This window comes from Podarcis raffonei, chromosome 10 (assembly GCF_027172205.1).
Source record: "Podarcis raffonei isolate rPodRaf1 chromosome 10, rPodRaf1.pri, whole genome shotgun sequence".
In the NCBI taxonomy this organism is placed as follows: domain Eukaryota; kingdom Metazoa; phylum Chordata; class Lepidosauria; order Squamata; family Lacertidae; genus Podarcis; species Podarcis raffonei.
In genome coordinates, this window is record NC_070611.1 from 45,370,303 (window position 1) to 45,648,352 (window position 278,050).

General features: G+C 43.6%; 11 protein-coding genes and 1 pseudogene across 17 annotated transcripts; 5 read left to right on the forward strand and 7 right to left on the reverse strand.

Moving 5' to 3' along the window:
* Positions 1–6,880: 6,880 nt before the first annotated feature.
* On the reverse strand, positions 6,881–41,187 carry SREBF2 (sterol regulatory element binding transcription factor 2). Its single transcript, XM_053407569.1, has 19 exons — positions 40,900–41,187; positions 28,515–28,904; positions 26,640–26,821; positions 25,709–25,849; positions 24,723–24,947; positions 24,176–24,290; positions 23,810–23,991; positions 23,013–23,205; positions 21,981–22,162; positions 20,946–21,219; positions 19,974–20,143; positions 19,591–19,759; positions 18,962–19,082; positions 17,914–18,023; positions 15,999–16,131; positions 14,952–15,120; positions 12,034–12,219; positions 11,154–11,265; positions 6,881–10,458 (listed from the first exon to the last, which is right to left on the reverse strand). Exons 1-19 carry the CDS (start codon positions 40,982–40,984, stop codon positions 10,238–10,240), a joined length of 3,360 nt encoding a protein of 1,119 aa, XP_053263544.1. The 5' UTR covers positions 40,985–41,187; the 3' UTR covers positions 6,881–10,237.
* On the reverse strand, positions 13,330–14,039 carry LOC128422428 (60S ribosomal protein L36-like; annotated as a pseudogene).
* A 4,179-nt stretch (positions 41,188–45,366) lies between the features above and the next one.
* CCDC134 (coiled-coil domain containing 134) lies at positions 45,367–65,880 on the reverse strand. 2 transcript variants are annotated; one of them, XM_053405559.1, is made up of 9 exons: positions 65,735–65,880; positions 57,036–57,195; positions 56,554–56,609; positions 53,806–53,918; positions 52,127–52,248; positions 50,364–50,448; positions 48,491–48,672; positions 47,212–47,283; positions 45,367–46,112 (listed from the first exon to the last, which is right to left on the reverse strand). In XM_053405559.1, the coding sequence occupies exons 3-9, from the start codon at positions 56,559–56,561 to the stop codon at positions 45,987–45,989; spliced, it is 708 nt and encodes a 235-aa protein (XP_053261534.1). In that variant the 5' UTR covers positions 56,562–56,609; positions 57,036–57,195; positions 65,735–65,880; the 3' UTR covers positions 45,367–45,986. The 2 variants fall into 2 exon arrangements, with proteins under 2 accessions (XP_053261534.1, XP_053261536.1); XM_053405561.1 differs by lacking the exon at positions 56,554–56,609 and having other exon boundaries at positions 65,735–65,878.
* A 3,260-nt stretch (positions 65,881–69,140) lies between these two features.
* On the reverse strand, positions 69,141–108,913 carry MEI1 (meiotic double-stranded break formation protein 1). Of its 3 annotated transcripts, XM_053405972.1 has the most exons (31): positions 108,755–108,913; positions 108,188–108,311; positions 106,919–106,969; positions 104,901–104,974; positions 103,650–103,755; positions 101,945–102,148; positions 101,012–101,142; positions 98,961–99,075; positions 98,357–98,473; positions 97,063–97,162; positions 96,329–96,463; positions 96,047–96,161; positions 94,741–94,832; positions 93,633–93,774; positions 92,649–92,760; positions 91,086–91,146; positions 90,677–90,774; positions 89,549–89,723; positions 89,295–89,442; positions 87,958–88,242; positions 86,546–86,711; positions 85,512–85,616; positions 84,658–84,768; positions 83,157–83,338; positions 81,810–81,891; positions 80,435–80,625; positions 74,933–75,014; positions 73,485–73,591; positions 72,355–72,486; positions 70,978–71,087; positions 69,141–69,366 (listed from the first exon to the last, which is right to left on the reverse strand). In XM_053405972.1, exons 1-31 carry the CDS (start codon positions 108,890–108,892, stop codon positions 69,321–69,323), a joined length of 3,837 nt encoding a protein of 1,278 aa, XP_053261947.1. In that variant the 5' UTR covers positions 108,893–108,913; the 3' UTR covers positions 69,141–69,320. The 3 variants fall into 3 exon arrangements, with proteins under 3 accessions (XP_053261947.1, XP_053261945.1, XP_053261946.1); XM_053405970.1 differs by lacking the exons at positions 103,650–103,755; positions 104,901–104,974; positions 106,919–106,969; positions 108,188–108,311; positions 108,755–108,913 and having other exon boundaries at positions 69,141–69,379; positions 101,945–102,562; XM_053405971.1 differs by lacking the exons at positions 85,512–85,616; positions 103,650–103,755; positions 104,901–104,974; ... (1 more) ...; positions 108,188–108,311; positions 108,755–108,913 and having other exon boundaries at positions 101,945–102,565.
* Positions 108,914–108,987: 74 nt separating this feature from the next.
* On the forward strand, positions 108,988–113,897 carry SNU13 (small nuclear ribonucleoprotein 13). The gene is made up of 4 exons (XM_053406580.1): positions 108,988–109,126; positions 110,183–110,358; positions 111,612–111,732; positions 113,181–113,897. The coding sequence occupies exons 1-4, from the start codon at positions 108,988–108,990 to the stop codon at positions 113,441–113,443; spliced, it is 699 nt and encodes a 232-aa protein (XP_053262555.1). The 3' UTR covers positions 113,444–113,897.
* A 793-nt stretch (positions 113,898–114,690) lies between these two features.
* XRCC6 (X-ray repair cross complementing 6) lies at positions 114,691–128,372 on the reverse strand. Of its 4 annotated transcripts, none has more exons than XM_053406737.1 (14): positions 128,259–128,372; positions 127,008–127,026; positions 126,533–126,626; positions 125,587–125,699; positions 123,983–124,121; positions 122,451–122,705; positions 121,539–121,722; positions 121,105–121,291; positions 119,543–119,711; positions 118,549–118,710; positions 117,165–117,294; positions 116,957–117,057; positions 115,300–115,413; positions 114,691–115,102 (listed from the first exon to the last, which is right to left on the reverse strand). In XM_053406737.1, the coding sequence occupies exons 3-14, from the start codon at positions 126,609–126,611 to the stop codon at positions 114,903–114,905; spliced, it is 1,833 nt and encodes a 610-aa protein (XP_053262712.1). In that variant the 5' UTR covers positions 126,612–126,626; positions 127,008–127,026; positions 128,259–128,372; the 3' UTR covers positions 114,691–114,902. The 4 variants fall into 4 exon arrangements, with proteins under 4 accessions (XP_053262712.1, XP_053262709.1, XP_053262710.1 ...); XM_053406734.1 differs by having other exon boundaries at positions 114,691–115,105; positions 128,259–128,369; XM_053406735.1 differs by lacking the exon at positions 128,259–128,372 and adding an exon at positions 128,164–128,247 and having other exon boundaries at positions 114,691–115,105.
* Positions 128,373–129,613: 1,241 nt separating this feature from the next.
* DESI1 (desumoylating isopeptidase 1) lies at positions 129,614–138,165 on the forward strand. The gene is made up of 6 exons (XM_053406747.1): positions 129,614–129,975; positions 133,264–133,285; positions 133,726–133,795; positions 135,089–135,198; positions 135,865–135,987; positions 137,866–138,165. The coding sequence occupies exons 1-6, from the start codon at positions 129,885–129,887 to the stop codon at positions 137,957–137,959; spliced, it is 510 nt and encodes a 169-aa protein (XP_053262722.1). The 5' UTR covers positions 129,614–129,884; the 3' UTR covers positions 137,960–138,165.
* A 10,596-nt stretch (positions 138,166–148,761) lies between these two features.
* On the forward strand, positions 148,762–164,282 carry PMM1 (phosphomannomutase 1). The gene is given in 10 exon segments (XM_053406742.1): positions 148,762–148,818; positions 148,821–148,907; positions 148,909–149,007; positions 153,946–154,063; positions 156,207–156,283; positions 157,434–157,525; positions 158,593–158,692; positions 159,005–159,080; positions 160,471–160,586; positions 163,533–164,282. Coding segments are annotated over 10 exon segments (930 nt in total). The 5' UTR covers positions 148,762–148,776; the 3' UTR covers positions 163,656–164,282.
* Positions 164,283–169,086: 4,804 nt separating this feature from the next.
* On the reverse strand, positions 169,087–186,393 carry CSDC2 (cold shock domain containing C2). The gene is made up of 4 exons (XM_053406748.1): positions 186,014–186,393; positions 175,402–175,645; positions 174,462–174,584; positions 169,087–174,231 (listed from the first exon to the last, which is right to left on the reverse strand). Exons 2-4 carry the CDS (start codon positions 175,575–175,577, stop codon positions 174,069–174,071), a joined length of 462 nt encoding a protein of 153 aa, XP_053262723.1. The 5' UTR covers positions 175,578–175,645; positions 186,014–186,393; the 3' UTR covers positions 169,087–174,068.
* Positions 186,394–201,874: 15,481 nt separating this feature from the next.
* ACO2 (aconitase 2) lies at positions 201,875–223,424 on the reverse strand. The gene is made up of 18 exons (XM_053406727.1): positions 223,298–223,424; positions 218,571–218,713; positions 217,018–217,276; positions 215,679–215,771; positions 214,471–214,629; positions 213,943–214,093; positions 212,900–213,004; positions 211,485–211,576; positions 210,759–210,864; positions 210,053–210,210; positions 209,868–209,941; positions 209,450–209,561; positions 208,881–209,003; positions 208,260–208,415; positions 206,633–206,824; positions 205,206–205,338; positions 203,702–203,823; positions 201,875–202,354 (listed from the first exon to the last, which is right to left on the reverse strand). The coding sequence occupies exons 1-18, from the start codon at positions 223,331–223,333 to the stop codon at positions 202,217–202,219; spliced, it is 2,352 nt and encodes a 783-aa protein (XP_053262702.1). The 5' UTR covers positions 223,334–223,424; the 3' UTR covers positions 201,875–202,216.
* A 548-nt stretch (positions 223,425–223,972) lies between these two features.
* On the forward strand, positions 223,973–233,227 carry PHF5A (PHD finger protein 5A). Its single transcript, XM_053406749.1, has 4 exons — positions 223,973–224,263; positions 226,492–226,515; positions 229,364–229,530; positions 232,724–233,227. The coding sequence occupies exons 1-4, from the start codon at positions 224,212–224,214 to the stop codon at positions 232,811–232,813; spliced, it is 333 nt and encodes a 110-aa protein (XP_053262724.1). The 5' UTR covers positions 223,973–224,211; the 3' UTR covers positions 232,814–233,227.
* A 9,860-nt stretch (positions 233,228–243,087) lies between these two features.
* Positions 243,088–254,722, forward strand: TOB2 (transducer of ERBB2, 2). The gene is made up of 2 exons (XM_053406740.1): positions 243,088–243,385; positions 250,295–254,722. Exon 2 carries the CDS (start codon positions 250,381–250,383, stop codon positions 251,401–251,403), a length of 1,023 nt encoding a protein of 340 aa, XP_053262715.1. The 5' UTR covers positions 243,088–243,385; positions 250,295–250,380; the 3' UTR covers positions 251,404–254,722.
* Positions 254,723–278,050: the final 23,328 nt, after the last annotated feature.

The following is a 278,050-nucleotide window of genomic DNA, read 5'->3' on the forward strand; positions in this document are numbered from 1 at the left end:
TTTCTGAGGTGGTCAGGATCAGAGATAAATTTGCATTAGACAAAAGTCTGAAAAAAGCATAGTCTTAATGATTTGTCCAAGTAGTTTGTGTACTTTTTAATGTATTTTATATGCACTGAATTTTGTCTTTCGTGTCTTTCGGCAGCAATAAAGAATTGATCGATTGATTGAACAAGCCACAATTCCCAATTCAAAGAAATTGGGAAGCCAAATCTTCCTGGCTTGTCTACCCCAACTCACACAAAGGGAAAAGCAAAGTGGGAGAGATTGGAGAGTGTGCACCAGCTTATTGCTCATTCATTAATAAACTACAATAAGTCTGACTTGTTGTTATGTGCAAATGCAGCTTATGATGCTTTTATACAACAAAGACTGGACACAACATGTTCCTCTGCTTGGTGTGACTGGAATTGGAGTCAACCTTTGGGGCATCTTCTCTCATAATGGACCGAAATCTCCTTTTTTTTTTTTTTTTGGTACAAACCTAGCCCTAGCTGTTTACCATTCCCAAGTTGGCCTCCTCCAGCTGTTTTGGATGACAACCCACAGCCAGCAAAGGGAGATGTTGTCCAGCACATCTGGAGGGTGCAAGGTTGGGGAAGGCTGGCATATACAAATGCTGACTTTTCATATGGTTCTACCACAAAAGCAACCAGGAAGGTGCTTATTTCAGAGGCAAACTGGTGGAAGCACCAGGTTGTGAATTTGAACTGGGCCACTGCTTGTTCTCTGTTCTGCACAGCCTGATGCCGTTCCTGATGCTCCCATAACAAACAGGCTCCGCTGTTGCTAGGCTTCTCGCTTCAACCCTCGCAGCAGGAGATTGCCCAACACAGAAATTTATCATCACGCATCCCCACTCTTGTTTCCAAACAAAACACAACCTTACAAGTGCATAGATAATGACACAGGAATTAACAAAGCCAGGTTCACACAGCGTGTGGCTTTGTTGAGGGAATGAATGGATCACATCCAGGAAATCAGCGAGTTCTCTTTCGGGAGTGCATGGCAGCAAGGCCCTGGGGAACCTTTCGTCAAATAATTTAACCTGCAGAAGTGGTGGCGGTGGCTGGATCACAGAGCAAGCTCTCTACCTAATCTGAAGGATTGTGGGTGGTGCAGTTATGGGGCAAGAGAGAAGGTGGGACCAGCATTCAGCTGCAGAGACAGCTAAAGTATTTAAGAGGATAGGACCTGAACCAATGGATTCAAATGGCAAGAAAGGAGTTTCTGACTAAACATTAGGAAGAACTTTCTGACAGTAAGAGCTGTTCTAAAGTGGAACTGGCTCCCTCAGAAGGTGGTGGACTCTTCTTCACTGGTTTTTAAAAAGAGGTTGGATGGTCATCTGCCAGGGATCCTTTAGCTGTGATTCCTGCAGTGCAAGGGTTGGATTAAATGACCCCTGGGACCCTTTCCAACTCTACAGTTCTATGATTTCCCTCTGGACCTTTCACAGGAGATTGTATCCAGTCAAGTAATTGCACGTGTTGCTTCTTTCCACTGCCACCAGGTGAAATAATTTTTTTTTACCCTGGTTGTCTCTCACCAAACAGCCTAAAATGCCCTCAAGGACACTTCAAAGCATTGTGGAACTAGACTGAAGCATGAAGTGGTGAAAAGAATTGAGACTACAAAGCGTTATGAATTTAGATTAACAGTTTACTAAGTTTTTGGTTTTTTTAATGTTCGTACTTAGGAAAAAGATTTAACATAGGAACAGCATACACAGCTTGCCTCCCACTTGGAGCAGAAGACCAAATAAACAAAGGATTAAATACAAATCTACTTTTCCTATCTTGATATAGGCCCTAAGATCACAAAATTGTGTGATAGTCATGCATACAGCCTCCAGGCTGACTATATGTTATTTATTCTTCCATTCTCAGATGCCACCTTGATCTAACTCTCAAAGCATGTCACTGGCAGATACAGCCTAGAGCTACATTAATTCCTGCCTATCCCAATCCATGAAACCTCAAAAAAGTACTGCACCTTCTTCCCAACAGCAAAGCACTACATTCTCAATGATTATTTTCCTTCCAATTGGATCTCTGGACAGTTTAGGCTTAACAAGTTAACCTCCTAATCCTCAAATGAAGATTTTGTATTATTGTACAATACAACAGAGCAGTTCATTTCCTTTACACACCTTAAAAGTCTAACGTCTTTATGTCTTTGCTTTCCTGGATTAGCCTCCTCCCCTCACACTTCAGTTGTGTCAGGAATTGGCCAGATTTATTTTAGATAGATAGGCACATCTGTTCTATAAAATTTTGCTTTTGTTTCATGTGGGCTTGAGAAATCTGAAGTGAATTCTAGTACCAGGAAAGCAAATGCCACAATAAACTGTTTCATCTTTAAGATGAAGAATGCTTCATTGTTTTGGACTGCAGCAAACAAAGATGGCTGCCATTCTGGAAATATGGTTGGCACCTTTATTGGGTTCCTGCTATAACAACTGTGTTCAGGCATAAATTTATTAGGCTGGGGATTATGCAGGTGAAAGAGGTGTAGGCCTGATGAGAACATGGAATGCACATACCTAAGGAACCCCAAGTGCATTTGGTCTGTACTTTTTTGTCCTTTGTTAAATAATAAAATTTCCTAGGAGATCTCATTGTCTGGACATATGTGTGTCTGAGGACCTATGTGTTCATGAAGCCTCCTCTCCTCAGAATTCAGCCTCACGGGAATTGGCATTTTCATTTTTGATAGATAGGCACATAAAACTTCACTTTTATTCAAATCTGGGCTATGGAAATTTATATAATAAAACACCAGGTGTCCCAACATGAATGGAGCTTGGCAAAATGCCGTTCTTGGCATATACAAAACAGGCTGTATTTCGTTCCTCACATTTCAAGCTCTTTTGAGGCTGCTTTCATAGAACTCTCTTTGAAGGCACATCGTAATATGATTCACATCACCCAACAAGAGGTGAAGGACACACAATGACCTACAAATAAAGATGTATGCTTTAGCAGATTCCAAAACTCTTTGTCCACATTATCCTGGCAAGACCTAGAACAGCACTGCAGGGAAGACCAGTGCAAATGGTGAGGGAATGTCATCTATTGAGGCTTCAATGGGGATATTCAGTGACCAAGTGGACAGCCATCCCTGAGATAGTTCAGTGAAAGGTGAACTGTAAGTACAAATATTTAAAAATAAAATAAATATGAGTTGGCAACAGGTCACAATCACATTAATTCTTATTTCATCTTGTTTATTGTTAGTCACCATGGATGGCAAACTCTTATGATATAAAAGGCAAGCTATAAGTTCCAAATAAATAACATTATTTGCCACTAAATCACATGTGCTTCTACCTATCCAGTTTCGCAACTGAATGCATTAGCTTTTCACCTATAGCATAGATTGCTACCCACTCCCATTCACCCATTTCCCCCTTACCAGGAGTTAAGTTTATTTGAAAATGATTCTGCAATGCAGTCTTCAGATGGAACCAGATAGTTTCAAAAGAGGGTACCACCCCGAACCAAGGCACTGGTGAAGCAAAATATGTGAAATGCTGCCAGCAGCATCAACTGGATGATACTAGGCGTGCTCACCAACTGAGAGGTCTCATTTTGGGGTTCTCCTTTGATAGCCTGGACCATTTGTCAGCTTCTTCGAAAGGCAGGTCTGTTCTGTGGTGACTTGTAATAAATGGAGCACACACAGCTAGAAGGCATCTTGATCCATTTTAATCACTCTTGCCAGCAAGCTCTTTAGAGACTGTTGGGCAAATAGTTGGGGAGATGGTAGCCAAGGGGGGGACGACGGCTTCAGCCAGTTTAATATTAACTCGAGTTGTCCCTTCCCCGCTTATACAGTCTTCCTGTTCAAGATGGAAGTAAAATGTTGCGTCAGCCTAGGGATCGCTCAAGGACATAGGATGTTCTGTGCAAGGAAAACTTGAGGTGTTGTGCCCATCAAGAAAAGTGATCCCTGCTAACCTGCCCCCTGCAAACTGTCTATTGTGTCCTCTCCCGGGATTCCCCAGCAGTGCTTCAGAAACAAAAAAGAGGGGTTGCCTCTACTAGCTGAGTATAACTGACTGAGTTCTGTTCTGATCTCAGTAGCAGAGTACAGTGGTACCTCTGGTTATGTACTTAATTCGTTCTGGAGGTCTGTTCTTAACCTGAAACTGTTCTTAACCTGAAGCACCACTTTAGCTAATGGGGCCTCCCACTGCTGCTGTGCCACTGTCACACAATTTCTGTTCTCACCCTGAAGCAAAGTTCTTAACCCGAGGTACTATTTCTGGGTTAGCAGAGTCTGTAACCTGAAGCGTATGTAACCTGAAGCGTATGTAACCCGAGGTACCACTGTACATGTTTTTCATGCAGAAGGTTCCATGTTCAATCCCTGGCTTGTCCACGTTGGGAACAATCCCATCAGAAACCCTGCCCAGAAGAGCAATCATGAGCCCAAAGAACCTGACCGTCACATCCACACCACTCAAGCGAATGGCTTCCCCCACAGAATCCTGGGAGGTGTAGTTTACTCCTCAGAGCCACACTTCTCTCAGCACCCTTAACAAGCTACAGTTCCCAGGATTCTTTCAGGGAAACGGTGTGCTTTAAATGTAGGGTGTGGCTCGCACCACGTAGGTCTCCAATGACACTCCCATGAATTTATCTAAACCCTCTTTAAAACCATCCAAGTTGGAAGACATCACTGGATCTTCTTTCCCTCATGAAGTGTACAGCTTCGGCCCCTTGTTCATAGAATCATAGAATTGTAGAGTCGGAAGTAGATACCCATAGTTTAAGTAGGCATTGTGGGAAGAAGCACCACCTTTCGTCTTTCCTGAATCTCCCAATATTCAGTGCTTTATTGGATTCTGGCATGATGTTATGAGACGGACCACCCTACACTTTCCCCACATCATACGTAATTTTATGCACCTTGCCTGGAAGGTTCACTCACACGCCTCACACAGAGGTTTCCAGTGCCTGGCAGGGGCAGCAGTGTCTGCCTTCTGCTGCTAGGGCAAATGTGGAAAACTTCTTGTGAAAAGAGAATTTCTTGGACCCAGCTTACAGCTGGAGCTAAGGAAAGTGAAAGCAATTTGGCTTGAGAAAATAGTGGTTTCTTAACAAATTTTCAATCAGAGTCCCAAAGACATATTGTAGCAAGTTCCTCGTATCTTTTAATCTAGTACTGCCAGGCACTGCCCAGATAAGTCAGATGTACTGACACATCACTCCATTGGCACAGCTCTGATCTTCATTTCCTTGCTCACCCCCCTACACACACACACACACACAGCATCAGTAGCAGCAGAGGTTGCCTTAAAGGCAGTATCAGTTCCTTGTTCCACTTTGTTCCTCAGAAGTGCTCCCTTTGTTGCCACTTTCCGAGACTCGGAAGGAGCAAAACGATTCCTGCCTTCACATAAAACACTGGCACCATGAGAAGAGAAAATAGGAAGACTGCTACTGCCCAGAGCACAATGGCCTCATTTTAAAATCTTACGTTGGAAATCCCACAGGATTAATCTTTAATAGCTGAACCGAAACAGGTCTGCCAAACAGTGTGAGTCTCTGCCAACCTGCCTTTGCTTTTAGGGAGGTGTGTGGAAAGGTAGGAAAAAAAGAGAGGTGGAGTGGCAGGACAGTTCAAAGTGTATTTCACTCCAGAACCTTTTGTGGAGAACACACATATCCTGGGTATGTCTTTGTGTTTTCATTAATCTATCCAAAGAACATATTGAGGGATGAGAAAAATGTGTGTGTGTGCATATATATATATATATATGGGGGGGAATAGAAGAAAGAGAGTACGAGGAGATGGAAGAAAATGAAAAATAGAAACTGCAGCCAGGGTTGTGATCTGTGCAGAAATGCAAGCCTGCACAAAGTAGAGTTCTATATTCCATACTGGAGGATTTTCAGACTACAAATTAGTGGCACATATTCAAATTGAGGTGTTATGAAAACCCAACCTACCTACCTCCAAGAACTCCAGTATGAGAATGCTGAAATGAGGGTCAGCAGTTGTTAGAATTACTCTTTTACTAAGTTACTTCTGCCCTCTGCTGGACAATAGAAAAATAAAAGGCCAAACAGCCTGTCCCTGCTGTTAAGTGCAGAAATTTGGGCTCGCCTGTTGATTTGTCTCTTCAGCGATGTTGGGGTGCAACAGGCTCTTATGACAGGGAGCCACCTACCTCTTGGACATGTCGTAGAAGGGCACCAAGAGGAGAAAAGGCTTCTTCTTAGCTTCCAGGCTATATTCAGCAAGCCCAGGGATAGCCCCAAATTCCACTATCCATGTCAAGAAAACTAGAGCTTGGTCTCAAACACAATAAACAGAAATATGAGCCAGCAATGAGAAAGCTAAAGTAATAGGAAAGATTTACGGAACTCAAGTCTATCTAGAGATGTGGAACCTAGGCCTTCAAACGTTGTTCGACTGTGGATTCTCCCTAAAAGAGGTATGTTATCGATTACATGCACCCTTCCTCATAGTTCTTTCAAACCTGTGGCATATGTATCATCAGTGTAGGTTTTCTGTTCAAAGTCCTTCAGATTGCTGGGAAGATTGGCAAATTAATCCTAATGCTTAACAACTTGCTCTGATCTGTTCTGCGCTCCTCGTGAATTACTCTAGCTTATATTTATGGACATTGTGTGACAGAGGAAACGCTGGTGATTTAACCTTAACAAAACCTAATCAATTCAATTAGGCCACTGAACACTGCAGCATTCTGACAATCCTATTTAGCCACTACCATTATCAGTTTTTATTATTGTACTACCACTGGTGGGCAAGCACACTTTGCAGGAGAATGTTTTAAACATTTTTCATACACCCCCACCCAACAAAATGTACTCTTCTTAATGAAGCTTCTTTCAAGTATCAGACATTGCGTACAATTTGATTTTTATTAGACAAGTCGCGCAATGAACCCCAGGAGAGGGTCACAATCAGGACATATACCAGAAACGCTCACCCACTCACATCATTGCCAGCTACGTTTTCTTATAGCAAAGAATCCTTATTCCTAATTTCATTGGGATAAATACACTTTTCACATCATATATAAAAGCACAAAAAAGTTACATTATATACACAAAAATAATATAGAGATAGCCTGGGTGACAACAAACCCATAAATAAATGAGGTGTCTTCTTTTAAAAAATGGTTGAAGTACATGGAAAGACAGGGCGATTCCCTTGTGGAGGTCCCATCTACACAAGCATAATTCCACAAGCTAGCAGTACCACCCTCAATGCCTCTTCCTGCTGTACAACATGAGGCTTTTACCCTCGACTACAATGCCCATTCTCAGCCGTAGTATTCTCTCCTGCTTGACAGTATAAATGGCTTTCACAGCCTCAAATCCATAGAACTGTGAGATGTACACAGTGTCAATAGGAGATGACATTCTGATGCACATCAACTAATCCAGACACTTCAAAATTTAACTGCGCAGAATTATTTGCTATGAGAGCTTCTAGATGGGAAAGGTTTCTTTCTAAGCGTCGGGCATGCTAAATCACTTTGCTGAACACTCACAATTCACGCAGGTCCTTATGTTAATCCCAGATGGATGGCTGCTAACTCCAAGCAGACTGGAAAAATCTGTGTGAGTGGCAGAACAACTGTGGAAGGAAACCAGCAATGGTAGCACCAAACACCCCAGGCATCCTGCTAGAATGTACCTTTTCATTGAGGTAGTTTGTTACCCTTTCTGTTTTGTCGCTACCATCACTGGGAAAATGGCTGTCGGGAAGCACCCTTAAGAGAACAGGATGGTCCTCAGCTTCTAGCCTGCCCATTTAAACAACTGCCCATGGATCTGCAGTGCTGAATCCAAGGCACTAGTATAGACTATGGTTGCTACCCATGTTTGTAGGATAAGCAACCAAGATTATCCATGTGATGTGAGATATGGAACTAAATGCCCTACACCCCACCCCTACGAACTCGTCCTGGCAAAGCAACTTCCAAGGTTCACTTTCACTGTGTATTTTGATACCTTTCGCAAGTGCAACCTTTCAAACACATCCACTTACGTATACCAACGGGAAATTTGGAATGTTCATGAAATTACACCTCTTATTAGTTCCAATATATTCAGGAAGATTGAGAATTGGTCTTCAAAATAACCAAAGTTAGCCAACGCTTTATTGTGGGACCATCTTTTGGTTTACTCTATGGAAAGTTTTAAAAATTTGATATCAATGTGATATGCATCTCTTATCTGTGCGATTCAGACCACGTTCCTTTAATTATGTAATTGCTTCAGTGTTTGGAAAGCCCCTCCCCCAGGATTTCATGTGTTTTGGGACACACAGAGCTTCATTTGAATTGAAAATTGTCAGTGAGAGGCTTAAGGTAGAAATTCTTTTCTTTTTTTAATGGAGGGTCTCAGTTCTGCAGCAGTGTCCAGCTGTTACGCATGGAAGACACACTAGCTGCAAGAACCACTGCAATATACAGTTGTGTGGGCCTCCCCAGAGAATTATGTGCCCCAAATTCATTTGTTTGGTGCTTGTGTGTTTGATTTGGACAGATTTGGAAGATGAAATAAGAGAGGCTAAGCAAGAACAGAGATGGTGCATAGGCAACGGGAGAAGGCAAAAGTGATTTGTGAGACTCTGAGCTCTATGAAATATAAAATTTCTTTTCTTAGAACCTATTCTTCCAACAAAGAGGCCTAGTTGCAACCACTCCTCTTTCTCCAAGTTCTAGAACTACATCTACACTACATATGGAAACCATTTTATAAACCTGTTTGACCATCAAAGCTTCTCCAAAGGAGACAGCTGTTGGTAGTGTGGACAAGTCCTAAGACTGTTATCCTAAACATACTCATATAGATGCAGCTACCAAAGAAATCAAACATCAGAAAAAAGGATTCCTAGGGTTGTATCCAACGTAGCGCAAAGTTAAAGTCACTTAGCGGTAAACTTGTTGCACTGGCAGAACACTTTTGTGCAAAAAAGCACAAATGCATTGCCTAAAATTGTTGCACAACAAGCTTCGGCTAGCACAACTGTTGCACTGGATTTCTTTGTGGCCCAAACCTTTAAGCTCTGCTCTCGCACTAGCGGGCAGAGAACAATGAATTCAGCCCCTAGTTTTCTTTTTTTGTTAAGGTAAAACTCAATGCTGACTTTAAGCGTGTGATTCAAAAAATGCACTTAGACTTACGGTGTCTCTTTATTTACAAAAGCAACAGTAGGAGCGCTGATCAGGAGGGGTTTTTAACCTTTCCTCTCTGTGCTATTTTTCCTGCTGAAAATCTTCCCCAAGCTGTAGTTTGTCTTGGGGTTCCCCCCCCCCAAAAAAACCAGCAGCAACAAACTTCTAAGAGTAATGCTCAGCCCCCTCCCTGTGATCTTAATCCAGATTTTGGGGAGGAGTGGGGGTCCTGCAGGTATTTTTTTTTAAAAAAATGAGCATAAACAAAGAGCAGTGGTTTGTCTATGCATGCTTTTTGAATCACAAGCTTAAATCCGCTTCTGGTTCACCACTAAGTCCATCCTTGTCCCCTCTTTTAGGGCATGGAAATACAACTCCAAAGTTAATGACAGTATGGCTCCATCAGCTGCCAGGAGGCAGATACATGAGTAAGAGGTGGAAGGGAGGACACAGAAGACAGAAGAGAAACCTAGATGTTGTCCATAGTGCTTATAAAGCCATAAAATGCTATAAAAACCCCAAATTGCATTAAAAACTGTAATGCCCTTCCTTAGGAGAACCTCCAAAGGCTCTCAGAGAATGCAGAATCTATAGAAAAGCTTCTATGCAACCCACTGAGGACCAAGGAGCCAGATCTTCTCTCTGGGTCTGCCAAAAGCATATGGCACCTGATGTGCAGATCAAGGGCCACCGCAGATGCAAGGAAAAGGGCTGAGGGCAGCTCTTCTTACTTTCTAGAAAACCCCTCCTTAAAAGATAGATTATTTTGTAAAGAGGTGGGGGACCAACCTTTCCGAACCCACCCTTCTTCCTCACTATTGCAAATTCTTCTGTCAGTGTGCGAAAATGTGAACACTCTCTAGCTCCAGTGTGGGCACCCTTTGTACTAGAAGGCATATACTAGCAACAATAGCTGGTTTACAAGAAGACCCTACCCTGGCTAGCGTATCACAACTTTCATGGTCCTAACCTGGAACAGTGTTCTAAAAGGGAGGAGGGGGAGGAAGAAGAGGAGGGTAGGAAGGGGCAAGAATCCTGTTCAATGAGCGACGAGGCTGCAATCCTCCACGGTTAGGAAGCTGCAATTGCTGTGCCGCCACTCAGCTTCACAATCATCTGCTGACAATCATTGCAGGAACGCTTGTCTCCAACTTTCTCCAGTGTGCGGGCTGCTTCCGCCAGCAGGACGGCTCGCTGGCCCGGGGACGACAGGAAGGAGAGGGGAAGGTGGCGGCAGGCTAAGAGAATTGCTGTAGCTCTCTCTCTCTGCCCAGGAAGGGCGTCCAGTTCACCTAGATATTGGAAAAAAGAGGCATCACAAGGAATGCCATGCTTGTGGGGGCAATACGTGCACCATGGGAGTCAATTTGTTTAAGACTACACTGGGGTGAGCAAAAGATTGCTTCACAATGGGTGCTACCCAACAGAGTGCAAGAAGCAGTCAACCAACTCCCACAGAAACTCTAGGCAGTAATTTATTCTAGAGGCTCGGATGCCCCAAGCTGAGACCTGGCCGGCAGCCCAGACTTAGCAGCCTTGTCCTGGTAACAGAGATGACACTTGCGCAGGTGGGCGAGGCCCACCCTCTCCCTGACAGGCCTTTCTTTTGCTCAAATTAGGAGCCTCAGATGTCAGCTAGCGAACATCTTTGTGCCACCGCTTCTTAAAACATTTTAAACACTCTGGCTTGAATCCTACAATTTATGAACAAAAAGCAGCTCACTGAAGGGGGGGAAATGTTTCCCCTCTCCCCCCGATTTTGGGCAATTCCTCATCACAGCAAAACCACGTTTGCCACCGTTTCAGGTTAATTAGGGTTCCAAAGGTCTCTAGAACTGCACACCAGGGAGCTAAACTAACTGTGGCATTTGTCGCATACGGTTTGGCATCGCTTGCGAGTATTTTATAGATAGATAGTGCAGGGCGGGATGGTGGTGACCCAGTTCAGGGCAGAGAGGGACAAGAAAGGGCACAAGAGCTTCCTGACCTTGCTTGGTACTCTGGGGTGTCCGACGCCTGAGACTGTGCTCCAGCAGCTGATGAGTGCGTGTGGGACTGGCCCCTGCCATCAAACGCACGGTGGCCTCATGCAGGAACACCTGGAAGGAGGAGAAAAGCAGAAGACAATGGGTAGCACCTACATTTTAGCAACCTTCCATCACCTTGTGGTGCTGTAGATTTGGGCATGCGCCTTAATCAGATAAGCTTGCACCTTCTGGTGCTAATCCTCTCAGCCACTTTTCCTTCCCTAACTCCTTTCTGCTGAGCAAGAGTGTACAGGGAATGTGCCCTTTAAAAGAGGGGCATGCTACCCAACTATTTCTGACCAGCAGTGGTCCACACTCTACCACAGAACCATCTGTGCTGTTTGTGCGTACAAACCAGTGGAGAGCAGTGATTAAGCCTGCCAGGCTTAATCCCCAGTTCAAATCTCACAGCCACCATAAAAGCTACCTGGCATTAGGCAACCCCGTATTCTCTCATCCTCACAGCTCACATGGGTGACATGTGGCTAATAGGAATGGCAAACATCACAGGGCTGTTTTAAGGATTATTGAGATAATTTACATAGAGTTTAGAACATTCAGGAAGTGTCACATTAGTTTAAATCCAGGGGAAACCGCAACACACACACACACACACACACACACACACACACACAATGAATGCTACTTAAGGGCAAAGCCTACAACAGTAAGGATGTATCCAGCAGGAAGCCACCACTGCAAACACACTTCTGGAAATTCAAAGCAAAACCAGTCCTGGCCTAGTTCGTGGACCATTTGCCCCTTTGGCTTATAACAGCATGCAGGAACTCAAGGGACAGGTCATCATCTCCTCACTCATTACAAGTGGCAGGATCTTACCTTTCGATAAGCAGGTCTGAAACTGTGGGCCAGTTTTCTCAGGCTGCCGAGGTCACGCTGGAATCCTGTCAGCTCAGAAGCAGAAGCATGGTAGGCCTCTCCCAAGGCCTGGCTGGAGTTCATCTGTTTCTGCCACAGAGTGGTGCGGAGGGACAGCAGTAGGTCGCAAGCTAGCAGCTGGATCATCTGCAAGGAGACCGACCCATTCAGTGACAGGAGTATCAAGACATTCCAGCATCATCAGCTGGATGCAGCAGCCTTCAGAGGGACAAAAGCTTCTCACACAGATCTAAAAATACTAGCAGAATGATACATAGTGTTTTTATCTTAAAGATGAGATGGTATCAACTGACAGCTCTCTGGCCAAATTCCCTTTCTTCTCAAAAAGTGATCCAGCATGAGCATTCTGAATTTTTTGTTGTCCAAATATTATCATCAAAGGACACGACCACAAGATAACATGGAGGAAGCAACCAGGTTATCCAAAGGTAGCCAATGTGGTACCCTTCAGATGTTGTTAGACCACAATTCCCATCATACTTGACCAAGAGCAATGCTGCTGAGGCTGATGGGAGCAGTGGTCCAATAACATGTGGAAGGTAAAGGGCTGGCTACCCCTGAAGTATCCTGTGCCCCTTTGTAGGCCAAAATCAGCACCTATAACTGTGTTCTGAAAACATGTCAACACAAAATCAGGGTGCAGTGGGCTCCCAGCACAAATCATTGTTCCCACAGCATCCATCACAGTGAATATTCAAAGAATTACCTAACAAAAATTGGTTAACCATACAAATGCTTTATTTGTTTTTTGTTTCCTGTGTGTTTTATGTGAATTCTACCTACCACCAAAAGATGAAAGTTAAGCCATATGAAGAAATACTGAGACCACCACACTGTTTTAATGTGGAACTGAAGATCCACTGACAGAAGACTGTCCAAAAGATGGGCAGTGGGGGTGTACATTCATTTTTATTTTAGCCACCATGACTGATATGATCTCTGGCCTTAGGACCTTTCGGAGAGTGGTGACAGATGAATGAGCCTAAGGCTCAAACGACTTATGGGAGACGATTAGTACCTTATTCAGCTATCTCCCATAGTCCTGCCACCATCTATGGACTCAGAGAACGTGTCCCCTGCAATATTCCCATCTCTCTAGCCTTGCAGGAGTCACAAGATAGAAAAATCATGACTTTGCCTTGACTGGACTTTACCTGCTTAACCTGACCTTGCACACTAACAATTTGCCTGCCACGACCAGATGCTACCTGCTTTTCCTGCAAATCTCAACGTGGAACAGGACGAACAGTGGGATTCTAAGAAAGTGTCCTTGAAAATGTGTCCCAAAGGTTCCAACAATTAGCCAGAAGTAAAATGAAGCAGTATGATCTTGAGAAGGTACCCTAGGGATAAAAAAACTGCAAAACAAATCAACATCTTCTACAGAATAGTATTTTGGTACGCCCTCCGGTGGCAAAAAAAGTATCTTTAATATCAGTTCGAACTGCATTTTGAAGGACTCATTTTGGTTCATTCAAAAATTCAAAAATACCTAAGGAAAATAGAAGTGTTGTTTTTACCGGGTTTTCAAAACAAGCTTTATTGCAGAGACTTTGGGAGGAGGCCAGGGAGCTCCTAGTCCTTCTGGGCTGCTGCTTTCCTCATTGTTTCCAGGGTACTGTTCAGTTCCTCCTGCTTCTTCTTGGCTTGGATGAAGTCCCCACCCTTTTCTTGTTGAACTGCACAGCTCATTTGTCTTTGGAGATCTTGAACAGCACCATCACACATATCTTTTTGGAGACGAGGCAGCATGCCTCCTGGATCGTGTCTTAGACAAACTTGGTGTGCTTGGTCAGGTGTCCATGGCATTGGCATGACTTTGCCCCATTCTTAGTCACCTTGTGGCCCTTGTTCAGGCGAAGGGCCACTGGGCAGCAGATTGCTATGGCTGCCACAGCTGCTGCTTCATCTAGGCCATGCCCAAAAAATAAATCAGCTAAGTAAAATAGAGGTCACGATGGGCACTTCATTTGCCTTTTCACTGCCACATATACCTTTTCTCGGCCTTTTCAACCCATGTGCTCCACTTTCATCTCTCATGCTTTCTTTCTGCTTGCAGTACAATGCAGTCTGGGTTGTACAGATGGCCTCTTGGCCCCTTCCAATTCAGATGTAAAGTTCCTAGGAAGTTTCTACCACATCACTTAAATCACTGAATCGGAAAGAACAGCATTCAATCCAGGCGAGCTGAGGAGATTCCCACCTGCAGAGGAGAAATGGGTGCACCTCTGTGCTGCACTGCGGAAACATTGCACGAGTACTGCCAGAACATGCAATGCAACTACAATGCACTACAGCTGCCACCCAGCTCCGATTCTTGTACAGTGCCAAAAGTTGGAAAGCCCCAGCTTCTCATAGAAACAAGGATATGAAGGTGAAGCTGACACCCTGATACAAAGACTTCACACTGTTCTTGCCCACAGGAGACTAGACATGTAGTGCCTTCTGTGGGAACAATTCACCCAGGAGGCATAATTAAAAGCAACAAGGACAGGACCAAACAAGAGCTCAGCCTGCTAATTCTGGCAGTGCACTGGAAGCCAACACACTGGAAACAAATGCACTCCTCAAGCACTACTGTGGGAAAGGGAGCACTGCAGCTCTAGTCAACACACACAAAAGGGCAAGAGGAGAGGGAATGTTCTCTGTCTCTCCAATCATGAAGAAAAAAATGTTAGCTGCTGCTTCTTCGGCTCCAGGATATTTGACCTCAGAGCCACATGGAATGATGACTAAACATTTGCCCACAAGCCTTGGCTCAGGAAAGGATGGAGAAGGCAGTTGTAAATGTACAGCCAGTTTTAAATGATTGTGATGAAGATGATGATGATGATGATGATGATGATGACAATACTTACGTTATTGAGACCCGTGCTTGAGACCCCACTGCTCATGTTGAGGCTATTCCAAAGGTGAGTGCTGGCTCTTTCACAGTGGCCAAAGGAGCTCTGCTGCCCATCTGCCTTGCTTGACAAGGAGGCATTCATGGCTTTGCACACATGAAAGACAGCTTTCACAAGGGCATTCCTAGGAAGGGGGGAAGGGATAAGAGAAAGATCCCAAGCCAGGAACAAGGTCAGTGCCTTTAAGGTATTGTGGTCGTGGACCAACCACCTCCAGAAGATCCATAAGCCTCTCACTTACTAAGTTGCCATAATAAATAATAATGTTATTAAATGTTATTAAATTTCTATACCACTCATCATAACATAATAACAAACAAAAACAACCTCCCCAACACACACAGTTTAAAAGGCCATAGATTGCTTAGATTAGCCAAGGGGCCTAGGAGAAGAGGAATGATTTTGTCTGGCACCTAAAGGTGTATAATGAAGGTGCCAGGTGAGCCTCTCTGGGGAAAGCATTCCACAAACAGGGAGCCAACACAGAAAAGGCTCATCCTCATGTTGCCCCTTCTCTGGACTTCTTGAGGCAGCACATGAAGAAAGGCCCCACCAGCAGAATGGGAATCCTCAACACCACCTCTAAGACCAGATCTGCCAGCTCAGGCAGAAAGACTGCTGGGCAGTGAGGTGGGCAGTAAACCAGCAGAATCTCTAATCTGTTCTGATTCCCGGTGCCAGGAACACACACTCCAGATCCTCCACCCAACTGGATAGAGAGCCTGAAGGGAGAGAGAGAGAATCTCTCTATAGACTAGAGCAACTCCCCCTCCCAGACCCTCAACTCTGGCCTGATGCTGCACCGAGGACCCAGATGGCCACAGCTGGATGAGACCAATTCCACCCTGCATCTAACACTTAGAAGAGTCTTTGCATCCACCACCCCAGTGCCTGATAGCCGGTATTTTCAGTTAATACAATCTCAAAATACTGCAGCTTAGTTTGGAAACTATTTAAAGTGACAAAAGGCAATTGTGAGAGTAATGCAAAAAGGCCACACACTCCATCATCTCCAAACATTTAGGAATTCGCTCCACGTTGGTAAACTGGGATCTCACGGCTGCATCATCACCCCTGAGCCAGCTGATTGTCATTGTGATTGCGGATGACCACCACCTGCACACCACATCAGGGCCTAGGTATGCAGAGACAAAATAACAATAAATATGAGACACTCTCACCAATGCAAATCCAAACAGGTTTTGTTTTAATGGCTTCAGGAGACGGGAATCTTTTCCCTACCCACTGTTTCCTTACATCAAGATCCTTCCCCCTGTAAACCTAAGAAAGTGCATTCAAACACACTGAAATCCTTGCTCCTGGGAAGGGAAGCCAGCCATGGGAGGAAGGCAATTTGGAGTAAGAAAATGGCAGGCAGGGAAAAGTCACACCCATACCCCCCCCCCCCTTCTCTGTTCTAAATTTCCATCTTGGATCTGCTTTTCATTTAGAAGAATGGAATTGGGTCCCAGTTACACATATTTATGTGTAATGAAAATGAACTTACCAGGAACTAGAATAGTGTGAGGTTGCTTGCTGGTAGGAGGAACCTTACAAGAAGGACAATGCTGAAAAGGTCAGTTTCCAGCAAGACCTGTTCAGATCTCATTTGAAATGCCCAGGGCCTGATTTGGGAAAGCGGGCAGGGACAAGGGGTTACCAGCATGATACCATCACAGTAATGCTTCTGGGTGAGCCCTTCCTTGAAGTAAACCTGCCCAGGGTCCCAAAAGACTTCCAGATTGTGATGTTGAACTCGTACAAGAGCAGGTCACCAGGATAAATTGTGGGAGAGAAAGCCAAAATGGACATTTGGGGCAGGCAAGGTGTGCTAGGCTTGGGACGAGAAAACTGATTCAACTCCCTTTGTTGCTGAAGTCAGGGCACATTAGTGAATGCCATCCTGCAGAGTAGGGTACCATCCACCTGCTGCTGCTGCCACTGACACACAGGCTGGTACAAAGCCAAGCATCTTGCCAGACACTCCCCCCTTCATCTTACTGCTTCAGCAGAAGGGAACAACAACAGCAACCAGAGACAAGCAGCTCGGTACCACCCTGCCAACATATGCATCTCATTTAAAAATGCTTCTGCCTTGGGAATGGAGTCACTAACCAGAATTTACAAGACTCATTAACCTCTTGGCTGAGTTACCAGCTCTCAGTGTGTTCCCCAAAACCATTAAGTGGTCAAAAGTATTTACTTTCAGATCTCAGCTGAGAAGGCCGTAAGTACTGCAGAAAAAAATTAGATCTACATAATTACTGAACTCTCCTCTAGAGGTCTCCACTCAGCTGCTGATCAAATCTCACCATGATCAATGTAGAATACTATCACTGACATGTGATTGGACACTTGCTTGTCTTAAAAAGCAGAAACTGCACTACATCTGAAAAAGATTTATCATGGGATATCAGGAAAATTCTACCTACTCAATGTTATATTTCTTTGAATCAGCAGTGTCTTCCTCATATGGTTGAGGGAACTGGCTATGTTTAGACTAAGATGAGATAGGATAGCCATATTAAAATATTTAAAGAGCTGTCACATGGAAGATTGAAGATATGGTCATTCCATATCAAGGGGTCCAATTTTTTACCTCATGCCATCCAATTTTCTTAATATTTTGTATACTTGTTGAATTATCAAAACTAAGTTTAAATCTAAAATTTATCTCACCCCAGGTTTTTTTAGTTATAAGAGTTTGAAATTTCAAAAAATTGACAATTTTAGCCTTTATGGATTTAAGAAAAATATCATTGACTTAAGATACACTTTTGATCAACTGGGCAACATTAATTAATGTTGCAGCTGAATCAAGTTTAGAACACTAACTCAGCAGCAAATGCTTGCAGATCTCCAGCATGAAACTGAGAAATATGGGACACTGAGCAACCTGGGCATCCTTCACACTTACCCAGTGCAGACCTCAACACAGAATTTCCAGTGAAAGGTGGTGTTCCAATTCCCAAAGAGTCCACAAAAGAATTGAGTAACTTCAGGTATTCCAAAGCATTAGAGAATTCACTACAAGCACAAGCAGAAATCAGACTTTTACCAGTAAAGACAATGCAACACGTTTCTACAGTGCATCAGTTTAATGTGTGCAACTTAGTATACTTAGTAAGGTAAGGTAAAGGACTTCTGGACAGGTATGTCCAGTCAAAGGTGACTATGGGGTTGCAGTACCCATCTAGCTTGCAGGCCAAAGGAGCCGGTGTTTGTCTACACACAGCTTTCCAGGTCATGTTGCCAGTGTGACTAAACCGCTTCTGGTGCAACAAAACACTGTGACAGAAACCAGAGCGCACAAAAACACCATTTACCTTCTACGTTTATCAACTTACACTGGCGTGCTTTCAAACTGCTAGGTTGGCAGGAGCTGGGACAGAGCAACAGAAGCTCACCCTGTCGCGGGGATTCAAACCCCCAACCTTCTGATCGGCAAAGCTCAAGAGACTCAGCTATTCTTAGTAAGAGTGCCTGGTTACCAGCTCTCTCCTTGCTCTGCAAATTGCTATTATTCAAGTTCTGTTGGGGAACTTTCTTTTATCATGGAACTTTCAACAATCCAGCAGCATACTAAGCACTTCTCTGTGCTTCTGTCTCCAAAACAGAAATAAGTTACTGATGAACCTTGTTGAGCTTGAGTGTTGCCCTTAAAACTGCATGCTCCACCTGAACTAATCCATTATCTGCAATTCAGTTACAAATTGCTAGGAGAAACTGCCCTTTGCCACATAGGCAATAGGTATGGCAGATGAATTTGATTCAAGTGTCTGCATTATGTCAGGAATTTTATTCTGTTGGCCCTGCCACATTGCTCCTAACCAAATAGATGAAATCTGTGCTGCTACCCTTCATCCCACCTGTTCAGCTACAGGAACGGACAGAGCAGGCAGTCAGAATCGGCTACTCGACCTGAGAAAAAATGCCAATAGGGTAGGGACAGAACTGCAGCTTACCAGGGCTCTTCATCATCATGTCCTGCAGCCCCCTTTGCAACCTGAGGTTTCACAAGGGATTCAACAGCTCTCTCCAGGAGGTTCTCACAGAATGCCTGGTGCACCTGTGCAATGGGATCAGCTGTATATGAAAAAACAATCAGCTTTATTTCCTTTTCTCAATAAGTTACAAAAGATTCAGGGCTGCTTCCCTAGTAATACGCAGGTATCCCTCAAAAATAATCAGGTGCAAACCCTTGCCATGTTATGCAAGATTTGAAATATTGTACTAGGACCTGGGATCAAAACCCCACTTGGGCATGAAGCTCACTGGGCGACCTTAGGCCAGTCACCAACTCTCAGCTTAACAAACCTCACAGGGTTGCTGTGAGAATACCACATTGAGCTGACTGGCATATAAATGAAATAATAAATAAAAATCTGTTTGGGCAGAGAAAGTCTTTGCAGAAAGAACTCCACCATTTGGGAAACTGTCCATTTGATTGCTCAGTCAATGTTCCACAATTTCTTACAGCACCAAAAGCTTTCAAGCAAGAACTGACTAGAGAGAGTGAGCACATACATGCATAACGCTGTCCCATAACTTGGATGGCAGACTTAGGGCAATGCATAAGCCTGCTGGGTCTCACCTGGGTTCCTCTGAGTGCAATATAGACTCTCCTTGGCAGCTGTTTTCACTGTCCAGTTCCTCTCCACAAAAAACTTTTGCCCCAATGGGTGACACAACCAACGCAAAGAGTCAGGGATGGCACTGCGCTCAGAACTACACAAGCTCTGGGCTTGACTTAAGAAATAACTCTGGTAAGAAAGAAAAAGTGTCATGGTAAGATATGGTGCTGAAGGAAAGCTATGCATGCTTCTGACTCAAGGATAGTCATTCTGTGTAAAGTTAATTATACAGATCAACTTAAAAGCCACTTCCATTCACATGCAAAACCGTAGTCAGTTGAAATATGCCACAATACATACTTGTTCTAAATTCTGATGGGAGGCTTGAAAGAGATTTACTCACCGCCAGGAAGCCCAGCTTGCCACCACAGCGGGTCTTCAAGCCAACTGCAGCAGTCAGGTGAATTTCTGCCAGTGTGCTTGGTGAAATCTTCTCTTCTGCACATTCAGCCAGATTCACAGCACACAGAGCCATGTGCAATCCTGAGTAGGCAGAGCTGGATGGTAGCTTACCTACATCAGAAACCAGAGGACAAAGAGTCATCTCCTTTAAAATAATTTACAGAGGGGCAGCCAAGATAGACTTGCACCAAAGACAGTCATGCAGAAGCTCAAGTACGGCTGTATGAAGGGGTATTTCCTTGGAATATTTTCTTCCTGAATCTTCTAACATTCAGCATCACTGGACAAATTAATTATGTCACAAGATTTTGTGGGCTGCAGTCTAGTTCACCCGATGCATCGAGTACTATCCTGAGTTGAAGGTACATATATACATCACTTTTTTAAACTCATGCCATGTGAGACTTTTCCTGTACAATTCCTCACATGGTTTGATCTGGGAAAGCCCTTTGAGCTACTGAGATTCTGTTACATTCAAACCTTAAAACGCAGTAATGTCCTGCCTTGCAAAGCCTTGGTTTATATCTATCTACAATCTTATCTTTATAAGATTGTAGACAGATATAAACCAAGACTTTATAAGATTGTAACTTTGGGAATCAACCAAACAAATCTCAAGCTATGTATATCACGCTCTTTCATACAGGCCAAATAGAAGACCATCCTTCATTTCACTACCTGAATCATCTCGGCTGGTTATACTATTGATTTTCAGGTAAGAATAAATCTAACAAGACACACACACCGCAAAGAAGTGTACGGCACTACTTGTATCATCAAGCTAGAATGAAGCACTCTCTGCAGACTTAGGTTTTTTTAATGTTCTATTGAACACAGACAAAGTACATAGATAAGTCTAGGTCATCACACTAGACACTCACAGAAGCGGCCACCTTCTCCCTTTTCCACTTACCTGTGATATGGAGCTGATGGAGCTTATGATAGGCTAGAGCTGCATCACGCGCACTAGTTTTGGCTTCATCCTCAAAACCTGCAGGGGCTTCTGTTGCTCGTCTCTGCCGAGATGTCCTCTTTAGCAACCAACGCACCAACCCCAACTTTTGGAGACTGTAACGGATAACGTTCCAGGACAGGCCGCAGGCCAAGTCTAAACGAGAGGCAGGCAGTGCTCGGCCCAGGGCAGACAGACAAGTCTGTAAGTTTGATGCAGCAGCAGTAAAATCTTCCTGCAGGCACAGAACAAAAAAAGAAAAGCTGAAGGTGCAGCAAAGATGTGTGTGAGTCCAGTGACTTCAGAGACTCTCGGAGATGGCATGTGGAAACTTGCACAATCAAGCATAATCACCTTTAGCCTAGCCTTGAAAGATGCAGCATCTTTGACCCTAAGGCTGCATTTTTGGTCTCTTCTATTTATCTCCACTTAAATCTATTTCTACATTTATTTATGCAATACTGCTTGATGAGAAAATCTCTAAGCGGTTTACAAAAAAGCAGTTTTACCAACCAACAGTAGCTTTCAAACTGCCTTTTTTCTCTATCTTATTCAAATATGCTAACAGTATATAAAGAAAGATTGAAATAGTAACTGATGTTCTGAAATACTTTTATTGGAGATATTACCTTCAGGCATATTAAGCAAATCTGTGACAATCTGGCCACTTTTACAATTAGATTCAGTTGCAAAATTCAAATTTACCCCAGGCCCATGGCAAAAACAAAGATTGCTTTACACAGCTAAAGCTGAGGGTGGCAATTCAAAAATATTTTATTGGGGCTTTCTGAAAGGAGAAAAGTGGAGAACTAAAGAGCTCCAGAGTCCTTTACCATACAAGTGTTTCAGAAGTAGGACAAATGCTTGCAATCCCAAGTGCACAAGCCTCTCTGGAGAGTTGATCTGCAATTTGAGGTGCTGCCTGTTCAGCACTGCTCCAGAAGACAAACTGGGAAAGAAACAAAATTTGTTTTCTGAAGCAGGAACTTGACCTACCTTAGCTAAATCCAGGTCTGCTTGTTTCCGATGCCGCCAGAAAGTAACCGATGACCGGGAGTGCAGTCGAGTCACTGGCTCTCCATGTACTAGGAGTTTTATGAACACACTCAGGACAATAACACCGTTCACAAGCCACAGGATCAGAGTGGGCATCATCCAGCCAAACCAGCCACCAGAGCCTACAGGGAAAGATGTCAGAAGAGATATGAAGGGGGGCCAGAGGGGAGATAGGTGAGGTAACATCTTAAAATAACAAGACTGGGATGAATTTTAATTATGTAAAAAAGCTGTGCACATAAGGAGGTGGGGGCTCAGGCAATTTGGCTCTGAGTCCCAAATAAACTGCACTGCTAAAGTTCAGATTACAGATTTGTGTGTGTGTTACATATATATAATATGTTCAAAAAATGCAACACAATCTGTATTGGCTCTACAAATGCTGAATTTTACTAAAATAGATAAAAATTATTTCACAGTGTAGCTAGACTGTGATTCTTGTAAGAATCCCATTTAATAACTCCCATGTCCTGCAGAAGTGCTATGAGGATGGGGTTTTAAAATGACCTAGTAAAACTCAGAACAGATGAAGGCTGCAACCCTATACAAGTTTTCTTAGGAGTGAGTTTCCCTGAACACAATGCAGCTTACTTCTCAGTAAACATGCAAAGGAGTGCCCTGCACAATTCTTTAGAGAATATCCTAACAAGGGTCAAATCATTACTTTAATATACAGTGCAGGGGTTTCTCAGTATCCAACCAATGGAGTGGCCAGTGTTGATATATGAATGAATGGTGTAAATGTTTTGATGTAAGCAACCTCGAGTATGGTTTAACTATGGAAAGGGGACATACAAATAAATAACATCCTTTAATTAAAGAAAAAATTAAAGCAAATAAATAGCACCCCTTTTCCCCAGTGTCACTACTACTGTCTGTGTTCAGCTACTGTATATGTGATCCTTAAAGAACTCCAAACACCAAACAAGCAGCATGGAGAAGTATACTGAAAGACTGGATTTCTGACAGTACCTGAGTTTATTGACAGAATACTCCTCCCTGAGCCATGATGTACAGAACCATCAGAGTCAGCTGTCCTTTGGCCCTCTAGGAGGGATGTTAGAGGGTTGAAGGAGAGACAGAGGAACGTAAGAGCACAAAGCAGCATCCGTGAGCGGTCAACCATTCCAAGAGCGGCAGCTGGAGAGTCAGGTTCATCTTTAACCTAGACCAGAGTGGTAGAGGATGATTTGTTAGAGAGCAAGAGAACTGTGAAACAGTGAAGATAATTAATTGTTCCCGGCCTACTGAGAATGTATAAGAATTGACTGATGTTCACAATTTATCACAGCATTTCAAACATGGCTATAAGAACAATCTCCGCTATCATGCCTCAACATGTTTCTGAGTGTGCTGAATCAGAAGTAGAGCTAGTGTTATTGTTGCAGCCAATCAATTTATATCTATATATTGTGCACAACATTTCTTCTTCCTATTCTCACTCCTGTTAAGAGGCAAGAGAAGAAGGGGAGACAGCAGCGTTACATCAACCTTTTTATTAAAAGGTCTGTGAGACGAAATATTGTATTATTAGGCTTTGGGTACAGGACTTCACACAATGACAGCCTAAACTAGCCAGGGATGATGTCATGGAACTGATTAACCTTTGTATTCCGAGTCACATCTTCCTCTAGAACCATAGTTCATTACAGCCTTTAATGCCTAACACATGATCTCCAGCTCAACCAGCACACATCACCCATGTCTACAGGTAGCATGCAACCCTTATGCACGCTTCCCTCTGTAGAATGTTTTAGGATGTTGACTACCTTTGCATCATCCAGCAGTGGGCTTCCTGGTTCTGAATCAATAGAATAAGGGGAAAAGCCTGCTTGTGACCCTGTGTCAGAGGCTGGAGGAGACATCAACAGAGCATTTTGGTTGAAGTCATCCATCTTCAGATCCACATCATTGTCCACCAAACTGCTTAGGTCAAACCCCTTCAACAGCTCTGAAAAGACCAGAGATTGCAAAGATTAACTACTCACATTCACAATTCAGTTTTCTTTCACCTTCATGCTTTCCCTTGCTTCCCTTGTTTCACATGCCCACACAAAACTGGGCAGCCAATAATATACGTCATCAAACAGTGAAGTAGGAGGTCAAAGGCACTTAAAGAGCCACCCAACACTTACTGTTTTTCTGATTAGCAAGCTTCAGGACCATGTTCTCGTGACGCAGCTTATGGTTAACCTGCTGTAGGTACTTAATGTAGTCAATGGCCTTTCTCAGTACCCCTGATTTGTGCATCTGCAAATAATGTGCATACATTAAAGAGAATGAACAATAATTTTTAGCAATAATGCCACCAAATCCTCTTTCAGCACAAGCTTCTACACTAAAGCTGCAATGATTTTCCCAATCACAGGGAAGAATACGAAATGGATTCAAATCAAATACATTTAGCATCTATCATGGGAGACCAAAACTCCATATTGACTGAGCAAAGATTGACAATCTCAGTAAGAAGCAGAGAATCTAGGTGTATTAATACCACAAGATATCTTTTTATCTCTTTTATTTATGTCTCGCCATGTTTAGTGCACATATAATTATGTATTTTTCTAACTTTCAAATAAAGAAAATAAAAAAGGAGCAGAGAATTATGACTTGCAAGCATATTGTCAACTGGGTTTGAAATCACAACAGTCTTTTTGCTTTCAGCCACAAAGCAACTCATACCTTTGCATCTGTTCCCATGACTAGGTCCTTCAGTTCTATGATCTTATCATTTATAGATGATCGGTACCGCTTCTCAATTATATTATGGGTTGTCCGCCTCTCTCCTTCCTTTGGTGGTTCTGGTTGCTTGGCACCACCAGGCACCTGCTTGATGGGCATCTTCTCCTGCCCTCCCATCACCATGGGCATTGTGGTCAAGATGGTACCATTGCCACCAACTAAAGTCTTTTAAAAAAGACAACAGTGACCCAGTTAAAGATTAATTTGTTCGGTGGGTTGGGAGCTGGGGCCTCTGTGTTACGGTGGTTCTGCTCCTACTTGCAGTTGCTACATGAGATCAGCTCTGGGGGACTCCTGCTTGGCCCCTTGGCACTTGGTCCATTCTGTCCCTCATGCTGTTCACTATCTATAGGAAGCCCCAGGGAGCTGTCATCCAGGGATTTGGGACATAGTGCTGTCAGTATGCCGACGAGAGTCAGTTCATACCTCTCCATCCAGCAGAATCAGAAGAGATTGTGCAGATGCTGGATAGATGCTTGAAGGTACTACAGGTGTTTCCCAAGCCCAGGAAATAGGGAGGCATGTTCTGGATGGGACTGAACTCTCTCCTGAAGGAACTGGTATGCCGCTTAGGGGTTCTCCTCAATTTGAAGCTGCCACTAGAGATATAGGTGATCTGAGTGTGCTCTCAGTAGTGAGGGTAGCCTGTGCCCAATTCCAGCCTGTTTTCCAGCAGCAGCCATTACTGGGCCAGGATAGCCTAAGCTCAAGTATCCATGCTCTAATAACTTCATGACCTGATTACAGCAAAGAACTCCACATGGAGTTACTCTTGAAGAAGCTGCAGCTGGTGCAGGCTGTAGATGCTCACTTGTTAAATGATCCCTTCTGCCTGCCCCACTTAACAGATTCTTAAAACACTATACTGGCTGGCAAGAGGGAGAAGGTGCATGTTTAGGAAGGGAAGGCAAGATGCCCTACAGTACCTGCAAGGCTGTTGTCTGAATAGGCGTGGTCAGTGCTGTGAGGGCTGGATTCTGAACAGCAGTCATAACAGGGCTGCCATCAGCTTTCAATGTTGTTAAGACAAGAGAATCAGTCTTGATTATCTGTGGCTGGACAAGGACCTAGAAGGAGAAGAGGCAGTTAAAAGGTTTAGCACAACAACACAAAGCTCAATACTGCAAGCACTGCAGAAGCTGGGCAACCTTTTTTATAACAGATTTCTGTGTGACTGCATGGAGTTCCAGTATGCAAGTTTCAATATATATCTAACAACTGCTTCAATGTATGTTCACCCCATGCTCCTTCCTGCAAATGCCAAAGGCCAATAAGAACTTGCCAATGAGCCAACCTGTTGGGTGTATGGAAGACCCTGAATATAGTAAGAACTGTGCTGTCAAGTATGGAGTCTGACTGCCATTGAAGACAATTTGATCCTTCTGTACGAAAAACAAGTTCTAACCCTTGTAGTTATGAAGGCAGTTCTAAAACGTGTTGTATCCAACTACTATAAGCTTTCAGCAGTGAAACAAGGAATACTCTATTGTCTCTGATTATTTTCCTTTCCATTTAACAATACTGCAGCTGGCACGTTACTAAATATTAAACCCCAATATGCTATAGATACAGCTCTACATCTAGTAGTTTGCTATTCCTCCCCCCACAAAAAACCCTCTCCAAAATCTATACTAACCTTCTTCTGATATTGGACCACTGCTGTCCATTTTTCTATGGCTAAGCTATCCTACATTTCAGTCCATCAGTGATCTAAACCTAAGGAACTTCACTGCTGAGGATAGTCTGGTCTCCAAGCAGTGAAGCCACTTCCTGACTTTGAACAGAAAGAATATACATGCCTCGGAAGTGCAGAAAACTAAACCTTCCCGCATAATATTACAACATAAAACTACTCACTGGAACCTGCTGGACTTGAGGGGCAGCTACTGCCTGGACTGTGGCCGGGGTCAGTGTCTGGATGGTGCCATTGGCTGTTTGTGTCAAAACCCTCTGAGCTTGCATCGTTTGCACTTGCTGCTGGATAGTGACTGGTTGAACTTGTGAGGAAGTCACCAGGCTCTGAACCTGGGGTTGCAGCACTAAAAGGAAAACAAGAGCAATCTGAGAAACTGCCTGAATGAGCTGATGCTGACAGAAGACTACAGCTTTCATTATGATGCTAAGCTGCAATCCATGACCTCTCAGGAATGGCCAGTGTTCAGTCAGCTATTGGGGGGGGGGGGCGTTTTCTCCTGGTTCCTCTTCCTAGCAGCATTAGACCCAGCAAAGCAATCTATGAAGAATTTAAAAACCAGCAGCAAATATTGAAGTCAGGAAAACAGATAAAGAAAGATTGTCTAGCTCTAGTCACATTTATCTGGACCAGCACCCTTTAAAAAAACCCAAAAAACCAACAATGCTGCCATGAGCAAGTCCACATGGCTCAGAGGGGCTTCCCATATTCCTAGCATGTGTTTCCTAGTTGTTGTTTTTTCTAAGGGTAGTTTCAGAGAATGTCTCTTGTACAAGCCTTCCCATGTATTGGGGAGATCAGACATACCCCTACTCAGAGCACAGGCATTGCCTCAAATAAGGCTGGATGGCACAAGAGTCAGAGCATTTTTGAGGGTGTTGGTCTTCAAGAAGTTAGTAAAGATGATTCTGTTACAGTGACTAGACAGAATTCTTACTGAAGTTTTTCTCACTGAAGATTTCTACAGCTGATAGGACTTTTAAGTTTTTCTATTCTAGTTTGTGATGTTTTAAACATACAGTATAGACCTAGATCATGACATGCCCTTCTGTGGCTACTTTTGAGAAAGGGAGAGGAAGGGAGAGTCAATATTTGCCACTTCCCCTCCCCCCCATACCCCTTAGTTCAACATCCTCTGCTGTACCAAGGGTCCCCCAACCCTCCAGAGAATATTTCCATGGGACACAAGGGTCTGCAAGGGAAAGGAGGAACTGGCAAAAATTACCACAGAGCATCCCTCAAGCTGAGTTCTACATATGTAAAGTCTGAACCCAACACATCATAAGAAAGGTTAGAAAACAGTAGATTCTATACAATCAGAAGAAGTGGAAGATTCGGATACTGGAGAGACAGACAAGAATGAGAAACTGTCATGCTCTTACAGAAGAGTACAGGAACCATTCATAAGCCTTCTTCAGTTGTTATAAATCTAGGAAAGTAAACAGTGGGGACAAGAGCCCTACTTCCACCTTGACCCCCTCATTGTTTGACAACCTCCAACTCACAAGTGACTATAAAAGGCACAGAGGCCTTTTATACTCATGGAGGCCACCCCTTATTTTAGAACCCTGAAATTTGAGTGGGGCCCTGATGGTGGAGCTAGCCCACTTGCCCCTACTGCCTCCCCCCTATGTTAGCTTTCTTTATTTCCAACACCTGAGGAGAGTTAAGAGTGATAAAGGTGCATGACGTATTGCGTAACTGTACATTACTTTGCAGTGATACCATTCAGAGTTCCTTTTGAGTGCTACCTATGCTTTACTGCACAATATTTAAGGCGACTCCCCAACTCCTGGTCTTGGTCTCCAATGCCCTTCTTCACCCCAAATGCCAAGCTTCTCTAATTTGCCTGTGAGATCCTAGAAAACATGCACCTATTTAGAAACATTTCAAACATTAATAGAAACTTCTCACAGATATGAAATCAGGAATGGTGGCTGTGAATGCTGCTCTGATATCTCTTGCTCTGCTGGAAGATTAGGGCAAGACATTTAAGACAACGTAGGACTACTTGTTACTACAAAGACTTTGCAAGTTACCTTGAAAACTTGTGGCTGCGTTTTGGTATATTACAGGCTGCTGAATGAACCGGGTCTGGGGAGCAGAGCTGAAAGCTGGAGTAATCATCACAGTCTGATGCTGGAGCTGAGGCTGAACCTGGGGACGAGGCTGAAGAGCAGGTGCCGTCCGCTGTGGAACAGGTGTTGCGGCGGTTGTCTGAGACACCTTCACTTGCACGGTCTGCAGCTGGGCAGAAGCTGCACCAGGAGAGAAGGTCTGTAGCTGCCCCTGGCTGTAGGGCCTTTGTGACGAGGGATCTGAGGTTCCACCACCATTACATACGCTGTTGCTCTGGAAGGAGCCACACAACTGTTCAGAAAACAGATCTGGAAATTCTCCAGCTTGGTTGCTGACGAACTGGAGCATCTCTATAAAAAAAATAAATTAAAAAGAAAGGAAAACAGTGAAATGATATGATGGACCATTGATACCATGGAGACTGATGAAAGCGTCACCAGGTGTAATCCCAGGAACAAAATATATACTATGCACATTTGTTTGTTTGATATGTGAACAAATTCCCTCCTGAATAAATCAGGTCCTTGGCTTGGGGATACTTTTACACTGAGTCTTATAGTCGGACACCCAAATGATGCCTGTGGCCCAAAGCATATTTTGTTAGCTTCGGTTGTCGGCCAGCATCAGCTGTTCCTGATCAAACCAAACCTTCCCATAATGCTTTGGTCACATTCCAGTTATTACTGCATTGAGTTATATGTTTGGCTGTATTTTACAATTGCTTACAAACTTCAATGGGCTCAAAACATGGCTGTCTGGTTGTTAACCTGGGCTTGAAAATTTGATCATATTCAATCCAGTGCTTAAAAGCAGATGCCAAAACTACAAGTGACATCAGCAGAAGTGGCCAGATAAGGATGCCCTACCCTGCACAAGACTGCTAAAAAACCAATTTCCTCCAAGAAAGCCCAGAGATTTAGAAGCAGAGTAACAGCTGGAACATCTGAAGGCAAAAATTAGGACATCTTTGCTCTTCCACTGTAACTCTTTGTATTTTAAATATATAGCTTTAAGCTTTAGTTAGCAGGCAGAGCATAAATATGCCAAATAACCAAGACCTCCACCAGCTACCATTCAAACACAATGCAAAGTGCTTATTTTAAACTTTATAGCCTCAAGCAGTCTGAGGTCACAGTACTTGAAGCTCCTATAACATGGGTAGGCAAACTAAGGCCCGAGGGCTGGATCCAGCCCAACTGCCTTCTAAATCTGGCCTGCGGATGGTCTGGAAATCAGCGTGTTTTTACATGAGTAAAATGTGTCCTTCTATTTAAAATGCATCTCTGGGTTATTTGTGGGGCCTGCCTGGTGTTTTTACATGAGTAGAATGTGTGCTTTTATTTAAAATGCATCTCTGGATTATTTGTGGGGCATAGGAAGTCGTTCTTTTTCCCCCCTTCAAAATATTGTCCGGCCCACCACAAGGTCTGAGGTACAGTGGACCGGCCCCCTGCTGAAAAAGTTTGCTGACCCCTGTCCTATATGAACAGAGGCCCCACTTCAGGATTCCCCCTAAATAAGTGACATGGCTGGTTACTTGAAGCAGAGCCTTGTCTGCTGTGACATACCCATACTTTGAAACTCTTCAATCACTCCAACCTACATTTACCACATGGTTTTTACATTTACATTTTTGCCTTTTACTTTCAGTCAAGCATTTGCCACCCAGTGATTAAGATTTGAAATATATTGGGTTGTGTCCAGCTACGCTTTACTCAGAGTAGACCCACTTAAACTAATGGACTGAACTCAGCCATTGATGGTAATTTCCATGAGTCTACTCTGAGCAGGACTAGTACTGTATGCAACCCATTATGTTATTTGTTCTTGATGCCTGGGTGGTATTTCTTGTTTTTGCTGCTATTTGAATTCTTCAGTTGTTTGCATTCTATGTGTGCTGCTTTTATAACATTGTTTGTTTTGTTATCTTGTATGCTGCCTTGAGAACCTGACAGGGTCAATAAATATAAATATTTTAAAGACAAATATTTGGTCAACATGCCAGAGCCCATATAACAGTGGTATTTTAGCCTCAATAAAGCATAAGCCAGAGATATATTAAGTAATGATCTTACGCATATGTATTTGGAAATAAGCCTCACGGAAATAAGGACTAAACTACATGCTCCACAGGACATCAGTATTTTCTTTTTTAATGAAATGCAGTCACGGTGGGGGGAGCACTGCTACAATTTGATCACAGCAGTTGAACCCTTTCCCCCTCCCACCCCACCTTCTGCTATAAAACACACACACATCCGGTATTCCGGTATTATTTGCTTCACGCTGGGAAGAAAAATGTGGTTAACTGTATTCTTGTCCTTCAATGGACAGAATGGCAGCTTGCGGGGCAGGAGTGGGGAGGTGTTTGTTGGGACAACAGCACTAGGGTGGGCTCAATATCTGCTCTCCCCAGGAGGGCTGATCAACTGAGATTTCAATGCAAAATAAGAATGTTGGACACCCCTGTGTAGCATGTGTAACGGAAGGGGAAAGCTAGGAGAGGGCTGTTTATGCCCTTCTTTGTGCAACTGCTGCACAACAGCCTTGTAAGGTAAGCCAGTTGAATCTTAACTATCCAGTAATCACTGCTGCCACCACTCCCTCTTGTCACAGCCCCCAGATGGGACAGAATTCTGGGGTACTCAAGGAAATATCCAGGATTCTAAGACAATGTGCCCTGTGTCTCCCACCAATATCTCTTCTGGACAATGGGACTAGTATCAAACTGATTCTCCCACCCTTAGATTTGGCATAGGCTGCTCTTTTCCCCATGAAACCAACTCTTTCACCCTAGCAGCACATGAACTACAGCCAAGCAAGATTACCCGAACCTGAAGATCGGCAAACACACACTTCAGACCCCAACAGCCAAATTAGATTTTAATTAAGAGTAGAAGGGAGAGAACTTACTTACAACCAACATAGCATAGGTGGTTAGTTGCAGCATTTTCTGATGGTGAATGATGGACCCGAAGGGAAGGGAAGGGACAAAGGGACAATTTCCCCAGACCCTTTTACGGGGGTTTTTCCACCCATGTGTGTCTGAATGACACTCGGCTCTTTTCAAAGAATGTCACTTTTGGCAGATAACTAGTGTGGCACTTGGATACAGTTGGAGATATACAGACACCCACTGGGGCAGGCAAAGATGGTTATTGCTTGGAGGAAATGGCCACTGGGATTGCTCACTCTTAGTGCCAGACAGAACCTTTCCAGGGCTTCTGTGCTTGCCTTGCTCAGGCTTAATGGATGATAGGATAGCAATGTTTTTCTGCACGGCATGCAGTTTGATCCTGAACAACAGCACCAAGTAAACAAGCACAGGATCAGGCTGCAAAGGTTCCATAGAAGGAGTCTGCTTCAGCATCTCCTGGCATCACTATCATTTATAACCAGTTCTACCATTCATATCAGCAATGTGGACTAGCTAAATAAATTAGCTAAGGAAACAAAAATCAGCAATCTGGATAGAAACTCTGTAAGCACGTTCAGTTAGCAGCTGCAAAGTTGTGGCATTAAAACATCAAGAATGGAAGCAGTAATAAAGCTGCAACTTTGCCAACGGCTACATGTACTTACTAGCATTTCCTCCTACAGATTTAACAAGTGCCCAGAACATGTGTTGTTGTTGTTTAGTTGTTTAATCGTGTCCAACTCTTCGTGACCCCATGGACCAGAGCACGCCAGGCACTCCTGTCTTCCCAGAACATGTACACATGGCCTAATGGCACACAATGTATGTGCAACCTTTCAGACATTACTAGTGCAAGTTTAGAGCAAGGCACATTCAAAGTATGCTGGTAATTTCATTCTAAGATTTAAGAGAGAAAGCCATGGTTCACTTCATTAACAGCAGAGAGTTCTGTTTATTAGGGGGAACCCGCTACTATGTTTGTTTGTTTTTAGAACCATAGAGCTGTAGAGCTGGAAGGTACCCTGAAAGCCATCTAGTCCAACCCCCTGCAATGCGGGAATTTCAACAAGCAATCCCCCAATCTGAAACCTTACTGGACCCTGCTTAGCTTTGCAAATGTGCTAGCAGTTTTATTGCTGCAGCAATAGGACAATTTAGGTGACAGTTTAGGTGACCCCAATAAAGGATACTGTCATACTGTCACTTTTAGATTGTTTCTAAAGGACCAGTATAGCTACCTGCATTCTTTCACTAAGTAGTAAACTGTGACTTTGTGCTGGAGTGTCCTTCTGCCAAGCTCCATATACCAATTGTGTTTCTCAGTCAATTGAATCAGCTGAAGTCGAAGTTGCGATTACAATACAATTCATTAGCGGATACATTTGTCTTGGCTGACAAGTGTTGCTTTCAAGGAAAGCTGTAGCCAGGATAACATTACAGTTGCTGTTATGTTATTGAAGTAGATGAGAACAGGTCCTTAGAACAGAACCGAGTCAGATAACGTGTGCAATTTATGAGCAGGCTGCTGTTCTCCCAGCACATACAGGCATGTCAGCCAAAGTGTACACACACCACATCTCGGCAACCACATACTGTTAAAGAGGGCACCATTCTTAACATGCGCAAAGATCTCTTCCCAGATTGGGAGCAGGTCAGCCTGCCAAAAATTGTGGATCAAATGTCCCTAATTGTACAGAGATCACAAAAACTGGACAAAGCTACCTGCCAATTTCCCAAGTAGGAAGCTTAGAAAGCAGATCTTGTAACTGCAGAAGTCACTAAGTAATCAAACCCAGAAGCCTGTGGAAGCAACTAAGAATAACCATTCAGAGTACAAATAAGCAGTTCTGTTCATGCCACAACCTCTTTTGTTTCCTCTTTATTCTGCAAGCTCCGCCAAGTTAGTAGCAAATGAGCCACTCCCAGGATCAGGGCTATTGTGGGGAGTCTAATTGATCAGCGCTGGGAAACAGGACTTGATACATATGGAAACCTGTTAGGCAAGGAATATTGGTCAGACTTACAAAGAAGAAAGGGAAGACTATTCACCTGACAGAGTTCAGCTGAGAGGTGAAGGGATAAAAGGAAAGGAAAGGAAAGGGAGCCAAGACCACATATACCCACCCACATGCTTTAGTGATTCTTTTGGCAAACAAAAAGGGTGCAAATTTAGGAAAGTGAAGATATGAACCCTCATTTATAATCTATGGGGCAATCAGGAATGCAATTCCAGCAGAGAGAAAGTAGCAATGGGTTGAAACTCTCCCAAAATAAAAGTTATCACTAGAAGAGATCAACAAAAAGTTTGTGTCTTCCCTGACAGCTTCCCATGCCTCTTATGGAGATCCATCTGACTATGTAACCCAGGCATAGGCAAACTCAGCCCTCCAAATGTTTTGGGACTACAACTCCCATCATCCCTAGCTAACAGGACGAGTGGTCAGGGATGATGGAAATTGTAGTCTCAAAACATCTGGAGGGCTGAGTTTGCCTATGCCTGATGCAACCAATCTCCATTAAGAAAAACCTCTACAACAACCTTCATTAGCCTCCAGATATTTTGGACAGCAATTCTCATCACCCCCAGTCAGCACAGCCACTGTCTCTGCCAGTCTATCATATATAATTGACAATGTTGTTCAAATAATGCCACAGATTTTCTGGTCCAACCAATTTTTCAAACTTCAGCAAGAGCAAATATAGTATAATGATCTCAGAGCTACTAAGCTACCTTGCTGAGAGATGTAACTAGCCCAGGCAGGGAAGCCCTACAGAGGCAGGTGCCTAAGGGAGCCCATATGACAGGTTACAATTTCTACCACACAGCCCTTGGGCCACAATACTCTCTCTATCCCCAAACCATTTTCTTTTGACAACACGAGGCAGACATGATGATATCAGCCTATGATCCCTTTATTTGTCAGAACTATTCTGCAAAGTGCAAATGGGAACTCATCAACCAACTTTAGAAATATCCAGTAACTGGCATTTATAACAAGTAGAAGGTAAAGGTAAAAAAGATAAGGTAAAGGACCCATAGATGGTTAAGTCCAGTCAAAGGCAACTATGGGGTGCGGCTCTCATATCGCTTTTCTGGCTGAGGGAGCCGGTGTTTGTCCACAGACAGCTTTCCAGGTCATGTGGCCAGCATGACTAAACCACTTCTGGCACAACGGGGCACCGTGACAGAAGCCAGAATGCACGGAAACGGCATTTACCTTCCTGCTGCAACAGTACTTATTTATCTACTTGCACTGGTGTGCTTTTGAACTGCTGGTTGGCAGGAGCTGGGACAGAGAAATGGGAGTTCACCATGTCATGCGGATTCAAACCACCGACTTTTCAATCAGCGAGCCCGAGAAGCTCAGTGGTTTAGACCACAGCGCCACCCACATCCCTTGAATAACAAGTAGAATAGAAATCTGAAAAGTGTGGAGAGGATTCACTTCACCCCGTTGAAGTTGATAGTATAAATGGCTAACATTTCAACCCTACCCCAGAACTCCTACTCTTGATATTGGACCTCTTGTATAAAAAGAAAGCTGCAGGTATATTATTTTAAAATTACCGTACATACAATAATTATAACCTGGTATCTAAATTCTTAACTTGGCTTTTTCTATTGAGGGGGAAGAGAGACATGGGACCCCTGCTTTGGAATAATATTTGATTAGGGATTCAGAAAACACTTGGATTTTCTGCTGAAAATTGTCACCCCTTTGATTGTCTTCCTCGCATGCCTGAAAGAAGCCAAGTATGTAATGTTTTTCAGTGGTATGAGCCCCTGCTCTGGTCAATAGCCTATTTCCTATTGGGGTGCCATGACTGCTCCCCCCCCCCAACAATAAAATTGGCTGGGTGAAACACACTTATTTAAACATGTGCAGTTTGGCCCTGAGGCCCTTGGAAAATTAAACAATCACAACATTTTGCTACTGTATATATTTCAGGGGTCATGCATATGCTTAGCATAGAAAGACCCACATGAAATTACTGGCATGGAAAATATCTTTGCCTGTAACCTTAGGGATCCATTGCCCTTCCTGGTGGACAGAATGGGGCTATAAAATGATCTACTGGTCTGTTGAGATAGGAGACTTCCTCATATTTCATCACATCTCCTTCCCTTTTAGAAAGAAATCAACATACTCACAACCCCCTGCTATACTTCTTCCTGTTACTACTACTGTGAAACCACTGTAACAACTGATAAACAGAGACTGGTGACACAGATAGGAAGCCAAAATATTTGCAACTGGAAAGACTTGTTTTAAACTAAGAGAGAGAGAAATCTTAACATACAACCATAGCCAAGAGATAGTCAAATGTATCCTGAATTTCAAACTATCCTATGTTTTTTAAAAGTCAGGACTTTGGGGTGGTTGCCATGTAATGCCAAACCAGGTGCTGCACATATTTGTCATAAGCTACCGCACTCACTCTCCCACTTCCTCTACACATGCTGCTTTACTGACTCCCTTTTGCTTTTGTGGAAATAATAGTTTTCCATCATATGCAAACCAGCAAGCTATGGTTTGCACAAGCCCTCCAAATTAAGATGTATATGCTTGAATTCTGGTTTGCAATCCTCATTTGAGAGGTTTGTGCAAGCCCTAGTTTGGATGAAACAGAAAACAATGTTTTCTATGAAAGAAATTCATTAAAGCACAGCACACGAGAAAAGGACAAGGACAGACTATGCAATCAATGGGCTCATAATATTACATCAAACCATGATTTGGCATCTCATGTGAACCAACCGTAAAAGAAAAATGGGGGAAAGAACAGACACGTTTAAACATTCATGTCTGGCTGTAAGCATTCATATTTTGAACACTGATAAATCGCAACCTACTCTGTCAAATTTATGATGTCAAGGTTCCCCCCCCTTCCATTTATTTACATAGAAAAAACAGGCTTAAACTTATGTATGAGAGAGGTGGGTATGTACTAGAGTTATCTCTTAAAAGTGCTTGTTTGTATTACATTCTGATACTATTTCAAGCAAAACTGTTTCACGGCCTATACAGCTGATTTCTTAATTGAGCAGATAAGAACAATAGTGAGTCCAACAGTCAAGAAGGCTGTTTCTGCACATGCTGTGTAGAGGGAAGTGAGGGGCAGATGGGGCTCATCAACCAGGGAAGGTAGCCCATCTAGGAGAAGGAAAACTCTGATCCTAAACCTCCACTGCCTTGTGGGATATTCTTTGGGAGACAAAAAGGCTAAGGAGTAAACCCTACACAAAGGGGAATCCCTAAGACAGTTGAATGGCGCCTTGTATGCCTCCTTCCAGCAACTCCTGCAGCCAAGCTGGTGCCAAATTTCTGGCTCTGCATTCTTTTGGACGTCAGCGAGGCCAGGGGGGGGGTCTTGTTGTCTGGCCAGCTCAGGACCCACACACTCCCCAAGCTTGTGCTCCAGCAGGTCACTTTGGTAGGCTAACACAGCTGTAAATGCCAACAACAGCACTTCCCTGAGAAGCTGTGGACAGTAATTATCTCTTAAACATCTCTCTTCATTTCCAAAGGCTATACCAGAGTTGAAAACATCTCAGGCACAAGAAAGGACAAGGATTGATTATCAACATCTAGGAATTTACAAGAACAGAGGTTAGCACCTAAAAATGTGAAGTGGTATGCTAGGAATTTGAATTTTTTCTAGAACAGGTTTCTTTGTACATCTCTCTTCTGAATCCTCTTGTTTTTCCATGTCTTTCCTCAAAGGTTTCCCCAGAAGCTGACTGCTACTGTGTGGATAAGACAGCCCATGACTGCCTTGCAGAAGCAGTAACCAGATTGCTTACAGTTGTTGCTGGAACACGGCTGCACAAGAAGCATTATGTGCAAAGGGAGAGAGAAACTTGCCAGTAAGATAACAGGACTAAAGGGCAGTTCATACTTTATGTAGCAAATATGGTTTCTGCCAGTACACCAGAGTTACATAAGTGTGAAAGAAAAATATCCACATGCATCTTTAAACATCCACATTCACAGACGTGGCAATCCTGGCCCAATCAGAGTTCCCACATGGACATGTATAAGAGCATGTACACAGCTGTATATGTTCAAGTGGTTGTGTTTTTACACTTGTAGATTGTGTATTTACACTTGTAAATTACACTTGTAAATATACAACAATGTTTGCCGTGTAAAGCCTTAAGCTACTCTCACACTACCTAAGCAAGGCAAAAGTAACAGTTATGGGTTGGTTGTAACAGAATACAATGGTACCAGACAATAATGATAAATCTGCTTCTTTGGTCAAATTGTCTTGTACAACCAAAACCATCTCAATTTAAATACCTGATACAAAGCTTTACAAGAAAAAAGTAATGAAACCAATTTGTCACCCTTGATGTTTAATAACCTATAATTTACAAATTCTTTCCTGATCTCAGCAGCTTGTAGAACACATTGTGCAATGTTAAGAGTAACGTCTGACGTTATCTGCTACTGAAAATATCAGGTTTCTATTTTCCACTTGCTATAAGAAATCTAGTTTTTTTTTTCTTTAACACACTTCTCTTCAGATAGTTCTTTCAAGCACTCTGATTCTGAAGAGCTACACCTCAAGTCAAGCATTTTTTTCCCTGGCAAACAAAATATTTTCCCAATCTGTATAAACACATGAAGTTAGGAGTGCCGGAAATGTGCAAAGGCGAATCAAGTGGGTACATGTAATTTAAAACACTGAGCAATGTTTCCCAATAGTGAGGTACTATACAAAGTAACCTTACAAGAAATATGTTGAAAGGCTAATTATTTTGAGTCATGCTAAAAATAGAGAGGAAAAAGGAATCGTATTGACTTTTAAAAGGTGGGACAGGAAGGACTTTGCAGTAAGTTCCCCAACTTTTAAGACAGCTATTTTTAGTATGCATTAAATCGAGAACGCTGCTGGAAAAACGTCGGGTATAAAAAGTAGAAACCTAGAAGGCAAATACATTGACAGTCAAATTCAAATGAGATGCCTGAATAAGGACCCTTAATCACAGGCCAAAGACATTTCCATCTGGTTCTCATCCCAGGAAGCTACATTGCAATCAACAGTCTTTATATTCAGGATGCTTTCACACACACAAAGTCCTTGCCAGTCAGAAGAGGTGGCAGAACCAGCATGAGAGACCACCTGAGGGCTATGCAGTCCATTTTCCAATTGCAGTGCTTCCTAAGATGAAAGTTACCTACGGTACTTTCCTATAGGACACTGCCATACTGTCTCAAACCAGTATTCCAAATAGCAGCAACTCTCCAAGGTCTCAGGCAAGGGGTTCTCCTAGCAATACTTTGGGGGAGTAAATAAATGACCTTCTGCATGCAAAGCATGTATTCTCCTCTGAACTGTGCCCCCTTCTTATGCTTCCAACTGTGCACTACAACAGCAAAGCAGGAGAAGTGGAACCTAATATTTTGATAAGCCTGGAGCCAGCATTACTTAGAATAATGGTTACTATTCCTCAGTGTCATATTGCAATGAAGCAGAGTACAGTATCCTTTGTGGGTAAATATTTAGGATTTTTTTCACACATGCCAACACAGCTACTTCTACTTTTTGAAGCTCTTAAGCAGCTGTAAATAGTACAAATAGCAGAATACTTTTGATGCAGACATTCTGCAAATCTGTAGTGTCCAGTAGCTTTTAAATAACATCCCTTTATTTACATTTTAGGGAAGTACACTAGACTGAAAAATACCTGCAGAACACTAGCTTCTCGCTATTGCAGACAGTAGGTTGTTGATTCATGGAAAACTATGGCCATTTGACTCAATAAACCTGTCTTGACACCAACTACCTACTCCACTATTACTCCCCTCTTTCTTGACAAGATACTTGAGCAGATGGTCATTCTTCTATCATTTTGCTGTGTCCTTGCCAGTTCAGTTTCTGACCTGGATATAGCACCAAGAGGGCATTAGGGTGCTGACAATCTTCTGACAACAAGAATTGTACTATCAGATCTTTCTGCAGCTTTCATAGTTGCTGAACATACAGTAAATTCCTGTGAATCTGGCTACAGAATATTTTTAAGTTCCTTCCTCTTCCATGAGTTGGATAATTAAGTTTTAATGGGTTTTTGTCAGGACCAGCCCCAGTATATTTTGGCACCTGAGCAGCACCCCTAAATGATGTAGATTTTCCCTGGCAGGAAGGGGGACATTAGGAACATGGGGAGAAGACTGGCATCGGGATCTGCTGACCCTGTGGATCCTGCCACCTAAAGCAGTCACCTCTTCTTGCCTCATGGGTGAGGTAAGTAAATGTTTCGGATCAGAATGGCAAATGTCATCATCATACACTGAGCTATAAACTCAAAACATTACAGATAGCAACTACCAAGTGAAACCAAGAGACAGAAACTGCTTTCTATTTGTCACACACCTCCTATACCAAATTAAGGCAAGCTTCACCATGATCCAGCTCACACTGCAAAGTGTTTGTCTCCAAAATGACAAACCTACAGGGAGGGAAATGATGCCTCTGTATAACTTCCTTTTCCTTAACACTCTCCAGCCCCAGGCACCTACACACATTCTTTTGCAACATATCCACTGGCTACACTGATAATTTACATAGATGTGAAAACCACCTGCCAAGTAAGGCACATGAATGAACTTAAATCAGCACCTTCCAGATTTCAGTGATATGTACTGTACTCAGATCAGGGGGATCCAGACACTGCGATGCGGGACGGGCAGCCTTCAGACTTGCTGGGTCCACTTTGTTGTTGTTGTTTTTACTACAGCCCCAAGTCCCAACCAACTAGAGCCAGATACAAAAGAATTCTGAGACAAGGGATTTGTTCCAATCGCTGAGAGAACCTACCAGTTAGACCCATATCTATCTTCTGCCCAGCCCTGACCCGGACCACACCTTAAGTAATGAATTCCGATATGCAGGTAACACTCGCTAAATTCACTCTGCGGCACAGGCTGGGTAACTGTACTCAGAAATAAGCCCCCCTCCCCACCCACCCCTAAACTCAAGGATGCTTAGGATCCCAGGTAGCTGTGCACACTGGGCTGCAATCCCGAACTTAGCAGCGCTTGCATAGCGGGCCTTGCTCGCGAGGAAGCACCGCACGGGGGGGGGAGGGTATCCCACGGGAATCCTGTCAAAAGTCCACAGCGTGCGCATCCCTCTGAGGAACCTTTCGCCCTCTCTTGAACAGGGAATTTGGGGAGGGGGGAGGAGAGCCATAGGGGGGTGAGGAGCGTGAAAACAAGCATGGCTGTCGCCACGCATCTTGTGCGACACCTGCCAGCCCATCCAGCCAGGCTTATCCCGTCCTCCAGGCACTTCGTGGTGAAGGGGTGGCGACAGCCCTCTTTCCCCGCGGCGAGGGGGCATCCACGGGCGGGGGCGGCGGCGCCTCGGCCCCAGCGCAGGCCGGGCGCGCCTTCCTTCCCCTCCCCGCGCGCACTCACCGTCGATGTCGCCCAACGTGAGCTCGTCGCCGAGCTCCGTCAGGGTCTCCATGGTCTCCATGCTGCTCAGCTCGCCGCTCTCCATCGCCGGCGAGGCGCAACCGGCTCCTCCACCGCCGCCGCCCGCGAGTCAGCAGCCCGTCCCAGGGAGCGGCCGGGGTGACACCCAGCGCGTTAACCCCTTCCCGGCCGGGCGGTGCTGCCTCAGCTCCGGCTCCCGAGGCTCCCGGCCCCGCGCGGCGGCGCCATCTTGGCCCAGCCTCCGCCTACTCCGCCCATCCACCTGCGAGGAGCCACCGCTGCGGCCTGGGCTTGTTGTCAATGAGACCAGGTCCCCGCCGGCCAATCAGCGGGCAGAGCGGCTCGTGGTGTGATGGCGCGTCAGCGATCAGCAGCTTTCGTTAGCTTGCGGCCGGGCAATCCCCTCCCGGGCGGCCCGCCTCGCTAGATTTGAATATGCATAAGGAGGCGGAGATCTAACCCGTGTTCGGGTTTGAACTTGAAAGTGACAGGGCGCCCCTCCGTCCCTCCAGCAGACGAACGGGATCGCCGCCGTGCTAGACTGTGACACCGTGCGCCGCACGAGCAAACCAAAAACGAAGTGTGTCGGTCCCGTAGTAGAGGGAAGTCCTAACATCCACAGTCAGGCAATACCTTTATAAGGAACGGTCAAAATGCCAAAATAAGGAGCAAGTTTTCGAGTTATCCAGGTCTCTTCGTCAGTCTGGGTGTTAAGCAAAGGGGAGTGGGGCGGGAAGTCTGCATTTGATCATTGCAGTTCGAAATGGATGATTTACTTACCTCCTTTGCACAAACTTTTTGAACAAATCGTGGCAGTCAAAACTCAACCCTCAGGATTGAGCATTGACGGGTTCGGTCAAGTGGCTCTAGAATCATAGAATTATGCATAAGTAATAAAATCAACTTCACTACAGGTTTCAGCTTGAGAAGAGAAGTCAAGTCTTTCTAGACCATGATGGGTCTTTATGCGGATGCAATTCCATACTGGGTGCTCTGTTTGTTAGATATGACAAATTGCTGTTTGTTAGATATGACAAATTGCTCACTACTATAGCTGATGCTATTAGACACTGCGCTCTAATTGGAGAATAGCCTTTACCAAAGATGTCATGGACTTTGAAGAAGCACAAACTCAGGACGCAAGGGAGAAATGAGCTAAGAGGAAGGCACATTTGGCAAACCCTCACCATGATCAACTCCTGCCCAGAAACCCATGTCCCCACTGTGGAAGGACGTGTGGATCCAGAATGGGCCTCCACAGTCACTTACAGACTTACTGTTAAGACTGTGTTCATGGAAGGCAATCTTACTTGGCTACGAGTGATCGCCAAATCTTTACATGTGCACTTTCCCAGCCCGTTAAAAAAAGCATCTTGAGCAAGGTATTTTGTATGGCACCTAATATTTCCATCTCATATTTTCCTCAGTATTCTAAGGATTTAAATCTTATTTAAGCATCCATTCAAAGACACTTCACATGTTATATTTTTCAATGGTATGGTCTCTTTCAGTTGTTTATATATGCACATCAGTGTTATAACGTTCTGTGCCAAGGCCAGGAATACAGTGTTCTTCCTATGCACAAACACTTTTAAAACAAACATCACAAAACACATGCATTATCCAGAAATGATCCATGACTGCGTGTTTCTCCAAGGTTACAGGAAGCAGCTGAGGAGTGTCTCTGTGAAAACAGCTCCTGACCTTTCCTGTCAGCAGTGATAGGAAGGGATTGCCTGTTTTTTTCTAGAACTCAAAGACAAGTGTTAAGTCCTACAATGCACAAAATCTTATTCTGTGGTCCTGCATCTGTTGCTTCTCTCCCACTTTCACCATTGCTTCTCAATCAATTATCCAAATAAATAGTGCCATACTTTCACTGGATTATTCAAGAGGTGGCAGTGCAGGTTTAAATAGGGATTGAAAGTAATAAATGGAGCATGTTCACATTCTCAGATGTGGTTTCAAGAAGAAAAGTTGATGCCAACACTTCGCCAAGCACCAGTGGATTAAGTTTCTTCTTGTATCTGCTTAGCACTGCTGCATCAGTTTTACAGTGTCAACAGGATACAGAAAGTTGCATTTGATGTGAGGAGCAGCGGCACAGAGCCATACTGAAGATAAAAAACCAAGGATACTGGCCATATCTAATACCCTTGAATGATTAATTCATGGATGTTCCATCCCCATATATTACACAATATTGTTTTGGACGGCATCCTTGGCCTTTCAGATTAAAGGAAGTGGGCAAGATGGAATTCAAGAATGCTCACAAGTTTTGAGTTTTCAGTTAATATATTAGTGAGCAAAAAGGTGGCTAACTGAAGAAAGTTTCCCTAAATTAGAATTTCTGTCACTATTCTATGTCCTAGGGTAAATTTCCATGCAAAATAGCTTTAGTTTCCTCCTTGTTTCATATGGTGTAAAGTTTACAGTGTAAACCGAGGGCATTTTTGGTGGGGACACGGACACACACACACACACCCCTTATATTGTTATGTTCAATCCACTGCATCTTCAGGCAGGACTGGGAGAGACTCCCTGCCTGAAATCCTACAAAGCTGCTTCCAGTCAGTGTAGTCAATACTGAGCTAGATGGTATGAAGCAGCTTTCTGCAAACTTTAGGATTGGGCAATGTTGGAGAGAAATGATCAGCTTTAGGTATTTGTTGCAGGTGTTTGATGTTGCAAACTGATTAGAAAACCATCTCTAGAAATGCTACATGTATTTGGAACTGAAAAACCTGCTGCTTCATCTCCAGCCAAGAAAACAACATTGAAACAGTCCTACTTTTACGTCACACGTTAAAGAGAGTCTGTCTTTTCTTCTTTGGCGATCACTCATAGCCGAGTAAGATTGTCTTCCATAAACATGGTTTTAACAATGAGTCCGTAAGTGACCGTGGAGGCCAATTCTGGATCCACACGTCCTTCCACAGTGGGGACATTGGTTTCCGGGCGGGAGTTGATCACGGTGTGGATTTGCCAAGTGTGGCTTCCTCTTAGCACGTTTCTCCCTTGCGTCCTGAGTTTGAGTGTCTTCATTGACAATCGTAAAAAGTATTTCCCATGCTATCAAGAACCATGCCTCACAAGTCAGTGACAAATGTTTGCAATTATTTTTTTTACAATTTTCTGTTTTATTCAAGAAAAGCAAAGTCCATTTAAATACATATCCAAAACCAAAGCAAATGTAATTTTGATAATAAAAGTCGTCTCCATCTCTAACCTTGTAAAACAGCCTAAAGGCAGCAAGTCAAACTGAAATGTCCCCTAAAAACCCTCCTTTCCCACAAAACAATCCGCCACTGGCAAGATTGGTCCAAACCAACCTTGACAAGTAGTGTGCCAAGTTATAGTGCTACTCATGATAGTGAGGGACCATCACACTTAGGGGAAATACAATACTCCAGTTAATCAGTGTTTGGAGATAATCTTGCTGGTGTAAATCTATCCCAGTCTTGAACAAGAGCTACCCATTGTGGCAAACTGCACAGTGGCTTCATGCTGAATGCCTGCAGTATACAGGCCTACAAGTCAGCAGGCCAGGGAGAAATCGGTAGCAGGAATTAAAAGGGAACACTGACCATACTGTGGGCAAGGCTGGCTGGCCTTTACTATGAGAGCAAGTACAGTACAGCTGGAATCCAAAACGAACTTAGCTCCAGGTCCAAACCTAAATGGAATGCTTGAAAAAGTCAAGAGAAAAGGCAGCTTGTTCCTGTGGAGCAATAAGGCAGTAGACTGGGTGGGAAGGACAATTCCCTCAGAATTTCACTGACCATGTAATAAAGACACAATCGATAAGCAAGCAGAGAAGAAGAACTGAGAGAACAAAATCTACACTTTCAGACTGTCTGCTTTTCCGCAGATTAAGAACAGTGGCAAGTGAGTATCTCATCTTGACATTTCAAATTAAAGGTCATCACCAAGATTGCAACGGCACCATTAACTGAGGGATGGGGGTGTACTGAAACAGTCAAGAGTCAGCAATTATGGACACAGCAGTTCCACTCTGTACCCACTGGACAATAGAAGCTGAAGAAATTTACATAATCACTTCTCTCTAGCTCTTCTAGTGCCTCACAAAGATGAGCAGGTAAGTTCCCTTCACCATAAAGAAGGGGAATGAAATCTCCCATCTCCTTGAATGTTTCAGTAATTTCCCATTGTGCAGTAGTGGCACCGCTGGTGACAAACAATAAATGTGTTAAGTCTTGAAAGTGCCACAAAAGTCTTTGTTCTTTTTGTTGCAGCAGACCAGTACAATATGGCAAAATTGTCAAGTGCAAATGCTCGTTGATGACGACCCGACCGTGCTGTTCATCTTCTCAAGCCAAAATTAACCACATTAATTCCCGTCCTCCTCCTCTTTTATGAGAAAAAATGGTTTAACAGCCTTGTGGAAAAAGAGGAAGACTTTGACACCATAGAACCAGAAAGGAGTGTGGATTATTACGGCATTTTAATAACAGCACCTCTTTGACGTATCCTAGGTACATTCAAAAGGAGTACTCTGTCAGTGTGTGAATAATCCCAAAGAATCTATGTCCTTAATCCATAACTCTTAGAACCCTTAACTTTTTGAAGGTGATTCTGCTGCCCCCTCAAGTTAATCTTGCAATTCTGTGTTCCCTTACCATTCTGACTGCACAACAATTCACAACCTCTAGTGTTATGAACTGCAGAGGCGGCATGAGCCAGAGAACTTCCCTTTCGCCGCCCCTCTCCCTAAGCGTTACAAACTGGCAAAAGCCACATGAAACAAAAATACATGAGGAACAGCCTCTGACAAACTCTGTACATTCCAATTACTCGAAAAAGCCTTCCCATAAGGGAAGATGTGCTCAAAGACCGCAATCTCTGCCTGGGGCGCTTCCCACAGCTCAATCCAGTCGTTAGCCAACGTCTTGCTGAAAGAAGAAACAAACTTCCAAAACCTTACAAAACAAAACCGCAACATCCTGGCGTTTTCCTGAGGTCACCAAGGGACTGGGATGCGCCTGTCCCAGCAGCTTCCATCTCCCGCCCAGAGCAAGTCACGGCGACAGGAGCAGGTGGCGGCATTACAACTCCGACTGTGAGCGGGAGATGCGAGGCCCCTTGCGGATCTCCTTCCGCTTCTCCTCTTTCTTCCTTCGCTTCTCTTCCTCCCGGAGAGCCTTCTGGAATGTGTCCGCACTGGGGAAAAACTGACAGGGAACAGGATGAGCTCAGCCACGTGGGAACAAAGAGACAGTTCTGCGCACAAGCCTCACAGTTAGCCAATTACACCTCCTCCTGCCACTTGCACCTGTTTTTCATATCTGTAGTTTCAATGACTTGGATTCAGGAGACATGAATTTGGCTTTAGATTATATAATCCCATCCACAAATAATGGATTGGGGATAGTCTTCTTGGATCTGTACTACTGCTGTGCGTTGGAAATGGCATCTCTATGGAAAAGGGGGTTCCCAATAATCACCGGAACAGAGAACTTATTAGGATTCCAAAGTCAACTCTTGATTATGTCATGGAGCTACCTGTAGAACCCTAGTCAAGTGCCTCAGTCACTTCTGTGAATAAAAGAAAGATAAAGAGGCTTTGTGCTGTAGTGTTGGACTAGGACCTGGGAGATCAGGGTTCACTGGGTGACCATAGACCAGTCTCTCATTCACAACTTAACTGACCTAACAGGGCTTTTGTGAGGATGACATGAGGTTGGGGGGGGAGGGCGGGGAAACCATGTACAATACTTTGAGATCCTTGGAGGAAAAGTGGAATATAAAATAAAATGAATAAATTCTGGCACTCTAAAAAACAACAACACAACTATGTCACACATATCTATGTCAACAAACACTTTTGTTAGCTAATAACATGTATGGCATTATTTGCAAATCTGCGTTAGTAGGAACAAAAAACTAGGAAAGGTGTCAATGGGTGCAGCTCTCATGTCCTGAGCTATGATAATGATTCTACTCAAAAACCTATTTCCAGGGGCAATCTGCTTTGCAAAGCAGCTAAATCAGTCCAGATATGAAAGAGACAGAGAAAGAAATAGGCATCTGCAGCTGCCTTTGATGCAACATGCATCAAGGACCAAATGCAACTGAGCATGGCCACTGTGGGCAGCTGCAGATGAGATTTCTGTGTGGCAAGCTGAGCGCATGGTCAGTGCCTGCATCCAGCTGCAGTGCTGGGTTGTCACATCAGAAGGGGAACAGATTGTTCCTAGGTGTAATGCACTGGTGTGTGGCAAAAAAATAGGTAAAAACAGGTAGGGTGCACTAATGGCTTTATTATCTTACTTCAGAATTGTCTGTTTTAAAGGGGTTCCGGTATTCTGGAGATTTCTCACTTATTCCAAGCTCTTGAGCCATCTGCAGAAGAAAAATAGTGAAGATCAGCTTCATTCACATGTCTTGTAATCTTCTCACCCTCCTGCCTGCTTCTCAGTTCCTGCAACTACATCACCCTCCACTGAAGCTTCCCAGCCTCATTTGGTAGTTCAGTGCAAATTCCGCCAAATGTGAAAAAACTATCCCTCCCAAATTAAGGGTACTGCAAGTGCAAGAAGTTTTGCTGTCCCTTATGGGCTGAACCACTGATCTTGCAATTCATTCACTTGCTGTGTAAATAATCAGGGACCCGCATAGGCTGCGCACAAAGGTAGCATGGCTTAAAGGGTTGCTGCGAGCTAAAGCAGCCTATCAGAGACCAAGATGCAGAAATGTGCAGCCATACGGCTAATATGGGATTGCACATCACAGAACTCTGACATGGAAAACTCTTCCCTGCAGAAACTAGCATGTGACCATTGTGCAAATCCGTCATGCAGGTCAACAACGCATGTATGCACCACCAAGAAAATACAACAAGTGAATAGTAAGAGAACCCATACAAGTAATGCTGGCACAACCCCCACACACATACAAAGTAGAAGAATAGAAGCATAACCACCCCACCCCACTCATCATTCCCCCTCCCCCTCTTTTCTTCCTAATTGTTTAAACCATGCATAGGCAAACTTGGCCCTCCAGATGTTTTTGGGACTACAATTCCCATCATCCCTGACCACTGGTCCTGTTAGCCAGGGATCATGGGAGTTGTAGTCCCAAAACATCTGGAGGGCCGAGTTTGCCTATGGCTGGTTTAAACCAATTCATGAATCAAGAGCTTATATACTGACCACTAATAATGAAACATGTAGATATTTTTCCACATTTATTATGCTATTTTGTGATATACAAATGACATGAGAAAACTTGGTACACTTATTTGTATAACATTATTCTTGTTTATAAAATCCAATAAAGAAAGAAAGAAACAACAACACATGTATGAATAGATTATACTATTGCTGAGAAGCAAAAGTCATTACTACTCAGTGTGCACACAGAGTGTGAAATGCACATATAAGTTGCATATTACCATCTTTATGCAAGCTACACAACAGCACCCTCCATATACAGATACTGAAACGACAGAAGCAACCCTTAGATTCTTGGTTTTCCTCAACTCATATTCCTTTACCCCGTATCGCCAACCTCTAATCAGAGGAGAAGTCAAACCAGCACACCGTCTTACCAATCCGAGGACTTGCGAGTGCGGACCTTGATCAAATACACCTGTCTGATTGCAGAAGCCAATTCCCCAGCGAATCAGGTTGTTCCAGTTGGAGTTGCGGTCAAAGTAATGGTGTACTATCTTGGGAAAACGCAGGACTACATCACCAAAAAATGCAGTGTTCTCCACCACATGGGAATATGCTAGAGGTAAAGAGCCACAAACGAGAAATCAGGAGTTTTGCCGCTGGTAGAGATCAGACAAGTTCCATGAGAATAAACATGGAATCCAAATGCAGGCTGCTTACCGCCTCAACACACTCTAACCATTCCTATTGCTTATGTGAGTGAGGAGAAGGGAGGGGAGAATAGAATAGAATAGAATCACAGAGCCTAGGGCTTGCCAAACGGAAGGTTGGCGGTTCAAATCCCCGCGACGGGGTGAGCTCCTGCTGTCTAGTCCCAGCTCCTGCCAACCTAGCAGTTTGAAAGCACGTCAAAGTGCAAGTAGATAAATAGGTACCGCTCTGGCGGGAAGGTAAACGGTGTTTCCGTGCGCTGCTCTGCTTTGCCAGAAGCGGCTTAGTCATGCTGGCCACATGACCTGGAAGCTGTCTGCGGACAAATGCCGGCTCCCTTGGCCTATAGAGCGAGATGAGCATCGCAACCCCGAGTCGTCCGCGACTGGACCTAACGGTCAGGGGTACCTTTACCTTTAATCTATATTAGTGACTGTACAGAAAAGGGTTTGTATTTTATTCCAAGTTTATGAATAAAGAAAAAGAGGGCTCAACCTTATGTACACAGAATTTGAAAATACAATATTGGTGGGACAGATTAATATGCTCACATCCAGATCTGTGAACTTCAGAAATCCAGAAAGCAAGCTAGCAGCCCACAAATCTGGCAAGGAACCCAAAGTAGTGTGTCATTCAATCTGACATAATTTTTGCTACAGCTATTCAAAGGAAATGGAGTCGCATAGTATTTTCAAAATTATAAGAAGAGAATGAATTCCAGGTGGGTTCAGGCTACCTGTGATCAGTGCAAAGGAAAACTATTGAAACTATATCCTTCCCTTCATTATAGATATTGATGGCAGTAGCATTGGGAGGGGGGGAGGCTACTGCCGCTCATTGTCTAGGTGGCTGGCATCAACAGTTTAAATGAGGATTTAATTCTGGAACTCTGCATGGCCAAAAAACACCAGCCAAAAGCACAAGGTAGGATACCTTAATATACTAAATCAGTACCTTGGACAAAAGAACTGGAATCTCTGCTTCTCTACAGTTATGAAAATACAAGTACCTACCATTTTCATGCTGCAATAGCTTGAAGTCTGGCTGCCCTCATAGGTTCAATTGTGCTTCCTTTTCCACTCTCTTAATTTTTCTTTGCTCAACAAACATTTTTTAAAAGTGACCGGAAACATAACCAACCAGTCTCAAATTGTAAATTAATGTACCTATCTGTAGACAATGCAAATCTGCATACATTTAGTCCAGTCACAAAACCAAGGGTTCCAGTTGCAGAATCCGACTGGGGGTAGGGAGAAACTGGCTATCAATCTGAATGAACCCACACGTCCCTGTTTAATGATACTGACCAGCCTTACGAGTGTTAACTTTCCATTATATGCACAGGCGAAATAATAAGATTCTGTTCTGCTTCATGTACCATATGCTATGTAGCCTCATTTGGCTCTGTTCCCATCCCAGGACCTTTGCAAATGTCAGAAATGATGACACACAAGAACAGAAGTGACAGGGGTGGCTAAGCAAGAGTCGCCAAAATGGCAACGAGAGCTGTAATGCCAGAACAGCTCATTGTTACAAAGTTAATGGCTACAGAATGATGGATGGAGAAATCGGGATTATAAAGCAAAGAGCTCCCACCATCCTTCAGCTTCTCATCCTGAGGGAACGGCCCATCTGGAGGGACATCTGCTGCTATAAGTACAGCCCGCGAGTCTTCAAGAACCTGCACATCACAACAGAAAGCGGACATGGTTGATATCAGCTCCTGCCAAAAACATCTCTTCTCCACACCTGTGCTGCCAGCAACAGCCTCTTCTCAGCCGCACACCCCCACCTCTTCTGCTTTGCTACAAATGCCCATCTGACACAGCCCTGACAGACGAGGAAACTTGGGGGAAATAACAACCTCAAAAGCCAGGAAACCAAATTGTGAAAATGAATATCCCAGCCCTTCAAAACACCTCACATTATTTGCGGAGGAACCAACAGCTGCAGTTCCTGGACCAAGTCTGGTTTCAACATGCTTGGCGGTAACAAGCACAAAACACACAGGAATATTTGTGCTGCAACACAGTTACATCACACAGCACCAGGTGGAGGGCCACAGACAAACAGCAACTGTATGAAGCCACAACCACCTTCTCCATACGATGTGATGGTACCATCGATAAGCTGCAAATCACTTCTCAATTACCTAGTCTAATATAATACCTCAGCTATTCATTTAAACCCAACCAAATACCAGCCCAGAAGAACAACTAAGATCTCATGCGGGTCCTGAATGTGCAGACCCATGCATTGGGCAAATCTCCAGTGTAAGGCAATCTATTTTTATGGAACAGGTGCTGAAAATGCTCTTCTACATACATACAGGCGGTGACCATTTTGCATGGGGTTCCGTTCCTCACTGCCACACACATCAGCAGAGGTGCGCATAAGCCCATTCTGACTCCATTCCATCCTTTTCTGGGTCCAAAAGGATCCATGCATTGGCAGTTGTGCATCAATTGGACACACCTAAAATGGTCACTACCCGCCTAGGACCCTCGTACCTATGGGACCGCCTCTCCTGGTATGCCCCATGGAGGACCTTAAGGTCCATATATAGCAACACCCTAGAGGTCCCGGGCCCTAAGGAAGTTAGATTAGCCTCAACCAGAGCCAGGACCTTTTCAACACTGGCTCCGGTCTGGTGGAACGCTCTGTCTCATGAGACCAGGGGGCCCTGCGGGATCTGATTTCTTTCTGCAGGGCCTGTAAGACAGAGTTGTTCCACCTGGCCTTTGGCTTAGAATCAATTTGATTCCCTCCCCCTCTTTCTTTTTTCCTTTCACCTCCTGTGAAGAGGCTGCATCTTAATGTTTTAATGTTGTATTTTAATCTTGTTTTTAAATTGTATTTTAATCAACTTGTTTTTATTACTGGTTGTTAGCCGCCCTGAGCCTGGTCTTGGCTGGGGAGGACGGGGTATAAATAAATTTATTATTATTATTATTATTATTATTATTATTATTATTATTACTACTACTACTCTGCAGATGGAAGTGTAAGAAAGCACTTGGTGAGGGTGCCTAAGGTAAGGCCTAGACCATCCTAGGCTATCTTCCCACAGTAGATTTAAAACCAGCAGACCCTAAGAGGTACCATCTCCCCTCCCCTCACAACCAACCGTGTCTGGAATGAGTGGCAGCCGCTACATTCACCAGCAATTCACTGGAATTGTGAGGTGGACATAGTGCCAAGCCTCTGCCCCACCACCACCTCAACCTTTTCCAGTAAAGAAGCATTGTTGACTAAGACACTACACTCTTCTTCTTAGGCCCCCCACACTGCTTTTAAGATTATCTAACATCCCAGAACTAAAAATAAATAAATCCTGCACTCTATTAGACAAGGCTCACTTTGAAAAGACCCTTGAGCATGATGTCTATGATCTTGTATTGTTGGTTCACATCGTTGAGCTCAATCAGGTTCTTCAACGCATTCATCTGGTCTTTGCGTTTCACTTCGAACAGCTTCTTATCTGTAACTTGGTCAAGGATACCTTGAACTACAGAACATCCAAACTCTTGCCCCATGTTCCCCTCCCCACAACCCACAGCACAATCCCAGCATCTTTTTTGCCCTTCACCCTGGGGCATTGTTAGGATATAAAAAGACTTGGGGACTTCGCATAAAATGTGTATATGCTAATTTCTATGTATGGATGATGGCTCTGAACAATTTTTTAAAAAGTTTTAAGTTTAAGAAAAGAAAGGGAAGGCAATAGGAGATCTGGGGCCCACTCCATCAAAGTAGCCCTTACAAGGGACCAGGCTTCTTTTAACTACTGCATCCAGTTTCTTTGAGGAAAAGCCAATGGCAAGAAATAAAGTTTATGGAGACTGCAAAGAATATCTGCTCTCGGTGGCCTGGCAGCTGTAAACTAGAATCTATGGAGGATGACAGCATAAATCCAGAGGGAAGTACAAATGACAAGGGTTCACATTACCAATTAAAAGCAAGGGAGAGTCAAGGAGAGAGAAAAATACAACCTCTCCTGAAACAGAAAGAGCAGAGAAACATTTTGCCCAGAGGAAGAACCATGTGACGTGCCATGCTGCAATCATCGTGTCAGCATAAAGAATCCATCTATTTCACAGCGGTCCTTTCCAACTTGATGAAGATCGTGTGAAGAATGGCTTTCATACGGAGAGTATGGAGGGAAAAGTTGAGTGAGCTAGGAAGGAAGTGAAGCCTATTTGACATTACTGAGCCACGATGAGATCTCTCTCTCTCTCTCTCTCTCTCTCTCTCTCTCTCTCTCTCTCTCTTTAAGAGTGTTGGTATTGGGGTACACAGCTTATTTGGGAAGGACAAGGTCTTTATTCTTCTCACTCAGTACAACACTGCATATCTGAGAAAAATACACTAGGCCCAAGGGCAAAATGGTTGGTAATTCCTTTAAGAGTATTTGGGCAAGACAGGACATTTAGAATAAAAGGCATGCCTGACTTGTGGCCTCTTTGGCTCTGTCTTTGGAGACTTCAGGAGCATAATGAAGGTGCCAGACACACCTCTTCGGGGTGGGAGTTCCACAACTTAGGGGCCACCACAGAGAATGTCTTATCCGCCACGCCACCCCCACCCCCAAGTCTCTGAAGGTGGAGGAACTACCAAGAGGGTCCCCTCTGCCGATCTTAGCAGCTGAAAGGGTCTGGAAGTTAGACAGCTGTGGATGCAAGAGAGGACTTTGCAGCGGTGGAGCTTCAACATTGGAATGCTCTTCCCAGGAGGTTCACCTGGCAGTGACTGATGTCCTTTTGGCACCAGGCAGAGACATTTTAATTCACATGGGCCTTTCAGATGAGCTTTCCCCAGCCTAGTGCTTAAGAATGCCCCTTGTGGTACGTATGCGTACCCTTTTGCAGTTTATATACTTTCACATGCACATGTACAAATCTACATGTTTTCCCAAGGCTTACAAATCCACTCCGTTTCTCCACCCTTGCTAAGCACAAAAGGGCCCCCTAACAAGCAACACTCTCTCAGTTACACCCCACTTTCACAGACAAAAATCAAGGCAACGAAAGAAGGATACAGATTTCTAATCCTGAATCAGGGGTTTTCTTCTCTGTGTCTGCCGTGACGCCTCTGGATAATATCAGCATAAAGAGAAATGTGAAGGCTCGAAAATAATCCATCCTTAAAATCCTGGAATGGAAAGAAGGAAGGAAAGGGGAGGGAGAATACTTAAATCATTCTAATGATTGAGGTTAAAGCACAGAAACCTCTCCACTCTCACTACCTAATTTATATTCATTAACATAAGCAACTCCCCATGTGTATGAGAAGACAACAAAGAGCTAAAGCAACAGACCCACTGGCAGTAAACCTCTCTCTCATAGGCAAAGTTTCAAGACTGAGCTTCAGCATACAGGTGGGCACCCAACTACATTGAGAGGGCACCACATTGGCTACCTCTGTACTCATTTCACAGGCCACATCCTGACTTTAGCTGCATGCTCCAATCCACCCACTTCTTTACCAGCCTTGCAGCCAATCTGGAAGTTACTGTTTTCCCTGGCAATGAGGATATTTACTTGCGCTTCAGCATTGCCACAAACATCGTTGTGTGCAAATCCAAACCATAGATCTCACATCCACAATCTGATCAATATACAAAAACAGGCTTGAAATTTCCAGTCCGCCAGTGGCTCAATATAGTAAAACAGAAATTGTGATTACCGGTAACTGCTGTTCTTTGGCCAAATCCCATACGAACACAAGCCAAATCTCAGAGACGCCTAGAACTTTGAGCATGAGGCTCTCCCATCCCTCCCTTTAACTGGCATTTTGTTCACCAAGCTCGCCTGCCAAAAAACCTGTTCAGCTTCTTCCTAATGCTGCAGGTGTGCATCAATGGTATCTGCAGCCTTTAAACCAGGGAGGGTGGGCTGGCTAAGTGACTGCGCAACAGCACTTTCCCAGTAAGTGTGCAATCCCACAAATGGGAGGACTACAGCGTTCCCTACTGAGCAGAGGGAATAGAAGTCCATCACCCTGCAACACTGCTCTTCCAACCCTGGTTAATTTCTGCCCTCAATGGTCATTGCATTCTGCTAGAGAAAACATCATGAGGCCACTTCCACTTTGCTGGCATGCAGACAGCTGCAACTGAGACACATGTCTGCAGTGCTGAAGATGGCTGAGCTTCTTGTGGAGGATGTGTGAATCTCCAGAAATAATAAACCTAGCAAGGGTCTGGGAAGAAGCTCAAAAAGCTCTACTCCTTCTTGAACAGTCAATGAAATTTAGCACCTCTTTTTCTAAACTCACAAGTGCAATGCAAGTAAAAATCAAATGGCCGTATAGACATCTAATGAATGCAATTCACACTTCTGCTCATCTGAAGGATTTGAAAAGAGGATTGACAAAACTGTGGTTTGCTTAATGTGAAATGAATATGGTAGTAATTCCAAAATAGGCCTTAATGCAAGGCAGTCCTTATGCACCATCAAGAATCGCAGACCACAATGAAGCACAATCATTTCCATACACTTTTCTCACTGAAATGATTGTCTTCAAAACCGCAACCTTGATGGTGAGATAATCCATTAAACGTGTTGCTACTGGTTCAGACTGTTTAGTCATCAACGGTGACAGAACATGAAGCATCCTCTTAGGCCAGGAAGTCTGAACAGGAGGAAGCCTGAGTCAATTCTGTAAGAAGTTGTTTCATGCAGTAAGAGAAACCTGATTAGCTTTCAATGGGAACAAAGTGAGCAGGAATTGCTGCCAGATGAATGTTAATGGAAGACTGGGCTATGAGAGTGCAGTGCTATTCCCTAACTGAAAAGATAATCCAGTACATAATGTACATTACAGAAATGTGCCGCATTGTGTCTAGACGGTTCCATGACATGTTGAATGTTGTGACGAACGCAAATCAAAGTGATCTGAAATGAAGTCAAAAAATGGTGCAATGACTCCATTTCTAACCACGGTTTTAAATCTTTGATGGTTCGTCTGTCTTCCTACATTCAGATTAAAATAACACACCAAAACATGGTTGAGGGGTTATCTCAGAAAGATTTAGTCAGAACAGAAACGGACAAAAAAACGTGATATATAAGATATCAATAGGATTTATTTCCTAATGTGAATTGGCCCCACTTGAAGTAGGGCTGTGTGTTTCCACATTACTGCCTAAGTACTAAACTTGCTACCAAGTGTTGTGATCTCCATGACTCTGCTGGGGGCAGGGTGTGATTGGCAGAGTGTGTCAAGAGGAGGAAGAAGATGATGACCCCAGGATGGGAGGTAGCAGCAGTTTGGGCAATGATGTAAAGGAGGAGCCTGACATACTGCCACTGGGCCCCAGTCTCAATTTGAGGAATGAGAATAGTCCAAGCAGTGATTTTGAGGAGGGTCCTCACCCAAAGCTGCTCTGGGGCCACCTGACATCACAGAGAGGGAGGGGGTGTCAAGGATGTCCTGACCCCATCCCTGGGGAAGGAGATTCCCCTAGGAGCAGAGGTGGTGGCTGGCAAATCAGGAGAGCAAGCCAGACAGGAAGGAGGTGGGCGAGGAAGGGGAATTGGAAGGGTGGATGGCAGGCACAAACAGACCCAGTTAAAACACACTTCCAGTACTCTCACCCTCCCCTTCCGGGCTTATGAATTTGGCCACCCCTGCCCAATAACATTAAGGAAAATGGTTCCTACATGTAGATGACAATTTACAAAAATACCAGCAAGGCAATATGCCTTTATTGCTTAAAAAATGGCAAGATTTCCAATTACATGGAATGCTACAGTTTTATCAGTTATATGGGGATCAGAGTTACCTATTCATGGAAATAAATCCAAATAGGCTTTGACTTGTCCACAAAACAGTTGCCTCCTGCATTGACAAAGAGGGAATTATAGACTGCAGTAAGAATCCTAATTAAGTTGTGTGTTTTGAACACAACATGCTTTGGAGTATAAAGAGCTTATACCTCAGGAGACAGGTGCGCCTACAGAGAACATGTTTTCATTATCTGTAGACATTTTTCCTATGTAAATTTATTCAAGATATTTAAGATTGGTTCCACCCATGCAATTACTATTGAGAAAATTATATTAGGTATACCCTACCATTATACAGAAAGAGTGTTTGCCCAGAGTAATATAGACTTATAGTTATCTTTTTAAAAGATTTACTATAAAAGAAACTGGGAGTATGACAACAGCAGACTTTTATTACTGGTTATAAATCTACTTTAGCTACAAGCACATCTCAGAGCACAACTTAATTTAAGGACAAAAACAAAACAAAGACCTCTACCTGGTAATTCAAATAAAGGAATGTAGAACAACTTGTTCTGGCTATTGTGATGCTCACTAAACCACATCAGGCAAAGCCGTCAGTCAATGATCATCCAGAAATTTTTTCTATGAATCTTCTTCAGCAACATCACAATTGTGTTCTTCTCAGTTGAGTTTATCTGCAACACAAATTAAAATTGTTGAGGAAGAGCCCACCTATCAATACCAATGTTTTCCCTAAAGGCAAACTTTACCACACACAAGCTCAAATATATTAAAACCTGTGGGGCCAACCTAAATTTAGTGACATGGGATCCCTTCACTTCCACATCCCAAAAACTGAAACCTTGGGTAACAGTTTCTGCTTCAGCAATAAAAATCTACATTGATGGATTTCAAGAGAAAGTCCAGTCTCATCAACCTTTTACAGTAGACATATTCTAGAATATTCTAGAAAATATACTCTGCTAGAAAATTCTCTGGGGAATATTCTCCACAAACTGTAAATTCTAATGTAAGAACTAGTTTTACAACCCACATTTTAAAAATCTTGTGAGGATAAAATAGGAATGAGGAAAGGTATGTACACCACCCTGAGCTCCTTGGAGGGAAGATGGGATATAAATGCAATAAAGACATAAACAAAAGCAACAAACAGGTATTATGCAAGCAAAGAGGCAAATGCAAATGAAAACCATTCAGACTGGAACTGTAAACATCTGGTCATTTAGATACTTAAACAGTTGGTGCTAGAATTTGGAAAAGCTCTTGATTTATAAAGTTTTATTATATGTGGCTCCCAGGAATTTGAGATATTTTCCCAAGTAAGCACCCACAGTGGTGGAAGACGCCTCCTGTCTGTTCCTGGGATTCCAAAACAAATTTGGAAACAGATGGAGCTGGCTAGTGAGAGATCGGTTGGTCCACTGGGAGCTTACAGTCCAGACTGTGAAGTGAATGTTAAGTACCAATTACACTGTGCATAAAAGGACTTTCACAATGAGAAAATAATAGGTTTTATTCCATGAGCAATATCAAAGCAAGTTGTAGTGGCTGAAAGCTACACACACGGATGGGGCGAAAAATCCATTAAGCAGCATTAAATACTGTAAAGAGCAGTCCGTGGCACAAGCTTATCTCAGGTACTTGCCATAGATAAGAGCATGCTCCTATTTTTATTTTGTTTTTACCTCCAAGAGAGCATGTTTGGTAAAGTAATGCAAAGATGCACCAGTATTCTTGACATTGTCAGGAATTTAGGATAGCCTTACAGCAACCAATGGCTACTAGGCTTGATGGCTATGTTCTGTCTCAGCTGTCAGAGGCAGTATTTCCAAGGAAGATGATGATGATGAGGATGATGTGGATGATGATCAACGAAGTTTTCAGGGCAGTACACAACAGCATAAGAAGAGCTTCCTGGATCAGGCCAATTGGCCCAGTTAATCCAGCAACCTGTTCTCACAGTGGCCAGTCAGATACCTATGGGAATCCCACAAATGGGATATGAGCACAAGAGCACTCTACCCTCTTGTGGTTTCCAGCAAGTGGAACTCAAAAGCATTACTGCCTCCAACCACAGAGGCGGAACATAGTCATCATAGCTCATAGCCATCACCAATAGCCCTCTCCTCCATAAATTTGTATTTTCCAAGTTGGTGGCCATCATCTCCTCCGGTGGGAGCACGTTCAAAAGTTCAGCTATGAAGTAGTATTAGTCATAGTAGTGCCTTCATTTATCGTTCCTGAATCTTCCAACGTTCAGCTTTATCGGATGGCCACGAGTTCGAGTGTTGGGAACAGAGGGAGAAAAGCTTTTCTCCGTGCCACGCATTTTATAAACTTTATTTCTGGTTTACTTAAACAACTTACATACCATTTAGCTACAACAGACTAAGTTGTTTACAAAGATACAATACAACTGATGAGAATCAGTGAAGAAAGCTATAAAATTAAACTACCATTAAAAGGCCTGCTGGAATAAAGTAAGTCCTGTCCAACTCTACCATTCTATGAATTGCATTTGCTATTACCTCCCGCTTCACTCAGTTTGACAAGGTCATTTTGGAGCTCTTCACAATCTCTCTTTGTTTCAGTGACCCTGAATAGTATATACAGAATACAGTAAGATGCAATACACACAAAAACCAACAATTGAAGTCATACAATTATTCAACTAACAGAAAACAACAGAAAGTGCACTCCTATTAATACTTTCCTAGGAGCAAGTGCTACTGAACACAAAGGGACTTGGTTCCAAGGAAGCAAGCTCTTAAAATGTTTTTGCTATCCAGTTTTGTTTTCCAGATGTTATGATTATTGATTGCTATTTCCTTTTCTGATCTCCGCACACCCCCAATATTTACTTTGATTCAGTACTTCTGTTTCAGAAATCCAACCTATTTCAGTCTATCACAGCACAGCTGCGGCCCATCCACAGATATTTTCCAGTCATGTTATCTGTGCAACGCTGAAGTTGATCAGATACCTTTCTAATTTGGGGTGGGACTGTGGCATTTACCAGCAGGGCTATTTTCCTTTAGGAGAGCAGAAACTGAAAATGTTGTATACAGTGACAGATGTACATGCCACCAGTAGCTTCCATGAGACAGAAGGAAAGGTGATATAATAGAAGATATCTGCCAAGACTTAAACCATGAGGAAAATGAAGTGGTGGCAATTGACAGTACTACTACGACCACCACAACCACCACTATATCATCTTTACTCTGCAGCGCAGGTTAAATGTGACACATAAATATTCCACTAGAGAGCCATGCTCAGTCCTGCCTCAGCTAACAAGACAGCAAATGACTACATACAGAGAAGTTAGACCCGCTCCACGAGAGGGGCTAATGGAAATCAGAGCAGCTTGCTGCTCTTAATTGGAGGGTTAGAGGAATTGCAGTTTGCTGCCAGGCTTTCTGGTTCACCAATTTTCCTATGGCTTCCTAACCATTATCCGTACAAAATAAAACAGGGCTGAAAGAGAAAGACACACCAGCCTTTCATCTTGAAGCTTTCAACATTTATATATAACCCTGCTCCAATAAAGCCTTTCCCTTTTTTCCAGTTCTCGTAATTCCACATACAGGGGCGGCGGCAGAAGGGGGGCTCCTCCAAGAACATTGGCTTCTCTTAGCCGGTTTTAACAAATAAAGGAGAATAAAACCTAATTCCAATATAATTTAAACTTCTTAAGAAGAACTGAAAATACTTTTAAAGGAGGCAGGTGAACTATAGCTGCATGATTAAGAGCAGAAAATTAAATTACCAGCCCAGTGTCATCATGCATTGAACCAAATGTTGCAAAGAAAATGCATATGTGTTTAAATCTTAAGCATTCCAATAATTCCTCTGACTGTAATGGATTCAAGTGTGTAATACAAGGTAAAAGGTAAAGGTACCGCTGACCGTTAGGTCCAGTTGCGGACAACTCTGGGGTTGCACGCTCATCTCGCTCAATAGGCTGAGGGAACTGGCGTTTGTCCGCAGACAGTTTGTCTGGGTCATGTGGCTAGCATGACTAAGCCGCTTCTGGCGAACCAGAGCAGTGTGTGGAAATGCTGTTTACCAGTGTACATATTCATACAAAACTGACAAAATGGGCAACGGTCAGGTACTAGACCTCTCCATTCAGCAGCTTAGCCAAAAAAACTTTTGTTCAATTGACCTCTTCAGGTTCTGCCTGTACAATGAACAAGATGCCATCAAGGATGCCAGGAACAATGAACGAGATATTCAAGTCTATTTGCTTTGCACTCGCAATTTCCATCGTGCAATGCAAACAGTGCTTCAGAATCCTGACTGTGCATCACAATCCTATGAGTATTTACTCAGAACTGAGTCCCGCCCTGTTCAGTGGGACAAGTCTGAACCCAGCAACCTAAATATTAAGGCTATGTATCGTGCTAATACTAGGCCCTGCCAATGCAAAAATGTGGTGCTGCAGATTAGCTGGCCTTTGTTTTATAAGGCTTATATTATACACCTTCATTTTGAAAGCTCAAAAGCCAGCGTGAGCAAGTTCTGGTGGCCATTATGCCTCCCACCTAAGCTCCCTGCTGCAATCCATGTCTTCGCCTACTCGCTCCTCCTGTGCACTGCAGGACAATACTAGAATTCTATTTGCTGCAGCAGGCAGGCGACCTGATGCTCAAAGTAACTTGTGGAGCAGCAGAGGCTCTCTTGGCACCGCTGAGGTTTTCCCAGGAGACAAGCTGGATCTCAGGTGGAGTTTCACTCAGCAACCCCTACCAGGTTTGGATCTGGGGAGATATAGGTTCAAATACCCACTTCGCCATGAAGCTTATTGGGCAGCCTTGGGCATAAGCACTTTCTCTCAGCCTAAAAAATGATAGCAAAGAGTTGTTCTGAAGATAAATTAAGAATTTGCGGAGCACTCTGTGCACCTGAAGGTTCCCACAGAACCTTTTACAAGTTGGGTTGGGCAGAGCTAGAAGAGAAAAGCTTCTATTTCAACAATCTGGGGGTGGAGGAGAGAAGAGTCACCGCTTCCCAGTGCTCAGAGGGTAAACATCCAATTTATTTGCGTTTACCCCCGGGGGCATTCTCAAAAGCTCAGCTATCGGACTGTCATCTGCACACTGCTATTCTATCAATTAGGAAGCGGTGAGCAACACAAAAGTAGGACATAAACCTGTCAGAATATAGGTTACGAAGGATTTGAGAAAGCACCATCAAGTGCCCTTATCTTTTGCAGCCTCCTTTCTCAACACACATGCAAAGAACACAAGAGAAGCAAAGATTAGCACCACGAGGGTATCCTTTTGGGGTGCGTTAAATACTCAGTGTTCCTTGCAGATCTGGAAAGGGTGCCCTGGGAGGGGAATATATGTGAGGAGGAGATCAAGACACAGCAATTGTATACAAGATTTAATATCCAACTAGAGAAGCAGCAGCATGTTTTATAAGAACAATCTGCTTCACACACTGAAAAATATGTCTGAGAATTCATTTACTGGAGCAAATCCAGAATCATATCTGTAACAAAATATCTTGTCATTTGCAAACAATAAACTGAAGCACTGTAAAAAAAATCACTTTGGATTCTGCTTCTTTCTGCAGTATTCAGCAGGCAGCCACTGGTAGGATCCAGGCATGCTATTCTATATTAGCAGCATACCACATATCCAGGATGAGAAGCAGAATATAATATAATATCATAAGCATATTAGCAACATGGCAGATGCACCTATACACAAAAGGCAAAGAGCAAAACAAAAACCCTCCAAAGGGCTTAGCTACATGAAGGGTAACTAATATGATGCCCTCCAAATATTGCCCTCACAGTCCCCATCATAAGTCACCTTTGGCTGTGCTGGCTCTGTCTGATGAGAGCAACAGTCTAAGAACAGACTGAGGCCACAATACTGGATACCCCTGGATATACTGCCCAAAATAGGCAGAAAGGTAGCATAGTGAATATAGCATCATCACATTGCAATCTTGTATATGTCTTCTCATAAGTAATCTCCATTGACTTTGAATGGGACTTACTCCTAGGTGAGTGTTTAGTAGACCACAGCCTTAGTCTAGGGATTGGGATAAGGCAGGCATCCCCAACCTGCGGCCCTCCAGATGTTTTGGTCTACAACTCCCATGATCCATAGCTAACAGGACCAGTGGTCAGGGATGATGGGAATTGTAGTCCAAAACATCTGGAGGGCCGAAGGTTGGGAATGCCTGGGATAAGGCATACTATGAGCCTCAGGGACACACATGGTTGCGACTTGAGCACCACATTCTTCTCTTATAATATTGTGTTCTTACAATATGTAATCAAACTAGCACCAGGTGAAGAAGCTCAGTGTCAGAAGCAACTTCCATTTGTTGTGCAGCCATGTAGACGAGACATGAAGCAGAAAATAATAAAGAGTGGAGGCAAATATAACAAGACAGTAAGAGGTGTAGTTTCCTCAACAGAGGGTGGGACAATCCGCTTCCAGGCTTAATTCAAAGTGCTGGGTTTGACCTTTGAAATACTGCATAACATAGAACCTTCGGATCTAAATGAATGCCCTTTCCCATACATACAAGCCCATGCCCAGAGATCATTACTGAAGGCCTTTCCACAATCACCAACTCAAACGGAAGTGTGCAAGATTGCTATGAGGAAAAGAGCCTTCTCAGTGGTGGTCCCCTATTATGAAACACTATGCCTAGAAGAGGCGCATCTGGCACATACGCTGATGGCTTTTCAGTGCCAAGGAAAGCCAACTTCTATTCTCCCAGGGCTTTCAACATCCTCTCATTCTTAATTAATATTATTAGTATACACCTACATTTATTGGGGCTGTCTTGCTCTTTGCTCTTATGTTTTTAGCTCTTACGAGGTGGTTTCTGTTCTCCATGTGACAAGGTGAATTTGAGTGTAATGGTTATTAGATATAAACAATCTGTGCGGTTTGGGAATGTGTTGCATTTATATTGCATTATTTGTATTTTATTATTTTGTAACTTTTTGTTGCACATTGTCCAGAGATCAGTGTTACGGGGTGATTATCAAATGCTAAATAATAGTAAATCCAATAGTTAATCTGTAAGAGGATCCACATGGAATCACTGGCGTTGGCTTCAAGAGACAAATGACACACCTACAAGTAATTAAGAGAGTTGAAAAGGTCACGTTCAAGTTCAACAGTAAAGAATAGCAGGAGTGTCTGGAACATAAATTTCATGGGAAGTAAATGTTTAATGGAGTTACAAGTGTAATTAAGGGTTTAAGGCTGCAATCCTACAAACACTAGAAGCCAGCCCCATTGTAAGTAAATAACAGGATCAAAACAAATGCCACACTATAGTCACTATCAGAGAACTAAAAGAGACACTATGGTTTAAGTTAACAAATTTGGGGGGAAACTAGTTTAATGCAATATGCCATAGGAAAAGTCATTCATGTACTGTAGTGCAAGAAGGTGAGTGTGAGAGAGCACAGCAGTTACAGCAACCAATTCGGGGGCTTTGCAGATTCATCCTCCCCAAAAGCTTAATCTGCAGGCAACCTCATGTTCCAAAATCATCTAACACAGTAACGAACAAGGCCCCTAGCCTTGGAGTTTGTGATAGTGATGGAAGTAACTGAGCTTCTTCATGCCTCAATTTACTTCTGTAGAAAGATATGTGATTTAACATGCATACCAAAAAAGCTGTCAAAACCAACCTCAACCCTTTATTACTTATTGTCCCTGCAAGTGACCTGCTTTCAAAAACAACATCTAGATATTCCCTCTCTGGCATCTGTGATAAATGGTATTGGATTCCAGAAAGAAACAAGGGTATGTCTAGATTCAGGGCCTTTCTATTCTAGGCCCTCCTAGGGTATTGTTTTTTATATGCTCAACTTGACCAAAAACACCCCCAACATCCTCAATTTGCAACTACTGGGGTTGGTATTCAGCTAACTTGGACTCAGAGTAGATCCACTAAAATGAAGCTTTAACTAACATTTCAATGGGTCGACTCTTGAGTAAAATCTAGGTGCATACTATTCCAGTTTCCCCAAATATCTGCAAATTGAGAGCTTTTCGGAATGTGTGACAAATATGTGCAGATTTCTTAAACCTTTAAAAAGATTGCTTCAGATAATCCCAAAAAATAATATATAAAATGTTGCAGGACTGAACTTGTATAGTAGCTACTAGATAACATGAGACAAGTTTGTGGTGCTAACTAAGAAACGAATCTATAAAAATATTTTCTCTCTCTTACCAATACAGAGAAAATAATTCATTTTGCATTTTGTGCGTCTATATAAAATCACGATCAAGGTGAAAACCCTTTTGCTGCTTAGTCCTGGGACTCAGGATGCGATGGGTACTAGGTACCCCGACATCAAGATCCCTTTTATAAAGCCGGACGAAATGCGGGCCTGCTGATCAGGGAAGACGAAAAGTGCAAAAGACCCGAACAGAAACGGCGCGGAGGAGAGCTTTGCACCTTAATTCACCACCAAAATCATCATTACTAAGGTGTAGACCCGAGCACCTTCCTCCATTAGTTTAGAATGACTGCTGTGACAGGATCCTCTTTCTTTGTGGCATCGATCATGATCATTCCGCAGCTATTTCTTCCGAGGGGCGTCTCACCAGCGGACAGCATGAGTTACGTAGTGATTAAATACATCTTCTGTAGTCTAGTTTAACACGCCGGAGGACCTTGCTTCCCGAAGGGCGCGACGCCGGCAACCCCCCGCGCTCCCCCAAGTTTGCAGAGACAAGTTCTCGGCCGCCTCGCTCAGCCTTCCTACGCGAGCAGCGAAGAAAGCGAGGGCGATCCGCACTCGCTCCCCGCAGCCGCGCGGTCCTTCCCGATTCCAGGCAGCGGATCGCCCAAGCGCGCGCTCTCCCGCGGATCCGCGGCTGCAGCAGAAGTCCGATCCCCGCCACCTGCTGCCGCCGCCCCCCTCCCTGGTCGATCCACTGGGGCTCCCGGGACCTCCCGCTTCCTCGGGGCCTGGCTCTCCCAAAGGGCTTCGGCGTTTCCATTCTGCCCTCCTTCTCCCTCCGCTGCATTTGCAGGATCGGAGGCGCTCAGAACTACGGAGCAGTTTGCTGCCAGCCTGGCAGTTGCAGGCAGCGCGATCTGGGGTTCGGGAACCTAACCTGCCCGTCGAGAACCAGCTTGGGATCGCACGGGGTGGAAGCTGCCCGCTTCCCAAGCGACCCTCGCTCTCGAGCCCCTGGGAAGGAACCTCACCTGCATTGCCCGGAAAAGGGCACGCGGCGTCTCCAGTCGCCCGAGCAGCAGCAACAGCAGCTCACTCTGGCGAGGCTGTCATGCTGGAGCCGCTCTTCCTTTTCCCGGCAGCTTTCCCTAGCGGACTGGCCTCGCTTGCTAAGCAAACCAGCATGCCCTGCACGGGCGCGTCATTTCCTCCGTGTGCTTCCCAGAGGCCTCTGTGTTGTAGTTCTTCCAATGGGTAGATCTCTCCCCATCACCACGTTTACAAAGCTGTAAGCAGGGGAAACAGCCACGTTTACTAATAGGGGGAATGCCAGGTGCTGATTTGCATGGTGGGTGGTGAATTTAAAAAAACCAGAAACCCACACACAGAATTTCGGAAGCAATTACTGTACTGCACATACTGGGAGAAGCAGCGTGTAAATCATAATAAGCATTGAAAGGCAATTAGAGGAGTTCTTTAGACTGCGCGCAAGTATGGTCCGGGAGAAGCGGGGTGAGCGCAGGAAGCAATTAGTGATTAATGAGAACACCTGCTTGCTGTTTAATCAGTTGCAATAATAATTAGCAAGCACAGGTACTCTGTCTCTGTTATAAATATGAAGGACGCTTCTACCAATATCCATCTGGCTAGGCTGGGACATGAGAGGTGCCTCGCTTTACAAGCCCCAACAATTGCATGATCACAGCAGGCAAAAATAAGTGCATTGCTGGACGTTACTCCCAAAGTAAGACAAGTTGAGGTCACTGGGATTTACCCTTAGGTGAGTGAGAATAGGATTTCCAGCGTTTCCAGTCACTTATGAGCAATAAATTATTAAATTTTATTTATGTGTTGCTTTTTTAAATTAGAGACTTGGAAGTGATTATGTTTCGCTCAACCACAAGATGAGCACCAAAACCACAATGGCCAAATCATAGCTAAGACCAGCTGCCTGAGTGAAGAGGAATGTCCTATTACCTAATGCAAAAAGCAAGCAACACTTTGCACTAACGAACGGGTCTACCACCCTCTGAGCACTCCTAGAAGCTGCACATGGGAAATAGTCTCAAATGACCATTGTAGGTTCATACAAAGAAAGGTAGTCCTTGAGATACTGGAATCCTGAGCGGTTTAAGGCTTTAAGAGGCCAGCACTTTGGAAAATGCAATTAGCACACTTACCTAAGTAACTTTCTCAAAGCTTTCATGACTGTCTCAGGGAAACAAACCAGCAATATCTTATTCCCAGAGCACTTAGGTCATTTTTGTTCATCTCCAATGCATCCATTGTGCTTCAAATTACTGTGCATTACATGTCTCAGAGCTACATCTTACATGCACCCATTGGGCTAGTGTCCATGGCATCACAAGTGATACATAACACAACCCTTTATTCCTTTTATAAACATATTTTATAATTGGTTTAGAACCTGAGCAGAGTGCTAAATACACAGCAGAAAATTGGGTCAAACTGTGAAATGTTACCCTACATGCAAATTCCTTATCTCAGTAGATTTCTTTAATCAAGATAATCAGTTTTACTGAATATTTGGCAGGGCTTATTTTAATTATTTGGGCATAGAAGTTACAGGTATACTTCGTAATTTTTTAAGGCTACTTTTGTTTTGGCGTGCTATTGTAGTAGGGACGATGATAATGAAAATAAGATGGCCTTTTCCAATAATTGGTGAAGATTTTTGTCTATGGAATCATACATTATCTAAAACAAGCAAATGCAATTAAATATAAATGATTTAATTAAACTCATTAAGATTTGACAGGCTTGTAAAAATACATTACGGGGAAACCATTCCAGCAAGTAAGTTTATTCATGTATGAAATCTAGGTAGTGTAAATGCTCCCCTTTTTGTATTTGTCACAATGGGCCTTTAATTTATGTGCACTGCTGCAATAGTCATACACTTCTCTCAATGGACAAATCCCCAGTTTTTTTTAAAAAACACTTTCTCACATTCTTGATAATGTTGATCTTCTCAAGTTTGGAACCATGGAAGACAAATAACTGTTTGATTATTTTCAAAAGATTTTTCTTATGCTAATTCTGCCTTACGTCAAGTCAGACCATTGGACAATCTAACTCAGCAACCTGATGCCCTCCAGATGCCGCTAGACTCCATCTCCCCTCAGCCCCAGCAAACATAGCCATTAGTGAGGGATGATGGGAATTGTAGTCCAACATATAAGGGGCACCAGACTTTACAACCTTGTTTACATTAACTTGCAACAGCTGTCCAGGGGCTCTCCTAGCCCTACCTGGAGATGCCAGAGGTTGAACCTTGGACCTTCGGCATGCAAAGGAGATCCTCTACCAATGAGCTACAGGCCTTTCTTCTATATATTCATGTCCTTCTTGCTGAACTCGCCATTTTCAGTTGATCAGTAGAACTAGGATTCACATTCCTCTAGAGTCACCCCCAACATTCTGGTTAATTTTATTTCCTTAATAGACTACTCTTGTATCTTTCTTGTTGGCTTCCTGCTTCTATTCTTAGCCCTCTTCTGCTGTTATCTGTTCTATTTCCCACTTGCCTTTCAGATTGTTTCACTCCTTGATACTGCCTAATTCTCTAGTTTTCACTTGACCAATCTCTTTGTTACACCTAAGATTACCCTTTGAGTTGCACCTGGGGCCTTTTCTCTTGCCGCTCTGTGCTGTGAAAGTGCCCTTCCACTTAGCAGCAGGCATGCCTCTCCTGATCATCCTTTCTTTTATATCACCTCCCTTTCCTTGCAGTGTGTCTTGTCTTTGATTAGGTTGTAAGTCTTTGGTTGTATTGTAAACATAGGGGCAGTGGCTGTTTCACTTCTGCCTTTTTTGTATAGTGGTTTTAGAGATTTTATACATACAGGTAACCTATATAACTGCTGAAGCATCAGACAATAATATTTTGTTAAATGAAAGGTAGAACATCCTCTCAACATATTAAAAAATGCTACAATTACTACAATTTGAGCAACACAATGTGGGTGCTTCCTATTACGATCTATCACTATAGATTTTCCCAGTAGTCACATTTGAGAATCAGCCCTTAGAGCGAAGATTTCAGAGAATGCTCAGCTATTGTACCAAAAGGGTTGAGAGCATTGTTACTGTTGCTATTGCCAACTGTATTTGTGTGTGTGTGTGTGTGTGTAAAAAACAAATGAGTGCTGACTTTGAATTTGGCTAGATATAGTAAAACCCTTGATCCACAAAAGCTTTCTCTTAACATGGTATCATTTTGCATTAACCAAAACAATGATTCATGGCACCTGAATATTAAGATGGTGATGCGTAAAGTAGCAAAATAGATTATTTACTGAGGTCAAGCACTTAGGGAATTTATCAGAAGTGCCTGCAAATTCTTTTCTTTATCAGTGCTGAAAACAACTCTGAAATGCATGCTTCGCTTAACACATTTCCAAGGCAGACAAAAAACAGATTTAAAGTTTTTAATTTACAAGTTTAAACATAAACTACCGACTAGATAACAAAATCACTTCTGTAGGCTTTAATCACTTGTATTATATTCCTTTAAGCCTTTGGCTGGTAAGAAATTATAAAGGCAAGTTGCTTTATTCATTATGTTCTCTGCTCAGTATTGTTTGCTTCCTCATTTCAGTCTCTGATATGTGAGAGAGAAACTGCCACTCCTCCAAGACATCTGAATTCAAAGGCTTGAGTGAAAGAATAAAGTGTTGAAAGGATAATACACTGCTTAGAAAATGTATTCATTTATTCTTTTCCCGAAAACTCTGAAATATTTGCCATATGAACACATGTTGGCAAGAGAGCAGAAAATATAAATTGCTCAGAAGTTTTGACTGTCAGCATCTAAATCTATCCTATACGCAGTACTTTGATGTCCAGAAAACACTAATGGAGTGTTTACACTCCATATCCATTCGCACTCTATTTTATACTTTCCCCCATAACTTTCCAAAGCACAAAAGACCCAATGGGCTGGAGTCAACTAATAAGTCCTGCAAGTGGAAGCTGGCACAAGGAAGAACTTCCACTTGCACAACAGGTCTTCTCTCCCCAAATAAACTTGGCTTGGAGAGAGTGTGTCAGGAGAACCCCTGGAACAGCTGTGCGAGGTGAAGAGAGAGGGGATGGTTGCATCTGGCAAGCTGACAAGCCTGCCCTGACTGAACAATCAACATAGCATGATGTTAAATTCCTCTCTGTGTATTTTCCAAGCGCCTTGGTTGTGCTAAGGCAGGCATGGCCAAACTTGGCCCTCCAGATGTTTTGGGACTACAACTCCCATCATCCCTAGCTAACAGGCCCAGTGGTCAGGGATGATGGGAATTGTAGTCCCAAAACATCCGGAGGGCCAAGTTTGGTCATGCCTGTGCCAAGGCAACAGAACCCATTAACCCATTTAAACTGCACAAACCCAAAGTTCCAGTATTCACTTCAATTGCTCATGCAAAAAAGTAACAATCTGAAGGCACCCAGGGACACTCCGCAAAATGCCACAAAACAGACTCCCTGTTCTTCATTGCAAACATTACTAGTTTAAGCACTGTTTTGTTTGCAATCTAATACGAACAATGAAAAATATTAATGGAACAATGAGGAAGGCAAACAAGCAAGCCTTTGGATGCCTTCCGAGTTGCCTTTTTCAAAACAGGACTTTTTACTTTATTTAGGACTTAAGTAATTATTGTAAAGGGACGCGGGTGGCGCTGTGGGTAAAACCTCAGTGCCTAGGACTTGCTGATCGCATGGTCGGCGGTTCGAATCCCCGCGGCAGGGTGCGCTCCCGTCGTTCGGTCCCAGCGCCTGCCAACCTAGCAGTTCGAAAGCACCTCCGGGTGCAAGTAGATAAATAGGGACTGCTTACTAGCGGGAAGGTAAATGGCGTTCCGTGTGCTGCGCTGGCTCGCCAGATGCAGCTTGTCACGCTGGCCACGTGACCCGGAAGTGTCTGCGGACAGTGATGGCTCCCGGCCTCTAGAGTGAGATGAGCGCACAACCCTAGAGTCTGTCAAGACTGGCCCGTACGGGCAGGGGTACCTTTACCTTTAATTATTGTAAACTAGGGCCCTTTATATCTAATGTTGACTGCTTTATGTTGTCTGAGTGCAAGTGATGAAAAGGCAAAAAGCACTTTGACAGGGTTTTCTTTTTACCTTTTTGAAACTATATTCATACTCTTCCCAGTGGATGTCACAAAATAGGCAGTCTAGTCTCAACCTCAGACCTACACAGATGGCAGCCTGTACCTTACTCCAGTAACTTCGCACGCATCCTGCCAAAAGGATACATCATGCCTGGAAAGGTCGGCTGACTCCTGCTTGTTGACGGGAGGCTCTCCAGCAAGGTCTGAACAGATGCTGCTTGAGTTGAATCCACCTGACATTTTCCCCTTTGAAGCTTACATCAAAGTGAAAGGAATTACAGAAATAATTAACAGGTTTGTTTCTTCCTATCTCCCTTTCCTTCATTTCCTACCCTAGCAATAAAAGCCAAAGGCATAGCCATATGTCAGCTTTCCATGCTGGCTTAGTGCTGTAGTACTGAACCAGAGGAACAAAGGGCACATGGAAAGAGTGCTTCTCTGTAAATTAAGGAATAAGTAACTGTAGATGGAATCTAACATTTAGTCATACTCAGAGGAGACCAATGAAATTCATGGACTTAAGTTACCAACCCCTCTGCAATCTGTTTCCTGAAGCAAGTGGCTTTTGCTAAAGTTGTTAGAACCATTTCAGAATCACCATGGAGGTTACTCTCATTGAGGAATCACTGCATCTTATTTAAGGTATTTATTATTACCTTCATAATAAATATCCTAAGGCAGTTTACAATCCCAGTTAAAAAACTGCTGTTATCTTTTTTTAAAAAATATTATTTTAATTTGATTTTTAAAAGTATAAACATACAACAAAAAACAGTTACGAATCCAAATATCGAGATTGCTCTGAATCTCCTGACTTCCCCCCATCCCTTCCATGGGTCCTAAATATATTATTTACAACTACATAGCAATACTTATCCAAATTTTTGATCCTTCTAAATTATCCATACATTCTATTACTTTACAAGTGTGGTTAAAACCCTGCTAATGTTTTAACCTGCTTGCAGGCGACCCCTGAGTGGAATGACTCAACGTGCCATGGGATTAAAATTGGCCACAACTTTATTAAGTTTCAGATGTAGGGAGACCTTGGCGTAGACACTGGGTGTTTATCCTTCCCAGTCCCCAGCTGGGGATCTGGGAGACATCAGGGTTATCCAGAATGTGTGGGAATTGGGCCGGCTCTGGAGAAATATGTTCAGGCAGAGAGCCCGCCTCCCGTTTCGCCACCGTCACAGGGGAGAGCAATGACAACCTCTCGGCGTATGGCCAATGCCTCCCCTCAAGACCCCTTTAACGGGGAACCCTGGGACCACCGCCACAAGGGAGGCGTGGGTCGCCGCTTCACCCCCCTCCACACACATTTAGGAAGATAGACTAAAGGATTCCGCCCAAGGCCTGAAACCGCCACTCGAGGCTGCAAAATCAGTGCTGTATTGTGAAATGAACTTCCATTAATGATGATGGTGGCAGCAGCAACAACAACAACCCATAACAACCATTCTTATGATATCACTCTCAAGTTACTGCTTACTGTTATGAGATCATTTCCAAAGGGCTCACCTGAACAAGAAAGGAGCGAAGTGCGCTGATTGTGACATCAGAAAGTTCTGGCAATTTAGTACTAGCTGCTTCTTCAAGTATGCGGCCAATTTCAATTGGAGAAATAATTCTAGTGTTCTGATACCTTATAAACTTTAAAACATAGTAATTAAAGTTAATTTATTGTCTTGTGGCATGGAGTTCCATAGTTCAGCTTTCCTCAAGTATGATACAAACACTGGCTCCACAGCAGGGGTGCCAACTTGAATAAAATATTGTGGGGGCCCAGGTAAACCCCACCTGCATAACTGATCACATGATGCAGTGCACACACACACACACCATTTGAATGGGAATGCCCATCAACTTTGTGATTTTATTGTGGGAGCCAAAGCCCCCACGGCTCCTAGGAATTGGCTCCTATGATCCAGAGGTATCATAAAACAACTTCCCCATTTTTTAGGCAGAACTTGCTGACCTTGAGATGTCAGGGATGAAGAACTGGCTCTGACCCTTCAGGTCTTGTTGAACTCCCATAAGCCTCAGCTAGCATGGACAGTGGTCAGGGATGATGGGGATTTGAGTCCAGAAACATCTTTAGGGTCACAGGTTCCTTAACCCTGGTCCCGGGAGAGGGGCGGTATCTTTCCCTACCGTTCACAAAATCCCCAACTTAAAAAAAAAGTTTTTTATTTAAGTGGGTCTCCAATTTTGACTTGAGTAAGAGCACTGGGGAAGCAGCACTTAATCCTGCCTACTCCAACATTTCCCTGATGGAAAACTCCACTTGCACACTGAAGCTGCTATTGCTTTTCTGGAGTGGAAGACGCACTATACAGACAGCCGGGGGGGGGGGTTTGATCAAGGAAATAGTGCAAGATAAAGGGACAAATAACACCTTTCCAGTGCCACAGCTCTGATCAGGATAAGAGCTAACAACAACTATATTTGATTGTTTTTGTTTTATTTTAAAATCAGGAAATTCAATTATTTACACCTGTTTTGGCCCTAACAAACACTACAGGGCTACAGAATTTGCCTGTATGTTGCCCATTTTTAATGTACACAGCATAAATACCTGCAGATACACTGTGTTCTTTAACAATATACTAGAAACTTTCAGGATAGCAGTTTATAGCCCCCATACTCACCAAAGCAACTAGTCTTAGAATTTCTGGGTGAAGAAATGAATTATCAACACTATCTAGGAGAGAGATCAGCAGGAATTTATTCCATGGTTGTGAGACAATATGGGATGCTAGAAATGTAGAAAGCAATCGCAGTTAGCTTTTTAAAAACCAACCAAGTGGAAAACATTCTAGCTAAAGAGACTTACTCATATGGAATGAAACTTCCTTGAAGTCATCAAAACGAATTTCCGGAGATAAAATTTACTATTGCACCTCCCTGCCCCTCCCCCTGCAAAAAATATTGCTGGTAATAATTTAAACTCTTACCTAATTCATTCATTCACAACAAAAATGTACTGGAGTAGTGAAGCAGAGAAAAGAAATAATTTCAGGGAAGGCAAGGTCTAGGAAAGTGACTATGTTATCATAATTGAGCTTAGACCACTGGAATATTATCTACTTTATGTGAAATATAGTATGAAAGTTGTTCAATAAAGCTACTTTTACATCACTGCTGAATATACCATTATAAACGCCACATGACCCCACCTTAATACTGTGGTCATTGACACACCATTTCAAATCCATCTAAATGAAACCTTCCATAAAACTCTTCCCTACACCAGTGTACAATCCATATCAGCATTATTTTGCAGGATTGCCACTTTTTGCTTGCTTCTGGTGGGTCACATGACACATCTCCCTACCTGTAGTTATTTAATAGGCATGCAGAGAGGTGCATGTGTTTGCCTTCAAGGAGGAAAAGGGGGAAAGCACATCACATTTTAAGCATAAATGACAGTCTGCATAGGTGCACGTGCATTTTACCTGAGTAAAACGAAAACATCTTTCAAATATCACCCTTGTGCAATTAAAATATCACCCTTGTGCAATTAAAACTAATTACAGTGATGTATGTCACAGAATTGAGTGATAAGGAACTACACCGTGATCACTGAGCAACAAAGGCATTTGCAAAAAGTAAGGAATAAATATCTTGGAACAGGGGCTTCAGTGTAGATTGTGCCCAGGTGCTTTTCTAAGTCAATTGTCAGAGACACCCTTATGCTGCTGGTTACCATTAATCCATAGAATAATTTACCAAACACTCTCTGTCCTAGTAATGCACCTTTTTGCTTGGTAAAGGCTGACCAGAACGTATCCTGTTGGGTCTGACCCAGATTGCTGTATAGGCAAGAGAGTTTGCAATGTTTTCTTGGGAACTGAATGAGATTCTTAGAACTGGAAACTTACATTTTGCTTTTCTATTACGTAAAGGGCATTCTCAGCCACCTACCACCCTGATGCAAAGCAAGAAACACTCCGGAAAATGAGAGGACAGCTTCTTCCGTCCCCTGCTACTAAAAATCTCTCCTGCAACTGGCGAAGATACTGTGCCCACCGATGCAGACAATCACAGCAAAGCAAAGGAACGAAGTAAACACTTATAAGGATGCTGAAAGGAGTACCAGTGATCGGGTTTCTCGAATACATGTATTCCAACAAAACTTCAAGACAGCCAATAACAGTTTGAGACAGCAAAAGGTCCTTCTGCAAATATAAGGGAAAGGGTGAGGGCATGAATCATTGCCAACAAATCCCACAACAAAACTACTTAATAGGTTAGAACTGATGTAGAAGTGGCTCCCCACCCCCATTCCACTATCGAAAGAATGCAAAATGTTGCTCAGATAAATCTTAAGATTGCATGGCAGCCTCTTTAGTAAGGTAGCAGAAGTGAGCTGTTGCTAGTGAGGAACTTAAGTTGTAGGAAGCTGAAATATACTCAGAGTCGCGAAGTGATTTCATGCTCTTTATTCAGCTCATAGTGGTGAGGAGGAATGAATGAAAGTCCCCTCAAAGTATCAGCTTTATATACATTATTTACACAATGGGCTGCACAAGATTGGCTAATTCCGGAATTCTACTGTAAGCCAATCAGGTTGTGGATTCACTTCTATCTGGAGCATGATTGGGTAGTTCCTGCCAACCAATCATACTGCTGCATTGTTCTAGGACCAATCAGACTGCTGCATTCTGAATCCTATTGTTCTAGGACCAATCAGACTGCTGCCTTTTGGATCCTATTGTTCTAGGACCAATCAGACTGCTGCAGTTTGGATCCTATTCAACTCAGTACATAACACCCCTCCCCTCTAAGTTCCAGTCCTGCCCGGGAGGTCGCATTCATAGTCCTCGAGGTACGCTGGCGGCCTACGTGTGCGTTGCGGCCTGGGGTGTTCCCTGGTCCGGGGTTCAGGTTCTGGCTCGTGTTCCAAGGATGCTGGCTGTGATGGGGCTATTTGGTCTGGCGCAACCGGCTCGCTCAGTTGTGGTTCTGGTTCCGGTGTCCTTTCGGCCTCGCAGGTCCTCTCTGTATTTACTGATTCTGCCTCTCCTGCTGGCCCCTCGTGCTCTATGGGCCTCACTGCCCCTCTGTTCCTTTGGGACTCCTCTGACCTTTCCTCCTCCTGGTTTTCTCCCGGGAATCGTCACCGTATCTGGTCGCAGTGGCGGCGCCAGCATTGCCCCCCATCTGTTAGCACCTCGTACGACACGGGGCCAGTGACCCTGGTGACTGTGGCGGGTACCCATGCTGGGCCTGCCCCAAAATTCTTTGCGTACACTGGGTCCTGGGCCTCGAAGGTCCGGGGGTTCCTGCCTTCCCCCACCACTACCTCATCCTGAGCTCTATCGGGGTGAATGCGGTCCAATCTGATTGCAAGGCGCCGACCCATTAGTAGTTCAGCGGGGCTCCGGCCAGTCGTTGAGCTGGGGGTGCTGTGCTGTGCTAGAAGGAATGTGGCAAGGCGGTACTCCCAATCCCCTTGCGTCATGCGGCGAAGGGTGTCCTTGGTGGTCCGCACCATGCGTTCTGCTTGGCCATTGGTGGCAGGATGGAATGGCGCCGAAAGGATGTGGCGGATGGCGTTCTGCGCTGTGAAGGTTTGGAATTCTCCTGACGTAAATGCAGTCCCGTTGTCTGAGACGAGAGTGTCAGGGAGCCCGTGGGTTGCAAACAGCCTGCGTAGTACCCGGATGGCTGCGGACGTAGAAGTGGACGGTACCAGTGCGACTTCCAGCCATTTGGTGTAGGAGTCCACCACTATGAAGAATGTTTTCCCCTGAAAGGGGCCAGCGAAGTCCACATGCAGGCGTGACCATGGTGCTCGGGCGGACTCCCAGGACTGGACTGGGGCCCTTGGGGGATCTGGGCGGGATTCTTGGCAGGCCTGGCAGTGTTTGACCCAGGCCTCTATCTCTCCGTCGATCCCCGGCCACCACACATAACTCCTGGCAAGGGCCTTCATTCTTACTACCCCTGGGTGTGTCTCGTGTAGGGCTGTGAGGACCCTTTTTCGGAGGGGCTGGGGAACAACGACCCTGCTTCCCCATAACAGGCACCCCTTGTGGGCCGACAGTTCATGTTTGCGGGTTGTGTAGCCGGCGAATTCTGGCCCGGGGCTGCTGCTGGGCCATCCCCTCCACACCCAGTCCAGGACCCGGGAGATGACCCTATCTTTCTTGGAATGGTGTGCAACTTCTTGTGCCTGAATGGGGCGGTCGGGAAGCAGCTCCAGGCTCATAACCTCTTGTGCGGGTGCTGGGTCGGGGCCTGTTTCCGGTAGTGGTAGCCTGCTGAGGGCATCCGCATGGCCCATCGCCTTCCCCGGACGGTGAATCAGTGCATACTGGTAGCTGGCAAGGAAAATTGACCACCTGAGGACGCGAGGAGACAGCACTTGGGGGGTCTGCTTTTCAGGGGCAAATAAGCCAAGCAACGGCTTGTGGTCAGTCACCACGGTGAAGGGCCGCCCGTACAAGAAATCATGGAATTTTTTTACTCCCTTCACGATTGCCAGACCCTCCTTGTCGATTTGCGAGTAGTTCCGCTCGGTTGAGTTGAGTGTCTGGGAAAAGTATGCCACCGGTACCTCTCTTCCATCCGGGAGTTGGTGTCCCAGGACAGCGCCAATTCCATAGGGCGAGGCATCGCATGCTAGCACCACCGGCAGCCTCTCGTCGAAGTGTGCCAAGACCGAGTTTGAGACAAGCAAGTCCTTGACTGCCTGGAATGCGGCCTCCTGGCGCTGGCCCCACACCCAAGGGGCCCGCTTGTCCAGGAGTCTGTGTAGGGGCTCTGCTACCGCCGCCTTGTGGGGAAGGAAGGAATGGTAAAAGTTCAATAGTCCCAAGAAGGCCTGAAGTTCAGTCTTGTTCTTGGGCGCTGGGGCATCACAAATGGCCCGTACCTTGTCCCCAGTCGGGTGGACCCCTTCTGCGTCCACCATAAATCCCAGAAAGTCCACCTGAGGCACTCCTAGTAGACATTTTTCCCGCTTCACCTTGAGACCCGCCGTCTGGAAACGGTGCAGAACGGTGCGGAGGCGGTCCTCAAACTCCTCTGGTGTGGGCCCGGCAATCAACACATCATCGAAGAAGGGGGTGACGCCCGGAATCCCTTTAAGTAGAGAGTCCATTAGATTCTGGAATATGCCTGGTGCCACGCTGACACCGAATTGCAGCCGCTTTACCCTGAATGCTCCTCTGTGCGTCACAATCGTCTGTGCCTCTGCTGTGGCCTCATCTACTGGCAGCTGTTGATATGCTTGGGCCAAGTCCAGCTTGCCAAAAATTTTCGACCCAGCCAGGGTGGCAAGAACATGGCTGACCACTGGCACTGGGTATGCATGGGCCGTGAGGGCCTTGTTTATGGTACATTTGTAGTCTGCGCAGATGCGGACTGAACCATTAGGCTTGACGGGCGTGACGATTGGGGTTTCCCAGGGGGCATTAGGCACCGGCTCCAGCACTCCTTGCTCCACGAGCCGGTCCAATTCCTCGTCTATACGGGGTTTCAGGGCGAACGGGACCCGGCGGGCCTTGAGCCTGACCGGTCGTACTGCGGGGTCAAGCTGTAGAGCAATGGGGGGGCCCGTATACTGTCCCAATTTCCCATCGAAAACCCCCAGAAATTCCTTGCATATGGCGTCCACGTCCACTTGTAAGCTAGTGTGGTTCACCCCGGTGACGGCTAGCCCTAGTGGTCCAAACCATGCCAATCCCAGTAAGCTAATGTAGGGGCCCTTGACCACAAGCAAGTCCAGTTGCCGCGTCCGCCCTCGGTATTGCACCCTGAAGGTCCCCACCCCCATTGTGGGGACCTTACGCTTTTGGAAGTCCCGGAGGGTGAATGGGGCCGGCCTGAGTTTGGGACCCCCAGTAGGACACAGTTTCCTTAAGGTCCTTGCCGAGATTATGGATAGAGTTGAACCCGTGTCAAGCTCCATGCGGCATGGGGCCCCCTCTATCTGTACGTCAACATAAATTTTCTCTACGTTGGGGTGGGGCAACTGGTATACCTGGAAGTCCGTGAGCTCTGTCGAGTTGCCTTGGTGCGTTGGGCCCCGGGACCTGGGGCTCTTGGATTGGTCATCTGATGCCTGGCGTCGGGTGGGCCGAGCCCGACACACCCGGGCGATGTGTCCCAATTTTCTGCACTGCCTGCACTCTGCGTTGCGGAAACGGCAGGTCCTCCTCTCGTGACTTTCTCCACAGCTTGCGCAGTTCCCTCCTTCTCGTCGAGGCAGCTGTGGTATGTGGGCTGCTTGAGTGCGCTGCTGTACTCGGTGCACCTCCTCCCTGTCGGATCCTGAGTCGTCGGTGAGGTCTTCGTGGTGGACCCTCGGTTGGGACAGCTGGCTCGGCCGTGCCTCTTGCGTCGACCTCTCGGCAGCTTCCGTTGCCAGGGCCTCCTCCAGAGCGACCTGGAACGTTAGGTCCTTCTTAGCGTAGAGGCGTCGTTGCAGCTTCTCATCCTTCAGGCCACCGACGAGGCGGTCACGAAGCATGTTCTCCAGCTCTGAGAAGTTGCAGAACCGGGCGGCTTGGCGGAGAGAGGTCACAAACCCAGTTATGGTTTCCCCAGGGGCTTGCCGCTTTGCGTAGAAGGCATTTCGACGAGCCACCACTGAGGGCTGCGGTGAAAAGTGCCCCTTCAGCTGTTCCATTATTGTTTTGTATGGAACAGTAGCGACGTCTTCCGGCGCAAGGAGAGCCCGGGCGATTTCAAACGTCTCCTCTCCACAGACGCTGAAGAATATCGCCCTCTTCTTGGCGTCTTCTTCGTCGGTGACCCCTTTGGCTTCTAGGAGGAAGGTGAAACGGGAGGCGTACGCTTCCCAGTCTCCAGATGCTGGGTTGAATGGCGAGAAGCTGTTGTCGGTTGCCATTCTGAGTTCCTTGTGTCCCGGAGCTGAAGCCTGGATACACGGTGCGAGGCAGCGGTGCGGCAGGTGGCGGTGCTGCGGTGCTGTGTGTGGCAGTCAGCTCAGCGGGATCCCACCTTCGTCGCCAGTGAAATATACTCAGAGTCGCGAAGTGATTTCATGCTCTTTATTCAGCTCATAGTGGTGAGGAGGAATGAATGAAAGTCCCCTCAAAGTATCAGCTTTATATACATTATTTACACAATGGGCTGCACAAGATTGGCTAATTCCGGAATTCTACTGTAAGCCAATCAGGTTGTGGATTCACTTCTATCTGGAGCATGATTGGGTAGTTCCTGCCAACCAATCATACTGCTGCATTGTTCTAGGACCAATCAGACTGCTGCATTCTGAATCCTATTGTTCTAGGACCAATCAGACTGCTGCCTTTTGGATCCTATTGTTCTAGGACCAATCAGACTGCTGCAGTTTGGATCCTATTCAACTCAGTACATAACAGAAGCTAAAAAGAAGTCTTAAAAGAAGGCTTGTCATGGACAAAGTCCTGGGATCTATATTCATTCTACACTGGAAATTAAATAATGATCCAAAAAGCCTCTCAGTAGTGAAACAGTTCAGTTCTAGAAACAAGGAAAGTGAGCGAGATAGCAGTGGACTGTATGCCTTCTCCTCTGTGTTTGAAACAGATCGACGGTGTTGCTGATGGCAAAATGGTTTCAGTTATTATCACTAGACTTCTACCTGGAGCAGGAGGTTCTGTAGACGAATAACCAAGGACACTACATGCCGCATGGCTACTGGACACAGAGAGGCATCCCCTTCTGACTGTGGCAGTTCATTCCCATGTTCATCTGTAGACCGGACAGCAAACTTCACAAATGATGAGCAGAGGTTCTGCCTAAAGAAGGCTCTCAGAAACTGAAGGATGCTGACTGGGTATAAAACCATCTATTAGTACTTTACATTCATACCATTAGCAACAATGATTTACTATTCTAGCATGATGACGACAATTGTATTTGCTAGTTACCTTTCTTACAGGTAGCTCTAAGCAACTTGCATTGTCCCTTCCTACATGTGCAGTGCATGTTTAGCAGAGGCTGGTGCACTAAGTCTACAGCAGCACAGCCTTCCCAAGGAACATGTAAAAAGAAAAAGAAAAAAATCCCCCCAATTCTCAAAGACACACACTCTCTTTCCTGTCCTAAACATATTTTATACTTCTATTTGAATCTACTGTTCTCTGGCCTATCAGGCCCCTGTATGTGAATGCCTGGATTAATCTTTTCATTTTGTTTTGGGAAAGAAAATGGATTAGCTAACTTATTTTCTGGAATAGTGTTGCATAAACTTTAGAGAGGCAATGAAGCCCATACGAAAGCATCAGTTCAATTCTAATATATGCAGTGTTAATTTCAAGTACTTTTATTCAATATGACTTGATTATAAGGTAAAAAAAAATGCATCTGAAAATGACATAAAACCCATTTTAGTGATTGGCCTTCTCAGAAAATAAAAATTAATGTTTGAAAGTTTGAAAGTCCCCCCCCATCTTTTATACAGTAATCTATAATGTATTCAAATGTTGCTATGATCTTCAAGCCACTTGGGGCCCAGTGAATGGCCTGGGATCATTTGATGATGCAGCACTGTTGAAGTGTGTGTAGATTTGATCAGTGCTCAGGCAGACACCACTGAGAACAGTCTGTGCTGCTAAAACAGAAGAACAGGTCAAAGGGAAGGAAAATTCATGTCTCCCCCCATTTTTTGCTTAATAATATACAGTTTCATGTTTGAGAACTTATGAACGTTCACTATTATATTAAACCAATAAATTTAATAATAATAATAATAATAATAATAATAATAATAATAATAATAACAACAATAATAATATAGTTTCATGTAGGAATTGAACAACCCCTGCATATAGATGAGACGTCCTGATCCTGCACACATAAATGAATTGGGAAACCACAAAGGACTGCAGCTTCCCAGGGATTTCTACATTAGGCCAGATTTATGCCATTTCTTAGCAAAAGTGACTTCTGTTTCTATTACATATGAATCAGCCTTTAGTGCTCTCTTAGCTGATGCTGGCAAATATGCAGCCTACCAAAGAACAGGGTGGGTTTCTTCCTCTTGAAGGCAAGTGCGCTGAAGACCTGGTCCACATCAAGGCAGATGACATGATCAACCTTTCAGAAATGAATCAGAAAATGTTTGGCGATAGGAGCGATTGGAGTGAAGGAAGCAGCCGGGCTGCTAATTTTCTTTGTCCAGCCGTCTATTACCAACCCCTCAAAAGACACTGGATCTGCAGCTCATTAAATGTATTCCCAGTATTATTCACTTATGGAATTAAATAGAGCTTCCATGACTTCTAAGGGATTATAGACAGAATGAGGGAACACAGGCAGTCAGCTATGCAAATCTGCTTTTGATTCATCCTCATTATTAACACTCTGGTAAAATGAATGAGGCTAATCATTTACTAAACTGCTGTTTCCCCTTCAGAGGATTAGGGAACGGCACAACATTAGCTCACATTCATGAGCTTTAGACGCATCCATCTATCCATTCTGAACATTTTGTGCTTGCCAAAACTGAGGGAACAACATCAAACAATGACAGGAGACCATCAGGAATTATCCTAATTCACACACAGGATAAACTAAAATTCAATTTCTGAATATGATATCAATACAGTGACCTTATATCACCTGTTTCTAAGCCATTCATGTAATGCCTCATTTACATATAATACCTATCTATCTTATGGAATAACATGGTTTGGGACTTGAAATGCTGATTTTGCCGTTGGGCTAAATTATTCATAGGCTGGGGTATGATAAACTATGTCTGTGTTCATTATTAAGCCAAGATAGGAACCAGATCTTTGCCATACACCAGTCCCTTCACAGCGTAAACCATAAAACCAGCATGAGTGCTATTACATACATATCCTGTCTGTGGGTATTTGGTTTGCCACTGTGGGAACAGAAAGTTAGACCAGATAGATCTCTGGTCTCATCCAGCAATACTCATCTTACATTCTTGAGTCTCCAATTAACCATGGTTTCCTGTTTCATTTGAACTGGGAAACTATTAATCCTAAACCTTAATTTGAAGTTAGTTTAAGACCTGAGTAGTTCCAAAGCTCACAACCATCATTTTTGATGGAAAAGAAAACAATGGCTAGTCAGAGACCTCCTGGTTTGATTGATCAAATTGCAAAGACGGGAGCAAAGGGCCGCCTATGCAGACAAAAGGCTAACTATTATCTCAGCTTAATAAACCAATATGAACTTTCAGACTGGGATTACAGTTAATTAATACAATAGATTTAGGGAACCAATAATAAAAAGTTAATAATGCTTAAACTTTGTGCATTGTGTCTATGAATAAAAGCAGTAATTTTTATTTGTACTTTCTAATGCAAATGTTTTACAGTATATCTAACCTCTGTGTTGTAAATGTGTTGTTGAGTCAAGAGAGAAGAAATCAGCAGCCAAGCAGAGCAGAGAAGTGCTTCACTGGATGAGGGCAAAGCAGGTTCTGAAGAACAGGTTGGCAACCAAGTGAGATGGATAATTTTCTCAAGTAGCTCTAGCAAAGGTGTGTTGGAAAATAACATAGCCACCACTGTAAAGAAAGAAAGGGTCTAACAAGCCATGTGAAACTGGCATAGCAGAAAGGCAGCAGCTGCCAAGAGCACCAGGAAGGATCAATGATGTTCAATGTCCTCCCCGTGCCCCCTACAAGGGCTCCTGTAGATTTGCATCATGTAGTGGAAAATCACAATTAAGTTTGTGCTCTATACCTATTTTAAATAGAAAGTAACTTAATGAGATATATGTGCAGAATGAGCAAGTAGGAGAGAGGCCTTTTTAAATAGCCTTTTCTCCTGTCATGCCATGTCTTTAGCAGTCCTCATAGTTAGATGTTGAAAGATGGAGGTTCTGGCATCTGCACTGGATTCAAAGAAAGGCTCCAGACACAGCCTCTAAGAAGGATTTCCCTCTCCTGCCTTCCCATCACAACCGGCTGCCTACAGCATATTCATTCTACTTCTTCATTTTGGGGGAGGGATTTATGCTGGGTGGGAAGTTTGGTGTGTGACTGGACCTGCAGTGGCTTCCATACTTTCCTGCTAAACTGCAGTGACTTGGCTAAATAATCTCATGAGAGGCTGCAGGTCTCCCACCGCCCCTGCCATGTATTTGGCCATATGGAAGATGCTCCTATTGTGTGGGGGCTTTGGGGGGGTTCCTGAAGGTGTGATGCCCTTCCCTTTCTTCTCTCTCCTCCCACCCCCTGTCACTGGCAGGGAATGGGGGGGGGGACTCCAGGAACTTCCCACTCCTTCAGTTTCCCTCAGTCTTTTACACAATGGAGCCCTGGCGCCTCCTCCTTTCTTCTCTGCACATGGCTCCTGTTAAGTTGTGGGTGAACATATCAGACGACACAACGATTCTTCAAACAGCTCTTGTTTATTCACAGGCCAGAACTGAACTGAACTGAACTGAAGGGTTCAGCCAGCCTGCTTATATAGAGCTCCACTACAACGCAACTGTAACAACTTTCTGTAACTATCCAATCACTGAACGTCACTTTCAATCCCTTATTTGCATGTGTGGACCTGAGTGAAAACTATCTACAGTATCCCCCTGCTGGCCCAGGGTGAGAACTTCAGTACATAACAGCTCCGACACCTACTAGTATGGACCAGAGAAACTGTGATTTCAGACAAGGGGGACAAACTCATTTTGCACATGCATATACTACAGTGGCTGAATTCAAATGGGGGAAATGTGGATTCACACAGCAACAGTGCTCCAGTAGGGGCAGGCCCCTTGTAGCAAACTGCCCTGAGACCTGCGGGTATAGGGCAGTACACAAATTTAATTAATAATAAGATTGAAGGAGGAGTGGGCAGTTAGAATCCATTTTTCACTTTTTACCTGTTTTCTGGCTGGCTGGTGTTGTCTGCTGAAGGCTCCAATACAGGTAGTTGAGGGACGGATGCAGAATTTCATGGTCTGTTGGGCTGCATTTTCCAGACAAATTGCTGACTGTGTGACAGAAATACTCAATAAAATTTTCATCTTTTTTCAATTCCAATATGCTAAATATTTGGGGGAAAAGGCTCGATATGAAAACAGCTACACCTGCTCAGACCGCCAATCAAATCAGCGTGCAATGCAATTCACAGACACAGACAAAATCCATCTGGCTTCAAAGCAGAGCACAAGAAATCCTGAAATAAATATTGCCACAGCAGTGCATCATAATTAGGATATATGTTAACAACTCCTCACCAGCATACATTTTGGAGGTTAAAGCAGGATACTGTTGCTACCATCAGAAACATACTACAGGGAATGTAGAAAACCTGGGGAAAGCTGACACATAGCCAGAGTGGCCTAGTGGTTAGAATGTGGGACTAGGATCTGTGAAACCAGCAGCGAGAACCATGTATGCCACTTTGAGGTCCTTGGAGAAAAAAGTGGGAAATAAATGCAATAATAAATAAATCTATAAATCTTCCAGGGAGCTCAGAGTGGAGTTATTCATCCCCATTTTATCCTTACAGAAAGCTCTCTGAGATTAGACAAATAGATAAATGTCTCACCCAAAGTCACCCAGTGAGTTCAGTCCCTGAATGGGAATTTGAACCTGAATTTCTTATACCCTAATCTAGCACTCTAGCCACAACACCACACTGTAGCTATTAGACCCGTCAACTAAGATGCCCCAGATAAAATATTCTCATCTCTAAACCAAAGATCCAGACTGAACAAATTCAGAAGCTCACCCAGATGAAGCAATCTGAAGTCCGTGCTGTCCAGCTCTCTTTCTGTCGCATGCCTGAGTTGAACCAGGAAGAGGAGGTTCAGTAAAAGGGGCTGGGCCTGGTTGACTAAAAAGAAACATGAAAGAAAATTACTTATTGGCCTCTAGACTACAAAAACTGAGAAAACAAACAAGTGCTGCAGGAACTATCTTCTGTGTACATGGTGAACACCTTTGTCAGAGACAGAAACCAATTTTTTTTAATCTGGAGAGCTAAAGAGTCATTATGTCCTGTTAGAAGCAGTGAAAAGCTATAATTAAAGTAACAGGCTGCTCTGGGCTGTCCTAAACAACACGTACCATTTCAAATCAGCACGTGAGATTGACTCTAAGGCTGTGTTGCATTACAGCAGAGGGTCAGCTGATTTTGCATCAGAAGGACGCTGATATACAACTAACAGATGGCATGCTGCATATCAGATGAGCAAGGATGCACAATGATCAACATGATTTGCCCTGCAAACAGATGTGCTCTTAGTAAAGACTTTAATGTCTGCCCTGATTCAAACATAGTGCTGGCCCAATTGATGGGTGTAAAACATGTTTGTTTGATAAAAAACTGTGTCAGTGCTAATTCATCACATATCTGACCATTTCTATCCCAATCAAGAAAGAAGAATCAAGTAGCATAATGAAGTATGAAGAGCCACCACTTATTTCACAGCAGGGATGGTGATGTCATGTCCAGGGGCACCATTTACTAACCCTCCGCATGGCAAATAGTAGGCTTTTCTCAGAGAGAGAAACCCACCAAATAAGCAAATCAGGGGAAGAGACAGATTACATTAGCAGGCATAGCTAAGGGTTAAACTTGCAGTTATGTTTGAAAAATTCCCAAATTCCTCTGTTAAATTTCCCCAAAATATTGTCTTGCTCTGACACATAGGAACAGGGAAATACTTGGCCCAAGAGCTCCTGTGGGCAGTATTTAAATTACTTGAGGGCATTTGGTACCCAACCACGGCTTCCTGCACTTAAGGCAGGTCTGTCACTCACCTTGCAAAACGCTGGAATTGTTTTCTACCAGAAGATTCTGCAGAATCTGTAGAAATTGGCTTCGAAGGAGGTCACAGACATGAACATTCTCATCTATTTTCAGGAAGGCCTTCAGGGTAATGAGGACTTTGTGGGCTACTTCACTGGTGCCAACACAGACTAGATCCTGAGAAGAAAAGCAGACCAGGCCCAGTTTAAGCGAATGTTGCTGCTGCTGCTCTCTATGGTTATGGCACAGAGACTGATCTGGACCCCTACCTAGAAGCCAAATCCCAAAATCGTCAAGTTATCATACTAACCTGGATGAATGAGACATCGTAGCAATGCAGATATTCAAATGAAGTACTTTTTAAATCAACAGGCTGTGCTACAATTAAAGTCTGAATTACAGAAATAATTCTTGTAGCCTAATTATTTAAAATAAAAGCCAAGGTGCAGTCAAGCACAGCCCCCACCAAGAGAAAACTGGGTGGCTCTGCTGCAATGCAGTCAAATTAGCGACACGTTTTAAAACCATTAAGATCAAAATTATTTGTGTGTTTGTGTAATGCACAATTAAGGTCATTAGAATGTTTCTTGACTGTTATGAAACCCAGTAGCACAAACAAGGGCCTGGCTGGATGAAGAGGAGTGGTGGGAGGCACCCAGGGATGGCTGTAGGCAGTATTTCTACATTCCAGGGGGTTGGAATAAATGACTCCCCAGGGTCCCTTCCAAATCTACAATTCTATGATTCTATCTCATAAGTGTAATTAGGTTTTTAAGAAGGAAAAGGGACTGATTTATATTCTATTCATGTCAGCTAAAATATGAGTAGCCTATAATTGGAAAAAAAGGAGGAAGTCCCCCAAATAATAGCTTGAGAAGTTGAGCATTGATTAAACTGGCTAAGTTAATTTACTGGACTAAGGACGGAAAAAGACAAGGAAGAAGAATTAAAAGATTTTTTTGTAGATATCAGAGGAATTCCAGTTTGAGGAATATTAATTAAATTTATGGAATACTAAATTCTAATAGGTATGGATAATATTGTATGTATGAAAGGTTTTATAACATTGTGTATCAATATTTGTAAGTATTTTGGTATGGCATTTTTTTTTAACAACAAAAAAAAATTGTTATGGCTAGATCTGTTAAGGGTGTTAACGCTGCAAACCCTTCCATCTTATGTTCAGCCTGTATGTACAAATAAAACCATACAATACAAAGACACCACCGTCTCCAATGATCGTCATTCTAAGAAAACAAATCTGAGGCATGCATCTTTTCCACTTTAAATGTGTGTGATATTTAATGCTGCTGATGGTGATGATGAAAACAAACAGATTTTGCAACACATGGAATCTAGGTAGGCAATCTAAATATTTCTACAAGGTGATCTTGTATTGATTTTTTTTAAAAAAATTGCATACCAGCAAGACAAGCAAAGCACTCAGATTGCCCTTCAGCATGCAAAGCAAACTGTTAAAGTTGTTTAAGGAGTCAGAAAAGCCAGCAGAGAGTCTTTTGTCAGTATCTTCAGATTCAGTGTGGCTGTAGTCTTCACAGGAAAGCCATAGATGAAGGATGCGGTGACCAAATCTTCCCATAAATTCAGGATAGCGTAAAAAAAAATTGAGGAGCAGAGGATGATGGACATACACCAGGCTCAGATCAGATATACTATCCAGGATCCTCCTTATAGCAGAGAGCGAAGCCTGGATTTGGAGAGTTGGAAGGGGAAATCAGAAAAGTCAAAACAACCTCTTTAGGGACTGATACATTTATAGTCCCTCTTATGAGGAACATAATCCTCCTAAAAGTCATTATAACAGGAAGAATTTCAACGTTATATTCATCTATACAAGGGGAATACAGTGGTACCTTAGGTTAAGAACTTAATTCGTTCCGGAGGTCCGTTCTTAACCTGAAACTGTTCTTAACTTGAAGCACCACTTTAGCTAATGGGGACTCCTGCTGCCGCTGCGCTGCCAGAGCACAATTTCTGTTCTCATCCTGAAGCGAAGTTCTTAACCCAAGGTATTATTTCTGGGTTAGCAGAGTCTGTAACCTGAAGCATCTGTAACCTGAAGCGTATGTAACCCGAGGTACCACTGTAGTATTATGAAAGCATATTGAAGTCAACAGTTTCACAAGCAGACAATACCATTTTCATTAAAAATGTCATCACATGCACATTTCTTTAAAAATTAAAAACTGCATCCTATAATACTTTGAATACTAGAACAAAATTAAACAGCTATGCATTTTTCAAATGTAAATGGCACATTCTGGATACAATTTATGACAGCATTTGTGGGTGGGGACAATCCTCTCACTATCTTTTTGCAAAGGCCTGCCTCGTTTCTTTTAGTGTTCTTGGTGCCTCCTGTACACTCTTTTCCACTCTCACTTCCGAGTGTGTTACTACAGCACTGGAAGAGGCATCTAACACAGGAGATATCCAGTATTCCTGTACTGTCTCACTATTCCACAAACTTATTCAGGAGGAGTTTTCTCCTTGCTAGATGGGTCCTACACTACAACACTACGCAAAACCAGAAGATGAATGATGGCTATTCTCCTATACCAAGGCTACTTTCTCATGAGAAAGCAGATGAGATATTGTGCTGCTGGTGCTGTATCCTGGATACTAGTACTAAGGGAACAAAACAGTGACTTTTAATTGTCTGGAAAGGAACATCAGTAACAAACTTTCAGAAATGTGACAGTGTAGATTTTAAAAGCTGCTCTTGGAAGCCGTGATTACCAAGTCTAAAGCTTCAGTCTTGTCTTGACAGATTGCCAGAAGGTACAAAACAGCTTTGAAGACATATGGGGGTGGACAGTCTCCTTGGTCTTGGATTGACAGAAGAAAACTTCTCATAGCTGAGAAAAGCTCTGTTTCTGGAACAAATCTGAGAGCAAGAGGGTTTGGTTTTGGTTTGTTTTTTAAGTTAAGCGGATTGATCTCACCTAATGATTCCCGCCCCCCCCCCCCCCCGTTCCAGTCACTTCACTTACTTGTCTCCCTGACTAAAAGCAAAGTAGAAAAGAAGCAGGAGACTATACTGGTGACTACGAAGAGTTTCATCTAAACAGAAAGATTCTGGGGTCTCAGATAAGAGGCTGAGGCTTTCCTGTATCCCGAAGTTTAACTGTGGCAGACTCTTTTGCAAAAGTTCTGATAGGTCATGCACTAAAAAGAAAGGCAATCAGAAAACTGCATGAAAATGGCAGCAGCACACAAACACAAAATAAAAAGCTGGGGGCACAGAACACCAATGTCTGTTTACCCCCCTCCCCCCCCAAAAAATGCTGCTAATACACTGGTACCTCTGGTTAAGAACTTAATTCGTTCTGGAGGTCCGTTCTTAACCTGAAACTGTTTTTAACCTGAGGTACCACTTTAGCTAATGGGGCCTCCTGCTGCTGCCGCGCCACCAGCGCACGATTTCTGTTCTCATCCTGGGGCAAAGTTCTTAACGTGAGGTACTATTTCCGGGTTAGCGGAGTCTGTAACCCGAAGTGTTTGTAACCCGAGGTGTTTGTAACCCGAGGTACCACTGTAATAGTCCATGCATCTCTCATATTGCCCTTCTATTCCACCTTACTCCACAAAAGAGACAGGAACATAAAATATGCTCCATAGCTCATGCTATCTTATATGAGACCACTGGCCAGACATTCAATTGTTTTAAAGATTTGGGGAGAGGGGGAATGGGCCATGCAGGTGTTGCAAGAGCCTCTACTCACAATACAAGGCTGTGTACACACACACACCCTGTTTACTCTGCATTGAATATGAGCCCATCATTGGTTTGGGAAGCGATGGGCTTTGGTCGCAATCCCGTATCTGTCCTGTATCTATCCTGTTGGTTCTTAAGAAATACTGCATTTTGATGTGTTTTCCTCCAAACCAGTTTCAGTCCAAATGGAGAAAAAGAATGACCTAGCTGCACTTTAAGCTAGTAATGTTTACACAGCTTAAATCATTTTATATTGCCAACATGCTAATGTCACTGTAGGCAGCTAACTCAAAGAGCGTATCTTCCCCAAACCTTTTGCCACTATTTCTGTTCCCAGACCCAGCTGTATGCTGCCAGGTTCAAAGACACATCACACACACAGAAATCACTTTATCAAACTTGCCCTCTTGGGAAGAATCCTCCGGCTTCTTTGAGGATGAATGAAGATTGAGGCATATGCTATGCAGGAAACTTGAACAAGCATGATTCAAACCAGGGTTACTTGAAAGGGAAAATAAATTATGCAAAATGAGAAACTGGAGGTGCAGACTTGGTCAAGACACCATCTCTAGTTTATTAATATCATTAGCTTTGAAGTCACCAAGCCTTAAGGCAGTAGTTAATTGTAGGCTTTATTTGCCATTTCCAGAACATCCAAAATTAACCTGGTACTCTATGAAAATCATAAATCTCATGTCTAAGGGTCAACATTACAAATCTATTAGAATGTCTAGAGGTTAACACCGGAAATGAAGAGAAATGTTTCAAGAGAGATGAGCGTGAGAATTACTTTTACTATCCCAATTTAATACCTTTGTGCAGTGCAGAATTTGGCCTTCAGCTCCAGGTTCAGTTGGATGAAAGAGGAAGATGCTGGAGGGAAGGAAAACTGTGCTCACACAAAATGTTTGAGTTAGGATTTTCAATTATACAATCTTAAGAGAATCTGAAGAGTACCTAGCCAAGCCTTACGCAAGCCAAGGCAACAATAATTTCAAGGCTCTGAATATTCTAAAGGATTCTCTACATACTAAACATGATTTCATGTCTCACGATGTCTCGCTGACATTTCCAAGTGTCATTAGAGATGATTCCAGAGTTGCCACTATGGAATTATTTGCTTTTTAAGGGGCATTTACATGATATTGTCATCAAATTGTTGTCCTTCTGCATTTTCCCCGTGCTCCTCGTTTCTTTCTCAGATCATGGATAATCCAAATTTATGGTAGAGCCAAACAGTACCGTAGTCTCTGCAGGTACAGGTACTCCTCTGTCTTTTTAAAGGTCTGGTTCTGAAGTGCACAGTGACATATTCAGGTGAGCCTATCCACATGCATTTACATTATGGCTTGTCTTCATTGTTACCTTTCCAACTGGCCCCATTGAGGGCTTGTCTACACTTCCACTTGTCCTGCCATTTCCCTCGAGGAAACCAACTTTTTTTCTGCTGAATTGAAACAAACATCAGCTAGGTTTTCTGCGGATCGATGTTTACTCCAATTCAGCAGTATAGAGTGGGTTTTCCTGGGGAAAGTGGTGGGACAAATGGAAAACAGCTTGTGTCCATGCCTGGAAAGCACAGGACAAGCGGAAAACCTATTGGACCCCTGCTTTCTACTCACAGGACAAGCAGGACAAGCAGAAGTGTGGATAAACCTTTAATCAAATCATTCTTAACAGAGTTTTAAAAAATTGTTTGTGCAAATAGTGCTTAAATGAAAAGGCATTTTAGCACATCTTTAAAAATGTTTAAAGACATGATGCCCTTCCAGAGGGCACAATTTTAGCATCATGGTATTATAAATTAATTGTTTTAAACTGTTAGAATCATAGAATTGTAAAGTTGGACAGACCCCAAGGGTCATCTAGTCTAACCCCCTGCAATGCAGTTTAAGTCTGCCTCTTTAAAAAGTGGTTAAATAAATCATGCAAGAAAAAAAGTGTATTTGTACAAATTAAACAGAATATTAAAAATGGCTATAATTTTTAACTCAATTTCCCATCCTTTCTTTCACGGCTATGTCAAATTCACTAATGTGGATGAAACAAAGCAGTATGTACACATACATACAAAGTGCTATATCCCCTGAAGTGTGATAGTTAAATTTCAATTCTGCATGTAGCTTACAGCAGAAGAGCAATAATTGGGGAAAACTGAGCCACTAGCCTGCAGGCACTCTAGGTACAGAACACTTCCATTTTGATTGGAGAATGAGACATTTCAAAAACACATCTACTCTAATAGATGCTTCGTTAATGTTAGGGGTTCTTACAGAGCTTTGTGACGCATTAACATTCAGCAGCAACAAATTCTACAGCTTAATAATATGCTTCTGAAAGAAATATAGAAAATAGCCTCTTCCAGTTTTCCTTACCCAGCTTCATGGAGAATCTCTTACTTGAGTCTGGCATAACACTGAATAAGATGTTGAGGGTCGAAATTAAGACTTCCATGAGAGCTGGGTGGACAGCTTTTTCAGAATATTTCTGCAGGGAAAGGGGGCAAATATACTTTCACTGTTACAGAAAGAAATAACATGCAACTCAGATAAGACATGAGGAAATCTTTTTAATGGGCCTGACAAGTTTGATAACTCCGAACCACAGGGCATGGTGTAATAGAAAGCTCCTGTCCAAAAACAGCTTGTAACAAGAATCTAGATCTACAATGACTTCTGACAATAGACTTAATTTAATCTTTGGAAAGGGATGCGGGTGGCGCTGTGGTCTAAACCAGAGCCTCTTGGGCTCGCCGATCAGAAGGTCAGCGGTTTAAATCCCCACAATGGGGTGAGCTCCTGTTGCTCAGTCCCAGCTCCTGTCAACCTAGCAGTTTGAAAGCACGCCAAAAAGTGCAAGTAGATAAATAGGTACCACTCCGGCGGGAAGGTAAATGGCATTTCCGTGCACTGCTCTGGTTTCAGTGTTCCATTGTGCCAGAAGCAGCTTAGTCATGCTGGCCACATGACCCGGAAAAACTGTCTGCAGACAAACGCGGGGTCCCTTGGCCTGTAAAGTGAGATGAGCGCTGCAATTCCAGAGTTGTCTGCGACTGGACTTAACTGTCAGGGGTCCTTTACCTTTTTAAACTTTGGGTGCTCCTCTTTATTCCCCACATACCTAATAATTGGGGCAGGAAGTAGAGGGAAGGGCACAGCATCACTGCCTCCACCAGCCAATCTCTTCTGCATGGGGCACAAACTCTGTCATGCTCACTTTCCTAGTGCTGGTGTACTCAGGTCCTGCTAAAGCATCTAGTTAACCACTGTGAGAACAGGACGCTAGACTAGGTGTTCCTTGCTTCCGTATAAACATATGTGAACCACTTGATGCTTGGGTGGGGTAAAAGGAAACCCTACCATGACTATGGGAATGCAAAGAGAGTCAGAGATCCTCAGCAGAAACTCAGAAAAGCTTTTCAGTGTATCTTCATTCTCTGAGTTGGGAGCAGTGAAAGAATTCTCCTGAGCCACAGGGTCGTTTTGTGATTCCACAGCTAATCTAGAAAGACACACAGGACTGTCAGATGGACAGAAGCTATTGCATCATGTTTCTACAGCATCCTGGCCGGACCTCAACTCCGTGGCCAGAATGTTGAGTTTGAATGTGTTCAATCTCCTCTTGGTATTAATGGCCTCTCAGAGAGCTTTATGTCAGCAGAACCCTTCTTACATCTTCAAAATGTGTTCATCAAACTCATGAAAGGGGAAAGAAACAAAGACTGTGCCTACTGTCCCCTCCCAAGTTCCGCACATTCAGCAGAAGATGATAGAGCTCTACAGACACACAGTTGTACATCAGGCATATATATTTGTAAGCACAGACTTCCATTCACACCTTCCACTGAACATGTAAAGGACAGGGCCACCAGGCATGTTCCTGCTTTACTTTCCATGCACTTTGAAGAGGTGAGTATGACTCCAAGCACTCAACCCTGCCTAAATTCCAGAGTTGTTACAAAGATAATCTTAAGGATACTGCTATGAACTTTTGGGAAGATGGGGAGAGTGTAAACGCAGGACAACCAACAAATAAATGGTGCTACTTTGGGTGGGGGAGCCTACTTTAAAAGGCCCCACTGGGTTTCACTCCCCACCCCCACCAGAGCCTGCTAAAACTTTGGGTTGGCTTTGTCCCTGGGGCTGGTGAGAGCCAGAACAGCGGCCCCCCAACCCATCCCAAAGCCAACTTGGCTCCTGGCCAGAGCACAACCTTATCCGCTGCACAAAGGTGGCTTACTGGTATTTTTAGCACATACAAAGAGTGAATCTCCAGGTCATCAGCTATTGAGCCACTTGAATGTAGAGGAGCAAAGCAGGAAACCCTGGTTCATACCCCTTTAATCATATCCTCAGACACAGATGCAAGCTTTGCGCATCTCCCCTACAGTTTCAGAAAGCAGTGAACAAATTGCTATCTGATCTCTCTTAAATGTTCTTAGGCTAAAGACAGACAGAACTTCCTCACCTACAAGCATTTCTGAAGCTTTCTAAAGCACTCTGCAGGAACTGTCCCTGCTGTGAAACTGTTTTGTTCTGATGTCTGCTGCCCGGTTGACCCTATGACATTGAGATGAGAGAAAAAGACTTTCTTATGACCTTCTACTTCATGCCACCAGAATATCACGTTAAATTAACAATTGCAGTCACCAAACGTTAGCTTGAAAAGCCCTCTAATTGTTTGAAACACTAAGGCTGCTCATCCATTTCTTCTCTTTTGCTATCATGAGCCAGTGTTAATTCTTGTTCAGCAGATGCACACCAGCTTTTTGTACCGAAAAAGGCAGAAGAGAATTCCCCTCTTTTCTAGTGAGAAATAAATAGCAATAGAAGTTTTCGTAACTCCCATGTGTTTGGGTTACAGCACGTTATAGATAAAAGTAGTAATTCTGTCACACTAGAAAAACAGAAGAGACTAAAACTAAGTTCTCCTAGAGATTAGCCTCTTTCTGTTTTAATGTCATTGCAAACTGATCCCTTGATTCTTAAAATGTGCCCCTGCACTGCACATATACTTGCAATACTTGTGTAACGTCTCTGCAACATGCACATAAAGTCACATTTTTTGAAATTGCTCATCCTATCCTAAGTACATATGTGGTAATGCAATTAAGGTTGCAATATTTACACATCTACTGTAGAGGAACTCCAACTGAACTCAGTAAACCATACTTAAGTAAATACAAATAGGATTTGGCTGCACATGCTCACAATGTTCTGGAAAGCAGCTAAACATCAGGTGCATGTGCAGAGGGTGTCACTCATTTTTGTATTTTGGAATGACAAGAATTCGTTTCTTCTCCATCAAGACACTTGTAACCATCTCTGCGATTCCCCGGTATAGTACTCCTGACTTTAGGCTACACTATAAGGCTTGGCATCAACATGCAAACATTTATTCATGTCTATATTTCTATATTTTAAAGTTTGTTGAAAACACATGTTTTGCCATCCCATTATTTGGACCAGCTTTCTTTTAAATCCCGGCTGTTTGGAAGCACATTACTAGGTTAGGCCTATGAGGAAATCCAAGTGGAAAATTCAGCCCCAAGTATAAAAAAGATTCAGAGAACACCCTTCGGAAAGGAGTGAGGCAGATCAACTATCTCAAGCATAGCAACAGGTTTGCTAACATGAGAGGAGGGCTTTTTGTGGAAAGGACTGCCAGAATCCCACCACTATTTGAGGGTGGGAGCACGAAGAGAGGACTTCATCACACATCTGGCCCACATTACCTGCCAATCAGAATAAAAACACAACAGTGAATGACTAACCATGAGCCTCCTATTAAGAATTGGCAGTGGAAGATCACTACATCGTTTTAATACACCTTCGACCAGCTTCTGTAACTCTCTGTATAGTACGGGTGGGATGGTCACATGATCCTTTCTGCAACGAAAAGAGTAAGACAAGAAAGGCAATTAACTTGGAAGCAAACCTCAGGGGAGACAGAAATTCGTGGTGGTCCAGATGTCAGCAAAATCAAGAGTGCAAGAAAGGACTAACCTGGGTGTCCAGCTACAAAGAAAAAGTTCACCAAATTGTTTCCTACTTACCTCAGTATTGCAGCCACAGCTTTCACAGCTTCAGCTGCTACTTCAAGAATAGGACAGTTTAAAGCTTCTAGAAGAACACTAACTGCATTTTTAAAGACAGAGGTATTTGTAAATAATTTGATTTCTGCTGGCTGCCTGAAAAAGAAGAAATGCAGATCAAATCTTTAAATCATAGCCTCCTATAGAAAGACTGTCACATGCATACCAGTATAGGAATAAATTCTTTATCGGTTACTGCTCAGTTGGGACTTGGTCTGAATCTTTAAATTATATTATTGGTAACAGTTTCTCAATAATAACCCTAAGCATGCTTTGTATGAACAACATGAAGGCTTTCGCTACAAGATATCTACAGGAACAAACAGTTAAGTTGTGAGTTCATTGCCAAAATTGCACATTTATTTATTTATTGAATTGCTTTGCATAAAACATACCAAAGTAATTTAACAATAAACACAGCAACAATACGTATTTGTGCGTGTATATACTGTATACAATTTCATGTCTAATACAAATGGAGTCCAGGATAAAAATCTCCACTTAATTTTTAAAATTTTATTTCACAAGCAAGCTAGTGGACAGTGTGTTATCGCTTATGAGAATATACCCTGGATATATCCCTTTCACCTAAAACCTCCCCCCTCCCACAAAAAAAAAACACCAAAATCATCCATGAAAGGTGCTCCCCCACTCATTTTGCAAATTAAAGGCAACCTGGAACTTTGAAATCTCACCATTTTAAAATTTCAGTGAAAAGTAGAAGGCCCTGCTTTTGCAATTCCACATTATTGAGATGCAAGATTTCTTTCAGGCTCCTTAAAATGGGTTCAATGCCTGGAATAAAGTCAAAAATATTTAAGCAGGTCCCAGTCCATGAAAGGGGTTCCTGTAGTGAAGTAGAAAGGTGGAAAGATTTGGGCAACTTACTTCCTGAATGTTATGTATTAAGATTAACTGCAGTTCTCACTCAGGGCCACCAGTATGCAAATGAAGGATTGAGAACTGTCACTCTCTGATTGGTTAGCTGGTTGGGAGTTGTTACTGTTACAAGTTACTTAGTATTACATAAAGCAGCCAGCTAGGCTGCACTGCGTCTGACTCCAGGAGCAGTTCTAACTGCTGTAATAAAGAGCTGTGAATCTAACAGAGCTGTGTCCTTCGTCCATCTTTCCCACTATTTAACACTGAACATCAAGTGATAGAGGCTGTTTGGACTCATTTTAGCCCATCACCACATATGTGAAGTACTTTGAGCATGCTGCTTTATAGATGTGGGCAACTTATAACCGTCAGGAGCAATGCCTGAACACCTTCCACATGTACTGCATCACAAGGATTTGGGGTAGCACATGGCAGGACAGAATTTCTAACAAAGATGTGTTCTCCCAAGCCCACATTCCCAACATGTTCACTATCCTGTCTCAATGATGTCTAAGCTGCCTTGGTCATGTCCACAGAATGGAAGGTGGCAGGATTCCCAAGGTCGTGCTCTCAGTCACTTTCAGTTCCCCATTTTGCAGGGGATGGAAACTTTAATTACTCATTGCTTTTCTCAATCTGGGTCGCCCCCCCCCAGTCCTTTTACAGAGAAGCGGCATTATCTTTCTATAAAAGTGAAAAGAAAATAATGAAAGGAAAGCCACAGGGAACAAAAGCTGAGCAATTAAGGGGCAATTCATCACCTGTCTCCCAGTCATGCCGAACTGGACACAATAAATGATCAGAACAGGTAGCTTTTGATTAAAGACACTGCAGCTTTTTAAAAGCCTTAGTAGTACTTGTGGAGTTGCAGTTGTATTACACCGCAGAACAACAGCCACAAATAAAGTTCAAAAACTCATGAAAGAACAACGAACAAAACCCTAGAATGCAATGATTGGGCAATGTCATCATCTGGATTCTCTGAAAAGTTAATGAACAAAGAATGATGCGATAACAATGGATAGCAATTGCAGACAAAATAGCTAGTGTGGAAATGTTGAATGGCATGGCAGCAACTCCATCAGGCTGCAGAGAATGGTGATTTACCATAGACAGTGTGACACTTGGAAAAGAAAAGCTGTTCCTCAGTCAGCAGCAGCAGGCAGCAATAAATTGACCAGGTGAGAATTTCGCTCATGCAGAAGAGACACTCAAACAGGAACTCTGCAAACAAAAATAAATGTATTCTAGCATCAGTTGAGCCCAACACAACTACTCCCAAAAGGATGGAAAATAAAGAAAAGCACAAAAGAAGTAAATGTTAACATAAAACTCTGCCACGTCTTGAAACTACCAGGGGGAGTTTCTGCCATCTCCCTGCGAAGGAAAAAGAAAGGCGAAAAAATAGTTACTGACCTGGCTGCTGTGCAAGTTGCAACTCTGCTCCTCCAATTATTCTAACTGTTTTTAATTGGGGGGGGGTTCTTGTTTGCTCTAGTAACCTCTAGGTTAGATTACTGCAAAGTGTTATTCGTGGGGCATAAAATTCTCCTTATACTGTACTTACAATTTCTAGTTTACGTCACTCTGAAGTATTATTGGTTAACAGTGCTGCAATAGCTGCAACTTTTCCAAACATAGCTTTGCAATCAAGTACCATGATAACCTGCAAAGTGGCAAACAATAAACAACAGCACATTCTTTTTGTTACCTGGGATATCGGCATTGATAAAGGCAGGAGCATATGTTGCTGGAGAATGCACCAGTACAGCAGCCATACACTGAGCACTTGCTACCTGTAATACCTCATCTCTAGACAATAACAGCTGTGAAAGACATAAGACTAGGTATTAAAGAGCCATTGTTACACTAAATTACTGCAGCATTAGAAAAAATGTGCTGACCAAATGCAAATCAGAACAAGAATAATAATCTAAGCTAAAAAGAAATGCTATTGTCATAGAGCCACACTAAGCTAAACCATGGTTTAGCATTCAAATATTTATTTAAAAAAATATTTTTAACTATTCAGATGTCTTGGTTCGCATGTCACACTACACATGGGGTGGACAAACTTTTTGGCTCTGCAGACCAGATCTTGATCAGGTTGTGCCTCATGGGCCAAATTTGACACGAGGTAGGACCACCTACCCGTCAATCATCTGTCATCACCTCATAAACTGGAAGATGCTGCTAAAACGAAGAGAGTTTTTTCTACATTTTAGCAGCTGCTTCACTGAAAACTCTTGGGGTCATTTTGCTGCTGCAAACTAGAGCTCTTGGCTTAGTTCTCCCAAACACACTACAAGTAAAAAAAATACATGACAGACCTTGGTTACAATTCATGGTTAATCTAGTGAGCTAAACCACAAGCCCGAATTTGGACCATGGCTTAGATCAGTACAACACAGCAGCAAGACAACTGGGGGAAAGCAATCCAACCACAAACTCCTCTCTAGGAGCCCACACACTCATGCATTTACACTAAACCATGGTTAGGCTTACTCTGGCATGCAAACCAAACCATCTGAATAGATTTTATTTCTAAATAGAAAATAGTGTTAGAATAATCACAAAACTATGGGCAAATACATCAAACAGCTGTGTATGCTGCATCTAGTAATCATAATGGGCGTCATCCATTGTATTGTTACACACTACCCCAATCTTTGTGCGGTGCGAGACTCTAGGGGTCCAGGCACTTACCCAGAGTTTGTGTTTCCTTTGGAAATGAGGCACAACAGAGACTGTGGCATCTTTATGATATACGGTTTATTTACAGTTATATACAACCTAAGCCTACGATGGAGGGGCTTCCAGCATTACACTCCATGATGGTTCCATTTCTCCCACTGCTGCCACCTTGGATTCAAACTGTCAGCCCACATTATGCTTTGACTGCCCTGCCCCCCCCCCCAGCTTCAAAGGCTGACCCCTTTTTCCTTTAATCATGCCACAAGGAACTGAACTCCTAGAAAACTTCCTAGAAAACTGGCACTGTCTTCTGGCTAACAATCTCAGAGAGGGGCTCCCCACATTTGTTGGCTTGCACAGTCTTTGCTTTGATGATGGCCCACCTCCCTATCTTTGTTCTCTGCTGATGGCCCATCTCTGAAGCACAGAAAAACTGGTTTGGCCTGTACAGTGGTACCTCGGGTTAAGTACTTAATTCATTCCAGAGGTCCGTTCTTAACCTGAAACTGTTCTTAACCTGAAGCACCACTTTAGCTAATGGGACCTCCTGCTGCTGCTGCGCCGCCGGAGCACGATTTCTGTTCTCATCCTGAAGCAAAGTTCTTAACCCGAGGTACTATTTCTGGGTTAGCGGAGTCTGTAACCTGAAGCGTATGTAACCTGAAGCGTATGTAACCCGAGGTACCACTGTATTTTGACACGGATAAATTCAGCATCTGGCAGCCCATCTTAATACTCCAAGCATTGATTAAACTCCAACACTTACTAAATCCAAGAGTTATGGGTGTCTTGCACCCACAAACTCATAACGGTATTATGAAAATGACCCCATGTGCAACCAGGAAAAAGCATTCCCACCCATTCTCTCAGAATACATTTAGATGTAGCATAGCACCTTTAATTTTCTTCTACAACACAAGGTATTCACTAATACCTATATTTAGGGAATATGTAACAAAAACTTGCCATTAAGCAAGTTCAGCATTCACCATTAATGCGTCAACTCGGAATAATAACAAATCTGGCAGCAGATGTTAGGAAGATGGGTTAAATCTTTTTGGCAATTACCTTCTTGATCATTAAAGGTAATGGACTTTCTCGCTCAAACAACTCTGGGCTTGCAGAATCTGCTCCTTTTCCTGAATTACTCATAATAAATGAAACAAACTTATCATATTTCAGTAGCTGCTTTAGCAAACCTGCAATAGAGCAAGGGGAAAGAAAATGAGAAACTAACAAAACAAGAGATATTTAAACATCACATCATTGGGTTCTGAAACGTCTTTATGATTCCGATTCTATTGCTGCTCTACTACCAAGCAATATTTTGACCTCTCTATAAGCAATATGGTATTGTCTATACAGATATCTACATCAGATTATTTATTTTCAATTTTCCATCAGAAAAGCAAAAAGTCATTGTCCCTCAACATTTTTTTCTGGCTCTGAAAAGTCAAACTGACTCCTGATATTGCCTGGAACAGATGGTTAGCTATTAAGAAGATACGCTTCCAATTTCCAAATCTCCTGCCCCTTCCCCACTTTAAAAAAACAACTTTTTTATTTTCCTAACAGGGCAGCTGGGCATTCTACAAAGTGCATGGCCAGCAAGAACCCAGCCATTCACCAACTTACTATGCCATAGATCTAAATTTGCATATATACATATAAAAATCAATTAATTCAACTTTTGTTGCTTAAAGTTTGACCATAAGAGTATAGTACAGCATATCCAAATTTGTGTTAGGTGCCTGGCCTTGAGGGTTTTTTTTGGGGGGGGTGTTTTTTTGTTTTGAAAAAAACTAGCAATATGCCTACACATGGGTTCAGAATCTGAAAGGCAAATTAAATCCTTATGTGCATGATAAAAGAGACTGAATTTTAAAATTGCTTTCTTCCACTTTCTATTCCAAAGCATTCCAGAATGAAATGCACCACTAGCAGCATTTGTGAAAACATCCCAAGCTCTTCCCCTCCTATTCCACTGATTGAGCACCTTACCCATACAGTTAACTTGCAGCTCCTTGGTCTGTGAATTCTTTAGAGTAGTCAGAAAGAGGCCACACAGCCTCTCTGTGAAATGAACAAACAGCCTCTCTGCAGCACTGGGGACAGAGTACAGCTTGCCATAAAGATAACATACAGCAGCCTTTATGCTCTCATTTGGGTACATCAAACCTGCAGCCAGATGCTCCATCATGTTACATGCAGAGAGAACAGAAAAATCAATTGTAAAGAGAGAAAACACTGTTAACTTTGTCAATTGTGGGCTGGCCAACAGGGGCATCATTTAAGGGAGACAGAGGAGACAGTCACCCTCATCCTGAGTTTCATGCAATTATTCCTCATGAGCACCCTTATCCCCAGAAAGCTCGTTAGTTCTGTATGCTGAGCAAACTGATTTTTTTAAAAAAATTAACTGAGCCTACATACTACATCTGCACATCAAGGTACAAATCCCTTTGCTTAAAAAACACACTACAATTTGGTTCTTGATAACTGATAACATAGCTAATATGAGATATCAAAATAAACACAATGTATGTGTTTATGTATGTATGTATGCATGTTTAACCAACCTCTGGGTTTTTTCCACAATTTAACCTTGCACCTTATTGAATCTTTCCTCCATCCACAAATGGGGACCCTACTGACTTGTGAAACTCAGCTATTTCCAAATAGCAGATGACCAAAACCCTAATCTCCAAGTCATCCTTGATGTAAGGTCACCCCACAGTTGTGCTGCTTCCATTCTTTTCATTTTTACTACCTCACATGCTGCCCTTAGTCTAAGTTCCTGGATCTTTTTATTGCCTCTGCATACACAGACCTGTAAGTCAACCTAGCTAACCACTCTCACTTTAGAGTTTTGCCATGTTTCCAGTTGTTGTGTCCCAGCAGCTTGGTGTTGCTACTGCTTATCATGTCCCACTTGTGTGCCTCTCCTTCTCTAGTTCACCCAGTGTTTGCACATATAGGCATGAAAAAACATTCTCCTTCACCAAAACATTGTCTGGATTTGTTCATTTGGATACTTATTCAAACTTGAAGCAGGCTGATCTACTAATCCAGTCTCACAAAGACTGCTCATGTCCAGTTTCAATACACCATATTTGTGGATCTTGACATAAGCTTGTGGTTTTTCCTCATATAGGGAAATTGAAAGTATTTTTGGAATTTGTTGAATGAGTCACTATTAGCTATATGGAAAGGCTTCCTATTAAAGCACAAAATGTTTTATGCCCCTTAAAGATATGCCCCTTAGAGACTAAACACTCATTTCCACTTAGTTAAATTTACAAGGCTGACCTCCACCTCTCCAAAAAAGAACAGGTAGTCTTGTGAATGGCTTTCATGAGCTTTGCCAAGATTACATTTTAGTCTCCTTGTTTGCTATCACAAAAAAATTTAGGAGCATTTAAAAAGACATAATCTCTCACCTTCACAGGAGTTCTTAGTTCCAACATTGCATTTACAGTGGTACCTTGGGTTAAGAACTTAATTCGTTCTGGAGGTCCGTTCTTAACCTGAAACTGTTCTTAACCTGAGGTACCACTTTAGCTAACGGGGCCTCCCGCTGCCGCCGCGTGATTTCTGTTCTCATCCTGAAGCAAAGTTCTTAACCCGAGGTACTATTTCTGGATTAGCGGAGTCTGTAACCTGAAGCCTCTGTAACCCGAGGTACCACTGTACTTGTAATACTTACTGTGTTCAACCACCCATACATCAGCAAAAATTGGGATGGAGTCTGCCAGTTTTCCAAGAAGAATAAACATGGGCAAGCTGCTTCTTGTAGCTGCTACCTTGCATAACTATAGTAGTGGCAAACAAGTGAAAAATTAAAGCAGTGAGAAAATGTCCTTACATTTTAAAAAAAAACCAGACAATTCAGCAGACTATCTTTTTGAAAATGCGCTTTACCTCACAGATACAGTCGCACTGCAACTTGCATGGCAGGGTCCATATAGTTCTGCTTACCCTAGCATTCTTTGAACTTGCTATTCAGAAGGAAGTGCCCTCACACCACCACCCACATAGTGAACTGATACAAGTTTGTTATCACTTATCTTCAAGCGCATATGTTGCGAAACATTTGTGTACAGGAAGCACCAATTAGCAACCAAAGGCATCTGAATTAGCAACAGACAAGAGATGAAAGCTTAGGATAAAAGAATTTACAATTTATTGCAGGAGAGTAATACTGTTGTGTGTTGGAGGGAGGGTTAATAAGTGTGATGTTTGTCCCTTGTAATTCCTGAGGTCCTGCATTCAGCAAGGGTTAAAATCCAATGAAGGATTCCATTGTTGAATTAGCCAAGCAAGGGTTGTAGTTGTCACCTAAGTTACCACCTAGGATCCCTGGGCAGTTAAGTCCAGTTGAATTCGACTATGGGGTGCAGTGCTCACCTCCGCTTTCAGGCCTAGGGAGCCAGCATTTGTCTGCAGGCAGCTTTTCATGTGGGCAGCATGACTAAACCACTTCTGGCGCAACAGAACACCATAACAGAAGCCAGAGCACACGGAAACGCTGTTTACCTTCCTGCCACAGTGGTACCTATTTATCTACTCACGCTGGTATGCTTTCGAACTGCTAGGTTTGCAGGAGCTGGGACACAGCAACGGGAGCTCACCCCGTTGTGCGGATTCAAACTGCAGACCTTGCAATCAGTGAGCCCAAGAGGTTCAGTGGTTGAGACCACAGCATCACCTGCATCCCACAAGTTGTCACCTAAGTCTAGCCATTAGTATAACAAAGGAAGCTGTTCTGTGCCAGACGGCAATTGGGCGGGCTCCTTTCCTTGCCTGGCTGGTAGTGAGAAAGACAAAGGCCAGAGTTTTGCATGTGAGCTGAACTGGAAGCAGGCAAGAAGCCTGAGAGTGAAAGCCATACTGAATGGGCATAAGTAGGGGTGAGAGTCTGTACATTTGAAGCAGCAAGGAAATAATCTGTACCAACCTCTTTCTGGCATTCATCCAATAGATAGTGCAGGTACCGCTCCAACTTCAGTCCTACTACCAGCAGTACCAAAACTGAACACAAGGGGGGGAGATTAGGCACAACACATTTCTTACTTGCTTTTAATAGGTTTTGCTGTAACGTCTGTCTCTCACACACTTCTCTCTAGGTTTTGCTGTAACGTCTGTCTCTCACACACTTGTCTCTGTCCTGCTTTCCCATGAGAAACCCACTCTTTACCACTACTGTAAATTGGAACAAATTGCCATCCACAGAAAACCTGATTGTCATTGGTTCCGATTCAGCGCTAAACCGTGGGTTTTCCAGAGGGGCAAATGGAAGTGTGGACGAGCCCTACAGCTGACATTATTACATAATAAAATATTGAGCCCCACCTGCCTCACCAGCCTTTCCAGTGCAGCTCTTCGCTAAAGAGCATTTGCCTGGAAGGAGTTGGGGAAAAGATGTGGCCTCCTTATCAGAGAAAAGGGCATCTTGCTCTTTTTTCCTTTAACTCAAGCACAACATCATAAGGTTATACATGATAACAGAAAGGAAGTCAACAGCGATGTGTCATATTTATAATGAAGAGAAATCAAGAAATAGCAAATCCCTACCCACAACCAGAGCAATAGGTCCTGATGTCAGCAAATCTCTCAAGAGAATTATTTTTCAGGCTTAGGTGAGGGCAAAATTGTTTTCTCATAAATATACTCTAGGCTCTCTCCTCCACATATCGGAGCAGGACAGAGAGAGAGAGAAATACAACTCAGGAAACATAAATTAATTTGTCAGGTATTCATATCATAAGTGTTTCAGTTCCTCAACATTCACCAACTGAGATGTATTTTCTTGGCTCATAATCACTGCACAGTGATCCTATTCCATCTGTTCTACCAAAAAATAAGCTCATGGAAAACCTTGGCTTTGTTAAGAAGAGTGCAGCAGATGGTTCATGTGAAGTTGGTAAATCATTTTCCTGGTTTGCATAAATAGTATTAATGTAATTTTGATTCAAGAATTGGGGGTGTTCTTTGAATTCCAGTAGCTGAGACCTACAATCAACCTCCTTAGGTTCCTTACTAAACTACACAGCTCCTTAAAAACTAGGAAAGTATTAGAAAATATGGCTTGAGAGAAGAAAGCCACTTAAGTGTATGCTCCAGTTACTTATTTGATGCCAATTCACCTGATATAACAATTTGAATTCCAACCCAATTCAAGAATGGATTGGTCTGGCAGGTTCTAGGGTCGTGACAATATCTGTACCGAGTAGTTTTCTACTGAAATCTGTATCATAGAATTGCAGAGTTGGAAGGGGTCCTGAAGTGTAAACTCTGCCCTAACCATAGCTACTACTACAGAAATATTTGATTTCCATACGTATTTTCTCACAAGAATGTATGAAAATCTTAAAATCTGAGTTACTCTCTACACAGTGCAACCTTAAGTGTGTTTACTCAGATTAACAAACACTGTTTGATAAAACTTACTCTGAAGAAAGTGAGTTTAGGATTGCAACCTTTATGAAATTTCTCATTTCATTTGGATTGGAGCTTTTTACACTGATAAAAATGCTAATGCAATTTTGACCTAAAAATAGTACAGTAATTGCTTCCCTTAAAGGTAAAGGGCTTCCCTTAAAGGTAAAGTCGCTTCCCTTAGGTCCAGTCGTGACCGACTCTGGGGTTGCAGTGCTCATCTCACTTTATTGGCCGAGGAAGCTTCCGGGTCGTGGCCAGTATGACTAAGCCGCTTCTGGTGAACCAGAGCAGCACACGGAAACACCGTTTACCTTCCCACCGGAGCGGTACCTATTTATCTACTTGCACTTTGACATGCTTTCGAACTGCTAGGTTGGCAGGAGCAGGGAGCGAGCAATGGGGGCTCACCCTGTTGCGGGGATTCGAACCACCGACCTTCTGATCGGCAAGTCCTAGGCTCTGTGGTTTAACCCACAGCGCCACCCATGCCCATTGCTTCCCATACCCAACAGCAATTCACCATGTGCTTCTCACCTTCAATGAGTAAATCCAGTACACTGCCATCTTCCACCGTTTGCAATATCTCTGTTAAGATCAACCCACAGATTAATCACAATTATTTTTTGTAATCTATACTGGGGCTCCCATCTGTAACAAAATTGAACTTCCTTCTAAGTAATAATGCACAGGATTGTGCTGCAGGGCTTGGAAATTTTTATGAAAATCATAGGGGCAGAGGAGAAAGAGAGGTTCTTCCAGCATTATCACATTTCCCCCTTTTGGTAACCATATTCTAGGTGTCATGAACCTAGGCTTCTGGTCAGGAGAGTCACAGCTCTTGAGTAGCAGGAAACAAGATAAATCAGCTGAGAGAGTTTAGGGCATGGTATATCTGGGGGTTAGAATTGCACCCAGGGTCAGTCTTTTAATGAGGCAATAGAGGCAATATGAAGCAATTCTGTTTCAGCTGGCAAGATCCACAGGGGCAGCAGATCCAAGCACCCAACAGATCAACTGATGCTGCTGCTGCTGCTGCTACTGCTGCTGCTGAAGAAAGGAGGAGTGGCTGTGCCTATGGCTCACTGATGTGAAGCGAAGGTAAGGAAATGAATATATTTGGCACCAGCTTGGCTGCAGGAACTGCCAAGAGGCATACAAGGTGCCATCCAATTATCTTAGGGACTCCATTCCAGATTTGTGTAGTGTTTACTTCATAGACTTTTCTTCTCCCAGAGACATCCCGCAAGGCAGTGGGGATGGATTTTTCCTCAGGGATTACTCCCGAAGCCATTTTCATGAATGAGTATAACCAGGGGTGTACAGCAACCACAATATTTACTAGCACATGTATTGTTCCAATTTGTTTCATTATTAAGGTGCAAATCTGATCTGCTAAATCCAAAATTCTGTTTCACCCCTGTTGACTCTAAAGGGAAATCCAAAAATGGCTATAATTTTTCTTTCTTATTATGTAAGTAGATGAAATTCACAGGGAGAAAATGTGTCCCTCTAAACTTCAACATCCCTCCCCAAATCCCTGTGATTGGAGTGCATTTGGAAAATAATTCATTGAGATTAAAAGTTAGACCAACAGTTGTTACTTACCAGGGGCAGAGGAAAAGAATAGACATGTTAAACACAATCACACATTCTAGTTTGGCCTTTCCATCAGCTCATAATCTTAGCCTCTATGGTACACCATAGTGGAATAAAATACTTGCTTCCAATCTTCTATCCCAGAAAAGCCATGAGTAATACTTCTATACCTGTTACATTCATCAAGTTAGTATACTTTTCTCTTACCAAACAAAGTTGCTATGAAATGAGCACACACTCTTTCGTCTTGTGCAAGCAATGGCATGACCAGGGTTGCATGCCGAATCAGAACATCCCGAAGGCAGGAAAGCACATGTTTCTTGCGTACTAGCTAAATATTAGAAAAGCAAAACTGTATCAGTTATTTATTGAGAAAATTAAGCAAAGCTTAAAGCCTCATGCCAACCTGTACTGGAAGTTTTCAAATTCACTCTTAATTTCCTCCTAGAATGGAACACAGGATATAAAACTCCCTGTGTCTTTTACCCCCATCACCCAGTTATAGATCCCTTCTTGGGTCCTCCACAATCCATTCATCCAGCTCTACCTGCTACACCCCGCTTTCTTACTTAATTGTAAGCCTCTTTGTAAAGCCTGTTGTATGTACATGGCACCATCATCATTACTGTAACAAATGTCAAGAGTAAACAAGAGGCCTTGCACTGCGGATAGGTCAGAGCCCCAAAATACAGGGCACACAGACCACCGGGAAGGTGAGGCAAGGGGCAAGGGAGAATGGGTGCTGCTGGCACCCTCAGAGACGGGCGCACCCACCGAGGCCCCGCCATCCTGGAGCGTCTCAATGGCGCACGCCAAGCAAAGCGGCGAGGGCGGCAGCTCCAGGAGCCAGCGGGGGTCGTGCCGCGGGTGGAACCGCTCGCAGACGAGGAGCTCCGCCATCGTCGCCTCCATCCCTTCCCCGCTCTCCCTCCCTCCCTCTCTCGGATACCGGCTACCGCCAGAAGGCGAGAGCGAGAGATTTGGCGGCAAATGTTTGCGCAGGCGCAATGCCTGCCGCGCAGCGCCGTCCGAAGGAGCCTGCTGCGGAATCTGTAGCGCTTCCGAGGCTGCTTTCTGGTGGCTTCGCGGACTTAGAGCCCACCGACGGATTCATCCTGCGGAATGGAATGATTATTTACAGCACAGGTTGAATCATTTTCTTAAAAGGTTGTGGGTTGGGAGTTTTTTCCCCTTCGGTTTTTTTTAGTATACTTCTCTGTGTTGAAAACTGCTTTGGCAGGGGGTTGGACTCGATGGCCCTTGTGGTCTCTTCCAACTCTATGATTCTATGAATTTTTTCTATGAATTTCTTATGCTTGGAAGAACGTGGCGTGTAAATCCTGCACGCCAATAAAATGCACCTGAAACAAAGGCGGGGCTTGCCGCGCGATCCTAAGCATGCCTTCTCAGAAATCCCAAGAAGTGCATTGTGCATTATTCCCTAATGACCACTTAAGGAGTGGAAACCCCGCTGCACTCAGCGGGTCTTTAGTCATACAAACTGCGTAGAATTGCACTGTCAAGTGAATTGGACCTTAAGGATTGCATCCACATGTGCGCATTCGGGCAGGATTCTAGACTATTCCTCTCGATTTCCCCGAAAGGACTGTAGCTGAGTGGTTAAGTACCTGCTTTGTAGGCAGGGTGTCCCAGGTTCAGTCTCGGGCACCTCCATGTCGAATTGTGCTTCTGGAAACCTGGAAACTCGACGCCACTCGGTGTAAGCAATCCTGGACTTAGGTGGACCGATGATCTAATTTAGCTTAAGGCAGCTTCCACCGGCCTTGTGGTCTGTAAATTCAGGTTAAACTATTCCTGGCAAGCTGATGTAATTTTGAGGACGAGAGTCACACCTGTTTTAATTTCTGTCTCGCCGCTGCCAACTGCACAGGAGTCGGGAACAGGCAAAACCTAAATTTGAATCAAAGCACATTGTGGATGCGGCATATTGTGGATGGACCAGGCACTACATAGTTGTACTCTTGGCTGGCTGGCTCAAAATAACCACCGGATCAATTTCATTAAACGCCTTTATGGAGGAGGCGATCCCGCTAGGCTCCATGGGATTTGCTCCCTGATAAAATGCGCATAAGATTGCCGCATCCCCTCTGAGGGCCGGTCCAGTTCCTGAGAGTTTCTTTCCTAGTCCGCCAACGCTAGAGGTCGCAATGGCGAGATTGTGGGGGTTCATTTTCTCTCCCTAAAGGACGGCCTGCGCGGTGTTTCCTGTCCTTTCCCCCTCGACGTCACTTCCAAGAGCGCGCGCGTCTGCCTTGCGTTCGAGAGCGTTGCGAGGCTCTTCCTCCGTGAAGCTTTCGGGCCGAGAGGATCGATCCAGAGCCAAGCGCTTCGAGTGGTTCTTCTACTTCGCAGACATGGTGAGTGGACTCGGGGCGAGGCGGGCGGAGCAGGCGGGGACCCCGCTTTACGTCTGCGCTTGGGGTCCCTGAGGACGCCGAGCTGGCTTTAGTGGCGGCGGGGGAAGGGGGCGAGAAGGGTGGCCAGTGGAAATGTCACACGTGGGGAACGAGGAAGAGGCTTCCCCGGCATGGCCTGCCCCTTTCCTGTGAAAGGGGGGGGCTGCCACGTGCGAAGCAAGGAAGCCTCGGCGTCACTCACAAGGCGGCTGCTTCTTTTAATGTTCAAGTTGATGCGCTTTTTTAAGCAGCACTGATTTATTGGAGAAACTTCGCCGTCACTCGCGCCGCTTAGAAGCGCCTTTGTAGGCATGTTAGGGAGGCCAGGGCTTCATCTTGGCACCCACGTGCTCCTACTGCCTCGCTTCTCCGGTTGACTTCCGCTCTTTTTATTTCGCCCCTCCCCACCACCAACCATCCCATGATCACGCACGTAAGAATCAACCCCACCATAGGAGCCCCGTGTGAGGTTAGGCCAGTGGTTTTCAACCAGTGTGCTGTGGCACACTGGGGTGCCTTGAATTATGATCAGGGATGCCGTGGACAACACTGGCCCCTGGCCCTCTTCCGATGCCCTCGTGTCTCTGCCTCCCAAAGGCCTGCACAGCTGGCTACGAGCTCTGCAGGCAAATGGTGCCTCTGGGAGGCACCTCTCTTTGGGGTGGGGGTGCAGCTCAAAGACTAGAGGCGGTGGCAGCAGCTGCCCAGGGGACTCCTAAGGAGAAGAGGGTGAGGGAACACTCCACAAGAGAGGGTGTTCAAAAAAGGGTGAGAGGCTGCCAGCTCTGCAGGCAAGGGGTGACATAATTGGGCTCCTGAGCCCCACAGGGATGCCTCAGGAAGATGTAGTTGGGTAAGGGACTCAAAGGTTGAAAACCTCTGGGTTAGGCAGATTGCATGTGGCTAACCCAAGGATTTTCAGCTAGTTTCATGGCTGAATAACTACTTAAGACTCTGCCTGGGTTCCGTGGCCAATATGTATTTTGCCTCTTTTCCTCATTGGCTTGAGAGAAGCTGGAAAAAACGGAATACCTGAACAGTGGAAAGTCTTTTTTGAACCACATGTGGCCCTTCTAACATTGACCTAGCCGTTGTAGGAACTCGCAGACTTACAGAACTATCTTAAGTTACACAGAAAGAGGTAGCTGTGACAGCAAATGCTTGGAAGAAGAGAAATTGTTACCTATACCTTGATTCTTTGTTTCCTTCTATAGACTGAGGCAGAAGTGAATCCTAAAGCTTATCCACTAGCTGATGCTCAGCTCACCAAGACACTGCTTGATCTTGTACAGCAGTCCTGTAATTACAAACAGCTACGCAAAGGAGCCAATGAAGGTGAGATCGGGTTGAGCTTGTACCATTAATTGCCCATTCTTGTAGAGTATTAGGTTTGCATTGTCTCTTGTGGAAAAAGTAGTTCGTACTTTGCCTAAATATGCCCCCAAACACCTCTGTCTATTCTGTGGTTGTCATCCTGGTCTTGGGGATTAGATTAACTTGCTACTATCAGTCCAGACACCCTGACTTTTCTTACTCACTATTCCAGTTCTGCAAATTTGGGGCAGTAGCAGGAAGGTTATCACAAATAAGCATTCTTAGTTGGGGAGATTGTTTTGTTCATGGCCAAAAATTCCAGTGGGCCAATGGAAGTTTTAGGATCCACCCAAAAGTTCTTTGAATCCCTAGCTTGTCTTTGACAAGTAACGGAAACTTAATTTTTTGTAGAAGCCAAGAATTGTATTGTATTGATCTTTATTATGGCCATTGGCCCATCACACGACAGTTTCCCATACCACCATAATGTACTTAAACCTCCAAATTTAAAACCGCCAAGACTTACAAAAAACAGGCAAGAACCAAAGCAAAACAAAAACAAAAGACCAACATCATACATTACAATAAATTTGTAACATAAACATCGCCCTCTGCTCATAAATTAGTAGAAGACATCAATGGTGGTATCACCTAATTACATCCTAAAACATAGATCATAGTTTAAAGGGATTATCCGAGCCGCACAGGAGTCCGTTTCTCTTCTTTAGGGATAGGACGCTGATCAAGAATCTGGCAACCATGAGTGATCTTAGGGGGTCATCATCATTTAATAGATATCTCAGTTTAGCTTCATTCGTATCATCGGCAATTCCCTTTAGATATTGAGCAAGAAACGTGCTCCTGGCTGATGAGTGAAAAGCACAATCAAGAATTATGTGATGCAACGATTCCGGTGCCCCACAATTACAATCACATAAGAGCGATATCTGTCCATTGGAGAATCTATTTCTCAGCACGTTCGATGGGAAGGTGTTGAATCTTGCCTTTACAAAGGCATATCTATGAGCCGAAGAAGTTAAGGAATTCAAATAGTTTGGGAGCCTTAAGAGGGGTAATAAACCAAGGTTTAGAGGTGAGCAGGTACCATTGCCCAAGACCATTTTCTGCTGCAAGTCCATCTCCTCTAGTTTACAGGTTACTGTTCTTTTAGCTGGAACTATATCCTGCTCTAGTAATTTGGATGGGGAGATTCCCATTGCCGTAATTTTCAGTTGTAAATTTTTTACCCATGGGCTCTGGAAATCATCTCTCCACATACATTGTATCAAGTACAAGTTTGGGAGATTGTGCCTAGAAGCCAAGAAATTATCCAATAGATAGGTACATAAAACCTTTTACATTGGATTTGCCCTCTTAATGTTGCAACTAGCTGCTTGTTTGATTTTACTGAGTGAGTCCTGACAGAGTGAGGAAATGGAGTTTTCATTGTACCAATTTCTTTTCCACAGCTACTAAAACTTTGAACAGAGGCATTGCTGAATTCATTGTGATGGCTGCAGATGCGGAGCCCCTTGAGATCATCCTTCACCTCCCACTGCTTTGTGAGGACAAGAATGTGCCCTACGTGTTTGTGCGCTCCAAGCAGGCCCTGGGGCGGGCATGTGGTGTTTCTCGGCCTGTCATTGCCTGTTCAATTACTATCAAAGAAGGCTCACAGCTAAAGCCACAGATTCAGTCTGTCCAACAAGCTATCGAGAGACTATTGGTCTAAATCTTATCAGACCACTCACTTACTAAACTAAAATAACTCTGTGAAAGATGAGTCTTGTCACTTGTACAATGTTTACTACTGTTTTTGTTTTCTACCAGATCTCCCTTCTGCCTGCCTCCATTACACTTGCCATTTAGATGTTTAACAAGAGGATGTCCAGTCTTTTGTTTTAAATTCTTCATTCTGATGCAACTCTCCCCAGTGGAATTTTAGTTAGGCTATCCTTTTCGGCAATAAACAAACTTCAGTTGCAGAAGATTAGGCTGAAGATTTGTAAATACAAAACCTTGTTCTGGTCAATATGATGTTCACCCATTGAGGGTGTCCATCTTTCAAATACTACTACTAATACAACTTGATAAGAACACTGTTAGAAATAAAGGGCAGATGAAATAATATTGTCAAAGGCAGTGGCTTTAACTTTTTATATATATTAAAAACACAATTATGTTTGTATGTTGTGTGATCTCAGTCTTTTGTGTGGTTTAAAATATTTGCTGGATGGCCCGAATATAACAGGATGACTAAAGCCTTTGTCACTATGTTTTATATGGGACCAAGTTCTTATGAATATAAGCTATCAAAGTTTGCATCTTCTGCAAGAGGGAAGAAATAATTTATTAGGTACTAGTGACCTGGATAAATTCTTCTTCGTGAAAACAATCCCCAGCAGCTTCAAACAGATTGGGGATGGGGAACCTTTTTCAGCTCCAGGGCTGCATTCCCTTCTCGGCTGAGAGCCATGTGCCACTGGTAGGTGAGTCCAGAGTAGAAAGTATAATACAGTGGTACCTCGCAAGACGAATGCCTCGTAAGACGAAAAACTCGCAAGACGAGTTTTTTGAGTTGCTTCGCAAGACGAATTTCCCTATGGGCTTGCTTCACAAGACGAAAACGTTTTGCGAGTTTGTTTCCTTTTTCTTAAAACTGTTAATACCCAGGGAATCTGTGCTTCGCAAGACGAAAAAACTCGCAGAACGAATTAATTTCGTCTTGCGAGGTACCACCGTAATGATAATAATTGCCATAAAGGCAAGGGCTGAGGGACATGCACGGTCGGTCAGACCTTTCTAAGCATCATGTCAGTCTCCTTGGGCCACAACAACTGAAACTAATCCCATATAATTTGTGCTGTGGACACTTCACTGAATCTGCAGCATCAAGTTCTGCATGAATGCAAGCAACTCTGTGCTCACTATATGTTTATGAAACAGCAAAAGAAACAAGAAGAAAAGCAGGGACAGATATACATAACAAGCTCATTTATTAAGACACGTTTTCATTAAGCCTAGTTCAGGTGGGGAGAATGAAGCATTTTCCCATTAATAAATCCTCATTATTACATAGTCTTAACCTCTCAAGAAAAAATAAATCCCTGCTCCCTTTGATCTATGGCTACAAAGATGCTGCACCCCTTTTCCTTGTCAAAATCTTAGGGAGGAGACTGAGCATAGAACTCTCAGTGCCTACTGAAGTATTCAGTCACAGCATCTAAGAGTTCTTGCTTCTTTGTTCCTGCTGTCAGCTTGTAATTCCTGCACACTTCCTTTAAAACTGGCACAGTCAGTTTACCCAAAGTGCCTTTTTGAACATGATTCCTCAGGTCTTCTTCAGAGATTTCAATCTTTGCTTTCTTTTCTAGTGGCATGGTACCATCCCCTGCTGGAAAGAGATTTTTTGGATTAATTGTGTGTTTCCAATACCTTGTTATAAATAAAGTATATCTTATACAGCTATTACAAAATATCCTGCAAAAGTACACTAGCCCATGATAATCCAACCACAATCTGGTGTGAGCAGAAAATGAACTTGGAGGATGTAGCTACCTCTCTCTTTGGGTTCTGTTGCAATCTTACCTTGTTTACGTTTTGTGGTTTTCCCATCCGGATCATAGCCTGGTGGGTAAACTAGTTGTTTGAACTCTTCTGCAAGATTACCCAGTCTGCAATCCATCTCCTCAACCTTGGGCACTGGAGAATAGGGAGAAAATGTCTGCATACCACACCTCAAAACAGCAAAAATATTCAAATATACAGAAATAATGGTTCTACAGAGGAAACATACAAAACACTGAGCTTTAAGGTAGATCGTTCAAAACCACAACTGAAATAAATACAAATTATAAAACCATTTTAATTTGGAAAATGGCGTATCTAAGACAAAAGTGAGCCACAATGAAATGGGGAAGCAAAAAGCTAGAATATACTGGAAAGACTGAAGAGCTCCTTAATTTTTGCTTCAGTCTTCATGAACTAATAATCAGGTCTGTTAGCAAAAATGGTGCTTACACTGATAAAGGAGGAACCATAGATCACAGAATAGAGTTGTAAGGGTCCCACAAGGATCATCTAGTCCAACTCCCTGCAATGCAAGAATCTTTCACTCAATGTGGGGCTCAAACCCATGGCCCTGAGATTAAGAGTCTCATGCTCTACCAACTGAGCTCCATTGTTTCTAAAACCTCAAGAAAACAGGAGGGCTAAGGCCCTTTTTTATGAGATCCTGATTATTTCATGCAGTCAAAAATAAGATTCAAAATTGAATTTTTGCTATCAGTTTATGACATGAAAGGCACATTGTGGTTCTTATGTAGTCTTTACCCCCCCAGGGTGAATTGAGGCAGTGGCTGGTGCCAGAGCTAACGTCCACCCACCTCTCACATTTATACACTCATTCAAACATATTCTCGCATTCACCAATTCTTTCCCCGACACACACAGGCCCACAACTTTCCCCACTCACTATTATTATTATTACTACTACTACTACTACAGCTGACACACATTGACATCTCTCCCCACCCACCCACCCACCCCTCTCTCACATGCCCATGCATTTCAACCTCCCCAGCGCTCCAGATTCCCTCAGAGCTTGACAGCAAACTTGGCTGCATTGGGATTACTGGAGAGCAGAGGTTTCAACCTCTCTCCCTACCCATCCCAATGATCCGAAATGCATCCTGTCCCAATACTGCTTTGGGCTAACAGCAGCATGAGCCAGTATCTTGGCTGCATGGGGAGTGTTGGGGAGAGCCGGTTACCCTCCCCTTCACAGCAATCCCAATGCAGTCATAATTGCTATATCCATGTGTTGTTCATCAGCACAGAAGGTGGGGGGAACCTTTGGCCTCCAGGTGTTGCTGACGCGCAACTTCCATCAGCTCCAGAGAGCATGGGCAATGGAAGTTGGATGATGGAAGTTGTGGCTCAGCCATTTCTGGAGGACCAAAGATGCCACACACCTGCAGGACGGGAACACCTCTCTTTCCCTCACAATACAGTTGATGGTTAATCTGTCAGGCAGTGGTGACAAAATGAACAGGGCTCCCCAGGGTCTCATGTGAGCCACAGGTTACCCACATTTGCTTCAGCTGCAACTCACTTTAGTCTAAAACCTGCAATTTTTTGTATGATGTGCAAACATACCATTGGATTAAACAGTTCGTTGCTTGTGGGAAATTCCAAGGACTGCAACGGGGAAAATGTCAAACTACACCCACTAAATTAGTCTTACCTGTCAGATCTTCAGCTTTTTCAGGTTCCAGTAAGTCCAGGGCCAAGGCCTCCAGGTTCATATAGTGCTGCTGTAAAACCGGATTCTCAAAGCTCTCACTCCTGTTGAAATCCCGGGTTAAAGTATCAATGAGCGACAGTGCCACTGGGTTGTCCAAGAACTGTTTGCACATGGGCATTGATCCTGCCTTCCTCCCATCTCTACTCACCTGTACTTGAACCGAAGCTTGTGGACTATTTCCCTCATTTTGCTTACTTGTTCTTGATTAGCTTGGAGCTTCTCTGTAAAGTCAACTTTCCGTTTGTCGTCCGCATAAGGTAGGAAAATTAGATGAAACCCTAAATAGAAGGAACGAATATATACATGAAAGAAATGAGATACTCAAAAATGTTCCCAAATGCTCATATTTCTAACAAATGATCTACAGATCTGAAGTCACATTATCGTTAGGGTTGCCACTTAGATTGAAATCAACATGTGAATGCTTGATTACTAACTAAAACTACCAGTTGTGAACTAGTTGTTTTGAGTGTCAGTGAATGGGAACGTTTTGAAGTCAACAGAATAATTTGTCAGAATAGGGACATAATGTACAAAAGATATTAACAGAGGCAGACCAGAAAAAAGCTACAGCATGTCTTAATTTATTTTATTAGAAACAACTCAGAATAAGACATCTTTAAATACCCATAGTGAGAGCAATAAGCCAGGAAAAATATTATGATATACTACTTAACCAAAGAGTAAAATGTATTTCACCCCACAAGCAATTGAGGAATTTTTTTCTACCGTTATTGATAAACATTTCTGGTCTGCATTCTGGTTTTGCTCTAAAACTAGTCCACAAATAACAGTATCTCATGATAGATATGCCATCATCTCAGCTAGAAGATAGAAATTCCTGTTCTGAGAAACATCACATAGGCTAGGAAGAAGATCTCAACAGCTTCTAAGATATAGCTCATGGAAGTTTGCAAGGTGAAACAGGCAGAGCCAAGATCCCACACACAAAACATGGAGACTTTGAAGGAGTTTGGGGAAAGGAAAGACTGGAGGCTGACTAGGATCTTTGCCTGGCCCAAAAATCTGTTCTTGAGAGTTAAGAGTAACTTCCAGAATAGGGTGGTATTAGGTGGCAGGCAGGACTCTGTGCACTGAGCGTAGAAATTGGTGGTATTTGGATTACCTTACAAAAGCAGAAATATTCTCACTAAGGCATCTCTGGGTCCAGTTTTGTTAAGTCTGGAGGAACTAACCTGATGCAATTAAATAGTGGGATATTGAAATGAACCCCAAAATTATCTTGTGTGTTATTGATTACCTAACTGTAGGAGATGAGATACCCTTAATGAATTCGTCAGAAGCAGCCAAAGTAATCCAAACCATACACAGGAAACTATATAAGACACCAGTGCATAAAAAGTAATGCTAATATTATACAAGATGGGGGATAAATCTATAGCCACTCCATGCTGCTCATAAAAATATAAACCGTCACTCCTTAAATTAGATGGCAGAAAAAACTTTTGACAGTGGCAGAACAACACCACACTAGCCATCTGTAAGACAGAAATGCCAGCAACTCCAGTTACCTGAGGGGGCCACCTGCACATTCTGCTCATCCAACTCTTCTTCCTGAGGAACCAGGGCTATAAACCGAGGAGGAGTGTTCCGACGGGGTGTGTACCTGCATACAGCCATCACCCCTTTCTCCAGACACTTTGTCAGCAGGGCATTAAAGAGTGTGGTGCTTCCTAAAAGCAAAAATCCATGCTTGTTACTTTAATGAAACAACTCTGGTGGCTCAAAACACATCTGAAATAACTACATCAAGCTTCTGCAGAGGACTATATGCAACTATATCTCTCTGTGTGTGGTTGGTTACCATGGTTTTGGGACAGACAGGTATAGTTTCTGTTTTTTTGTAAATGTGCTTCTTTTCTAAATGGTAGCAATAATCAGCAGCTCAAAAGTTTAGTTGGGGTGGGCGGGCAGAAGCCCGAGAGAGGGCAATCTCCATGGCAACCTCTTTAAGTTTTGAAATTTCCTCAACAGAGGCGTACCTGGCGCCTTCATTACGTAGTTTCCATTGCATGCTGAAGACACACCTCTTTCCCCACCCTATTATTTTAATGGTTTTTGTTTTGAAATCATTTTAATATTGTACTTTTAAATCGCTGTAACCCACCCTGGGACCTTGTGGTGAAGGGCAACAAATCAAATCAATATAATGTATTTGATTTCTTATCCACCCTCCAGGGTGGATGTTGGGAGTTGACCAAGCTACTTGCTGTTAGATGACTGTTGTCCTACACCATGGGATTTAACCTGTGCAGCCACAAGGTTTCATCCTGAGTGATTTTAACATATATATATATATAATGTTTGGAATTGATAAGGAATGCAACCTTATCAATATGCTAATCAATGCACTAAGCCAATCCTGCTCTGTGCCCTGACTGGTATGGGTCCAAAAAGTCGACCTCATATCATCATCCCCTATCTTCATGTTTGAAATCCTGCTCTGCACAATGAAATTTCACTGTCAAGTTACAAAGCAGACTATCCTTCCCACAATATGCTTACCACTAATCAAAGACTCTTCAGGATAGATGAACTGGGCAGGCCTGATGTGATGGTGTTGTTTCAACATTACCAGGGGCTTGAAGCCAATCAGATACAAGCCTTGTGGCTCAAACCTTTTTGCTTCTTCCGTCTCCTCTTTCTCCAGCACAATCTGACGGTTCCCATAGATCTACAAAAAGGAAGCAGGGGGAAGAAAAGTAGCTAGAAAAATAACAAGCCTCGGGCCCAAGTGATGTAAAATATAGGTCTAGTGTTAGTGGAAACATAATCATGCCTATAGAGTCTAGCAAATCTGAAGTTACACTGTAAAAAGTCAGCGAAAAGATCTATGGTAAGCCTCTGGGTGAAATTATTCTCGTCTCACTCGCTAAGAGTAATTTTATCAGACAGCTACTCCTGTTTTTATCCACATATTGTAAATCAGGGGTGGCTAACCTCTTGATCTCCAGGTGTTGCTGAACTACTACAACCCCCATCATCCCTAACTCCTGGCCATGTTGGCTGGGGCTGATGGGAGATGGACTCAAACAACATCTGGAGGACCACAGGTTAGTCACTCCTATTTCAAAAGCTCCCACTTGCAGTGGGTTCCCTCTCTTTGCACCTCAGGGTGGGAATAGCTATTCCAGGGGTCCACAAATTTAGGCTGCCTTTGGTAGTCAGCCAGAATTTTGACCCTTCCCCAACATTCTCCCAACATTGTCCCAATTGATTCTCAGGCTTAGATCACTTTTAAAAAGCAGCCGTCTGGGGACAATCCCTGGTTCTTCTGCACAGTTCCAAGCTCAAGAGGAGAGCCAGAGATTGTCCATGATGCACAGGACCTCTGAGGTCCTTGGAACTAGAACCGCAATATAAACAAAACTGGTCATGTCATGCAGCAAAACCATTCATATGAACACACTTTTGTTAAATGCTTGCCAAAAACATTTTTGCAACATTAGCCACCTGATCTGCAACATATAAAGGTAAAGGGACCCCTGACCATTAGGTCCAGTCGTGGCCGACTCTGGGGCTGCGGCGCTCATCTCGCTTTATTGGCCAAGGGAGCCGGCGTACAGCTTCCGGGTTAGCTTTATTCCTTGTGGAGATCATTTATTTGCATGCTACTTCCATTAAAAAAAAACAAAAAACTAGTTGACTGTCCTTTAAAGACCTTGGAAATTAGTGAGAACTACCTGCCAAAAGACAGAAAGTTATGCTTGAAGAAAATGGAAAATTAGAGAAAATGCTTAAAGCAATTGCCAGTGTTTGACACAACAGGGCCCAATTATTTGCAAATAATTATTTATAAAATTATTCCTCTACTCGTAGCCCAACCCAGAAGTCTGTTGGGGAAAGGGAAGAAAAATCAGTACATATATAATCTTTGGTATATAAATATTAAAGAGACCTTATGTGTTACAATGGAACACAGGGTCAGGTTGTTAGGGCTTGCTAATCACAACAGGTGCTATGATGTGTCTGGATTGTTTCTTCCATTTTTAAAAATTGGCTTGCAAATTCTGCCAATGGAAAATGGGGGAGAGGAGACTGAGTAAATAATTATCAAAGTACCTTACCTGAGCCCTCTTGGTGTCACTTGGCAGAAGCAAACTACCCGTCTGTCGGTTAAAGGTTCGAGTTTTTGTTTTCACTGGCTCATTGGTTTCTCTGTAAAGCCTCACTGGGGGCTGCTTGTAAGCTTTCTGCACTAAGTTGAAAATGCCAACAGAAAGAGCCACATCTTTTCCCAGATACAAATTCAGCCTGCCAAGAATCAACAAATGCAGATTGAAGCTTTCTAGATCCTGTATTGTCTTTAAAGAGATAAAAGCATATGAAAAGATTCTCATCCCAAAACAACACAAAGGAAACTTTCCACAACTTAACACTTATGTTAAAGTACATAATGCTAAGTGGCTGGCATTTATTGAGAGGAAGTATTTTCTCCAAAATCTCTCTTGACCACTACCCCACAAGAGGAGGAGAATTTAAGTTTTTTCTCAATACACACCTGGCTAAAGCTCGCTTCCTGGTCTCTTTTGCTCGTACTTTCTTCATGAGGTCTTCTAGCTTTCCAGACTCATCAAACTGGACTCCCAAGTCCTCATCTTCTGCTGTATTAATTATATCCCTGTAGAACAAGGAGATATCAAACCCCCCAGGCTTCTTCAAGTGCATTAAGTCAAGGTAGATACCTGGAGTCAAAACAGAATTGGAGCAATATAGATTACCAATTTCCTAGAATGTTAAGGGTTTTCATTTTGCAAAAGAGCTTAAACAGCCCCAGAATGAAGCACAGGGGTCAGGGAAGGAACAAGAAGCATGCGTGCCGCCTTGATTGAGAGGGCCCTGGCTGCGTGACATCAGTGTGCCATGCACGTGACATCATTGTACTCTGCGGTGTGTGCACATGATGTTGACCACCAAAGAAATATGGAGGGGGAGCACCCCTCTGATTTGGGAGGCCCTTGGTCCTCACAGCTCCGCATACTTGGCACCTGTGGCATGAAGCAGAGAGTATGGAGTTCATACTAGTAAGGGTTAATGAACACCAATGTTCTCCATTAGCCTGCTTTCAAATTCAGCCACCAATCACGTTCTGCACTATGCTAAACAGCTTAAAAGAAGTTGAATGCACAAGCAAGTTCAAATACCCACTCATGCCATAAAGCTTTCAAGTGGGTGACCTTGGCCTGGTCACTATCTCTTAGAGTCAGATTAACCTAACTCACAGAGTTGTAAGAATACAGGAGGATGGGGTAGAACCACACATGTCTCCATCAATTTCTTGAAAGAAAAGTGGGAGAAAAATGTAATAAATGATTGTGCCCTAAGATTACTTATAACAAATAGCATTGGGAACCAGTTTTGCAAACAGTTTAGTTCGCTAAGAGGCGGCACCATTTTAGTTTGAAGTACTGACCTGTCTCTCGGAGGTCAGCAGCTTTGGTCCTAGCAAATTTGGCATTCACGCTGTCTTGACCGTGAGGGTTATCTTCATTGGTGAACAGCATGATCCTTTTGTGGCTCATCTTGAGGCGGACATCACTGAAGAGATTTGAGCAAACCCAGAATGCCTCACCTAGTGAGTAGTCAGCACTATGGCCAAAGGATTTGTGGAAGAGCGCTCTCCCTTGCTCTCCAGTGTACTTGGCCAGCTCTAACACTCGTTTTGCCCCTAAAAAAAGAACAGAAAATGAATGACGACAGTTCAGTGTTGTCCTACAAAACACAAAGAGCACTACTCATTTAAGCCATGATATGCCAGAATTTGCAGATCTTTCAGTAGTTTGTCTATGATGTTTCTCGTTCAACTTATGAAAAGAGATCAAGTGTTCATTAGAGCAGTTCTCTGTGTGCAACAAGGACTACTGCCTTTTCTTAGTTGCTGATGAAACTTGGCTCAAAACTGGAAAAGGCCTGAAATTGCAAGTTTGGCTAAGTGAAGCCTGAGGAGCATCAGAGATGAACGAAGTAACTAACTTCAACATTTGGTGATAGAATTTATCCACAAAAAACTTTCTGAGTATTTTGGAAGAAACAACAAAATACGTAAGTGGATGACTGAATCGCATTTGGTTACCAATGTTGGTGATGGTTTTAATTAAATCTGGAGTTAAACTTTGTAATCATTAAAACTATATACATTTTTTGAAACTGGACTAAGCTGTAGTTTCTGGGATATGAGATTTCCTATGCAGCTCCCTGCAGAACCTAATGCCATAACAAACACAAAAATCGATGGGTGAAATTGAGCAAAGTGTGAATGGATATCTGCTACAAATGATTGGGGAACTCTCTCTAGCAGGTTTTGGGGGTGCACAGTGGGCTGGAGGGAGAAGTGAAACCAGAAGTCCCATTGCATGTGGATTTCCACTTTGCAAGGAGGAGTTACTGCAGAACTGTTCTGGTTTGACTAATGGCTGCATTACACTTAGCCTATTAGCCTAACGCTAGTTTCTTTATGACTTCTAACATTAGCTTACTGAAATGGATTTTCGACTGTAGCTTGCAAGTGTCTGAAGCTACATGTCAAGCCGTGTGACACACGTCAAAGATTCCACAAATGGGTTGATGGGGGCATACTAAATATGGAGCAAGCTGCTACAACACAATGACTTCACTACAGACTGAACTCTGAAATGGACAGAACCGTAGATTGTCACCAAGTGCAAAAGCCACTTGAGTTGATACTGGTTTAGAAAATTGCATCTTAAACAAATATGTGAATGGGGGGGGGGGAGCAGACAGCCATAGGGAGGAGCTCTTCCTCCAGTTTTGACTATTAGCAAGTATTTACAAAGCAGCAACACTGGCAGAATTTAAGTATTTTAAAAGCATCAACCCTAAGCAGTGTGCAGAATAAAACAGTGGGCCACCTCTGCTACTCAAAGTACCATGTCTCATTCCTGTATTCTTCCTTCACAGTTACACCTCATATTATTATATATTTACCTGGATTGTCCAAATCCTGAAGAACATAAATGTGTTTAAAATCCACAGAATTCTTATGTTGCTCAGTACCATAAAACACAACACCAAGAAGGTCTCGGTCATGGCTGATGATCTTGTTTGTGTACACATTCTTAATGCACTGGTAAAAAAAAGTTCAAGTGAGATGGGAAAAGAGAGGAAAAGGACCACTGAAGAAAACAGCGTTTACACATCAAAGATGGTGTTAAAACATCTAGAAATACTTCCAAGACTGCCACAGTGCTTTAAGACATTTCCCCCCTAACTCCACAGGACATTTATAGATGAGAGAATCTAGATGTTCAACACTGAATTGGCCCATCTAGCACAGTGATGTCTACACTGACTGGCAGTGACTCTCCAAAGTTTCATAGCAGTCTTTCCCAGCACTTCCGGGAGGTGCCATAAATTTAGCTGTGGCCCTTTTAGATGCAAAGCATGTGTTCCACCACTGAGCAATGGCCTTCCGCTTCATTCTATCTTGTTGGTATTCTCAGAATTGTGCTGGACTGCAATCCTAAAATGGAAGCAAGGCAACTGGACACAGGTGGGCCTCACTCCTGAAGCAATACATGCAAGATTTCGTTTCTTTTCATTTTTTTGGTCTCACACTTTGATTTTTGCAGAACCAAGGTCCATCCATTTTTTAAGCAGGGCTGGCTAAACTGTTTGGGCCTGAGGGCTGCATTCACCCACAGACAACCCTCCAGAGAGCTGCTTACCAGTAGTGGGTGTAGCCATCCACACTTTCAAACTCATAGTCCACACCTCAGCTGATCACTGCAGATTGGCTAAAAGGTGGGATATAATTCCCTCTGCACTGTTGAAATAATCATTCTGATTCATGGGGAGTGGGGGGTTTACATCCTCCATCAGGGCACTCGGCTGGGCAGAGTTTGAATCCTATCTGCTCACCCTAGAACTGTTCTACTTTATTTATTTTCCCCCTTTTGCCACTACCACCAGAATTGTTGGGGGTTTTGGTGAACACAGCAGCAACTAACATTTAGAATGTATAATAAGCTGGCAAAGGCAGCAGGAAAGGAGAGAATCAGCAGCTTCTAGAAGTGTTCCTTTTGCAAACTCAGGAATGGAGAGGGGTTTTCAAAACTGCATAAAATTGTGCCAAATAGCACTCAGGAAAGTGCCCCAGTACCACAACACACAGAACTCAGGAACTATGCTTAGACTAAAGAATGTATTTTTTATTGTAGCACAGCACAGGGACAATGCAATTGCCTGCTTTTCAAGTGTTTAAACTCTCCCATAGATGAAGACAGAAGACAACCATTTCCAGAGAATGTTGCTCTGCTCCCATATTTGGTTTTTAATTTTAAGAACACAACTTTCATCTAAATTTCTATAAACTGAAAAGAATTTAACAGAAAAGTAGAAGTCAGCATTACTTTGTTCCCTCTGCATAAAATGCCTTTCATTATCCTAAGGAAAATGGAATAATATGGCAACTGCCAAAACATAAAACAGAACTGAAAGCTAGTTCTATCAGGTTATACTACAAACAACACATTTAAGGAACTTTCAAAACATACAATATGTAATATTAAATTTCTGAAGGGTCATCTTACCTGGATTGTCATATCAAAAGGAGTCAAATCACCATTATCATAGGAATCAAACATGGCTTTTGAGGCATCCACTAAGAAAACCAAGGTATCCCGACCTGAATATTTATATTCTCCTACGGAGAAAAAAATGTCAAACCCTGTATGCAAATCATTCTCATTTTACTCAATTCTTGTACTTCACTATGTTGCCTTATTACAATTCACACATTCTTTAGACTATGCACAATTAAACTTGGTCTTAGTAGAAGAAAGGGTATGCATTTGTACAGCCATGATGGGCTAAGAGACGACCGCTTTTTCTCAATAGGCTGCCTGCACCACGACTCATCATGCCTTTCACTGGTATTGCAGTGGTCAGTGTGTTTGTCTTACCAAGAAACTGCATAAAGCAGCCCACTCTAAGAGCACATAAAGTGACATCAGCCTTTTGCAGACAGTGCTCTCATGCTTTCACCTACCTCTGTACCACAAAGGCTAAGCACTTGCCTTCTTAAAAAAGCAAAAGCAGCCCAGGTTTCTTAGCATCCTGCACCGGTAATCAAGAGTAGCAAAATGTTATAAGTACGGTATGCCACAAAGTGTTTCACATATACAAATGCTAGTTAAACTACTGGCTCAGCTGTACTGGTTCCCAGATATTTTCAGTATTGATGTGCTAGATTAGCTGCAAGCTAAAATAACTTTAACTCATCTATAATAAATAATTAGCCCACATAAGCCTATAGACCCGTGGTTCCCAATACACACCCACAGGGGGGCAATTTGATTTTTAAGGAGGGCAATTCGAGAAAGAGTTATTAACAGTGAATGGCCTTTTAGGCTTCTTCCACAGGAATAGGAATTCACTTTTTAAATAATAAGAATTATATTTCACAGGGGCGGGAATCAGGATTTTATAGATGCTTAGGTGGGGAACGGCCAAAAAAGGTTGGGAACCAATTCTTACCAATTGTTTCAACATCTTCATTTTGTTCCTCTTCTTCTTCACCTTCCTCATTTTTGTAGTATGATAGCCAGTCTGCCATGGCTTTCACGTTGTGCTAAGGAGAATGAACAAAGAAGGTAGATATACTATATTACATGTGCTTCCAGGCATCCCCTAAAATCATGACTTTGACAGGATAAACAGTAGGTGGGAGAAGAGGAATGTTGTTGCTTTTTTCAAGCTGGCAGTCTTACACAGCTGCTTTTCAGCAAACACAAAAAAGGCTGTTCATGTATCTCCCACACATAACACTTTGGCTCTGTCTGGCATCCCCAAACCCCATCTCGTATCACAATGGCTCTCTCAACAACAGCCCATGGAATAAAATGAGCTACGAATGGAATATGATTACATCTGTGTCAAATTTACAGTTAAAATACAATACATACAGCACTACTGCAGGGAGGTAATTTGAAGCTTGAAAAAAGTCACTTACCTGTCAGTAAATAAGTGGTCTGCCATAGAGAGAGAAAAGGAAGAAAATTCAAGTAAGCTCTGTTGTATTCATTTCACCAGCACATTAATCTTTACAGTAGCATGGTAAGAAACTGGCATATTGAAAATAAATCAGACATGTGTGAAGAATCACAACTATTATTTTAAGGCAGTTTTAGACTCTTCACATTGTTAAATACAATGACAGTTGCGGGGAGGGGGACTCAGGAGAAACATTGTTGCACACCACTCCAGTCTCCAAGCAGTGAGATCCCAGTGGTTTCAGATGCTATGCCCAGGGTTAATGTTTCCTTTTGGAAATGAGGCACAGCGGAGATTGTGGTGTCTTTATGATAGATGGTTTATTTACACATATGTACAGTGGTACCTTGGTTCCCGAACTCAATCCATTCTGGAAATACGTTTGACTTCCAAACCGTTTGCAAACCAAGGCGCAGCTTCTGATTGGCCCCAGAAATAATGCTGACAGCCAAAATGGTCATTCAGCTTCTAAAAAACATTCACAAACCAGAACACTTACTTCCGGGTTTGCGACATTCGGGAGCCGATTTGTTCAGGAGCCAAGCCATTTGGGAACCAAGGTACCACTGTATATAACCAGAGCCTACAATGGAGGGGTTCACTACATTAACACCCCCAGAGGTTATTGTTTCTCCCATAACTATAACCTTGGTTTCTAGCAGACATCAGCAATGGCTTTCTCCCTTCCTTTTCCTGCAACCTTTTTTTCCTCTAGGTCACAACACAGCCACCTCCCAACTCTGGCTTTTGTCCTTCTAACTCACTGAGAGCTGGAGGAAGCGCCCCCACCCATTTGGCCTCTGGCACAGAGCCTCCTCTCCATCGCTTTCTTAATGGCTCATCACCTTTCCTTTGTTCTCTTAACAGCCCAGGCAATTTCCTCATGAGGAAGCTGGCCTGCCTTCTATTTCAACCCTTGCTGGATCCAGGAGTTCAGGAGGCTTGATTAAAATCGGACACCTACTGGATCCAGCAATTTAGGGAAGTCTGGCATCCCCAAACACATGTCAATATGCACGTGTGTGTGTGAACAAGACCTGGGGCCCTACTGTAGGCAGAAATCAGAAAATAAGGAGCTTCCTTAGCTCCCGCAAAGCAGTCCGTTCCCAACCCACGGCCACTAAGTGCACCAGCTCGGGGGCGGCGCCCCCCTCAGACGTGGAAAGGCTGCACCGCAGCAGCAACCAGCAGGCGGGAAAACTGCAGTTACCTGAATTTCCCCGAGCGCCTCTTTTCGTCCCCGACACCTTACTAAACCCGGAATCTGTCAGTCACGCCTAACCCCCGCCCCTAACAGCGCAGTTGTCCAATGGGGAGGGGAAAGCAGGCTGCGCCTTATCCCAAACGTGCCCGCCATAGCCCTGCGATCAATACTCACCATAGACTTTAAAAAGTAGAGATTCACACTGACTTCTCAACTTCGGGCTCCTTTACAGCTTGTTCTCCTCCCCCCCCCCCACCTACTTAAGATTGCATATAGTCATTCAAAATAAAATGATTGTTTCGGGGAGTTTCGCTTAGCTGAGACTGGGAACCAGCGAACCACCCACAAAACCAAAAGTAGCAAGCAAAGGCGAGTGTCCTGCCCTTTCCAACATGTCTCTTAGGAGCGGGATCCTATCCCTATCTACCCACAGTTAAGTCCTATTGAGTTCAGTGGGACCTACTCGCGGGTAAGTGTGCACCGGATTGCAGCCTAAAAGTTTTAAAACATTTTAAAACGCAACGCTTGCAGCGTGCAAGGCTTCTAGTGCAACTTGAGCGCCGAATTTGAGCTGAAAGGGCAAAACTTACTCTTCCTGTAGCTTGAAAGGTGTCTTGCATGAGAGTTTTCTGAATGAAAAACTAAGCCTTCTAAAATCCGCTAACTTGCAATAATCCTGAAGGTTTATGTTTTTAAATTTTGTCCGCTGTATATTGCTTTGACTTAAGCCGCTTGGAGACCTGATGGTGAAAAGCTGGGGTATATTTTTTTGTAAAGAAAGGAAGAATAGCAAGCAGTGAAGGGCCACAAACCACTCTCCCAGACGAAGCGGGCCCTCCCAATATGCAACATGAAATGTAACGGCCTACTTGGCAATTAGCAACTCTAAAAAGCAACAACAACAACACATCGTAATACGAAATAAATGAGGAAGAACATGAACCCCTGTCTTTGCCGCTACGTGGAATCCTATACTTATTCATTGTTTTCCGTGGGCTGTGCGCCTGGGGGGGGAGAGAGCCTAAAGGAACCAGGAATATTCATGTTCAGACAATGGAATTCGATACTCTCATCTTTCCTATTTCTATGGAACGGTTGGCAGCCTCAAGTTCGCTCGGAGGTCCTTTACGTCTCAGTTACATATTCAAGTCATGCCCCCCCTGCGTTAGAGACCCCGCCCACCAGTCACTATGCAACCTGTTACTGCTCGAGAATGGCTATACGCTCCGCCCTCCTCCCCGCCTCCTAACCAATAGCCCCGAAGAACTCTGGTCACATTATCCTCGTCGATGCCCGCCCACATGGAACCAAACCACGCTCGCCCCCTGGCCCCGCCCCCCGGCTGCCTAGCGCCCTTCCCTCACAGAGGCGCCGTGACTGGCAACCTGGATTCGCCTTGTGGGGGCGGCGCATGCGTGCGGCGAACGCTCCCTTCCCCGCTGCCCTCCTCCCATCTTCTCTGTCCCCTTCTGTCAGTTGGCTGTCACCCGCCGCAGGAGCAGGAGCCGGGCCGGCTGGGCTCCCCGCTTTCCCGGCCGCCCGCCCACTAACCACCGTTACCACTGGCCTCGGTCAAGAGCTTCCTTCCCCGTCGCCCCCTCCGTCCTCTTTCTGTCGCCCTCCGCCAATGCCATGGACTCGCCCCCGATGCTGCACCCGGTGAAGCTCTACGTTTACGACCTGTCCAAGGGCATGGCTCGACGCCTCAGCCCCATCATGCTCGGTGAGAGGAGCCCCGGGAGGGGGGGATGGAGAGACGACCCCGTCCGTCGCCTCGGGTTCTGTCAGATGATGCCTGGGGTGGGGGGGGAGGAAGCCTTTGCCCTCCTCGTATTATGTATTGGGGAAGGGGGTGGCTGACGGCTCAAATGGGAGGGGGGAAGGGGACGGGCAGGGGTCCTACAGCCGCGGGGTGGGGAGGAAGGTGATGTGGGTCTTGATCCTTAACCGCCGTCTGTGTTATGTACATTGATCCTTAACGGTCGCCCTCCTCCTCCTCCCCCGCCCCCCGCACACATATGTTACGTAAGAGGCTTCTTCGGGGCTTGGAGGGTGACCCGAAGTAACAGGGAAAGTGGTAATTTTACCTGTTCGCAATCCGAACAACTTTCTCTGTTTTCTCGTCCCAAAGGGGAGGTAGAGGGCTGGATGCACAACTCAAAGGTGGAGGGTAGACAGGGGTTACGTTAAGGAACAGCAGCAACTATACCCGTTCAACGTATCAGGGATGATATGCTGTACAGGATCTGCACTCACTTCCAGCGTACACTCCCCCCCCCCAGTAGTACGAATCACGCTTGTCTTGTCCGTGTGCGGTAGTGGAGACAAAGTCTGCCCTGCCTCTAGGCTAAAGACTTGGTATACGGTATTTGTTTCCCCAACATAGTAACTGTCTGAATATTCATTAGGTCCATAAGCATGGAAACCTTTTGTTGCAGAAGTACTATCCATGCACATTTTTGTCTTAATTCATGGAGGAGAAAGCTAGCAGAGGAAGTAAGGACTATTCTTAGTACTGCACAGAACAGTTAGGAGTTTGTGTCTGGATGAAAGGGCTGCTGGTCTAAATCATTTACTTCCTGGTATTAAGTAGTTCTAGATGCTTAGTCATAACAGATCTAACAAGCCTAGAGTACTTTAACTACTTTGCTATAAGTAGTGCTTTTTATGTAGTTTAACTAAGAAAAGAATATAGGAGCAAAGCATTGGACTGCGTTATATAGTGTTTGAGAATATACTTCTTTTATCACATTCTTAGCTCTCCCTTCTATTTTTTCCTTAAATTTCTATCTCTGAAAGTTGTCCAGGGCACCAAACACCAAAGCAGTAAAACAATACAGTTAAAAATAAACTAAAAACATATTTAAAATGCTTAGAAACATGTAAAGCATACCTACACGGCTAGTAATTGCAAAGTTACAAAGAACAGTATTTTTAAGCCATCAAATGCCTGAGTAAACACAAATAGTTTTAAAGTCCTCCTGAATGTTAGCAGTGAGGGAAACAGGCAAAACACACCAGGGAGGTCATTTCATAAAGGGGAAACCCAAAAAGCCCCCCAAAAGGGCATGTCATGGGTCATTCCCAACAAGGCAGCACCATCTTCAAGGGCAGCCCCACATTGCAGGAAGTCAGCAGAGCATGGACAACTGAATCCAGGCTATCCAGGAACAGCCATAACTTGTGAACAATCTGGGCATATGCATTCATAGACAAGAAGCCACTGGAGACTCCAGTGACGGGTCAGAGTCCAGGTGTTCTCCCAGGCTATGAACCTGTGCCTTCAGGGAGAGTGCAACCCCTCACAGAACAATTTGTCCACCTAGTTTTTGGAGACAGAAACCGCTCATCCCGCAGCACCTCCATCTTATCAAGATTCAGCCTCAGTTTATTGGCCCCCAACACTACCCAGACACAAGTGTCCAACATTTCTAGAGAGAATTCCTGGACACTTTCAGGAACAACCTGAAGAATTTCACACAACCTGAAAGTAGAGTATGATTGCTTTTTGATATTAAAGTAGGGGTATGCAAAATTACCAGAAATTACTCTTTCAGACATGTGCCTGTATGCAGAGGAAGGCTCACATACAAAAAGCAACATACGTATTTTATACTTTTCTGAACATAATATTGTTCTGCAATTCCATTACAAAATTTACATTTTGCTGCAAAAGTTCTGTTCGACAATAGGTCTGTCTTGAATTATGAGAGGCAGGGGAGTTAAAGGACAACATTACAGAGATAGAAGCTTTTCATTTATACATACAGACTAGAAGTTTAGAATAATAGTTTGCATCCTAAAATGAGTTAACTTAATGAAGCTCATTGAAGGAAATCTCTACATCTGAGTTTGCACTGTCACTATGAGCAAGGAAAGTTTCACAACAGATTTAGCCTACATGGAATATAAGTACCTCCCACACTGAACTCTATTCTACTTAAGGCTGGGCTTTTGTTTTTATACTGCAGACTTATGCAAGTTATTCTGCATTCTTTCCCAAGAAACAGGGGAAGTATATTTGTATGTGATAATAAATCTAGATTAAAAGGAGCCACTAGGTAACTGAATGAGAACTGATTCACACAAATAAGTGATTCCAATTTAATTTATACTGGTTTCAGCTATCTCTGTCTCTACCATCAAGCCAGTACAAGTATCCTAAATCTAAATCTGCAGCCCCGTATGTTGACACCTACTATGAAGTGCACAGACACAGGACTGAAGCCTCAGCAATATAGGGAATTGGGCAGGGGGGAATAATACTGGGATTTTCCCAGGTTAGAATTTTTTTAAAATGTACTTTCACTGTTGTATTCAAACTTGATGTATTTTGAAGGTTAATATTAAAGATACAGAAACTCCAAACTGCATGGTCAGAAGTGAATACAAAAAAGAGAGGAATAAATACTTTGTCGATTTACATGATTTGTACTATAAGAAAGGTTAACATTTACAATAAATCGTGATAGAGTTTTACACATTATACTTCACAGCCTACCCAGGTCCCGCCCATAATTTCTCTAGTAATTGTCATTCTAAATGGAAGAGAGAAGAACCATCTTTCAGAAGTTTACAAAAAGTTGCTCTGCCTAGTTATCTGGACATATATGCACTGCAGGCCAGTAACTGCTTGCAAGCCTGGCAAATCTGTAGTCTAATACAGTAGTTATAGGACCGTTTGCATCATGTCTCATCTTCTGAGCTGTTTGTAAAGTAAAACATGTTGCTTTCAGAAATTAGCACTGTGTCCTATTCAGAAAGTCTGAATTCTTCCCCTGTAATCATAAAACCCAGGGATTAGAGCACAAGCTATTCCTAATTCCATCAAATACCAACTTTAGGGTGGGAGAGAACACTATTTTTCCTGCTTTTTCTTTTAGAAAGGCACTGTTATGAGTTTACGCCTAAGTGTATTGTAGGGAAATGTGAATTGATAGCCATGGAAGGCGAGTAACAGATTGCAACATGCAAACTGAGTTGCTGATGGTGCTTTTCTTTTTATATGCAGGTAAGCAGCTGGATGGCATTTGGTGAGTAGCTAGACTTAACATTAATTGATGTTTTCATAGCATAAAACATTTCCACAATTATGTGCTACACAAACTATTTCATGAGTGTTCAGGAAAGGAGCAACACCAAAGTAGGCCGTGTTATTAGGTGCTTTGCATGGTCTTTTCAATGCTGGATGGTGGTGCCTCACTTTTTGGAGTAAGGGCTCATTCACATGCTTTCTAGGCATTTTGATTAGAGACTCATTGATTATTTTCACAATTTGTAAGGACAGAAAATGCTGCCTGAAATTAGGTAAGGATCTGGTTTTTTTTGTTTTTCAGTAGTCTTCCTAAACAGATTGATATAGGACTATATGAGGCTAGGGGCTGCAGGTAACTTTTAGTTTTGGTCATGTTTAATCTCCGGTGTATCTCACTACTTATATGTTTCTACCTGTCTTGTTTGCCACCCCCTTCAGGCACACTTCCATAGTTGTTCACAGGGATGAGTTCTTCTATGGTAGTGGTGGGATCGCCAGTTGTCCACCTGTAAGTCTTGGAACTTCTTTTCTATACCTACTTTTTCCTCTCTTACTTTTCCCAATATTTTTTTGTTGATCTGTTTCTGTATCCCACTCAGAAAAATAGCAAGTAACTGGAATGTTTAGTGCATCATGGCCGGCTCTCGAACATCCAGTACATCATGCTGTAAAGCAAGGGTGGGAAAGCTCCAGCTCGCAGGCTCCTCAGCTGGCCTGAGATGCGATTTCAGCCAAGACACACCCACTTGCCCTACACCTGGTCATATAGGACGTCAGGTGTTGGGTAGGTAAAGATGGGGCTTGAACAAAAGAGACTAGCAGGCACTGCTGAACAACCTTTTTCACAGCGCTTCCCAAGCGCCCAACAGTCAGTTGATTGGCAGAACTTCAGAAATGCTGTTCAAGGTACTTTGCAAGCCCTGTGCTTAGCACATGGAAATCACTCCTCAAGGGGCAGCACAAGCTTCCTCTGGAAAGAAAAAAAAATGTGCCATTTTTAAAAGGAGCATTTATTTTATTTCCAAAGGAAGTTGTTCTATTCAAAGCACTTCAAACAGCCTTCGCTGCAGAGGAGATGGTCCAGTTTTAGGAGCATTTCCCTCTCTGCAGAGACTTCAAAGGGACTCCCTCTAATCAAAAATCAGCTGACTTTTAGTTAGAAGGAGCTTATTTCAAGGTGCTCCCAGTGCCAATTATTGGCACTGAAGGGATATATTGAAAAGAGCTTGTTCTAACCGTTGACCAGCTAATCGTTTTTTACAGCAACTTTCTTTTAACTTTGACATGTGTCAGTCACCTGAAGTCTTTATTATGTCAGGTGATTGACAGGTAGATGGTCCAACCCACCTATTAAAGTTGGTCCATGGTTGGGGGAAGATAAGTATCTAGGCCATCCACAGGATCCAGTTCCCCACCCCCACTCTAAACCATTTATTCAATCAAACTTGGTGTAATTTTAATGTATAGGAAAACTGAAATGCTTTCCTCGCATAGCTGATACTGAGGTCCTAAGCCCCCACTAATCCACAATTTTTAAAGCTGATTTGTAAGCAACAAAGCAGAGTAGGAATCAAATTTGGTTTATCTTTTTCCTTCTGTTCACCACCTCCAGACTGAGTATGTGCAAGAGTCCTTCTGGAACTTGACTGCTATAAGCTCTTACTAGTGTTTTGGGAAATATGGTAATTGATGTAAGCAATTTTGGGGGGGTGCAGAAATATTTCAGCATTATATATTCCCCATAGGAGACTGGTAAATTGTTCTTGGTGTCTGAATATCCTCCTGCATATACACTTCACAGGGTGGGACTCTGCTTGGGCCCCCAGACTCTATTGTAGACCTGGGATGCTCAGAAGTTTCAGAAGAGCTGTTCTTGGAATACTTGTCCTCATTGGGTGAATCTATATTCCGGTGAGAGAATGCTGCTTTGTTTCTATTCTATTCTGCATGTAATTCCTGTTGATAGGTATGCCCATGCCCCTTCCTGCCAAGCTGCTTCACTGTTGAGTTATGGTTAGTTTAATATAGAAGTGTGTCATAATCTTAAAATGGTAAGTGAGTTCTAAATAGTTTCTGTACTTCAATACGCAACTGAGATGTGTATTGAACTGCATGTAGACTGAAGTCCCACCACTCTTTGTGTGTTAAAACATGATTTGGAGAAGAAAGGATTTTTAGTGGAGAAGCAGTTGGGGGATGGAATGCTTAACTCATTTCCTGCTTGTAGCCTTTCCATTCCAGATTCCCAAATAGGCAAATATACATTTGGAAGCAAATGAAGAGAGGCCAATTTGGTGCAAAGTTGCAAGCAGGAAACAGGTTAAATATCAACTCTAGCTTTTCCATTTGACATTCCCCCTGCATAGCTGCTCTTAACACAGGTCTGAGTGTTATGGGGTGAATTAGCTTTACTTACACACACACACACACACACACACACAGAGAGAGAGAGAGAGAGAGAGAGAGAGAGAGAGAGAGAGAGAGAGTATATATTCCTGTAATCCCTCTGAAAGAGGTCAGTCTTGCTATATTCATTCATTATTATTCTTTCTGAACTTCTTTTTCTTGGGGTCACAGAGGAGAGGCTTATAACCTTTTTGACCATAACTGCAATACATTCAGCAATGAAGTGGCACAATTCTTGACAGGGAGGAAGATCCCTTCCTACATCACTGACCTTCCATCTGAAGTTCTTGCAACGTAAGTAGAGTCCTCTTTTTTATTACATCCATATTATTGATGCCAAATTTAACAGCCATGGCTTTTCAGGAATACTGAGGACATGGCACAGATTTTACTAACTTGGAATACAGATATATCTTTCAGACTGACTTGCAACCAAATGACACTAAGATCTAAACTATGATAAAAACCCTTTCCCAAAAAAATCAAAGAAACTGCAGGGCCCCATTCCAGAACATGTTCCCAATCAATATTGGGGGTCTGTGTTGGTTTCCTCCATGGCTACTATTTGCCCCTGGAGGTGATGTTTGCAATAAACAGCACTTTCAGGGAAGGCTATTTGTCACAGGAAACCAGGGCTGGGCCCTAATATGTTTGAGGTCCTTGTGGCTGCTTTTTCATCAAAATAAAAGTGGCTGGTTTAAGCATGCTTCTAAAAAGCATGCTTATTGTAACATGTTGTTTAAGCCTAAGAGGGGTACTATTTCATCTCAGTTAATGTAATTCTCTAAAGAGCCATCACAACTTTTAGGACTTTGGCTATTTTATAAAACAAACAAGTTGTGGGGGCAGGTGGCAGAGAAACAATAGTAGGAGCTCTTACCAAGGTTATTTTTGAAGTGACTTACTCAAAATGCTGTGGAAACATAGCAGTGGCTGGAGATGAACCTTGGACTTCTTTGGACATGAAACTTGTTGGAACATGTGGTTGTTAGTAGCATTAGTTAGGAGTATTGTCAGTTTTCAGTCCTGTCTGCTTTGGGCTAGACTAGCTCACGAGCATTACAAGCATTGCATTGCTTTGAAAAGTACATCTGTAGAGGGTTCAGTGGGTTACACACCCTGCTATGTGTCTAAAAAAAGGTAAAGGGACCCCTGACCATTAGGACCAGTAGTGATCGACTCTGGGGTTGCGGCGCTCATCTCGCTTTATTGGCCGAGGGAGCCAGCGTACAGCTTCCGGGTCATGTGGCCAGCGTGACTAAGCCGCTTCTGGTAAACCAGAGCAGCGCACGGAAACGCCGTTTACCTTCCCGCTGGAGCGGTACCTATTTATCTACTTGCACTTTGATGTGCTTTCAAACTGCTAGGTCGGCAGGAGCAGGGACCGAGCAACAGGAGGTCACCTTGTCGCGGGGATTCGAACCGCCTACCTTCTGATCGGCAAGTCTTAGGCTCTGTGGTTTAACCCACAGCACCACCCGCGTCCCCGTTATGTGTTTAGGCCCATCTAAAACATAGCCATGGAAAGTAGATGCAGCATGCAGTTTGAAACAAATATTCCCCAATATGGCTTGCAATATGGGAGAATGCTGGAACACAATTCTCAGCATACTACATTGCCAGCTGAGGCACAAATGGAGAGGTGCAACACCCCATACCTGTTGCAGTGGAGGCTGGGGCATAACTTTAGGCTCACAGGCACCTCCCACCACAGCAACATGCAGCTTATGTTCTGTGCTCCAGCAGCCAATACTACACTGCAAGCAACCCTGGGGCTCTGCAGTTTGGGATGGCAACATGTTTCTGAGTAATGCACACCAATCCAGACATTTCTGCCGCTACAACCAAGAGGCACAGATGGTCCACCCCATGCCCTAAAGGTGGACTTGACAAAGAATTGCTTCTGTGCCGCCGTACTTCTAGGTGTTACAAGTGAGGCCTGTGCTGATCTCCTTTACACTCCATCGGCTTTGCCAATGGATGAAATAGTGGCATGGGCTCGGCTCAGCTCATGTATCGTTTTATAGGAACATCCTTAGTAGTTTGCCTTCATTCTTCTCTATAAGCAGCATGTTTTTAATTTTAGTTGAGAACCTATTTGTGTTCAGAGTGCTTGGAAAACTTAAATTCTCTCTTCCCCAACCACCTCTTATGTCTTTCTTGTGGCTTCAGACCTTTTGGACAAGCTCTACGGCCTCTCCTCGACTCTATTCAGATCCAGCCACCTGGAGGAAATAATTTCAGCAGGCATAATGGACAGAGCTAGCATACCTGGTGGAAAGTGCCTCAATTCACCATGGCATTTACTTTTTAAACTCCAGTGTACCAGATTCCTATCTTATCATTCATGCCAGCGTTAACAGCAAGATGGTGCGCCAGACTTTCCAGGGAGAGCATTTACTGGATTGCATGTGATACAATGCTACCGGGGAAAAATGGTCATAAAGTCAAATAGCATATTTACTTACTAAATTTGTTTTTGTCTTGGTTATGTTTGGGTGCTTTTGAAATATCCCTTGCTGAGAAAGTGGAGATTAGGAAACCCATTGCACAACTTAAGTAATGCGAGTGGCACCGAGTATGCTAGTCTAAGCCATTCCTTGCAAGACTTGCTTATTTTCATTACCCTTGTTACAGTGTATTTCTGGCAGAAATAACCCAAAAGGTGTGAGTCTTGCAACCCTGAAGTTCCTAATACTAACTCAGTGCTAAGCTTGAATGTTCTTTTAATTCTTTTGTAGGAGGAGAAAAGCTAAAAACAGTCACTGTAAACTAATTTCTGTCTTAATTTGATAATATAGGTTAGTCCCTTTATGGCAGTAATCTCTACGGTAAACTACTGAATAAATTTCTAATTCTGGGTATGAGTGACTGCAAGACATTCAAGTCTTGCAATACCTAAACTAGACTGGAGACTGTGTATGTTCTCTCCAGTGTCAGGTGAGATCATCCCCGCAAATCATTTTTAGCCCTATGTGAAGAAAAATGTGTTAGAATTGGGATCTCACCTCCTCAGCAGTCTGCCCATGTTAAACAGAAAAGTATATAAACAGAAAAGTCTGTTTGATTACATACCTTCTATCACAATTATTTCTTTAAGGTAAGACATAGGCTGTTAATTGCTAAATAATAGCTGCTCTGGAATGAAGTCCAAAACCAATATTATCACCCACTATTTAAGGAAGAGAGAGCTTGGTTCTCAAACTAGACATGTCTTAAGAACATGATTGAAAAATATTTGCTTGGACTGACCATGCCATGTTTGTTCAGTGGTTAGGAACTTTTCCCACACCATGGTCTCAAACTGGATCAGGAGCCCCTGCAGCTGCTATTGCAAACAAAGAGACACAGTCGGTCTAAGTACATTTCTGAACCATTTGCTTAAAAGTCACATATAGTCCAAAACATCATGTCTTCCAGATTTTTTGAAGATTATATTTGGAGGGTCATCTATTCAGGAACAGAAGCAAAAGGATCATTCTTTCCTCTCCTTTTCTCTGCCCTGTCTGCCTAATAAAGGCCTTCCCCAAATTCAGTATTATCAATTCATTATCAATTCATTATTGAATATGAGTCAACTCTGAAAGGTCTATGTCCTTTCTTTTTTAAAAAATAGGCTGATTTCCCACCCTACCCCCCATAACTAATGCTCCTGAAAGATGCACAGTGGAAAGCTATAATTTTCTGTTCATACATGGCAAGAACAGCAGGACTCTGTTAATGCTCAGTCATAATATTCACATGTACCCTAAAATACAGCAGTATTCAATAATTTGTTAATCTAAAATACAACCCTAAACAAGCAGCTAGATTACCATTTGGGAAAGTGGTGTGTATGCCTTTAGGTTGAGGCAGCAGGAAAGGCTACTCTCTTGCCCCATGCCACCACCATTTATCTCTTCTCTGGTATGGAATTCTTCCAATGGCTGGCAGTAAAGGAAGGGATGAAGAGAGTGGTGAAGGAATTGGGCAACCTCCTCTGCTGCTTCAGAACCTTTGGACAAGATCTCCAGATTGCTACCTGGCAACCTCATGTTTTCTGCTGGTGGCATTTTATACCTGTTTTGATGGCCATTTCTATGTGTGAAGTAGGGTAGCAGTAAATCTGGTCCTGAATGTTCTTTCAATAGATCATCTTCTGCTTGTAAAAACACACTTGTCTCCCCTTATTTATTGCAGTGGATGGGGGTTTGTGGTAGGAGAGAAAAACAGCAAGTCTAGTAACTATTAAAAAACCATCCTGCTGAAGGTTGCCAGAGCACTGAACAGTCTATACTTTTTTTCTTCCATTTCTACAACCACAACCAAAGCATATTTATTTCCTACTTGAGTCCATAGAGTTCAATGGAACATACTTTGTAGTAAGCATGTTTTAGATTTTCACCTTGAGAAATGCCAGCAGTTCGTTTTTACCTTTGTGTATCATAAGCATTCCTTCTATTCCTTCCTACATGCCTTTCTCCAGCTCACTGGTGCATCTGGCCAGATGGAGAAGTGGAATAAGTCCTGGAACTTACTTGACCACCCTTCCAAGCACTTTCCTTCCCACAACTTCAGGAATGTGCAATGTGATCTGGTGTATGTTTACTCAGAAGTAAGTCCCACTGATTTCAATGGGCCTTACTCCCAAGCAAGTACATACAATATAGGATTGCAGCTTTGGACATCTTCACTGGGACTGAAAGTAGTTGATGCCTTTTGCATTATGGAAACTAATTTGTCCCCCGCTGCTGTTTCCAGTAAAGAGATGAGCCTGTTTCTGTTCTGTAATGTGTGTGGGCTCTTTCTTCACTTGTGTGCAATAATGTTTAGAGCCTCTGCATCTAGGGAAGTTCTAGAAGAAGCTGCATTTTAGGACATAAATTATCCAGTTGTATCTTCTACCCCCTACCAGTTAACATGGCTGAGTATGGATATTCCATAGTCAAGGGCTTGTTTTAAAACGATTAGACAGGACAGCCATGTTCACACGCAGCATTCCACTCAGTCCCATGTATTTATAAAAAATGAAACATGTATATGTGTGTAAATGGATAGATACACTTGCAGCCTAAACTGGCTGACAGTGGGCAGGGGAACCTGAATCCGCTCTTGTATAAGAGCAGAGTCTTGGTCCAAGTGATGGATCTGTCATTTCTGGGGGTTCCGTTTTGCCATTTTATAATTAAAATAAAGCCTTTGCCAGAAATGAGTGTGGTCTCTTTCGTTTTTTGTTTTATCATCACTGTTCCCGTTTACCTTGAAAGATAATAGTCTGGAATGGTACTGTACTATACAAGTCAAAGCATTTATTATATAATTATTAACCCCCGTCACCCTAAGGTCCCAGGGTGGGTTGCAGTATTAAAAACATTATTAAAAACAAATCAAACCAACAGTTTAGGGAAAAGAGCAGGGGTAGAGTCTACTACTCCCATCATCCCTGGCCATTGGACATACCATCTGGGACTGATGAGATTATCTAGGCCTTCTTAATAGGAAGATGCTTATCTCGAAAAGGAGGTAGAAAAAAATTCCACAACTCAGAAGGTAGCTATAGCTCCTAATTGTTTCCCATCATTCGCAGAAGAGGAACAATTAGAATGAATTATGAAGAGCAAATACATGCAAATGTAACATGACAGTGCAGAACTTGGGGTATTTTAGCTCTGAATTTGTTGCATGCATACATACATGTGGAATAACCCAAAACCTTAGAATCTAAGGCTTGGACTAAGGGAGCTGAAGTTCCAGTCTCATATCCTTCATAAAATATTCCTGATGCACCTAAGATGCCACAGTGGAGGAATACAGTGCTCTTCTAGCCAATATAAACATGGTACAAAAGCTGTGTAAAGAGCTACATAGTGGCCCAAGTAGACTGAGTGAAGCAGAAAGATTATGACTGACCAGGAGATGAACATAATATTAGCAATAAATTTGTCACAACTATGACGGCTTTAAAATCCCAGCTAGGTAGAATGTCATTTCTTACAATACATTACCATTAGGTGGCACTAGCAGGTGCCTGTTCTTAGTTCTTCAGACCTTTAACATACAGTGGTACCTCGGGTTAAGTACTTAATTCGTTCTGGAAGTCCGTTCTTAACCTGAAACTGTTCTTAACCTGAAGCACCACTTTAGCTAATGGGGCCTCCTGCTGCCACCACACCACCGGAGCACGATTTCTGGTCTCATCCTGAAGCAAAGTTCTTAACCCGAGGTACTATTTCTGGGTTAGCAGAGTCTGTAACCTGAAGCATATGAAGCCTGAAGCGTATCTAACCTGAGGTACCACTGTATTGGGCCTTAAACTAGAAGTTACACACGTTTGCATGGGAACATTATTCCTACTTTTAATAAGGAAAAGTAGCTTCAGTAGGCAATGATTTTCAGTGGACAAGAAGTGTGTGTGGCTGGCACGCCATCTATGGGGAGCTGAGGCCCCCCAAAAAAAATTCAATGAAGGGGCCGAGCCCCCTCAATATTCTGCAGTCAGTCAGGCCCCATTGGGCCCTCCCACAGCTGCAACGGGCTTTGTCGGGCCCTCCCATGGCTGCAACTAGGCCCCATTAGGCCTTTCGGAGGGTGCACCAGGCCCCATTGGGCCTCCCACCATGTGACATCACGTGCACCACACACATGATGTCACACACACGCACTGGGCTCCCCCCAATGTTGGGCCGAACCCGGCGCACCTGGTGGGTGGTTAAATCTTTCCATAGATGCCCTTTTCCTACTGCCACAACACCCTCCAGCCTACTATCTGTTTACACCAGAAGTAGCTAATGTGTGAACTCCTGACTCATGTTGGGCTACAACTCACATCATCCCTGACATGCTAGCTGGAGCTAATTGGAGTTTAACAAGCTTTGGAGGGCCAAAAGTTTCCCATCCCACTGTGCCGCTGATTCCATTTCTGTCCTGCTTGTAGGCAAGAGACTAGAAGGACTGGTCCCTCAAATGATTTAATCTAATCAAACTAATTTTACCCACTGCCTCTCCTGATGTACATACTTTAGGCAGACAGAACTGAACATCACCTGCATATTGATGTTCTCTCTCAGTGGCTTCATATAGATTTTTAAATAGCACAGAATCTTTGTGAGGCCCACAGCAAAATGCTATGCAGTTCCCCAGAACTGCCTTTTGGTACCAGACACAAATGGAAACAGAAACACCATTGTGCCTCCTACTGCTAATTCATATGACTACTTCAAGAGGATACAATGATAAATGAAATCTAAACCCACTGAGAGGTTCAGCAGAATCAACAATTGCATTTTCCCCGTGTCTATCCCAGAATAGGGATATCAGGATAACCAGGGTGATTTTGGCACCAAAACCAGACCTGTAACCTGCTTAAAATAGGTCTAAAATCAGTTTCCTCCAAGAGTCCTAGAATCATATATGGTCAACACCCAAAAAGGGGGGTATTAGTGACCATAATTAGTGATAATTATTAACTTCCTCAAGGTTAGAGGTTTTTTAAAGGAATGGTGGGGCTACTGCTTGCTTCAAGCGGTATTAGCTTATCTTGTTGCTTTTCCTCAGAAGCCCAAAGCTCATTTCCACTGCCACCGGCATTTGTATTGCCTAAAGTTAGGTAGCTTCTCCCAGATAATATCAGCCCATATTATGATCTCTGGTCTCAGCAGGAGGTGCAAATCAAATATCAAACTCACCTCTCAGCTTCTGTTCTCTCTTGAACATCAGAGAATTATGGTTGTGATCAAAGGAAGGACGAAAACCGTATCGCCTTCATACATCCTTGCACAAGTTCAGCCTTGGTAAAGGTGGTAAAATGGCTGTGCATTTCTCTCTCCTAGGTTACAGAGGAGCAAAGGGATCCTGACTTTCTCACTAAGCAGCTGTATAGTGTTGACGCATTCAGAATCACCCGGGACTGTGGCTGGCTTTTTGCCAAGCTCAGCTTCATTAAGGAGCAATAGCAAATATCCACACTGAGAGTTATAATGGCCATGCTGCACTCTTTCTATATTTAGTAACTCTGAACTTGGTTCCTTAGTGCTCAGCCTTTGTTTCTCAGATATCTGTCAGCGTGAGATTCCTTAGACAAAAAAAAAAGTTCTGTGGGGGAAAATTGGGGTATCCCAAAAACTTTCAGCACCCATAACAAAGTACAGTTCCTAGGATTCTTTGAGGGAAGACAAAATTGTTAAGTAGTATCACAGTACTTTAACTTTATGCTGCGGATATGGCCTGGCAATAAAAATAGAATAAAAGTAAAGAGCTAACAATTTGCTGCCCTCTCATGAAACTCTAGGTCTGCTGCTTAAAATATCTGGTTCACAATGCCTAGTGGTCCAGTTTTGCCTATGGCCCATACTTGTTTTTTAAAAATCTCTTATTTATTCAAATTTGGTATTTTCTTAACACACATACTTCAGGTAAATTTTAAATAGTTCCTTAATGGACACAGTTTCCTGATGAAGTGCTATCACTAGATCTTTGAACTGAAATTAATTTTAATTTTTAGTAATTTTGAATTTTGATTTTTTTTTTTAATTTTGAATTTTTAGTAATTCTGTTCCTGCACCCCCACATGGGATGCCTTTGCGCTATAATCGTTCTAAGAACTTCCCCCTTGCAGCACCGCAGACCGAGTGGCTGCCTTTGGTCAGGCCACCAGTTTGAAGCAAGTCAAGCCTCAATTCCCTTCTGTTAAATAAATGGGAAAGATAAAACTGAGCTTAGCCAATCTAGTATTTTTTAAAAAAAACCAACAACAACAACCATACAGGGCAGCACTAAAAAGTATGTAGCAGAAACAGATAAAGGGGGACTTATTTTTATTTATTTCATAAAATTGATATACCACTTGATTGTAGAAAACCTCAAAGCAGTTAACAAAAAGTTTTTGTGGACTAACATCTGTTTAGAAACCCTGCTGCAATTCACAGCTCGGCCTATCCCAACTGCACACTTGCTTGGGCACGGCAACATTTTATTTTAAATGCAGCAGTGAAGGAGCTTGCAATCATAAAGGCATGCTCCAGAATACATTGCAACATTGCAGAAAATGATGTGCATCACCCAGCCAAGAGGTGGACTCCAACCCTCTGAAGTTGCATGTGACCCTGGAATGGTCCTAGAGCTATGCATGCAGCTAAATGTTCTGTGCCTTCTCTGGCCACTTCCAAGACCATAACACAGAAGAGCGATGACAGGTGAAAGATATCACACTAGCCTGAGCACTTGGAAATCATGGCTGGGACGGAGCTTTGTGCCTCCTCTCTTGAGGCATTGTGCCCTGTGCCCCATTCCCCATCCGAACCAAGATTATAGCCCTGCTGGCATCCAAAAGGGAATATGGTGACCATTCATGCTTTTTAAAAGGTTTCAAAATAATGTCCCAATAACTTAATTTTAGGGCATCCAAAACATAGTGCTTTCTGTTGCATGGCTAACATTACTTCTCCAGCAATTATTATTCAGGAGGAAAATGTATACAGTATATGTTCTATAATACATCAGTGCTATTGAATGTTTAACAAGTTCTTTAAATTATAGCTCACCATAATTTCAAGGAGTTATCACAGCTGCCTTCTAAAGCCAAATATTTTGCCAGGTCTGGGAGAAGGATGAATATATTATAATAATGCCTGCATTGAGCAAGGCTAGCACTCGTGACAACTGTTCTGTTTGAGCAATTTGTTGCCACATCTCCAGCACAGTAATCTTTGATTTATCATTTGCATCCAAATGCGATGATTGATGGCTTCAGGCTCATCCCAGCATTCAGGACAAATGAACAAATGTAATCATGCCATACAGCTTTCAAGCATAGACAGATGACTTCATTGTTATCTGAGAGAGCGAACTGTCATATCTTTCCTATGATTTCACCAGTTCTATCAGCATGAATTAAGTATTATTGCAAACAATATGCCCAGCCCTGAAGGCAAGAAGCATTTCAACATCATTTTGGTTAGATTTCTATACCTCTATTTGAAATCTTCTGGACCTACTTCAGTTTGATAGCTTTCAGATTGCTCTATATCAGTCTACCTCTTTTCCCCTCATTATTTAGATGTTAGTGCAGATTGGAATGCTGTTCTAAAATACTAGAATTTTGGAAGTTTTGCTCTCCATCCCTGTGGTATATTGTTATGGGTTTGCAGTGGGTGGGGGATGATCCCCTAAAATTCCTGGGTGCCATGTTCTCCCCATAATTTCTGAAATTAGTAAATGTGGGGTTTGATCAATGGATTTAGCAACGCCTAAAAAATAAGTCAGGACAGAGTGCCTGGCATCCATGGGGTCACGAAGAGTCGGACACGACTAAACGACTAAACAAAACAACAACAAAAAATAAATCAAGCCAACTTCCTCAGGAGATTGGCTGAGAGAGGTGCCATCAAAGAACAAAACAGGTGGTGGGAAAGTCATTACCCTGACAAAAGGCACCCAGCGGTGTGTTAATTAGCAAAAGACAATAGCAGAGTTGGGAGGGGGAGGTTGCCAGAGTTACAGGGGGCATGTTGTCACCACAGGAAAAAGTGCCCCTTTTGCATGAGACTCGGGTTACCTTTTAGCAAGGGTTTTGGTCAGGCTTCCTCAACCTCGGCCCTCCAGATATTTTGAGACTTCATTTCCCATCATCCCTGACCACTGGTCCTGCTAGCTAGGGATCATGGGAGTTGTAGGCCAAAAAAACATCTGGAGGGCCGAGGTTGAGGAAGCCTGGTTTTGGTGAACTAGAAGGGTGGGGCCGGATGCCATGCAAGCTGACGGACAATGTGTGTGGTGGAGACATAGATACGGCATTATGGCTGCTTTTGAATCCAAAGTTGTACTGCTGTGGGGAGCAAGCCCCTCTTATGTGATGCGCAGAACCCTTTCTCCATCCAGACTCAGGTGTAAATATGTGTAAAGAAACCATATTTCAAAAAGAGACTACAGTCTACACTGTGCCTCATTTTTCCCAAAGGAAACACAAACCCTGGTTAAGTGTCAAAACCCCTGGAATCTCATACTGCTTGGCAGAGATTGGGGTGGCTGGTAAAAATATATCGTCTGATACTTTGAGCAAAGAACCAGTTGAATGAAGATTCAACCGGCCAACACGTGTACATGGACTAAAGGAGGCCCGTTTGTCCTTTGCTTCAGGCAGCAAAATGTTCAGGGCCAGCTCTGATCATGTCCCTAATTGCATCAGGGTGAAATATTAGTGTGAAACCTTGCAGCAGCCACCTAAGAAGACTAATGCAATAAATAAACAAAGGGAAGGTGCTGTTTGTTATTGCATGATAATGCTAAAGTAAGTAGCATTAATGTGGAAGTTGACAGTTCTTATCAAATATGGGTGGATGGGTGGATAGGATAAAGGTCATGTACAGATGTGGAAAACTGATATAAATACATGGTTTATAATGTAAACAAGATTGAGGAAAGACTACAAGAAACTTTCAGTTTACTTGCATTATACAGTGGTACCTCGGGTTAAGCATTTAATTTGTTCTGGAGGTTCGTTCTTAACCTGAAACTGTTCTTAACCTGAAGCACCACTTTAGCTAATGGGGCCTCCTGCTGCTGCCACACCGCCAGAGCACGATTTCTGTTCTCATCCTGAAGCAAAGTTCTTAACCCGAGGTACTATTTCTGGGTTAGCAGAGTCTGTAACCTGAAGCCTCTGTAACCTGAAGCGTATGTAACCCGAGGTACCACTGTAGATCCTATTCCTGCCCTTGACAATATTGTACCTCTTTACTGAGACTTTCTGAACATAGCAAAAGTAGTCTCCGTCTAGTGCAACTGAATCAAAAGGTATATAAAACACTTTATTGCAACCTGAGGCATTACTGCTTCATTAACTCCAACTTCTTTTCAGTGCCTGGTGAAGACATCACTATTCTAACAGGCATTTAAGTGATAATGCCATTATGATCTTTGCAGCTATTTTAACTATGATGTTGGTGCTGTGAGGGGAGATATTATTTATGTTATAAAATTTTAGTTTTGCTGTTACTGATTTTAATGTTACCTTTGTTTGAATTGTATTACATGGGTTGTTGTTTTTTCTACTGTGTGAGTCAGTTTGGGACTTTTTTGGGGAGAAGGGGCTAGGCAACCAAGAAATAAAATATATACTTTTTAAAAATTAACAAGTTTCAGTATTTCCAGAATAACAAAGAAGAGGCTAGTAGAGTAAGTGGAACTGGGATTGGTGGGAGTTGTAGCCCAAAAATCTGGAGAGCACAGAGTTGGAGGAGAAGGCTGCCATAGACGTGATTCTTATACTGTATTCCTGTTTCTAATTTCCCATTTACAGCTCACTTGCTTAGCCGGTGCCTCTGACCTACTGCAGTTTTTCTGACATCCTTTTGTCTACCTGGTACGTATGGAGGTTCACATACAACATTATTATTATTATTATTATTATTACTACTACTACTACTACTACTACTACTACTACTACTACTACACTAGTAGTAGTAGTAGTAGTAGTACAGTGGTACCTCGGGTTAAGTACTTAATTCGTTCCGGAGGTCCGTACTTAACCTGAAACTGTTCTTGACCTGAAGCACCACTTTAGCTAATGGGGCCTCCTGCTGCCACCACGCCACCGGAGCCCGATTTCTGTTCTCATCCTGAAGCAAAGTTCTTAACCTGAAGCACTATTTCCGGGTTAGCAGAGTCTGTAACCTGAAGCGTATGTAACCCGAGGTACCACTGTACTACTACTTGTATTTTTATATCCCGCCTTTTCCCCTGACAGGGACTCCAGGCGGCTTACTGCTGAAAACATAGAATTCCTCGTGGAAGCGTTTTTGTTCTGTGTTCCGCATCGGTTTCTTCTCCTTGCTAAAACGTGATGGCGGGAAAACCAAGACGACTATGGCAACACGTTAAGAGAAGTACCGCGGGCGTCCCTTAAGCCGCCGCCGCCGCCGCCGCCGGAGGGGAACGGTGGGAATCTTTGCCTGGCTCTGCGTCGTTTTCCTCGGGAAGAACGAGGCAAGCCCAGCCGAAGTCCGGCCGAGCGAGCCAGCCAGCCAGCCTGCCGGCCTGCGCTTGGCGCCGAGGCCCCTCCGCCCCCCTGCGGGTGTACGTGTTGCCAGGCCGGTTTACACGAGTCACATGGGCGGCCCTTCGCGCCGCAGTTGGGTCGCCTTCGGGCCGCCGCCTCCCTCCCGCCTCCTTCCCGCCTCCCTGCCAACTGCAGCCTCGTCCCTGCGAAGGAGCCGTGGCCGCCGCCGCCGAGGAGGGAGGGAGGGAAGGAGTCCCGCGGCTGCAATGGCTGCCACCGGGAGCCGGGAGCGGATCCTGTGTCTCTTCGACGTGGATGGGACCCTCACCCCGCCTCGCCAGGTAGTGGATCCCCCCCCCCGATCTCTCCCCCCTGCTTCGACGGCGCGCCCGGGTCGCCCTTGGGCGATCTTTGGAATGAATGGAGACCCCACGCCGGAGTCGCGCCTTTCCTGCGCCCAGATGACTGGGCGGCTGCGGTCGGGTTTTGGCGCTAGAGCTGCTGTCTGGATCGGAGTCCGGACCCAGCTCGCCCAAGCCGGGCAGAGGGGAAGGCAAGAGCGACGCTCCTCCTCGCCCTCCCCTTCTTCTCCTTCCTGCAACCGGTTACGAAAGAGTTCAACCGCGGGCCAAGAGGTCCGTCAGGATGCAGGCGGGCTGCCGGGTCAGGTCTGGGCTTCGCTGCGGGGCATCTCCGCTAGACGGTTACGTAAGAATGGTGCGCATTGGACCGGACCGCCGACGTGCATCTGCAATATTGCAGCACTTAACGGCGCGATCCTCTGCGGGTCTCTTCGGAAGGAAGTCTCGATGTGTTCGGTGGGGTTTGCTTCCTAGCAAGAGTGTCGGAGCGAGGACGGTAGTCGTAGCGCCGCTGGACACGCTGGGAGCAACTTTTGAGCAAACATAGGCTTGAGCTATTGGTTTCCACAAACTGGTCAGCTAGGTGCAAACTCTAGGAAGCTCACAAGCAAGGCAGAATGGGACTATCTGATTACTTTACTTCTTGGTCCTAGGATCAGGAACTTGGAGGCAGGGATGCCAACAGGATTTCCTGGGTCCTGTATGCTGTATGTGGGTTGGGTCCTTGCCTTGGCAAGAACTGCTGCTTAATCACAGTGGCATAGCATAATCGCAGTGACATAACAGGGGCGATTGCCCAGGATGCAAAATTCTTAGGGGTGCAAAATTTCATAAGAAAAAGAAAGAAAGTAAGTAGTAGTATTAGTAGTAAAAAAAAAGCAAGCAGATTCTTCTCCTCCATCCAGTGTCAGACTAGCAGCAACAATAGCAAGCTTCTCTTTTTTTTTTTTTTTTTGATGCTCTGGGAGGCTCCCTTTCCAAGTCCTATATCAGCTTTTCTTCCTCTGGTTACTTAACAAAAGTGATTAAAAGACTTTAGCAACAGCTGTTTATTTTCCTAATAAGGCTTACAGTGTTGACTCCACAATTTGCTTTCTAACTTTTTAAAATAGATGTCTGGTTGACTAATTTTTTAAAAAAACAAAAGCTAAGAGTTTTGGGTCCCTGCTGGCTTGGAGCCCAGTACATATGTTCAGACTATAGTTGCACACAAGTGCAGGAAAAAGCCTTAGCAATTGATTATGTCCAATGTAGAGACTAGTCTTCAGTTTTAAGCCTTTCCACCTCCTCAAACTGCAAGGTGGATGTGTCAGGCAATTAGATTTAATCAACTTTAATTGTTACTGTTCTTTGGAAGGATGAAAAAATAAATAAAAGAAAGCAAAGCCACCTCAAAGTATTAACCACTGGGCTGGATCCAAAGTACTGCACATGGAAGTAAAAGAGCTGCTAGTGTTGTTCCAAGAACACATGTGCAGTGCCAGATTGGTGGGTGGAATAGCAGTCCTTAAGCTTCTCTTATGCAACCTCTTGCCTATGTGTCAGATTGTTTCATGTCTGTTTCACAAGATTCTAGCTCAAAGGGTAAAGTAGCACTTCCTTGAGCAGAAGACACTTTCAACACATCAAATAAAAAGATTTGATGCATTCCATTAAATTTTCAGCAAAATAATGCATTGAACTGCATTGATATGCCCAAATTTGCTGAACTGAGCTGAGAGAACGTGTCACATTTTGGTCCAATGTGTATAGAAACAAGCTGCAAAACTCATCAAATGCAAAAAATTTAAGGTGTCTAAAACTCAGGCCCCCTTTGAGCTTGAGGCTCAGGCCAAATGACCCTCCTGGCATCATCCCCTCCACCTCTGATTGGCCCCGGAGGCACCAAATTTAGTATTTATGGAGTCCAGGACCAGGTGGGCTGTGATGGACATTGCACATACACAAGAAAGCAAGCTTAACACTTTTTGGAAATTGGGAGATGGGTGGTTGAGGTGCTACGTTCATGGGATGTTCCTGACCTACAGGACATCTCAGAGGAGGGCTCAGATTGCATGTACGCCAAGGTTCAGGAAGGACCTAACTGGTCCACTTAAACAGCAGACTAAAGAAATCGTGTGGGGTGGTTCTGTATCACAACAACCTGGAAGTTCCTCTGGATTCACCTGATGCTGCACATTGTAGGGAAATACTGTAATATCAGGGAAGCTGTCAGTCAAAGAAGCTTGCCATTATTGATATTCTCATTGGAGAACTAATAATCTCTTAAGGCAACTCCAGAGCACAGCTAGACAGCTGTTGCCACTAACCATTCACAAATATATGATGCTATAAGCACTGTCAGCCCAAACCATTTGGCTGCCTGGAGTGCAAATGGTGCCCTACCCACTAAGGATAAACCTGTAGCCCTCCAGATGTTGTTTGACTCAAACTCCAGTCATCCCTGATCACTGGCTACAACATCTGGAGAGCCAAAGGTCCCCGAACGCTGCTTTAAGTCTTGCTGCAGGTTTGGGACATCAGTTGCTGCCTTCATCTGTTCCTTCATAATGCTGCTTGAAGAAGGTCCCTACATTCTGCTGCATGGCAAAGCCGTGGCTGTGTCCATTCACTCCACCCTTTGAATTTATTTATTTTTAGATTCACTAGGTGATAAAATCCTAGTGGGAAAACAACCAAGGAGACAACCTAAATATGATTTGCCTTGTGATCACAATGTTGATTTACTCAGATACTAGTCTTATCTCTCTTGGAGGGGCATAGGGCATGTCCAGAAGTGTTGGATTTGGCGCACTAAAGGCGGTTTGCTTCGCTGTGGATGAGAGAGTATGTCCAAGCAACTCTGAAGAGTTGGCAGAGTGGCTTCCTTTGCATGCAGATCATGTGAGCTCCCATTGCTCTGTTGACGATGCCTTTGAGTTAGACCAGCTTGACCCTTAAGTGTTTGGTTGTTCATTTAACCATCTAATATTTTAATTGTGGCAGGATGCTGGTGCCGTGTGGATTTTGCAAAGTAAGAGACATAAATTAGGTGCAGATGGTGTTTTTTAAAGTCTGCTACTGCCGTATTTAAACTCATTTGCAAAACATGCTAGATGAAATTGTGTGTGTGTGTGTGTGTTCTAAATTGACTCTTGTAGGTTGCTGAAGAATATATGGTTTTGTTCCCAACAGCTAGAGGTTGGATCACTAAGAGGTTCCTTGCTTTTTTGCTTTGAAGTGATAGGTGAATTTTCACCAGTGTAAATAAATGTTACAGTTCAGTTCACAAGTGTTTCTGATGATAGTCAGTGGCAGGGCTGGCTCTAGGTTTGAGAGGGGACTGTGGGCAAAAGTGTCCTCTGGCAGGCCCCCTCCTCTTGTCAGTGGGTCCTGGTGGGCTTATCTGGCTATGGTGCCAGTGCTTCAAGTGTTGTTGTTGTTGTTGTTTAGTCGTTTAGTTGTGTCCAACTCTTCGTGACCCCATGGACCAGAGCACGCCAGGCACTCCTGTCTTCCACTGCCTCCCGCAGTTTGGTCAAACTCATGCTGGTAGCTTCAAGAACACTATCCAACCATCTCGTCCTCTGTCGTCCCCTTCTCCTTGTGCCCTCCATCTTTCCCAACATCAGGGTCTTTTCTAGGGAGTCTTCTCTTCTCATGAGGTGGCCAAAGTATTGGAGCCTCAGCTTCAGGATCTGCCCTTCCAGTGAGCACTCAGGGCTGATTTCCTTAAGAATGGAGAGGTTTGATCTTCTTGCAGTCCACGGGACTCTCAAGGGTCTCCTCCAGCACCATAATTCAAAAGCATCAATTCTTCGGCGATCAGCCTTCTTTATGGTCCAGCTCTCACTTCCATACATCACTGCTGGGAAAACGATAGCTTTAACTATATGGACCTTTTTTGGCAAGGTGATGTCTCTGCTTTTTAAGATGCTGTCTAGGTTTGTCATTGCTTTTCTCCCAAGAAGCAGGCGTCTTTTAATTTCGTGACTGCTATCAAGTAGCAGTGGACAAGTAGCAGTGGGCAACTGTATCTAGCAACATTTTCTGTTTCCCACAGTGCCTCCCAGGTCTGGGGCATTGTGGGAACTTAAAAAGATGCCTGTATCCAACCACCTGGCACTCAGTGCCAGATCAGAAGAGGGGGCAAGGCAGGGCAGCCATCAACAGTGGACCTTGTTGTGGTGCTGGGACCTTGGCAACTGTTCAAGGATACCAGCTGCTGAGATGCTAGCCCTTTACAGTGAAAATACAACTGTTCCTTTTCACAAATAACAGAGACATCTCAATTGTTTGGGGGTGTTGAGATGGGGTGTAGCGAACTTCAATATGTGTTTGGAATCAGATCTAAATTGTCACATTATTTTTAACATACACTACTGTTTCCACTCCAGCTAAATCTTTTTCAAAATCACATATTAAACAATTAATTGATTAACCACTTTGACCATTCAGTTAATATTTTTAGCCACAGGAGTAGGAATTGTAGTTCATCAACATCTGGAAGGCCTGAGGTCCCTCACACCTGCTTTATGATATCAAAGCCCAGCTAGGAAGAAAAAGAAGAGAGTATTCGGTCTCTTCGTTTTGCTGATTGTTCAGCTTTGCTGTACAGCTTTGCTGCCTTCCACTTCTATGGCATAAATCCACAAGCTCTCCTGGCATTTCTCTGTTGTTCCAGGTTACAAATGCTCATTCTGCTGCAATGAGTTTGTTAATCTCTAGGCAGCCTTCTGCAACATGACGCCATCCAGATGTTTGGCACTACGACTTCCCATTGCCCCACCCAGTGCTGATCAGATGGGAGTTGCCGTGCACAACATATGGAGGACACCAGCTTGGGGAAGGCTGCTCTAATGCAACACAGGTCTCTCAGTAGTTTTTGTTTCCTGCTGGCATGCCAATAACTACCACTCTTTCTCCTTTTTCCTCCAGAAAATTAAGCCTGAAGTAGACGAGTTTCTTCAAGAGCTGCGTACGAGAGTGTCAATTGGGGTAGTGGGTGGCTCAGACTACTCCAAGATAGCTGAGCAGCTGGGAGAAGGAGATGAAGGTGAGCAATACACACTTCTGCTCTCTAGATGCTTTTGTTTAATGGAAGCCTAGCCAATGACCTGCTGCAAAATCAAGCAATCGTAGCAGTCATATTGGTGGGCAAATTGACACACGCAGAGGAAAGCACATGGCATGGCTGCTGTGGACTGCACCACTTCAGACTGCAGGGGTGGGGATCATGTGACTCCATGCACCTCCATCCTTTTTCAAGGAAAGCTAGTGTGGGAGAGGTTTGGGCCTAAACTTCACCCAAACGGGCCCCATCTGAAGAGTTTTGTTTTATGTGCAGAGGCATTCAAATGTGTGATTCTCTACCACTCTGAAGTGGTACAGCCTGGGAAGGAATATCCATGGGCTGTTTCTGCATATTGGAATCAAACCCAAGACAGTCGTAGCATTTCTGTGCTACTGTAACATAACTGTACTGCAGATCCACAAAGCCAAACTCAGTATTGGAAGGTTCCAAATGGTTCTTGGAAGCTCAGCATGTTCTCCTGTGGCTTCGGACTGGTGGGAAGTGGAATCAGCTTTGGCCTTCGAAAGTGGATTAACTGGCCCCCAGAGCCACATGGACAGGACAGACGCCTGTAGCTTCTCTCTATCCTACTCCCTATATCTGCAGCATTACCCACTGCACTTTCAGTTCAGGATTCCCAAGACATCTCATTATATCCCAGATCCATAAGGGGTGGATTTAAACTGGCCCAATGCAGTTTCGGCATCCTCTTGATCAGGTCCAACAAGAGCTATGTGCCTGACTTATTCCAATGCAGGTACATCACGAGGGAAGACAGATGAAGGTCCCAGCAGAGAAAGCAGGAACAGCCGCACAGCAAAGAGGGAGGTACTGAGGTGATGGGGAAAGGCGGACATGGGGACAGAGCCAAAGGCATCATGGGATATTTGTTTGGTACAAACATAGAAACAGGGATCCAGAAAACTGCAGGCACTTGCAATGCAGCGCCGTATAGAAGCAGCTTCCAGAGAAGCAGAGAAGGAAGCCACCAGCTGATCCACCTGTTGTATTTATACTGCAAACAGTCAATCCTATCTGGCCTGTAATAATCCTAATAAGTGTTATGTACTGAAGTTCTCACCCTGGGCCAGCAGGGGGATACTGTAGATAGTTTTCACTCACGTCCACATCTGCAAATAAGGGGTTGAAAGTGACGTTCAGTGATTGGATAGTTACAGAAAGTGGTTACTGTTGCGTTGTAGTGGAGCTCTATATAAGCAGGCTGGCTGAACCTTCAGTTCAGTTCTGTTCTGTTCTGGCCTGTGAATAAACAAGAGCTGTTTGAAGAATCGCTGTGTCGTCTGATATGTTCACCCACAACTTAACAATAAGGTTGGAGGGCATCCTACAGTAAATGGCATCATGAGTTCATTCACAGCCCATGTTTCCAGACTTAGCTGGTGGGGTTCCTCTGAGCCCGTGGTCCTAAATGCAAGACTTGCATCCATTCGCAGAAGTAAAGCAGAATGGTTGTTCCATGCCTTTGCATTCCCCGCCATTGCCCCTTCCCCCAGTAACAAAGAATAATATCAGATTCTAAAACCTTCCTTCTAGACTAGAGAAAAGGTGAGATAACCTAATGTTCCCTTAAACGGAAAGTGAACTGCTGATTCAGCATTGGCCTTTTTATCACTGCTGGGAAAGGCCAGTGTGAAATAACCTGTAGCTGCAGATCTGTGCACATTTGCTTGTAAGTAAGCTTCATTGAGCACAGAGACACGTGCTTCTGAGTAAACAAGCTCAGGGTTGCACTCTGAGTTACTGAGACGTCGTTCCAAATGGAAAAGTGGGGAAGGCCAGACAAAGAGAACATGGGCAGGCACAATCCAGCTTTGTTGCTGTGTCTGTCAGATGATTGAGTTCTCACTCAGCAACTTGCACACCTTCATCTGTAAAATGGGAGCATCACTACCGGCATTCATGAGCATCACTATTTTCAGGGCACCTCAAATCAAACTTTGCTAAAGTGTCAGAATAAAACCACAGAGATCCTGCGATTCAGCATCCGCTTCCCTTGCAGCCCCTATCCATCTGACTGATTGATATTTCTCTCTCACCTTCATTTCCCTTCCTTCACCACTTCTCCTCAACATCCTTTTTGCCCCTACAAATCTATTCCCCACAGTTATCGACAAGTTTGATTACGTCTTTGCAGAAAATGGCACCGTGCAGTACAAGAATGGGCAGCTGGTCTCCAAGCAGGTAGGCCCCGCCGCTTTGTGCTCTGCCACCAAGGCTGCAAATTTCCTCCTCCTCTCACCCTCCTTCCCTGCCAAATCTCTCAGAGAGAGATGATGGTATCCAAAGTCTCTCAGGTTATCTGGCTCCATACAGTTATCTGATAAGTCAGTATTTTATTGAGGAAGGGTTTCCCTCCCCCCTCCAAAAAAGGAGGCAAAACTTTGAAGTAATGCTTGAACAATTTTAATTTGTGAAGTAATATGCCCAACATCTTTCTGGCATCTTCAGGGGCACTCAGAAATGACAATAAAGATTATGTTAAAGAGTACTCAATATCAAAGCTAATAATCTTAACATAAAGATATACCCATTATATCGAATATGTAAGGTATTTGTATGGGTATTATTTATAAGGATATTAATATTCAGTACTCTTCATATATATTATATATAGTACTGTACAGTGGTCCCTCAGGTTACATACGCTTCAGGTTACACACGCTTCAGGTTACAGACTCCACTAACCCAGAAATAGTGCTTCAGGTTAAGAACTTTGCTTCAGGATGAGAACAGAAATTGTGCTCCGGCGGGAGGCCCCATTAGCTAAAGTGGTGCTTCAGGTTAAGAACAGTTTCAGGTTAAGTACGGACGTCCGGAACGAATTAAGTACTTAACCCGAGGTACCACTGTATAACTTAGGGCTATGGAGTCCCCGATATTTTAGTCCCTGAGAGGACACAGTATCTCCTCACAGGAGCAACTGGATAATCTGTTGCTCCTGGCTCTTCCCACAGCAGGAAGGCCCCTCCCCAGGCCTTAGATAAATGCATGTAGACTTGGAAGGGACCCCAACGGTCATCCAGTCCAACCCCCTGCAATTCAGGAATGTGGACATCTAATCCTTGTTGTAATTTCTTTTAGTGCAAGGTGATATGTCAAAAACATGTTGAGCATATTACAGCACAAAATAAAATTCTCAAGCAGCATTTTGAATCTTCACTTCCCTTTTTTCCTGGATTTCCTGGTCCTTTTGGTGCTGCCCCTCTCCTTTCATTTTTGTTCCATTCAACATATAATAAAACAACCTGTTCTGATGTTCACAATGTGGGTGGATTTGGTGAGAGAATTGCACTCTGTTAGCTCAGTGTGACCTTTGGCTTTTTTTTGACAGGCTATCCAGAACCACCTTGGGGAAGAACTTCTGCAGGATCTCATCAACTTCTGCCTCAATTACATGGCACTTCTAAAGCTGCCCAAGAAACGGTAATGGTCCTTTCTTATTCCAGGGCATGCAGACTCTGGCTTGTCTCCTTAAGGAAGTGTCCCAGTCCCATTGTTCAGGAAGTACCCCAACTTCTCCAGAGAGACTTTTTAGGACAAGCGTGTCACTTTGAGCTTGGGGAGGGGCTTTCCTTCCTTAAGTTATCAAAGGATTCAGGTCTCTCTCTTTATTTTCCAGATACTATGTGAGTATTTAGAACCACAAAGTTGATAATGCAGCCCGCCCAACTAAAACAAAGAACCTTAATTTTCAAATAATATCCAACAGAAACCTTTCCACTGTTTTACTGAATATCCGAAAGGGAAATATTCCATAATTTCTTTCAGCACTTGATTTCATTGCATAACTGTTCTTAGAATTGGGTAACATTTTAAGAAGAAATTCTTTCCTTTCTGGAGTTTAAACTCATTGCCCTGTATTCACTATGCTGTTTAACTAGTTGCTATTGTTTCCCCACTTTTCCCAATATCCTTCTATATATTTTTAAAGAGTCAGTGTGAAACAGAACAGAACAGAATGAAAGCAACTCTGTGCGCAGCTGATTTAACTTAGCCTTCACAGATGGTGTGTCTTTTGAGTACCACTTTCTAAAAAAACAGGTTAACCTCGACTCAGTTTATGTTATTTTGTTACACTATAATGCTGTGCCCAACATTGCAAACATACTGCATACTTTGTCCATGGGAATATTGCATCCTGAATAAATGAAACATTAAAGAGTGGTATTCTAGGCATTTACTTCTAATAGCTCCAGCTCTTGTAGGGGGAAAAATCACCCGGGAAGAAGCAAGATGCGATAGGTAAGGGCCATGAGGAATCTATGATCAGCTCTCTTAGGAAAAGTTGCATGCCACACACCATAAGCAAGGTAGAGGTCCCTCTTCTTGCGATTAGTTTGACCTTGTGTTGTATCATGGTGGGAAGATTCTGCTTGACTTCATGTTAAAGAAAGCATCAGGCTGTGCAACAGAACTGTCCTTTTTTTTTTTTTACAACCACATACTCAAGTTTCTCCTTCTCTCTTCCCCTTAAAAAAAAAAATTCTCAGGGGGACGTTTATTGAATTTCGCAATGGGATGTTGAACATCTCTCCTATTGGTCGAAGCTGCACTTTGGAAGAACGAATAGAATTTTCAGAACTGGACAAGGTAAATAATGAGGATTAGGCTCCAAATGTATTTGTGGCACACTGGAGCCTGTTAGAACCCCAGGGTGGTGTGTGTGTGTGTGTTTCTAAGTATTAAGACTGTTGCTAGGGTACCTTGCCTATAAGCTGGAGCTAAACAGGAATATTATTCTGACTGGTCACAGTTCTTGAAAGAAATTGCAAGGCACAAACACAAAATACTGCGTTTCATGGAGGAAAGTGGGATCTGACAAGGAACAAAGTAATTGAGGGGGATGTTTCCTTATCCCTCTTCAGTCCTCTCTCACTTGTTTTCTGTTCATCTCCTTTACAGAAAGAGAGGATTCGAGAGAAGTTTGTAGCTGCCTTGCAGAGGGAGTTTGCTGGCAAAGGCCTGCGGTTTTCCCGAGGTGAGAGTTTTCTTAGTCCTCTCTGTGGTTTGGGAGGAATGGATAGGAAAAACAATTGATTTTGTATTCAAGAAGAATATGCATATATTCTTGTTTTGGATGTGTTGTGCTTTTGTGCACACAAGTTCATTATTCTTGTGCTAGAAACTGACAATAAAAAAGATTTTTTTAAAGTGACTTTGGGTGCTTGGTACAATTAGTTTTGGGGTCTTAGAAAAGCAAAATACCTAGCATGGATTATGTTAAAAAAACTGGGTAAGTGCTTTGTTACAGGACTTAAAAGAGGTTACCCTGTGGTGATTCCTGTCTGCAATGAGTTTCTTTTCCATACTATTCTAAAACCCTCAAACATTTTAGACATAACCCCCATTTAGTTGAGTGAAACATACTTCCAAGTTAGTGTATTTGGAAGGACTGCTGTTTTAACTGAGGGATCACTTTCTTTGCCCAGAATTGCCAGGATCAGAGCATGGTCTGTGGCTAGCAGCACTCTGCCTAATATTCCAGTGGTCTGGCAGCAATGCACTGTCTTGGGTGCAACCCTTTCCATTTGTTAGCCCTCTGTGCTGCTGCCCCCCCATCCCAAGTATGTGTGCCCCCTTCACTGCCACCCCTCTGACCTCTATGCATTCAGCAGCAGACTGAAGGGGAAAATGGCTGTACTCATAAACCTGAAATTGTGGGCCTAATCATTTGTACATCCTTCATGTGGCTAACATTTGACTAGGAGTACAGTGCAGGCAATAGTGGGCCCTTTGTCCCTTACTAGGGGGCTGGCAGGTGGCCATATTTCCTTTATTTGTGGTGGGGGCAGTTGCTATTGGAGCTGTTGCCACCAGCATGCCAGAATAATTTATCTGGAATACAGCTATAGTACTGCCAAACTGACAGCGAATGAGGTCTCATGGCAAAAGCCATTTGCTCTGTCCTGCAGTGATCCAATCTGCATTTTACATTCGTCCCACAGTTAACAGACTCTCCTTTCCCTGCCCAGCCGTACTTAGAAGATAAGAACACTTTAGAATAGGGTTCCCTGCCAGCCCTCCAGCAAAAAAAAAGAGCCACCCTTCCCCATTATAGATATTTTTTCTGAGAAGTCATTAGCTCCTGCTCCTCACACTTCCCCAGCCAACTGTTTCTTGTTTGTGCCTTTGGCTGATGGGGCCTGGCTGACGCCATTCCGTCCCATTGCCATAGAAACGGCAGCTACTGAATTAATGTGTCAGAGAAGCAGGCAGGCTGGCAGCCATGGTGCATGACCATCTATCACGGAACAATTTATTCTACAAAAGCCATTTGCACCTGAGGTGTTGAGGGGAGATCTTTTTCCTGCAAGCCTCCACCTTCAGTCTGTTTCGCTTAACTCCATCACGCTTTCCCCCTCTGGCAGGTGGGATGATCAGCTTTGACGTCTTCCCTGAGGGCTGGGACAAGCGCTATTGCCTCGATATCCTTGAGGATGAGAGATTCGAGACCATCCATTTCTTTGGGAATGAGACAAGTCCAGTAAGTAAATCTGACCAAAGCCCTGTTCTTTGACAAGGGGCCAAGTCCTGTGTGGGATCGAGGAAGATAAAGCTGTTCATATCTAAACTGGCAGGCTCTCCGCAGGGCTACATTGCATTAAAATAACCAGCAGACTCCCATTTCCACTGTGGCTCAACTGTGTCTTTTCTACAATGTTTAAAGGGCATTTGTATATTTCAAAACATTTGGTAAATAATCCTGGGGACCATGGCTGAAAGCCTGTTTTCAGATGTTCAAATGCCCTTTGGATGTTTCAGAAAAGACACAACTGATGTGTGATGGGAGCATTTGCTGTAAGGTTTGAAGTGGCTCTCGTTCGCATTTTCCAGCCTTACAAGTTGGTACCTGGACTGCATGAAAGCAAGTATAAACTAACAGTGCCCTCTTCTGGTGACTGGAAAATGCTAAGACATCTGTTCAGGTGCCATTTCATTTCAACATCTCTAAAGGGATTTGTCTGCACAGAAGCTTTGCGAGGAAGGAGAAAAAGAAGTGGGCAACTTTTGTATCACATGAACACAATGAATCTTACAGTGCAGACAGCGCAGAAGGTTGGTGGTTCAAATCCCCGCGACAGGGTGAGCTCCCATTGCTCTGTCCCAGCTCCTGCCAACCTAGCATTTCGAAAGCACACCAGTGCATGTAGATAAATAGGTTCCGCTGTGGCGGGAAGGTAAACGGCATTTCCATGCACTCTGGTTTCCGTCACGGTGTTCCATTGCACCAGAAATGGTTTAGTCATGCTGGCCACATGACCTGGAAAGCTGCCTGTGGACAAACACCCAGCTCCTTTGGCCTGAAAGCAAAATGAGTGCTGCACCCCATAGTCATCCCATAAACGTCCAGGGGTCTTTTACCTTTTACCTTTACCTTACACAGCTTTAAAAAAACACTCTGAAAATGCCCTGAAGAAAACCATTTTAAAGCTCACAATGGAAAATTTCATAGGGAACTATTTTAGCTCATCAGCGCCATCTGGTGTCACAATGTTGGAACAGTGCAAGTAGATAAATAGGTACCGCTGTGGCGGGAAGGTAAACAGCGTTTCTGTGCACACTCTGGTTTCCGTCACGCTGTTCCGTTGTGCCAGAAGCGGTTTAGTCATGATGGCCACATGACCTGGAAAGCTGTCTGTGGACAAACACCAGCTCCCTCAGCCTGAAAACGAGATGAGCACCACACCCCATAGTTGCCTTTGACTGGACTTAACTGTCCAGGGATCCCTTATCTTTACCTTTACCTGTCTGCACAGAAGCTTTGCGAGGAAGGAGAAAAGGAAGTGGGCAACTTTTGTCTCACATGCTCATCATGAATCACAGTTGCATTGTGGTCACATTCTGATTATCTGGTGTGGGTACTTTGCAGAGATTGGATTCACCAATTAAGCACACCCAACCCTCTTTAAAAAAACAAAAAACCTACACACGGATACACTTATATAAAACATGCCTGAAATAGTGTGGTTCATTGGCTTTCCTCCCTCCCTGTCAGCATGTGAGGTCATGACTACTGATGCATGACAGGGGAAAATCAATACCATGAGCAGCAGCATCACTTCAGATTAGGTTTTACATGAAGTCAGGTCCCACAAGAAATACTTTAATTTACAAATTCTGCCTAACTGGGGTACGCAGTCCCTTGGGTATGCAGAAACCACCTTCTGATCCGATAGGTACCACACAACCCAAGTTCAGGATTAGAAGGGAGCAGGAGGGGGGGGGGAGATATTCTTTCCAGGGCTCAATAAATACAGTGCTTTCCAGAAGCAGCGATTTTTGTGTCTTGCTGCCCACCTCTGCATTATTTTCAATTCCTTGCCTGTTTCAGATGGCTTGAGCCTCCTAGCACATACACTTTCCAGCAAGGGTGATGGATCCTGAGACTCTCCAGATGTTGCTGAATTCCAGCTCTCATTGGCCTCAGTTGGCCGATGGTCACTGGTCACAGGCGATGAGGACTGTAGTGCAAAAATATCTAGTTCATCATTGCATTTTCACCATGGCCAATCAGATGTCTAAGGGAAGTGGGAACCTGAGTGCAACAGCATTCTGCTGACTTGTGATTCCCAGCAACTGGTATAAAGCTATCCATTTTTGGGTGAAGGTGTGGCAGATATGCCTTGAAGTAAATAAATAAATCTGAGGTATGGCAGGGGGACTCATATTCTGCCTTAATGGGGGGTGGAAATTGGATGGTGATGATGATGGTAATAATAATTATTATTATTTATACCCTGCCCATCTAGCTGGGTTTCCCCAGCCACTCTGGGCGGCTCCCAACAGAATATTAAAAACATGATAAAACATTAAACATTAAAAACTTCCCTAAACAGGGCTGCCTTCAGATGTACGATAGTTGTTTATTTCCTTGACATCTGATGGGATGGCGTTCCACAGGGTGGGCACCACTACTGAGAAGGCCCTCTGCCTGGCTCCCTGTAATCTCGCTTCTTGCAGTGAGGGAAACCACCAGGCGGCCTTCGGCGCTGGACCTCAGAGTCTGAGTTGAACGATGGGGGTGGAGACGCTCCTTCAGGTATACTGGGCCGAGGCCGTTTAGGGCTTTAAAGGTCAGCACCAGCACTTTGAATTGTGCTCGGAAACGAGTCTGTGTTTTTCAAGTATAGTAAGGCTGCAACTTACAGAGGGAATACACCTAAAGCCAAAATTGTGTATAGTCCAGACACATTGGGTTCAATGGCAGGTGGGATTGCCAAAGTCTTTTTTCCTGGACACCCACTCCCTTTCTGCCCCCTTTTTATTCATTTATTTTTTTTATGCCAAGCACGTTGAGCCTGAATGCGCACATGTTAAATGCGCCCAGGTTGTAGGCTTACGGTATTCTATACTTGCCTGCCCATTTTAACCACCACGTCCAGCATCCTAATTCTAAGCACCCAATAGTAAAGATTCTTCTTATCCTTAGGGTGGGAATGATTATGAAATCTATGACGACCCTCGCACGGTGGGGCACAGCATCCAGTCTCCGCAAGACACAGTCCGGAGGTGCCAGGAGATCTTCTTTCCAGAGACAGTGAATGAATCTTGACTCGTGGTGTCCCTGTTGCTCTCGATCACTCGGATGAGACCCTCACTCACCTTAGGAAAGCACCTTTTGGATCCTTTCAGGACTTGCTGAGGCCCAAGGTCAAAATGCACTTTGGAAACAGGAGCTGGAGTGTCAGAAAGGGAGGGGGATGGTGAAAGCTGTTCATCAGTTGCGCCATCATCTTGCTCCTGGGGAGCTGCAGAACCCCAATTGCCATACCCTCATTCCCACCAAACGAGGTAAAGTGGTGTTGTTTATGTTTAAAGTGAAACCCGTATTCTAGTTAAGGCTTTTTCCCTTTCTTATTAGGAAGCTAATAATCACCCTTCCCCACAGATTCACCCAAATGAACCTATTTTTGAGATGATGATTATAATGATTGAAATAATTTATATACCCCCTTCCATTTCTAGAAGAAATGCCAAGGCGATATTTTTGAGATGAATCTCAGAAAGACACTAAAGTTATATTTAAAAGGAAGCAGGGCCTGTAGTGTTAGAAATACAAGACCTGTCAAGTATTTTCATATTCTTGACCCATCAATGTGGTTGGCAAATTATTTTTTGAGAGCCTTTTTAATGTGTGAAAGGAGAGCGTAACCTGAACGATAAATAATGGCCCCTCCTAGCAGTAGTAATGTTTTGTTTTGTTTTTTAGACATTGACACATGGCTATTGTGCCAGACTGTGGCTTGGATATGCACTTCACACCCATTGAAAACAATGCAGTATGGATGCTGGCATCCACACTGAGATGCACATCTCATTTATGCCTGTGCTGCCTGATCTGGCAAGTGATACCTGTACAGAAACTTTCTGCTGCATGCAGATCTCCATTGCTCGATCAGGCTGAACAACAGTGCTGAATTGTGCATCTTTAAACAGATTTCAGCTATGTTAGTTGGATGACCTTTCAGCAATGTTAGGGACTGTGCTGTTGTAAAGGACTTTGTAACAAAGGCAACATGTTCATTTGGCCCCCAAAGTAAAGAGTATAAAAGACAAGTGGGGCCTTCAACAAAATGTTGCAGTGTGGAGAGTTCCTGTTCAGTGCCCTACCCCCGGATATTCCATTCCATCCTCAGAAAGCATTCTGTGGCCCCTGAGCACCTTCAGGCTTCAGCAGTTATTTTGGGTGGTGGTTGTTTTCCTTAAATATCCTCTGTTCTTCTTGAGCTCTTCCCAAACCTGCAGCTATCTCCCTCTTCTGTATATGTGGTGTTTTGTCTACATAAACAATGGCACTCGCACTGAAAATAGGGAGAATGATGGTTTGAACATAGGGCAACAGAAGGACCAAGTTCTAATGCATTCACACATTCATAAATCCAGATGAATTAAACCAGGTTTATGAATGAGGAAATGTTTACAGCTGTAGCTTTAATATCATTCCTGATTGCAATGTAGATTTCCTTCTAGACTTGTCTGATTAAGAATCTAAAGTTCAGATTTACTAAATGTTTGAATGTGAAATTAGCTATAAACTACTGAGACTTGCCAAACTGTAACAAACATTGCTACTGTTTATTGTTTCCATAAGCATATATTCTATTTTAAATTACCTTCAGTGTAGACAGAGCAGCAGCCTTCGTTACTGTAGTCTCCAAACCCTAGATTTTTATATTTAACACAGAAATATTTTCTTTAGTCTCCAGAGAGGTAATGCTGTTAGTCTACTGCAGCAAAAACAAAGAGACTAAAGATTTGCCTGTTTCTGCCTTTAGATAAAAATAGGGATAAGAGTAATGGTTAAATGCAAAAGGTTCTTCCTCTGGTTGGTGACTTCCCATGAGACACTGTCAGAGTACAATTATATATGCTAGGGCTGGGCAATATATCAATATATTGTCCAAAACCCGTTTGAAGGCCATATGGTGATATCAGTTTCATAAATCACAAATCATGGTGTGTGTTCGGACTGGACGATATATCATCCAAAACTGGTTTGAAGTCCATTTCATGGTATCGGGTTCATAATTTTTGACCTGGCAAAATATCATAAATCATAATGTATGTATGTATGTATGTATGTATGTATGTATGTTGCTATGCAAAAATCATGATGTTAACTCTTGTCGGCTGAGCTCTTCCCTGCCTCCTGCAGGGAGCAGCAAATCACAAGAGCAGTCGCTGGCAAAAATCACAATGCAGGAAAAACTGTGAAGCCAACCAACGCCTCTACATAGCTCCATCCTTATTTCAGACATTGTGATATATTGGTATATCACGATGTTTAGCTCTGGCTATATCACAGCCCTAATATATGCATTCCACATACTGTGCCGCACTAAGATTGAGTTGCTTCATGTTGCTTACTTTTCATTAAACAAACAAACAAACAAAGACAACAACCCCAGTTCTTAGCTCTCATGGTTTCATGCACAGGGTTGTGAATTTGGAAGCAAAGCCTTCCAAGCAGTAAAAGAACACAGAACTGGATGGTATGACTCAACTTTCCTTTGTATCTGTTAAATTCCCCCTCTGGTCATTGTCTTGTCTGCCCTTTGTATCCTATTCCCTTCTACACTTGTCCTCATCATTCTTTCACCCCAGTCAAAAAATATCTCAATATTTTCCAATAAGCCAACAATGTATTTCACTCGGAGCCAGTTATGGGTTGATCATTTGCATATTTACAGGTTTATGCTGATGAAGATGAGCATTGTTTTTGTCAGTGCCAACAGATCAAGGGTACAGAAGCTGTGACTTCACTATAATTCCCATCACCAATGACCACTTCAGCTTTGGACACTGGGAGTCCAGCAGTATCCCAAGTGGAAGAGGTTCTTTCATCCATGCAGGACACCCAGTCCATAACACATTTGAGCAGGGCGTAAGGAGGACACAGGTAGAGTGTATGTGCCCTTTAATAAATTCAGGATACCTGCTGTCCTACAAGGCTGCCCCCTCCAAGATTTCCTTCCTGAAAGAAGGAAAGCACAAAAAACTTTAATAGAGAAAGGGCACGACCCTTTTATTATGTACTCCATAGGTCTCAGAAACGGTGTCTGTACTCTCCCCCTCTGCCTCAAGGCAGGCCACGGGCTTTGTATGGCACAGCAGATCAGAACTTATACAGTTCAACTGAAACTCCAGGGGAAAAAGTGACAGCTGTAGTAGTCAGGGCAGGGCAGCCTCTTATGAGCAGAAAATCGGCTGCCCTCTTCCCTCCCCTACTCAGTGGAACACGGACCTCTCCAAAGTGAATGTTCATATTACATAGCTCATATCGTCGTCATCTGCAATGAATGCTTCCAGCTACTTTCATATGAACAGGAACGCAAGGTTTGTCTATATACAACACCCTAGTGTAGGACCGCAGCTTGCTACCTGCATGAATGGATATTTGAAAATAAAGGGTAGCAAGGAGGGGATTTATCTTAGATGATTGTCACTGCCGTTCCCAAACTGGTGCCCTCCAGGACTGACAGCCTTGCAGCTGCCGAAGTCAAATGTAGCTGATTGGCACTGCAGTCTAAAACAGAGGACACCAGGCTGGAGAAGTCGGGTTTGAAAAGTTGCATCAATGATGTTTTCACCTAGTACTGTGTCTTCCTGTCTGCATCTTCACTTGTACCTGGTTTAACTCCTGTGCTGCTGTGTTTCTGTTTTGAAGAGATTACTCCTCCTTTCCCCTTGGAGCCACCGCCTCTTTTCAGCAGGAGATATTTGAATGACTTTCACAGGAAGGAACTGATTCCATCACAAAGCGACTGGGTTTTTTTAGAATGGACCAAAAAAAAAGCAATGTTCAGTTAATGAGAAATGTATCCTTATTTAAATTTTATGTGAAAACCAGATGTCTATTACTGACCAATTTGTGGGTTTTTGTTCACAGGCAGCTGTTTTATATATATACTAGAAATATATATATATGCTTTTTAATGCATCACAAACAGGCAGCTGAGCTCCTACACCTAGGCTTCTATGCTTTGTAGTTCAATATTGTAACTTAATGTGGAAGTAAATAATAATAATGAAGGCACAGGAAATCAATACTATTTGTTTTTGTTATTTCTGGGTAATTTGCATGTGCTCAAATTCAAACAGACAAAAAGCACAAAGATTAACAACTTGGTAGCTTATTTTGACTGACCACCTACAGTATCTGTGAAGGTCAGATTTCCCTCACAGAGCCTTCTCTAGCCTGGATTATGTTGGACTTCAGTCAGCCCCAGTGGCGTAGCATGGGGGGTGCAGGGGGGGCCGGCCACACCGGGCGCAACATCTGGGGGTTAGGGCAAATCCACGGGTTAGGGGGCGCAAATCCACGGGTTAGGGGGCGCAAATTACTTGCCTTGCCCCGGGTGCTGACAACCCACGCTACGCCACTGGTCAGCCCCAATCGCTATGGCCAATTGCCAAGGATAATGAATGGTATTGTAGTCTAAAACATCTAGGGGTCACCAGCTTGGGGGAAGCTGCCCTAACACTTCCACATAAAAGCTTGTGATGGGAGGGAGAGAAACACATTTGCCTGAAACTTTGAAAAGTTGCTGTCATTCAGAACAGCCCGTCCCGTGCTAGATGATTACATGTATGGCTGTTGTCCCCGTAAAGCGTTATAGATGCCTTAGACCAGGCTTCCTCAACCTTGGCCCTCCAGATGTTTTGAGACTACAATTCCCATTATCCCTGACCACTGGTCCTGCTAGTAGGGATCATGGGAGTTGTAGGCCAAAAACATCTGGAGGGCCGAGGTTGAGGAAGCCTGCCTTAGACCATATTGACACCATACATTTAAAGCGCTGCTACCACTTTAAAGAGTCACAGCTTCCCCCAAAGAATTATGGGAGCTTCAGTTTGCCAAGGGTGCTGAGAGTGTTGGGAGGCCCATCTTCCCCATATAATTCCCAGAGTTCCTTTGGAGAGGGATTGTGGCACTACAGCTTCCAGAACTCTTTGGGGGAAGTGGTGAATGTTTCAAGTGATATTGTGCTTTACATGTATGGTGTGAATGTGGCCTAACTGCAGGAGGGGCAGGTGCACACATGCTGCCCTCCAACACTAGAGTTTCTGCTTGAGTAGGGAGGTCTGCAAAGGGATTGTGGGAACCCTACACAAATGGGGCTCCCAATCACAAGGAGGCTTGTGAGTGCCTTTAGTGGAGTGTATTTACAATCCCAATTAGATCTTCCACCAAACAGGAGGTGGTCAGCCACGGAACAGCCCCACACCTCCTACATGCTTAGACATCAGTGCCTGAAGGACTTTAGATGCGAGGTGAGTCCTTACATCTTTCCTAAGGTGCCATTTGGGCAGAGTATATGGCCCATGCTGATCAGTCTTTCCACCTGTCTTGAACAGAACAATCAGACACCTGAAGACTAGCCACCCAATTCCCTAGATCCAGATTTTGTGACGTCATTCTGGTATTATCTCCTGTACCAAAGAACCGCCCTATAAAGGAAAAACGCAAAAACAGGAGAGACTTGTGGGAAAGTCACTTTAATGGTTTATTGCCGGTGTTACAAAGGTCAACACGGGGTCAGACAGGCAAGGACCACACCAAAAGTTGTAAAAACACAGACACACCATAGGTAACAAAGATTATTTCAGAAAGAATCAAAAGCTTTCCCAGAGAGAAGATGCCATTTTGTGGCACTTCCACTGCTATTGCACCTTCAAGGGGAGGGGCAGAGGCGAGGAGCTGCTGGTGTTTAATGTAAGCAGAACAGCAGCAGGAAGTCCCTCTGGCTGTCACAGGAAGCAGGTCACACACAGGGGTCTGGATGCACCATGGGAAATTGCTTCCTTTTCCTGCTTCATTCCTCCATTGGACTGTTTGTTCACCTTTGGAGGGAAAGACTAAAACATGTTCCTTCCCCAATGTCTATGCCTATGTCAAGAGCACATGCATCTGAGTATTAAAGGCCTTTAAAATAAACACCTCACTACTCTCATTTTATCTCGAATAGAGAGAGGGGAAGCCCCTCTGTACAATTTGGCTCCAAGACACATAGTTTTGGATGTTGTTCTTTTAGTCCAAGGAGGACACAGAATGTTTCCATAACCAAACAGATTAGAACTTGGAAAGAACTAGTCTCAGAAGCAAGAGAAAACCAACACCCTCCCTAGAATGTAGTTGGGCAGCCATTTTGAGTAGTGCTATTTCAACACCACATGGTTGTGTTCGCAATAGTATGCTACAGATTTAGAAAATTCGCATTGTCAGAGTTTCCAGGTTGTTCCTTCAACGAAGTAGGTACAAGGAGATGGTGTCATTGTTTTGGTTCCCTGTATGTGGAAAGTAGCACATCAGGGGCGGGTTAGGTCAGAACCTCTCAACAATGCGCTCTTTTCTAGATGTAGGGTGTATTTTCAAAAATATACCTGCAATGCTCAGTCTGTTCCAGAAAGACTCATGATTTCGTTTAACCTGTAGATGAACCCAAAACCATTCTAGACATATCCATCTGACCATGTGCTCCATCTGGAGGGCCAGTCCTCATTTCATTTAGAAACCAAAACCCACATACTTAACTGGAAGCTACTCGGGTCACATCTACACCATACACTTTCCTCCAAGGAATCCTGGGAAATGCAGTCTCCCCCTCACAGAACTACAATGCCAAGTACCCTTAACAAACTACACTTCTCGGGATTCTTTGAGGGAAGCTTTTAAGTGTATGGTGTGAATATAACTCCAGTGTTCTAACAGGACTACATTTAATCTTCCAGCATTGTCAGCACACATGGAAGGAAATATTCCCCCTCTGGGCATCTGTGCACAGACTTTCCTGTGATCATAAGTTTGACACTGTAGTGCTAAACTGAAAACATGAGAATTGCTCCTGGAAAGGAAGAAAAAAGCATGATGTTATAATGCTAGAGAACACCAGGCTGCCATTATACACCTGTTTCTTGCAGAGTATGCAGTCTATGCTGGCTGCACAGTCGTACTCCAGCACCCAACTATGCAAATTCTGCACACCTGTGGGAAACCCTTGGCCCTCCAGATGTTGCTGAACTATAGCTCTCCCCCGTCTTTCACCATGCTTGCTGGGGCTGAAGGGAGTTGTAGTTCTGCAACATCTGGAGGACCAAAGGTTCCTCAGGTCTGCTCTATACTGTAGAGCAACTGTTTCCCAACTGTGGGTCTCCGGCTGTTTTTGGACCACAAGGCTGGGGAACGCTGCTGTAGAGGACCAACGATCACTGAAGTCCCAGAGATGTGAACCACAGAGGACAGGTGTGCAGTAAACAGCCACACATCACCACATGAAAGCCTCTGAAGATGCACTGCAAGTACAAAAAGAACGACTCTGAAGACACCAGTCTCATTTTCACGATTCCAGCATACTTTGGGCTCTATCTACCAAGCTCCTTCCAACTCTCAAATTAAGCCACTCACGTGCATACTTGCCACTTAATCAACCCTCTTAGCTCCTACAACAGTGGTGTGTACACTTCTAGTGCATCATACAAAAGTTTTACGATGCATGTTCAGCCCCCTCTGCAAGGTCAAGCAACATCCGATATGATATTGCCCAAGAAGCTTTAGACTTGTCAGTCTACTGTTCAAAATGAGGTTAGCAACTGATTGACACCATGCAAATTCCTAACATGCACACCCTATCCTGGGAATTTTTTTTCTACTCAGAACATCTATTAGAAATCAGGTTTGTGCTTTAGACATGACCCTGTATATCCTGGGGGAGAGAAGTAAAAGTCGGGGAAGGCTGGACAAGAACCAAAACATAACTAGATACAATGCCACTAGAGCCCATTATCAATTACTGGCCCATGAATCTTGTCATTGATGCACGATTCCTCCATCTCTTGTGCACATGACCCTCATTAACTACAGAACTAGGGACACAGAGGGCCATCAAAATGTACAGGTTAGGCTAATAGTAGGAAGAGTAGGAGAACGTCCAAACATCCATCTTGAGGAAACATGATCTGCAACATTCAGAAACGCAAACACATGCAGACGATACTAAAGCCTACATCTCTGGAGATGCAGAAAATCAAAATGCTATTCTCAAAGCAAATATCCACAGCCAGGAACCACCATACATTGCCCAAGACCATAAAACAGATGCATCGCATAGGCTCTATTCCGTTTCAAATGTTAAAATAGATTATTCTTCTAGCAAAATGCCTTCATCTGCAGTATTTTTTTAATTGCATTATTTTTAAGCAAGACAAATGTCTTGGGGCGGGGGGACTTACATTTTAATATATGTGGGAAATGTAATGTCAGCAGGGTAATAGTCTATTAGCGAAGACTTCAAAGTCAGCTTCTCCCAACTTATTACCTTCTGTTTGAAACCAATGGGAAAATGATACATGTATTGATTCTTCTGGCATTACATTATGTTGCAAATTAAGACACTGCACTGCCATCAGAGAGTGCAGCTGCATTTACTTTAGGAGTAACAGGATTGGGGACGGGGGCAGAGAGAGAATCTCAGTAGTTAAGGCAGGAAGACCATGACGATGTCTGAGCAGGGCTTGTATGTCTGTACCGCACACTCCTTACCACCGCATCACTGCTATCAAGAAATCTGGAAAGTGAAGCAAGCTGGGAACGGGATACTGCCACAACTGGGGCCTTCTGGAACAAATCACTGCTATGTGCAGGAGAGTACAGAGTCCAGTTAGAATGGAAGAACTTATAGTGACGGGTCAAGTATTATTTGCAGATTTTCAATTGGCTTGTGTAATCCAGTGCAGGAAGATTCCATTCTTAGACTTTGTAGGAATATGTTTTGCAACACTGAAAAGGATGTCTAGCCTTCCGTTAACTGGCTATGCCTAAGGCAGGGATAACCAGCACAGTGCCTCCAGGTGTTCTGAACCACAACTCACATCAGTCCTGGTCACTGGCCATGCTGGCCGAGGCTAATGAGAGTGGTAGTCCACAACAACTGAAGCGCACCCTATTGTGTACCTCTCTTCCAAGCAAATGATCACCTTACCCTGAGAAAACCTGTTCTAGTGTTCATATATATATTCTCTTTCCCGGCTCCCCCTCTCCTGATTTCTGTTCTTATAAAAAGCCACGGGAAAGAATCTGCCAAAGGGGGGAATATTTCAACAGGAATTTAAATGAATAAAGACTCCTTGCAACATGGCATTCAGAATGATCTGCTTTTGAAGTAAACCTGTATCAATGGCATGGAGAACAGACCAGCAGTTTTCACAATATTGTGTATTCATCATTTAACTGAAGGATTAAGTACCTAAACTGCTGCATAATACCAAAGAATTTAATACTCAGCGCTTCTGCCACAAAGTAACTCACATCATGCCTTGGACAGATAGAACCAGCACAGGATCTGACATTTCCAAGATAGCTTATGATTGCAAGTTCACCTTAATGATCATGTCCAGTGCCCAGTTAACCACAAATCCCCAACCCCTGAATTCTTGTCTCCTGGTTCAATCAGGGGACTGAGTAAGAAAAGTAATTTATCTATGCCATATGAGAAAGATCTGACACATTCAGTTGTGAATACCACTCAAGAGAGGGACTTCATGGATCTTGACAGTTTTCAGAAACTGCTTCTTCAGTGATGCATTCTACTTGCTCTCTACACAACATCCTTGAGATACTAGACATCCAACTTGCAATTATGTGTGCAGGGGTGGTGTTGGGGGGTGGGGGAGAAGCAGCATCTGTCACCAAACCAGTAATCCGGTTGCCACAGTTTGCCTAGCTGTGGTAGCCAAACCACTGATCTCAAGAGACAACAACAGCGACATCAGTGGACTTAGGGAGAAGAGTGCAAGTCATGTGGTCCCTCCCTTACACAGGGCAAGGTGGCTGGGGATGGGGACAAGATGGGACAAAAAGCACATACCTACAAGTGTCTCTGAAGATGGCACAATCTGTGTGGGGCTCTGTGTGGGAGACACTGTCTTCAGGCAATGTACAATTGTCCCCCCCTACAAAATATCACTGCATCTCTTAATACCTACTCTGGCTGAGAAGAACAAGAGAGCTTAATGCAAACTCCCCTGGGTGGACTGCCTAGACCAGCCCGTTGAAAAAGCAATGGGATAATTTGTTAAACAGAGCAGGACAATACATAAGACTTTTGTTAATGCATTTAGGGTAGCAGCGAGACAAATAAAAGTCTGCCTTTCTGGATAAAGACACACCCAAAAAAAACTTGAGAGCTCTTCCTTTGTCTATTCGGGTACAGTTATGAGCTCACGAGACATAGGAGAAAATCCACCCAGCAACCCTTTTCCACTTCCTGCTTGCCATTTTGGGAAAAAAAAGCACAGCTACAAACCAAAAGGTAAATCTTAGAAAAGACAACATAAATGCCAACATGTCACACTGCAAACAAGAATTGCCAGCCTGGGCTCTCTGCCATTGCTCCAGCAGTTCCACCACCCACCACACCATTCAACCCCACCTCCTTGGTGGGGTTGTCCTGCAGGCTCAAAAAGAAGTTTACGATCCAATGATTTGGCCAGACCACGTTTCATGCTTTGTGTGTGGAGCTAAATGGGTAAGCACCACCTCCACAGCCTGGAACTTCTGGTTCTTTGGTGGGATGGGGCAGATTTTGTATGTGACCTCATCTCCTTCTACTGGAACATATTCCCCCTCGATGCTGAAAAAGAAAAAGTAAACAACATTTCAGCAGTTTCTTAATTTTCTGTTTAATTCATCATCATTATTAATAAATCTATCAACATCCAGGGCTCCTTCATAAATGTGTCCTTACAATGATACTGTTGACACAAGTAGGGTTTGGGAAGAGAAAGGAGCAGTGACTGTTCAGACATGAGATACTTGCATCATAATGTAAGATGTTAAAGGCTCTGCAGCCATGGAACTTACTCAGACACATGTACAAATATGTCCTCTGTGCCACTCTCTGGGGTGATGAAGCCGTGGCCTTGGGAGCGTGAAAACTGCTTACATACACCCTTGTAGACAGGACCAGCGGAAGCACGAGCCGTCCTAGGAAGAAGAAAGAGGTTTGAGACTCAGTCTAAACGCACACTGGCATTTCCAGCCAGGAAAATGTTCTTGTGTTACCTTTCTACACAACCTCACGATTTCAAGGCTCCCATTCCCCCCCCCCCACAGTCCAGACTATTGATGGAACAAAATTTTATACAAATTTAGCAAAGCCTCAAAAACTTTTTTGAAATCTGACAGAGGGTATCATTTTTAAAGAAAACTTACATAAAAAAGCAACTTGCACAATTTAACATCTCTCAATTCAACAACCACCACCAGGAATGTTGGAGGAAGTTTGAATTAGAAGAGTGAATTGTTGGTAAGGAAACTCTTACTTTGCTTTAGAGTTCTTTCCCCCCCCCCCCAAAAAAAATGTTTAAACTCTAGTCCAGATGAGTAAGGTTCCTCAAAGCCTCACAGGTCGTACAATTGATGGGGTCCAAGAAAAGGTAGCATTGCTCATGAACTGCAAGATTCATAGTTTGTCCCAAGGACTGCTCAGAAGACTCTGGGGTATGAATACAAAATGATTCAATAGGACCATTTGACATGGGATTAACCAAAGTTATCAGAAAATAGTGTCATCGTGGTCTTATCACACCACCACTTTCCATCAAAGTCTGAAAGAACTCTGTCAGAACTCGACCACAATCAAATAATGTGCACAAATCAGAAAAAACTCAATTCCTCCTCTCCCCAAGCTCCCTTGCCCCGGTATATTCCACACTGTCAAAGTCTAATTGTTAACCAATTTTAAAATGGAAAAAAATGACCCTGGTGATTCCTAGCTTAGTGGCACAGTCTGGTTACTTACGCAGAGTATGTCCTGGTTCTTTTTGTGGGAAGTGGGCTGGGTAAGTCCCGAAGAAGGTGGGCACCTCTCTCACAGATCCGGCTTCCCTCTCTGTTAAAAGGGAAAATTGGCCACACAGGTGACTTTGGAGAGTGGAGAGGTGGCACAGTGGACTGAGAAGTCTGGTCAGATGACATGGTGTGGCTGTCCTCTGGTATGTCAACAGGAAAGAGGTGATCAGCGACTCTCAGCCTTTGGGATCAACCTGTCATGCAAACAGAAAGAGAAGAGTCCTAAGTAATGGAAAAGCTGATTGACAGTGGTGCCACCAGCATGTCTGTGGGCTCCAAGACAATGGTGTATGGAGACTTCCACCGCAGCATTCCAGGGTACTTAAAAACTTGTGTCCATATTGTCATTAGCCCAGAGTGGAATAAATAGTTCTAACTAGTTGACTGAGGAACTGTGCAGGCTGGGGCTGAAAAGGCAGCTAGATGGAGCTTCTGGAATCATAACCAACTGCCTAACGGAGGGGTAGCCAGTGTGTGTTGGACTTCCAACTCCATCAACCCCAGCAAGCATGGTCAACGAGTCAGGAGAATGGGAGCTGGAGTCCAGCTATGTCTGGTGGGCACCATATCAGCTACTCCTGGTAGAAAGCCTGCAAATGCTGAAGACACACACACCACTTCCCTCTTCCTAGCCTTGAGATCAGATCAGCCCAACCTCAGAGACCATTTTAACATCACTTCTAAAAGAGATAAAAATGCTGCAGCTCAGTTTGGATAATTACATTTCATCACACAATGCTACCTTTCGGCACTTCCTATGACATTTCGGGTTTGTCTCTTTTGACCACCACACTGCAAAAGAAAAGAAACCCCCCCCCCTTTAGATGCAGTTGCAACACAGATGCTTCAGGCTTATTTAACCATATGAATTATCCACACAGAACTGTGCAGATAATTAAAAGGTGGCTGCATGACGTCTATGGCTCCAGTATTATCCTCCAAATATCTAGCTTGCTAATCTTTGGTGGGAATTATAACATCATTTGCTTTCTCTCCTTTTGCTACGTGAGCTGTCACTTCAAGGCTAAAGGAATTATTTCTGCAAGTGATCTCACAAGCCCAAATCGTCTACTCTTCCCGTGCTCCCCTGTGGTCCCCCAGTCCACCCTGCTGTGAAAAACGGAAGGATGCTGCAGGCACTGTGATGCTACAGTAACAGCAATACATGGCCAGGAAAAGAAAGGTAACTAGGTAGGTATAGGGGTGTGCATGAGACACAGAGACAGAGAGGGAGAGGAAAACCAGCTGACTCAAAGAGCACAGACCTGTCACTAAGCCAAAGGAACAGGGATTTAAGTGCTCAGCTATTTGGTTAGCAGCAGGCGCCTATTTACTTGCATTCCTTCTCACTCGCCAAAATGGGTGTTTACATAATGCCATAGTAGAACACGGAGAAATCATGCAAGCTTCCTAACCAGGGATCAGGACTAAATTAGGGCAGCAAAAGACAACAGATTCACCGGAACGCCTCTTGGCCAACTCAGAAACTAGCTCCTATAGCAATAGGGGAAGAAGGCAAGAGCAATAAGGGGATACAGATAACTGGGATGTAATGATCTTAAATATGAAATGTCAGTGGTAGTGTGTTTTTTAAATGCTCTAGGCCAGCTGCCTCCATCCCGATCGATGCCTTGATGGACTACAACTCTCATCAGTGTAGGCTCTCCGACAAATGGTAGTTGCTTTTGTATATGTTAACTCATTTCTATGCATACATTCAAGACTGACCCTGCTTGATATGGCCAACTAGCATAGTGTAGTGGTTAATATGTTGAACTAGGACCAGGAAACCCATATTCAAATGCCAACACAGCCATGAAACTCAACTCTTGGGCCTAACCTCACTCTCCATACTATAATGTTGAGATGATAAAACTGGGGTTGGGAAAGAGTTGTGTCTGAGGCCTTGAGCTCTTTGGAAAAAGGATGGGATATTAAAATTAAATAGAAATCAAGCACATGTTTCAAATTCAAACTCTCCAGTATCACTCAATCATTAACCTGCAACGTGACACTGAAAGCCCAGAACATACAGTATATGCATTTTAAGCCTGCTTAAGTAAGTCCAGAACCAAATACAGATTTTAGAGTGAAATGCTTTCCCACTGACCTTAAGTATTTAACCACCCAGTTTAAGACTAGCTGCAGAGCCAATGGCAAGGAGGGGAAGCCCTGTAACATCTAGGAATAGAGCTGAGGGCAATTTGCAGTACAAGGGCTTCCAACACTCAATAGTTTAAATGAGGAAGTAAAATCGCAAGTCCAAAAATGTTCTGTGATAAGCTGGCATTGTGCTAATTTCTTATCAGCCTCCATGTTTCTCACTTGTAAATTATTAACTGGTTTTATTTATTTTTAAATATTATATGCAGGTCCTTTCACCATCTAGGTCTCAAAGCAGATTACAGTGACAAAGTATTCCATATTAAAAATGTAAAACATAAATTAAAATTAAATTTATGGTTGCCTTTGACCAATTCTTTCTGCAGCTGTGTTTATCAGTTTTGTCTCAGAAGAATATCTTATCAGTTACAGAGTTATGCTTTATATTCAGGTAAGCACAGGGCATGGCTCAGAAGTGAAGTAGAATTAGTTGCACTTCCAAGCCAGAGTGTCGGGACTGAGCTTCAATCTGTTGGCCCTCATCCAGACCATTACTGTTCCCAAGCACTGATTCAGCACCTGAGTCAGATGAAAAGGAGAAAAAGAGATGGATGCCACTGAAATATTGATGGCACCTCACTAGGAATATCTAGATGACCTCACTCACTAGTTTCATATGAAATGTTAAATAGCATGGAAGTTGAAACCCTGTGGGACCCCATGGTATAACTGCCAGGCCTGTTCCCGAGCCCAGTCTTCTGGAATTATCTACCACAACCACTGCAAAGGAATGCCACCCCACCGCCACCACCACGGACAGCTTATCTAGAATGATACCATGGGCAGTGGTATCAAAGTCACCAAGAGATCCAGTAGAATCAGCAAGGTCACACTCTCCTGTTCAGTGGCAGACTTTGGGCTCTCAAATTTCAGCAGCGTCCTGTGTGATTCGGCACAAACCCACCCACCCCTGCCTCTCGCCCTCCATTCTACATCACTGTTGCAGTGCCAGCAACCAGTGCAGCCAAACCAGTCACAGTACCCTAAAGCCACCTCTGCCCAGTCCTTCTGCCATACGTCATCTATCATGGTGACCAAGGGTATTTCTGCGCCAAACACAGGCCTAACGCCAGATAACCTCCAGTCTGCAAACATAACTAGGCTCACCAAGCTTCCCTATTTAGCCTAAACCAGGGTTTCCCAAAATTGGGTCTCCAGCAGTTTTTGGACTAAAACTCCCATCATCCTTAGCTAGAAGGTCCAGTAGTCAGGAACGATGGGAACTGTAGTCCAAAAACAGCTGGAGATCCACGTTTGAAAACCCTGGGCCTAAACTATACCCATTTCTATCCACCTGTCTATCACCTGATGTCATAAGGCATCAAGCACAGAACAGATAAACCCACAGGGTCAAGCTGCAGAGGAAGAATTTCCTTTCTAAGCTGCTGGTAGAGTTAAGCACTATATTTGAATTTGACAACAGAGAAAGATGGCGGATTCAAAAAGTACCAAAATCTATCAGTAGCTGGAAAGGAGAATCAGAGTGCATCTGGAGTGTACTCCTCTCAATCCTTCATGTGAAATCAAGTCACTTGACATCACTGGACATAAAAGGAGTGACAGGTGGGTAGACCTACCCATCAGGAACTAGCAAGTGCAGTGTAAGAGGCTTGGTGTCTGCTCAGCGGGGATGACAGAAAGGATGTCAGAAGCTGTGTTTTGTCTTTAAGAGGAGTCGTCCCAACTCCACTTTAGACCCAGTAGTCCTTTTTCAGAAGAAAGGATGAGTGCCGTGGATACCTAGGAACTGGATGTACAGTGGTACCTCGGGTTAAGTACTTAATTTGTTCCAAAGGTCCGTTCTTAACCTGAAACTGTTCTTAACCTGAAGCACCACTTTAGCTAATGGGGCCTCCCACTGCCGCTGCGCCAACGGAGCACGATTTCTGTTCTCATCCTGAAGCAATGTTCTTAACCCGAGGTGCTATTTCTGGGTTAGCGGAGTCTGTAACCTGAAGCGTCTGTAACCTGCAGCATCTGTAACCCAAGGTACCACTGTATATGGTCACTAGCCATTCTCTGGTTCACAGGAAGTGGAATGGCTTTCCACTGCTATCCAAGTGGATGTTGTAGGCCCATATACTGTAGCCCTACTGGAACAGAGGGGCCTGACAGGTAGTCAGAAGTCATCCCTGTAGAGATATCCTTCATTATGTTCTGTGGGTGTGATTTCACTCTCTGTATATTTACAGCCAATGGATTAAACGGCAGGCTAGCAGGATGAAAAGAAGTAACACTTGGCATCAATAACTACAGTACTTTGCAGCTTTAGAAAGCAGCAGAACTATTTCATTAATCCCTTGAAATCACGCTGTCTTGCAGTAAGTCTGCTAACAGGCCTACTATAATAGGAAATTCAGAAGAAATGCGAGAGGAGGTAAAAGAATGTAGAAGATCAAACTCTGGCGTCCAAATAATATATTTTCGTTTTGTCCCATACCAAACTTCATTTCCCTGTTCAAAAACCCTTGAACTACTGCTAACAAAATGCATTTTATAGCAGCTCTTTCCAGGGTGCCAAGATGACAAGAACCACCACTGTGGGTGGAACAAAGGAGTACCTCAAGGTGGAGAATCTGTAGCCCTTTAGATGTTGATGGACTACAACTTCCATCATCCCTGCCCGTTGGCCATGCTGGCAAGGGCTAATGGAAGCTGTAGTGCAGCAACACCTGGAGGACCACTCAGAGGCCTGGTCTACATAATCTAGCATTCTGTCCCTCAACCAGATGCTCTGGGAAACTCACAGATAAGGCATGATGGCAACCAGCTATAAAAGCCTAGAGACACCACACACATTACCAGTCTTCATCATTGCGTATGGAAGTCACCATCTGAAATCCATCATGAAACCACTACAGATTCTACCCCAAAAAATGTCTGTTTCAAGACAAGTCCTGCTAACTATGCAAGGTCTCCTAAGCTTTTTCAGGTGTCACAATTAATAAAAGTTGAAAAGTAAGAATAGGACATGGCAGCAGAGGCCTGTGATATGGCACAAGCAGGCCAAGAAAGGGGATTCTAGTCCATTACTCAAAATGAAAGCCAAAGTCACAGGTTCTACTCCTATTCTGGATACCAGATTTCAAATATGGTGAAGCAGATTTGTGCATCACGACTGCAATCCAGCTACAAACCACTTCACGAAAACAAACTGCAGAAGTTATGCCCTTGGCAACCGATGGCCTTGGAGAAAATAAATGCAACAAGCCATCCAAAAGGCAGCACAGAACTGCAGTATTCTGCATCAGCTGTTCAACAGCTTACATTTCAAAACACGAAATGTTCTGTGAAGGTGATTTTTTGTTGTATCATTTTATAGGAACAGCAGACCCAGATGCCAGCTCTGTCCCATTGTCTACCTAGCAACACTATGGCCAAACCTACTGAAGCCATCCACAACGACATCAGGCTCATTCTCTTGCTTATCTTCCCATTAGATATATACCATCGTCTGCAGACAATGCCCTCCTGCCGATGATGCATAGTCTCTGCACAAAGGAATGGACACAAATCTAACATCAGAAATGGCAATAAATAAATAAAATCAGTGGGAGGAAAGCTTCATCTTGTCAGGATAGTCTGTACCTGACCTTAAGGTGGCCATACTGGAACAAAGGAACTTCAGAAGGGAGACTGCATGTAAAACTGCTATTAAAACATTCAGTGCTACAACTTGAGGTTTAATCAAGACAAAGGTTTTTCTAGCTACACTACACATAATTGGCTTACCAATGCCTAGATGTCGGTGTTAACAACTATTTTTTGAAATCCCCTAGCCCTGTGCCTATAGGACTGCAACTCTTCATGTACCTGATATACAGGACTGCGGTCTACAAAAGCTTTTGCCATAATAAATAAATAATAAAGCATCATTTTCAGCTTATTTTTAAATGCAATTTGATTTATTGGGTTTATTTTAAGTAAAGTAAAGATAAAGGGGCCCCTGAAAATTAGGTCCAGTCATGGCCGACTCTGGGGTTGTGGCGCTCATCTCGCTTTATTGGCCAAGGGAGCCAGCGTACAGCTTCTGGGTCATGTGGCCAGCATGACTAAGCCGCTTCTGGTGAACCAGAGCAGCGCACAGAAACGGCGTTTACCTTCCTGCCGGAGCAGTACCTATTTATCTACTTGCACTTTGAAGTGCTTTCAAACTGCTAGGTTGGCAAGAGCACGGACCGAGCAACGGGAGCTCACCCCGTTGCGGGGATTCGAACCGCCAACCTTCTGATTGGCAAGTCCTAGGCTCTGTGGTTTAACCCACAGCGCCACCCGCGTCCCTTGCGTTTATTTTACTTTACTTTAAATTCAGCATTCCAAAGCAGTAATGTTCAGGCTGAAAAGAGGCTGAACTCTTCAAGATGCTTCCCAGCCCACAAGACAGGCTAGCTAGTATTAGAGATTAGTCCATTAGAGCAAGTTGGGCATTGTCCCGCCCACCTCAGCCTACTCTCAAGCCAGTGCCCCAATCTTCTCACTTACAACCAGTCCACTGGGTGGCAGCAGCCGACAACCTCCTCCTCCACCAGGTTCAAAATTAGCAGGGCGCTAGGCGCATTTTGCTCCTAAAGGTTCTCCATTTGTGAGCACCTCAAAGGTCTGGGTGCCATTTTCTGCACCTGGCTGACACTCAAGAAGTACTGAAATGTATGTGATCTGAAGCCTCGAAGTGTATGTTAAGCATAGGCAATATTGTAAACACCAAATTAAACACGTATTAACAATTTCTGCTAAAAATGTGGTGTGAATAATGTGTCACTTATGTGAATTGCATATTAGTTCATGCTTATCAAAATAATAAATAAAAAGTATTGCCAAACCCCCTCCCTAGTTTGGCAACTAGACATTCTGTTTTGGCGCCCAACAACCCAGGTCCCAGAAGCCATTTGGCTCCTAGTTTTTCTATCCCAGTTTCTAACACTGCTCTTCCTCCTCCTCCTTAGTCCCAGTGGAAGTGCATTACATAGAGAACAGCCCCAGACTCTCTCCAGCCCGGCCACCACTGCAGCAGGCAGAGCAAATCTCTCAGATGGCACTTTTCGCTAAGCTACTACATACACATTTGATTAACATAAGCTGTCCCGCAGACCAATCCCTTCTTTCCTCTCAGGCCCCTCATCTTTAAATCCCATAATTCCCCTTTTTACATACCTGAAATATCTTGTCAGACTGAAGGGAATCCAACTGCCAGAAAGCACACTCATGTTTCGTTGCTCAGAAACCGCCGCCCCCATCTAATACTAAGGCGTAAGAGTGGTTTATCAATGCATACGTTCTTTCGAAACAAGTGTGTGTACATATACTCACACAAAGTCTGAGTTTAAAAGAGGGCCTTCTCCCACCCAAAAGATTTCCGTTTTCTTTCTCAGAGGCTAACCATATACTCCTATGCATCAAAGGTGAGGAATATTTTTTCCCATTGAGGGCCATGTCCTCTTGGAGTAATCCGTCACAGGCCATGTAACCATCAGTGAAACTTCAGTGTCAGGGGCTGGAACAAAAAGTGAAAGGGGCCAGAGCTCCTCCCACCCATTTTGTGTGTCTCTTTCTATCACTCCTTTCTTCATTTTCTCCTCCTTGCCACTATTAAATTAGACTAGGGGCCACATTAAATTAGACCAAAGGCCACAGATTGCTCACCCCTGCTATACACATCTACAGTATTTATATGCAACCCCACTGTGGTGTTACTTCTGAACTTACTTCTAGCATTGCATCCTAAACTAGTTATCCTCAATTGCATTTTTAAGTGGAAATTTATTGAAGTCTTTCCAGTGTCTGCCCCTTTCAGAGATACACATTAGGCTCTTGGTATCCATCAGGTGTCCTCAATATTCTATGCAAGACATGATAAAATCGCTATTTTTCTTAAAGCAAGAACTGAGTGTTCATTTATGCAGGGGGTTTGTGGAAGCCTCTCCTTTTCCACCAAATAAACACACATACTTATTCTTAGCACCTTCCCATATATAGCCACACCTAAAACTTTAGAGAGAGAGAGTCCATAAAGGAGACAGAAAACAAAATATGCTTTCTGGCTTGTAAGCCTCCAGAAATAGACTGACCCCAAACTTATGTAGGCAGACAGTGTTGCTCTGTCCTACTCAGACAGGCTTGCAATTTAAATTGTGGCTATAGATCTGGGCAGGGCCAGAGGCTAAGAGACTGAGGCTATGTGGATGTGGCCAGGATTTGGGGGGGGGCAAGTCTTTTGTTAAGGGAGCAGAATCTCAGCTATGTATTTTTATTAATGGGGGGGCAGATGCCCCCCCTGTCCATGTCCACATTAGTAGCTTGAAACTCATCAAGGTCATGTCTCCCCTCTACTTTTCAAGTCATTTTTTAACGTTGCTTTTCACTCCTGAGAAAAAGGTGAGGATGCCTTCTTCACCCAATGTGCATCACCTGATTTTGTCTTCCCTGCACCTAACTCCAGTTCCTGGATGCTGTCACATGCTCAACAGCTGCCTGAAATGTACAACTCCTCAGTCTAACCACAACTTCCATTTTCTAATTGACTGGAAGCTGGTTTGAGAGAAAGCACGTCAAACAGGAGTATTTCTCAATAAGCTACAGGATACCTATGGATTGTGACTAATTACATGTGTACTCTGCTTCAAACTACAGCAGTGGGAGCGAGCTGGAGTAAGCGGTCAATGTATGCACATGCTGAGCTCCAGAACAGAAAGTTCCCATGTTCTTGCTTTTGCCATGGACTCACCAGGCCAGAAGGATTTTCACACGATGACTGTGCAGACAGCAAATGGGCACAAAAGGAGCCGCCGGATTGTGGCGTCAATGCCCACTCCCAATTTTCATGTACTAGACCATTCAGTCCTATGGATCTACAGATTGTACATGGAACCAGAAACCCCAAAAGAGGGAAGGTGAACCTGTGGCCTTGAGATATTGCTGGACTCTTAACTCCCATCCACCACAGCCAGGGATGATAGGATTTGCAGTCCAACATCCAAAAGGTTGCATATGCCCCATCCTAGAAACAAAGAATAGTCCTTGACCACACATGCAGTTTGTACATGCACTGGGGCCATATACATGAACTAGTAAGCATGATTTTGTACCACAACTAGTTTATTAGGCCCATAGTTATAGAATTAAACAGAGTACCATTTTTAAGATGCTCATCTTAAAAGCACACCGCCCAAGAGGTTTGTTATAACATATTGATTATTCTTAACAGACTACAAGCAGCCAGAAATACTTAAATAAACCACATTCATAAAGAGGGTCTGAATCCTTTCCTCCAGGTTACAGATTTCCAGGTTACAGGTTACATTTATTCTCTCTCTTATACTGTTCTCCGTAGACTTGTATCTAGCAGGGTTTTTAAAAAAAACATACAAAGGCTATCTAGCCAATGCTCATAAAAGCCTCTTTCCTTCCAAGACTGGTGATGATAGTGTCATGCAATTGAGAACATTAATCGACTCATTCATTTCCAGACAGATACCTCTTTGGTGAAAAAGAACTACAACAAGAAAGAAATTTTAAATAACTAACAAAAAAAACCCTGGGTTACATTCTTCAAGGCCTCAATCCCCTTATCTAAAAACAGTCCGTCTCATCCCTCTGGTGGAGCTCTGGTTAAGCAGTCACATATACAAGAGGCCGATTATCCAATGAGAGTCAAGTGCCATCTTTATGATCTGAATACAGAAGCATCCTTGGAACTGGGAAACAAGATATTTGGGTGGGGATGGGAGAGAGAGAAAAGAAGAAAGGCAGCGAGCGAGAAAGGCAGGACCAAAAAAGGGGTGGGGACTCCAAACCACCATAGCACCTTCTGATAGCTTCATCAAAAGCCATGCAAACCAAATACTACTTTAGGTTGTTTGGTTTTTTTGGTAGGACTATCACTAAGCTTCAATTATTGCTTTCACATGAGTCCTTTCTTTGACTTGCTGCCGTGTCCATTATAACTTGTTAGGTGCCAAAGCAGATTTAAACACACACACACACACACACACACACACACACACACACCCTTCCTGACCAGATCCCTCACCCCTCGGAATGGAGACGAGGAAGGCGACCCCAGCCGTCGATTGCAAAGAAAAGCTACCACACAGGCAGGCAGCTATTCGCCATCGCCACCTGCACGGCAAACACCCTTCCCCACAGCCATTCGCCCCCAGCTGAAATCGCCCGGCGCGCACAGACGGGACACGCCTCTCGGCTGCCAGCGCCAGAGGACCTTCTCTCCCCACCCGGGAGACCCGACACAAAAGAGTTAAGCGAGCCACCCCACGCGAGACCATTCGGCAGCCGGCTCCCTCACCTCCTCGCGCCTCCTCGGCGTCGCCTCTCCCATCTGTCCCCTTCCTCCCGCTCCGGCGCCAATTCACAAAGCATCCCTGCGCGCCCGCGGAGGAAGTTACCTTGCGGCCAGCGGCGCTCCTTCTGCTGCCAGGCTTCTGCTCGCTCTCCTCCTCCCTCTTCACGAGCAGCCTTCTGGCGAATTTTAAACACGGGGGAGGCCGTGGCACCCACACGCCTCCCTCCTCCTGACGTCAGGGCGATGATGGGAGAGCAGCGAGGGAGGCGGGGGGGAGGGATTCGGAGGGGGAACTTCTGCTCCGCGCTTTAAAGAGACACGGAGGGGGAAAGGGAACTGGGTTATCCGCAATGGACGCTGGTTCGCAACGCAGGCACCGACGAGGAACCGCCATGTCTGGGGGTCCGTGTGAAAATGTCTCCACCGTGGTACCGAAGGGTGCAAGACTTTTTTCTTGGTTTTTTGGAGGGGGCACCCGGATATGAACCAGCTAAGGCTGCAATACTAATATTCCATCCAGATCCAGCGGTGCCCTGACCCTGTTACTCCCGAAGGAAATATCTGTCAGAGGTAATCCTTTTTGTACAGGAGAGAGAGCGTTAATACGAAGAGTCTTGTCGTGCATGGATAGCAAGCTGCACTAGCTAATACATGGCTCTTAAGAGGGGTAGGCAGAACTCTGTTTTCATTTATTTTTAAATTTGTACCCCACCTTCCCCCCAAGGAACTCGAGGTGGTGCAGATAGTTCTCCTCCTCCCCGTTTTATCCTCGCAACAACCCTGTGAGGTGGGTTCAGCTAAGAGACTGGCTCAAGGCCCCCCTGTTCTGCTTTGTAGCTGGTCACCATAGGATCCTCCGTACTACAGCATATTCCTTTGTTGTTTATACTGCCAGCCACCTTTTCACACGCTCAAAAGCAGACGGAACAATACATTCGCACCTGAAAAGCTGCCCTGCAAAAACGGTAACATTAAACACCCCAGGCAAGTGATCATCTAATTAAATCAAATACTAGCTGCCTGAAAAGATGCATTTTGCACCCTCTCTGGGATTTAGTTCTGAGTCCAGGGCTTCCTGTTTCACAGAGCAGGCTCTTAGTCATAGCTTTCAGAAGCCCAGTTTCATGAAACACCCAGGAGCTTTCATTGCCTGTCACACCAGACAGTCCCACCTTCTTTGCAGACAGCTTGAACAGTTGATCTCATGGCTATTATTACATCAGCCTGGTTTTTGTACTCTTTGTCGTCATCACCCCACTTTGTGTAACATCTTGCCTGACGAAGAGTTCTGGAAAATTCAAAAGCTTGCCACATTTCTGTGAAACTTTGGTTCTTCCCAATAAAGATCTTGCCTTGCTGTAGTTGGGGCTGGTTTTCCCCCCTTATGGACCAACACGTTACCAAGTACAAAGAAGAATGGAGGTGCTTGCACCTTTAATAACTGTACAGGGTTTTTGGCAGGTCAACTTGATTTGCAGAAGTGAGATACGCTGCACCTGTGTAAGTACTCTGGACACCACACAGATATGTTAATCAAAGACTGGTGTGACAGAGGCCTGAGCTACTGCAGATGTGAAGCAGAGCCGATAGAAGCTAGGCTCTAACTTTCATTGATCTCAGTGGGGCAGCCAAGACTAGCATGGCCAGATGCAACAGCACACAGGGGTCTTGCACCTTTAATTGTTGCATAGAAGAGGGAATGTCAGCAGGTGTGGTTTGCATAAAAAGCTACAGCTTCTGCAACTCCCACTTCTTTGCAACAATTAAAGGTGCAGGAGCTCTGTTGCATCTGACCACCCTAGCCAGAACTGCCTGTCATGCTTGCTATCAACCTTGCATGACAAACTACACCAGCTGAGGTTCCTTCTTTCTACATAATTATTAAAGGTGTAGGAGCCCAGTCTGCTTTTCATCTATGCAATAGTCATGTCTGGGATCCTACATAGCTGTGATGGGCTTGTATTCAAATAACTTTTATTCAAGGAGATTGTTGTTGTTGTTTAGTCGTTTAGTCGTGTCCGACTCTTCGTGACCCCATGGACCAGAGCACGCCAGGCACTTCTGTCTTCTACTTCCTCCCGCAGTTTGGTCAAACTCATGCTGGTAGCTTCGAAGACACTATCCAACCATCTCGTCCTCTGTCGTCCCCTTCTCCTTGTGCCCTCCATCTTTCCCAACATCAGGGTCTTTTCCAGGGAGTCATCTCTTCTCATAAGGTGGCCAAAGTATTGGAGCCTCAGCTTCACAATCTGTCCTTCCAGTGAGCACTCAGGGCTGATTTCCTTAAGAATGGATACGTTTGATCTTCTTGCAGTCCATGGGACTCTCAAGAGTCTCCTCCAGCACCATAATTCAAAAGCATCAATTCTTCGGCGATCAGCCTTCTTTATGGTCCAGCTCTCACTTCCATACATCACTACTGGGAAAACCATAGCTTTTACTATACGGACCTTTGTTGGCAAGGTGATGTCTCTACTTTTTAAGATGCTGTCTAGGTTTGTCATTGCTTACCTCCCAAGAAGCAGGCGTCTCTTAATTTCGTGGCTGCTGTCACCATCTGCAGTGATCATGGAGCCCAAGAAAGTAAAATCTCTCACTGCCTCCATTTCTTCCCCTTCTATTTGCCAGGAGGTGATGGGACCGGTGGCCATGATCTTCGTTTTTTTGATGTTGAGCTTCAGACCATATTTTGCGCTCTCCTCTTTCACCCTCAATAAAAGGTTCTTTAATTCCTCCTCACTTTCTGCCATCAAGGTTGTGTCATCTGCATATCTGAGGTTGATGATATTTCTTCCGGCAATCTTAATTCCGGATTGGGATTCATCCAGCCCAGCCTTTCGCATGATGAATTCTGCATATAAGTTAAATAAGCAGGGAGACAAAATACAGCCTTGTCGTACTCCTTTCCCACTTTTGAACCAATCAGTTGTTCCATATGCCGTTCTAACTGTAGCTTCTTGTCTCACATAGAGATTTATCAGGAGACAGATGAGGTGATCAGGCACTCCCATTTCTTTAAGAACTTGCCATAGTTTGCTGTGGTCGGCACAGTCGAAGGCTTTTGCATAGTCAATGAAGCAGAATTAGATGTCTTTCTGGAACTCTCTAGCTTTCTCCATAATCCAGCGCATGTTTGCAATTTGGTCTCTGGTTCCTCTGCCTCTTCTAAATCCAGCTTGCACTTCTGGGAGTTCTCGGTCCACATACTGCTTGAGCCTTCCTTGTAGAATTTTAAGCATAACCTTGCTAGCGTGTGAAATGAGTGCAATTGTGCGGTAGCTGGAGCATTCTTTGGCACTGCCCTTCTTTGGGATTGGGATGTAGACTGATCTTCTCCAATCCTCTGGCCACTGCTGAGTTTTCCAAACTTGCTGGCATATTGAGTGTAGCACCTTAACAGCACCGTCTTTTAAAATTTTAAATAGTTCAGCTGGAATACCATCACTTCCACTGGCCTTGTTATTTGCAGTGCTTTCTAAGGCCCATTTGACTTCACTCTCCAGGATGTCTGGCTCAAGGTCGGCAACCACACTACCTGGGGTGTACGAGACATCCATATCTTTCTGGTATAATTCCTCTGTGTATTCTTGCCACCTCTTCTTGATGTCTTCTGCTTCTGTTAGGTCCTTACCACTTTTGTCCTTTATTATGGTAATCTTTAAATAGGGACCGCTTTCTAGCGGGAAGGTAAACGGCGTTTCCGTGTGCGGCTCTGGCTCGCCAGAGCAGCGATGTCACGCTGGCCACGTGACCCGGAAGTGTCTCCGGACAGCGCTGGCCTCTTAAGTGAGATGGGCGCGCAACTCCAGAGTCTGTCAAGACTGGCCTGTACGGGCAGGGGTACCTTTACCTTTACCTTTATGGTAATCTTTGAACGAAATGTTCCTTTCATATCTCCAATTTTCTTGAACAGATCTCTGGTTCTTCCCATTCTGTTGTTTTCCTCTATTTCTTTGCATTTCTCATTTAAGAAGACCTTCTTGTCTCTCCTTGCTATTTTTTGGAAATCTGCATTCAATTTCCTGTTTATTTCACTATCTCCCTCGCATTTTGCTTGCCTTCTCTCCCCTGCTATTTGTAAGGCCTCATTGGACAGCCACTTTGCTTTCTTGCATTTCCTTTTCATTGGGATGGTTTTCGTTGCTGCCTCCTTTCAAGGAGATTAATGGCTATTAATAACTTAGGTTCCTTAAGTTTAGTGGATCTAATATGAGTAAAAGTTCCTGAATTGCAGAGAGTTGGACTAGATGACCTTTAAGGTACCTTCCAACTCTTCAATTCTATGATATGCCTATGTTTTTTCTTGAACCAACGCTCCCCTCCTGGGATTTCCAGCAATTGGCATTCAGACGGATACTGCCTCTGGCCACGGAGGCAGGGTATAGCCATCATAGCTAGTAGCCACTGATAGCTTTATCCTCCATTGATTTGTTTGATCCCCATTTAAAGCCACCCAAGTTCATGGCCATCACTGCCTCCTGGTCCACAGTTTAACTATGTTCTGTGCGAAGAAGCATTTTTAAAAATCTGTTCTGAATCTTCCAACACTTAGCTTCATTGGATGTCCATGAGTTCCAGGGTTATGCGAGAGGGAGAAAACTTTTTTACCTATCCACTTTCTCCTTGCAGTGCCTAATTTTATACATTTTTTCCATGTCACCGCTTACTTGCCTTTTAGCTAAACTAAAAAGCCTAAGGGGATGTTTGGAGTGAGGCTTATCTCTTAGATGATTTGGACAGTCGTGCTCAGGAAAATCACCTGAACAGGGATGTTGCTGGGTCACTATGGAGCAATGTCCATTGGGTGGGCAACTCAGGCCATCTTTGGAGCTTAAGGCTATGTAACGCTTTAAATTTGTCTGCTATGGGCACTAAAAGTCCTGTCATCTGTCTCCCCATGACTCCTGGTGCATAATGTTGCATATGAAAGCAGACAGAAGGCAGACGACAGGGCTGTGTGTGTATTAATAGATGATGAATTAATAGATATGTTACCTTATACAATATTGGTCCATCTAGCAAGCTGATCGGGCGCCTGGGGCAGTGGTGCCTGGGGGCGCAGGGCCAGCCGCCCGCGGGGACACCGCGAGACCACTGCCTGCCTCCTTCCACTCAGCCACCCTACAGCTGAGGGGGAGGCAATGGGTGGACTGTTTGGGGCAGCGCGGAGGCTCCGGGCGCTCAAGCCACCGCGTCACTCCCAGGACACACGCGTGTCTTGGGCATGCTGCAGGCCCCGCAGTGAGTGCTGCCTGCCATTTTAGCACCCCCAGCGGTGGGGACACCCGGGGCGTACCGCACCTACTGCACCCCCTTTGCTACGCCCCTGCCATCTAGTATTGTCTCCTCTGATATGGCAGTTCCCCAGGGTTCCAGTCAGAAGTCTTCCCATCATAATGATTTTTTCAAACTTTAGATAGCAGTGAACTTGGAACCTTCTGCATGCAAAATATCAAACTGAGCTGTGGCCCTTCAGAGAGACAGTCTCTCCTCTCACTGCAGGGGAAACTTTAAGCCAACAGACAGGTTCTCTAGGTTGCAACCTGGCACCCCTGATGCATCTCTGTTACTTTGTTCTCAAAGACAAGCCATATCCTGTGTGGAGCTGATCTCTGAGGCTTCCGTTTGGCAGTACACCCTCACAATTGATTGCCCTAAGCAGTGTGTTTTGTTTGCATCTGTTATTGCAATTTCTCACAGAAGCTTCAATTAGGGGAGATTGCTAGGCACCACATACACAAAGGAAGGCTGGTCCTGATGCCAGGAAGTTCACACTCACAAGGGACTGGAGCTGAGACCTGAATGCAAATGTTCTCCATTGAACGTTGTGGAGATGCTGTTTTAGACCCAGTGGGTGAATCCGCTACCAAAGAGAATCAGCCCATTCCTTCTTTTGTATGGCTGAACAGCTGCCCCCTCTCCTTCTTCACTCCTACATTTGATGCATAGTCAATGAGAAACAAATGCCCGTCATGGGGAGCCCAAATCCGTCCCAGGTGTCATTAATAAGGTGGCATATTTCTGCAATATTAAATGCTGGTCTTTATTTCATGGTGGGCATAGGCGTATGCCACAGGGATCTGTCCAAATAACATGCTTTTCTGAGTCAGAATAAGTACTAAATAAATAAAGAGCCAAATAAACCTAACCACTGCTTCTTTGTGAATCGGGTTCAAATCTACTACAGAACTAAATCCAGTTTGTGCAAAATGATTAGGTACATAATTGCAGATATAAACACTACTTTTCAGAAATAAAATGACATACATAGCCCCAAATTAAAAATTCAATAATGCCTACGTGTATTTTTGTTTACCCCAGAAAATTCCTAAGGTCTTGTTCATTGGTTTGTCTGGAACGTTTTTAGCCCATTTTGCAACCCCTTAGGATTCCCAGAGGGATGCGGGTGGTGCTGTGGGTTAAACCACAGAGCCTAGGACTTGCTGATCAGAAGGTTGGCGGTTTGAATCCCTGCAACGGGGTGAGCTCCCGTTGCTCGGTCCGTGCTCCTGCCAACCTAGCAGTTCAAAAGCACGTCAAAGTGCAAGTAGATAAATAGGTACTGCTCCGGCGGGAAGGTAAACGCCGTTTCTGTGCGCTGCTCTGGTTCGCCAGAAGCAGCTTAGTCATGCTGGCCACATGACCCGGAAGCTGTACGCTGGCTCCCTCGGCCAATAAAGCAAAATGAGTGCTACAACCCCAGAGTCAGTCACGACTGGACCTAATGGTCAGGGGTCCCTTTACCTTTACCTTTAGGATTCCCAGAGCGACTAATGGTGAAAACAATAATTAAAACAGTTCAGATAAAAATAGAAATGCTGTAACAAAATTAAAAACATCAGAACAACAAAACTGATGTTAAAACAAGATAAATCCAGAGCTAAGCAGAGATTTTAGAATGACATGTAAAAGCCCTGACCAAATAAAAAGCTGTTAACCTGGCACCAAAAGGGCACCAGGTTTGGCACCACACAAAACTTCTAGAGGCAGGTGCTGTCAGTGAAATGCTGTATCTCTTGGGTCTCCATCCGTCAGCTTACCTCTGAAGGTAAGCAGTTCCAAAAAGCTTCCTGTGAAAATGACCTCTAGTTCCAGACAGTCATCTGGGAGTAAGCAGTCCAGGATGTGCACACCGTCACTAAGTTACATAGGGCTTTAAAGGTCAAAATTAGCATTTTGATCTGTGCTTGGAAATAGATTGGGAGCCAGTACAGTTGCTTTAAAACTGACAAGATGTGTTCCAAATACCCAGTCGTAGCCTGTACTCTAGGCTAGCTGCTGTGTTTTGTGCCAACTGAATTTCCTAAACAGTTTTCAAAGGCAGCCTAATGCAAAATGCATTAATGTTATCTAAATGGGACACTACTAGAGCATGAATAACTGGCCAGACTATTTCTGTCCAGGAGACAGTGGTGTGATCTGAAGCTAAACCAGCCTAGGCTTGGCTGGTATCTGAAAGGAAACCATCCTGAGAACCCTCTGTAAACAGATCTGGGCTTTTGGGGGGAAATATTTATTTAAGAACATTTATATACCACTTGGTTGTAAATATATAGGGCTGCCATATTCCCCAAAGTGAAGAGTTGTTGAGCTTTTCTGGGGGGGCGGGGAATCAAATGTTGGTGCTTTTCTTAGATTTTTGAAGAAATTCTTTATAAAAATAGCCCAACTTGCCATACGTCCAGGTTTTCCGCCTGGACGCCATTTTTCTGAGCAATTCCTGGACATATGGTAGCCCTAAAATAGAACCTAAAAATAATAATAATCAATAAAATTGTCAATAAAAGACAATGCTGAAAACAGGTATTTTTAATATATTTATGCAGTGATTTTTCTGGGGGTATGCATGGGTATGCATACCCCTAACCATTTTGTGAATCGAAGTTTTGCCTCATTGAGGGACTGTATTTCAATATGAGTAGGAAAATGAGAAAATTGTTTTTAGCAGGTATCAAAAAGAGCCCTTCAAAGGCACTTACCTGATGTTGATAGGCAGGGAGCTTCAAAGTGTGGGAGCTGCCAAACTGAAAGACTGGTTTTTTAAAACTGCAGAACAAATATTTTGTGGAACCTCTAACTGTGTCAGTTCCATGGGGATGGAATATAAATATTGTAAATAAGGCATGTCTTTCCTTTGCATATATTTGATGTGTTTATTTTTTAAAATATACACATCTAACATTTAACTGAGACAATAATCAAGTGATGCTGTTTGCACTCAACCTTCATTTCCCCTGTAGTTTTCCTAACACTGTCCTATCTGCTCTGATTATAGATAAAAAGAAATCTATTTCTGGTCTGTCCAGCTTGCAGAATGTTTTTTTAAAACAACAACAACCATTCAGCTGCTTAGAACTGCATGCTTTTATGTTTTGCATAATCAGCTGTGCAAACGAGAGAAACTTTGCTGATAAATTCTGTTTCTTTGGATCCTGGTTCAGCTGCCAGATTCTGCAACACCATGGGTCATGCATGTCCCAGGTGATCAGAGCCATGCAGATTTCTAACCCCCCACCTCTGCAAAGCCATAAACTTATATACTTATGTGTTCCAGTCATGCGAAAATATGTCACAGTGCTTTCAAACAGAAATATTCATTTTGGGAGCTGATGACGCAGTATGCCGTTTTCTGGAGAATGCTGTTAATGGGATTGCTGCATTCTTAGATTTATTTTGTTTTTTAGAAATGTAATTGTGGGAGGGAGATGGGACTTTTCCAAGTATGATGCTGATAGTTGTTGTTCCTTTTGAGTGCTTTTCTGGTACATTGCATTTCACCCTTGCTGACGGAGATTCTGCTTGGTGAGATAAAAAGCTTCAGTCTGAAAGGAATTAATGATAAATAATTTAATTTTGAGAAAGGAGACGGGTGCTTTTGAGATAGCCACGGCCAGTCACAGAAGCTGAAGGTCTCTAGACGGCTAGTTGTGAGTGTAGAGAACAGCACAGCACATTGTATGAGGGGAACCAACAGAGTGGATCCCGAAGGGAAGCCATTTTGTTAGTCAAATTTAGGAACCAGAGAACAAAGACTTAATTCCCATGCGTTACCCTGATTGTTGTTATTATAATGACCATCATTATCGTGAAATGTTTGTAAAACTGCCTAATACAATTAGGCATTGTAAAAAGGTGAAAGCAAGTTCCCAATGTAAATAAATACAAAACAAGAGAGTGTGTGTAGAATTAATGATTAATTTAATGCCTATGGAATGTGTTTACTGCTATACTGGGCCATTATGGTAGAGTGGAACCATTTTTGGGAGTTGAGTGACTCAGCTACTGATTTTAGATAGACTCGAGGCTTTTTTTCTTAATAGCTTTGGGATTTTGCTTTCTAACCCAAGGTAATAGGAAATCTCAGAATTTGCAGTCACTGGCAATCTCTTTGTCAGGCGTCTGTAAATAAAATTGAGCGAAATCACTGTGATACGTTTAACTGACTCTAGGATACCATGTTAGCAGAAACAATCCCTTAATGGATTTTATAAACACATAAAGTCTTATACTGAGTCAGACTATTGGTCCATATGGCCAAGTACTGCTTAATCTGACTGACAATACTTCCCAAGAGTCTTGGACAGTCTTTCATATTTTCAGACTCCCTGCTGTATCACAAGAAATATTTCATAGAATCATAGAATCATAGAGTTGGAATAGACCACAAGGGCCATCGAGTCCAACCCCCTGCCAAGCAGGAAACACCATCAGAGCTCTCCTGACATATGGTTGTCAAGCCTCTGCTTAAAGACCTTTGGTAACATGAATTTTATACCAAAATTATTTATCTCAGTTTTGATGTCCCAGACAGTCCCAGGAAGGAAGGAAGGAAGGAAGGAAGGAAGGAAGGAAGGAAGGAAGGTAAAGTGCAAGTGAATGTCTCTTGCAAGAAAATAATAAATAATAAAGGGAGTGGCTAAATTGATGGGGGCAGAAGAGAACCTGAAAGAAAAGAAAGGGATCTTGAATCTCCTGAGGGAAATAACAGAGAGAACAAGGAGGTAGTATGGAGCTCTCAGGACCTGGAAAAGGGGTCCTGAGGAGAATAATGGGATACAATAAAGGGGGTATTGGGGGTGATGACTGGGGAGGGACGGAAAAGGAGAATGAGAATTGGTGAGGAAGTTCTGAGGGAAATGTGAGGGAGGGTTGACATGCCAAATGGAGTTGGGGAAAGGATATCGGGAGGGGAATATTTAACCTGGACGAGGTGGAGGTGGAGGTGGAGGGGAAGAGAGGCAGGAGATGCCCTGAAGAGAATGATTAAAGGACAGCGGAAATAATGAGGATGGGTGAAAGGGGAGAATGAAGGACCATGGACATGAACAAAGGGCTATTATGTTTTGGAAGAGGGGTTCTGAAGTAAGATTACCAGATTTTTTTCAATGAATCCAGGGACACTTTTCAACTTTAATTGATTTTGTACGAGGACTGATTTGTAAATCCAGGGACTGTCCCCGGGAAACGGGGACGTCTGGTAACCTTATTCTGAAGGGAACAAGAAAGTATCAGTGGAAATATTCCTGAGAAATATGCAGAGCGAGGTATGATTGTGAATTCCTTTGGAGGCCCCCTAGAAAGCTAAAAAGCATGTGGGTGGGTGTGTTTTGCTCTTGGAAGGTTTCCTTCCATACACAGTATATATAATGTTAATTACAAAATACAGTACAGCAGTTATACATTCTATGTTCAGTCAGAATACACAATTAGCTTTTTTTGGGTAATGTTCTTCATTGCTTTTTCAGACAGAGGAACTGGGATGTTCATGGTGGCTGATTTGAAATCTGTCAGTTTATCTTCTTTTGGAATGCAAAAACGCATTTTTTCCCCCAACCAGGTAATCTCACCTCCAATTTTTTTAAGCTAGACCCCCTTCAGATAATTCAAAGTTTGGGGAAGATTCCTTCCTGGTGCCACTTGAGGTGCATTCTGTTTTCTTCATGTAGAACCTGAGAAGCATTTTGTGAGAAGAGGAACATGGAGTATGAAAGTAAGCAGCCATTTTATCCAGTATTGCAGGCACCATTTCTACCATAGCATGTAAAATAGATGGAGGCACTTCTGACACACTGGATTAGCAGTCTGGAAAAGCAACAATCTGGTTCTTTAGTCTTGGAAATGCCAATAAAGAAAGCTGTGACAGGAAGAGGGATTCGGCCCTTCTTCATAATGCTGTCAATCTCCCTTTGGTCTGGTCTGGAACTGTGTTGTACAAACAGGCAGCCACATGAAAGTGCTATTGGCACAAGTCCTGACCAAATGAATGGGCCTTGTGCTGTCCAAATGGTCTCCAGATTGCAGTTTGCAAGAAGGTTGGAATGGTTACAGTGCAACAGGAATCAATTCAGCTGTCCTTCCTTAATCCTTTACTATGTTCCTGAGAAAGAAAATGGCTGCTATTATTCTCAGTTTGGTGAGGTGGGTGGGCTATATTCTGCTGTGCAAAACAGGCCAAGTCCCATTGAAATATACCAGAAGGGCACAGTCACACATCTAAATAAGACTGGAGCACTTCAGAAATCCAGACTATCCACGAGAGCTGGATATAATGGAGGAATTTATATAACCATGACTGCTTCCTGTATTAGGCAGCAATCGTTCCAATCTTCCTGTCGAAAAAGCCTTATCTATCCCTCTTTGGGTGCTGCATTTATGTACAGAAAGCCTAGAATACGTTGCCATGCTGTTTCCTGCTCTCCAGTGGCAAATCCAGGAAATGGTGTCACCCTTTTTCAATTCAAATATATACAAGACTGGAATGAAGTACAATATGAGGCTCTTGCACCAGCTCTATGGGCAAGATTGCTATTGCAACATTAGAAGGCTACAATTCTGCTGACCTGAAGTGAGAACAGCAACATTAGTGACTTTATAGCTCCTGAGTGTACATTTGGCGTTTCTGCACATGCAGCATGAATAAAGGCAGGGCAAGGTCACAAAAAATTCTGAAGGCACCTGGAAGTGCTACTCAGAGACTGAAGATCAGTTCTGAACAAAACAATCTGGTGCAAAATTCAACTCAAGAATGGAAAGCAAAATACTGGTGGACAACAAAAGAGGTATAAAGAGGCTCTCAAGGCAAATCTAAAAAAAGGTAACATAAGCACGGACACCTGGGAAACACTAGCCTGTGAGCACTCCAGTTGGAGAACAGCCTTTACCAAAGGTGTCAAGGACTTTGAAGAAGCACGAACTCAGGGGGAAAAGGAGAAAAGCTAATAATAATAATAATAAATTTTATTTATATCCCGCCCTCCCCAGCCGAAGCTGGGCTCAGGGCGGCTAACAACAATAAAACAATACAAAAGTACAACACAAACAACACTCTAAAATCATTCATTATAAATTAATTAAATTCAAGCCACTGGCCACCATTGGGCCAGAGCTCCGCGAAGATTGCCGAGGGAGGCAGTCAGGCTGTGCCCTGGCCAAAGGCCTGGCGGAACAGCTCTGTCTTGCAGGCCCTGCGGAAAGATGTCAAGTCCCGCAGGGCCCTAGTCTCTTGTGACAGAGTGTTCCACCAGGTCGGAGCCACAGCCGAAAAAGCCCTGGCTCTAGTTGAGGCCAGCCTAACTTCTCTGTGGCCTGGGACCTTCAAGATGTTTTTATTTGAAGACCGTAAGTTTCTCTGTGGGGCATACCAGGAGAGGCGGTCCCGTAGGTACGAGGGTCCTAGGCCGTATAGGGCTTTAAAGGTTAAAACCAGCACCTTAAACCTGATCCTGTACTCCACCGGGAGCCAGTGCAGTTGATATAGCACCGGATGAATGTGATCTCGCAGCGAAGACCCCGTAAGGAGTCTCGCTGCAGCATTCTGCACCCGCTGGAGTTTCTGGGTCAGTCTTAAGGGCAGCCCCACGTAGAGCGAGTTACAATAATCCAGTCTGGAGGTGACCGTCGCGTGGATCACAGTGGCTAGGTCAGGGCGAGAGAGGTAAGGAGCCAACTGCTTAGCTTGGCGGAGATGGAAAAATGCCGCCTTTGTTATAGCTGCAATCTGCGCCTCCATGGAAAGGGAGGTGTCGAAGATTACACCCAAACTCTTAACGGACGGTGCTGGCACTAACTGCGCCCCCGCAAGAGATGGGAGTTGCCCCCCCAATCCCATATCGTCCCGTCCCAGCCACAGGACCTCTGTCTTCGAAGGATTTAGCTTCAACCGACTCCCACGTAACCATCCAGCCACAGCTTCCAGACATCTGGTCAGTGTGTCTGGGGCCGAGTCAGGATGGCCATCCATCAACAGATAGAGTTGGGTGTCATCGGCATACTGATGGCAACCCAGCCCAAAACTCCGGACAAGCTGGGCGAGGGGGCGCATAAAGATGTTGAAAAGCATTGGGGAGAGTATCGCACCCTGAGGTACTCCACACACCAAGGAGTGGCGCGATGACAATTCCCCCCCAAGCGCCACCCTCTGTCCCCGACCAGAGAGAAGAGGAAGGCACATTTGGCAAACCCTCATCGTGATCAACTCCTGCCTGGAAACCTATGTCCCCACTGTGGAAGGACATGTGGATCCAGAATTGGCCTCCACAGTCACTTATGGACTCACTGTTAAGAATGTGTTCATAGAAGGCAATCTTACTAGGCTACGAGTGATCGCCAAAGATCCTCAGATGAAGGGCAGAATATCAATTTAAAACTAACAGTTATGTCCCAACCACATTTATCTCCAGTGGACTAGTGCAGCAACTCCACATAAATGCCAGTTGCTGGGAATCACAAGGGAGAATGCCATTGCACTCACCTTACTTGTGGACTTCCCATCGGTATCTGGCTGGCCACTGTGAGAACCAGATGCTGAACTAGATGGACCTTTGGCCTGATCTAGGAGGATTCTTCTCCTGTTCCAGATGCCGAAGAGTAGCAGTGTACAGTCATACCTTGGGTTGAAGTAGCTTTGGGATAAGTACCGTATTTTTCGCTCTATAAGACGCACCAGACCACAAGACGCACCTAGTTTTTGGAGGAGGAAAACAAGGAAAAAAATATTCTGAATCTCAGAAGCCAGAACAGCAAGAGGGATCGCTGCGCAGTGAAAGCAGCAATCCCATCTGCTGTTCTGGCTTCTGGGATAGCTGCGCAGCCTACATTCGCTCCATTAAGACGCATGCACACATTTCCCCTTACTTTTTAGGAGGGAAAAAGTGAGTCTTATAGAGCAAAAAATACGGTATTTTCGGGTTGCACGCTGCGGCGACCCGGAAGTAATGGAGCGCGTTACTTCCTGGTTTCACCACTCGCACATGTGCAGACAATCAAAATGACGTCATGTGCAGAAGCGGCGAATTGCAACGCGCAGACGCATGGACGCAGGTTGTGTTCGCTTCTGGATGTGAACGGGGCTCCGAACGGATCCCATTCACATCCAGAGGTACCACTGTATCTGACCGACAAGTGGAAGGAACCTTGCTGTGGAGGTGGGGAACCTGTGCCCCCCCCCCCGTTGCTAGACTGCCGTTTCCATCAGTCCCAGCCATCATTGCTCATTGTCAGAAATGAGGGGAAATGCAGCCCTGTAAATATCTGGAGGGGTCATAATCCTCCATCTATGAAGCAAGGAACAGGTTCATTTTAGTTAAGCAGGGAAACCCATTCTTAGAAGTGCACAGTGAGTATCGACTCATTCATCCTCACCATTTTGTTTTTAATATGGCAGTGAATAATTTGTATTTAAGTGCTGCAGTAGGGGGGGAAATCCCTACTCCATTAGTTGGGCACATTATCGCAGGCCTCTGAGAACTCAGGAAAAGAATAATATAGTAGTCAGGCAGCTTCCCAGTGTGTATTATATTTTGAGCACTTAGTCTTTGTGGTTTTGCAACAACTGAATGTGAAATTGATCAAAAGCATGGAGCATATATGTCCTGCATATCAGAAAGCCATAATAGCATTCTAACTAGTATTCCCAGATCATAGGAGAGTATAGAGAAATGTGAGGAAGTCACTCAAGAAATGTGCACTGCATCAATTAAAATTCAGTTATCTATGTACACCCTGGAACTATTTCTATTTGTCTACAGAAGGAGCAAGGTTGTGGCAGCTATTGTGAAAGTTGGCCGATTTTAATGTAGCTGCCACAGAGCAATTCTGAATATGCAACTACATGGGTCACTCCAGAATAGTCTTTGGATCAGTTAGAGCAGGCTCCCTCAAACTCGGCCCTCCAGATGTTTTTGGCCTACAACTCCCATGATTTCTAGCTAGCAGGACCAGTGGTTAGGGATGATGGGAATTGTAGTCTCAAAACATCTGGAGGGCCAAGTTGGAGGAAGCCTGAGTTTTTGCTGTTGTACATGAATAAGCTTTTGATGGCTTAAACCCAGGTCATAGGGGACCTCAGAGGTGATTTAGACACAGTACTGGTCTTATAATCTTGTCATTTTCTGTGCAGTAATTCAAAATTGCATTACATTTTAAAACATTTAACTGCAGTTGAAGGAAGAATTGGGAGTATGTTAGATTTCTAACCTAGGGGGATTCATTCCCCTTTTTGAATAGTTGTAGCCAGGGGAAAACTCCAATAGCAGGTTTATCTAGTGTGCTATATTACGTTGCAATTTTATTGTACAATTGTTTATTCCTTTTAAAACCAGATATTGAAGAAAGTATCAAAATAAGAAAGCATGAAGAGGAGCAGGGCGATATGTAGAACAAGGATAGGTATGGAAATTCCTGCCAAATGGGAGTAAAATCCCCTGGAATTGGGAAATCTTAATACTGTATTGGTTCAATATTGCAACAGGTGCTGCGCCCTATATCAAGATATTTACTGAAACCTTTAAGACAAACAAAATTCTAACTAAAATGAAGATTCCACAAAAGCTACTTGATTCTACAGAGAGGCCACATTCTAGGATTTATAGTATGCTTCCTGATGGACTCCTCAACCACATATTACAGCCTATATTCACTCCGAAGCTGAGCAGAGTGCTAGTAGGAATACTAAATGAAGACTAGATGAGTCAGTCACAATCTTTATTTTGTTTTCCACAAGAACAATAATCTTCTAATGTTTTATCCTTTTGCCATCACTGAAATGATCGGGCAGAAAAATCATCAGGAAATATAAATACAAAGCAATATGGGACAACTGAAATGCACCAAGCATAGGCAGCTATGGAAGCCAGAACCTGATAATGCAAAAATGAGTACTCTCATTAATGTCAGCAAGTGAGTACTGTAATAAAGGGGAAGCTAAGTTAACATTTGATCACAGACATTAATTGTCAAGAATCGTAGTGGAATTGCACTTTTATAGAGACAGTCATCAGGTCCACTGGATGTGTGTACTTGTCTAGGTTCAGTGCTTCTGCAGCTCTTTCATTCTGTTGAGTGCGCTACCAGCTTGGAACCACTCAATCTGAGTCTCGTTGAAGGTGTGGTTCAGAACAATTGTTTCTTGGCTCCCGTTAGGATGCTTAATGATGCATTTCAGGGGCTATGAAGGAAAGGAGAGAAATTAGAAGTCTATGACTAGGTTAAGCATCTCAGTTTGTTCCGTCAGACTGCTAAAGGCATCATTTATCAGTTACTCTGGTCAAAAAATGCATTTGATTTTTCTTCCAGTTTTTTTGCAAGCTGAATTGAGTCTAAGAGGTGAGATACTCAGATCTTTTGTTTTCAAGGACTTTCCATTTAGTTAACATAATTCACAACTGTCTACGTAAAACATGACTTGCCTACTTATTTGTACAGTGGTACCTTGGGTTAGGACTTAATTCGTTCTGGAGGTCTGTTCTTAACCTGAAGCACCACTTTAGCTAACGGGGCCTGCTGCTGCTGCGCCGCTGCACGATTTCTGTTCTCATCCTGAAGCAAAGTTCTTAACCCGAGGTACTGTTTCTGGGTTAGCGGAGTCTGTAACCTGAAGCGTATGTAACCCGAGGTACCACTGTATTGCAGATCATGTATCCAGTTAACGTTAGCTAGACGTTATGGGTAAGGATCAGAGCTCAAATGCAAGAATTCTATGCAAAAGACCCAAAAATCTGTCCCAAAATAAATTATGCATTTTCCAGATAATTTTAAAGCATTTATGAACTGCTGGATATTTCAAATCTCTAAGTGGTATACAAAACTACAATAGCAAAACAGTGTCAATAAAACAAACAGCAAAACAGCAAACATAGCATTATAAATACATAATTTGGCAATATAAGGGTCCAGTCTTATGGCCCTTGCCCAGAGAAAGTCTGGGCAAAAAGGTCTGCCTTTACAAGATTTTACACTTCGATCGGCAGCAAAATATTTGCACCATTTTATGGGAAAAGAAGAAGCTGGAACCATAAGCACAGAAAAGCACTTGGATACTGTACAAAGTAAAGAAGTCCATCCATTCATCTAGCCAAGATTCTAGATTTCTAATACAGTCGTACCTTGTTTTGCGGCCAGGATCAGTTCCGGAGCCCTGGCTGCTAGCCGAAAAGGACGCAGGGCAAAGTGCCGCGTCTGTGCACGCACATGGAGTGGTCTGTGCTTCTGTGCATGCGCAAGCGGCAAACCCGGAAGTAACCTGTTCCGGTACTTCTGGGTTTGCCATGGATGTTCACCGGAATGGACGCTAGACAAGGCGGACGTTCGCAAAGGTATTACTGTATATTGCTTGTTCGGGTGCCTCTGAGAAATCCAGGATATCTGAACTGCATTGTTTTTAAAAATTAGACCTCCTTAGGAGTTGATCTACTCAAATGGAACAACAGCCCCAATATATACAGCTGTCTACTACAAATATGCAGCAGAAAAGCAGGGAGATGAAGGACTATTGCTGAGAAACTGTGGCCATTACCTTTCCAGGAGCAAAATCTTTCAGACCCACAATACTGAGCTTGTCCACAGGGTGGATCTTGTCGTAATCAGATGGATCAGCAAAGGTTAGTGGCAGGAGGCCTTGCTTCTTCAGATTGGTTTCTGTTAAGAACATCGGACTTAAACAGTCAGCAGAACACTTTCAAGACACATTCTAGCAGCCTGTTGCAAGAAGTAACTGAATGATTTGTCAATGTAGTCTATATTTCATCTACAGAAGCAGTAACAGATATCCTAGCAAGCAAAACTATTAAATGTGACTGAAGAAACAAAGGGAAGCAAGTCTCTATATCCCAAAGGCAAATCATTTAAGATTTTCAACTGGAACTGTTAACCCGCTTGCATGCATTACTCCAGCTTTCTAAATGTGCAGCCAATAGAAATAGTTTTGTTACTTTAACATGCCACTGAACACGTGAGCAGTTTTTCAGGGAGAAAGTATATAGAAGGAATTTAAGTCTAAAGGCCTAGGATTATAGTTTGAGGAGTTTACACCAGAATTAGGAACTCCCTGAATTGGGGACCATTTCTTTACAACAAAATAATTATGGAAGGGTCCTCTTTCCCCTTAATACATGTACACAATTATCTGCAATAAGAGTTCAACAAACTAGAGAGAAGATAAAAATATTAACTTCTATATTGTTGGATTCCATACATGAGATCAGTGAACACAGACGGTACCATTAGCCATTTGGATATAAGCATTTAGAGGTCTAAATCTGTTACCAAATGCCATAAAAAGTAGATGACTCAGAGCATGATTAAAACAGAATCACACTGTTGCAGCATCCAACATTTTGCACTTCAACTGTAATAATAAACTACAGCAAGCTGCAAAAGAGATAAAATGCTACTACTTATAATTTAACTCAATATTTCAACACAAAATTAGTAACCCCCTATTATCTGGCACTCTTTATCCACTTTCAGTGTTCTGAATTGTGCTGGCAGTCCACCCTATGGGATTCATCTCATTCCTTTTTAGACAAAACCACAACTAGAAAACTAGCTAGATCATACATAATCCTATGGGTCTGGTTTGTCAGCAAGAAGTCCAGTACATCCTATTATCACAGTCCCTTTCTCCCCCAACCACTTTGCTATTAAATTTTGTTTAGGGCAACTACAAAGACAGATGCCACACTTCATGCGCCAGGGTTTCCACAGCTGGCTGTTCACAGTGACACCAGCTCTGCTCCAGGGAATCCCTCTGAACTGTCCTGATGTAACTAAAGCACAAAAACTAAGCTGATTACTCTCCACTTTGGACATATAAGTTTTGATATTTATGGTGGAAGGATCTTGAGTACAACGGAGGTGATACACATTTACAGAAAACCACTAGTGCATAGCTGTGGATCTAAGCATGTATGCACCCACAAGTTCCTAAGGGAGCAAATGTTTGGATTTGGACAAAAACCCAACTGTAGGTATAACCTCCGTATCACTTCAGTTGGCTCTACAAAAAGTGGGGTTCTCACCATGAATCCTGGCAAAGCTCTTGACAATGATGGCTCTTCCTCCAAGATGTCGTGGTTCCAGTGCTGCATGCTCCCGACTTGAGCCTTCACCATAGTTTTCATCCCCAACCACTACCCAGTTAATACCTTCTTTCTGTGAACAAAGCAGATGCATACACACAAAACATTTAGTACTCAGAAAGAGAGAGACTGCTGTGGCAAAGCAGGAATGAAGGTTTATCCCAGGGGTTATCAGACACTCGAACTCAGGACAAAAGGGAGAAACATGCTAAGAGGAAGGCACGTTTGGCAAACCTTCACCATGATCAACTCCTGCCTGGAAACCTATGTCCCCACTGTGGAAGAATGTGTGGATCCAGAACTGGCCTCCACAGACACTTACGGACTCACTGTTAAGACCGTGTTCAGGGAAGACAATCTTATTCTGCTATGAGTGATCGCCGGAGAATAAGATGTCATGAAACCTTTTGAAGGAAAAGAAGACTGAAGGCCATGAATCGTAGCAGCAAGTTACATGAAGGCAATCAGAATAGGTAACTACTGGACAGAGTTAAGAAAGAAGAGAAGAGCTGACATGCTTCCTTAGTTCTTGTGGTTAAAACTGGGGGCATCCAAGGACTTATAACCCCCCTTTCCTACCCAGACCTTTCCCTATGTTGCATTTATTTAATTTGGTTAATTTATTCTACTATAGTTAATTAGTTCAATTGTAACAAACAATATTTCATTAAAGAATGCTGTTGCACTCATGTCTTGCTTGCAGGCTGCCCACACACGCATCTAAGTGGCCACTGAGAACAGGATGCTGAACTACGTGGGACCCTGGTCTGATCCAAGCAGAACTCTTCTCAGCTTCTTATTTTAATATCCCAGTTTTCAGGGTACAGTGCTTCCAATAAAACATACAAATAATTTCAGTACATTAAACACACACAAAATGAGTAAAACCAACATGTGACAAGCCATATGGAGCCATCACACAGGGCAGCAAGTAGCAGATAGCCCTGTCGAGGGGACACTCCAGCTGGAATCTTTATTACTACTTACATTCCTATACCCTATACCCTCCCCCTCTTAAAGGAGACTCCTCTCCTTCCTCTCATGGGATCCTTCTTACAGGACAGTTGATGGTAGTTTGGCCCCGGATATAAGTTCTGACCAAACCGACTGGAGTCCTTGGCTCCAGAGCATCCTCTAGTGTCTAGAAGTGGAACAGCAGCCTTTTTTGCAGCACATTGTGCCTGAAGCACAGTAGCTACAGTATATGGTGGCTTTTATACAATTGCAGGACAGTCGAGAGATTTTATTCCTGCTTTATGGTGTTTAAAGTGCAGAAATGAGTTTTGAGAAGGAAGCAATGCTATTTGTGAGAATGTGGCTAGGAACTATTCACGTTCATACCCCTGTGGTGCTTAGAGAAGTCTCACCTTGTAGTAACGGGCTGTGTCAGGAACAGGTCCAAACTCCTGGGTTAATGCATTCCTCACTGTGTTGGCCTTATCGTTCTCAATATTTATGGCTCCAATCAGCAGGTTGTTTGAAATATTGTCCAGATGGCCACGGAATTTGAGCCAGGGGCCTGCTGCTGAAATGTGGTCAGTGGTGCATTTACCTTTCACCTGGAATACAAGTTAAGAGAAACTCGGTATAAAGAATGAGCATTTTGACAACATGAGGTATGTTTCAGTTTCAAGGGCTTATTGTGTATTGCATTATTTAAATATTTTAAAACTGCACTTTCATATAAAATATTGCAAGGTGGTATGCAACTTAAGAACAGAACACAACAATAAAAAACACATCAGTACAAGCGGCTTGGGCAAAGAATCTCACATTTGAAAGGCGTGCCTGAATAATAGCTTTCAGAAGATGCCTGAAAGCAAGGATGACTCTTACTGAACCTCTACTGCTAGGGGTTTCCACAGGACAGGGTGTGCTGCACTATAGGTTTGGTCCCCGGCAGAGGCTAGCTGAACTTCAGGGATATGTGGGACCACCAAATTGCCCAATCGGAAGACCTTGGTCACCATCAGAAACCAGACGGTCCTTTAAGGTATTTGAAGGCAAAGTTGTTTAGGGCTTTGTGGGTTAACACAAGAACCTTGAACCTGGCCTGGCTGCAAATTGGTAACCAGTGCAGCTATCTCATCATCAAGCGACATGTTGCCAAATAGCCTGCTCCTGTCAGCAGTCTGGCTGCTGCCTTCTGTGCTAGTATCCAACTAAGTTCTAATTGGAACAGACTCATTGAAATTAAGGGACCTAATTCATGGTCATTATTTTCAATGGTTCAACTCTGAGTAGAACTAACACTGGATACAACCCTATATGACCAAAGGGAGATATGCTTTTTTATTCCGATTTGTTTTAAGTTATATAGAGGACCACCTCAAGCTTTGGGTTTTCCAATTCCCCAATTTAGTATTCTTAGCATCCTTTGATTTTCATGCCAGTGTGGAGATTCCATATGTTTAATCCCGTCCATACCCAACTTACTAAACTTTTGCCTAGATCTTCCATTAAAAGCTACTGAATTGGCAAACGGTTAAACCTCATAATCACAAGAGATTAGCTGAAAATTATCAGTGGAACTAATCCTTGTATACTGTGGTTAGGGGTCGTAGCGCTTGTGATATAAAGTTCAAGGACCCACCTTATAAATTACGGGCTGTGAGTTGCCAAGAACATTTGGATATGTAACACAATTACATTTTTAAAAAATCTTCCAATAAAAGCTCTACTGTTTAAATCTACCCTGAAGACTGATTCCGCTGGTGGGAAATTTAGGCATCACACATTGTTGGCATCTGTCTGTCCCGAGAGACAAAGGTGTATGCCTCCTGGGGTGAAGCCAAACTGCTGCGATAGCAGCACCGAAGTGACCTCCCGGGGTGCAAGCCTGGGCAGTGTGTATGGAGCTCTCCAGCAGAAGAATACCTCAGAACATCCCTGAAGTGTGTGACACTGGACCCTTGGAAGCAGGCATTCCCAATTCCAGCTGTGAGTGGAGAATTAATAGTTCCCATCCCTACCCAGGCTCCCTCCCCTCCTTACTTTTATGAGAATTAACATGTCTTCAAGGTCCTTGCCATTCCACTTGTCAAAGGGCTCAAGGAGCTGCAAGCGCTGACTAGTGGGGCTCACATCCACATGCTGGCTGCTGCCATCCTTGGGGGGGTGCTGATAGGTGTCCTGCCCTGGATCAAATTCCTGAAGGAAATTATTATTAAAAGCAAAGGGATGTAAGGAGGAAGCCAACCTTATCCAGAAGAGAAAAAAACCCAAATTCATAGTATTCATGCAAGGCCACATATTTTGTATTTCAGGATCACAAAGAAAGGGTATCTCAAGGAATTCCCCCATCAGTCATCTCTCTGCTCAGCCATCTTCAGGTGTTCCTTGAATCATGTGATCTTCCCTAGTTTCAACTCTTTTCTGCCATCGCTGTTGACTGCCTGCTCCCACCTCCCACACCTATCTCACTCAGATAAGACAACGGTCTCTGTCCAGTGGGATTACTACTCATGTTCTGCACACCACCTTAAGAGCATTTTCATATTTAAACAGCTATACTGAGGCAAAAACATTGTTTCCAATGCATCAGCCTTTAATAATATTCCTACCAACTGGTGATGTAAGATGGGAAGCAAGTTTGACAAGAAGTGGGAAGATTACCAGTTTGGGCAGCTCGTCAGCATCAGGTGGCTCAAGTTTGAACTTCTTTCCATCAGAACCTGTCAGGAAGTCTACCTCCGGGTTAAATTTCAGAGTGCCGGCAAGTGATAGGGCTGTTACAATCTGAAAAAAGTATCTATGTTATGGGTGAGAGAGAAGCCCATTTCCTAAATTTCAATCTATTCTGTCACTCTAAAAATTCCAATCTAATTTTTTTTAACCATAATTCAGACGTCTCACAAGGAAATACTTGTTAGGGAAAGCCTACTATTAGCATGAAATGTGAGGGTACAAGGAAGACTTATCTGCTCAAGATTGAAACCAACCCTGACTGCATAATCTCCTCACCTTAATTTCAAGTGAACAACTATTTGTAGTCTCATTTCGAAAAGACTTGTGGGCCACTAGGTTTTAAAGCACAAGGAAGCTATCCACAATTCTTATATTTCCCCCACTTGAGCTCTGGAGCTTTCAAAGGCCCACTTATCCTTTTCCCAAAGGAAATGCAGCAGGTCCAGTTTCTGATGCCTACCTCTCCCCTTGTAGAATAAACCTGATGCATACTATACCTCTGGCGAAGTTACAAAAGCGTGTGTTTCTGGGTTGGCATCATTGCGACCAGTGAAATTTCTGTTGTAGGAGGTAACAATTGTATTCTTTTCTCCCTTTTTCGTATCCTTTCTGCAAAGTCAAGCAAAAGAGAAAGGCTTGTCAAGATCTACAGAAAATGTGAGACCTGAAGCTATGAACAGCTAGCTGTTCACTGCCCACGTGCAAAGCTTTGTATTGCTCTGCAACCAGCATTCCCAAAGCTGTGCTGAAAAACAATTTAAAACATCTTCTTCCCGCTAACCAGTTCATTTGAGATCTGAGAGAACGATCTCTGCTTGCAAGTTTTTGCTTTATCTGCATTCATGCATTCATTTCATTTCCAATGTAAAAGGATTCGCTTCTTATGGGAAATCAGTTTAATGCATTCCTTCTTACCGGTCCCACTGGCCTATGCACGGCCCGCAAGCATTGGCAAGAACCACTCCACCAACGTCACGCAGAATTTTCGACTAAAGAAGGTAAAGAACAGAATTAGCCAATAGAAAACTACGTGGCGGTCTTCATCTTAACTCTTCAGGAGGCATATACTGGCCATGATGCGCCATCGCAAGAGTACTCACATAGCCATCCCTCTCAATGGTGGCCCGGATCTGCTCTGATCCAGGTGTGATGGTGAACTGAGACTTGCACTTCACCCCGTGAGCAAGTGCTTGCTTTGCCACAGCAGCAGAGCGCCCCATGTCCTCATAGCTGGAGTTGGTGCAGCTACCAATCAGACCTGTGCACATGAGATGGAAAAGTCAGTAACAGACCTCCAAATGTTTAACCTCACCCACAAGTCCTGTTAAAAAAAGAAAGAAATTAAAGAAACGTGTAACATATCAGCACTTATTTTGCCAGAGATTTCCAAGCTAGGCTCTCTGCTTAACCTCTCGTATCTTATAGCAACACTTACAGAGAAAAACAGCCGGCTTCCCCTTGGAATTAAATTTGAGAGTGAAATAGCTCAAGCATGCTTCTTAAAGGAAGAAAGGAGAAAGACTCCTAGTGGGATACTGAATGTTCATGTTTACAGAACAGGTTTGTCACAAGAAGGTTCTGCATATTCTAGACCACAGCTAATGAGGACCTTCAAGCTCTGTTATAGTCCCAACATGCAAGACTGGAGCTACCTGTATACTTGATAGACAGAGCCTTCCTTCCAGGAACTGGCTTGATAGTTATGAAGAGCACGCTTAGAGGCAGCTGAAGTAATGTTACCTCAGTTTTCAAGGTGGAGAGAAAAGCTAGCTGGAGAATCATCAGCAAGGGAAAAGTGCTACTCACCTACTCTGATATCTACTGGCCAGCCCTTCTTTTCTGCAACAGCACCAACTTCTTCTACAGTGTGTGCCAGATCTGGAGTGAAGGGCCCATTGATAAGGGGCTTCAGCTTGAGGAAGGGGGAAAAATGTCACATGTAGTTGAGAAAGTTCTGAATAATCACCACTACATTGCAAGAACACGATTTTTATACACAATGGCAAGACAGGAATTTTTCATGAACAAGAAGCACTTTAAAATGTTTGTTCTTTAGTGTTCTTTAGTGTTAAGACCAATAGATGTTTTATTGTTTGCCAAGAAAATTATGTGTCTATGGTTATTTTTGTAATTTGTGTGTAATTTGGTATTTGTATTTTTGTGTGTGTTTTTTTCTTGTTGTATAAATAAATATTTTAAAAAAATGTTTGTTCTTAAATAGGCACTTTTAGTTGAGAAGAGAAATCTAAATCTAGGAAGAATGGACCATGAAGAGCAGAATAAATGAAAAATTTAAGTCTAGGCTAGATTTTAGGAGTGAAAAGGTCAGCAAGATATGCAGTTTCCTTATTTCAAGTTGCTACAATAACTTGTCTTCTTTCCAAGTCAATATTCCCTACTGATATATAGACTAAACTTTAGAAAGGAATTATGTCAAATCTCTTGAGCAATGTCATTTGAATATATCATCTAAATGCCCTTGTTAGGTCTCCTACATGAACTGTTTCTTTAAAAATAGCAAGTGTATCCTACCTCGTTGAGGTTAATTTCAATCAACTGGTCATAAGGACATCCAGGATCCGGCTTCAAGTGCTCTTGGAATTCATCTGCCAAACTAGCAATCGCTGAAATCAGAGAGGGAGAAAGCTGAACACAGAGGTCAAGAGGAGATAAACCAAAAGGCAGTCAGCAGTAAAGAACAGGTCCCTACACTGGGCTTTCCAGGACTGGACTGATATTAATTATTCACCATATTTTGTACATTTAACTTATGTAAAGAGATTAAAGTTATATACATTTATACAGATTGCATATTAATTTGGAAATTTATATGCTTGTACCCAATTTTGCATTTTGGTTCATCATTTGAGTTGGGCTTTGTATTTCATTGTTTTGGGTACCTTGACTGAAACAAGCTTCATGGAGCTTTTCCACAACATGGAACTACAGTTTGATCTGAGATCCCCCATGTGGTTGTAACCCTTGGACACACCTTTCAGTAGCCAACAAAACTACTTTTTAAAATGTAAGTTGAGGGCTTTTCTGGAGCTATTTGGTTGGGAGAGGGTTGCCTATTTTGGGAGAGTGTTTCCCCTTTAGGAGACTGTAGATGTTGTGCTTGTTTGGGGGGAGGGGATTCTAAGCATTTTCCTTCTGTAAAATGTGCCTCCAGGCCCAAAAGGGTTGGGGACAAGGACATTTCCATTCTCCTCATGCCAGAGGAAGCACACAAAACCAGGTATATGTTATGGCTGATTTCCAATAATCTGAACCAGACTTTTCCAACCTGGTGCCCTCCAGATGTTGTTGGGACTACAATTTCCATCATCCCTGATCATTGTTCATGCTGGCTGGGACTGGTGGGAGATTTAGTTCACCAACAGCTGGAAGGCATCAGGTTGGAGAATGTAGCTCTGAGTCGTGGTTTATAAAACTGGCACAGTTATGTTTTAATCAAAAATAAAGTTAATTCATTCTAGCTACATTTACTTAAGAGGATTGTAATTGCATAGCATAAGTTACGTTCTACAAGAGCCCTGACCAGTTGATGTTTGCCTAAAACAAACATGAATTGAGGAAAGCTGCAACTCTGCACCAGGTTAAACGACATGACACAGTTCCATTCTCCTTCTCTCCACCCCCCATCCCATTCTCAATAGCCTACCATCTCTGTTCAGTTAAACAATTTAAGGGAGCAACCCTTTGAATTCATGATTTGCTTTATCCCATTAACTCATGAAATGAATGTCTTCTAGAGCTTCATTTCCTTAGGTATTTCCCAGAAGTCCTCTTGGCTTTGCAGTATGTTGGAAATTAAAATCCATTTAATTAGAATAAGAGACAAACCAAATGAAAGACGTAATTTCACACAAGGCACAACAGTGAAGAAAAGGAAAAAATGCCTTCCATTTTGTATGATCCCTTGACGTCTTTCCACAAGTTCTTACCTGCTCGTCCAGTCTTGGACAAGTATGTTTTCATCCGGTTATTGTAAGGGAAGATTGAAGTGGTGGCACCGATCTCTGCTCCCATATTGCAGATAGTTGCCATTCCTGTGGTTGAAAGAAGTGATCCATACCACAAGTGAGATTGGAACCCAAGTAATTAAAGCCATTTGCAAGTCAGTATACTGACCTGTTACAGTCCACCAGTTTACTTATGAGTTTATAAACAGCCAAGAGCCAGGTATTACTGCTCATTAGATAAGAAAATCTCTCTTAAAAAGAGAGATTTGCTATGCAGTAAAAAACTGGATAGTTTGATTAATACACTAGTTTTACTGCAATCCCTTCCTCTTCTAATAACAGTAATACTGTCTTTCCCAAGAAAACAAGTCACATTTTACTACCAATGACTATTAAAAAAAAAAATCTATAGATTTACATGTATTTTTAGTACAGGACCCAGGTAGTGACCAAACACAACCACCTGTGTACCGCTTCTGGATAGCACCTTTTGGGGCATGACGACATGAATTTACAGAAAAGCAAGCCTCACTTGAGCCACTTGGAGCCATCAGACCTATGAAACTGCCAGTCCTGGCTAGGGCTGGGTGATATATGGTTTTCAACATCACGATATATCACAGCTAAAAACCACAATATTTCAATAGATCACGATACAGTATCTGAAATAATCGATTCCTGGAGCTATGTAGAGGTGAGCATGGCAATGTCCTGGCAACTGTTACTACTTATGGGTCTAATTCTGAAACTGATAAATGTTTACTTACCTTTAGCATATTGTTACAACTGCTATGTTATAGTACTACTGTACCGATAATGTTTAATGTTTAAATTAAGGATTAATACACAGATTCTTCTGCACCACACTGCTGATCTACTTAGCCAATGGCTGCTTGTCGTGTTCTAATTCCACTCCCAAGGACCAACAATTTCTTTCCATCCTCAGTCACTGATCTGACCATTACCACCAGCTCCCAAACCTTCATGGTCCAAAATTTTCTAGATCTAATGTGCTTTTTTCCTACCTGTGCAAGAGATGGAGTCAACGCCAGGCCCATGATACTCTATAATAGCTCCTGTGCCACCTTTCACAGTAAGTATGCCAGCCACTTTCAGGATCACATCTTTAGGAGAGCTCCAGCCAGAGAGCGAACCTGTCAGTTTTACACCAATCACCTGAAGAACCAAATAAAATGAGTTAGCAGCAAGAGTCACTTCCATAAATAAGTATGCAGATTCAGTTTCTCAGATGGCTGTTTCCTAATATCCTTATTGCAAATATAAGAGAGATTCTTGGAGCAGAGATTCACATTCATTATCTGCTATTAAGCTCAGGTATGCTTAACTAAAGTTAGTGGCATCAGCGTATCTTCCAAGCTACAAAGGGAAGAGTGGAATTTCAGAGGTTTCCACTTGCAAGCAATAGATATACATTTACACCAGCATATTTTGATATTGTAAAATCTCCCCTTTTTTTCTTTAGAAATAACCCTCTTGTTCACCTATCCCAACTGTCTGCATGGAGGCAACATTTATATGCCCCACTGTCTCACCTTTGGACATTTGAGTTCCCAGGGGATTCCCGCCATGACATCAACTGCATCAGCTCCACCAACTCCAATGCAGATTGCACCCAAGCCACCACCATTGGGGGTATGGGAATCTGTGCCAATAAGCATAACACCAGGATAGGAATAGTTCTCCAGGATGATCTGAGGAAGAAGGAGAGATTTATGTAGACAAACTCAGCAGGGCTTTTAAGGTGATGTAATAACTACCAAAATGGTTTGGAAACTTTTCTAGTACTAAAGCAGATTCAGAAGGGTCAATCAGTTTGGGCTGGCTATGAGTCATGCTTGTCAGGGTAGGGAAGAAAGAAGCCATCAGTAAGGGACACGAGGAGCTTACTGACACAATCATATGAATTTAAAAGCTTCCGTCTCCTAAGTTTCCCCTTGAACTCCTGCTCTCTAAAAATTCATAGTTAATTATAAGAATACAAATAGCTCAAAAAATACTATGACCAGTTAACCTCAAGGTCAAATCTAATAGAATATATTAAAGCCCTTAGTTTCCAAAGGAAAACTTATGTTACATTAAAAGAGTGAGTGAGTTCTGGCACAGAAAATGCCACAGTTTAATTGTGGAGAGCACAAATCCATTGCTGCCCCTTCTCAAGTCCCTGCTTTCAACAATGAATTTCAGCAGGAAAAAAACATGCAAGTGACATGGTGCAGTGTCCAGCTCTGCAATTCTAACCTGTCAACTTTCTCTTAAATTTGCGACTACAAGGGAAGAAACACTGGATTTTGGAGACCCCCCCCAAAAAAAACACACACCTTCCGATGGTGTTCTAGAAAACAAAATATCAAATTACACTCTGATCAGCATGACCTTGAATGGACAGCTGGAAAATCTGTCCAGAGCAGCACACATTAGTCACCCTGCAGGACCACATGTCCAGGGGGAAAAAGAAGTTGCAAGTTCTTCTCGTATGAAAGATTGAAAATCACCCACACAAAGGATGTCACAAAGTACAGAGAGTTGTTTCTCAAGAAGGAGGGGATGGGCTGTGCCTAAGCATCTCCAGGTAGAGCACGGAAATACCTCTGTCTGAACCTCTGGAGAGTCACTGCCAGTCAAGGTGGCCAATATTGAACTGAACAGACCAAGGGTCTAAAACAATGCAAGTCCGCCTCCTATGTTCCTAAACCACATGTACTAAAGTTCTGTTCTTGCTGCTAAGGAAGAAAGAGTTTACCTGGTGAATGATTCCTGATCCAGGTTTCCAGAAACCCACTCCATACTTGGCAGCTGCTGTGGCTAGGAAGTTGTATACTTCTTGATTAATGTCCTGTTTATACCCACACAAAAATGAAGTCCATCTGTAAAGATCTTGGTATGGTTTCTACCCCAAATAGTTAAGAGGCCAGCCACCCCTCTCTTCACCTTAATTCCTTGATTTTACTCTGTACATATATTTTGAGAATGACATCCCAGTCAGATACCAAGCAGTTAGGTCTTTATTTAATCTGCTGGTTGCAACTTACAATAAGTTATAATTTTCCTAGGCATATGTTGACAGGCAGGATAAATAATCAAAACCTGTCTGTTGTGTTCTTAAAAAAAAGTTTGCATCCAGAGATTAATTGTATAGCTTGCATGAGTTGTATACAAATCTATTCTGTTTTCTTTTGTTATGGCAAATATAAACAACTGTATAATAATCGACTCTTTTCCAAACACTGCATGCTCTTCCTGTAGAATACACATATATATGTATGTACATTCTTCTGAGACACATGCAAAATGAGATGCTGTATCTGATCCCACCAATGTAATAGGCTGAGCCAATTAAAAAATAAAAACGCCAAAGATTGTAATGCATGAAGGATGATTTTCTCTGTAAATGCTGCAGTGATCTGTTTCTATGAATCAAGGGGGGACATTTGTTATATTATTCAACCTGACATTGCAACAGTCCAAATGCAGAACCAATAAAAAAAATCACTTCTTTCCCATGCTTTTTTGGTTACTCTCCAGATATTACTTTGCTGACTTAATGAGCAAAAACATTCTTGAGCTGGAACATTTCAAACCCAAGAAATCACATGAGGTACCTTTATCATAACCACAACAGTGTCTACTACAGCAGTATTGCTCTAAGTCTTACTGTTTTGGAAACTAAGGTAAACATTTCAGAGGAAGAAATGACAAGATGGAAAGTCATTTTAAAGGGCAAGACTGGAAAATATTAAAACATGCAGGATCCTCATGGCTTGCTGGGGTCTAGGAAGGTTTTCCCTGTATTTAGCAGGCTTACCTTTCATTAGTTTAATGGTAGTTTAGAGGCTCTTGCTCTGTACCACCACATCCGTTTAGTCCCAACTTCCATTTTAGATGCAACCTCATGCAAAGTGGTTGCTAGGTCTGAAACGGGAATTCTGCCAGTGACTGCTAATAAGACTGCAGCATTGTGACCCATAGGACAAAAAGGAAGAGGGGTGTTCTGAAATTTCACATAATGATTTAAACAAGCCAATTATTTGGCTGCAAGCTTCCAGTAAATAAAATGCTGGTACAAAATATAAATAAATGACCTTTGCTCTTCGGAGATCTTTCTCGCCACCCAACTGAGCTTCAATAAGGTGATCACAGTGGATGGTCGAGGGCACTGCCACTCTGGGCAACCCGCTGCTGATGAACTGCAACATGGCCATCTGGGCAGTGGCATCCTGCATGGCTACACGGTCTGGCCGCAGACGCAGATATGTCTTGCCCCTCTCAATATCCTGCTTGGCAGGATCGTCTAAGTGGCCATATACAATCTTCTCTGACAGGGTAAGGGGACGGTCCAATCTGTTGGGAAGGAAACAGGGAACTTTATGTCTTCAGCTCCTTCATTGTAACCACGTCACATATTTCAAAATGTTAACATGAGACTCATAAAGGTCCTGTCTGCAGCGCCAGCGTAGGGAAACTACGGTCCTCCAGACAGGTTGGATTCCATTAGTCCTAGCCAGTGTTGTCAAGTGCAAAAAATGATGTGAGTTGTAGTCCCAACAACTTGAGGGCCAAAAGTTCTCCACCCCATTGTAGCCCATTACTTTAGCCCAGTTCCGTCACAGGTGAAGGCTCATTGTCAGGTTCTACACGCAAGTATGTCGCTAGAGGAAAGAGCTTCAGGAGCTAATGGCCAGAAATAGTCGATCCTGATGCTGCATACACTCTAATGTTAGAGCTAACAAGAGAAATTTGTGCTCCAGAAGATTCAGGGCATGACGGAAAGGAGAGAATCCTGCGGCCCACAATTGCTTGCTCAACCAGGGTTTAAAAAGCAGGTGTTATACCAGAACTGACTCCTAATTGTTCTATTTAGCATCTCTAATTCTCATTTGAGATGTTTCCCCTTTTGTAAAATAAATACAAATTTGTATGACTTTTGAAGCGGTTTTTCATTCACGTATTCACCTTCCATTTTGGGTTAAAATCTCAACTAGTTACATGATAATAGCTTGCATGAATTGATTAGGTTTCCTGGATGCTACAGGTAGGGTGGAATGACTTATGGGATCTATGGCGATAATTACCTCACAGCTCTGAAGGTGAGAGCACTTAATGGTCATTTTTGCTTTGATCCTAAAAGCTTCGCAGCCACGACTACTCATGAGGAACCAGTTAATGCAATTATTTTCATACTCAGATTGGTTACCAAAAGCTTGGAAGATGCAAAAATGACTATCCATAATAGAAGGTATTTCTAGAAGCTTTATATTTTTAAATATATGACCCCCACAGCAGAATTCCACAAGTTCACTCACCACTTTAGAGTGCTCAGTTAAAATGGCAGCATTTAAAATGAAGTTATAGAAATAAGCAAGCACTTTTTAAAATAACCTGTGCAATTAAGACTTTAAGCCTAAATCTTTTTCTGATATTTTCTGATATTTTGAACCACTTTTAAGGAAAAGGGGAAAGAAACTGAAATAAAAAAAATTTGCCACCACATGCATTCAAGCCTCAATACATGAAAGCTGTTCAGAAATATTCCGTATTCCACTACGACTACAAGATTTTGCATACAAATATATTTTTGTAATAACTACTTTCCTCCCAGCCATTTAATAAGACATTTTTCAAGCTCAACTCTTACCTTTTCCGGACAATGTTGATGTTTTTCTCAAGCTTTTCATAGTTCACAAATTCACTGGGTTCAAACTGACTCATGGCCACTTTGGCCCTCTGGCACAGGACACGAGAGGCATGGTACCTCCGAACACCTTTACTCAAGGCTTGCTGAAATAAACAGACAAGGGAGTGCTTAGCTGTCACCATCAATGGAATGCAGACCTTACAATGAGAAATATGAGAAATACTTGGAAGCCACAGAATGTCAAATGCAAGATAAATCCAGCAGCTTTCACCAGCTACTGCCAACAGGATACTGGATGCTTCCAAAAGGGATTCTGGAGATTAGGGAGCACCTGCAGCTACAAGAAGACTAGAAGTACCACTTTGCGAATAATTTCTTTTTTCAAGACCCAATATGCTAAGCCATTCCCTAAACACCTCAAGCTTGCAGTAAGTACACCTCTGCACACTCTAACAGCACCTCTCCAGTTTTCCAAACAGCACTGACCAACCCAGTGCCAATCCTTGCCCGAAGTCCACACTTCAAAGTTTGCAGCAAAGGCTGATAGGAGAAAGGTAGGAGAGAGGAGTGGCAGAATAGCAAAAAATAAAATAAAATAAAATGTCCCAGCAAAAAGAAAAACTGGTAAATCAGGGGAAGAAATACTCGTAGCCTAGTTTTCTACTTGTGGGGAGTGTTTCTCCCACCCCTAACATGGGGAAGCATTAAGAAATATGATCCCCATCTCCAATCTGAAGTAGTACAATCCATTTTAAAGCTCTACTACTACTATCATCTTCTGCTGCATGTGTAGATAGACCACGTTAAAATCATAAAGGTTCAGGCAGAATATATAGCTAGGCTGCCAGCTTTTAGTTAGTTCTCTTGAAAACTAGCCTACCTTACAGGGTCACAGTGAGGCGAAAATGCACATACAAATATAAAACAGAACAATTATAAAATTGTGAGGGGAGATGATTTCAGGGAAAAGTTAACTGATTGCACTGGAGATCTAGAAACACTGTTCACAGCAAAGAAGTGTCAGAATTTTGATTGCAACAGCACCATGCACACAAGTAAGAGATAGGCAACCACTGCATGTATAGACAAACTTTATTTGTCAAGCAAAGATTAGCACCATTGTCAGTTGCTGTCACTATCCCCGAGTAAGCTTCCAGCTTTCAAATTTTAAGACTATTTTTAATATGAGACTGACAAACACAATACTGCAATCCTAATAATGCTTATTCAGGAGTAAATCCTGTTTAGTCAAATGGTACTCCCTAATAAAGGTACTTAGGATTGTAGCCAAAGCTGTCTTTATGTCCTTGTATGACTGAAGAAGTCAGCAGATCTTTAAACAGCTTTCAGTTTCAAATCTGATCAAGTGATGGTCAGCCACCTTCACAATTTCTTGCATAAATCTGTCCTGAAAAATCTCAGTACAAAATTCTACTGAGAAAGGAAGTGACTCAAGACTCCAATCCTCAATTTGACTTCTCTGAGATTCATCACTTTGTGCGGAATATTAAAAACACTGACTCTACTTTAGATTTTCTGCCTATTGCTTTAGTTAAATGGAACTACAATTGGAAAACTGTTCACTTCATAACCCAAAATACAAATCTAGGCAACATTATGTTTGTGATTTCACTCATTTTTCTGCTCCTTTTGGCATTTTGAGTGAGCAGTTCACACGTTACCTCAAAGCCATCATGACTAAAAGTACAATACATGAGGAATGCCTCTTGCACAATCCCACTGAAATTAGTGTGACATTCATGTTAACAGAATTTGCACATGAGACATTCCAGGTAGATAGCTTAATTATGAGGGGAAAGAGGTGTTTAAGCAGCACCATTACCACTGGTCACAGGATTAAGTCTCAGTTCAGTCATAGGTCCTTGGCCAACCACAATGGCATTTTTGTAAACATGTCAACATTACCCCCCCACAAGTATGTGTTCTACTTTTCCTCTTCAAACTTTTCCCCTAGTTGTACATAAAGCCTCCTAAAACAGGGGTGGCTAACCTCCAGATATTGTTGAACTCCAACTCATATCAGCTCCAGTCAACATGTCCAATAAGCCAGGGATAAGTGGAATTGTGGTCCATCAACATCTAGAAGGCCAAAGGTTAGCCACCCTTACTCTAAATACTGGTTTTAATCTTAAGATGAAACCCAAAACTTCACTGAATTTTCAGTCCCCACAGCAGTCTTTCAGAGTTGGTCTTGAAAGCCTCGTTCCATTGTTAGCTTATCGGTGTGCAATCTCTCCTTCTACCTGAAGTTAGCATATACCTCTCAAAACTCTGACACAGCTGTTACTTTTCCAATTCTATTCTCTGCTTGCCACCTCCACAGCATCTTGCTTCTTAAATAAAATTGGAACTGTCCAGAACTAAACAGAAATGCTTTCCCACACACTGCTACTATATACGGTATAGTTCTGACTGTGTAGTATAGTCACAATACAGCTAGTTTCTAGCAGCTTCCCAGTACTTTTAAAGGGAACTCTGTACAGGCGGCAACCATTTTAGAAATGTCCAATTGATGCAAGATCACTGAGACACGGGTTCTTTTGAGCTTATACGTGCTCTGCTGTTGTGCATGGATTCTAGGAATTGAACTCCCATGTGAAATGGTCACCGCCTGTATCCATTAACAGTATAAGAGTGTGCTCATTGATGATCTACCACCTACAGCAGCAGGGTTTATACTTGATTGGCAGCTGATGGACCAAACAGCTAGAAGATCCAGCACAAATTCCTCCCTCAGGGCTGACTGTTCAGAAGTAGCATGCAAGCCCTCTTGAGTAGAAATAATCACGGTGTGTGTCCCCTCCATACACTCTTACTCAATGTAAGTGACTAAGGGATAAATGGAGTGGGGGAAAACAAAACATCACTGTGCAGGGAGCTAGTTTTGGTAAAGAAAATAACTGTTTTCAGTATGCTGCATACTGGATCTTCAGTGTCCCTAATATGACCTGACTTTATATCAATGGAAGATATTGGAAGATACTGTTTCAGGGGAAATGAATGTTGAATATGTGGATTGGGCAACGTTCTTTATTATGGTAAAGCAGGCAGACTTTTCAACAAGTAGAGAGAATGAAGAGAGCTATATGAAGTAGGGGTGCCGAGAAATCAATTTGTCCCACTTATACTTGGGGAAAATGAAAGCTGGTATCATACAGGCTGGTATCAGCAACGGTATCTCTTGAGTCTTCAGAACTCATTAACAAGCACCATTAAGGCCCCAATGTAAGTATTACAGTGGTACCTCGGGTTACATACGCTTCAGGTTACATACTCCACTAACCCAGAAATAGTACCTCAGGTTAAGAACTTTGCTTCAGGATGAGATCAGAAATCGTGCTCTGGCGGCGCAGCAGCAGCAGGAGGCCCCATTAGCTAAAGTGGTGTTTCAGGTTAAGAACAGTTTCAGGTTAAGAATAGACCTCCGGAACGAATTAAGTACTTAACCCGAGGTACCACTGTATTCCCTTATGCACATGGTATCTCTTTCATAAACCAACAATCTTAGCTTCAAGTTCATCCAGTCTGCAGTGTTGGTGTCCATCTTGGCTGTGAGTCCTGGAAGACCTGCTCCCTGCCCTGCAGGCCTTTACCCACCAGGCCTGGGCGGGCAGGATCCTGATTGATTCCAGCTACAAAAGTTGAGGATGCTGAACAGACTCTTGGACTGGGGTACTTTTTAGGGGGTTTTGTTGAGTGGGGTTGCTGCTGTAATCAATTTTTTTTTTGTATCTTTATTTTAAATATTATTATTTATGTGGAAATTGTTTTAATTTGTTAACTTTTGGTATTTATTGTTTGTGTCTACTTTTGTTATGTGTGTAATTATGTATTTTTTATGTTGCAAACTGTCCTGAGCATGGTTTGAACTATGGAAAGGCAGCATACAAAGAAAGTTATGCATGTCCATCTCATGCCTAAGCCTGAGCTATTTGGTTGATTGAAACAAACCAATTTTTTTTAAACAAAAGGTATTACAAAACATTACAAAAAGTAGCAATACATCTAACATTTACAGCTTGACTATTTGGTGCTTAAGTTTTACAGCAAAATCTTCTACATTTTTACTCAGAAGGAAACCCCATTGAGTGGCTCGCCCAAATAAGAGTGTATACAGGATTGTAGGGCTAGAGAGGTTAAGTCCTACCTACCCAAAAGAAGTTCTGTGCACAATTTGTAGCGTAAAATTTGGGGAACTATTTGTGTGAAACGAGCCACAGGGAAGAGGCCTATTGCTGAGAAGTGAATTCCTATGCCACCTACCATGTGTAGGTTGTAAAAATCCATCTATCAATACGACTGCATGCATAACGGTACAATGCGTCGCTTATAAATGCCGAGTGTGGAGGGAAGCCAGCGGCGGCGCAGAACCCCAGTAACCTTGCCCTCACCTTGAGTTCGTGAGCGGGGCCCCACCAGACAGCACACCAGCCCCGGAGACAGCACGAAGCCTTCGCTAGTGTACATGTGTTGGCATGCCAGGGCTTTCTACGGTACTGCCAAGCAAACATCCCTCCTTCCTTGCAGGGAGTCACAGGCGGGACCGGCATGGGGGACACATTGACCTACAGCGAGGAAGCGGAAGGCCGAGCCCGAAGAGCAGCGAGGGGCGCGCAGGCCTCGACCCCCACTGCCGACTCCGCCAGCTACACTCAGCTTCCACCGCTTGCTCTGCCCATAACCGAGTCTACGGGTACCAGACTCACCTGTAACCGACTGACTAGGACACAGTACGGCGCCATTTTGTTCACTGACAAAGATGAAGTCGCCGCGCTATAGCGTCACACGGGGCTTTTAAAGGACGTGGCTCGTAGGCGGGGCCTAGGCCGCGCCCATCAAGTCTCCTTTTAAATAGAAGCGGGCACGTGGAAACAAAGTACTTCCGGAGGCATGACTTCTCCACAGGAAACCGGTTTCCTCGTCAATAATAGTACATAGTGATAAGAAAATGCAGAGAAGTCCACCTTTAAAAAAATTGGAAATTTCCGGGTTTACGTGGGCATACGTATTCCCTGTCCCGCTACAATAGTACCGAAATTAAGGCTTGCCTGTACAAATCAATGGGGAAGTCTATTCGCTTAGCGTAGCTGAGGAGGAGCAGCGCGTTCACTTAGAAACAAAAAAAAAGTAGCAACATTAGGAGTATTATGTTATTTCTGCCTCGGGTTGCTACGCTAGCATCGTTAATTCCTCCCCAAATTTCTATGAGCAGCTCTCACTTCCGCCCTTAGAGAGGGAAAGCAAACGAAAGTTGAGGCCTCGGTAAGCGTTTCAAGTCTAACTCTACGCTGCCCGTCTGAAAAATGGGTCCAATCTCTAGCGTGCTAATGACGTCAGTCGAGAGGGCGGTACTCTGCCAGGTCCTGAAAGAGAGAGAGTTGTAAATTGCCGACATTTCCCCTCTTCTAAAAATATTCTAAGGGCTACGAAGAAACACGTTGTTGTTTATTTGCGGGATATTCGAGTGTGGTAACCCGACGCGGTAGCGCGCGAAAGGCAATTAAAAGCCGGTTTGTGTGGAGGTGGGCGAGTGTGTAGGACCTCCGCTTTCCCCGGGACCTGAAGGGGTCAAAGGTGAAAGGCCAGTAACGACAGCGGCGCGAGGCGAAGGGGTTCAGGGATGGCCAAGCACCACCCGGATTTGATCTTCTGCCGCAAGCAGGCGGGCGTAGGTGAGCCCCCCCTTCCTTCCCCCTTTCCCTCGGACCGGGAGCCTCGGGGTGCCTGGGCTGCGCGCGCGGCGGGAGGTGGCGGAGAGCAGCGGCCGGGAAGGCCCCACCGGTCGGGTCTCCGAGGCGGGAGGCTCGACTGACTTCTGCCCTGGTCCAAACGGCAAAACGCGGCGGCGGCGCCTCACGTCTGAAACGGAATTGCGAACCGGCGCGTGGACTGAGAGCGCTTGGGCCTCACTCGTTGTGCCTCACTCGGAGCCGCCCAATAAAATCGATCGGCGGGAGATTCAGAAATGGACAGGCGAAACCTCATTCCCCGCACTCGCAAGCGGCAGTGAACTCGGGGGATTCCGTGCCCTCAGATGCAGTGATAGTCGCAGGCTTAGGTGGCTTTAGAAGGAGCTTTAAATCAGCCGAAGTCTAGTCCGTTTAACCGCTAGCCGTGATAGCTGAATTCAGAGCATAAGTTCTGTATAAAGTAGTTGCTCCTTAATGACTCTCCCATCCTCAAGTTGCCAGCTGGCCCCTAGGATGGTTTATATTGCATACAAATGCATCTCTGGAGCCCATCACTGTTCCTCTCCCCCCCCCCCCCCGTCAGATATTCCTTAACACAGTGCAGTGTTCGTCTGCCAACCTTGCAGCTGTCATAAGCAGACCTAGATGGAAAAACAAGTACTGTATATCTGCTGCATCATTGTGGCTTGTAGATGGAAGCACTTATGTCCTGCTTTATAATATTAGAACATGATTTGCACACTTAAGTTCTGATCAATCCCTAGCATCTAATTAAAAGGATTTCAGCTAGCTGGGCTGCAAAAGAGGAGATCCTCTTGCAACCAAATACAGCGGTACCTCGGGTTACATACGCTTCAGGTTACATATGCTGCAGGTTACAGACTCCGCTAACCCAGAAATATTACCTCGGGTTAAGAACTTTCCTTCAGGATGAGAACAGAAATCGTGCTCCGGCGGCGCGGCAGCAGCGGGAGGCCCCATTAGCTAAAGTGGTGCTTCAGGTTAAGAACAGTTTCAGGTTAAGAGCGGACCTCTGGAACGAATTAAGTACTTAACCCGAGGTACCACTCTACTTGCTTAAAGTGGAATGAATGTTGTATCAGTTACAACAGTTTTACATGTTTCCTATATGAGTCACATAGTCCTAGCTAACGTCCTACATTTCTGTCCCCTTCCCTCCTGCTTTTAACTGATATTTTATTAACTGCTTCTTAGCAGCAAGGATTTTTTATTTTATTTTTAATCATACTTGCTACAAGATTTTCCTACCATACAACTACAGGTATTGGGCCTCCTGTCCTCTTATTTACCTTTGGAAGTTGTAAGTTTACATGATGCTGCGTCACTCTCAGCCTGTGACGTACATGAGACATAAGGCTTTGCTATTGTATTTTCATCAAAATAGCGTATTCTTTGCCTTCATTCCCTATGAGTATTACATTCTTACTGTTGTTTTGAAAATGACAAGCTCTAATCTTGGCAAAACACGTTAGGCAGAGTGAGGAAAGATTATGTTTGCTTTAAGTTTAATCTTGCCAATACAGTATTAACAGTGAAAGCCTACGGTTGCATTCCTAAACATACGTGCCTGGAAGCAGGTCCCACTGTTTGAAACTGAAGGGAAAATATAAAGGCTGCTTCTTAAAATATACTCAGGTACTTTGTGCCATGTGGCCTTGCTGCCACTGCACTGTATCTAGCTACTCACTGATTACAGTTCATTCAGTTTACCTTTGACTAAGCATGGATAGGATCAGCCCCGAATATCAGTCTGGATAGGATCTTCTTACGGAATATTAAAAGTTAAGTGTTTATTAAACGTTTTAGTTTATTGCCTTTAAAACCTATTATTCTCTCATAGTTCACCCATCCCCACCTGAATATGAGGTTAATCCTGAAGAGTAGTACAGTGGTACCTCGGGTTAAGAACTTAATTCGTTCTGGAGGTCCATTCTTAACCTGAAACTGTTCTTAACCTGAAGCACCACTTTAGCTAATGGGGCCTCCTGCTGCCGCTGCGGCACTGCTGCACCATTTCTGTTCTCATCCTGAAGCAAAGTTTTTAACCCGAAGTACTATTTCTGGGTTAGTGGAGTCTGTTACCTGAAGCATCTATCATCCGAGGTACCACTGTACAGATTCTAGAAATAATGTGGAACTTTCAGAATTTCCAAATGAATGTTATTCATTTTTCTCCATTTTTATTGCAGCTATTGGACGACTATGTGAAAAATGTGAGTATAGCTTTTTACATACTGTGTGTCTTCTGTGATTTGGAGTCCAATATAGTGAATCAGGATTTCTTCCAAGCTGAGTAAAGTCTGTCTTCTAAAATGCAATTAAACCTATAGGTATAACCAGTGCATTTTTTCTAGAAAAAAAGGTGCCAGTACTCACCGTGAAGTTGTTACAGTAAGTGCCACAATTTTTAACAACAAAATAAGGTGTTGCTAGTGCATACTCTTGAGTACCCCCTGAAAACAAGCACTGAGTATGATGCCATTTTAAGTTTAAAATTCTAGCTACACATGTAGTATAATCCTATATTTGCATATTCAGAATTTTCCCACTATGTTCACTGAAACGTACTCCCAGGCAAATTAGTATAGAACTGCAGCGTGGATGTTCAAGACTTGCCATAGACTTGAGAAACTTCACCTTTTCACCTAAACCTGAAACACTTTCGAATCTAAACCCAAGAGAAGAGAAGGAATATAAAAATTGGCAACATACCTATATGTTTACTTTAGATAATTTAAAAATAAAGTAGTCATGGTGGATCAATGCTATATAGATTATAAGGGGGGTGAAACAAGTTGGTAAGAGAAGAAAGGAAAGGTTTGAAAAATGTATCAAAACATGGCAGCCATTCCCTCCAATCCCCTTTTAACTTCATGCTTCCTAAGAGCTTTGCAGTGTTAAGCAGGGATGTCTGTGTTGCTCCAGTACTACGGTAGCTACATTTTCCTCAAACTTAGAATGTCTGAAGAGACTATGGGCTGTTTCAGATGTAACGTTAAACCATAGTTTGGCACTGGCAACTTAAGACTTCACGGAAGCAGACCAGGAAAGCAAGGCACCTGTGAAAAGAAGGAAGATGTGCACCAGCCACAGGCTTCTTGATGCACCACATCATGCTTTGGACTTTTGTCCAATCCAGCCCACAGAAAACACTCTTAGCATTCCTGATATGCTGCAGCTGTCTTTACTGGCATTTTAAGACGTAACAGTCACACATGCATTAGCATGTGTGCTAATCAGGGGCAGTGAAATTCAGGCTCAGGGGCCAAATTCCAGGCCTTTCTGCCTGGCCCCTGGAATTCTCCCCAGTACACACCTCACTGATCATGCTTCACACCCCAGGAGCTCTTGCCTGGCTGGAATGTGTCCTTGAACTCTGATAATTCCTCTTGTAGTCATGGATGGAGGATAGAGAGGGTTGATTGAGTGTGCATAGAAACTATTTTACAAAGGTAAAATTTAAATTTGGTGCCATGCCCACTTTTGCCCCACCTCACCCCACCCACCATTGGCATGTAGCCCCAGGAAGGCTGCCCAGAAAAGAATGCAGCCCTTGTGTTGAAAAAAGACACACATCCCTGCACTCCGGAGTCTCCAAAGCACTATTGCAGCTGTTCCTCTGGTCCTTAAAAAGCACAGGTACCTGTAAAGTGAAAGCAAAACTTCAGGCCACATAATGACCAGGCTGTCCATTTTGAGGTGAAACTAGGCAGAAGTAAAGGATGTCAGAAAGAATAAAAGGATGTCAGAAAGGATGAAGTTATGGGCAGATTTTGGCTTTTCTTAATATCTCTATTGGGGTAACATATGCTGTCTCTCCTGGTCATAAAAAGGACAGGATAACAGCACAAGCTATTGCAGACAGGAAAGAGATGCTTTTTCAGCCCAGCGATGCAGAGTAAGAGAGTAGAAGGTGCTGCACTTGGGTGCTTCCCAGGGCTACTTGCCACACAAATGAAATGGCTCCCTACTCCTGCCCCATCCTCGAAACTAGAAATACAGCAGGACTGGGGGGAAACTATGAGATGGTCTATTGTAGCTGTCACCCAGGAGATTATCAGCATTCTTAAAAATAATTTGTTCACCTTCCAAAAGAAAGAGCAAGTTAAACAAGTCCTTAGTCGGAATAAAGATTAGATGGACGAGGGTAATGGGATATGAAGCTCTTCGTCGTTTGGTCATTTGCTTGGATATGGTCCAGGCTGGCAGTGCTTGTCATTGCCATCTGTTGGCTATTTACTTACTTGCTAACTTTGGTTCCATACCTCAAGAGCTATCTACAGCAATACAGTGGTACCCCGCTAGACGAATGCCCCGCTAAACGAAAAATGCGCAAGACGAAAGGGCTTTGCGATATTTTTTCCGCTTCGCAAGACGAATTTTTCTATGGGGCTGTCTCGCAAAACGAATTTTTTTCTGTGGTCTCCCTTTTTTTTGCCTTTTCTGAAAGGCGCTAAGCTGCTTATCTGTAAATTGCCGCTAAGCCGCTTATCTGTCAAATACCGCTTATCAGCTGATAAGCGGTACTCCGCAAGACGAAAATCCCTGCAAGACGAAGGCACCCACAGAACGGATTATTTTCGTCTTGCGGGGCACCGCTGTAATGGCTTCAATTATGTATGTGTGCACTTGCCCGTTCAGCCTTTCCTAAAGCCAAATTAAGAAAAGAAGATCACTGAATATACCTTTCAAGTGTAGAAGATTGCATTGGCATTATATGATTGATGTATTTGTGACGCTGCATTCTGTGTTCATCCCTGCACAGAGATGCTGATTTGGTGTTACATATGATTAAAAAATTCAAAAAATGTGGCAGACTGGTTTATGGAGAAGTTCAATCAAATGCCAATTGCTTTGGGCTTTTATCTGTAAACAACTCAAGCCATTGTATTTGGGGTGTGGCAACTCCACCTTAAACACATCTGCCTGGAAGCAAACCCAGTTAACGCCTTGCTTTTGTAGCATGTTCTGTGGGTAATCTAATAGGCTGTGTATATTCTTTCTGTGAGTGGCTTGTCTGCATCTTTTCTTTCAGTTGAAATACGTGTATTTATTTTGCAGGTGATGGCAAGTGTGTTATTTGTGACTCTTATGTGCGGCCCTGCACACTGGTGCGCATATGTGATGAGTGCAACTATGGGTCTTATCAAGGGCGCTGTGTGATATGTGGAGGTCCTGGTGTCTCTGATGCATACTACTGTAAAGAATGCACCATCCAGGAGAAAGATGTAAGATTGTTACAGGGGTTTGCATTTTTCCGCTCTCTAAGTTGCAATTGTTTGTTCTTAAATATTATCGCTGGCCTATGTGTTGGTAAACATCTGAAGCCTGGGATGTTTATATTCTAATATCTATATGCTCTCATGTCCAGTACCTTCAATAAAGGCCTATTCATACTTGTCTCTTTCGAAAGCGCCCTAAAACGAACATAATTTATGGCTGAATACCAGTAGACAGATTTCATTCATGCCTTAGATTACAAGAGATCAAGGACAGGGGTTTAAAAAATAAAAATCAGCATTGGTAGTTGAACCTTTTATATAAAATTATAGTATCAACTACCAGCTGTTGTAGTGTAGTAATATTCTAAACAGCAATCTGGGTTAGCAGTCTTGGGGTGGGGTGGTTTGTAAGTAGCAATGGTAGCAGATTTTCTCCCCAGTGACACAGTCCAACAAATTCCTTTGTAATGTCACTTGTTGAGATTCCTCCGTTGCAGGAGGTTAGACTAGATGACCCTCAGGGTCCCTTCTATGAATTTGGGACACCTTATATTTTTGTGTGAGGATGGGTATTACAGTGTTGCAACAGTAGAGCTGGTGTTCTTCTGTACCAGAAACCCTTACAGTAAGAGCAGATTCAGACTGTTTTAACAATGAATGAGTACAGGAAAAAATGCCTTGACTCTAAAGTGGCCTTGTGAAAAATAGGTCAGGGCTCATGCATCTTTAATAGTTGTAGAGAAGAGGGAAGGTACATCTGTTAAAGGTGCAGGAGCTCCTGTGCTCTCTTTTTTCACCTCGCTGCTCTAATTGTACCACAGAAATGCAATTATCTATAAAGTGAAATGCACCTGTTTTGCTGGTTACTACACAGGGACAATAGAAGTGACCTTGTTCCTACCCAGCCATCTCGCATTTGAGTTGAAAAATAAGCAGAAGTAGAGAGCATGGCTCTTGAAAATGGAGTAGCTGACAATTAGCTTCATTCTCTCTGATACTAACTGTGTAGGAAGAGCTTGGGAGGAGGAGGTTTTTAAAAAGGAAAGGCTTTTTGAATTTGCATATACATTACTTGATGATTTGCAGTTGAGTGTGTATTGACTACCTCCATTTAAAAGTACTGTTTGAGATGCTGTGACATTAGAGCCATCTATGGTGTGATAGATGCTTTATGAGTAAATTGACATTGGATTCCACAGTTGAGTGCATGTTGAATGTGTGCATAAACTCGTCTCAGCTGTAGACAGAAAAGAAGGCACTAGGGCTGCTAGACAGTATGAAGAAAATGGGTCAGTAACAATGGGTTCTTTTAGCATAAAGTACTGCTGCACCCAGGTTAAGATGGAATTCTATGAAGAGGATCCTCTCCAAATCAGACAGATGCTGAAATGGCGAGGCCATGAAGTGCAGTTGGAACTGGTTTTAAAGCTATTTCTATACTTGTGGGAAGTTTGTCAGTGAATACAATAGGGTAGCCAGGTGAAAAAGAGGCCAGGGCTCCTTCACCTTTAACAGTTGTGTGGGCGCCCTATCTGCTTTTGCATCTGATCACACAGTCGTGAAAGTGCCCCTCCAGAAAACGTAGCATAGGGCACGCACAAAATGTGTCTCTTCAGACTGGGGAGGTATTTATTGATTTCCTGTGTCAAAGTGTAAACTGAGGAAAATATTGCATCTGCTGAGAGGGTAGGTTGGTGAACAGAATCCAGTACCCTGCAAAAAGTTCACAGATCTATCAGCTTAAATGTAACTGAAAACTATGTAAGGTGGGTTCCTTCAGCTGTAACTGTACCACGCTCTGTTTCTTCATCCCTTCGCAGCAGCTATTGGAACAATAGGCAGTCCCTGCCTACCCTGTATCCAAACTACCCTGGCATATTCAACAGCAAATGATCTTCTACCTGTCTAACCCTGTAGCTGCCATTACAGCAGCTGTTAGAAACTGAGATATGGAAGATAGCAGCCAAATGGCACCTTAAACCTATGTTATGGGTGCAGCAACAGAATGTCTAGGTGCGCTTTTTTTGTAACAAGCATACAAAGCTGAAAATGAATGAACTGCAGCTAAAATATTATGTTCATTTTTCACGTGCTCTAGTCCTTCCCCTGCCTACCCTCCTAATATTTTTCAGAGGGTCTCTTCTCCAGCCTTCAGAGACTAGCTGGAAGTGGGGAGGCAGAAAAGGGTCCTCCTTTCCTTCCACTCTGCAGTTTTTAATCTGAACTCTTAGGCACAGTACTGCGCCCAGAGCTCAGAAACTGCTCGTGCTAATGAAATTCCCTGTCACAAAGGGAGTTTCGAACACTGCATGCCAGTAGCAGTCTGTAAGGTGCCACAGAAATGAGAAAGAATGCAAAATGGAGAAGCTTCTCAAAAGTGCCAACTGAGATTCATTACAGCTCAGTGCATTTCAGAACATCAATTCTTTCTTCAGGAACTACCATAAGCCATCAAATTCTGTAAGTCGAACAGCAGCATGCTATTTGACTCCTTGAGGAGCTCACATGTTGGCTTTCTGTTGCTTTTTCATTTTCTAGCTCTTATGGTGGTTTAGATAAATCTGAAAATATGCTGATGTATCCGCAGAAACCTGAAGCAAAGTTTTTGAGTCGGGCTTGCAAAGTGCTTAATCTTCTTGCCCTGTACAGCTCTTAATATTTCTCACTGTCCATGCCTGCTTTCTTTGGGTAGCCATGTCATACTCAGAATAGAAACATTAAATCAATGGACTTTCAGTAAGTCAGCCATCACTAACTTAAATATGTTGATTTTCATGGGTCTACAGAGTATGACTTTGATCTTTTAATTCCTCTGTCTTTGCAAAAATACTCCAAATTCCGCAAAGTCCCAAACACCAAGGCCAGATTAAATAAAGGAACTTTGTGCAACTTATTCTGGATGTAGAATTCATACGCCCCTGGTAGAGAAAATTGAATTGCAGCACTATCCTAAAATAGTGTACTCAGAAATAATTAAGAATATGTAGAATTGCAGCCTTTGTGGCAGAATCACTGTTGGACTTCAAATGGAAGGATGGCATAACTATCTGTAGCCAGTACGTGTATCAGAATCGGGTCTAGTGTTGAGTGATGATTAATTTTTTCTTGCACACCCTATCTGAGCTGTGAAGTAACTTGTATGATACATTTATTAGCATTACCCTTGTTCTAACCATATCCCTTTTCTGTTCCTTTTCAGCGAGATGGCTGTCCCAAGATTGTCAATCTGGGCAGCTCAAAAACAGATCTCTTCTATGAGCGAAAGAAGTATGGCTTTAAGAAAAGGTGATCCCATCTCCACCATGGTACATTTGCTGGAGACTGCAAGGATTCTTTTTTTAAAAAAGGACTGCCATCTTACTGGAAAGCAGCTCATTTGTTCTTAGTCCTTAAAATTTGTTGCAGAAACTAGTATGTAAAACTCAATTTGGAGGTTGCTGTCTTCCCTGCCATTCCTCAGTGGTCCCTAATGTTACCAAGGGAGTTGAGCATTTTTATTGCATCTGTGTCTCGGAGGAAGGAGATTTACATTTCAGCCCCTGTGACTTCCAATCTACCCCTTTATAGATAAGCAACCTAAATTTCTGTTGACTGAATCCTTTCACTTAGTGTTATGACCGTGCCTATATTTTCTCTGACGTAAGCCAAGCCACAGCATCTTTGTGAATTATGCATCAATAAAGTTTTATAGTAGTCTTCTAAAGGAGGGTCCTGTCTCTAAATCTCTCCATGTTGTTCTTTCTGGGCTCCTGTTGTTAGATATGTATAAAATGATATCCTCCAACAGTGGCAAGTTTGAAGTCCACAGCACTGAAAGGCTTTAAAGAACAGCAGTTCATATTGTCTTAGCATGTGTCTTGCATCAGTGTGAAATGCTTATGCTGTAAAACCACCATTCTTGCCTACTGTTGAAAAAGTCTAGTTGCCATTTGAGATTTACCCAGTTTTGTTCTAGTGCAATTATCCACATAGAACTAGTTCAGCAGCAGGAAAATGACATCCTACTGCTGCTACAGACAAAGACCCATGAGAAGCAGACTATAAAAAGATGGGTGTTGCCCTGCCCAGATTATTCTTCCATCCCATAAATGGCATTGTTATGAGCTGTGATTACCAGATTCCAAATCACAGCCAGACATTGTGCACAAGTTGTCGTCTCTGAAAGGAAATAGTTGGTGTGGTAAAAGGTGTGGTAATAAACGTGTACTTCTAAACACCAAGGTGCCTCTACATGGTAGAAAGCTACTCTCCACAGAACAGGTTCAGCAAGAGAAGCAGCAAGCTTTCTACATACTCGCAACCCTGGACCTCAGCCTTTGCTTCCAGGGTTTCTGAAAACAGGTCACTCTTAACTGACCTTATTCAATTCCATAGTCCACTGTGCCTGTTAGACAAAGCATATTAACACACCACTACAGCATAGCCATGAATAACACTGTTTCTCAAATGCTATAACTAGAACAGGTCTCGGTATACTCTGTACTAGCTCCAAAAGCTTACTTTTGGAATTTTGATTTTTATAGCTGGGTTCGTAATATTTCTTGTCTTTCCTATTTTTTTAATGCGGGTGAAGCTTTTTTTCTTTTTACACAAAATGGTAATGGCTCTAGGCTGTTACTGAGCTAGTGCTGGGGACCAATAAGATATATTACCTTTGGGGAGCAATTGGATGGGAGGATGGGCCCAGAATGGAAAGACTCAAGACGCAAAATATTGTAAATCTATCCAGTCATGTAGCCACCAGTGCCACAATGGGGCAGTGTGTCTGGCTGTTAACCAGAAGGTTGGTGGTTTGAGCCCTCCCAGGGATGGCTGTGGGCAGGATTCCTGCACTGCAGGGGCTGACTAGATGACCCTTGAAGTCCCTTCCAACTCTACAATTCTACGCTTCTATGATAAATTAATTCTCAAAATGAAGACTCTGTACTCTAGATTGGTAGTGCTTGCAACCCCAGTTTGGCACAGCCATGTCTTCATCTGTCCTACATCAGACATCATATCAGGTATAAAGCAGGGAGGCATGGCTTAGCCCAAATAACCTAATGGGCCAAATGGAGAGGACTGGTGGGCCATAGGTTCCCCACATTGGGTATATGATGTGGAATGGTTGAAAATGGCAAGAAAAAGAAGATGATGTGAAAAAGCATGAAAAGTGTTCAGAACATGACTTGTGACATGATTTGTGGATCTTGTCTTGGTCTACTCTATGTTATAGACTAAAATATTTGATAAAAAGAGAAGTGACATTCCTTTTAATGTGAGCTACTGTCTTGTTTAATGTGAGCTACTATCTTGAATCCCCGCGACGGGGTGAGCTTCCATTGCTTGGTCCCTGCTCCTGCCAGCCTAGCAGTTCAAAAGCATATCAAAGAGCAAGTAGATAAATAGGAACTGCTCTGGTGAGAAGGTAAACGGCATTTCCATGCGCTGCTCTGGTGCGCCAGAAGCGGCTTAGTCATGCTGGCCACATGAGCTGTATGCCTGCTCCCTCGGCCAATAAAGTGAGATGAGCACTGCAACCCCAGAGTCGTCTGTAACTGGACCTAATGGTCAGGGGTCCCTTTACCTTTACTGTCTTGTTAATGAGGAGTTTTGCTTCTACTTGGCACAGATATCTTAAATTTGATGTCTTTGTGTAATGTAGCCTTTCTCAAACTTGTTGGACTACGACTCCCATCATCCCTGACCACTGGTCCTGGTATCAACAACATCTGGGGACCCAGGTTTGAGAGACTGGTTTAATCCCTAAGAGTCCAACAAAAGTGACAATGTAAAGCAGGCTGCTCAGATAAGAAATTTATTCTGATTTCTTTGCAACTTTTTGTTATGAGACTAAACATCTTATCACCAAGCTGGATGAATTCCACTAGCCGCATGTGGCAGCCATCTAGGGGCTCAATAAACTTGATTTTACTTCCTTCCTGGACCTGCAAAATTGGAATGGGGGAGTGCTTGGCATGCCACAATAATGTGGCTGGTGGGCTATTTTCAACTTGAAAATTACAAATTATACAGGCCTGCATTAGTAAATCTCCAGGGAAACCAATGTTACCAAGATACAGTGTGCACTACTTTTAGCGACCTTGGCACTCAAAAGCTTGTACCACTTGATGTGTAGTCACTAATGGCATAGGCTCCTTATCCTTCAGTTACAAAATTTAAAGAGTGTTTTTAAAAGATTTAAAAACCAGTGCAGCCTCTACGGAGAATAGCTTCTCCAAACCTGCATTTACCAATCCTAAATCCAGTCACTGTATTTCAGCCTGGCTTTTCCTCTGAAAATGGAGCCCAAAGCCTGCCTTGTGAGATTATTGTATAGAAAGAATGAAGCAAAGATTTATGGTATGGATGCTGTACTCATGTTGTTTCCTACAATAATACAATTTGTAAAAAAAAAACAACCATACACACAAAACTTGCATGAAGGTCTGTGTAAATTGTGCTCTTTGGTGTTGAGAATATATTATGTACCTTTCAACTAGCCCTGCTTAAAATGCATTGTTATGTTCATATATATGCCTTTGTGTCCCATTAGATGCACAGCTGGCCAAGTTCTATGAAAATAAAACTTGCAATGTTTTGTCTAGGCCTAGAAAGGAGTCATAACTACTAAGCTGAAATTTGCTCATGTGAGGAGACCTGGAATGGCCCATAATAGTCCGTTAGTAATATGCTTTAATCATGTGTATCACATGCCTGATCATCTTCCTGAGTCTTACATGTAACCATCAGTAGTTCTCAACAACTCAGTAGTTCTCTGTCTCATGGCTTCTCAGACTATTCTTGTCAAGGGAGCAATTATCTTACCTGGTCAAGTTTTCCCAAGTCAGGTGAGCACTTGAGGGAAGGCATAAAGACTGTGAAAAACAGAGTTGCCCCCAAGATTCCCAGCTTAGTAAGTCAACTCAGGGAAATGGACATAAAGGAGGAATGAGGAATCTATGGTGTTGGATGCCTACATCCTATCATCCCCAGTGAGCACGATCAATCATCAGGAGGAATGGAATTTGTAGTCCGATAATATCTGGATGGCCACAGGTGCCCTATTAATGCCATAAATCAAGAAGAGGGTGGAGGAGAATGGCTTCTTCCTTCCCTCACAAAAGTCCACACCTCTCACCTTCCAGTCTTAAGATATAGAGAACTAAATTGGAGGATGATTTGAGATGAATAAGTCTGACTTTGTAGTATATATTGTGTTTTGCACCTTCATGGTGAGTAACTGCTCCTTGTCAAACTGTTTCTTCATTTGAAAGGCAGGAAAGAACTAATTTACTTGGGTTGTAAGTGTCAGGTGATGCAAAGGTAAAGAATGCTGGGCAATGAGTAAGTGCTAATTACACCTAATTATAGACTGACTGGTCTTTCTTGGTATTAAAAACTCACAGCAAAGTTAGTATGGTGGAAGGAATGTTTTTCCTCTCTCCTATGAATAGGATTTATTCAGTCATCGGCAGCAATATTAACTAAGTTTTCTGGATTATTTTTAAAGTGTATTAAATGTGTGTGTTAGTTTCCACTAAAAAGTTCCAAAGCAATTTACAGATAAAAAATACAATAATAAAATTACTAAATACTAAAAACTGATTTAATAATATAATAAAATACCATTAGGGCTGCCCATGTGCCTGGGAAATTTTAAAAAAGTGCAAAAAAGTTTCATCCAATTTAAAATCAATTAAAATGTAATCTTAGGCTGCAATCCTATACTCGCCTAGGAATAAGTTCCACTGAAGTCAATGGAGTTTACTTCTGAGTAGACATGTATAGGATATTGCACTGTTAGAAAAGCTACATAAATTGCAGTGTCAGTTTGAAACTGGACTGGTCAGTCTAATGTAAGGCTGGTTTACTATAAGCAAAATAAGGAATAGCTGGATTTAATAATAAATTGTGTGTCTTTGCTGAAAATGTTTTCTATTTCAGTTTGTCTTCCTAATTCTCCCTGACTGGTTCCAAATGGATACGAATGATGAAAAGATCGTGGAAATATAGATGCAATAATTGACAGATATATCTGAGAATAGACGTGTGTGCTGCATTTCAATGTATTGTGGAGCAAGCCTTACTGAATACACAAGGATCTGTTTTTTCATAAACATGCATAGTGGTTCAGGGTGCATGTAGTCCTTCAAGTATAGCATAGATGACTGGAATATTATATTTCACCTTTGTAAAAAGAGCACATGAACCATGGAAAAATTAATGCTTGAGGCATCTCTACATAGTATGTCAGTGGACAGTTCTGGGTGTCATTGCCTTTATTTAAATATTTGGAACATTGTCTGCCTAATAAACAACCAAATATGCTGGCAAAAGAATATGATATTATAAGTGGGGCCTGCAACAAAATGTTATTACAATTTATATAATTATTTTCCCCTACCTTTGCTTATTTTCGGGTTCTCTCAAGCATGTTGATATTTTTACTTCTTGTATTTTCAGTAGCCCCATTTTGGCTACATAGCCGTCGTAACTCAGCAACTGAGTTTGCTATTAATATACGTTATGATTATGGTGATCATATAGCCTACATATAGAACATAACCTGTTATGCTAGATTGCATACTGGGCTGTACATTTATTACATTCTAATTATATGAGCTTCCAGGATTTAAGATACAGTAGTTCTAATAGAACTGTGCTGTAAATGAGCTTAAGGTCCATTTACTTTTATGGAACAAATGAGGTCCCACTGAATTCAATAAGACACTTCCAGGTAAATGTGTATAGAAATGCTGCTGTAATTTCATTTTACTGGATGTAGATTGAGTTGACTATATGAAATCTGAAAAACATATCCTTTTGAGCACTCCATTTAGTCTTCTGGACAATGAGATTTAAACTTAAAAAGACTTGCATTAAGTGTGTTTAGGATAGGGACATAATATTTAGTCTCATTTAAGTCAAATTGGTATAATTGTATATTAATTCTGTCCTACCATTCTGTTGTCTGGATTAGCAGGTTTACTAACATCCTGTTGGACAAACGCATTATTTTAACTGGTGGAGCTGTTATGTTCACTCTGGGCACAATCCACCAAGTTTTCCTACTATGCATAGGAAACTACAAACGTCCTACTGAGTGGAATAGAGATGAGCAGTACAATGAACAACAGGAATAGTAATCCAGGTTTAAAACATGTCAAATTTATTTTTAATAATATAGGGCAAATTATCCTATTGATACAAGTAATATTTCATTTCATATTAATTAATCATTCATGGTATGCCCACAGCAGGTGCATTAATTTCAGTGAGGTTTACTTCCAAGCATATATATTTAAAAATGCAGCCTTACAGCTCAGTACTGAACTGTGCTTTTGAGTAAACAAGCCACATTGAAATGTGGACTTTCGAGTAAGCGCAGTTAGGATTAGACTCGTTATGTGACTGGCAAAATTGTACTTATATGCTTGTTTACATCTCTGGAGCTTCTAGTAGAGGTGTAATAAATAAATATTATCATACGATAAAAATCAGTAACATGAATGCTGTAGAAGATATTTCTACTGGCTTTAGGACTATGCCAAAGCCCCTGGCGTTTGTTGTAAGTAGTAAATGCAGCTCTCACATGCTTAACTCTGAATAGGAGGAATAAGGAGTAGAGAGACACTTTATCTACTATAAGACCTAAATGGTTCATACAGGGCAGTCTAAACCTGTCATGCTTTCCTGCTTGTGTGCTATACAGACAGGCAAAAGAAAAACATAGAATAATTTCCATAGCTAATAGGGGTTTAGATGCACAGAATGTGTCTCTACACCTCCCTATAAACAACCAATGAAATGCTCTATGGAGACGCATATTAAACAGCATATTTGTCCACGGGAGTAGATAAAATACAACACATCCCTTATTTTTAACAGCACAGCTTCACATCGTTCCTTAAGTCTTGTTTTTAACCTTCCTTTGGCAACTTCAGGCCTAGGGAACCTACAGGCAAAAAACTACACTTCCCAGCAACCTAGTTGCCTTTCCAGTTTTACACACAAAACACGCCGACCCCACCCCGCTTTTAGCCTACTGGTTAACGCAGCAGACCAATCTGCAGAACCCCCTAACGACTCCAGCCAATGGAAAGGCTGTTGCTAGCATGGTGCTGTTATTTTTAGAACAGCCTGCGCTCCTACACCTTGCAGGTTGTTCTGCCTATCTCAGTGCTTGCGTCTGAAGTTACGTCGACGAAGGCAAATGCACAGGCGCACTGCTGAAAAAGTAGTCCCTGAATCGTGCGGAGTAGCACCTGCAATTGAGAGCGGGGAAACGTGCTCCATGAATAGTTAAAATGCCATCTGACATCCGTGCCTTGTGGGGTTTTGTTTAGGGGCTGTGAGCTGATTTGAATACCCTCCGGCATTTGAAGGATGAAAATAAACAGGGAAATAGAGGTGCGCTTCTGTGCAGCCTGCAGTTCGCGTGCTTTAACGCAAGGCAGCCAGTGGGGAGATCTGATGGCGCACGCCAGCCCCTTATGCCACCGTGTTACAAATAAATACGTATATTCTACGCTCGGATTCCAACGAAAAAAATCAAATTGGGTTTGTCGATCGACGAATAGGACACGCTCGCGCACACGCAGATCTCAATAGTCTGGTTTAACCACGGGGATAACTCCCAAGAAAATTGGGGTGGACAGTATTTGGGGAATGGATCGCAGAGATCCTTCTGCTCCAGGATCTGTTTTCCGTGCCAGCAAAAGGTTTGGGTTGTTGTGAAGCGAGAGCGTATCCTGAGACTGCGCAATGTGCCTCTGAGTGCCCTCTCCATAGATTGAAGGGGAAGGGGCCAAGACTACCTCACGCATTTTAAGCGAGCTCTTAAGAAAGTTCATGCACTCAAAAAGCAGGTAGTTTTAAGCTTGCCACAGAGCTGTGAAGTCGTAGCCCACGGTTTCCAGGCAAGGGCAAACCCTCCCTTCTCTCTTTCCCCTTTAAAGAAACTAACAGCTGCCATTTTTTGAAAGATCCTATGGTCGGGGATCCAATTTCCTGCCATGACAAGACTATTTTAGCAGCTACAGGAACAACAGCCAAATAGGTTTTTGTCTCCGATTCCGCACCAACACCACTTTGTCAATGCTAGATACAGACAAGTCATCCGTTGCACACCAAAGGAGTGGACTCTTGCATATAATGAAACGGATTCTCTTTCACGAAAGCTCATGCCATAATAAATGTGTTTACCTTTAATGTGCCACAGGGTTCTTCGATGTTTTTGTAGCAACCAGCTAACAGCTACCTGCCTGGAAAACGCTACTTTTGAGTAAGTCCCATGGAACTTAATGGGGCTTGTTTTTGAGTATACATGATGTATAGGATTTCTCTCTTGGTAAGCCTATTCTGCAGAACACCCTCAAAAGGAAATTATCTTACTGTTCTTTAAAGAAGATTCTTGTCATGCAGAGGTTTGAGAGGAACTTCATAATTAAGATCCTAGAAAAGATGGCTTGAAATTGCTCTCCCAGCCTCCTCAGAGTGGTTTCTCCTTTGGATGGCCACAAGGAATTTAAAAGCTTACCCCACTTACACCCACTTCATGTTTGGGAACAATGCTTGGAAAAGGATGAGTGAAATCTGCAGTGCAGGGTATTTAATTTGATTTACAGAGACAAGTATTATAGAGTGTCAGTTTCACCTGTCAAAATATTGTATGTTTAAAGTGCAGGTGGATTTTTCCTGAGAGGTAAACAGGTACTAAGAGCCAATTGAGTCAATAAGAACAAAATTTTGACTATAATCCTCCATTCACTGAATCAGCTCACAGAAACACTTTTATGGTGTAATTAAGCCAGCTGCTACTATCATCATTTCCTGGTTGAAAAAAGCCCATCACTTATGAAAATGAGGGAAGCAACACGATTTTGATTTAGTGGACTAAAATTATGGACATATTTTATAATAATAATTAACCTCCATTAAGCAGTTCTTAACTAAACTGAATAATGTGTTTGCAAATAGAGGTCCTACTCCGTGGTACAAGCGCTGTTGCCCTAATCTACAAATCCATCCTAAACATGTTTAGCTTGTCACTTTATAAAATGCTATTTCTGCAGCATGTTTATTTTTTAAAATCTAAGCACAGAACCCAATTTTTGTACAGGGCCTACGCTTACCACTAGCCATATGAGGCAACAGATGCTAGGAAGCAGCAGAGGCAGCCTCACAGGCATTCCTCCTGGCTCCAAGATTCACTCTTCGCTGTTGGATGCCAGAGCTCCACCTGCCACATGGCCTGGCCGCCCTAAATGAACCTGCTTCCCACAGGTGTGGTGGAGGCCACTGCCCCATTGCCTGTGATGAAATAAAATCCAGCTACCAGACCAGTTGCATTGTGTATATCAAATGGAAGTAAACCATCTTGTGTTGTACCTCAGGCTGCAAAATGTCTTGGGCTGACCCTGCAGTGAGCATATTTCTAATTCTGGACTACATCACTTATCACCCCTGTCTGTTGGCTGTGCCGTCTGAGGCTGGAGTTGGCATCTGACAGCACCAGACTGGAGGGTTACAGGACTGGGTGAACCAAAATGTTCGGTGGGAAGTGGGAGAGATTGTTCAGTTTCAGTCTAATTCAAATATCCTTCATTGGTATTATGACATACAAACATTATCAACATTTAATGGAGTAAAGTAGGAGGTACAGAATAGGTGTATATTTGTTCAAAGCTACGGTTCTTACTGGAGAAGTAAGCACCGCTGAACATCATGGGGTTTTCTTCCAAATAAACGTGCATAGATACCATCAGGCTATACAATATTTCTTGCTGCATTTGTCAGAGGCAGGAAGCTGCCTTATATCCAATCAGACTATGTGTCCATCTAGCTTAGTATTATCCACACTGCCTGGCAGCTCTCCAGGGCTTTAGTCTGAAATCTTTCTCAGCCCTAACTGAAGATAGCAGAGTAGAATCAAATATAATTACCAACCCTTGTCTCTATATTCACATTCACTAATTGGTGGTGAAAGGTGCTAACCACCCACTCACACCATTAGTGAGGCTTAAGGGTGGGAAATATGGAATTTTCCCACCTCCAGCACATCTTATGGGGCGGGGAGTATTTCTGCCTCCATAAATGATAATGTCTATGGAAGAAAGCTTGTTGGTAGTTATTGCAGATTAATTAACTCAGATTACAAGGGGCAAAGTCTTCAGTATAAAAGCTTGATCTCTCATGCAGTCTAAGCCTATATAGGTTTACTCGGAAGTAAGTAAAGGGGTCCAATCTATTTAAAATTTCCTTGGTTTGTTCTCAGGAGGGTTCTCTGAAGGGTTGAATACAAGTTGTTGCCTGTCACAGAATGAAGAGGGGAAATTCATTAAAACGTACCAAAAAAATAAATAAATATCCGTGGCAAATGACGGACTTTCTTTACGGGAGGCGTTTCCAAGCATCTGAAACAACAATATAACACGCTCGGCGCAGAACGGGTTAACTTAAAGCCAGTGTTTGGGAAAGTAGTTCCAGCCTGCCCTCCCTCCCCTCCCCTTCCTTGTCCTTTGCAGGACGCGTCACCCTGGGTGTGGAAGGGAATATCCATGCGCAGGGTTGCTAAGGGTGAAACTTTTCATTTACTTTGCTCACTTTGGGCCAGGGAGAGGGTGGCTTCAGGTTCCCTGCGCAGGGAGGGAAGGAAGGAAGTAGGGGGCGCCCCAGTCAACATCCCCCCACCCCACTTCTGATTGGGCCTGTAGAAGGGGGAGAAGTTATCTAAAACAGCATCCATTTAATTTTTTTATATAAAAAAAATCGAACGCCCACCACCATATCAGCACTTTGTGAGAGAGGAACTCCCAAGAAACACCCTGGAAAGAAAAAGAAGCCACCAAACCATCTCACCTGGTGCTGAAAAAAAGAAGTAAGTGACGGCTTATTGCTAGAATTGAGGGGTGATGAGGGCAAAGGAAGAGGAACGATTTCCATAGTCACACGATTTAAATATTTTCTTGAGCGGTGTTTTTCTTCCGCACGCCGGCTTATCTCGTTGGGGTTTTGCTGCGCCTCGTATATTCCTTTAAGGAACAAATTAATCGCATTGTGCTAATAAGATTTTCAGAAGCCGCCAGTCTTCCAACTCCGCTTCTGCTTCTCTCAAGGAGAGAAGGGCTGGCTTCTACTCAGATCATCGTAGGCAGATCTGCTCTGCCCCTTTAATAGAAAGGAGGAAAAAAATGAATCCCTGCCTTAGTCTTAATAGCGCTGTGTCTCTTACACGGCACCCCCCGCTCCAAAAGCGATTAATGTTTTTCATTTCATCGTGAAGGGAGGTTGAAAGTCATTTGGGTTGAACGATTGAAAAATGTCCCCGGTTCACCATTTTGTTTTTACTCATTTTACCGGAGTGGATTAAAAACAAACCACAACAGCCACCCCAGATCCCTCAGGTAATTCGCGATGATCGAGTCCTTGGACCACCTATCGTGCAAAAAACCCTCCTCTCTGCCTTCCTCCCAGGTTCGGGTGAATTAGGGGAGGAAATTTCGATCCTTTTTAAGAATGTAAACGGTGGTGGTGGAGGTAACAACAACACCACCAACAGGGCTGGACCGAAAGGGGTGGCCGTGGGGGATCTTTGGGATCCGAGCGAGCGAGGAAGAAGATGGTTTCTGTTTCGCTTAATCCGGATCAATACTCAAAAGCTCGGCTTTTGTCAGGAAAAAAGATGGTTCCAGCCCGTTTTGTGCTCGAACTTTCTTTCCCCCTCCCTCCTCGGAATAGAGCCCCGGGGGCCTCTTTGGGATTTCTTATGTCACAAACGCAGACCTAAAACAAAGCAAATATAGATATGTTTATATTATAGTGCGGGGTTAAAGGGGGGGGAGAAATCCAGCCTCCCGCAGCCGCACAGCTTAAGTGGGATGATGAACTTGTTCTCCTTCCCGCAGTGATTTAATAATGGGATGGAGGAGGGGAGGCTCAGGAAAACCAAACGGCAGCACTGGACTCGGTTTTGGGAGCAGCTTTCGGTGTGGGAAGGGCCTTTGGCCGTCTTCGTCCTCTCATTCATCGTGACAGCAACCCTGTGAGGTAAATTAGGCCCAGGGATCTGCCTCGGAGGGCCCTGCAGGTGCGGGCCTGGGGCGGCTTGGAGCCCAAAGCCACATTATTGCACTGCCCTCGAATTTAATTTTGGGGTGTCACCTCCGCGCCCCCCATTATTGAGAAGGGCGATTTCGGGAGGGAAGGCTCTCAGCTATGGGGCGGGGGCGCCTGTGACCCAGAAGCTTGGGCGGCCCTGAAGGGAGAGCCAGAGCCTGGAGGTAAAGGTCAGGGCCAGATCACCTTCACTCGGCCTCCGCCCATCTTTGGGGGGGGGGCTTCCTTTAGGAAGAGGAGGCTGCAAGCGGTTCTTTGGTGCGTGCATCCCTCGGGAAGGGGAGGCCGGCTGCTGGCTGGGGAGGGAACAGGGGAAGCGGCCTTTCCTCCTCCTCGCCCCCCAGTGCGGGCCGCGTCTCCCGGCTTGGTGCCTTGGCTGTCAGTTTCAAGACGCACTTGTACTAGCGGGGATTTACTTTCGAGTATTGCAAGGACGCCTGGCGAAGTCTCTGTTTCGTAGGCCTAGCAGCTCTTCCTGTGTGTGTGTGTTGGTGTGTCTTTTTTGGGGGGGGGTGTTGTCTACTTCTGAGCTACCCAGCAGGAGCAGATGTGAGTTGCAGCCGTAACAATAAGCCCTGATTGAAATTTCCTCCGCTTAATCCATCTCCCGCCCCGCAAGCCGCCTCTCCGCGCGGGGGAGAAAGAGGCCGAGAAATTAGTTATTCCACATAGAAATCCAACAATGCAAGATGGCATGTTGAGGCCGGGGGGGAATGGAGGGGGGAGCGTTGAGCAATCGAGCACAGAGAGCGCATGCGCCTTGGAAAATTTTGTGCCGTGCTCCACTGAGCAGGCGCTCGCTGTCTGGGCCAGCTTTGGCGCAAAGCATATTGAGAAGGGTAGTTAAAAGGCAAAGTAGGTCACTCGCCCAGGCGCTGCATCTTGTGTAGGAGAAAAGCAGGGCTCGCTACGTAGTACAACTCCCGGGACACTCCAGTCGAGGCAGAGCGGAGGGGAGGGGGCCAGCCTTAATGGGTGTTGAGGATTCCTTGGCTGGGCCATTCATCCGTGGACCTTGGCACGGGCGATTATTGAAGTTGTGGGGCAGGAGGCGGGCGGGGAGTAGGTCCCCGTGCGGGACGGTAATGCCAGTTTCGCGTGCTCGAGGAGACCTGGGAGGGAGGTGCCCTGTGCAAATAACGCCCACAGACGCAGGAGGTTTTGGCAGGAGAAGAGGGAGTGGGTTGTGCAATCGTGGATCGAGAACGTGTCTTCCTCGGGCTTGCCCCTCCCCAGGCACCGTCGCTTTGTATTGCATCTGTACGTACTTCAGATTATCCTCTGAAATTGGGTGCATTGGTGAGGTGGGGTCAACTGAATGGAAGGTTGCTCTTTTGCTTGGGTGTGGCTTGCAAGCAAATGTTAGGAGACTATTATGAGATTCTGGCTTATATTGGGATAAAGCAATGGTGGCTTTATGAAGCCAGCGTTGTACCGCTTTCCTCCCCCCAATAATTGCCGTATTTTGTGTAAGGGTCAGAAACCTAGCTGACAAGGTCATTATTTAAAGTATTTACTCAATATGCTTGGACCACTGTAGAATTTCCTCATGTGCAAGTGATGTACCTTGACAATGCCTGTATTACTGAGACATTATGCCCTAATGCCGGAGATTGTTCTTGCATCAAATCACAGGCAAATGTTGTGTAGCTCATTATTCCACATTGTGTCATGTGCTTGTAATTGTCTCATGCAAAATAAATTGCTACTTGCCTCTGACATTTTCAGAACCATAGGCTGTCCTGAGGTAATGTGCACCTTTATTGATGAAGTTCTGCAGAGAAAACAAGGGATTCCGTATTGACTGTTATGCTTTGCCACCTGCAGTCGTCCCCTGTGTAGGTTGCCATATTAACAGCCTAGGGATTACTGAATCCTGATGGATATAAAGCTTATTTTGTTGACATGTAAGCTAGATTTATATTCCTTAGTGGACCTTTTTTCTAAAATAATTTAGACTGTTGTGCTAAATTATGTGGGGTCAGCTAGTGTTTGATTATTATTATTTGTATAGATGCTATAACGCAAACATTTAATTTATCATTGTAGTGATAAATGCAGCATGGTATAGCCAAAGAGTAGAAGATTAGATATCTGTAGTGTTTCATACTATCTTTGAAGACTCACAACCATCAAAGTTCTGCTTGAAGAAAAGTAATACATTCCTTTCATTTCCCTGAGAGAGAAAGAGCCAGATTGGCAAGGGAACTCCTGTGAGAGACAATCTTTCCATTCTCCAGCTGTAGATGCCTGTCTTAAAGCTACACTATGAGAGAGCACCTCTCAATCAGGACAATGCTCTTTAGGTCTGAAGGTTGCAATCCTTTGTTGGCAAGTATGTCCCTTTCAACTTGGTGGTATTTACTCCTGTGCATAATTACTCTGAAGTGAGCTGTAACTTAATATTCTGACCAAGGCATCCAGCATGTACATAAGCAAAAACAGTTTATTTCCTGAAAACATACTTGTAGACAGCTCTGTGTCCCTTTAGAAAGAAAGAAATACTATCAGATCTGAATTATAGTAGCTAGTTTCAAAAATGTGGCATCCTTATAGAAATATAAGGTCTCTTAATGCCAGTCATGTATTACCCTCTCAAGTTTGCTAAGCTTTCAGTACAGCAGACTGAAACTTTGCTATATGTGGAATAAATGCAGCCTATTTGTTTACTGAGTGTGGTGTGGGTTGAACTTGCACATGAGCTTCTGTTCCAAGCTGATTGTGTGCTTTATAGTAGGGGTTCGCAAACTGAATATCATTCAGGTGTTTCACAGCATGCTGGTGAAGGAATTCTATAGAATCCTATGAAATTCAAATTGTAGTGCAACAAAATAACAATATAAGAAAAGAAGAAGCAATAAAAATACAATTAAAAATCATACAGTATTTAGCACAGTGCATTCTGTTGTGAACTGCCCTGTGATCTTTGGATAAATGGCAGTATGCAAATGTAATAATAAAATTACAAATAATTACAATTGCTGCAAGAGGCATAAACAGAATTTAGGGGTTTGCCAAGACCCGCAGGGGCTCTGTGGGGGGAGAAATTTGAGGATCATTGCTTTAACAATAGTTCTTTAGCCAGAAATCCATTGGAAGGCTCCATCTTAAAGAGTTTGTTTGACTGCCTAGCTTGAAAATGTTCTGCTTCTAGTTGACCTTTCAGAAATTTGCCTTACTCAAATTTCTCCTGTGGCAATTTCCATTTTAAGAAGCACATTCAAATAGCCGTGATAAAACTTCTCACGGTTTAGTAACTCCTGAAAAACAAGCTCCAAGGTCTTGGGCTGTGCTGTTAGCGGTCAGGCCATGGTCAACTATATAAGACTGCATTCAGAGGAGTTTTTTTTAGAGAGCTCTTCTGTTGTTTGCTGCAACTTGATAATACAGCAGGCATAGAATCGGCAGGTTTCTGTGGACATACTTAATGCAGAGTTTAGTTTTTTAAGGCTTTAGTGTGAAACGCAATAACACAAAGTCCTGCTAGTTCAAACCAAAGACCCATCAAATCCAGTTTGTTTCCTACAGTGGCCAACCAGATGCTTATGGGAACAAATACAGCATATGTCCAATAGTCTGCTCTTGTTCCCCAGCAACTTACAGAAGCATGTTGCTTCTGATCCTGGAGAACAGCATACAGCCATCATGACTAGTAGCCATTGATGGGGCTACTTTCTATGAATCTGTCTACTCTCTCAAATACTGGTGGTGGCCAGTGTTTGAAATTTGCCAGGTGCATTTTGCAGCTGGCTATCAGCCACTTGCAGCCAGGTGAAGATGCCCGGGCGCCAGGATGGTGCCTGCCATCTTCACCATCTGGAGATGCATGCCTGAAATCCTTGGGTTTTGAATGTTTTCACACACTTGCAACACATCCTGTAGAATTCTTTATATTATATTTTATTTGCACAATCAGAATGAATTTCAGGAACCAAAAAGTCATTTTGAAAAATACAACTTTCAAGCCGTCTGGCCCCAAAAGGGCAACTAGGCATTCTTTTTGGCGAATGCAACCCTGGTTTTAAGGAATCACCACCTATAATCACTACATCTTCTGGTAGCAAATTCAATATCTTACCTGTGTACAGTTTGTACAGTCATTGTGTGCTAATTCCTTCTTTCACACAATTTTGTCTAATTCCAGCTGTTCATATACCAGGGCAGTTTCGAACATTGTAGGCAGATAAGCTGACACAAGTGTTCAGAAATGATGTGTAAGATGGAAACTTATCCAGTAGCTTCCTTTGTTGTTCCTAATGCTGTAGTTAGAGGTCTCTTTGTTCCTTCTTCAGGATAAGCTTAGATTTTTTCTTAGCTCCAAACACCACACCAGAAGAAGCAGTTTGACATACATGTCAGAAGTTTGGAGTGTATCCTTTGCCCTTGCTTTTTAGTAGGCACTTGTTATAGGTGATCCTAAGGAAGCAAAAAGCTAGTCTCTATCCTGCTAAGCTGCCAAGATAATACATATAGCTTTCATTTTAAATATCCTTCATTTTCTATTATTTTTTTCTGGGGCATTTAGAGTTGTATTTAATAGAATGAGTGATGATTGGAGGTCTCCTAGAATGTTAGTAAAAAAAAAGGGGGGATAAAGAAGAAAATTTGGTGTTTGGGAATCTAAGTCAGTCTTCCATAATCTATTGTCCTTCAGGTGTTTTGGGCTTCATCACTGGCCAGTGGTCAGTGATGATGGGAGTTGTACACCAAAACATTAAAGGTCAGCACGTTGGGAAAGCCTGACCTAAAGTTCTCTTCCAGGCCACATAGTACTAACCTTCCTGAGTCTTCCTGATGAACGTATGCCTTGTTTTTATATCACTTGGGATCAGAAACTACTGTTAGTTCCATCCAGGATTATCTTCTGTTTATCTGAGTTGACCTTCTGAAGCTATTTTCAGAAGAAACACCTTTTCAGCTTTTTGTTATCTATTTAATATTACAATGTCAAGGATCACTGGTGTTACCACAATGGGATGAATCACTACTAAACTAGTTTCTGTCTTTTGAAATGTATTGATCTGCTTTGCTCTAGTGTCTTAAAATGAAACTTTGACTCATGAAGACAGTAGCAACTACATGAAAGCTCTGCTAGTGGTGCTATCAATGGCATTGTCCAGACAGCAACACCTCTCTTTAGTGGCACCCCAGTTATGAAAATCCTTCCCATTGGAGGTGCAGTTGGTCTCCTTAGCAATTTTAGGCACTTTAAAAAATACGTATTTATTTATTGAGGCTCTTGAAGGAAGTTCAGGCACTCCAAGGGTGTATATTTTGCTGGTTTGATTTACTTTATAACATTTAACTTACTGCGATTTTTTAAAGGATCTATCATATTTTTTATTGTGTAGTTTTACAGCTTTTTATGTTGTATATCACCTTGCAATTTTTGGCTGGTGAGTGGCCTAGAGATAAACTAATAAATAATAATGTTTGACAGCATACAAAGAACCAAAGAAATGTGTATGTGTTAAACGCATAAAGGGATATTCTTCTTTACAATCGTCAAGGTGCAAATGCACTTTGCACAGTCTTTTATTTATTATTGCCAGTTAAGATGTTGAATTTTCAGGAATCAGTTTCTGCAACTAAAAGTATAACTATTGTGCTGCAACAGTATTAAAGATACAATATTTCCACCTTACATTTCATTTCTCTTTGTCTTTTTCAGAATTGTTTGGAGCCAAAATCCGTCTATGTTTGTGTCCGCTGTCTATTTTTAATATACTGCCCTACCTTGCTTGCTGTGAAGGGAGTATGCATCTGGAGATCAAAGTTGCTCTGAACTTCATCATCTCATATCTGTACAACAAGCTTCCACGGAGGCGGGCCGACTTGTTTGGTGAAGAGCTAGAGCGGCTGCTGAAGAAAAAATATGAAGGCCATTGGTACCCAGAGAAGCCCCTGAAGGGTTCTGGCTACCGCTGTGTTCACATTGGGGAGACGGTGGACCCCGTAGTCGAGATGGCAGCCAAGCGGAGTGGGCTGGCTGTAGAGGATGTGCGGGCCAATGTTCCTGAAGAACTGAGTGTCTGGATTGACCCATTTGAAGTCTCCTACCAGATTGGTGAGAAAGGGTCTGTCAAGGTCCTATATCTAGATGACAGCGAGGGCTGCAGTGCAGCCGAGTTGGACAAGGAGATCAAGAGCAGCTTCAATCCTGACGCTCAGGTGTTCGTCCCCATTGGCAGCCAGGACAACTCCTTGTCCAATTCTCCATCCCCATCGTTTGGCCAGTCACCCAGCCCCACGTTCATCCCTCGCTCTGCCCAGCCCATTACCTTCACCACTGCCACTTTTGCTGCCACTAAGTTTGGCTCAACCAAGATGAAGAAAGGCGGAGGAGCTGGAGCAGCCACCAGTGGCACAGGGGTTCCACCACAGCAGCAGCAGCGCCTGGCCAGGTCGCCCACCAATGGCCTGCTGAAGCACAAAGGTCTCTCCCTGTCTATGCATTCTCTGAACTTCATCGGGGGCAGTTCGGCCCCTCAATCTCAGCTCTCCCCCAATGCCAAGGAGTTTGTTTACAATGGTGGATCGCCAGGAGCTAGCAGCCTCTTCTTTGATGGTGTAGCCACCGAAAACCAGGCCGGCGGCATGCCTCCTGCATCCCAATTCAGTGCCAGTGGCGGCGGTAATTTTGACATGGCTCGGGTCTTTGGGGGCAGCACCAACAGCCTCTTTCTGGAGAAGACACCCTTCGTGGAAGGACTCAGCTACAATCTGAACGCCATGCAGTATCCCAGCCAGTCGTTCCAGCCAGTGGTTTTGGCCAACTGACCACCATGAGAGTATTCTGGGGAAAATAACTTCCAAAAAAAGAGAAAAAATAATTAGAAATATTTGAAATCTTATAAATATAGCTTCTTGGAAAGAGACAAATCCTGATTCGTTGTGTCATGCCAGGAAGCGCTGCTGAAGCACTGATTATTTTTTTAAACTTGTTTCCTGTGCTCTTTCCTAGCCGTTGTTGTACACTTAATGAGGAAGGTTATTGTTCCAGCCCAGCAGTGGTGGGAGCCAGAGCCACTTTATATTATGTCCCATGCTGCTTCTTGGAACTGGTTCTCAAATATGCTTACTGCAAGGATGGCATTTTTCAGGGTGCTGTCATGTCCCTTGCAGCCAGATACCTTGATTTCCCCCCCCCTCCCTGTTTTGGAGTGATGGGGGATGATTTAGACGGCTTCTGGATGTGTGAAGTCTCAAGCACTTCCTAGGGTAGGCCTGGGCTTCTCAATGTGTAATGAGAGGCCCAGTCAGTGGAGCAAATGTATTCATTTCTCATAACTCAGTTTTTGTATTCCTATTGCAAAATAGAACAAAGTTCTCAGCTTCTGTTTCTTCCTGCGCTAACTGGTGATGGCAAGGCCTTAGCCCCTCTAGCTTCAGGGGAATGCTGGAAGGGGCAGCATTGTAGCATCTGGGACAGGTTTTTCCCCCCTACAGTTTTCCATTGTAAGCACCTCCTCTCCCCTTAGCCCCCTTAAGAATCTGGAGTTAGATGTACTCTTTGGGAAGCTTAGATCCCATGTCAGCTGCTAATGCTATGATGTATAAATAGGACTCTAGATGCAAACACTTCTGACTTGTGAGAAAAATTGATCCATGTATATTGCACTCTCTTTCAAGGGTAGGAGTGAGAGCTGGCCTTCCAGGGTTTTTTTGTGCCTGAGCAGCCCCCATTGATGTTCCTCTGGACCAATTGCCTTGGTTTATGGGGTTCTGAGCTCTTCTGTTGACAGCTGAGCATTCGGTTACTAATTCTCATGGAAAGGATGGTTTCCTGCTCTTGACTATGATAGCACTACTTTTTGGCAGGGAAGAGGGAGTTACAGTGCAGACTGCTTTCTGGATGAATAGCATGAGGGTTTGCACTTTGAATCTCATGTCTCTTAAGACTTCTGACCAAAAACCTTATGATTTTTCATTTGAAAGGAAGCAGGCATTCCTGTACGGAAGAGCGCCCCACATATCAGGTCCAGTCTGGACTTGTTCCATTTCGAGACTCTGCATGAGGAATGAAGTGGGCTTGCTGTAGAATGTTGCTCAACATGTGGTGAGAAGAAAGTGTTCTCTGATAAGAATGTAGAGTCTCTCCTTCCTTATTGTTGCTATTGAACTAGGAATCCTAATGGTATTCCCTGCATCTCCCTTTTCTGTCATGAGAGGACAGCCTGGAAGACAGGGACAGTAGTGGCCTTCAAGAGTGAGTTTTTCTTTTTCTTTTGGCAGATGATTGGCAAACCTTTCCCCATCTATGCCTTGTGAGATAATTACTGAGTCCAAAAGTTTACTTATCTATGGCGATAAGGGGGGAGAGAGAACTTCAGGGGAGATAACATAGATGTGGCTGTGGATTACATACTCTAGGCATATTCTCTCCACCATCACTATCTGCTCCCCACCCCCAAACAGCATGGTTTGGACCGTGTATAAAGTGTTGCTTTTGCACCTTCTCTGGCAAAGTCATATTGAATAAATAAGCTACAATTCTAGAGCTCTCCGGTGACTTGACCTGGAGACTTGAGTTTCCACTTAAGCTAAACTGAGGATTCCCTGTAGGACTGTATGTGAGCCTTAACTGCTACAAGCATCTGTCCTCCTGTGAAGGATGCCTAACTCTGCACTAGAGATCATTCGGTGAAATGGATGGGAAATGTCTCCTGCCCAGGCCACAGTGATGTGGCTTATGCATGAGATCTTCTCTAGGTATCCCCAAGTTGAGCCCTTTTTTGTTTCTTTGTACCCCCTTCTTACCCCTGCCTCTTTACTGGGCTGAGGAAAAGGACACTAAAAAAGAAAAAACTTATTTGCATTCTGCCCGTTTTCTGTGAGCCACTAAGGGGTTGAGGAGGGAAGATAACTATTGGGCAGTAATGTGATGGGTGAAGTTTCATGAAGCTAGAAGTCCTCAACCTGAACAAGACACGTTAGACCTCTTCAGTAAACACATTTGTTTGTCTTCCCCCCACCCCCACTCCCAACATTACCACTGCCACCCACTTCTTTCCCCATAACATGTACTGTAGACTGCCATGCTTTTACACTGGACTTCCTCCCTAGGAGAGCTGCTGGCTCCCTATCTGCCCAGCATAATCTCCGCCGAGAACTTCCACATGCAGCAGAACGCTGCCCTGAGCCACTGCCTTGGGTGGGGTTATGTACCCTTCTCAGGCTTAAGTATATTGAAGGGAGGGAGAGAACCTCACTAGCACCTGCGACATGTGATGTTTCACACTGCTTTACCCTGTTAACTGCTTTTTGAAAAGAAGTCTGCGTTCATAAGGAGGAAAAGGGGAAGGACCAACCTCTGTATTTCCTAAAGGAACACATACCGTGCTTCAGAAGCATTTCCAGTGCTGGCGACAATGAAACTCACGGCCTCTTTTTTGGTCTTGTTGTCTCAAGAGTTAGACGTTCAGCTTCAATTTTATTTTTAAAACCTGCACTAATTTACCTGGTTTCTTAGGAAGAAAAAGAGATTTTTTTTAACTTTTATTTTTATGGGTTTGTGTTAATTTTTTTGTTGTCCGTTTATATTGAATAATTTGCTACATTTGTAAAATGTAAGAGGTATATATAATATATGTATATTTCTAACGTAAAAAAAAATTGAACTTTTTTCTTTTCAAGATTTTTTCTTAGAGGAGAGAGAAAAAAATATTTTTTCAGGAAAATTTTAAAAAAGCAGCAGTGAAAGCTCCTTTTCTCCCCTCGCTTCCCTCCTTCCTGACCCTTTTTGAAGAGCGAATCAGCAACGTGTGATCTTGGAGTATGGATGGACACAAAGAGGACAGAATTATGTATGTTTTTTAATGCAGAGGTCCATGCTGTTCTTGTTTGGTTTTTTGGTTCTTACATGCAGGGGGCCATTGAGTAGGGATCCAGAGGGGGTTTCGTTCTTTTTCTTTCTTTTTTCTCTTGCGAAGGAGGAATACAATCAGAGTTTTGTATTCAGAATGTTGTGCAATATTTTGGAACAGGACATTGGCGTGTCTAGAGATTTAGTTAAAAAACAACAAAGGTTGATCAAATCTGTACAGTTTCTATTGTTCCAGATTTTTTTAAGTTTGTATTAAAAGCATGATATATAATAGCCTCTTGTCCCTGTTGTTTGTGCAAGGGCACTAAGGGTTTGAAGGGTGGGAAATAGATTTTGGGGGGATTGGGAGGAACATTTCTCCAGATGGGTGCAGTAGTGTAAAGCCAGAAAGTAAATGTCCTGAAGACAGGCTCAGCTCTTTGGAGACATCCCCAGGGTGAGCGAGGAGCTCACTGCAGAAATAGCACAGACCAGACGTGACTGATACCTGCTGAAAGCCACCTGGATGATAACGGGAAATATTGCAGCAATGAAATCGCCCAAAGTATGGTTGGAAGCCACTGAATGCCGTATATAAAGCAGAAAATGCTGTTTAGCACCATGACCTTTTCCTGGCTATTACATCTTTAATTGGACTACATTTCTACCACAGTGTTTCTATGTGGAAGTAAATTTGACTGAATTCAGTGAGATTTGACTTAACATTTGTGTATTAGAAGTAAGTCGGGGTGTATGAGACAACACCTAGCTTAAAGGATACCAACATTTTCTAAAATTTCTGCCTTATATAAGAAAACCCTTAAGTGTATTGGTTATTCCAAATGCTACTGGTAAATGCAATCGGAGGGCTTTGCGAAAATACTCGCTTTGCTTCCAAATAGTGTTTAAAACATGGTAGCATGACAAGTGCTAGTGATTGTCGGAGCATGCAAAGTTAACCGTAACAAAATTATGAAAAGTGCCCTAATTATATGAATAAAATGAAAGCATGTTACTACATAATGCTATACCAACCAAGAACTCAGAAAATAATGTTGCACTGGAGTTTTGTAATACTACTACCCCTGCTAGCCTGTAAGGTCAGACATGTCCAGAAATCAACTAGGATCCGCAACACACTGCCCTTATTCCTGGATTAAACAAAATAGGTTTTTTGGGTAGCAGTAGCAATCGCCACTAGGGGCTTCTTGTGGCAGACCGTTTTAAGTGTTCAGTTGGTCCAGTGCTTCAGGATTTGGTGTCCTGACATGTGCAAAGAGTATTATGATGGTTTCAACGTTGCTTGAGTGTTGATTGTAGCTGCATGCAATGGTTAGAAAGCCAGTATTTTGGAAAGAATGTACAGTATTTGTCATGCAGCACTTAAGAAGCCGCCATTATGAGCACCTAAAAAAGGAAAAGTGTTTTCTTCAAGTTAAGTGCCTTCCTCTTAAGTAACAAACTATACCAAGTTTGGTCACAATAGTGCTTTGGTAGCCTAGCCAGAGCACCAAGTTCTAACATGTCTCCAGAAACTCCTGGATAGTTTCTCCCAAGCTAGGGTGTGGGGTGGTGGTTAGACATTCATCACAGGGGACTCCCATGTTAAGAGAATTTGAAATATTGAGTCATTTGAGAGGGAGGGATCCTACCTGAACATGGGTTACAATGTCAACAGCACTGGTATTTCTGCTTGCTGTCATTCCCTCTTAGGGCAACAACAACTTACAGCATGAGTCATCCATGAAGGGCAAGGGAGGGCTGTCGGAGAACTGAAAAGAAGGCTGATCTTGCAATGCTTAAGATGTGAAGACAGAGCAACAGGCCTGGAGAAAGTGGATTGGAATGTAGGACTGCCAAAGCCTCAATTATTTAGATTATTGGATTTAAATAGGAGATACATGCTTCCCACACACAATAGCAACTGGAAAATCACAGCTTCACAGAGGGCCTTGCATTCTACAGCACTGCAAGCCCAGATTTTGCTAAATAATCCATTGTAGCTAGAAGAGTTTGATGTGGTAATATGTCTTAAGGTTTTTGAGCTGTTCCCCAACAGTACAGGGGCTGGTGTAAAAAACCCAGAGAAATAGTAAATACTGGTTTTACTTTTTAAGTTCGCTGGCTTTTACATTATATGTTCAGAGTTTATGTACGTATTAGCAGTATCAGTCATGTTAAAACTTTCAATTTACAAAACAACAAGATCCATACCAAATTCCAAGTTAGCTACCACTAATTAAAAACCAGAGTAAAAATGTCAGTTGCCCTGTTAAGGAAGAGGCTCAGGTTTTATCTTTGTGCTTCCACAATGTGGAGTTTTTGCAACTGTAAAGCTGCCATCTAGAATGCTTTCCTACAGGCTTCATTGATAGACAGAACATGGCTTTCTGAGAATTTCATGTACATCACGGTGGAATCCAAATATAAGAAAATGAAATTTTTTTAGGGAAGATGCATTTAGAAATTCACCTATTGTGTAGAAAACACAGTCAAGAATGTATACTTAAATATGAATTGGTACAGTTTCATAATTTGCATACTGATGCAAAAACGGGGTGGAACAGAGTTGCGTATGTGAAACTGACACAGATCAGAATCGGACTGATCCCTCCCTTTACATCATTGTAACAGTAGGCAGGCACTAGAAAGGGGGTGTGGCTTCCACAAAGTGTAAACCTTTGCACCTCTCCAATTCAAAATGTACCAATGCCAACTTTGCTGGCTGGACTTGTTGGAAGTATGGAGTGGGTAAAGGCAGAACAATTAACTGAGGGGGGAAAGGAGGCTTCCTAGGTATGCAAGACCCCCAACCAATTCAGTCTACATGCTGGGATGCTGATCTAATGTTCCTTTTCCCTTTCCCTATGGCAGAGCTGGTCTCCTGGCACCTCTAGGTTAGTTTTGTCTTTCCTGAATGCCATGGCATGTCATAGGCTGAATGAGTGGCAGAATACACGTGGTCCCTCTGAATCAGGCCCCACCTTCAAGGGTTATGGTTCAGGCTAATGTACACATTTCATGACTCTTGTATAAATGAACAGCTAACAAGATAAGTTCCATAACATCCTTCCTCTTCCCCACTGTACATTATGTTTCTTGCTCAGGAGTGTGATAATTCTATGCCCTACAATGCAGGTTTGCGTTTGGGGATGTTAAGTCTGCCAACAAAAACACAGGCAAGTAGGAAAGGCCTGGGCCAAGGATAGCCAGCCTTAAAACCTTAAGTGCCTGTCTGTGCTCTTACCTCTGCTTTTCTGGCTGCCCTCCAACTTAAGCTGAATGAGTCTCATTCACCCTGACCCCTCCACTAATTCGCTGGAGGGGTTACGCTTCCAGGCCTCCTGCTCCTCCCCACCTCTGCTGTGCTGACCTCACAGTGTGGTCACCTTAGACAACCTTTTGTGCTTATCAGAAACAATTTCGTCTAGTTTTTCTTTCTCCTTTAACTTCATTGACTTCCGTAATGAATGGCTAGCATTAATTAATATTGCAGTCATTCCCAGTGAGAACAAAACCTGGGCTGTAAATAAGGCAAAAAACTCTCAGCTGTAGGTTCAGGGGCAATTGCACGTTTAAAAAATTGCTGATTATTATTTGCAAATGCACAGAGTCACTTGCAGGGCTCATTGCCTTTGAAAGGATCAGCATATTTGAAAAGCAGGCCAATGTGTTCCTTTGCTGAGATGGCTTGCTCTACTTTAGCTTTAGGAACCATGTGAAATTATGTCACTGATGTAACACAGTTGCAGCAAGGTTCTATTTTTGTTTATCGCAGCATTGTGAGGATGGGGTAAAGGTAAAGGGACCCCTGACCATTAAGTCCAGCCGTGGACGACTCTGGGATTGCAGTGCTCATCTCGCTTTATTGACCAAGGGAGCCAGCGTACAGCTTCCGGGTCATGTGGCCAGCATGACTAAGCCACTTCTGGCAAACCAGAGCAGCGCACGGAAATGCCGTTTACCTTCCTTCCAGAGCGGTACCTATTTATCTACTTGCACTTTGACGTGCTTTCGAACTGCTAGGTTGGCAGGAGCAGGGACCAAGCAACGGGAGCTCACCCTGTCGCAGGGATTCAAACCACTGACCTTCTGATCGGCAGGCCCTAGGCTCTGTGGTTTAACCCACGGCGCCACCCGCGTCCCATAAGGATGGGGTACTCATGTCCAAAGAGTAATGTTCTCATTAAGCCCTGCTTCCATAAAGCCCCCTGTTTTTAGCAAGAGCTGGTGTGTTTGCTCCCACAAGAGGCAGTGGGTGGTTTTTGAAGAGACACACTTATGGAGAATAAAGCTGGCCACCAGTGGCCACTAACCCTGATGACTATGCTCTACCTCCACTGCCAGAGGCGGTATGTTTCTGAATACCCGGTTGCTGGAAACCGCAGGAGCTGCACTCAGAACCCACTTGCAGGCTGCCCATAGATATCTGGTTGGCCACACTGAGAACACAGTGCAGAACTAGGTGGGACACTGCTCTGGCCCAGTGGGCTTTTCTTGTGGTGTAATGGTTATGATGCTGGACTAGGACTAGGACAGTCCACTGGTGCTGAACTAGGTTCAAATCCTTACTTGGCTGTGAAACACTAGGGCTGGTGGTCTCTCAGCCTGACCTACAGCACAGAGTGGTTGCAAGGCTAAAATTGACTGGGGGGGGACAGGTAAGAGAAATCATGTATTCTGCCTTGAGCTCCTTGGAGGAATGGTGGGATATAACCGTTAATTTTAAAAGGCCAAGCTTTGCCCCCCCCCCCAGGAGATCAACAAGTGACAGAATGGGAAGTGTGCGGCAGGAGAGACAAAACAAGAGATTATAAGCAAAGTTCAATTCAACCTTCAGGTTTCTGTGTCTGACTCCAGAAAAAGTATCATTGCTTGTTACTGTCCTCCCAGCATGGCAAGTGTGATTTAAGTTTTTCAAAGTAAATGAGACTTGATTCATGAGCAATATAGATGGGCATCTTTATCTACAAAAGGAAGGATTTTATGTTCGTTTAAAGAAGAGCCTTTGAGTCAGTGAAGATAAAAGCTATTTGGCCTATTTATGTTGTGTTAATATTTAAAACTTCAATCCATAAATCATGAGTAGGAGAAGTGTTTTATATCCCGGCAAGCAATACTATTACGTTTAACTTGTGCTCAGCAAATGCAACCACAAATGGGATAGAAGCTGCTGGGTTGTTCCAATTCTTTTGGTTAATGATTGGAATGATGCGTCTCGACAGCTGCCATGTAGTCTTTCAGCATCACAATTCCCTACAGCACAATCAGTCCATCCCTTCCCAGGGAATGGTAGCTCTGTGGGGGTAATGTGGCTCTTCTGATGACTCTTTGCATCCTTAACAAACTGTACTTCCCAGGATTCTTTGTTTGCAGGAAGCCATGACTGTTTAAAGTGGCATAATATCACTACAAATATGTGGTGTGCATGTGGCCTCTGACTGCCATCTACAATATGTGTCTCCAGAGTTCCAAGGAAAGTCACATTTCTACCTCTCTTATGCAGGAGGCAGAGAATGAACAACCCACAGGAATCTGTCTCAGCTTGCTGTTGCCATCACATCACAATGCCAAACGCATGCAGCAGCAGTCTTTAGATCAGTATGTAAGCGGAGGCATACAATCCACTCCCTTGATAAAATGTTTTGTATCTTAAATAAACGATGGGCTCTGCTGCACAAAGTCTTGTAGAAAGGAATCAAGAAAGGCTCCAAAATAGCCCCCAAATAGATCATGATTTTGACACAAGAGGTCTACTTAGCAAAGAGAAGCTTTCCTTGTGAATTTTAGGGAGCATATAGAAGAATGGATCTCTTACATATTTTTCTGATTACCTCTGATCTTTGTTTCCGATCTATTGTGTACTCCTCATTCTTTCAGGAGGATAGGCATGTTTTGCAGGAAAGCTAACAAAGAATTGCTTGGCATAATGTCTTTATAAATTTGTTAGTCCTTGAGGAACGGGTGGGGAACCTGTGTTCCTTCAAATGTTGGACTGAAACATCCATCACCCCTGCCTATTGGCCAACATGGATGGGCTTCATTACAGTGTGCATTTCCTGTCCCCACCATCCAACGATGTGATCTACACAATGAGGTGGGTATTCGCACATTGTGATGACATTGGACCCTGGCTAAGCTGAAAACTATGGGGATGCTGGTTTTGGTGTCAATTTGAGTTTTGTAATGTGTAATGACTGTACTGCAGGAAGTAAAGGGAGATGCCATCAACCATGACTGATTGACAAGGGTGCCTATAGGATTCATGGTTTTGCAACCATTTTACGCTCATTCACAAATTAGACTGACATCACAAATGCTGCTGCATGTGCCCCAAATCCAGCCCCAGATGCTGGTATTACAGATTGCTGCAGAGATTATAAGCTTGTGTGTGTGTGTGTGTGTGTGTGTGTGTAAAGGCTAGACATGCTATGTTCCAGTTAAAAGATACTACAATCTCTAGGTGGAAACGAAGATCACAACACACATTTCTGTTTCATACGTCAGATAACTAGGAGAGAAGAAAGACTTCTTTGTTCCATTGCCAAAAAGCACAAAAGGGAATGCAACAACAGAACTCCGCAATGATTATGCATACTCAAAATGCTGCAGAGGAGAGACTGAAAGTAGCACAGTGATTATGCCTAGATTAGAGAAGTAAATACATCTTTAGGATTGGAACTTTGTGGGAAAAAATATCAAAGGAGCATTGTGTTCAAGCTAGGGCATTTTGCAGTTGTGCCATCCTCCACGATAGGACTGAAAGCTTGGAAGTAAATGGCAACAGTGGTATCACAGGGCACAGGACTCTGTGTTTTGCTTTTGCATAAATCTTATAACCTGGAGAGAAGACTGGTTGCACAGATGTTATGTCTGAGGGCTCCTCCGCCCCTTTTTTTCCCTTTTCTTTTTTAGCAATCCTTTCCCATGGGGACAAGGAAACAGATAACATGGCAACAACATTCAATCAGGTAATTTAAGTTCCCAAAAGAATTTGCAATTCTTTCCTGGGAATATGAGCAAATATTGACATGAGTCAAGACCGGGATGGATTTACCTGCAAGTATCTGTTTTCAGTACCAGATCACAGCCTCAGAACATGTAAGGAACACCTCGGATTCCAAACAGAGTACCTTTCATTCACCACTGCCAGCCCCCATGCATTTGGGAAAAGGGTTAAAGACTTGTAGGTCACAGGATAAAATACTAGGAATTATTCACTGAATATGAGCCTAGCAAAAGAGATTTATCATATACTGAAAGTACCGGTACTGCATTTGGACACTAAATGAATTATATTAGGAGGATGTGTAACCATTCTATGAGGTTGTGTAGGAAAGGAATGGGGAGGACATACAGACCAAATGTGGCCAGTGGAGAGAGCCCATTTCCCTCCCAACAAGGCAGCTGTGCCAGCTAGTGGGGCAGCTGCCTGCACTGTTAAGAACAGAGAAAACAACCCTGCAAGCACAAGCCAGTGAACAATCTCTCTGTCTGTGCGTCTCCCATTCCCTTTGGAACAGCCCTATAAATAGAGTCTTCTATTCTGGCCCTCTTGACGTCAGACTCGCAGCTCCTTAACTCTCTGCTAGTCTCCAGGAGCTGGCAGGCAGAGAGAGGAGAGCCCTTTGCTGCATGTGGCTGCTGCTGAGAGTTAACCCTTCACCTGTCGTCTTCTCAACAGAGATATACCGGTATTTCCTGGCCACGGTTTGAATCTCTAGAAAACATACCTGCCCAATGGATCAGATTCAATTGGTGTCATTTTGCCCAAATATTGGCTGAGTCCTGTGGCCTCTATTCTGCACACTTGGCCAACTGAAAGGTCATGTTGGCTTACAGAGGTGAAGATTTAGCAGCCGATTTACTTCTTCTGCCTCTTCCCCCACCTGCTCTCCTGCCCACCCCAAAAAAAGACCTTTCAGAAGCTTTTTAAGAGGGTCACACATACTGGATAAAGACAATTCCTCAGCAGAAGTGTTCCATGTAATAAAAGCAAGACAAGGTGTTCAAATTAAAAACAGCCTGTGGATTCCCAAGCGAAAATACTTTTGCCACATAGAAGAGATGCTCTTTTCTCTTTTCCAGTTTGAAACATTAGCTAGCCAGGATGCCAAAGAACATACATCAAGGGGATAAGAAATACACTTGTTTTACATTAAGGTTGCAATCCAATGCCCATCTTTCTGGCTCCAAGAGGGCCTTTGGTTCTAAGGTAAGCACGCCTAAGATTGCACAGTAAGAGGAGCAGTCACTCAAAGGGCACTTTGAGATTGTTGCTATTTAGGTGAGTGGGTTTGTGGATGGGGAAAGGAAATAGGAAGGTTTGTAACTAATGATGCAAATGTGACCAGGTCCAAAGTTGGAATAAATGCCATCAAATTCACCCTTTCCTCCTGCCCCCAACCCTAGATGAAAGCTGTCTCCTGCCAAAATGTCCTCTTCTATACAACTACTATTGATGTTACAGGAGTATCCTAACTGAGGTGCAAGTTTGTGAACAAGGCGGGGCAGGTAAGGAAGAAAAAAAAATCTAGAGTACTAAGCAGCAATAGTTCACCAGATGCAGTCTGAAAGAGCCATTGTGAGATTATCTGTAACAGATCATGCAAAAGAAAAAAGAAAAAGTAGTTTGGAAGAGCTCATAACAGGATTGTGCGAAGCATATACCTGAAAGAACTCATTCCCTGCATGTCATCTGTTTATGTTTCTACCCTTACTTGATCCCTGTCCAGAGAGGCAGCTCAGCCTTCTTGGAAATCTGGATAGACCCATCTTACTGGGTCATCCAAGGACCACAACAAAGCCACAGCTAGCACAGACTGCCACCTAGGAAGTAAAACATGTATGAAACACGCTGTATTCACACTACACCTTTAAATCACATTTGAAACCAGAGCCAGCCCACCCATGAGGCAAGGTGAAGGAGCCGCCTCAGGCAGCGGAAATACAAGAGGCGGTGCCCCCACTGGTGCTCCACCTCCCCATTACTCTCACCACTGCTGGAGAAGCAATCCAGGTAAGGGATGCTTCTGTGGTGGCAGAGCTGCTCAGCTTTCCTACTGATCTCCCCCCACCCCAGAGGCAGAGAGAGCCAAGCGGTAAAAGAATGGGAGACCTATCAAAAACAGCAGTCTGCTAAGCTTTAGTAATACAGTGGTACCTCAGGTTACATTCGCTTCAGGTTACAGTCGCTTCAGGTTACAGACTCCACTAACCCAGAAATAGTACCTCAGGTTAAGAACTTTGCTTCAGGATGAGAACAGAAATCGTGTTCCAGCGGCGTGGCAGCAGCGGGAGGCCCCATTAGCTAAGGTGGTACCTCAGATTAAGAACAGTTTCAGGTTAAAAACGGACCTCCGGAACGAATTAAGTACTTAACCCGAGGTACCACTGTACATGTTAGTCTTTCCTTAAACATTTGAGGAATAGCTAATGAAAATAGAGCTTCTTTTTACTTCCAACCCCTCTATTTTAGCTGGCTTTTATTCTCATGTTGGTTTCTCTTGAATAGCACAGCATAAGGTGGCTTGTGCATAACTTCAATCATGTTGTTACTGGAGCATGGAAAAGGAACAGATAACTGGAGGACAGGTGGGTGTACAGATATTGAGACTTGTTGGTATCTTTGTTATGTGCTGAAGTTTTTAAGCCACTGGCTCTTAACATATTTATTGAATTAATAATAAAACATTAACCTGGAGGAAAAAGGAGGAGAAGGAGATTTCCTAATACTGTATCTCCATACTAGGAAAAGGCTGAAATGTTGAATTTATGCCTTTAATGCATCTGACAAAGGCTGAAAAACCTTGCTGGAAAAAGAGGCTGGCAACCTCACTGCTGAATTAATGGGGAATTGTCAGGTTGACTGTTGCATTTGACACCCCAACGCCATATCTTACTACCCTTCTTTCCTGGAGACATCCCAGTAACTGCAGCCTCTCTGCCATGCACAGTTGCTGATTGGGGTCACTGTTCCCAAGCATTTGAAACTACCTATGAGGAGCACCTCATTTCATATCCATGGCACTACTTAAGATTGTAAATGCCTATTTTTCTTCTTAGGCACAGAGAGAGGATCTTGGACAATTAATAAAAATTACTGGAAATGTAGAGAACAACAGGCATGTGGAAGGAGAAAAGGCTTCCATCGCAAACTATCTCCCTTGCCAATGATGATAGTTCTTGGAAATTGCTTCATTCTTTCTGGAAATACTTAACAAACAATTAGCAACCAAGGTATTGAGAATGTTATTTATAAATCCAATGAGGCAACAATATTCAGGAGGGACAAACCATCCTACAGCACCCCCCACTTCCCTTCTCTGGGGCCTCATCAAAGTCCTCTCAGAGGCAGCTGTTTCTGTAAAGCAAGATTTGAACATAAGAAAACTTAAGTAGCTGCTCATAATCCAACTTGCTCAGGAAAGTTTCTCCAGTCATGTGAGTCTCTCCTTGTCATAACCAATGAGAACAGAGGAGAGCAAAGGTTCCTGTAAAGCACTACACCAGGGTAATTTAACTATGTCACTAAATAATATTTACTTTAGAAGGGCTGAAACATCCTTATAGAGTCACCAGTCCTCATCCTTTAAGCTTTCTAGAGCAGAGGTGGGAAAGCTATGACCCTCCAGATGTTGTCAGAATCTGCAGCTCCCCATCATCCACTGCTAGCATTGCCAATGGACACATATGCAGTCCAAAAACAAATGGAAGGCCATAGGTTCCTCTTACCTATTTCAGAAGCTAGGGCTGCAACTCCAACCCAATTACCTAACATCGTTAGGTAATTGCTGCAGGTTTGGAACCCACTACTGGGTCACAGCTTGAACTACACAGGTTGCAAAAACAACACAACCACCATACAAATATATATTAAGCTTTTAAGAAGTGGGCCCCATGAGGTATGTGTGGCCTAAAGGTGTCCCCAGCCCTGAAAAGGCTGTCTTCCCCTCCCCACTAATGTAAATGATCAACTCTGGGATAAAAAGACTGCAACCAAGACCGGCCTACTTGCAAATTGTGTTTTCACTTCCCACCCAACACTATCAGAGGATTTAAATGAAATTAACAAAACCACTAGAACTATATGCACACTGGACTCACTTCTGTTGACTAATCAATATATATTATTTCAATGGAACAATGAGAAAATCTACAGTCACTGTTGATCTCAGACAAGGCAGCCAGGACAAAGTAAACACTCAGCATTTGGTCCTTTGATTGCCATCGACAGAGCCCTGCTGTTTCTCCTTGTATAGTATGCGTGTGGGTCTGATTCCACAGATGCTGTTCAAACACATGCATATTAAATTTTAAAATAAAATGATTCATCACTGCAGGCCCAAGAGAGTCTGGCCGTAGACATTTACGTGCAACCCAAACTGGATTACCTTTTGCCAACAAAACATTAGTTGCAACTGCATGGGAAGAGGCCAGTGTTCAGCAGGTCATTTGGGTTGTTCCTAAATAAAGGAATTGCCCTACTGTGAATATTGGAGTGCTCACCAGTTGCCCTTTCCATACTACTCTGGTACTGTTCTTCTATATATTAATTGACCAAATATGCCATGATCCATGGCTGGAGAGTTTCTGGACTCAACCCCATCTCTCCACCCCATATGGACTTCTGGAACTTCCTTACTGGCCTGTTTTTTACTCAGTACTTACCAGTTCCAGATCCTTCTTCAGAGGATGAATTAGGATGAGTGGCTCAATAAAAGCTTCCAGGAGAGAAACCCAGAAGAGGGAACCCCTTTTGCTGCAGCTGAGTATTTCTGGCAGGAAGCCTCACAGAAGTTTGTGCTGCTTGACATTGGGAGGCAATAGCAGCCAAAAGTGAAGCTGAGAAGCAGTATTTTTTCTTTTTCTTTTTTGGTACTCCACTCAGCTGAAAACCATATGGCAAAATGTGAGGAGACAGAAGGCTTGGACTGTGAGAGTGTGTGTTTTTGTGTGTGCGTGTTTGAGTGAGTTCGAGTGAGTGAGTGAGTGAGTGAGTGAGTGTGTAAGACAGGACTCTCTGCAGGTCACTGGCCAATTGTTCTAACCCAGGAAAGGCCCAATTTTACACCACACATTTAAAACACACACTCACTCCAAGAATCCTAGGAACTATGCTCCTTACAGAGCTATAATTCACAGCACCCTCAACAAACCACAGTTTTCTGGTTTCTCAGGGGGAAGTCATGTGCTTTAAATATGTGGTATGTACACAGCCCTAACTCCTTTGGGGGTGCACGCAAACCTCCCCACACGAGCAAATCCCCATGTATTATTCCAACTAAGCCCTCCCTTTCCAAACACTGAAACCTATTTTGAGCATGTGGCAGTTAGTACTATATTTTATAGACTATAAAATGGCTTGTTCATTCAAAGCAACCTAGTCCCTGGACACTTGCCAATGGCTTAATCTTTCCACAGCAAATACTCCTAACAGGACACCTTAGAGCTTTTTTCTTTCTTTGACTCTCTTCCTGCTCCCTCAAATTATATTCATTTTCGAGCAAGGCATTCTACTGCCCCTACCCACGTCAACCGCCGCTGCCCTCTGGTGCAAAATGGAAATGCTTTATTTTCATGCTCTCTGGGTGCCTATCAACCCCTCTGAAAGCAGCTCAGCATTGACATGCTTCGGAAAGCCCAGCTGGAGGAACATATTGGGAAGCACAAGCGGTGTAAATGTCACGTCACTCTTTCCCTTTTCTGAGGCTGAAGTGATGCCCGATTGTCTCCCATTATGTAACACACAGTGCACATGGGAGCCAGGATGCCACAGGGTGGATTACAGGCAGTGAGTGGAACAGCCGCAGCCATCGGACAAAGCTATTTTTATAGCTCATCTCTTGCCGCCGCCCCCCTTCTCCTCTAGCTCTTCTCATAGTGCCAAGCAGAGGAATAAGATATTGCAAAGTTTTGTTGAAAGGAGTACAAGAATTCCTTCACTGTAACTTCGTTAGACAACCAGCAACACTAAAAAGCTGAGGTAAATCTGGAGATTCTGACGTCCAGGCTAGACTCTGGAGGTGCCTCATCATCCTAGCAGCAAGTATGGTCGCCTGAGCTGCCACTTATCTCTGCTGGGGAAGATTTTTCCTCAAACACCAAAGGTTGTACACCTCCTCATTTCAGCCACCACCCATCCCCCTTTCCTGACCCTGGTGTGTCTCCTTAATCCCCATTCCCCGGAGTACTGGCAGTCCCCTCTCTCTCGTAGTAATATTAGAAAGGTCACTCCACTGCCATTCCCACCCAGGGCGACCAGAGCAGGATGTTGGTGGAAACTGCACCATAGTGAATAGGGAATCTAACACCCCTAGAATCGCCCCATCAGCTGAACAGAGAGGGAGAGACAGATGGTCAGGAGCAAGAGAATGCCTGCAAAAAGAGGCTACATGTGACCAGCTTTCTCTCAAAAGCCCTGCTCATCCACTCCACTCCCTGGGCTGGCTGTTGCTGAATCAACCAGCACTAAGGCAAATAGCTCTAGCTCCTGTCTGCAGATCAACCTGGTCAATGCAGAAGAGGGCAGGGGACTTTTCGTTGTCATCAGAGACCAAAAGTGGTCTACAGCAATCAAACAGCCTAATGTCTGAAGTAGAAATTTTGACAAAAGTTCAGAACATCCTGCCCCTGTGCTGGGTGCAGTTTCAGGCATAAATCTTAATTTCACTTAATTCCCAAAGGAGTAATGTTTTAGGGGAGGGGGATGCTTCATAAATAGAACTACAGTATATATTAATTTACTGGCTTTCTTTGCAAAATGAAAGAGATTTGGGGCATCCAGTAACGCTCTGGGAAACTATAGGTATTGTTCTGCATGCCAAGCAGTTGTGGAAGTAGAAAGGGCCTCCCTTTTCACTCCAGTTGGTAGGGCAGTGAACTCCTTCTCTCCTCTGGGGGACAGATAACTGGCATGGTTGGTTTCCCGCTGGCCTCTTGGTTTACTTTCCTCGTTTTTCTAGCACTGGATATCATTTTCATTTGTGGAGAGGGAAATACAGTGGTACCTCTGGTTACGAACTTAATTCATTCCGGAGGTCCGTTCTTAACCTGAAACCTTTCTTAACCTGAGGTACCACTTTAGCTAATGGGGCCTCCTACTGCCGCCACACGATTTCTGTTCTCATCCTGAGGTAAAGTTCTTAACCCGAGGTACTACTTCCGAGTTAGCAAGTATGTAACCCGAAGTGTTTGTAACCCGAGGTGTTTGTAACCCGAGGTACCACTGTACATGCTGAGGGTGCTCTCCCCCCCCCCATTTTCTTGCCCTGGATGGCATGGGGTGGGGAGTGAAGCAGGGATGGCTCTACCTTCTTTCTTTTCCTCACTCAGGAGGACATTTTGATGGGGTGGAAAGAAGAGGGGAGAGGGCTGGCTTCCCTTTGTTTCTTGTATTTTGATCAAGTGTTGGGGAGGAAGAGGCAAAGGGGATGCCATCCCCACTTGCCTTAAGGCTTGTCTCATTTCTTTTCTGCCCAGAAGGGCATATTTATTTTTTAGTGTAATAATAATAATAATAATAATAATAATAATAATAATAATAATATCCTCCATGCAGCTCAAGGTGCTATACATGGTTCTTCCTGCATGTCATTATATCCTCATAGGTTGGGCTGAGAGAATGGCTGGCTGAAAATTGCCCAGCAAACTCCATCACTGAGTGGGAATTGAAACCTTCGTTTCCCAAGTCAACCAATCAGTTAGTTGATGCTTTGCTACATAGGAATAAAAGTATTCCCAGTTTTGTGTCAAGCCATGCCCTCATGACAGCCATTTTGCATCAAGCCACGGCGCCTTGTGGCAGCCATTTTGTGGCTGGTGGCTTCAACATTCTCTCAAAATTCCAAAAATGTTGATAACCGCTGCTTAAGTAGCACACTCAATGAGAATTGCTCCTCAGTCCTAACCCAGCTCTATTTCAGATGCAGTCTGATGTTGCATTGTTAACAGTTTCCATTTCTTTGCTATAAAATTGGTCCCTCACGGTTGGAAGCGCTGTCCAGTAAAGGTACTTCAGTTACATTCATTAGCAGTTTAGCTTACAGCCTCAACCGATTGGTTGAAAGCTCAACAAAACAATGTTAAAATCACATAGTAGCAACCATGACCCTGGAATGCAAAGCACCTTAGATCTATGAGATTAATGGGCATTTTACTATAAATCAAGGTATAAAAATAACTTAAAAATCAGGTTCACATGGGGAAGTCACACCTTTGGATGCATTCATGTAATACATTTAAAGCACGTGACCAGCGCCAAGTAGTTAATACTTGCTTTTTTAGTGTTAATGACTCAAAATGTCAGGTACACACTTAAGGGGCAGTGGCCAATGGAGTTTGTGGTACAAAACTGACTGAGGTTTTGAGAGGATACCAAATTTTAGGGTTGGTAGCTAATGGCAGGCAGACATTTTCATTATTTATTTGTATTTATATCCCAGGGCAGCTATTACAACATTTTGAAAACAATCCGACTATAAAAAGGAAGCACACGCACTGAAAACACAACAATGGTAACAGCAGCAGCATTGAATTAATGCAGCAACCACAAGAGGTTGGTCAAACACAATACAGTATTTTTAAACGTCTAAGGAAAATAAGAGGGGTTCATGAAGCACCAAAAGACACAGAGTGCCAGGCTAAGCTTCCTGGGGAAAGTAGAGTTGTTACAGTTGAACAGGTCACTCCCATGTCCCCTGATGCACCTCAGGTAGCAGAGACACCTGGAGAAGAGCTGTTTACAAAGATCTTAACACATCAGCTGGTAGATGTGAGAAAAGGCAGCTCTAAAGGTAACCAGACCTAAAGCCCCATAGATCATTAAACAGCAAGTATCAGCACTTGCAATTATGCTTGGAAACAGGCAGCCATGATATGTTTGCTAGGCCTGGTGCCAGTTGGTGACTGTATGACGTGCTTTTATTTACAGTGGTACCTCTGGTTATGAATGCTTCAGGTTACGAGCTCCGCTAACCCAAAAGTAGCTGCTCCTGGTTGTGAACTTTGCCCCCGGATGCGAACGGAAATTATGTGCTGGAGGTGCGCACAGTAGGAGGCCCCGTTAGCGAAAACGTGCCTCAGGATAAGAACTGTTTCAGTTTAAGAACAGATTTCCAGAACGAATTAAATTTGTAACCAGAGGTACCACTGTAATTTTTAATTCTTTTGTTTTATTACTTTTGTTGTTTTCCACTTTGGGTTCCTTTGGGAGGCAGGGCAGGATAGGAATTTAATAAATATATATAATGATAATATTCCGAACCAAATGAAGTTTGAGAAGTCTGCAACATATTCACACATATTGTATATACACAGGTAACGCAGGTGTGTAATCTACACACCAAACATGTTGCAGTGATCTCGTCTGGAAATGACCAGAGCTGGATCACTGTGGCTAAGCTGTCTCTGTCCAATAAGGCCATGGCTGGCATGGCAACACCAGGTGGTGAAAAGACACTGCAAAGCACATCATGAGGGCCTCCAGTAACAAAGCTAAATTAAGTACCACCCCAAGACTGTGGGTCTAATCCTCCTCTTCTTCTTTTTTTTATAAAATATTTATTAAAGTTTTAAACACACAGATAGGATTACACAATAAGGTTTACAAAAATCATAAGTTTACAAAATAGAAAAGTTAACAAACTAGAAAAAAGAGAAAAGGAGAAAAGAAAAAAAAGTGACACATAGGAAAAATATATATAGAAAAGAAAAATCATAATAGCTAAATATAAAAAGAAGACAGAAAAAGTTTAAAATTAACTCCATCTTTCAATAATCCTTAATCTCATTTCCTTAATTCTTTGACCTCCTCACACCTCCCCTTTTGTATTCCCGTTTAAAAGAAATCCTTTCAGCAAATCCTTACCCTCTCTCAATTTTCATAGCTCGATATCATCACCTATTATAAATATGTATTTTGACCATTATCAATCCATACTTTCATATTCTTAAAAAACTTTTTACCAATACTACTTATTTTCCATCCGACATCATTTTAACATTCCTTAATTTTACAGTATTTCTGTAGGTAGACTTTGAATTTCTTCCAATCTTCTTCCACCAACTCTTCTCCCTGGTCACAGATTCTGCCAGTCATTTCTGCCAATTCCATATAATCCATCACCTTCATCTGCCATTCTTCCAGGGTGGGTAGATCTTGTGTCTTCCAATACTTTGCAATGAGTATTCTTGCTGCTGTTGTTGCATACATAAAAAAAGTTCTGTCCTTCTTTGGCACCAGTTGGCCGACAATGCCCAGGAGGAAGGCCTCTGGTTTCTTCAGAAAGGTATATTTAAATACCTTTTTCAATTCGTTATATATCATTTCCCAGAAGGCCTTAATCTTTGGGCACGTCCACCAAAGGTGAAAGAATGTACCTTCAGTTTCTTTACATTTCCAACATTTATTATCGGGCAAATGATAGATTTTTGCAAGCTTGACTAGTGTCATGTACCACCTGTATACCATTTTCATAACATTCTCTCTTAAGGCATTGCATGCCGTAAATTTCATACCTGTGGTCCATAACTGTTCCCAGTCAGCGAACGTGATATTATGTCCAACATCCTGTGCCCATTTAATCATAACAGATTTAACCGTTTCATCTTGAGTATTCCATTTTAACAGCAAGTTATACATTCTTGAAAGTACCTTAGTTTTGGAATCTAACAGTTCTGTTTCCAACTTTGATTTTTCCACCTGGAAACCAATTTTTTTGTCTAATCCTCATCTTTTAGTTTGTATTGAATTTTTAAAATGCCACAAGGTTAGGTAAATGTTAAGGTATAGGTAAAGGTAAAGGCAGTTAGGAAAGTTATTTTATTTTATTTGCCTTCTTTCTGCTGTTCATTCTCTTCCACCATATGAATCCAACTAGGCAGGATGTGTGAGCGGATTGCTCCAAGTCCTGACTGCATGTTCAGAAACTTTTACCATTATTTTGTAACCTGGCTTTCTTTGCTGCTGTATGGAAAAACACATGAATATGACTGTTGATGATTTTGTAAGTACACTTCTTTTAAACTTACCAAACTGTGTAATCTATTCAATTCTAAGAGGGTAGAAAGGGAAAGTCGCCGTAAACAACTTAGAATGAGATATTTAAAATGTCTAAGAGCCTATATTTCCATGCTTCACTTTGCTGTGTGTTTTGCATTTTAAAATCTCTGCTGAGGCTCTCTCTTTCCAGAAAGTATTCTACCCCGTGTTTGGATCTAGGAATCTGGCATTCTTTTCTTTAAATCAATCATAAACCAGCACCAACATATGGCAAACCACAGGTTGCCCATCTCTGCTGCAGAGGAAAGGGATAGCCTTGGAACGATTTTCCTTCTTTTTATAGGGCTACAAGAGCACTTGCGTGATAAATTGGATAAAGGTCCCTTTCACTGCACTTTAAATGAACGCACAATACAGGAGAAAAGAGCACTTAAGCTTCTGTGACTTAGTACTATCTGTCAAAACACTCATTTATATAATTTGGGCTAAATGCAGAACACTTTCTGCATGGGAGAGTGAAGAATAATCTCCTTTTGGGCAGGGAAGTAGATCCTTTGCCAATGCAGTTTGCAGTTGTCGCCATGGGCGTAGCCGGGGGGGGAGAGGGGGGCAGCTGCCCCCATCAATAAAAATAAATGAAAACACATAGCTAACTTAAGTTCTGCCCCCCCCCCCCAACAAAAGGCCTACCCCCCAACAAAAATCCTGGCTACGCCCAATGTTGCCACTACATATCTCTCTGAAAAAAATATTTTGCTCCCCATGCAGATTGGTTTTGACAAACCTAGATCCTTCTTATCCAGACTGGCAGTCCCTGGGGTTGCAATCCTTTTCACTTGTGGCACAAAGACTTTTTTCTATAATTCATTATCCTTGAAACTGCTCAGTCATCCATACTAAACAAACTCGAGAAGAAGTGGACCAGAATGTAGAGTCTTAAGACTCTAGCCGGATCATCCATCATGCTGGTTCAACTGGCATATAAAAGGAAAGAAAGTGTGATTGTTTGCTAATGGGAGGTTTATTTATTTACAATCATTTTTTTACTGCCTTTCAGTTAAAGAAAATAAAAACCATTCCAAGACAGCTGGTTGCAAAGCTTTGGCTGGATTAGTGTCAAAACAGTATGCTTCTCTCTCTCTCTCTTTCATTTCATATCAATAACCTTTAGTTTCTTGTGCAATCCCATCGGGAGGGTTATTTATTTTTAAAGGGACAAGGTCACAGCACTTGCTATGCTGCAACAGCGCCACCTGGTGGCGAGTCATTAGAAAAGCAGAACGTTTCTTAACCAAATTAGAAGACTGGACAAAGGGGTAAGATGAACGTGATGAGGGCACATGTATAAATGTGGGGGGACCTGCATGCTGAGAGGGATGATGAGTCCTCCCTCCCCTGATTTCCCTGCACTCCTTTGCCCCACTGTCAGACCTTGGCCAGGATCTAACAAGGCCTCATGTGAAGAGCCCAATGCAGGGGCAAGCAGCCAAGGTTCATAATGGCCAGAAGTAATATATGGTTGGAAACATGAGACAAGGAGAGAGAGAGAGATTGCATGGTTACTTGGTAAATTGCTCAGACTAAGAAGCTCAGTTGGACGCAAGGGCTAGAAAAGTGAATAGAGAACAGAGAGGGTCAAAGCAGAGCAGAAAACGGAATCTAAACCCCTTCCCTCAAAATCAGAAGGGATGGAAGTTGTTCAGTAACCCTGAACTTCAGTGGCCCCACTGGTGAGGGAAGCTGCTTTCAGGTCAGTCTTGCTGACTGTGCTCTCCTCTCCCAAAGCAAAGTTCAAAACCAGAAAATCAGTGTCGCCTCCAGCATTGTAACTCCAAGTGTATCCCAGGTAAATCGTACATAAGGTCACCTATTGCAACGCCTGGAGTACTGCCAGTACTTTTACTCTAAAGCCTTGCTACTTCCAGCTGCCCACTCACTTCCACCAATCTTAGCTCTTTCCGTGTCACTCCCCCTTTTGCAGAAGATAGTTCAGATGCAGTTTTTTGATTCAAACAACCACTACTTAGAACTAACTCTCTCTCTCTCTCTCTCTCTCTCTCTCTCTCTCTCTCTCTCTCTCTCATCTCCCAATGAGGCAGCAATTAAAAAAAAATCCTTCCAATTTTAGGAAGGCATGAAAATAACAAAGCACTAAACTTTCCAAGATGTGAGGTACAAACTCTTAAATACTACATGGATGTCTCCCAACAGACTCGTGGAAGGACATAGTATCGGAATAACTGGGAAATAGCAAAAATGGGGCAGGTGAGATGTATATCCACCAAAAAAGAGATTTGGCAGGTGAGATGCAAAACAAAAAACATGAACCATGTTGCACACAGATAATAGGCAACTGCCCCTCTTTCCAGAATACAAAAGTTCTGAAGCACCTCCTCTGGTGTTATGTACTGAGTTGAATAGGATCCAAACTGCAGCAGTCTGATTGGTCCTAGAGCAATAGGATTCAGAATGCAGCAGTCTGATTGGTCCTAGAACAATGCAGCAGTATGATTGGTTGGCAGGAACTACCCAATCATGCTCCAGATAGAAGTGAATCCACAACCTGATTGGCTTACAGTAGAATTCTGGAATTAGCCAATCATGTGCAGCCCATTGTGTAAATAATGTATATAAAGCAGATACTTTGAGGGGACATTCATTCATTCCTCCTCACCACTATGAGCTGAATAAAGAGCAAGAAATCACTTTGCGACTCTGAGTATATTTCCCTGGCGACGAAGGTGGGATCCCGCTGAGCTGACTGCCACACACAGCACCGCAGCACTGCCACCTGCCACACCGCTGCCTCGCACCGTGTATCCAGGCTTCAGCTCCGGGACACAAGGAACTCAGAATGGCAACCGACAACAGCTTCTCGCCATTCAACCCAGCATCTGGAGACTGGGAAGCGTACGCCTCCCGTTTCACCTTCCTCCTAGAAGCCAAAGGGGTCACCGACGAAGAAGACGCCAAGAAGAGGGCGATATTCTTCAGCGTCTGTGGAGAGGAGACGTTTGAAATCGCCCGGGCTCTCCTTGCACCTGAAGACGTCGCTACTGTTCCATACAAAACAATAATGGAACAGCTGAAGGGGCACTTTTCGCCACAGCCCTCAGTGGTGGCTCGTCGAAATGCCTTCTACGCAAAGCGGCAAGCCCCTGGGGAAACCATAACTGGGTTTGTGACCTCTCTCCGCCAAGCTGCCCGGTTCTGCAACTTCTCAGAGCTGGAGAACATGCTTCGTGACCGCCTCGTCGGTGGCCTGAAGGATGAGAAGCTGCAACAACGCCTCTACGCTAAGAAGGACCTAACGTTCCAGGTCGCTCTGGAGGAGGCCCTGGCAACGGAAGCTGCCGAGAGGTCGACACAAGAGGCACGGCCGAGCCAGCCGTCCCACCCGAGGGTCCACCACGAAGACCTCACTGACGACTCAGGATCCAACAGGGAGGAGGTGCACCGAGTACAGCAGCACACTCAAGCAGCCCACACACCACAGCTGCCTTGACGAGAAGGAGGGAACTGCGCAAGCTGTGGAGAAAGTCATGAGAGGAGGACCTGCCGTTTCCGCAACGCAGAGTGCAGGCAGTGCAGAAAATCGGGACACATCGCCCGGGTGTGTCGGGCTCGGCCCACCCGACGCCAGGCATCAGATGACCAATCCAAGAGCCCCAGGTCCCGGGGCCCAACGCACCAAGGCAACTCGACAGAGCTCACGGACTTCCAGGTATACCAGTTGCCCCACCCCAATGTAGAGAAAATTTATGTTGACGTACAGATAGAGGGGGCCCCATGCCGCATGGAGCTTGACACGGGTTCAACTCTATCCATAATCTCGGCAAGGACCTTAAGGAAACTGTGTCCTACTGGGGGTCCCAAACTCAGGCCGGCCCCATTCACCCTCCGGGACTTCCAGAAATGTAAGGTCCCCACAATGGGGGTGGGGACCTTCAGGGTGCAATACCGAGGGCGGACGTGGCAACTGGACTTGCTGGTGGTCAAGGGCCCCTACATTAGCTTACTGGGATTGGCATGGTTTGGACCACTGGGGCTAGCCGTCACCGGGGTGAACCACGCTAGCTTACAAGTGGACGTGGACGCCATATGCAAGGAATTTCCGGGGGTTTTCGATGGGAAATTGGGACAGTATACGGCCCCCCCATTGCTCTACAGCTTGACCCCGCAGTACGACCGGTCAGGCTCAAGGCCCGCCGGGTCCCGTTCGCCCTGAAACCCCGTATAGACGAGGAATTGGACCGGCTCGTGGAGCAAGGAGTGCTGGAGCCGGTGCCTAATGCCCCCTGGGAAACCCCAATCGTCACACCCGTCAAGCCTAATGGTTCGGTCCGCATCTGCGCAGACTACAAATGTACCATAAACAAGGCCCTCACGGCCCATGCATACCCAGTGCCAGTGGTCAGCCATGTTCTTGCCACCCTGGCTGGGTTGAAAATTTTGGGCAAGCTGGACTTGGCCCAAGCATATCAACAGCTGCCAGTAGATGAGGCCACAGCAGAGGCACAGACGATTGTGATGCACAGAGGAGCATTCAGGGTAAAGCGGCTGCAATTCGGTGTCAGCGTGGCACCAGACATATTCCAGAATCTAATGGACTCTCTACTTAAAGGGATTCCTGGCGTCACCCCCTTCTTCGATGATGTGTTGATTGCCGGGCCCACACCCGAGGAGTTTGAGGACCGCCTCCGCACCGTTCTGCACCGTTTCCAGACGGCGGGTCTCAAGGTGAAGCGGGAAAAATGTCTACTAGGAGTGCCTCAGGTGGACTTTCTGGGGACAAGGTACGGGCCATTTGTGATGCCCCAGCGCCCAAGAACAAGACTGAACTTCAGGCCTTCTTGGGACTATTGAACTTTTACCATTCCTTCCTTCCCCACAAGGCAGCGGTAGCGGAGCCCCTACACAGACTCCTGGACAAGCGGGCCCCTTGGGTGTGGGGCCAGCGCCAGGAGGCCGCATTCCAGGCAGTCAAGGACTTGCTTGTCTCAAACTCGGTCTTGGCACACTTCGACGAGAGGCTGCCGGTGGTGCTAGCATGCGACGCCTCGCCGTATGGAATTGGTGCTGTCCTGGGACACCAACTCCCGGATGGAAGAGAGGTACCAGTGGCATACTTTTCCCAGACACTCAACGCAACCGAGCGGAACTACTCGCAAATCGACAAGGAGGGTCTGGCAATCGTGAAGGGAGTAAAAAAATTCCATGATTTTTGTACGGGCACCCCTTCACCATGGTGACTGACCACAAGCTGTTGCTTGGCTTATTTGCCCCTGAAAAGCAGACCCCCCAAGTGCTGTCTCCTCGCGTGCTCAGGTGGTCAATTTTCCTTGCCAGCTACCAGTATGCACTGATTCACCGTCCGGGGAAGGCGATGGGCCATGCGGACGCCCTCAGCAGGCTACCACTACCGGAAACAGGCCCCGACCCAGCACCTGCACAAGAGGGTATGAGCCTGGAGCTGCTTCCCGACCGCCCCATTCAGGCACAAGAAGTTGCACACCATTCCAAGAAAGATAGGGTCATCTCCCGGGTCCTGGACTGGGTGTGGAGGGGATGGCCCAGCAGCAGCCCCGGGCCAGAATTCGCCGGCTACACAACCCGCAAAC

Bases quoted from the DNA above. Each gene is read 5' to 3' on its own strand.
- SREBF2 (XM_053407569.1), bottom strand. From the start codon at position 40,984: ATGGAGAGCGGCGAGCTGAGCAGCATGGAGACCATGGAGACCCTGACG. The intron at 28,905-40,899 runs GTGAGTGCGCGC...TTTTTTTTATAG, and splicing joins CACGTTGGGCGACATCGACG to AGATGCTCCAGTTCGTCAGC. The intron at 11,266-12,033 runs GTAAGATCCTGC...TCCTCCTTCCAG, and splicing joins TCAGACCTGCTTATCGAAAG to GTGTTCCTGCATGAGGCCAC.
- CCDC134 (XM_053405559.1), bottom strand. The intron at 50,449-52,126 runs GTGAGCCTTGTC...TGTGATGTGCAG, and splicing joins TGCTCAAGGGTCTTTTCAAA to GTTCTTGAAGACTCGCGGGC. The intron at 47,284-48,490 runs GTAAGACGGTGT...TTTCTTCTGCAG, and splicing joins ACTCGCAAGTCCTCGGATTG to ATGGCTCAAGAGCTTGGAAT.
- MEI1 (XM_053405972.1), bottom strand. From the start codon at position 108,892: ATGGAGGCGACGATGGCGGAGCTCCTCGTCTGCGAGCGGTTCCACCCG. The intron at 106,970-108,187 runs GTAAGAGAAAAG...TGATCTTAACAG, and splicing joins TTTCATAGCAACTTTGTTTG to AGATATTGCAAACGGTGGAA. The intron at 92,761-93,632 runs GTAGGGTTTCCT...CTTTCCCTGCAG, and splicing joins TTTGCATTCCCATAGTCATG to AAATATTCTGAAAAAGCTGT.
- SNU13 (XM_053406580.1), top strand. From the start codon at position 108,988: ATGCCTGCCGCGCAGCGCCGTCCGAAGGAGCCTGCTGCGGAATCTGTA. The intron at 109,127-110,182 runs GTTGAATCATTT...TTTTCTCTCCCT, and splicing joins AATGATTATTTACAGCACAG to AAAGGACGGCCTGCGCGGTG. The intron at 110,359-111,611 runs GTGAGTGGACTC...TTCCTTCTATAG, and splicing joins TCTTCTACTTCGCAGACATG to ACTGAGGCAGAAGTGAATCC.
- XRCC6 (XM_053406734.1), bottom strand. From the start codon at position 126,611: ATGGCAGACTGGCTATCATACTACAAAAATGAGGAAGGTGAAGAAGAA. The intron at 124,122-125,586 runs GTAAGATGACCC...TTTTTTTACCAG, and splicing joins CTTTTGATATGACAATCCAG to TGCATTAAGAATGTGTACAC. The intron at 115,414-116,956 runs GTAAGACTAATT...CCTATTCTCCAG, and splicing joins AAAAGCTGAAGATCTGACAG to TGCCCAAGGTTGAGGAGATG.
- DESI1 (XM_053406747.1), top strand. From the start codon at position 129,885: ATGGACTCGCCCCCGATGCTGCACCCGGTGAAGCTCTACGTTTACGAC. The intron at 129,976-133,263 runs GTGAGAGGAGCC...TTTTATATGCAG, and splicing joins CCTCAGCCCCATCATGCTCG to GTAAGCAGCTGGATGGCATT. The intron at 135,988-137,865 runs GTAAGTAGAGTC...TTGTGGCTTCAG, and splicing joins CCATCTGAAGTTCTTGCAAC to ACCTTTTGGACAAGCTCTAC.
- CSDC2 (XM_053406748.1), bottom strand. From the start codon at position 175,577: ATGTCATCTGACCAGACTTCTCAGTCCACTGTGCCACCTCTCCACTCT. The intron at 174,585-175,401 runs GTAAGTAACCAG...TCTTCTTCCTAG, and splicing joins AGAACCAGGACATACTCTGC to GACGGCTCGTGCTTCCGCTG. The intron at 174,232-174,461 runs GTAAGTTCCATG...TTTCTTTTTCAG, and splicing joins ATATTTGTACATGTGTCTGA to CATCGAGGGGGAATATGTTC.
- ACO2 (XM_053406727.1), bottom strand. From the start codon at position 223,333: ATGGCGCCGTACTGTGTCCTAGTCAGTCGGTTACAG. The intron at 214,630-215,678 runs GTAAACTCTTTC...CTTCTTCCTCAG, and splicing joins GATCAGGAATCATTCACCAG to ATCATCCTGGAGAACTATTC. The intron at 203,824-205,205 runs GTGAGAACCCCA...TGTTCTTAACAG, and splicing joins GAGCTTTGCCAGGATTCATG to AAACCAATCTGAAGAAGCAA.
- PHF5A (XM_053406749.1), top strand. From the start codon at position 224,212: ATGGCCAAGCACCACCCGGATTTGATCTTCTGCCGCAAGCAGGCGGGC. The intron at 224,264-226,491 runs GTGAGCCCCCCC...TTTTTATTGCAG, and splicing joins CCGCAAGCAGGCGGGCGTAG to CTATTGGACGACTATGTGAA. The intron at 229,531-232,723 runs GTAAGATTGTTA...GTTCCTTTTCAG, and splicing joins GCACCATCCAGGAGAAAGAT to CGAGATGGCTGTCCCAAGAT.
- TOB2 (XM_053406740.1), top strand. From the start codon at position 250,381: ATGCATCTGGAGATCAAAGTTGCTCTGAACTTCATCATCTCATATCTG.